Source organism: Acinonyx jubatus, chromosome E2, assembly GCF_027475565.1.
Source record: "Acinonyx jubatus isolate Ajub_Pintada_27869175 chromosome E2, VMU_Ajub_asm_v1.0, whole genome shotgun sequence".
NCBI lineage: Eukaryota > Metazoa > Chordata > Mammalia > Carnivora > Felidae > Acinonyx > Acinonyx jubatus.
In genome coordinates, this window is record NC_069396.1 from 16,550,923 (window position 1) to 16,802,171 (window position 251,249).

The 251,249-nt window shown below is 43.0% G+C and overlaps 3 protein-coding genes across 4 annotated transcripts; 2 read left to right on the forward strand and 1 right to left on the reverse strand.

Annotated features, from left to right (window-relative positions):
* The first annotated feature begins 49,756 nt into the window (after positions 1–49,756).
* Positions 49,757–58,998, forward strand: PSMD7 (proteasome 26S subunit, non-ATPase 7). Its single transcript, XM_015069136.3, has 7 exons — positions 49,757–49,985; positions 52,317–52,408; positions 53,472–53,564; positions 54,292–54,389; positions 55,350–55,430; positions 57,251–57,342; positions 58,034–58,998. The coding sequence occupies exons 1-7, from the start codon at positions 49,912–49,914 to the stop codon at positions 58,476–58,478; spliced, it is 975 nt and encodes a 324-aa protein (XP_014924622.2). The 5' UTR covers positions 49,757–49,911; the 3' UTR covers positions 58,479–58,998.
* Positions 58,999–71,952: 12,954 nt separating this feature from the next.
* On the reverse strand, positions 71,953–220,066 carry WWP2 (WW domain containing E3 ubiquitin protein ligase 2). 2 transcript variants are annotated; one of them, XM_027076108.2, is made up of 24 exons: positions 219,961–220,066; positions 194,901–194,985; positions 188,695–188,842; positions 188,230–188,351; positions 155,548–155,685; positions 153,620–153,716; positions 129,652–129,779; positions 117,356–117,566; positions 103,450–103,539; positions 92,587–92,761; positions 85,845–85,899; positions 82,271–82,352; positions 81,596–81,724; positions 81,143–81,218; positions 80,760–80,831; positions 80,450–80,538; positions 78,450–78,609; positions 77,064–77,197; positions 76,597–76,737; positions 75,879–75,999; positions 75,428–75,532; positions 74,386–74,482; positions 74,122–74,194; positions 71,953–73,633 (listed from the first exon to the last, which is right to left on the reverse strand). In XM_027076108.2, the coding sequence occupies exons 2-24, from the start codon at positions 194,968–194,970 to the stop codon at positions 73,534–73,536; spliced, it is 2,613 nt and encodes an 870-aa protein (XP_026931909.1). In that variant the 5' UTR covers positions 194,971–194,985; positions 219,961–220,066; the 3' UTR covers positions 71,953–73,533. The 2 variants fall into 2 exon arrangements, with proteins under 2 accessions (XP_026931909.1, XP_053066314.1); XM_053210339.1 differs by lacking the exons at positions 155,548–155,685; positions 188,230–188,351; positions 188,695–188,842; positions 194,901–194,985; positions 219,961–220,066 and adding an exon at positions 154,208–154,332.
* Positions 220,067–224,340: 4,274 nt separating this feature from the next.
* NOB1 (NIN1 (RPN12) binding protein 1 homolog) lies at positions 224,341–233,516 on the forward strand. The gene is made up of 9 exons (XM_015069112.3): positions 224,341–224,500; positions 224,622–224,754; positions 225,965–226,095; positions 227,747–227,818; positions 228,016–228,144; positions 228,237–228,440; positions 228,981–229,078; positions 231,802–231,946; positions 232,750–233,516. The coding sequence occupies exons 1-9, from the start codon at positions 224,438–224,440 to the stop codon at positions 233,017–233,019; spliced, it is 1,245 nt and encodes a 414-aa protein (XP_014924598.1). The 5' UTR covers positions 224,341–224,437; the 3' UTR covers positions 233,020–233,516.
* The last annotated feature ends 17,733 nt before the right edge of the window (positions 233,517–251,249 follow it).

Below are 251,249 nucleotides of genomic sequence, written 5' to 3' on the forward strand. Positions count from 1 at the left end.
CCAAAAGAAAACAGGGCTTCTTGGAGAAATAACTGACTCTAAATCTTTGTCAGGCAATGAGTAAAATTAACCTGAATGCTTCATTATTCCACACAGCAGGAAAGCTACCAAGGACTACTAGGGTGATGCCCTGCCCAAAAGACTGAGCAGCCAACGTGAAGAGCCTCCCACTGGTCAAAACTGGGAGAACCTGAGCTTCAACAAGGATTGAAACCTATCAGGTATATTCCCATCTATATGTTTGTGACAAACTAATGTTTGAAAGGGGCACCTGAGTGGTGCAGTCAGTCAAGCATCCAAACTCTGCTCAGGTCATCATCTCAGGGTTCAGGAGTTCGAGCCCCCCCCATCGGGCTCTCTACTGTCAGCAGAGAGGTCCCTTCTGATCCTCCGACCTCCTCTCTATGCTCCTCTTCCACTTATGCCTGCACTCACTCCACCTCTCTCAAATAAAGATTTTAAAAAATAATTTTTTTTAATTTAGCTACCTTCAGAGAATAAAAATTATCTTTTAAAAAAAGATATATAACGAATTAAACACTTTTTTGTTTATGATTTTAATTTTAGGTAATCTCTATACCCAAAATGTAGCTTGAACTCACAACCCAGAGATCAAGAGTTACATGCTCTGCCGACTGATCCTGCCAGGTACAATCCATCTTAATCTTATTTGAACCCAACAGATGGGGGGATAGGATCTCTGAACATATGAGGCAAAGTGTCTCCTTAAAAATGTATACCCAAATACAGGTATGCTGTTTCAAAGGGGCACGTGTACCCAATGTTTATAGCAGCACTATCAACAATAGGCACAGTATGGAAAGAGCCCAAATGTCCATCAACGGATGAACAGATAAAGAAGGTGTGGTATGTATGTACAATGGAGTATTATTTGGCCACCAAAAAGAATGAAATCTTGCCGTCTTCAATGATGTGAATGGAACTAGAGGGTATTAAGCTAAGTGAAATTACTCAGAGAAAGACAAGCATCATATGACTTCACTCATATGAGGACTTTAAAATACAAAACAGATTAACCTAGGGGAAGGGAAGCAAAAATAATATAAAAACAGGGAGCAGGACAAAACAGAAGAGAGCCTTAAATATGGAGAACTAAGGGTGGCTGGCAGGGGGGATGAGCTAAATGGGTAAGGGGCATTAAGGAATCTACTCCTGAAATCCTTGTTGCACTATATGCTAACTTGGTTGTAAATTTAAAAATAAATTTTTTAAAAAATGTATAGTCAATTAAGGGAGTCTGGGTACCTCAGTTAAGCAATGACCTCCCGAACTCTGCTCAGGTCGTGATCTCACAGTCCATGGGATCGAGCACCACGTTCAGCTCTGCATGGACAGCGTGGAGCCTGCTTGACGTTGTCTCTCTCAAACCAACTTAAAAAAAAGTTAATTAATTAACCCAATTAATTTAACAAAGGAAACAAACTGGAAAATATTAAACATTAAGCCAAAGGCTAAATAAATTGAAACACAACTAAAACAAAACAGGATTTCAAAAAATCCACGAATATAATGGAGAAGGGGGCTGGGATCCCAAAACACAGGGACAAGCTTTACAGGAAGAAGCATCTTTGGGGACTACTAGAAAAGTGTGAAAGGGAAGTAATAAAGTCTATGAAATATTTATCACATACAGTGTATGTAGTCCTACTGGGTAGTCTCATCTTTTAATTAGGAGATCAACTTCTATGCTAATAGAAACCGTAAGTTATTTACAATGAGAAGAAATAGAATAGATGGAAGAGGGCAGGGCTTGTTGCATACTACTGTTGACTACATGTTACGGAGTAAGGAGATAAAGTGTGTGGGAAGGGGTAGTAGGGGTATTGAGTGAGGTACCAGAGAAATGAAAGCCTGAATAACAAATGGTGAGGTACCTATAACAGACCAAAGTGCTGGAGAATGGACCTTGAGGTGCATCATCAGAATTCTACCAAGTGGATTAGATGAAAGCAGACTAGGATTGGAGATGCTATTAAGGAGCAGCAAAAAAGCAAGATTGGTAGGCAGGATGGGCAGCGAGAAAGGATAAGAAGAATGAGAGCCCATGTATTTATTCAACATTTGCCAAGAGTCTACCAACCAACATCCTCATCTACTGAAGAAATTTCTTAGAAAAACAAGAGCCAGAGGTTATCCTGATGGCCTGGGGCTCCAATGGGGTGAAATGGAAGATCCTAAAAACAAAGGAGAACAGGAAGAGTGCCATGACATTAGCAAGGGATTTTCATGTTAAAGGGATGTTCAAGGATATAGGAAAATGAGAGGTTTGGGTTTTCGTACTCTCAGTCCTTCCACCTCAAACAGATGCAGCCATATTGTCAACTGGCATGAACTCCCTATCTGTATTACTTATAAAAAAGTAGGTTGCTATTCTGATGCAAAGATAGGGAGAATCAAGGTTAGCAGTACAGGTTTTGCTATAGTTACACTTCACTATAACATTTAAAAAAAAACTTAGATATTCCATCTTATGATTCACATAGTTTATTAAAAAAGCCCACTACACCCACAAGCATGCCTAACAAAGTACATCATATCATGAGAAAAACCCATTAGAAAATATGTGAGCATTTTATTAATCATCCAAGAAGATTTTGTGAAAATGCAGTGACAGAGGTTATAGTCGCTTTCCTTTGAACATGTGCTGACTTCTGCTGTCTGATGTTCTCATTTGTCAGGTTTCTTAACGTTCCTCTTAATACAGTGTCTTTATTTAGCTCTCCCAAAGGAGTATCAGCAATTTCTGGGAGCAGGAGGAAAACTTTCTGTCAATTCGGCATAATGACTAAAACAGAGTGATTGAATCACTTAATTGAAGCTCTGTAGTTTGTAATGTAATGCATATTAGGACCTGTTTTCTGTGAAAAGCAAACAGTGGGTGGGTGTTCAAGTAGAAGGTAAGAACAACAAACCAAGTCTTTTGTCTTTGTTTGCTTTATTACTCTGAAGCTCACACAATCCACAAGGGATTCCCCCCTCAACTCCGTTATAAGGAAAGGGGGATGGGAGGGGGAAAAGAAAAGTGTAACTACAACAGCACATAAAAGCCTCACATGTAGATGGAGTTTTATAATCCTGTAATAATTTTTATTAGCCCACAAAATTGCCACCATTCCTGACTTCACCTGTCAGTAACAGAGCAAAGCTGCAGCTCAAGAAGGTTCAAGTGTAGTTAGTGTGGTGCCAGTGCAGAGGTCAGATTTTCCAGCTCTGCTTTCGGACTATGAAGACATAACCGTGTCATTTGGAAGATGTGGGCAGGGCAGGGGGGTGGTATAGGGTGTCCAGACTCTCGACACTTCTCAACTGTTCCATAACATTAAGATTATACTTTAGTGTCTGCTTTAGCTTCAATCCAGATGACCAAATACAATTTAGGAATCTAACTAGGAATGGTAATTGAAATTTAGAGGAGATATTTAACAATCCGGCAGAAGTCCTATTTTATTCAGAGTTGACAGGTTAACTTCAAAAAAAAAATGTATATGGGGGCACCCAGGTGGCTCCGTCGATTGAGCATCTGACTTGGTTTTGGCTCAGGTCATGATCTCGCAGTTTGTAGGATGGAGCCCCACATAGGTCTCTGTGCTGAGCATGGAGCCTGCTTAAGATTTTCATTCACGCTCACCCTCCTCCCTCTGCCCCTCACCACAAAGCATTTTTTCTAACAAAAAAATTCTATGGTCAATGCACAATTTAATAAATCCATTTAACATTTTATTTCACCTTAAAATGTAAATACTCATCTAATGAAATTTAACAACAGAATACTGTTGTTCAGTGTAGTTCCTCCATCATCTTGACACCGTATTACTGACTGCTGACAACTCAGGCTGTGATCCAGTTTACTTGCAAAGATACATTTTTCTGGCCACAATGTCAATAGCTTTTGCCTCTGGCTTCATTTTTATCTTTCCCTTCATATTCAGCTCCATCTTTTGTTTTGGCATGTAGGATTTCTGCAATCACCATTTTCCAACTAATTGTCATGTTTAGTCTTGTATACAATCTTCTTACCAAAGGAAAAAAAAAATCACCAGTCCAGTTTTCTCCAAGATGTAATCTAAGCTCAACTCTTTATTAGATCAATTCATCTATGTTGACTATTAATTTTGTCTTACTTTCATTTTAATCTTCAATTGTTTCCAAAATAAAATTCAAAAATATTCACTTGTATTCTATACACATTTCAGGAATACTCAACTCATCATTTACTAATGATCCTACGGTATATGCTAAAAACTGGAATGTAAATGAGTGATGGCTAGTTTTCTTCCAGACATGGTTTTCTTTCGGAAACAACTTCATAAAAAGTTTCTTTCCAGTGTTAATCCACACCTTATTTTGTGAACTGTAGTACACAGCAAAAACGATTCATACTTTTAAGCGCTCTAGGGTTTGTTAGTCATTTACCTCAAGTGACAATTTTTAAGCTCCCAGTGCTGGCACTGCTGTTGTTTCTTTTTATCTTGAGGACACACACTCTCTCAGGTCCTTGTTTTTATAAGCAAGACCTTTCACTGTCAAACAGTTCACCAATATTGTAAAATACTCATCCACAGGGTGTCAATGAATGAAGAGTCAGATGCTCAACTGACTGAGCACCCCTCATTCACAAAATATTTTATCAATGATTCACTCACCTGTGGATTACTTATCAACAGTTTCCACAATTGATATTTTCTCCCTGCTACTGCCTAGTATGTGGACATCATCTTTTTTTCCCCACCATCCAAGCCATCTATTTGCTGGAAAATTCTAATAAGACTTTAAATTTAAGTCTACCAACTGGAGTAGACCACTTTTTTCTTCCATGAGCTGCACCTAAAATACACTGACTAGGATTTCCAGTTTGCCCCAAGTACAGCAAGAACGTTAAGACACTTGCCCATCACATAACAGGACACTTCCCAAGTTTTTATATTTTCAAATGTTAAACATTTAACTCGACAGTTTTGGGCTTAGGCAGGAGGTCTTTAGGTTACAGTGCCTATGAATCAAACTTACCAGCTGGAAGCACTCATCAGGTGGTGGCCATCAACCAATATGCTTTATGGAAGGATTAATTACAAAGGGATCAATTTTTAATACCTTGTTACTGTTAGTAACTAAACAGTTTCCACAACTATGCCACTACCTCAAAAAAAAAAAAAAACTGGAGCCTAAGTTATGATTTGACAGTCACTTTCAAGAATTTGGGAGGTCAAGTACAATACCAAGGAGAACCCCAAAATACAATACTGATCCTGGAGCTGGGCCAACAGTGAACTTGCCAAAAGAATGGGGTAGATCAAATACAAGTTACAGTTACTTGGAATACCAACTTAACAGCCAAAGTATTTTTGGAAATCATGTCAGAGCTGAAATTACAATTTGAGGGAAAAATCCATACTTCATTTCTCCTCTTGCAACATCTAGTCCTAAACTACAACAATATTAGCTGTACAAACAACAATATTAGTATGTTAGTGCACTAAATGAACAAGTTTTAAAAGCTTCCATTCCAAGGTAGAAACTCAAAATCCTATTTTTCCAGAAATTAGAGTTACTTATACATAAAGAGAAATGGGAGATAACCATCCTGCTCACATTAAAATCTCTGCCTCACAATAAGTAGCATTCACAGAGTTCTGGGACAAGTCACTCTATTTAGTACCTCATATGCATTATCTCATTTCATCCGTGTAACTACCTCACAAAGGTTTTCCAGATCAGAAAAGTAGCACTTGCCCAGGTGTTTACAGTTAGGAACAGAATGGAATGGAGACTTGAATTCAAAGGTCACGATCTCCCACTTGGCTATTCTGCCCCTCCTTCCTGGTCAAAACTTCCAGTATCACCAAGGAAATCTCAAATCACCACTGATTGTCTTACAAAATTCAAATTATTTGCATATGTACTCAGTCTCAATTATTTCAACTCTCAATGCCAGAATACTTACAATTTGCAAGGGTTGGGCAGACACATGCACAGGACACAAAACATGCAAATCCTAACAGTTCTGCATTTCAAAATATGCATACAAGATTAAACAGAAAAAAAACACAGCAGATGCAATCCTTACCAGTAATGTAGCCTCTTTCCTATCTCACAGAGACTTGAATTAACTCTTATTCTTACTCATGTTCTCACCTTTTTTAGGCAATAATCACTGTGTTATCACCTTATGTTACCACTCCGCATCTTAGAAAATTTCTAGAAAAATATATTCCTTTCTACGTCAATTAATAGAAAAGTTTGAGATACTTCTAAAACATTTTAAAAACAAAAATTGAATTAAAGTATCAGAGAAAACTGACAAAACAAAGGGTAGACTTACCAGCACTTTTCCTCTAATATTTTTTTGAGACTTAAATTTAAGTAATCTCCACACCCAGTGTAGGGCTCGAACTCATAACCCCAAAAGTTGCAGGTTTTTCCAACTGCCAGCTGCCCGCTATGAAGGGTTTTGGGTTTGTTTTGTTTTGTTTTTTATATGAGAAAAGACCACAAAAACACCACACCTTCATGGCTTCTCGGCCTTTTGGCTAAGATCAACTGTAAAAACACCACACTCCACACATCAATCAAAAATTGTTATCAAAAGTTAACCTTTTTTTTCTTTAAAGCTAAGTTCAAAAAGAAGTCGTTTCTTTATTTAAACAAGGAAAACTCTGGGGTACCTAAGTGACTCAGGTGGTTAAGTGGCAGACTCTTGGTTTCAGCTCAAGTCATGATCTCATAGTTCATGGGTTCCAGCCCCTCACTGGGGTCTGTACTAATAGCACAGAGCCTGCTTGGGATTCTCTGTCTCCCTCTCTCTCTACCCCTCCCCTGCACATGTTCACTGTATGCACGCTGTCTCTTGCTCCTTCTCTCTCTCTCTCAAAAATAAATAAACCTTAAACAAGGAAAACTCACATGGAAGACTGTTAGGCTTAAAAACCTATGGAGGCAGACTCCACCATACAGTTAAAAAAAAAATTGTATCCACGTGATAGCATGTTAGGGTTCCCCCCATAGCAGACCCTGACATAAAGTTGCAGATAGTCTATAAGAGAAGTGGCCCCAGAAAGCACCAGTGAGGAAATGGGGAAAAGAAAAGGAGGCATGTAATGACGTAACAATGACCAGGTTACCTGATGAACACCCAGAAAACCTTCCTGACAGAACCATCTAAACAGCTCCAGAGCAGATACCTCAAAACCTACAAACCCGAACACGCGGAAGCGGGGTATTTATCTACCAATACCCATCCCTCATTGGCTGATGAGTGAGCACAGAACCGACTCCACTCTTACAACCTGCACCTGTGCCCAGCCCAACACCGGCAAAGCCAGAGCAAGCCCTTGGATGGCAGATATTAAGGTGAGAAGCTCCACGTGTGCAGGACTGACTGCAGCTGTGGCAAATCCAGGTGGGCTGATAGAATATGGGTGGGGGTGGCAACAGTGCTGCCACAGCTGGTTATGAGCAGTTTTTCTTGAGCTTCCTCAAGAATGTAATCTCTTTTTCCACTGTTCATTACAGACCTGTTTTACAAACATTGGCCCACCTAAATCAGACTCCTTGCCAACAGACTACAAACCGCTACCCCCACCCTCCTCACCCCCTACACAACTCCACTTACCCCATCTTGCCAATAGTTCTATCACTTTTTGTGTTAAATCAGTAATCAGCGTTTAAAGTAGCATGACCACATAAATACTGTTTACAGCTGAATCTCATGGTGTAATTTCTTTTCTAGTACAACTTGTTTTTCTGAAGATAATAATTATCTTATTTTTTAGTTGCTTAGTATTCCACAGACCCATTATAACCTTATTTTCTGAAAACATTCAATCTCCTCTCAATATGTAAAAACAAATTAGGTAATCTATCAGTTGAATTTTTAATTATTGGAGCTGGATTTTAGTCCATTCTCTGCCATTAGTTATGTGATCTTATACAAAAGATGATGAAACATTTTGTCCCTCCATTTCTTCACCGATCACAGGAAGGCAGACGTCAATTAAGCAACTCTTCTATTTTTTTTTTTTAATTTATTTATTTTTGAGAGAGACAGAGACAGAGTGCAAGCAGGGGAGGACCAGAGATAGAGGGAGACACAGAATCCGAAGCAGGGTCCAGGCTGTGAGCTATCAGCACAGAGCCTGATGCGGGGCTCAAACTCACAAATTGTGAGACCATGACCTGAGCCGAAGTCAGACACTTAACTGACTGAGCCACCCAGGCGCTCCTAAGCAACCCTTCTTGATGCAAAGACTTCATCTAAGAATCAACTGAGAGCCCAATATCATCTAGAAAAGAGTATATGCTTGAATTCTAAAATTCTAAAATTTTAAATTTCTTATTCTGAGATACGGGTCTAAAACAATTTGTTTTTTCTCCCTAGAATTCAACAGAGACAACTAGAACTGATGAAAGCATGAACAATATAATGCCAATCCAATGGTTTTGCCCAAGGTACTGTAATTCAGGATGAGCTCAAGGGATTTTCTTGACTAGTGAAACTCATTATCATTAATAGCAGCTTCAAGTTCATATCTAAACGGGAAGGTGCCTCATGAAATAAAAATACACTAATTTACTATATGGGCTACTTTGTCATATTCTTGACATTCTAGGGGTAAGATGAACCAAGAACTCATTAAAGGTATAAACATCATTCCCCTGTTAGTTGGACCCCCTTTCCCTACACTTAACCTCTTTTATATGGGAAGGGGGGTCGTTAGTATTAAATCTCCATTAAGTCTCACTCACCCTTTATGGGAAATTACACTGTGCAAGAGGTATCTTAGGTATTTTTTATAGTAAAATATTTCCTCTGGAAAATAAATCCTAAAAAGTAATTTTGTTTTACCCTAAGAAGAAAATAGTCATTCTACATTTCTGTAAAATGTAATTCATCATTATTACATTACCAGATTACATGCACAATTAAACTTATTTATTAAACAAGACATATGCCAACAACTTCATAATAATCCTCTAAACCATAATAGCAGATTTTCAACTTTAATAACAACATCATGCAGCTAATACTCAAAGGACTAATTTTAAAAGTAAGGGCATTTGGTAATTGAAACTGAAATTAAACAATTAAGCACTTGAGTAATTTAAACATGAACATAAATGTCCTGGCTGTGCTGCTCTTGGCTTTTAGTCAAATTTACTAGTGCCGGTTAGACTTTATCACTCTAATTATTCCTGCTCATATCAGATCTTGCTAAATAGAAATTGAGAATTATTTGAAGTATTTTTTTTTATTCCTATGTCTTTTCTGCTTCAGAAATGCATTACTATGTTCTTCACACAGATAATTAAGAATAACCCCGTGATACTTATCAAGACTCCACAGGAATTCAAACAGATATTTGTATACCTATTCCCAGAGGAAGCGCAAAGAAAAGTTTTAATAGAACAAAAAACTTATCCAGTGAGTATACTGCCTTGTTTTTAAATAATCACCTCTCTCTTTCAACGATGCCCCCTTCTTTCCATTTTCTCCATCAAATATAAAAGCCCACATTAGTCTCATCTCTTTATCCTCAGGAATAAAATAAAATAGGCTATCCCTTGACAATGAACATGAGAGAACAGCCTCTAATTTGGTAGAAATTATCTTTGCCATTTTTACTGTATGATTAGGACTTTTGATATTATGTAATTACAGTTTATTTGGGAATATTACTTCTTTTTTTTTTAATGTTTATTTATTTCTGAGACAGAGACAGAGCGTGAGTGGGGGAGGGGCAGAGAGAGAGGGAGACACAGAATCTGAAGCAGGCTCCAGGCTCTGAGCTGTTAGCACAGAGCCCAACATGGGGTTCAAACTCACAAACCGTGAGATCATGACCTGAGCTGAAGTCAGTCACTCAACTGACTGAGCCACCAAGGTGCCCCTGGGAATATTACTTCTTAAGTGAATTATGAAAATCAGTGATTTTTTTAATGTAGAAAAACAAAAAAAAAACAAGAAATATTATGAATAGCCCATAACAAGGCATTGGCTTTGAAACAGAAAGAGGCAGCCAGACTGCCCCTGACCAATAGAGACCATAAATATAATATAAAGCAGGCACCAGGAAAAGATGGCTTCACCATCAAGACCTCATTACCACAGCCAAGTATACAGGCATGGAATGGACATTTCAAGTTCAAGGAACAGCCCAAGTAAAGGTATAGGGATGAAAGAGCTGATAAGTTCCAGGGTATGTGGCTGGGGTCTAGGGTGCAAGAGGAGAATTTATAGTAAGTGAAGCCAAACAAGTAGGTAGAGTCCAGGTCAAATTGATATGTTGTACACCTGAATGTAATGTCACATTGTGTATCAACTGTACCTCAATAAAAAAGAGAGTATTCAGCCATCAATTATTAAAAATTCTAGAATTTAAAGGAAAAAAAAGTAGGTATAGTCCAGATCACAAAACAAACAAACAAACAAACAAACAAACATGGATTCCAGGCTAAGCCTTTGGGATCATGTCAAGATGGCAATGGGGAATCACTATGCGGGGGGAAGCAAAGAGGTTTTAGGTCTACGCAGTAACTCCCTGAGTAAGCTGGAGTAAGGCAAAGTGAAATCATTTATCCCAGAACCCTCCATCTGTCTTCAGGACTGATCAAATAACATCAGGCCCTTCCAGAAAAGCCTTTTTGCTTAGAAATAGCGATGCTGGATGCCTGTATGAATACTCTATCTGGCAAAAGATATTGCTTATAGCAGATGGCATGTTAGTGATCCTCTGGGGCCACTACATGATGTTGCAGGTCATTGTCAAAGGTGTTTATTCCAGTAAAGCCAAAGGGTTGAGTCATCTGAACAGGCTGGATGTATCATGCAATACTCCTACTGTGTGCTCAGGGCTCATTTCTTCATTTCATTCAGTCAGCAAGTATGTCTTCAGGGCTTATCATGTGACAAGTGTTGTGCTAGGCTCTGGGGAAGCAACAGCGAGCAAAATACAGCCAATTCCTGCCATGATGGTACTTATGGTTTAGTCTATCATCAATGTTTATAATTCTGCCATCATAAGTAAAAGGTTGCTCCCCAAAGGGGACCCTATCTTCTATTCCTTCTTCCATCAGAAGCAGGAATTTATTTCTCAATAGCTAATTTCCTCCTAAGATTCACTCTTTACTGCCAGTACTGATGACAGTAACAGGCATTATTTTTTTTTTTTGTAGAAATGGGTTGATCTTGTACATGTTGTTTTGTTATCTATTTTTTATTAGCCATAAAGATATATTTATATTAAGCCTAAAACATCAAAGTCCAAAAAAAAAAGAGAGAGACTGATTCTTAGTGGCCCAAAGTGTAGGAACACTTCCAGCCAACTATGACCAGTACCAGACAGAACAGAGGGAAAGACAGACAAGTAGACGTTAGATGTGAAATGCCACATATTGGCATCAGGACATCTAGCACTGAGAGCAGAGAACAGAGAGAAACCAGTGAGACAGTAAGAAATACAGGAGACTGAATTTACACAAAGAATTTGAGAAACAAGCATGAGGACTTAACAGCCAAGAAGAGAATGTGATACCTATAAAAACATCTTAAGAAACAGCTGTTGCCACTCAAGATCAGAATCATTCTACGGGTGGAGGCAAGTCAGGGCTTTCAGGTAAATAGCGGTGCCTTGTTGGCAACAAGAAGGGAAAAAGAAAGAAAAAATCCTTTACCAAATTATGTCCTTGGACAGTCATGAGAAAGCTTTTATAGGCTAGGATAATTTAAGAGCACTCAAAAGGTTTATGGGTTGCCGTTTTAAAAAAAAAAAGTACAAAATAAAAATAGCTGCATTTAGTCCTGTGGGGGAATATGGCACAATTCTTAAAATTTAGATTGCTTGTATTATTGAAAAGAAGAAGGTCAACAAAAATGACTATGTTTTGTGGCCACAAAATTCTAACATGTGTGCCTATCGGAGAATTGGAGACAGAGGCGTTTTTCTAATCTTGCATTTTGTGGGGAGATTGAATGCTGCACGGCAGAGCCGAGGCCTCCAGCAGCCCTAAGGCTATGGATCGCCTCCTCATTGCCCCAGCTACTATGGTATGAAATTTATACACGTTATCTCATTTAATCTTAGCATGATACTAAATATTTGTCCAAAGAGCCACTGGGTAAGTATGTGACAAAAGATAGAATACCAGCAGTTCTATTTGTAGTCTATAAACACGTAACTATTCTTCCACAAAGATGAATCACTACCTTATTCCAAATACCCTGATCCACCTCGCTCAGCAAATGAACAACACCTGCTAAAATTAGTGTATAAACACAAAGAGTACCAGGATGTTACATTAAAAACAAAAATTGCTTTGGCCACATAACCACCTTCAAAGTTTTCAGTTTAAAAGAGAAGAATTATCCAACCAAGATGGACTACAAGGCACTCAAATTTATGACCAAGCAAAACTGCAGAATCACTTTCAGGGGCGCATTAAGAAACTAAAATCTTCTGTGATTAAATATTCTTTAAAAAAAAATCCCTTCCAGGATTAACATACTGCAACGTTTTCTGTGTTGCAACACTAAGGAAATTAATATCTAAATGCTTGATCCTAGCTGTATTTAGAAGGGAGACCAGGGAGTTAATTTATTTTAAGAACCCAGATCTAGATCCACACAATTCGACATTCACTTCTTCATTCAAAGGTCACTAAAATGCATACGTCAGACATCTGCTGCTTTCTTTTAAGAATGCTGAATTTTAAACCCAGCAAGTCTAAATGTAGCTCTAATATAATCTACAAATGACCTTACTAAGTCTTTCTACATCCCATAAAAGTATATTAATTGTATAATTTCATTTAAGTTCCCAACTTGCTGTGATGTATTAGCATATTAAAATTAACTCTGCGGGCTCTAATCATTTCACCTTCTGAGCCAAGTTACCAGGACAAATTTGATAAAATTATAGTACCCCCTTGTGGTGTTACCTTCATACCCTACTAGGACGTTTTGTAATATTATATTTTTTTAAAATCTTCTTCCACTAAGATCAGTGGAAAACTAATTAACCTTTTCTAAATTCTAATAAAATCATGGGGAAATTAAAGGGGTTATCACCAGATTGTGAAAACAGGTGAGACGGTGTGGCATTTCATCATAAAGTAAGAATATTTGGAGCCATACATATTATTTTTAGTAGAAGAAAAACACTTTTAAGAAATATTTTCTATAGACTGATCCATATAGCCAAATTAAGGCACAAAAACTCTGAAATTATCCATTGGACTTTAGTTTGCCTTGCAAGCACATTCAAATAACTGAAGAGGGGGAAATGGTGTTTTTGAATGGTAAATCAATGTAAATTCTGCACAAATCAGGAAGGAAAAAGAAAACTGGTAAAATTTAAATGCAAAGATTTTCCCCTCATAATTCATCCAACTTTCTTCTATCAGATCCAATTTAACTGTATATTATTGTCAATGTTCCCAAATACTCTATTTTAATTTTACTAAAGTTTATACTATCATTTAGCAAAACAAGTAAGATCTTTGGGCACATATGTAGATATAAAGTTTTTCCTAACTTCATTTTATTTTTCCTATTTTTCCTTGCTTTCCTACCCTTCCCCCCATATATCCCTTACTCCCATCTCCTGATTTCCTAATTAGATTTCATCTTTAAAAATTTTTTTTTAATTTTTTTTAATGAAAAAAATTTTTTGAATTTTAAGTAACCTCTACACCCAATGTGGGGCTCCAATTCACAACCCCAATATCAAGAGTTGCATGCTCTACTGACTGAGCCAGCCAGGTGCCCCTAATTAACTTTCATCTTATTCTAAAATGGGCTTTTGACAATAAGGCAAGGAATCATAGAATTAATTAATTAATTAATTAATTAATAATTGAGAGAGAGAGATAAAACTATCCCCAATATTTTGGCAAGCCCTAGAATAATCCCACTTAGGTCAAAGGATCTTATAAGCAATCCTGTGATCTCACTAGAAGAAAGAGGAAAAGAACTCACTTATGAGTTAATACATTCAGAGCTACTGTCTACGAAATGGCAATTTCATATTCATAGAATGTCCAAGTACCTTACTAAGTAACTAAGAATAAACCAGTACGTTTTTCAGATTAGTTCCACTTTGAGTTCAGCAGTGAAGCAGTTTTGCTCTGGTTCAAGCCAGTAAGCAATTCTAACTGATTTACAATGAAAATATCAAGAAGCTTTGTTTCAATTTAGTTCAGGTTCAGGTTCAATAAAATAATAGTTCTAGCGCAGTTATGGGAATGTGGAAACATATTTACTAGTTTCTGATTCACATTCCATTGGCTTCCTGAATATAATTTAAAATAAAGAACATTGGATTGTACTCATTTAGGTATTCAGGCAACATTTTTGAAGTCCTTACTATGTTTCAGGGATTGTTGTGGATGTTGCAATACAAAAATGAATACAGCTAAACTCCTGCCTTAAAGAATAATCATATAGTCTGAATAGGAAACAGTCAAGCAAATAGAGGTAATAACATGGGGGGAACTATAGTATCCTAAGAGCTGTAATAAGAATTTCTTAAAGAGTGCCTCACTTTGGTTTGGCAAATGTCTTGATGAGCCCCTAAGAGTATGGATCCACCAAAGGGTAACCTAAAATAACCAAAAATGGTCACCAAATTTCCTTCTAAAGTCAGCAGGTCCTGTTTTCTCTCTTCTAGGCTGAGCCTCAATATGTAGTTAGAGGACTAAATAGCAAGATGAATAAATAAACAAGCTGAATTTGTCCTGCATAAGAGAGAAAAGCATCCGAAGGTCACAAGGGTACAGACAGATGTGCAAGGGAGAGCACAGAACTGGCCCAGAGCCACAACTCACAACCCCAGGGAGAACCACAATATTATACTCGATGTGAATGGCATTGTATAAGCCAATAGCCTTGCAAAAGCCAGAGGGACTTGGGCAGTGCTGGGCAGTATAAGAATCCCCAAGGGCCAAGAAGAAATTTGAGCCAAGAGCAGAAACATCTACAAGGGATTTTTGTAGTTATTTGCCTTGGAGTATGACATAAACCCTTTTCCCACTTCCTCTCCAAAATCAACTTTTCTCTTAAGACCTTTATAAAGTGAACTTGAATTTTTACTATTGGTTTTTGTTTCCATATAGTAGATGATGGTGGCAGTTGTCACTTGGGGCTCTGTTGTGGTGAAGGCCTTCAGTTTGTGAGCTCAAAGCAGGTCTTGACCTTGCATCCTCATGGGCCCACAGCATACACCGATCATGATGATGCTGGACCCAAAGGGCAGGAGAAAAGTTGATATCAGAGTTACACAAAGTTATAATTTAAAAAGTAATAAAAGCTAAAACAGAGGTTCAGTGAGAGAACAAAAAAGGAAGCACCTGCTTTGCCTCAGGGAAACAGAAGCATCATGGAGAAAGTGACTTTTGAACTGAGTCCTGAAGGATGAATAGCAGTTCTCCAGAAGAAGAAAAATGGGGAAAGGCATTCAGCAGAGTCAAGGGTGTGAACAAAGAGGGGGCATTTGGGGATTCCCAGGAGCCAAGTGGGGCTGGAGAAGAAGGGCATTCCTGTTCCATTCCATGCAGGTCTGTCCTGAAAGACTGTCAGTGAAATCTGTCAGTTTTACACCACTTATGTGTTTGTGGGAACAGGTGTCCCCATCTACCTACTACCCCATCCTCCTACTTCTTACTTCCTACTTAACAAAACTCCTTGAGAAAGACTCTAGTTGAATGTGTTGTTTGTCCTTCATGGTACCTTCCCTCCCATTATTCTCTTGTGGATGGAGTAGAGTTCCCTACCTCATGTATGTTGGGCTTGGTCACGTGATGTGTTTCAAACAATGGAATTATAAACAGAAAGGACACTGTGCCAGTTCTATAGCGGAGGCCTTAGGAAGCATCCTGTATTGTGGCCCCACTAAGCTGTAGGTCCCAGAATGAGGAGACATACTGACATGGGCTGAACTGTGTCTTCCAAAAAATCATATGAACCCCCAGAATTTAACCCCCAGAATCTCAGAATGTGATTATATTTGGATATGGGGTTTTAAAACAGGTAAGTTAAAATGAGGCCACTAAAGAGGTCCTTATAAGAAAAGGAAATTTGAACATACAAGGAGATACCAGCACCGTTTGCATACACAGGAAAGAACACAGTGAGGACACAGTGAGACACGGCCATCAGCAGGCCAGGAGAAGGACTTCAGAAGAAACTAAACTTGCTGATACCTTAATCTTGAATTTCTAGCTTCCAGAACTGTGGGAAAATTAATTTCTGTTGTTTAGGCCACACAGTCTTTGCTATTTAGTTAAGGTAGCCATAGCAAATTAATACACACATGGAACAGACTTAACTCATCTTGTAGACTGAACCAGAGCCAAACTACAGATCCATGAGCAAGAAACAGCGTTTATGGCTGTAAATGACCAACATCTTGGGGTTGCTTGTTATGCATTATTATTACAGCAAAAACTGCCCAATACACTTTGATTTCCTAATTCAAAACCATTTAGCTTCTAAATATGCCATGAGATGTTATTGCTAAATAACATCCTGTGCTCCTGGTTTGAAACAGTTAATAAAAGAAATAAACCAAAAACCAAAAACATCAACAACCTAAAGAGACAGAGACAATTCTTTTGTCTTTATTTATTCTGATTTTCCTTCTACTTGCCCTTGGAGACTATTTCATAGTCACTGAGATTATAAGATCTAGAATCAGATTATCTAGGTTCAAATTCTTCTGGTTTTATCATTTGCTAGCTTTTCCAGTCTTAGGCAAATTACTTAATTTCTCTGTATCTCACTTTTGCCATCTACAAAGTGAAAATATAATAATATCTACCTAAGAGTTGAGAAGATTAAATGAATGAATAAAAGAGCTTGGAGCAATGTCTGACACTACATTTTCACTCATATTCACTGTAGGCATCACTGTCTGACTACACTGAGGATTATCTGCTTGCTCATGTCCCTCTGTCACCCTCTACTTAACACCAAAATCTTCCCCATCCCCAAAACCCCTTCCAGGGATCTGTCCCAAGACTTTTCTCTTTTCATTCTAGACATTCTCCCAAGGTGATCTGGTCTATTCCTATAACTTATACTATACCTACTCAAATCTGTATCTTTATTCTAGACCTCTTTCTGAACTCCAAAACCACATTTTCTACTGCCTACCAGACATCTCCAGGCTTTACCTTGAAGCCTTCTGGGGAAGCCCTACATCAGTTGGAGATGATCATCAGAGAGACTATATATATATATGCATGTGTGTGTGTGTGTGTGTGTGTGTGTGTGTGTGTGTCCTATAGCTTCATAAAGATAATGCGTCTTAATGAGAACCCAAAGGCATGCTAAAGTCACAGGAGGTAATAATAATAATTATATTAATATAAATTATTATCTATTGAGATCCTTTCTAAGAAAGTTCTTCTCTAAATATTTTACACATATTAAGTCTTTTAATCTTCATAGAATCGCTGTGTGGTCGGTACTACTATTACCTCTTTTCAAAAAATGAAAAAACCAAGGCACAAGGAGCTTATATAACCTGTGTCAAACAGCTGGAAATGGTGTAATCAGAAACCAGGCAGGCAGGCAAACTCTGGAGTCTACCATTTTAACCACTATATTTCACTTTCTCTCAAAAATAAGACCTGATGGGGCTCCTGGGTGGCTCAGTTGGCTAAGCGTCCAACTTCAGCTCAGGTCATGATCTCACAGTTCGTGGGTTCCAGCCCTGCATCGGGGTCTGTGCTGACAGCTCAGAGCCTGGAGCCTGCTTCAGATTCTGTGTCTCCCTCTCTCTCTCTGCCCTACTCCCACTAACACTCTGTCTCTGTTTTTTAAAAATAAATAAATGTTTTTAAAAAAATTTTTAATAAATAAGGCCTGAATAATTTCTCAGACATTAAAACAAGCACATCGATTATTATTTTTAATACTAATGGCTAACATTTTGGGGGCCAGATATTCTTTAAAATGAAATGCTTTCCACACATTAATTTGTTTGATCCCTCAATAACCCTGTAATGAAGGTCTTGGCATTGTACCCACTCTACCTATGAGGAGACCAACACCCAGAGAAACAGTAAGTAATTAACCCAAAGTTACACAGTCATAAGTAGCAGAGATAGGACCCAACCCTGGCAGTCTCACACCAGCATCCATGATCTCAATGACTGATGCCTCAAGAGATGAACACTAAACTATCTCTTGACTAACTGTGAGCATTCCCTCTCCTATGCCACACACCAATATTGCAGATGCCATTGGAAGATTTCCCAGTTCCAGTACCCATGAGGCCCCACCTGTGGGGAACTGACACAGCCTCTCCATCTCTCTCTGGGATTACATGAATCTTGTCACTGATTCCATGCGGCTCTGCTCCATCCCTTCTACACCCAGCTTCTTCTTACTTGTGGTTTCAGTTACAACACAATTTTAGCTTTCATCTGACTTTGGCTTGCCCTGGTGCTGACTCAGTCCTCTACCCCACATGACCCATTATCCCAGCGCCCTACAGCTAACTGGCTACAGTTTCTGTCTCTGAGTCAGAGACAGCCAGTGGGACGGCTGATCTAGATGAGGTGTCCATCTCCATTAGCTACACTGGATGGGAAGCTAGATTCACATGGTAGAGGAAATCAGAAATATTCAGCATAGAAAAGAGAAAATGTAAAAGAAAAAGTGACCTAAACTATGGACAAACTATCACGGGAACAAACTTTTTACCTCCTCCCAACTTTCTTTTAATGGTCACAGTGGCAATCTCTGTATCACTGATGTGTTGAAGCACAATGAGGAAGGTCTAGGAAGAGATTTCTGCCCAGGTGAGGCAAGGCTGTAGGTGATCTCTAAGGTCTCTATGAATTTGTGGACAATTCAGTATTCGTTGAAAAATGTACCAAATACACCTTAGATAAATATTTTAAATGTTCTCCAAAATACCAACTTTCAGATTGTCTGTTGAATTTTCTCCACCCTTTCAGGAGGTTGCACTTAGACGGCACGTGTAAAGGCACAAGAGGCAGGAAGAAACACCACACAGAGGAAGGAGCTTCACCAACTCCACCCCTTCAGCAGCACCTGTCACCCTAATGGCCCTGGGTCCTCTCCTAATAAAATTAAACTCCACCCACCAGAATTACAATTAAATGACTAGTTAATAGTTTCTGGACTCCTTGAATGTCCCATGTTATATGGAATCTGCTATCACCTATGAGTGAATTTTAATAGCTGAAGATTTATCTATGACTTTCCCTGCACAATAGCATGAGGTGCTCTACCTGACCAGATGCAGGATACAAAGCTAATTTCCTAATTAGGGATACTGTCCCTAATTTCAAGGGCCCACTATCCAGGGAAGGAGGGAAACACAGTCATAAATAACATAATAAAGAATACTCTGTGGCAGGGCACCTGGGTGGCTCAGTCAGTTGAGCATGGGACTTCAGCTCAGGTCATAATCTCACAGTTCATGGGTTCAAGGCCCACATTGGGCTCTGTGCTGACAGCTCAGAACCTGGAGCCTATTTCGGATTCTGTGTCTCCCTCTCTCTCTGCTCCTCCCTGGCTAGCACTCTGTCTCTTTCTCTCTCTCTCTCTTAAAACTAAATAAACACTAAAAAAAAAAAAAAAAAAGACTACTCTGTGGCAAATAGAGTGCAGAAGGAGAGGAGGAAAGAGAAAAGTTTATTCCACAAAAGTATATGTAAGAATTTGGGAAACATTCCCTGCATATTCTCTGTGATCTAGACCTTCTAGAATGCACAGGAGTTGGTACAGGAGTACTCCACAAGAAAAGCACAAGCAAATGCACCTAAAATATTAGAGACTCAAGAGGCAAGATATTAGGAGGCATATTTGGGGAAGAGCAAATACTCTGGCATGGGCTAAAGGATGGGGGTGTAGGGAGAAGAAAGATGGAGGAGAAAAGACTATTGAGAATAGCAGATTATACATTTCAAAATGTAGGCTGGGAGATCTTGACTTAAAGATAATTCCAAATGAAAAAGGCATCTATCATGATAATAATGAACAGCAAAGCAACTATACTAAACATCCAAATTAAAAAGTGCTAATGAGAAACGATGTGCCCAATATTTTATTTTAATAACAGACTCTTAAAGTCAACAAGGAAGAACCTTCAAAGATCATATCCCTGCCTTCAAGAAATACCACAAGTAACTCTCCGGAGAATGAAAACGGGTTATCCAGGTGAAGGCAACAGGTGGAACAAACCTCCTCTGGGCCAGAAGCAAGGACCTTGCTTGCCAACTATGCTGCTCAAACAACATCGCCAGTCCCACGTGTGACCTGCCCTGAATAACAGTCTCTTTTTGACGCTCCCTTGCACAAGTAATGATAAAAATGTTGTGCCCATCAACTAGCACGTTTAATTCAGCAGCAGCACTTAAATCTGCCTCTCATTTTCCTACCACTTTCCTGAAATTCCAGAGGACAGGGTTATTGTTAAACAGCAGTAAGCATTAGCCTCACAGCAGTGCACATTAATAATAATTCAGTGCAGTGTCATGGAAGCCTGTAGGCTCTTAACTGAATTTATTTGAAAAATAAAGTTTGTTTTTTTTTTCCCTGAAGATCTTTACTTAAGTCAGCATGAAACTCTTGTAAAGATAACCACCAATAAGTCACAACTACCCAAGGAACAGTCTTGTTATTTTTTTAATTTGCTGCTCACCATGACAACATAATAAACACACCTTTAGAGGCTCCTATGTGACCACCTATTGAAAATGTCATCGTTCCTCCTTCCTGGTGCTCCCAGGCAGAAACTTTCACTCATTTTTTCTGATTTTCTGAGATTCCACTAAAACACCAATTTTCAACTGCAAACTACAAATAAGTACAACTACAAAGTACAAATAATTTTGTGATAACTTAGCAACACAAGCCTTATTTCATAATCCATTAATAATTACTAATCTCCTTTTTTATTTAAAAAAAAATAGTAAACCATCAAGCCAATACGGTTTCAACATCTGTTTTTTCCATTTTGCTTGGAGTTCTCTTAGATGTTCCTGTATCCTTTCATAAATGACTAATAGGAAAGATACAGGACTAATAGGAAACACAACTTTACGCAACTTCGTTGACGGTTGGTTTCAGTTAACAGCTGGTCTTTAAACTACCCAACATAAAAGCATACATTTTAGGGAAAAAAATTGACCCCAAAACTGCTTCATAAAATAAAGTATTTCATTTTTCAAAGCTTTAGGATTATTTGAGAGGCTATAGTACTAAAAAGTCCCTAGAGTTGTTTTTTTTTTAAGAGAGAAAGTTAAAAGTTTCCACCTTTAAATATAAGAGACTAGAGATTTTACAATACAATAAGTGTCAGAAATAAAATGCAATTCCCTTCAAAGCCATATAAAAGAGTAAGCCTCTGTAAAAAGTTTTTCCTTCCAACAGTGAAGTGTGGACCTAAATTCACAGCAAATAATTATGACGGTCTTTCTACAATGGTGCCCAGACATCCAAATTAGCCAAAGCTTCAGGCTTCCATATGCTCAGGTTGGTAACAATGCTTTCTCTGCTACCCAACAGCTGCTCCCTTTCGGTTAAGGAAATACTATACAAAAAGCACCATGAATTGTAGCGTTCGATTTCCCAACCATCCTCCATACAGATGTGGTCCCTTCCCAAGTGCACAGAATACAACATAAAGTACATAAAAGATGGGACTTCTTTATTCACATGATTCCTTTTTTTTTTCTGCTCTATCTCATATCTTTTAGACCAATTAATTTGTTTTGGGGGTGAGGGTCAGATAACTTTGTTCCGAGAAAAGTTAGATGGATTCAAGAAGAATGTCTAATGGTTAGTATCTCTGAAAGAATAAAACACCATCTCTCACTGGAGACTCTTGTTGGGCTCATCTCCCTCTATGAAGCCCGCCAGGTCCTCACATACAAGAGGTGGTTTGCTTTCTTTCCAACAGGGATAATGGGCTTTTCAGCACTTTTGCCAAATTACTGACAGAAGGACTTATTTTCCCCTTCCTATGAAAAGAAACTGATAGTGACAGAAGCCAGAGAATAACTTTAACCACTACATTACACGTTGCAAAGAACGGGTGGATAAATAGAACTCCCACATAATTCCATTCTAAATTTCTTCCCAGCTAAAAATTTATAAGAATGGCCAAGAAGTCACAAAAGCACCTGACCTGATTTTTTTTTTCTTCCTGGATTTTTCATGGCCTCTAGCTTACTACTGCCTTTTGAAAATATTATTTTTCACTGATACCATGAATAAGGAGCATAGTTAGTGATTGTATAATTAGGAAATGCCAGATTTTACTTGAGTGTCCTTGTCTTCTTCAGAAACTAAATTAACTGCATAACTTGCTCTATTAGAAATAACATTCATGATTTAACATTTGTGTTCATTTTCCCGTAAGTATAAACACTACCACTGTCTCTGGTTCCAAATCATTGACCTTTTCCCCAGTAATCTTTGTGCCCAACACACCGTCATGCACAGGTGAGTGCTTAATAAATACTTTTGGATGATGGATGTACTCAATTATAAAATATTCAAAAACACTCCTTTTTGTAAGTCTCCCAAACAGCAAAACTGCTGTTGCCTTTATGTCCAGCTCAGCTCAGAGTCTGATGAATTCATTTCAAAACCTCAAAAATGTGTAATCAATGCCAAGAGACAGCTTAAAAGCGTCTCTATGTATCACACCTGCTTGCCTGGAACGCAAAACACAAAAATCAAAATTAAATACAAAATAAGTTGAAAATGTGTACTGGAACTGTTATGCTTCTCAGCATCAAAATTCAGATGACCCATTCTTTGATACAAGACAAGTGAGATTCATAATCCCAATCTTTATGCTCTTTTTACGAAACAAGGAAATCCCACACGCTAACATTCCCACCTTCTCCCTTCTGAAATGAGAGAAAGCACACATGCACAAAGTACTGTTCAGAGTAAGCTGGGAATTAATACTACAAATATGTTGGCAGCTAACTACCGCGTGTTGAAAGTAAACATGTATCACCATTCGCAGCCAGGTGCTCCAGGTGCATCATCAGTGTTTCATGTTAACAATTGATCATTGAGTGTAGATGAGGCGATGCCAAGTTGCCATGAGAGAAGCCTGGCGTGCCCAAGTTTAGAGAACAGGGAACAGAGAGTGTGTCTTGGTTATAGAACAAAAGAATTCGTTTTATCACTTGCCTTTACCGCTGGAGAAAATGGCTCCTGGTGTGCTGAACTCCATGATAAATGTGCCCCCTCTAGTTCTTTATTGCCTCTGTAAATCACAGGACTGACAGCAGTTAATAAGAAAAGCTTTTGAGTGGTTTTGAAGTTTTGCTTTGTACAAATAAAGTCTCATATTAAAGATTTTGCTAGTCCTCAAGGTGTAGAAAAAGCAGCACGGGGAGAACTTCTGTACTTTTAACTGTTTGTCTCCTTTTTTTTTAATTTTCAAAAACCAAAAGAAAGAAAACCTTTCAGACATGCACACTGGAAAAATAAAAGCAGATCACAGATTAAATGGTTTCGTATACTCACAGAGTTGCTGGTGAGTTGCTACTGAAATTACAATCGTTTCTAGTTTTTATACCCTGGATATTCAGATAAATACCAGAAAAGGTATGTGGTGGAAAGAAGGTTGTTACAGTAGATTTATTATAACATTTCTGACCATAATTGTATGCTTTACCTCTTTTAGCCAAAGCAAATTTCGGTTCAGTGTCAAGAAAGAGAACTCTAAATTCCATTGAATCGATCAGCTGCCAGTTCAATCATAGGTCCTAAGATCCTGAAATTCTGAAATCAAATTTCAGAATATAATTGATGCTAAAAGGAATAACAAAGCTACCTCACTGAGTAGACTGTTTCTCCACAGAGCTCAAAATACTTTGCCACCACAGCCTTACAAAGTCCTAAAGGGCAGGTTTTATTAGTTGTACTTTCTTACAAAGGAAGCTGAGGCACAAAAAGCAAAAAATGCATTTTCCTGATTATTGCTAAGTTCTCTACAGAGCTAAAACAGGACTAGTTAGAGCTGGTGTTCTCATAAGACCTCACTTATTTTACAGTACACAAAATAAGAATTTTGAATGCATGTTCCACCGACAATATCTCCAGAGCAAAGAAGGTTAGTAATCCCTATAAATTGATTGAATAACTATCTGTAAACCAGAAACTGTCCAGTTTACAACCTGGGGTTCAACTTCACTTTGGTCCAAGCAACAAATAAAAATCAGACTTTCAAATTATCTAGTTGAGGCGGTTTGCAGCTTGGTAGGCATAAAGTTAAAGGGAACTAACATTTTAATATAGGTTTTTTAGAGCATTCTGATTAAGTACATATTTCACAGCACTGTATATCCAGGACCTCACTTTATCATCAGCATGTGATTAGTAACATTTTACTGAAACAAAATAGAATGAATGTTCCTGAGGTTTTGTTTCCTTTCTCTGGTTTGCTTAATCCTAGTCTCTCTCTGGCCAATTCTTTCCAAAGTAAGTTTTCTTAACCCACCATCCCAAGTGAATGGGAATGAACAAGATCCATGTTCTTCCAGGCCTCTCCATTGAGATTTCCAATTTTCACAGGTCACCCTGGGAGTTGTTTGGGGCAGTTGGCACAGCAGATCTTTAATAGCTCAGACTTGGTCATCAGTCCTTGAACCACTGGAGGCAAAAAAGGATGCATCATTACCTCTCCACGGTACATCTACCACACTGTATTCTCTGTCTGCTTTCAGAGATTATTCCGTGAAGCTCAGAACTCCACATGTGTTATGAACTTCTATGAAATACTGAGGTGTTTCTCTGGAATCCAGGTTCTGTCTGGATTATTATGATGAATTTCCTTGAATCTCTGCTTGAGTTCACCAGTAGAAATCTGTTCCAAAACTCTGGAGGTAAAGGACTCATATTGAGAAAGTCAGATTGTCCCATTGTCATCTATATGACACGTGGTCAAGTCAAAGTATCCAAGAGAGCATCCATATCGATTTATAGCACACTTGACATTTAAGAAACTGATAAGATAGAATGGGCACTGACATCCATGGCATTAACCAGATATCCCAGGGTTTAGAACATTAAGACCCATGCCAGCCTGTTTCAGAAAGCAGTGGACCATAGTCCAAAGGATGAGAGACTCCAGCATTAGACAGAGCTAATCCAAGCCCAGTCACTCTCCAGTTGTGTGACCTTGCAAATAACCTAATGTGTCTGAGGGTCCCTTTAAACATATTTCATAGGACTAGTATGTGAAAAAGTATACCAAGTACTTGGAATGTGCTCCACAGGGAAGGCACCCAGTAAATCACTCATTAATTTACTCAATATCTGTGTGCCAAGAAAAGAGCTTTATATACGTTACTTCATTTGATCCCCACACAACTATATGAGTGGCCCTTATATAAAAGAGAGGCCATCAGGAGATCATTTTAAAATAGATCCCAATCCAAATGGGTCAATGTACCTCAGGATAAAGAGACTGGAGATAAACCCTGGAATGCAGCCAGAGGATAGACACCTGCAGTCTGCCATTTCCAGAGAGGGGGGACCCAGGAGAGTGCATCTTGAGAGTCAGCGCTGAGCATCTACCAAGCAAGGACACCACCAGCAGATCAGTGCAGGACTGCCAAAATCTTCCCTGCTCCTCCTCCTCCTCCTCCTCCTCAGCCCTTCCAGCCCCCATCTGAGGGCCATTCACGGGTGAAGCTCCTCCAGCAAAGAAACAGAGAAGTCAATTCATCCCCACCTCCTACTGTGGGCTTCTCAACCTAAAACAACACCATGCTAGGCAAAAAAGAGTGGCTTGAACTTTCAGTAAAGGTCAGAATGTTACATAGAACTGGTCATGTTTTTACTGAAATTAGACTGTTCTTATGACTAGAAGTAACAAGAAGATATTTTCTTAAATCTAAGAGTAGCTGAAAAAGCTAGAAGATGTGTCTGAGACTTCATACAGATGCAGGCAAAGAACTGGCACAAAATGGGTTTGAAGGGTGGGGGAAAGAACACAGTTTGTATCCTAGAGGTCTACTTTCCAATATCCCATTGCTTTTAATATAAAATACGTTCACCTATAGGGGCACCGGGGTGGCTCAGTCGGTTAAGCATCCAACTTCGGCTCAGGTCATGATCTCACAGCTTGTGAGTTCAAGTCCCGCGTCAGACTCTGTGCTGACTGCTCAGAGCCGGGAGCCTGCTTCAGATTCTGTGTCTCCCTGTCTTTCTGCTCCTCTCACTCACGCTCTCTCTCTCAAAATAAATAAATAAACAAATAAACATTTTTTAAAAATTTAATATATGTTCACCTGTAAGTCCTATGAAACTACAAAATGAAAAGTTTCATGGCCATTAGCCAAATAAAAAATACTTTTTTAAACAGTTTATTTATTCTGAGAGAGAGAGTATGTGGGATGCGGGGGTGGGGAGGCAGAAAGAGAGAACCCCTAGCAGGCTCCCTCTGACAGCACCGAGGCAGACGCCAGGGGGGGCTAGATTTCACAAACCATGAGATACTGACCTGAGCCAAAATCAAGAGTCAGATGCATAACTGACTGAGCCACCCAGGCACCCCTAAAAATTACTTCTGAAACTCCTTGTTTCTAGATTTAAAGATAAGCATTCCATGCTGCCATGAAAGTCTATATGCATGAAAATCTGAATGAGTCTCCATAATCAAATGTGTGTCTCTATCATATTGCACTGGGATTAGTTTAGTCATTCAGGGTGAATATACTGAGCAAGAAGAGAAACACCTATAAAGCTCAAAGTGAAGCAGAGCTATAATTTGAATAAATCAGACTATTTCCTATTTCAAAGGATATTGATAGTCATTTAGGTTATCTAGAACTCCCACCTCCTAGCTACTACACCATCTGAATTCACTAGACAAATATCCACCTATTCCTTCACTTCATCTTGCGTGGATCTAACCAAAGAATAAGGCGGTGGTGGGACTTGACAGATCCAGGTTTTTGTGTGCTTTGCAACTAGGTATAAAAATATTATAAATTTGAAGTATTGGCAGGGTGGAAGCGTGCAGTTGGGGAAGAACACCTCAGGGCTTCAAAAATATTGGTAATACTTTAATATCTCAGCTGGAAGGCAAACACATTTTATTTCATTGTTCTTTATACATCACATATACATTTATAAAATGTGTATAGCAAACATTTCAAAATTTTCCAAAGCTTTTCTATGTATGGAGACTGTAAACATATCAGCGGTTGACAGGGGTTGGGAAAGAGGGAGGGATAGATAAATAGGTGGAGCACAGAGGGTTTTTAGGGCAGTGAAGCTATTCCGTATGATAGTGTAATGGTGAATATATGCCCCTATGCATTTGTCAGACCCACAGAACTACAATGCCAAGAGTGAACACTAATGTAAACCATGGACTTCAGGTGATAACAACACGTGTCAATGTAGGTTCATCAAATATAACAAATGTACCACTCTGATGCAGGATGTTGATAGTGGGGGAAGCTGTGCACGTGTGGGGTTAGAGGGCATATGGGAACTCGTCTTACTTCCTCCTCAATTCTGCCATGAACCCAAAAATGCTCTAAAAAATGAAGCCTACATTAAAACACACACACACACACACACACACATACACACACACACACACACACACACTTGTATTGCTGGTCTCTCCTGAATGTTCACCTCCAACTGTTTGAAATCTATTTTAAATGACACCTCCATAAAGCCTTCCCTGACACTTCCTCTTCCCACAGAGGAGCCCATTACTCCTCTCTATGCTACTGTTGTTCCTGACCTTTATTCCAACTCTTCCATGGGATGTGCACTGCATGTCCACTGAGGGAAAAGAAGGTATCATCTTGGTGTTCTTTATATTTCAAACATCTACAAGAATATCTTGCATATGATAGATACTCAATGTAACTTAAATTATGTCATAACATATTTCTATAATTTATAAAATAATACAGAATAATCAATAATGTTACAACCAAATCTGATTTTTTGCCTCAAACAAATTAAATCTACAAAGATGCTTCCAACATCCCCGATATACTGAAATGACACCCATCAGCATTTTAACTAGTTTTCTTTCCTTGCTGGCAAGTAACTGCCACTACTATAGATATGAGCTCATTTGAGGGAACGAAAAGAGCTATCCCAAAGATCATTTAATAGACCTATGCATAATTATCAATTTCCTCCTGAAGCTAACATTTGCTAAAAGAAAAGGAAAGATTCTATTAATGATCAAAACACTTGACTTTCTGGACCTATTCCATTTAATGGAGAAAACTCCGTTCTCTGCTCTTGGGTTACTGCCAGGTGGTCTTTTACCAGGAATCATTCTAAACTTCTAATCACAGTTCAACAACCATCTGCCAAATCATATACAGGTATTGATATTTGCCACTCTACAGTTAAATTACATCAAATGTCAATGCAATCAACTCATTAGCAAGCTTATATCGAGCTTCAGTGCTCACTACCCACTTCTGTACCTCTTTGATTAAGCAGTATATGGACTACATTCCTTGTCTGTCTACCAGCTGGTCAGTTCAGTAATACTGCTGATATAAAATCAAATGAGCAAAAGAAAGAAGTAGCAAAAGCCCCTATGAATGCTGTGGTTCCTTCACATGCAGAATATTAATATACTACCTAGCAAGAAAAGCAAATGAATTCAAAAATTGCTTAGAGAATCGTTTTAACCAAATATCACATGAAGTAATTAAAAAACACTAGAATTGTCCCTGGATCACACTTTGCTATCATTCTTCCACCCTCCTTCCTGAGATTTTAAATCTTTCTTGCTCATATAAAAACCACTGGCACACCTGAAGTGTGACTGTCACATGCAGAATCTGAATATGAGAGGTCAGCATGGCTTACTGGTATGCTGGCCCACTGCTCCAAATTTTATATCTCTTCTGTCCCTCAGTTATTGCCTGACATGATTTAACAACTGTAATTCCTTATTTAACGATGTCAAAGGTTTTTAGGAAATTGACTGTATTTCACCAACGATATATTTCTTCTTGATTACGGAGTGGTTAAAATGATTTTAAACCAAGACAGCAAAATAAAGCAGTAATAAAATCAATAAAAGGTGCTTAAAACATTCCTTCTATTAGGTAATGGCATTTAAAATATCCGTAGCTTGTAATGGCACTTAGGATATGCCCAAAAATCAATGAACTAAATTACTTATTGAACTAGTTAATTTGAACATTGAGTTTTTTATGTATATTGATAAAATGGGCTACAGAATACTCTTGGCAAGTAGCAATACCATGTTCATGGTCAGATGTCTCCCTCTGCTGGAAAAACAAATTAAACAATTTTCTTTAGTTCCAAAACAAAAAGATAAAAAAATTAAAAGATATAACCTCAAAAAGTTCACCACAGGCCTCTGAATCTTAAATGGCTCCAGAAATTCTTAGGAATAATATAAAATCATTAAGGGTTAAAAAAAACATATGCACCTTTTTAAAACTTTGTCATTAATCTGGACTATGGGAATTTACATCCAATATACAATAGCAAATGAGAACCAACATTTCATTATTTCAGAACTATCTTCCTAATTTTCTAACCATTCTCCTAGGGTTTTTTGGCATCTTAGAGTAATAGTCTAAAAGCCTTGAATCCTTTCTCTTTGATGTCAGGAAGGAAAAGGGTTTGAATTTTAAAAGAGAAAGTATAAATCTGTGCTCAAGGAAAAGTCTACATTCTTAGTAATTTAATTTGCTCAAAATCAAATTTGAACTATCTTTGCAAATGATGATTTTTGAGAACTCAAAGTATGAATCTGCTAAACAGCTTCACATTCCTCTCCCTGCATGAAGTGGTACGAGAGTTTCCAATACTATTATTACCATTATTTTCTTCCCCCAAACATCTACTATTTAAAATGCTAAGTACTTTATTGAAAAGACTCTTCAGTGCTTTTCAATTTCTCCCCCTGCCAGTTCAGCCCTAAGCAGGTGTTAGAGTTCTGAAGAGCTTGCCTCAGGACTTTTAACTTAAACTACAAAGGGGAGCTTCAGAAATTATGATAAAAGGTGTTAAGAGAGGAATGAAGGTGAAGAGGTTATCTGACACTAACCTAAAATTGTATACAGCACCTTTCAAAAATTACTGCTACCCAGAATATAACATTTTGGTTTGGAATTTCTTCAATAATAGTCCATATATTTTTCACTCACATTTCAACACATTCCATTTACATTCTAAACAACAGACATATATAAAATTACATGCATTGACAGGAAATTTGTAATCAAAGGCTTTTGCTCACTCTGCATTTGGTTTGGTTTTGTGTTGCTTTGTCTTTGCGTGTAGGGAGACTAAAGAGGAAACTACAGAGAGTATCGTTTTTGCAGGCTGAAAGATCCTTCACCAACATGTTATGGACGCACTGTGTTACATATCACCCAGGTTTCACAATACAGTTAATACATGTTTGATTCTTGCTAGGTGCAGATGCTAAAAAATCAACTAAGCTAGCCTTTCTTTACACATACCCTACGACAGAAGAGACACATGTCAAATGGACCATTACTGTGCAGCACCATGCGCACTAAAGTAGAAATATGCACAAAGTACTGTGGGGACACAGAGGACAGAGGAACGAAGGCTACCTGGGGACGCAAGGAAAACTCCAACAGAAGGGATGGCCTTTCTGAGTAGGATCCTTGAGAAAGACCTAGAAATTCTCCTGGTATACAAGGGGGTCAAGGGCAATTCAAAGAGTGAGAATCGGATAAAGCACAGAGAAAAGCAAGTGGCTGGAAATAGCTAAAATGGCTGGAGTTTCAGGTTGGTTTGGCAGAAGTCAAGAGCAGTGAGGGCTTGGGAAGAGTCTTGGATACCTTCCTGGAGTTCAGATTTTGTCCCATAGGCATTGGAAACGTTTGGAAGGATTCTAAGGAAATAATATCAGCACTTTGAGGGGTCGGGGGCCTGAAGGATGGTGGGATACCAGCAATGTAGAAGATGGCCTAAAGGTCCTGGCTAGAGGCAGGTAAAAGGTGTCTGCAGTCGTCTTTATGAGACCCAAAAGAAAGCACAGCACGTGACTAGTGAGATAAGGAACAAACTGCAGAAGTCTAGAAGACCTGAAAGGATGCCAGCAATAAGAAGCATTACCACAAACCCAGGTTAGCTCCTACTTCTCTTTTGACTTCTGTGTCAAAGAGAAGAAAATTTCATATGTTACATGAGCAATGCACTGATTTTTTTAAGATTTTTTCCCCTTCCTTTTCTTACAGAAAGCAAAAAATTACAGTTTACTATTGACAAGCCTTGTTCCGTACTTAAATATATAATGTATACCAACTTCACATTGATTTAACTTGCTTTAAAGTCCATTTCCATAGTTCCTCTAGGTGCATTAAAACTTGAGCTTCAACTTGATAAAGTATGTGTGCATGTATCCAAAACTGGAAGGTACATAAAAACCAAAACTAGCTGCTACATTTGAAATTAGGATTATGGTTGATTTTTGTTCTTCCACAGCAGTTATTTAATATTGCTGCCCCAGCTTTTCAAATTAAAAATAAATGCTTCTTTGATTTACTAACTTGAAGAAAAAAAGAAATAATATCTCTCTCCTTAAAAAGATGAAAAGCTTCATCTGTCTTCAAACCTTGTAACTGTTTTGATACTAAATTCATAAATCTGCATCTAAGATCCAGATAAAACCAAGAAGAAATGTTTAATTTTACACGGCCATTAAGAGTGCTCTGAAAAGAATCAGAATGGAAACAAAAGACCAAAGGTTTGAGACATTTTAAAACATTAAAGAAATTAAACTAGTTGTTTGCTTATTTATGTTAATGTAATGAATTCTTTTTATTAAAGCTGACAGCATGTGTAATCGAAGGAAGAGGTAAATTCAAAATAAAGGTCTTTGAGACTCAAACCAAAGGAGCTCCCAGGGCTGAATCTGGCCTCCTGGGTTTTCTTTTATACTCAACTGTTATAAGTGTTCCTGTACCAATCTTAAAGTGTCTTGTTGTAATCACAGCAGCCCCTAACACCGATCCTGAAAGAAAATTAACTCTTCAGATGGGAGATTTCCTACAGTCTATGCACCGCAGTCTCTCTGGGCTTCATCCAAGATTGGTGAACTGTGTGCCATTGTGGCCTTCTTACAGGCTTTCAAAGCACAATGGAAAATAGTTCTCTAACATATTTGTACCAGGCAAGGGGTCCTGTGGAGAGTTCTGTTTCCTGGATATAAACTACAAATTGCTGTAATTTTTTTAGTTCTTTTTTTAATTTTTAGTTAAATGAAATAGGACAACAAGAATAATAACAACCATCCAGGGCTAACACACAGGACCATCACTTGTATAAAACATAAGACAAGGAAAACCTCTTTAAACTAATCAGGACTTTCTATAACGATTAGCCATCTGAAAAATTAAAATGATCAACAATACATTATGAAATGGGAATTTTAAAAAACACATTTTCATAAACTAAAAATACCTGAGGCAAAACATAAGAATAAAGAAATATTCAGTAACTACAAAAGATGAATTTTAACTCTTGTTCTGCTGAATTACTTAAAACATAAACACTAAGTAATCAAAATAAAAAATTCTCATAATCTGTCATAAAGTATAATGATGATGACGACTCTATGCTGCAGTGAGAACGAGGTCTAACGTCTCTGAACTCTTCCTAAGCTGCCAAACTGTGCTAAGCTCTTGAAGTCACAGGACAGACTTGCTGTTTTGCCTGCCCAGCAATCATTCCCCTCTTCTGTTTACAACCTTCCCTTATCCTTCTCCACTGCATGTGGTCCTGGTGAGCTGACCCATCACAGGAGCCCCATGCTCAAAATGATCCCAAAGTGGACATTTAGAGAACTCTATTCCTCTGAGCACAGTGCTTAGTTCAGGGAAAGCCCTTAGTCCTGGAAAGGCTAATCAAATTCCATAAATAAAGGTTTGGAGTCCAAGGTCTCCCTTCATTTAAAGATTTAAACCTGTGACTGTCTGTGGCCATCCACATGTTTCCTTGTTACTGGTAGGAAACTGGCCTGAAAATGGAGCTAAAACACTGAAAGATGCTGAAAGATATGAATTAAAAAAAAAAATTATTTGAGCCCCTGGCACAAGGAGGGCCTCTGGACTTGCCTGGTACATACGATAATAAATTTCCCTTTGAACTTCAGCTAGTTAGAATAGGGTTACACTACTAGCAATCAAGAATAATCTGATTAATAAAAAAATAAATAAAATAAAATAAAATAAAATAAAATAAAATAAAATAAAATAAAATAAAAAAGTAACTCTTGGGGCGGCTGGGTGGCTCAGTTGGTTAAGCCTCCGACTTCAGCTCAGGTCATGATCTCATGGTTCTTGAGTTCAAGCTCTGCATTGGGCTCTGTGCTAACAGCTCAGAGACTGGAGCCTGCTTCAGATTCTATGCCTCCCTCTCTCTGCCCCTCCCCCACTCATACTCTGTCTCTCTCAAGAATAAATAAACATTAAAAATTTTTTTTTAAATTAAAAAGAATAAAATTCTTGGAGCACCCTGGGTGGCTCAGTCAGTTGAGCATCCGACTTCCACTCAGATCATGATTTCATGGTTCATGAGTTTGAGCCCCTCATCAGGCTTGCTGCTGTCAGTACAGTCTGCTTCGTATCCTCTGCCCCCCTCTTCCTGCCCCTCCCCTACTCACGTTCACTCTCTCAAAAATAAATAAAACATTCAAATAAAAACCACAATGAGATACCACCTTACACCTGTCAGAATGGCTAACATTAACAGCCAGGCAACAACAGATGTTGGCGAGGATGCAGAGAATGGGAAACTCTTTTGTACTGCTGGTAGGAATGCAAACTGGTGCAGCCACTCTGGAAAACAGTATGGAGGTTCCTCAAAAAATTAAGAATAGAACTACCCTATGATCCAGCAATTGCACTACTAGGTATTTATCCAAAGAATACAGGTGTGCTGCTGTGAAGGGACACATGCACCCCAAGGTTTATAGCAGCACTATCAACAATAGCCAAAGTATGGAAAGAGCCCAATGTCCATCAACAGATGAATGGATAAAGATGATGTGGTATATATATATATACAATGGAGTATTACTCGGCAATCAAAAAGAATGAAATCTTGCCATTTGCAACAATGTGGATGGAACAAGATGATATTATGCTAACCGAAATTAGTCAAAGAAAGACAAATATCATATGACTTCACTCATAGGTGGAATTTAACATACAAAATAGATGAACATAGGGGAAGGGAAGCAAAAATAATATAAAAATAAGGAGGGAGATCAAACATAAGAGACTCTTAAATATAGAGAACAAACTAAGGGTTGCTGGAGGGGATGTGGGTGGGGGGGTGGCTAAATGGACAAGGGGCATTAAGAAAGACACTTGGTGGGATGAGCACTGGGTGTTATATGTAGGGGATGAATCACTGGATTCTACTCCTGAAGCATTATTGTACTATATGCTAACTAATTTGGATATAAATTAAAAAATAAAAAGTAAAATACATGGGTGCCTGCTGGCTCAGTAAGTTAAGAGTCCGACTTCAGCTCAGGTCATGATTTCAGGGTTTGTGAGTTCGAGCGCCGCATCAGGCTCTGCGCTGACAGCTCAGAGCCTGGAGCCTGCTTTGGATTCTATGTACCCCCTCTTTCTCTGTCCCTCCCCCACTCATGTTCTGTCTCACTCTGTCTCTCAAAAATAAACAAATGTTTAAAAAAAATTTTAATAGAAATAAAAAATAAGTAAAAAATAAAGCATTAAAAAATAAATAAATAACATGATCTCAGGGTCATGAGCTTGAGCCCCACATTGAGCACAGAGTTTACTTAAAAAAATAATAAAATAAAATAAAAAGGTCTGGTTAGTGCACATGCCTATGGCTAGCCTCCACAGTCACACAAGTGCACACTGACAGCCAGGATCCCCACAGCTGCTCACGTGCCCAAGGTCGGCCCCAACCCCTACTGCTGGCTCTAGCCCTCACCATTGAGTGTGTGTCTGCAACAGGCCCCTGACACACCCAGGTCTCTACAGCTAGTTCCCACTGCTGTGTGCATACCACCAACTGTGACCACCACCGCTGCCACCCTTGTCTTAGCCACTGGAATTGGAGGCACTGCTGAGGACCTCAATATCCCTTGGGACCACTGCAGACCCCTCATAGCTCTCACCAAGGATCATGCAGTTGATGTGGAGGACTCCAGTTGCCTGAGCCAATGAGATACCACATACCTCTGGACCCAGGGCAACCACTCACCCCCACACTGAGTATCTTGTCACCACCAGACCCAGGGCCTTCCACCTATAGGTGAAGGTCTTTCCTTAAAGTCCATAAAGTCTAAAAGACGTGGCTGCTTCTTCAAATGTGAAGACACCTATGCCAGGCTATAGGGATCATAAAGAATCAGGGAAACATGACACCAATAAATGAAACAGTAAATTTCTAGTACCTGACCCCCAAAAAATGGATATACACTAACTGCCTGATAAATAATTCAAAATAATTGTTCTAAGATGTTCAGAGAGCTTTAAGAGAATACAGATAAATAATTTAACAAAATCAAGAATACAATACAAGAACAAAATAAAGGTTCAACAAAAATATAGAAAACATTTTTAAAAAATACAACTTTTGGAGCTGAAGAATGAATAAAGATTTTGATAGAGAGTTTTCAGCAGCAGACACAATCAAACATAAGAAGGAATCAGTTAACTTGAAGACAGATCATTTGAAATTATCCAGTCAAAGGAGCAAAAAGAAAAAAGAATGAAAAGGAATGAAGAAAGCCTAAGGGATTTACAGGATACGATTAAAAGAAACAACCTATGTATTATGGGAGGCCCAGAAGAAGAAAGAGAGAAAGGGGTGAAAAGTTTATTTAAAGAAATAATGGCTGAGAACTTCCCAAATCCAGGGAGAGATCTGGGCATCCAAGTTCATGAAGATCATACGTCCCCAAACAAATTCAACCTAAAGAGGTCTTTCCCAACACACATTATCATAAACTGTCTAAAAGACAAAGAGTGAATTTTAAAGCAGCAAGAAACAAAAAAATACTTCACATAAAAGGGAACCCCCCCCCATAAGGCTATCAGTGGATTTCTCAGCAGAAACTCTGCAAGTCAAGAAAGAGCAGGATGATACATTCAGTGTTCTAAAAGACAAAAGCTGCCAGCCAAGAATACTTTACCCAGTAAAGATGTCCTTCAAAAATGAATGATAGGTAAAGACTTTCCCAAACAAACAAAAGCTGAGGGACTGTAACAACCAGTAGATCTGCCTTACAGGAAATGCAGGCTGAGAAGAGTTCTCTTTTTTTTTGCAGGAGAGGAGGCTTTATTTCACTGGAGGGGTGGGGAGGAAGAACCTGGGTACAGGGGAGCAGGTAGACAGGGTGGGTGGTGCTAAGAGGAGTTCTTGAAGCTGAAATGAAAGGACTCCAATTAGTAACATGAAAACATGAGAAAACAGAAAACACACCAGTGAAGATGAGGATATAGTCAAATTCAGAAATACTCTAACACTGTAATGGGAGTATTAATTACTTAACTCAGGCAAAAGATGTAAAGCGTAACACTAAAAACATAAAATGTTGGAGGGGGAGCAAAAGGGTGGTTTAAGCAAATGAAGTTGTAGTTATCACCTTAAAATAGACTATTAAATTTTACATAAGTCTCATGGTAACCACAAAGTAAAAATATAAAAAAGATACACAAAAGATAAAGAGAAGGAAATCAAAGAATTGTCTGACTAAAATGGGTACATCAGCAAGTATATTATCGTCCACTTTTGCAGATGAGGAAAGAGAGGATGTTAAAGTAACCAGGTCTGTCTGATTGTACAGGCTGCACTATTAAAACACTATGCTCTTCTGCCCTGCTAATATGACAACATGTCAACATATTTCCAGTGGTTTCTACAAATATGACAACAACAACAATAATAACAACAATAATATGTGATTATGGAAAAACTGAAAACCATAACAAGAAAATGCAATATACTACTCATTATCATGACTCAGGGACAACCACTGTTAATAATTTGGGGTATTTCTTTCCAAGCTTTTTTTCTGAAGCATTATCTAGTAACATTTCAGATTAATACTTAAGTATTTCATTTTAATACTTAAACTAGTATTTGGTATTTCTTATTAAAAACCACACATCACTGTTCAATATATAGCAAAACAAAACCCACCCCTGAAAAGGTTAAACTGTAAGGAGAGGGTAATACACAAATTGAGGGACTCATTTGCAAACCAGCCTATATTTACACCAAATACAGAAGTTACTCAAAATACAGAAATTTTAAAAACATTCAGAATCAACTAAAAGGTCAGCACAGTTTGCATAAGATCTCTCAGCAAAACAAATCTGAAGTTACCTGCATTCCTGGAAAGAATCTTAAGTAAAACACAAAATTATTAGAAGTTTCCAAAACATGGCTTTGCAAATTTTACTCATGCAATAAGTGCTCATTATTGAGTGCTATTCTAGCACTCAGGTGCCTTGGAATCCAAAGAGGAACAGTACAAAACCTCTGCCCTCTAGGAACCTTCCTTCAACTGTGGGAGCCTGAAAATAAAGAGACTAAATGATACATTAAGTACAAGAATAGACCACGTGTCAAACACTTGAGTATAACTGCCCTGAGGGTCAAGGTCCTCTCAAAAGCTCCTGCACTGAGACCCAAAGGATGATGCAGACAACAGAGGGAAGGACACAGCAAGCAGAGAGAAAATATATGCAAAGGTAGCAAGGCATGAGTAAGGATGGCACAGCAGCAGAGGAATCATCACTCTGGCTAGTGATCAGGTGGTATGCAAAGAAGCTGGAAAGGTGACCAGAAACTAATGAGCCTCTTAGGCCATTTGCAAAACTGACTAACCAATTAGATTTCTTTGAAAAAAGAATGGATGATCTGGATGACACCCAAGTTTATGACTAGGCCACTGGGACGATGGGAGCATCTGCTAAACTCCTACAAAAGAAGAAAATCTGAGAAGAAAAATGTCAAATTCAATTCCATCCTGTTCAACTTGAGATGTTATGGGACATAAAACACCTGGATGGAGAGATCCCATAGATAGAAGCTGTCCTGATCTGGAATTCAGCAAAGAGTTTTAAGCTTAAAGTATTTTAATAAACTGCCTACCATCATCAACCAGATTATGCAAGACTGTAGGAAATTCATACAAAATTCTTAGCAACAGGGTGCCTCACCTAAGTTTTCCATAGAAATTAGACTTTTTCCCTCTCACCCAAGATACACTACACTCAGTTTCTACATACTGCTTTCAATAAGGAAAAGAAAGTGTAGGGTTTGGGGAATACAATTGCTACTAACATGGGGGTCACAAACTTAACTCACATTTAACTCGATGCTCAAATGTTCAGGAAACCTGTACTCTTATTTTTGTCCCTAATGAGCCTTCCTTCACAAGCCTCCACACGCTGGTTAACATGGAAAAAAATAACTTTTTAAAAATTAAATGTCCAAACTGGTTTAAGTTAAATAATCCCTTTGGAATAGTTTCCATCTTGTAGCCAGTATTCTCCTTAGCCTCCCTTCTCCCCCTAAGGCTGGCATATGAATGGAGGTGCGGGGTACATGTGACCTTGGGGCAATGGAAGAAAGGGGGCTAGTCCTTACGCTGTCCTTGGATGTATCCTGGCCAGTGTCTGCTGGCCTCTGGTACAATGTTTCTTATAGCTGTGTCACTGAGGGCCATGGTGGCCTTCACAGCCATTCCATGGCTGATATATTTGGGACCCTTTCTTGTGGCTGGGCTGCCCTGGGAGTGCTCCCAAGCCAACTGGCCTCACCTCAGTGCCCCTGAGGTATTTCTGTGACTATGGTTAGGGCTGGCTCAGGTATTCTGTGCTGTGGGATTTAGTGCATAGCAGAAATATCCCCCCATTATAGCCATCTCCTTTTGCTACTTGTGGGTCCTCTGTCCATGCCTCACCAGAACCAAGAGTAGCACAGGCAGCCAAACCTGAAAGCCTTCATTCCACTGCCTTCACCTTTGCTATCAAATCAATGTAGTTACACACAGCTAGATGCAGGGCAATCTACGATCTCCCTGAGTCCCAAAAAGACACAAGATAGGAAATCTTCCTTACCCTCTTGTACTCTCACTCATCCAAAACACCTCCCACTCTGAAAGACAATGAGACAAAGCCCAAAGAAGGGAAAACTGAAAAGCATCTAACCACCTTGTCCATGTTCTTCCTTCACTTCCCTTGGCAGGAAAATGACTGGGGTTTTCTTTTACCTCCTTTACATCATACCTTCATTCTTCCTGTCTCTGGATATGTCTTAATGGCAAGCAGAGCATTTCCTTATACTACCAGAGGACCTATGGCTCTGTGAACTGAGATCTCCAACCTAGTCTGAAACAAAGAGTAAAAAATTTAGAAAAATTATCTCTCAAGACAATGCTCTGGCTTGAGAAGCAATTAACTTATTGAATAACCCAACTGTGTATGTGTCAGAAGCTAAATATTACCTCTTGTTCTCTGACTTACTTCTCCTTGACCCACACCCTCTCCACAGATGGACGCTTCCTAAAATCTAGAGCAAATGTTTTGTATGGAAAAGGCAAAGACAGAAAGGACATTAATAATTTTCCAAAGACTACCTCCATTGCACACACACAATGGCCTCCATTAGAATAGACAAGTTCATTATAACATAATCACAGTCCAATGCACATAGACACACGCACGTACATGCCCCTCCAATGCTTTCTGCCTTTGTATATATTATTTCTAAAAGTCTTACTTTTTCATTCCCGGTTTTCTTGTTTGTCGTCAACTTTGATTAATAAAGTACTAGAATTTTTAAATTATTTTCTTTCTTTTATTATGGGATGACAGAAAAATCTAAAGTCCTCCTCTTAGGAAAATATCACAATTTTTTTTCAAATGACCAACAGAGGCCTTGAGCTATGTATCTAATTTGTAACAAAAAGAGAGCTATTTTTAGGCAGTATTTGCTGAATACATAATACCATCCTATACACACATATAATTACTGCTCATTGACCATTGAATTCTGCTTCTTATTGCAGGAACCCAGGACTTTACTATGTTTCTCCCACCCCAAGTATTTCTCAGGACCCCAGGGATGTTGTATATGCACACAGTGAGCCTGTAGTATCCTTGGTTTTATTTCTTCCTGCTCTGACCCGTCTGTTGTGTATCTCCACATCCACTAGGTCTGCTGACACTGATGATACCACCATCTTCCAGAGACTCCAATGTCCTGCTGACACCATTGCTCAAATATCGGTGTCTCACGGGGCCAAACCTGGAAAGTGGGTGGAAGGGTTGTCTTGATGTTTTGGGGTCACACTCTGTTAGAGAAATACTGTAAGCAGTACCACTACTTGTGCATAAATGTCTCACAGAGCTTTTATGAAACAACTCTTCCAATTTTCTCATAAAATTTATCCAACATGGCTTTTTGGCCTCAGATATGAGTCCAATGAGGGCTGAACTGAGAGTCAAATCTGAGTGGCAGATTCATACTATCTCAAGAATCACTGGTCTTTCTCCAAAGACTAAGTCTTAGTAGTTGGGTTGAACTGGTCTATCCGACTCTTAAGAAGAATCCCACTGCAGGGGCACCTGGGTGGCTCATTCACTTGCAAATCCTACTTTGGCTCATGTCATGATCTTGCAGTTCATGAGTTCGAGCCCTGCATCAGGCTCGCTGCTGTCAGCGCAGAGCCTGCTTTTAGATCCTCTGTCCCCATCTCTTTCTGCCCTTCCCCACTCTTACTCTCTCTCAAAAATAAGCATTAAAAAAAAAGAAACTTACCATTGCAGGTTTCTCAGTGACATATGCAAGTAGAGTTCAGTGGACCTCCCCAGGTTTGCCATACATTCCCAAATGTGTCTAAACCCCAGTAATGAATATAGCTTAGGCTGAAGGTGGTAAGTCTACTATATATATTTTTTTTCTTCCAAACCTAGTAAGATGATAGAGACCGTAAAGTTCAAAGTATTGCTGCCATGTTTGCAGGACCATTGTTCCATGATCTGGAATTAACAAAAATAAAATCTCTTTCAAAATACTAGGGTCTGTGGGAGCTATCCCCCAAAATTGAAAGAAAAGATGTGAACAAGATGGCAGTATAAAAATTTCTAGCACTCATTACCTCCCAGAAACATCAACTTGAATAACTATCCACATGTAAAAAAAAAAAAAAAAAAAATACCTTCACAAGAGACAAAAATTCAAGGTAAAGGATTACAGCACTTGGGTAGAGCACAGAAATAAGAAAAAATGTATTGAAGAGAAGGGGAAAGTTTCACATGACTCCTGTCACGTCTCCCCCAAGCCTGGGCAGCTTAAAGGAGAAGAGACATCCCTCCAGTGGGGGAAGAAGAATAGAGTAGGCACTCAATTTCACCATGGACCACAGCACCAGGCCTGAACCAACAGGCCAAATCCTGCAAACCCAGGCTCCCAACCCACCCTGGCTTCAGCTGATTCCCATGGCCCCAGGTAGCTCCTATGACCCCAGGCTCCCAGGAGGCACCCATGAACTCAGGTTCCAAAAGGACTCCCACGAACCCAGGCTCCTGGCCAATCCCAGAGCAAGACCAGCTCCTGTGACTCAGGTCCCCAGCCCATCCCAGCACCAGTCCCCTGCTGAACTTGATCTATATTCTAGATGAAATGGACCTAACAGACACATACAGAACATTCCACCCAGTAGCAACAGAATACAGATTCTTCTCAAAGGCATAGGAAACATTCTCCAGGACAGATCATATGCTAGATCACAAAACAAGCCTTAGCAAATTAAGAACAGTGAAAGCATACCAAGATTCTCTTCCAAACACAATAGTATAAAACTAGAAATCAATAAAAGGAAGAAAACTGGAAAATTCGCCAACATTTGAAATTAAACAACATCCTCCTGAACAACCAATGGCTCAAAGGAAAAAATTTTTAAGAAAGAAATCAAAATATATATTGAAATACATGAAAGTAGAAACACAATCCCTTGTGTTGTATGAAAACCTATGCAATGTAGCAAAAGCAGTTCTAAGAGGGAAATTTATAGTGATAAATACCTACATTAAGAAAAAAGAAGTATCTCAAATAACAAGCTAACTTTACACCTCAATTATTAGAGAAAGAACAAACCAAGGCAAAAATTAGCAGAAGAAAAGAAATAACAAGAAATAGAGACAAGAAAAACAATAGAAAAGATCACTGAAACTAACTTATTTTGTAAATGATAAACTAAATTGACAAACCATTCAGTGGACTAAGGGAAAAAATAAAGAGTCAAATAAATAAAATCAGAAATGAAAGAGGAGAAGTTACAATTAATACCACAGAAATATAAAACATCATAAGAAGCTATAGGAACAATTACATACCAACAAATTGGATGACCTAGAAGAAACGGATGAATTCCCAGAAACATACCAAGACTGAATCATGGGGGCACCTGGTTGGCTCAGTCAGTAGAGCATGTGACTCTTGATCTCAGAGTTGTGAGTTCAAGCCCCAAGTTGGGTATAGAGCTTACTTAAATATATATATGTACATACACACATACGTACATGTATGTACATATGTATGTATGTGTGCATGTATATTATATATATAATATACACACGTACACGCACCTGGGTGGCTCAGTTGGTTAAGTGTCTGACTCTTGATTTCAGCTCAGGTCATGATCTCACAGTTCTTGAGTTCAAGCCCTGTATCAGGTCCCATGCTGACAGTGTGTGAAGCCTGTTTGGGATTCTCTCTCTCCACCCCTCTCACTCTCTCTCTGCCCCTCCTTCATTTGTGCTCTCTCTCTCTCTCTCTCTCTCTCTCAAAATAAATAAATGAACTTTAAAATATAGAGTAAAACTTTGGTTTATGTGTATAATTCATTCCGGGAACATGCTTGTAATCCAAAGCATTCATATATCAAAGCGAATTTCCCCATAAGAAATAATGGAGGGGCACCCGGGTGGCTCAGCCAGTTGAGCGTCCGACTTCGGCTCAGGTCATGATCTCCTGGTTCGTGAGTTCAGGCCCCGCATCGGGCTCTGTGCTGTCAACTCAGAGCCTGGAGCCTGCTTCGGATTCTGTGTCCCCCTCTCTCTCTGCCCTACCCCTGCTTGTGCTCTGTCTCTCTCTGTCTTTCAAACATGAATAAACATTTAAAAAAAAAGAAAGAAAGAATGAAAGCTCAGATGATTCATTTCACAACCCAAGTATATTCATATAAAAATGATTACAATACTGTAATATTATAAAAATAAAAAAGAAAATACAAAATATAAGGGAAAATAAAGAAATTAACCTGCACTTACTTTTAAATTTTTTAAATGTTTATTTATTTTTGAGAGAGAGACAGAGCATAAGTGAGGCAGGGACAGAGAGGTAGGGAGATACAGAATCCAAAGCAGGCTCCAGGCTCTGAGCAGTCAGCACAGGGCCCAATGCAGGACTCGAACAAGATCATGACCTAAGGTGAAGTTGGATGCTTAACCCACTGAACCACCGAGGTGCCACTGCACTTACCTTTGAAAACCTTCATGGCTGGTATGAGGGAGACGAGAGAAGGGTTATTGTGCAGGACAACTTTCACTATCACTAACAGATGTTGACAACAGTACAGTATTAATAAACTCCTGTCATATACTGTATTTAATGTAACTGGCAATAAGGCAGCAGAGAAAATGGTCTATATCTGCAGGCAGCCTGACCTAGAATGCAGCAAAACGTTTCTAAGATTACTCTTGTTTGGAAAAGCAAAGGACTATTCTTAGGTGCTTACAAGTAACAAAAAATATACTAGTGCCAGTTGTGGACACCTTCCAACATTCTGAAAAATCACTGACTTCTGCCAAATACCATGGCCTGAGACCAAGCATCCAAGCATGAGAAACAATCACCCACAATCCCACAGCCAGCGAGCAAGAAAGAGAGGAGAACCATCGGCTCAATTGTGATCACGTGGCATTCAGTGTCACATACTACTCATATTGCAAGATATTGTTCATTTATCAACTTAAAATGTATTAGAAATGCTTGCTCATCTTGCAGAACACTCTCAGAACAAGTTATGTGCAATCTAAGGTCTTATTGTATATATAAAGAAAAAAAAAGACTGCATCACAAAGAAAGAGAAAATCTGAACAGAGTAATAATAAGAAGATTGATGCAGTAATCAAAAACCTCCCAACAAAGAAAAGTTCAAGACCAGATGGTTTCACTGATACCATCACTGAATTCTACCAAGCATTTAAAGAAATATTAATGCCAATCTTTCTCACCCTCATCCAAAAACTGAAGAGGGAACACTTTTAATTTTATTACCCTGATATCAAACCCAGACAAGAATAATACAAGAAAACTATAGGTCAATATCCCTGATAGATATAGATGCAAAAATTCTCAGCAAAAATATAACAAACTGAATTCAATGGCACATTAAAAGTATAAGACACCACAATCAAGTGAGATTTATACATGAGATGCAAAGATGTTTCAACACACACAAAAGAATAAATGTGATACACCACATTAATAAATTAAAACCACATGATCATCCCAGGGACGCCTGGGTGACTCAGTCAGTTAAGCATCTGACTCTTGGTTTTGGCTCAGGTTATGATCTCACAGTTTGTGGGTCTGAACCCTGCATCAGGCTCTGCACTGACGGTGCAGAGCCTGCTTGGGATCCTCTGTCTCTGTCTCTCTCTGCCCCTCCTCCCCCCAAAATAGACAAATAACTTTAAAATATATATATATGATCATCTCAATAAATCAGAAAAAGTATTTGACAAGATTCAACACCATTTCATGACTGAAACTCTCAACAAATTCAGTATAGAAGGAACACACATCAACATAATAACTGCCATACATGACATGCCCACAGCAAACATCATACTCAATGGTGAAAAGTTAAAAGCTTTCCTTCTAAGATCATGAACAAGACAAAGGTGGCCACTCTCAGCATCCTATTCACACAATACTGGAAGTCCTGGCCAGAATAATTAGGCAAGAAAAAGAAAGAAATTGTATCCAAATCAGAAAGAAAGAAAGAAAACTGTCTCTGTTTGCAGACGATCTTATATATAGAAAATCCTAAAGACCACCAAAATATTGTTAGAACCAATAAAAAATTCAGTAAAGTTGCAAGATACAAAATCAGTTGGGATTCTGGGGCTCCTGGCTGGCTTAGCTGGTAGAGCATGTGACTCTTGACCTCAGGGTTGTGAATTCAAGCCCCATGTTGGGTGGAGCCTATTTCAAAAAATAAATAAATAAAAACACACTTATTTAAAAAAATCAGTTGGGATTCTATACACTAACCACAAAATATCTGGAAAATAAATGTTTAAAAAATCCCATTTACAATAGCATCAAAAACTATAATATACTTAGGAATAAATTTAACCAAAGGCAAAAGATCTATACACTGAAAATTATGACCCTGATGAAAGATTAAAGATGAAACAAATAAATGGAAAGTTATCCCATGCTCATGGATCAGAAGAATCAATACTGTTAAAATGTCCATACTACCCAAGCCATCTATAGATTCTTTGCAATCCCTACCAAAATTCCAATGACATTTCTCACAGAAATAGGAAAAACAATCCTATAATTTGTATGGAACCACAAAAGACCCCAAATAGCCAAAGCAATCTTGGGGGTGGGGGGAGCTGGAGCCACCCTATCTACTGATTTCAAACTTTATTATAAAGCTATCACAATTTATTATAAAGCTACCATATGCCAGTATGGTACTGGCATAAACACAGACACACACACCAAGAGAAGAGAATGAGAGCCAGAATAGTCTGAGTGAGAGTAAGAATACTCAATAGGGAAAAGATAGTCTCTTTATTAAATGGTGCCGAGAAAACCAGATATTCACATGCAGAAGAATGAAACTGGACCCCTATCTTACACCACTAATAAAAATTAACTTGAAATGGGTTAAAGATTTTCATGTAAGACCTTAAGATGTAAAATTCCTAGAAGAAAACATAGGAGAAATAGATCCTTGACATTGATCTTAACACTATTTTGTACATGACACCAAAAGCATAAGCAACAAAAGCAAAAATAAATGTGTGACTATATGAAACTGAAAACCATCTGTACAGCAAAATAAGCAACCTAGGGAATGGAAAAAAATATTCTCACACCCTATATCTAATAACGGGTTAATATCCAAAATATATGAAGAACTCAGACAACTCAATAACAAAAAATAATAAGTATTTTTTTAATGGGCAGATCAGGATACACATTTTTCCAGAGATACAAATGGCGTACAGATACATAAAAAGATGCTCAGCTCAACATCATTAGTCATCAGGGAAATGCAAATCAAAACCACAGTGAGGTATCACCTCACACCATAATAAAATGGCTATTATTAAAAAGACATGAGATAACAAGTGTTGACAAGGATGAGGAGAAAAGGGAACATTTGTGCACTGTTGATGGGAATGTAAATAGGTAAAACCACTATGGAAAAAAGTATGATGATACCTCAAATAACTAATAGAACTACAATATGATTCAGCAACCCACTTCTGGTATGGATACAGAAGAAATGAAATCACTATTTCAAAGAGATGCCTGTACCCCTATGTTCACTGTAGCATTATTCACAACAGCAAGATATAGAAACAACAGAAGTGTTCATTAATGAATGAATGGATAAAGAAAATGCCATATATATGTGTGTCTACGTATATAGATTTACATATATATACACATATACATGTATGTGTATATGTATATATGTGTTTATATATATATATATATATGTATACATATACACACATATATATATTTCAGTCATAAGAAGGAAATTCTGCCATTTGCAACATGTATGGACCATGAGGGCATTATGCTAAGTGAAATATATCAAGAAGACAAATACTGTATAATCTCGCTTATATGTGGAATCTTCAAAGGTTGAACTTACAGGAAGAGTGAGTAGAATAGTGGTTGCCAGAGATAGAAAGGGCTGGAGAAACAAGATGTTGGTGAAAAAAGGGAAAACTTCCAACTGTAAGATAGGGATCTAATGTACACTATGGTGACTATAGTTAACAGCACTGGCTTATGTATTTGAAAGTTGCTAAGAGAGTAAATCAGAAATGTTCTCTCCACTGCCCCCCACACACAAAAGAGAATTATGTGAGGTGAGGCAGGTCTTAACTAACTTTATTGTGGTAATCATTTTGCAATATATATGTGTATCAAATCATGTTGTACACCTTACAATTACACAATGTTATATGTTAATTATGTCTCAATCAATCTGGAAAAAGAAGAATTTAACATTTTTTAAAAAAAGAAAAACAAAGAGGATCAAAGGAGAGGAAAATGTATTATCCTTAAGCTCTCATCAGGCTAAGTCTAGAATTTAGTGAACATTCTGCATACCTCTGAATGAATTCAGCACCCAGTAGTGGCTACAGTATCAAATATTTCAAGTCAGTTCCATTTTAAAAAAAAGGAGGGGGGAGAGCAACACAGAAAATACCTTCCTTATGATTTCAAGGCATCTTCTTTAAATTCTACATATTTCAGTTTTTTTATACATAAAAAAAAAGCTTTCTTAAGTCTCCAATTCTTTTTTTTTTTCTTAAGGACTTTTATTGTTTTTTTTTAATGTTTATCTTAGAGAGAGACAGAGTGTGAGTAGGGGAGGGGCAGAGAGGCAGAGACAGAATTCAAAGCAGGCTCCAGGCTCCAAGCTGTCAGCACAGAGCCCTGACTTGAATGCACATGAGACCATGACCTGAGCCAAAGCCAGACACTTAAACAATTGAGCCACCCAGGCACACTTTGAGGCTCCAATTTTTAAGCCTTATTTGACATGAGAAAAATCAAAATCAATCTTTGATCTTCTGATATCTATTAATTTTTTTGATTTTTTAAAGTTTACTTATTTGTTTTTGAGAGAAAGAGAGAGAAAGAGAGAGAGAGAGAGAGAGAAGGAGGGGCAGAGAGAGGGAGAAAGACAGAACCCCAAGCAGACTCTGAACTGCCAGCACAGAGACCCACATGGGGCTCGAACTCATGAACCACGAGCTCACGACCTGAGCCCAACCAAGAGTCAGACGCTCAACTGACTGAGTCACCCATACGCCCCACTATTATATTTTTAATTACAAAATTGGGGGGAAGGAATCTTTCCAAGTTCTTTCCATAACAGATACATGTCTATCCTGTGTTGAACAACATCATAGAAGAGATGAAACAAGAATATCTACTTTGTAATTTTTTTTTAATGTTTGTTTATTTTTGAGAGAGAGAGAGAGAGAGAGAGAGCAAGTGGGAAAGGGCCAGAAAGAGAGACATAGGATCTGAAGCAGACTCCATGCGGTGAGCACAGAGCACGACATGGGGCTCCAGATCATGACTTGGGCAGATACCAAAGGGTTGGCTGCTTAATCCACTAAGCCACTCAGGAACCCCAAGAATATCTACTTTAAAACAGGCACTAAAACCCCTCAAGCATGCTTTACCACATCACACAATGGGGACTGACTTACATTTTCTTAATCTTAAAGTTCTGTTTTCTCAAGTAGTAGCAATTACTATTAACCAAATCACAAATATTAAAACAAATGAAAATGCAAAGCAATGTTCCCAAAAGTAAGAAGAGTACATTTAATGAATTTAATGGGTAGGACCCAGAAAAGAATACTCAAAGCTCCCTGCTTATACTGGAAGGAGGCCAAGATTCAGAGCAAAAGGCTCCGGGTTATTCTTCAGAGAGGTCAGATCCTCTGGAGCTACAGGGAAGGTAAAAGTTGTTTAAAGACAGGGCAAACAATAAGCAAAGCATTCAAGTCGCTTAGGTATTGTTTTTGTTTACACATACAACTCAGAATTAGAAACGTAAACTTGCACGAAATTTAAATAATTTGCCTTTCTGCAAATATGCGTGTCTTCACCTGCTACATTATCCTTAGTCTTTTTTTCTTTCCTAGCTAAATATCAAAACATATTTCGTATTACTTTTCAGTTACTTCAACCCTTACCTAAGCTTTTATGTGAAAAACAACCCGAATGGTCTGACTCAAGGCACAAATTGAACTTTTCTAGCCCCAGTTACATGGTAAGCAATATAAACAGGTGGAAAAATAAAAACAGGTTGATTATCGGCGAAGTGTCCACAGTAAATATTAAGGGGAAATTCCCCAACAATAAAAATGAGATAAATTTACCAAACCCACTTTAAGAATGTGCCCTCATGTTAGAGATTCATCCCTTCTGAGGTTTTGTTTTGTTTTGAAGTAAGCTCTACACCCAATGTAGGACTTGAATTCCCACCCTTAGATCAAGAGTTGCAGGCTCTACCAACTGAGCCTGCCAGGCATCCCTAGAGATTTAGAGTTAAATTCTGGAGAATTCTGACATGAAACAAAGGTGAACATTTTCTGGGTGGTGGAGATATGAATTACTATTTTTTTCTAGTATTTTTTTCTGCAGTCTTCAGACAGCGTAAGGGTTGGGGGAGGGTGTGAACTGCGAAGGAACTAAAGCGAAAGGCCGCTGCAAGTGACAGCGCAGGCCCAATACCAGGAGGTCAACCTTTTTCTCAGTCTCCAGTGTGCCTTTAGCTTCGAAGACCAGGAAATCTCCCAGCGAGTCACCCAAGGCGGGCCCCACCTGCCCCCGGTCTTTCCCGTCCTCAAGATGGCAGCTGGCGCGAAAACCCGGGGCTGCGCGCGGGGCACTCTGGGAGCGGAAAAAGGGAACCGTGGCGGCGGCCGAGCCGGAAGAGGAGGAGCCGGGCCTGGAGGATCCCCGAGAGTCCCTGAGGCTGCCGGTGTTTGCGGGTCGCGAGGAGCGGGGCCTGCTGGGCGGCGTGTGTCGCGATGCCGGAGCTGGCTGTGCAGAAGGTGGTAGTTCACCCCTTGGTGCTGCTCAGTGTGGTGGATCATTTCAACCGGTGAGCGGGTGCGCGGGGCGGCCTATCGGGATCGCCGCTGCTGAGTCACTGGCACGCTGGGACGGCGCGGCGGCCGCGGGGGTGCTGATGGGCCGGGGGTGGCACTGACTCGCCCAGGGGCCCGGACCACCCTCGGATCACGAAGCCTAAATCACCCAGCATCTTCCCCCCGTCCCCATCCGGCACTCCGCGGTCCGGACTGCCCCTTCTTTTACCCAACTCTGTACGCTGACAGAATATGGGGGCAAGCTTCAGTTGGCCCTGATCCCCCAGGCCTCGTGCCCATCTGTCACTTCGTCCGCCCCTTTTCACCAGAAAGACTCGGTGCCTCGTAGGAAAACGCTGCAGATCTGTGCTTCTGTGCCTCTGAAGGCTGTCACCAAAATTCTGGTCTCAGTACCCTGAAGGGCTCCCGGGGAGAGCTGTGGTTTCTAAACAGGAATCTGTTTTGATGGGAACTTAAAATGTAGATTAGTTGTCAAGTGTTTCTTTTAAAAATAAGAGCATTAGGAGATTTGGGCATTAATGAATAAAGATAAAACATTCCACAAATGTTTCTTCCGCCTTCGCTTTGCTTGTTTTGGAGCTGTTCGTCCCGCTGGACCTGTTACACGTGTTCATAACTTTTACAAGATAATTACTTGAATTGGCAAGTGTAAAGACAAAGTCAGTTGTTGAAGCACCTATTCTCCTGCAACTTGCCTTGTGCAACTCCTCATTCAGCCAGAGCTAAAACAAAACAAAACAAACAAAACCCTCAAGACTCCTTAAGGCTTGGGGTCCCCAGTTCCACTGCTTTGTAGAGCCCTCAGTCTAACAGGATATGAGGGCATTCCCACTGTACAGTAGTTACTATTTTTCTCCCATAGGAACTAGAGGTGCTAAGGGAGTGCTAATTTCAGTTCTGTTCAGATGACATGGTGCAGACACTACTGGCTGCTGTCATAACAGATGTAGGGTTTTAAAAACCATGGGTTTTTGTAGACCAAAAGAAAAGCACATGGTGTGGAAGTTTCCTTGCAAGTGTGGAAATTCAGTGCCTGAGATTTCCCAAAAATTCAGACTCACCAGGGATATAGAATCCTTAACTTGGTTTGACCCAAATCCCAAATTTAGTAAGCATTTATAAAGTTGCGGAGCCGTGGGGCACCTGGGTGGCCCAGTCAGTTGGGCGGCACCGACTACACCTCAGGTCATGATCTCACAGTCTGTGAGTTTGAACCCCGTGTCGGGCTCTGTCCTGAGAGCTCAGAGCCTGGAGCCCGCTTCGGATTCTGTGTCTCCCTCTCTACCCCTCCACCGCTCACACTCTGTTTCTCTTTGTCTCTCTCAAAAATAATAAAAAATAAAAGATTTTTTTCCAAGTTGTATGTTTAGAAAAATTAATACATTAAATATAGTGACTGTTAAGGAATTGTGGTTCGTTTCACATTGGCGTGACCTTTGTCTTTCCTTTGAACATGAAGTTGTTTTGTGTCTGTGCCTCACATTTGCTAGCGGTTAAAGGAGAATCCTATGTGAAGATCTCATTGAAATGAGATTGTATAACTGAAACACTCGTAGCTCCTGAAGACAAAAATCACTGAGGCGGTTTGACAGGTAGATAGAAATACTGGAGTAAAATCTTTCTCACTTGTTCAGCCCTCCTCTCAGTGTAATTACGTCACCAGCTCACATCTGACCTCTGCCTGATTAAGCCATTCACAGAGACCAGATGGCACACACATTAACTCAGGGTCAGAACCCAGTGTCTGAGCCCCTAGATGGTACAAAGAATTGTAACTTCTAGTGGGGCTTGTCCTCGTGGGCTAGATAATCCAGAGAACAGTTGGCGCACCAGACCATAAAAGTGGTTCTACATTAGCATCTTTATCTCCGAAAATATTTGAGGATCGAGAAGATGGGAAAAGTTTAAAGCAGAAAGCTGCAAAAGAAAAAGTGAAAGGTGGTAGCATAACTGAAATGTATTTTTCAAACACCAACCAAATAACATTTTAAAACTCTTAATGATCTGGGGAGTTTTTATTTTCTCCATTTTCATTTCTCCATTTAAGATGAATAACTGCAAACTTTATACAGTTTGAAATGTTAACAAGCATGTTATTTCTTAGAAATAACAAGTGGGTAAAAAATGCCAGTGTACAAAGTTCGTGAATTACCTATTATATTAAGTTTTAATATTAGGGACTAACCTAACACATTTGTTTACTGGGATTAGATCGCAGGTAAACTAATTTGTATCTATACCATTGATATTTCCTGTTGAGTATCTGATTGTTGGCTTCACCTCTCTGTGTGCCTGTCAGACTGACCTTCTGCTTTCTCCCTCAGAATAGGCAAGGTTGGAAACCAGAAGCGTGTCGTTGGTGTGCTTTTGGGGTCATGGCAAAAGAAAGTACTTGATGTATCCAACAGTTTTGCAGGTACAAGACAACTTTTACATTTTTCTGAGCGTGGTTAAAATGTCAAACAGCTTTAAAATAAAAAAAGAAACCCTCATGGTTTCCATTTTTACTACAACCCAGAAATTCAATGGCAGAATTGCTAAAGTGTAGAAAAGGGAGGCTAAAGAGTACTCACTAAACTGAATAGTAAATATTTTAAATTTCCTGACCAGAGAGTCTCCATTGCAACTGCTCAGCGCTGCTACTGTAGCAGAAAAGCAACTGTAGACAGTATGTTGACAAAGGGGTAGCTATATTCTAGCAAAACTTTATAAAAGTAGGCAGCTCTGATGTCGTAACCTTGCAATCCCTGTAAACTGTTAACCATGGTCATGGGTTGGCAAGGGGAAGATGGAGAATATTACCTTTTACTCAGCATCATGAATCTTTACAAGAATGTATCCAGGGGCTTCTGGCTGGCCCAGTTAGTTGAGCGTCTGACTCTGATTTCAAGTCAGGTCATAATCCCAAGGTCATGGGATCTATCCCCACATCTGGCTCTGGGCTGAGCCTGGAGCCTGCTGAAGATTCTCTCTCTCTCTCCCTGGGCCCCTCTCCCCTGCTGGCATCCATGTGTGCACTCTCTCTAAAATTAAAAAAAAAGAATGTATCCATGTATTTTATGATTAACAACAAAGAACAAAATAATTGGTCTGGAATAAACTGTAGACCTGAGGTCCCAATCTCCAGTATCTGAAAGGACTGAGCAGTAATGTTATTTGTTAAAGGGAAATATTGGGAAGTGATAGGGCTTTTAGCAGACTGATGAGCTTGTGTCCCTGTTAAGGTGGGGACAGGAGGGTCCTCTGTCTGGCTCTAGCCAGTTATTGCCAGGTCTTTCAGTTTCAAGAGAAGTGGAAGTCTGGATTTATATATGAAATCTCCCAGTTTTTAATGACAGCAACTTAAAAAGTAATTTTAATGCTGTGTTGAACAAGCCAAACATATCGATCAGATGTGGCCTTGGGTCTCCAGCTGTAACATATGCCCTAGAGTTCTGTCTAGCACCCTAAACTACGTCTTACTTATTTTTTCTCCGTAGTACCTTTTGATGAAGATGACAAAGATGATTCTGTCTGGTTTTTAGACCATGATTATTTGGAAAACATGTATGGAATGTTTAAGAAGGTCAATGGTATGTCTTGATTGATTGATTTTTTAAAGAAGGTATTGATTTATATCTGTATGTATTTGTGTATGCATGCCCAGCTACATGCCCCTGGTGTGCTGTGGTTTTTTTTCCTTTTCTACGTATTCCCTTCTCTTTGTTTAATGTCAAGGGCTCTTTCACTTGGCTAGTCTTAAGTAAGACTAGTGGTAGTAAAGGAATGAGGTGGAATAAATGAGAAATTAGAGTAGCAATTTAAGACCAGATAGTCAGGCCTAGGTTTTGGATAAGAGATCTAGCCCTCTGCAGCAGAAAAGTGAAGCACTATCAAATGAAATCCACCTGCCCCTAGAGCTTAAGTACCACCACGGTAAATCTCTCTCTGTCACGTGTCATCTTTGTTTTATTTCCTTAGAGCAACCACATAGCTCTTAGAGCTCCCCCCACAGCTCACGGTTCTGTGTGACAGAGACTTGCGTTTGTTTACATATTGCCTTGGAATTGTTTTCTAGTTTCATGTGTGACTGGCCTCAACTAGTCTGAGATGTGGGTGTCTCTGGATTTCCCTCACTGCTTATTTTCTGAGAATTCTATTCCTTTTAGATTTCACAAGTATGTCAAGGCTTAAAATAGGTGTCTGGAATTTTGAAAAAGATAGAGAACATAAGAACTAGAGATCTTACCATCCTTTTGGAGGGAACTCTATATAGATCTTCATGTAACAGTTCAAAACCATTAATGTTTTCCTTCCCAGCCAGAGAAAGAATCGTTGGGTGGTACCACACAGGTCCTAAACTACACAAGAATGACATCGCCATTAATGAACTTATGAAGAGATACTGCCCTAACTCAGTAAGTTCGCTCTGTCTTTAAAACTCTTGAGTGAGGGGCGCCTGGGTGGCGCAGTCGGTTAAGCGTCCGACTTCAGCCAGGTCACGATCTCGCGGTCCGGGAGTTCGAGCCCCGCGTCAGGCTCTGGGCTGATGGCTGGGAGCCTGGAGCCTGTTTCCGATTCTGTGTCTCCCTCTCTATCTGCCCCTCCCCCGTTCATGCTCTGTCTCTCTCTGTCCCAAAAATAAAAAAAAATAAAAATAAAAAAAAAACTCTTGAGTGATATTCCTTGCCTGCTAACTTATGTAAGCATTTGGATTTGGATAGCAAATCATTTCACTGCTTTTTTCTCTATAAACTGCTTGTGTTGATTGGTAGCATTTTCTTTTCTTTCTTTTTTTTTAGTTTGTTAATTAATTTATTTTGATAAACACTGTCAGTGCAGAGCCTGACTCAGCTGGGGATGGATGGGGTGGGAGGGTGAGATCATGACCTGAGCCAAAATCAAGAGTTGGACACTTAAATGAACTAAGCCACCCAGGCATCCCAAATTGGTACTGTTTTCTACAGTTTACACTAACCCAAGATACTTATAAGTAACAGTAGACGTGTGCTAAGTGCTTAATCCTCCCAATAGCTATATGGGGTTGTTACCCTCTTTACAACAAGAAAAGTGAGGTTCATAGTGGTTAGTAAGGTCTCATACATGTTGGGGATGGGACCAAAATGTTGCCTGTCTTGATTCGGACTTTCTTAGACTTGATAACCGCACTGTACTACCTCTCAGCTTGCTAATGGGTGGGGGCGAAGAGCAGAGAAAATGGTGGGATCATGTGAAATGTAGACTCATTTCTGCTGAAAATTCCAGCTCATGTCTGGTTGAATGAATGAATAGCTTTATTAATCCTCATCAGAAGGATGGCTGTGATTATTCCTTATGCTTGGTGTGAGCTGGTTTGCTAAAGTGTGTTTTTCTGCCAGGTACTGGTCATTATTGACGTGAAGCCAAAGGACCTGGGACTGCCCACAGAAGCATATATTTCAGTGGAAGAAGTTCACGATGTAAGTCATCTGGCTATGAGCCTCGGAGATTAGATTTTTTCCTTATTGGACTATTCAGATTTTTTGTTGTTTTAATCCTTTCTAACAAGGAGTAGTTTGTTGATATGTGTCAACAGTTTGATACTATGTTTCTTTCCCCCTTGAGTTTTTGAATCGGCAGATTTTAGAAATTGACAGGACCATACAAATCTAAAATCCCCTTTTACAAATGAAATTAAGGCCCAGAGTCCTCCTCATACATTTGTCCAGAGATGTTGACAGCACAGTTAAGTGCAAAGCCTGGTGAGTTTCGTCTTAATCTAATGTACTTTCCACTGTTCTGCTCCCCCTGGGCCAGCATTGCTTTCTCCTTGAGGATTTTCCTTCCCTGCGGACAAGATAGAGGTTTTCTAATAGAGTGAGTCAGAGCTGCCTGGAGCTAGATGGCAGGACCCATCTGTGTGATTTGACGCCTGAATGTTCCACTCCACAGCATCCAATACCTGCTGTATGGTCCATTAGCTTGCGCTTCAGGTGTAGACACGAAGAGGTACCAGAAGATAGCTTTTCCCTATTTCCAAGAAAACTAAACTCTGATTCTAGGGTAGCACATGGTGTAAAAATATATGTGTTTTGTTGTGAGCATAAAGTTTTGCACTTGAACTCAATCTTGAATTTCCAAAGTCAAAAATCTAAAGGATAAAGTCTGGATTTAGATAGGTAGTCTTTATCCTTATGTCCAGCTATTAAATCAGGAAAAAGATTTTAGGTTAACTCCCTGCAAATGTTCCTTGCACTGAGCTCTATCCGCCTGTTTCTCTTTTTGCCTTGCCACTAGGGAGCTTAGGTGAAGATTTATTGCCTTGTTGAAATCAGGCTTTCATCCTTGGTCTGATACGATTTTTAAGTTAATTTTACCCTGCCCTTTCCAAAAAGAGTTAGAAGTTCTTACACCCATACACACACACAAAAGCAAGATTTTTCAATAAGGGATGGAAGGGACATGAAGGCCATAACAGAAGATGAAGCCAAGGGAAAATGAGCACCTGGAAAGCCGTGCCATGAAGTCCTGGCCATTCTAGCTTCCAAAGTAAAGACATAAATGGCATTTGCAGGATTCATACTGTCCTGGATAAAATAATTACTGCTAACATTTACACCACTTAATATAAGTTAAGTGACTTTCCCAAGGTCCCACAGCTCCCATAGAACCCAGGCTGTCTGGCTGCAGAATGTGCCCTCACTGCTATGCCCTCCTGCCTTGGCAGACACTTCATAGCCTTTACAGAAGATGTACAGCCTCTTCTCTGGCACAGGGTCTGTGGAAAGTTGCTCCGCAGCCCCATCAGGAGGTCCCCAGGTGATACAGTGAACCACATCCCTGGACAGATATTTGATTAATTCAGGCCACCGGAAAGCTGGTTCTGACTGCATTGTTTTGGTGCTCTGGCATCACTGGATCTGAGGGACACTAGAACGTTAAAAGATTATCTGACATGAGCTTGTTTCCAGTACAGGTATTGTGTATACTGCCTATTCTAGAAAGGATTATATGCTTTAAGAATCAAGTTAATCAAGACTTCCTCGAGTGTCCATCCCCACAGTAGTCTTAAGGGATTGTCAAGATTTTCTGCGGAAACACTGGGTAGGGCCATTTGTAATGTCAGCTTAGAAGATGAAGCTTTCAAAGCAAACTCCCCCATTTCTGCCGGCACATGGAAACCTAGTTAGTACTGTACCCATGAGGTGATTTGACTGAAAGCAGAGGAACCAAGGTGTGAGAAGGAATGGGTGTCATTGTGCTTGTAAGCAAATAACCAAGGTTAAGCCTCCTCTCCTAGGATGGAACTCCAACCTCAAAAACATTTGAGCACGTGACCAGTGAAATTGGAGCAGAGGAAGCTGAGGAAGTCGGAGTGGAGCACTTGTTACGGTGAGCCTCAGGATGGCGTCAGAGTCATAAGCGGCCCGAGAGGCTCTGTCAGGAGTAGAGAGATCTGGGCTCTAGGCCCGGAACATTTCTAGGGTGTCTTGAGTCACGACTTATGATTGTGGGTAATACATCTTGTTGGGCAACTGCAGTATTGACGTGACAGGAACAGATGTGTGAAGATGTGCAGATGTGTGCTCTTGCTGTGCGTGTGGTTCTCGGGGAAGGTAGCCTGCCGACAATCTATGTGTGAGGATGGATTTTTATTTTAAGATACTGTAACCCTCACTTAATTCAAAAGGGTCATAGTTTTTCTCAAATAAGATTCCTTCCAGTTCAAAATTGAGTCCTGACTGATTTAGGCCCCTCACAACATCATACAGATGAGGATGGAGAAAATGGCACCCTTTTCATGGAAGTTGAAATAGATAGTTTTGTTTTTTTTTTTTTTTAAGTGAAATGGTTTCATTTTTAGTTCTCTCCTGTTTTTTGAGAAATGCCTTGTGATGAGAAAGATAAAATGTATGCCTCCAAATAAAAACAAAATTAAGGCACTTTATCTTGATAGAATGATGAAGTAACATTTTTCTTTTGAAAACCTGCCCCTCCCCACGAAGCTGGGTGTTTGCCTGGATTCTGAGACCCTGTTTGATAATACAATGCACTGATGCTTTTGCCTGCCTTCTTGTTACAGAGACATCAAAGACACTACAGTGGGCACTCTTTCCCAGCGGATCACAAACCAGGTCCATGGTTTGAAGGGACTGAACTCCAAGCTTTTGGATATCAGGAGCTACCTGGAGAAAGTGGCCACGGGCAAGCTGCCCATCAACCACCAGATCATCTACCAGCTACAGGACGTCTTCAACCTGCTGCCGGATGTCAGCCTCCAGGAGTTTGTCAAGGCCTTTTACCTGAAGACCAACGACCAGATGGTAGTGGTGTATTTGGCCTCGTTGATCCGTTCTGTGGTTGCCCTGCACAACCTCATCAACAACAAAATTGCCAACCGGGATGCAGAGAAGAAAGAAGGGCAGGAAAAAGAAGAAAGCAAAAAGGATAGGAAAGATGACAAAGAGAAAGAAAAAGAGAAGGAAAAGAGTGACGGAAAGAAAGAAGAGAAAAAGGAGAAAAAATAAAACGTGTAGCTTTTTAATTTGTAAATTAAAATCTTATAAACTAACTCAGTGTGCCACTAGAGGGTTCTTTTTACTTTACGTGCTTGTTAAAAGCTGTACTGCTGAGAGCTCTCTGCCCCGGGTCACTCTTGCTGCAGCGTGGAAGGGAGTGCACAGAGGCACTGAGCTCGCACCTGAACCGCAGCTTAGGCTGCCGTGTGTGTGGGACACGCTAGCTCAGGCTTCCGGTCACGTGAGAAAAGTGAGGAGAGGTAAACGGAACATTATTGGTACTCTTCACTCTTACCTATAAAAGTGGAAGTTGAATTTTCCCCATCTTAAAAGACTCTTGGGGTCTGTTTCTGGCAGTTTGCAAAATTGCAAAACGGAATGCATGAATTCCAGAAGTGCTCTGCCTTAGAACACCCTGAGTCCTGACCCTCTGAACTCTGTACCCTCAGCTCTGGCATTCTCAGGGCTTGGGATCCAGCCCCGAATATTGTTTACCTTTGAAGACACAATTAAATGACTTGGTTTTTAAGTCTGTGTTCTAGTCGTTTTTGATTCTGGGAGTGGCAGTTGTTCTCACAAGCAGCCAAGACTTCCTTTTTCATTGAAGTTGCCTTAAAGAGTTATTTTAGGGACGCCTGGGTGGCTCAAACATTTGAGCATCCGACCTCAGCTTAGGTCATGATCTCGTGGTTCCTGGGTTCAAGCCCTGTGTCGGACTCTGTGCTGACAGCTCCGAGTCTGGAGCCTGCTTCAATTCTGTGTCTTCCTCTCTCTCTGCTCCTCCCCTGCTTGTTTTCTGTCTCAAAAATGAATAAACCTCAAAAAAAAATTTTTTTATTAAGTTATTTAAGACTTGGAATCTCTCATGAAAGAGAGTCACATTTGTTTAAAAACATCCTGATGGTGTGAAGAGCTCTCAACAGCCCAGAAGACCTGTGTCCTAGTTTGTGCCTCAGGTTTGTCATCTGTCAAGTCCCTAGAGCAGTTCTTCATAAGGGGCATGGTTACTGCGGTAGGTGCAGGTACATTAGACCACAAGATTAGGGGTGGGGGGAGGTTACTGAGGATGGAACAGTTTCCCCAAAACAAGTGCTCAGGGCTCAGAACAAATAAGGTACTTAATCATTAGACCTGCAGTAGGTCCTTTCATATTAATTTCCTTTCTTAAGCACTTAGAACTTAGGGGTTCTCTTATGTGCTAAATGGACTGTCAATGTTCAAAGGTTTAAGAATATAATAAAATGGCACTAAAACTAAGTCAACTGAATCTCAGAAACCACTTTCCGGTGTTCTAATGTCTCAAAAAGTTACCAGAAACCTCCATCTTTATTCTAAAGAGCTGTGGGGCGCCTGGGTGGCTCAGTCGGTTGAGCGTCCGACTTCGGCTCAGGTCATGATCTCACAGTTCGTGGGTTTGAGCCCCTCAACAGGCTCTGTGCTGACCGCTTGCTCAGAGCCTGGAGCCTGCTTCAGATTCTGTGACTCCTTCTCTCTCTGCCCCTCCTCCACTCACACTTTGTCTCACTCTGTTTCTCAAAAGTAAGTGTAAAAAAGAAAAATTTTTAACAAAGAGCTAATTAGTAGAAATCGGGAGTTGACAGTATAATATGTAGATAAACTTTTATTCTACTCAATAGAAGCATACCCACGTAAGGGCTGACTTCAAGGTTCATTAAGATTTGGAGACAAAACGGATGGTCAAGGAAAGAACTATGGAGAACCAACTTTGCTTGTCTATTTCATCAGGCAAAAGTCAGGGTTGTTGTACCTTAACCGAATAAAAGAAATTTGAAATAAGTCAAAGCCTGAGATATATTTCAAACCACACGAGTGGTGAAGAAGCTTTTGAGATTTGGTCACCAGGTTTCAAACAGAATTGAGGAACCTGGAACATTAACTTTGCCTGGCAAATGGGCAGGAACGAGCCAGTATGTTTCTGAGGCTAGCTGGGGAATGAAGAGGTCATCCCAAAGAGTGTTACTTATGTAAGGTTCAGGGGGCAGTTAAAGACCACACAGGATTCAGCCCAGATAAGTAGTATAATCTGTACTCAAAAAGCTTTCCAGGGTCTTGTAACAACACAATGCCACAGGCTTTTAAGTTTGTCACCATTTCATAAATTGGAAAGTTTGTTGAACATCTAAGACCATGGAAATACCTAGGCCTCATTCCTTGTTGTATTTAATACTTGTTCCTTAATATATTTAATACTTTGGGCCACAAATGGGCAGAATTAACTTTTTCTTTTCTTTTCTTTTTTTTTTTTTTTTTTTTTTTTTTTTTAGTAATCTCTACACCCAACATGGGGCTTGAACTCACAACCCTGAGATCAAGAGTCCCATGCTCTACCAACTGAGCCAGCCAGGTGCCCTCAATTAACTTCTACCATTCTAACAGGATCCTCTATTTCTACCAAAAACAGTTTGTAGCCTCTAGAGTCACTTAGGCTCATTTTCTAAGGCAAAATTGACATCCTATATAAAAGAGTGACCCTCATAAGGTTATTGATGGAGTCTTGCTTATACAGATAGCAGCTGAAATGACTACAAAACCCATGACCCTCACCTGGAATAAAGCCTTGTGTTTGTATAGCGTGGCCTTCTCAAGATCAGATTTCTAAACTACCTCCATTTTTAAAATTACTGACAAAATATGTCCTGGAACAGGTCTGATCCAAAGTCTGGATCCTGCATCCATAGCTGTTAACAGTACTTTCACTTCCACTTTGAACGAACGCTGCAGACTGACTGATTTTGTGTGATAAATAACATCTGAAATATCCCTGAACTTAGAAGTTAGTTATCCTTTTGTCTTTTTAATGTTTATTCATTTTTTAGTGAGAGAGAGTGAAAGCGCAAGCGGGGAAGGGGCCGAGAGAGAGGGAGACACAGAATTCGAAGCAGGCTCCAGGCTCCAAGCTGTCAGCACAGAGCCCGATGCGGGCTAGACCTCCTGAACCATGAGATCATGACCTGAGCCAAAGTCAGACACCAAAGTTAGTCCACTGACTGAGCCACCCATGCACCCCAGAAGTTAGTTGTCCTCAATGTAAAGATGGAAACTACCAGAATGGAACAACTTTGGGCCAATGAATTCAATGTTAATTCTGCTCAGCCCACCAATCACTAAAGGGACAAAAGAAAAGTAATCCTGTTGAGGAGCTACCATATTATGTCTCCAAAGTGCTAGATGCAAAGTAAACCTTTCCAGCAGGAAAACAGCAACCTCAGAATCACACTCCAATTTCTGGAGGACCCTGCAACTATGAGAACACAGCCATGTACAACTGCTTTCACTTCAAACAAAAGACAGAACACAGGCCCTCATAAAAGAATGAGATACTCTACTCACCAGGAAATTATGAGCAGGATATTTCTTCTACCATTTCCTTACAAAAATATCTGCACAGCGTAAGTAAGACTTGGAATGAAACACCTGTCTGGTAGCTGGTAAAGTGTGCAACTCTTGATCTCAGGATCATGAATTCAAGCCCCACATTGGGTGAAGCTTTATAAAATAATAATAATAAGACTTGAGAATAAGTTAGCGTTGTTAAACTATAACACACTAAGAAAACTATTTCATCTGCCCCGTTCCCAGAAATGAAATTAGTTGGGGCATGCTTCAAAAGCAAGGAAACATTTGATTTATGTGAGCCACAGCTTTTCTAAACAAATTCATTCCAAATTATTATATATAAGATAAGGAAGTACCGATTTGCATATCCTTATGCTATTCAACTCTGTATTATCGATGTTTGCCTGGGAGCAACACAGAGTTCAGATCTTTCAAAAAATAATAGATATTTTTGTTGGGGGAGTGGTATAAAGTGACTCAGATGGCAGAGAAATGTAAGTGGGGAAAGAAAATAGAGGAAAAGAAAGGAAGGGAAGACCAGGCAAGTTAATGTTTCCAGGGCCTAAATCACGAGAAATCTTGCTCAGCTTTCCTCTTCGGAGCCAATCTGTTCTTTGACACTAGAGGGCACCATTGACTAGGTTCACCTCTTGTGGCCAGAGAATCCTTTGCTTGCTAGCTCAGCACAGAATTGGGAGCCTTCCCTAGACTTGCTTCCCATCACTTTTGCTTTTCGCTGCAACTATCCAGACAAGATTTCAAAGGAATGTGGAGAGTGTACGGGTGCAAAAAGATTGGGTCAGGTTGCCATACCTCCACACTTGCTGTTCTCCACCCACAGTACTCCTAGGGCAATGAATAAACAAAGTTTTCTCTCTGCCCTTCAGATAGCTCATGCTTTGATTTTCCTCGCTGCTGATACCACTCTTGATTTCTTTAAAGACCGTATTCAGTAGTGTGCTGGTAAATGTGAAACGAGTAGTTCTCCAAAAGGGGAGCAGCGAGGGGGGAGGGATGTAGTTTGATTTGTGGCCTCTTGCCCACTTCCCTGGTGTAAATATTCTCACCATGGCTTGATTGCAAGACACCAACGTTAGTTGGGGAGGGATGCATGGTAGCACAGTATTACAGAATATTACCTAAGTACAGATACAACAGACAAAAATAACACACATGAAAGTAAAATGCACTAAGGTAATTAGGATAAGATGTATTTTGAGTATGACCTTTATAGAGAATAATTTATTTCAATGTAAATTTATACAACTTACCTACTGCATTATTGTCTCTGGGAATCTGTTTTTAAGGTGCCCTCTGAGTGGTTCCTGTACACATGGAAGTGAGAGAACCTTTATTTTGATATAGACAAATCTATCCATTTCTTGCCTATAGGTGGCATTCTGTGGATCCTATTTAAGAAGTCCCTTCCCAGCTCAAGACCTCTTCTCCTACCCACGTCTATCACACTCTACAAAGTGTCTCCCTTCGCAGATTAGCTCCCATGTCAACCTCTATCGACACACTACAGCTAAAGTCTGATCACTAATAACATAGTGTGGCTACTCTTTTAACCAAAATAAACCAACTTAGGTCCTTACGTGATCTATTATCCCTTCTTTCTAGATTTTCAACCCTGGCTTTATCCCTACTCATACCCCTCAGCATATAAACACTCAATTTTCTCCCATTTCTCACATACACACCACACACACACACACACACACACACACACACACACACACACATACACACACCCTCTGTCCTGGTTAATTTCAGCAAATAGCCATTTATGTTTGCTGCCTTCTCTTCTTTATCTTCTGGGCATTTTTTAAAAATTCTTATGCAGTCCATCTTTTGTCCCCACCAGACCACTAACAGCCTGCACCAAAGTCACCAGTGGCTTCCATTTTGCCCATCCAGTTGACCCCTGTCAGCCCTGACCTCTCTTGACCTGACCTCTGAAGGCTTCTCTCCTGGTACCAGTCCTGCTTCTCTGGGACCCCGGGGCTCCTCTAAAGCTTCATCTTACTTAACCTATCATTTACAAATTTTTTAAAGTCTTGATCTATATGATGCTTCTAATTCCAGTACTCATTCCTCTTCTTCATGCCATATCTGGCAAGTCACCCACTGACCCAGAATTTAGGAGTCATACTGGCCAGCCTCTGCATTCAGCCACCTGCTGGTCCTACCACGGGGACTGCATGTGACAGCTGCCCTCTGCATTTCTCTGCCCCTGTTCAAACATTCATCTCTGTTGATGGGGTTGCTTACCTGCAATTTCTGCATACTTTCTCACCTTCCTTTTCCATATTTTATCCTCACAACAGAATCAACTTGCCTGGAAGATGAATCTCTGATGGAGAGGATTGCATGAATCTCACTCCTCAGCTCATGACTATCATCATCATCATCATCATTATCATCCCTTTTAAGACCCCTCTTGCTTGAACTTTTTTTACCTTTCTTGTGATTTCCACTATAATTTTAACCGCCCCGCCCCCCCCACACACATACACAAGTGATAGATGCTTAAATGTGTTTAGTAAATGTCCTTAGATATGGATGAGTCCTGGAAGAACCTACAGTATAATTTTGTATGTGCATGCATTTAAATTTACATTTATGATATTTTCTTTTTGATCTCATTCTTCCCTACCCTTTTAAAATTCAAAATATTTTAAAGATAAGACATGTCTTCATTGTTTTATGGATAGACACATACCCTTCATAGCTTTTCATTGCTTGTAACAAAGACAATACTCTGTGGTCCTCAAATCCTAGTTCATATTCCTTGTTCCTGACCTACCACAAATAATACTTCCCATCCCTTTTGCTGCTAGAGACAGACACAGGGCAGCCCAGACAATGAGGAGATGTGAGTACAGGCATCATAAAGCTGCTTCTGCATCTCCCTCCCCCCTCCCCTTGGCAAGAGAGGAGAAACATGTTGAGATTCACCCTGACCTGCCAATCTCATTCACACCATGCCTGCTTACCCTCTATCAGTGCTCAGCCACACCAGCCCTCTACCCATTTCTGGAATATGCCAGTCTCCCAAATCAGGCCACTGTACCTGATGGGCCCAACCCCAGATGTAGCTCTTTGCTTGACTGGCTCCTTCCTAGTTTCCAGGTCTCCAGGCTGAAACTCCTGTTTTGAAATGCTCTCCCTAAGGTCCAATCTAAACTAGATCCTTTCTCCCCTGTCCCGATTGCCCACACTATTCTCTATCCTACTTATCCAGGGTACAGCACTGCGACTATAGTTAATAATACTGTATTGTATACTTGAAAGTTGCTACGAGAGGAGATCTTAAGTGTTCTCATCACAACACAGCCTTAAATGTTCTCAATGACAACAACAAAATGGTAATTATGTGAGGTGATGGATGTGTTAACTAACCTTATTGTGGTACTCATTTTGCAATATATACATGTATCAAATCATCATCTTGTACACTTTGAACTTACACAATATTCTATGTCAATCATGTATCAATAAAGCTGGAAAAAATACCTATCAAGGGGCTTCCCATGCCCCACAGCAGACAGCTGATGCACCCAGGGTGCGTGCCCTGTGGGAGAGCAGGGACAGGATAAGAGTCAAAGTTCAATGCATGAGCTGCTTCTCCCCACCCGTATACCCTATATTTTAGCCAGTGTGAAACAATTCCAAGGAGTTGGCAAACAATCATGACTACAGAATCCAAAAGTTCAAGGGTGAAATGAATTCCCTCCCAGAACAAACAATGCGTCCACATGGACGGCCCAGCAGGGCCCAGATGCTCATGCAAAAGGCCACTATTGAGGAGGGAGATGTGCCCCTTGGGCTGATGTCAACGGGAGTCCTGGAGCTGCAGAGGCCATCCTTCAGGCTAGTTCACTGCTGTAATGGTACCACCTATCTTGCTGCTCACCCTGTAATTACAAAGGAAACAGACCCAAAATTGTCCTTGAGAGACTGGACATGACTCTGGCCAATTGGGTTTGGCCAGAGGCCCAGATAAACACTAATGACATCCCTAGGCAGCGTGCTAGTCACAGGCTGGGCCAGACGCAAGGTCTCTGAGCCCATCAGTGCTGCTGGGCAAATGACGTCAGGCTGTGGACGGGGGGCAGGGACTGAAATTACTCCCCTTCCCAGTATTTGCTTTCCCCAAGTACAGGAAGAAGAGCAGTAATGGTACCTTCCTGCCTATATTCCTGGTTAGTGTGATGTTTTTCATCTACAGATAATAATCTCCATGCTCTGGCTCTTTCATTTACTAAAAATCATAGCCACATCCAGGACCCAGGACATGGAAGAGACGCTAATCCAAGGACACTTAATCTGACCTAGGAATGGTATATTAGTTAGCTCTTGCTGTGTAATGAATCGCCACAAGATTCAGCAGCTAGAACAACACACACTATGATCTCACGGTTCCTGCAGGTCAGGAGCCCCAGCACAGCCTGGCTGGGTTCTCTGCTCCAGGATGCTCACAGGTGATAATCATGCTATCAGCCGGGCTGCAGTCATCTTAAGGTTCCATGCACATGTGGTTATTGGCAGGATTCAATTCCTCATGGGCTACTGGACTGAGGATCCCAGTCTCTTGCTGGCTATTGACACGGATCTGCCCTTAGTCCTTTGCCACATGGGCGTCTCCAACACAAAAACTTACTGCGTCAAAGTGCACGAGCAGAGAGGGCAGTGGAGAACCAACTACCAAGGAGGGGGTCACAATCCTTTGTAATTCAGTCACAGAAGGGACACCCATCACCTTTGCCATGTGCCATTGGTAAGAAGCAAATCACAAGCCTAGCACCACTCAAGTGGAGGGATTATTAGCCCACTAGCATGTGAACACTGGGAGGGAGTCATAAGGGGGCCACCTAAGAAGTGAGCCTTCCACTGATAATGAACAAGGATTCACCAGAGTAATCCACAACAGGCTACTGTGGGTTTTTCTTTTTTAAAATTTCAGTGCCTAATTAATGTGTTAGAATGAAGATAAGATTAATAAAAAACGCAGAAATAAAACATTCTCATGTTTATAAACAGGACTACCTATTGGCTTTGGAGAGAGAAAAGCAAAACAAAGCAAAGCAAACCCCGATGAACTAAATCAGAGCTCTGAGAGAAGTGAGGCATGATGGGCTTAATCATGGCCAATTAGCAAAACTTCAATAATGACATGAATTCATCTTTGCTCCCAGCCAAGACGCCATTAAAATGATAGTGAATGAATGTAAAAGATTTCCCACTTTTCCCTGGCCACTTGGCCCAATTTGAGAGAGAGCACCTGAGAGGTAGAAAAGAGAATTCAACAGATTTTTAGGCGGAAAGCAGAAGTGGCCAGCAGCAGGATCCCCAGCCAAGATTAGTGTGGAAGGAGTTTAGCCAAGGAGAGTTCTGGTGAGCCAGGAAAGACTCGGACCCGAAAGAGGTCGGAGTTAGTGCCAGAGGAGTAAACACGGGCAGATTAGGTGAAAAGTCAAGTCCCCTTTGGGACCCCTATGCACAGATGGCCAGTTGCAAGCTGCCCCCTCCTCACACCCCCTGCCCCGGGAGATCTATCAAAGGAAAGGAACTTAATGGAGATGGCAGATTAACCATGTGTTAGCCCTCTCCAGCCTAGCTAAAATGACAGTAAAGAAAGCTTTATAGAAGTCTTACTCCACTTCAGTGATGTTCAACACAGTGTTAAAAGGTGGAAAGCAGGTGGAGGCGTCTAACTGGCCATGCAGAAGCCTTACCCTAAAACACTGCAGAGGGAGATGCAGGGGAAAAATGAGTGAGCCCCCCGAGAGACTCAGTACCTGGGGCAGCAGGAGGGCAGGAAGAGAGCTGACAACCCGGGTAATTAAAATTAGTTTCTGTTTGGAAAGGTGGGGCACCCAGGTCCCCCCGACCAGCACCCCGGCCCCAGCCACAGAGCCTAACTACTGCCCCTCTGCCAGCTGCAGACCAGGCTGAGGCGGGAGGTGCAGGGCTGAAGAAAGAAAAGGTCAAGTCAGTGGCCGGGACTCTAAGAACCTAGGTTCCTTCCTTCTCCTTACTCCCAAGAAGCCCACGGGCAGGTACTCCAACTCAGGTACATCCTTCCCCTCAGGCAGGGAATAGAGGATTCATCTCTGGAGAAAATGGTCACCCCAGAGAAAAAAACATGTGAACAGCGACATTCAGGTCCCACTGAAAAGGTCTGCTTGCCACCTAATCCTCTTCCAGCCAAGACCAGCAGGCAAGAGACCACCCCGGAGTGTTTTCTTCTGAAATATGGAGAGCCACCAAGTTTAAGGAAGGAGTTGTTTTCTCACTCTGTGCCGTTTCCGAACGGTTTTGTAGCTGTCTCCACCTGCCCTGTTGGGACATCCATTCTAGAACCTTATCTTTTGAGTGGCAGTTTGGGCCCCGGCCTGGGGTGACCTAGGAGTATCACAGATCCAGGCCAGATCCAGGGATGGTTTGTCTGGATGAGTTTCTGCCTCCGTGTTTTTCAAAGCCACAGCCAGGTGCAGAGCACAGGCAGTCCGGTTTTGTTGCAGTTTGCTGGTTGGCCTGCTTGCATGAAACAGGAGGGGGCAGTGGGCTGGTGCCCAAGCCCTGTCTGTACCAGAGCTTACTTAGACCCCTTTACCCCACTGCGGCTCACTCCCAGCCACCACTGCCAGGCCCTGGGCGTGGCACATCCACTTGCAATCTTGTTCCATTTGCATTTTGTTCTATTTCTGACCCTTGGAAATCTTTATCTTGTTTTTGAACAGGCCTTTTTGGCTTTCTCTTTTTATATTTTATGTGTCTTTATTATATGTTTGGAACAGAAAGGTTGGCCAAGTCATGAATTCACTGTGCCATCTTGACGGAACTCCCTGTGGTTTCTAACACGATTTTACTCGCAAAAGAAGCAGGGCTCCTAGAAGAGGTGATTATGTGTTTGGGGCAACAGAACTAAAGCTGGGAACAGATTATCATATAGGCCATCAAAGATATCCAAAAGAGTGACGGCAGAGTCAAACTGAAGGGGCCCAAACTGAAAAGCATCATAAGAAAATAATTAGTGTCATCAGGACCCTCTGAATTCAAGTTAGACCCTGAGTCCATGATGTTCAAATGGTACAAATAATAAAAGTGTGCCAAAGAAGTGACATGCTCTGATCTGAGTCTGTTGATGCTTGATTCATAAAGTATGGACTATAGAAAAGTGAACTGGACTGTGGTACTTGAACCAACCTCAGACTCAGAGGACCTGATAAACAAAAGGATATTGAAAACTAGATTTACAGGGTAGGACTACAGGGAAATGAGCTGGGGTAATAACTTTGGGCATTAACTCGATTTTCTTCCCAGGATGAGGCTAGAGCCTTGTTGATGCCAAGTTTGGCTGAAGAAGCAGGAGAGCTTGCTATCTGTCGGCATTCTTGTAGAGACATACAGCTCTTTAGGGTTTTTCTAGAAGAGTGATGAGAGCCCCAATATAGAAGGCCAGTAAGGTAGCAAGAACTGAGATCCCATATCCAATGAGGTCCCAGTGACGCCTGGGAGACTCACCGGAGATCTTGGGTGACAAAGGATCACAAGACAAAGGATGACAAAGGATGACAAAAGATCACTGGAGATCTTGGGTGACAAAGGAAGTCCTACCAGCGCTTCACTTCCAAAAAATTCTTACAGTTTTGGCTAATTATATCAGGAACTTATTACAGTGCATAGGAGTAGGGGAGCCTCTCTGCCTATCTAATTCTCCTTGAAACACTTCAGAATAAGAAAAAAAATGAGGGGTGCCTGGGTGGTTCGGTTAAGCGTCCAACTTTGGCTCAGGTCATGATGTCAGAGTTGAGTTTGAGCCCTGTGTCGGGCTCTGTGCTGTCAGCTCCAGCTGTGGAACCTGCTTCAGATCCTCTGTCTCCCTCTCTCTCTGCCCCTCCCCTGCTCTCTCTTCCAAAAATAAACATTTTTTAATAATTGAGGATATAATAAAAGCAAAGAAAAGTAATTAGAACCCCCCCAGGGTGAAAGACTGTATGAGGAAGAAACAGTTTTGTTGTATTATACTATTTAGTTCTGGAGCAAACAATATTTATTTGTATAATCATGGTAATATAGATGGTTTTTGTTGCTTTTCAGCTTTTTGAATAAACCTTTAGAAAAAGTACAGATGATTTCCTTATGATTAAATAGAATGTAAATATCAAAAAAAAAAATTTGATTGTATAAAAGTAAAAGGACAGCTGCCCAGAGTTAGGGGAGGGAAATGGGAACAGAGAGCTGGAAGGGCAGCCGGTGGGCGGGGCAAGAATGCAGTCCACAAAGTGGGGTGGCAAGGGACCCTGCCCACTGTGAAGGCCAGTAAAACAAGAACCTTTCTGAAGGGCATGGGGGAGACTATGTTGGAAGTTTAAAACTCTATCTGGAAGGATTCAAAAGAAACTAGCATTAATAGTGGCCTTTGGCAGGTGATGAGGGTGGCTGAGGAATAAAAAAGTAAGGGGCGGGGCTTTCACTGTCGACCCTTTGTATCTTTGAATTTTAAACCTTTTTAAAAATTTTTCGGGGGGCCCCTGGGTGGCTCAGTCGGTTAAGCGTCTGACTTCGGCTCAGGTCACGATCTCACGGTCCGTGGGTTCGAGCCCCGCGTCGGGCTCTGTGCTGACAGCTCAGAGCCTGGAGCCTGTTTCAGATTCTGTGTCTCCCTCTCTCTCTGACCCTCCCCCGTTCATGCTCCGTCTCTCTCTGTCTCAAAAATAAATAAACGTTAAAAAAAAATTTAAAAAAATTTTTTTTCGGGGCACCTGGGGGACTCAGTTGGTTAAACGTCCAACTCATGATTTCGGCTCAGGTTGTGATCTCATGGTTCGTGAGATCGAGTCCTGTGTTGAAAGTGCAGAGACTGCTTGGGATTCTCTGTCTCTCTCTGCCCCTGCCCTGCTCACTCGCTCTCTCTCAAAATAAACATTCTTTATAAATAAATAATTAAATACATATATAAAAACGTTAAATAAAAATAAAGGTACATCATCAACAATCCAACTTGCAGGACTGCCCCCTCCTTGAAGAACAGTGTGGGTGGCCAAGACCTGCCCAAGTGCACTCGCTGAAGCTTTGCCGCCATGAGCAAACCATTGGCCACAACTATAATGACCCTTAGGATGGAGATGGGTGTATTACAGGAGTCATACTGCGGAATATTAACAGTAAAGAATCATTTAGACCTACGTTGACGACCATGGAAAGGTATCCCTAACACCCTGCCGAATGAGACAAGTGAGTTGCTCAACATATAGAAGATCCCATCTTTGGTATATTTAAAAATCACACGTATATTTGATTTTCATACGCACACTAGGTAACATGGAAGGGCCACGGCAAACTTAACAGTTCTTTCTGAGGTAAGACGAGAAGAGTTTCCATCTGAACATGCCTTATTTGAATTTATTGTGAGATGTCTGCACAATGTGCAGAGTTTTTTTCAATAATTTTCTCAAAGCACAGCATTGCTCTGGTTAAGTAAAAAAAAAGGCTCTGGGGTGGGGCAATGAATTCACCTATAAATTCCAGGAAGGAGCCACTCTGAACATCTCTCTGCCTCTCCTGAGAAGAGGCACAATCAGGGCAAGTTCTTGATCAACGTCATTTCCATGCCAAACGCATCGAGACACAGCAACATGATGATCTGTCCCATGTGAATCCTTAAGGGTGGCAAGACTTCGTGTGACCATTCGCTCAAGATGACGACATCCCTCTATCATCGTGGGACTCAGTAAATGTTTCTCGAATGAATGACTGCCCGGACACTGTCCCCAAGAGCTGGTTTCCAAAACCCACCCAACCTGCAGCCACAGCTGTTCATGTTCTAGCCCCACAAGAACTGCTCACAGAAACCCAGGCCTGGCAGGGAGAGGCTGACGGCGTCCAACGGGTGCAGTGAAGTAACCGTGCCCAACGGCTATAACAGTGACCCCTGCACAGGGACTCAGCCACCCATCAGAAAGAAGCCTGACAGTCTTGGTTAATAACACGCACATTCCTAAAACCAGCAAGGTTATGGCACTTCCACCCCTATGTGGGCCTGGAGGGTGTATGGGGCCCAGAGGCCTCTTGTCTGGAGGACAGCGATTCTGTAGACATCCACGCCAACACCACCTACAGCTGCTGATTGTTTATTGCACGAGAAACTGGCAATACCAAGGCAAGGGGGTAGGCATTACAAAACAATCTGGTGACCAACCCAGAGCTACCAAAGGACATTCTACACAACACCTCGGTTATATACACGTATGTACACGCACACACACACATGAACACACTCGGAACACCTGTGAGCCTCAGCCTTCCAAGCCCCCAATGGCAGCTTACACCCCCAACCCCCAGTAGAGCAGGACACTGCGGGGAAGCACAGCAAATGACTCAAGGAAAGAAAAAAAGTTGAGCTCCAGGGAGCTGAGCCACTCAGATCAGCACACACAGCACAGTGGACACGGGCCGTCCCTCCGCAGGCCAGGGAGAAGGAAAAGGACCTGGGGGTGTGAGACTGTCCCCAGGAGGCCCCGTGACTGATCAGTGGATCTGCCTGGGGTCCCAGGAAGGTCAAGCTAGTCTACAGCTGGTGCTCAGTGCTAGAGCCCCAGGGGCCCCACGCCCACGTGCTCCAGCACTTGGGGCTGCCTGGACAACTACATCTAGCAAAGGGAGTTCTCTGTCAAAGGTGGCAAGGTTGGGTGACACTCAGGACACTGCCCCCTCCGCCTCTCTGTCAAGGCTTGGGGACTAGGCCGCGTGGAAGCGGAGTCACCGGGTCAGGCCTGCCTGAGCTCACAGAACTGCTAAGCGGGTTCCTAAGATGAGCAGCCATTTGGGGGATCCCTGGACCAGTGGTGCTGGATCCCTCAAGGTCCCAGCAACACCTGGCATCCCAGCTCCTTGACAGAAAGCGCCAGCAGCACACCAACATCGAAACACAGAGCAATCCTGCACACAAAACGCTTCAAGTGGATGTCAAAGGGAGAAGAAAGTCTGAGGGAGTCTGTGGTTTCCACCCCACTGACACCCAAGCAGCTGGTACCACCCTTTGTTTGCGGGAAAGAACAAACTGGCCAGCACTGAGTGCAGAGGTGGGCCTTGCTGCTCAGCCTCGGTGACGGGAGCCTGCAGGGAGAGGAGGCGGCAGGCCCAGCTCTCTCCGGGTGTGGGAGGAGTTCCTCTCGCTCAGACCTCCATCTTACACAGATCACTGGGAAAGTTCTATTTAAAACAGAACCTCTTTTACTGGCAAAGACTCTGGGCCTTGTCGGCCCAGAACAGCTACCCCAAGCGAGTGGCCGGTCTCCTTCTCGCCTGACTGGCCCGTCAGACCCAGGGCTTCCGCCATAGCTCTTCAGCAGAAGGCACCCTCCCTGCACGCTCATGCATACCTACGGCTGGTCTTCGGGGAAAAGGAGGGAGAGCTTACAGAGAGGGTCAGGCCTCCAGACTCTGAAATGGGTGACGGGGCCAAGGTGACATGGGGGCTTTATTCCAGACTGCCACCAGTGGGTAGGGGGGAAGGGAGGGAGACAGGCAGGGCCTCCAGAGGTCAGACTCTGCCACCACCAGCCTGATGACAGTGTGGTCCCACGCACAGCCACTGCTTGGGGGAGCCTCCCGAGTGCTGCGCGGCCTCTGGCCTCTTGGGCAGGAAGAACTCAGGACTATGTGTGCTGGGGGGCGTGGGAGGGGGCGGCCTCGGTCACTCCTGTCCAAAGCCTTCAGTCTCCTCGATGGCATACAGCAGCTTCTCTTTCAGCTGTTCATAGCTCTTGTATGGGGGGAGATCCAGACGGTTGAAACTGTTGAAAGAGGGAACAGAAGAGTCAGCACAGAGGTCAGGGTTCCATGGCCCTGCTCCAGCCTGGCCAGGGGGCAGTCAAAAGAGTTCATGTGACTGTGGCTCAAATATGCCAAGTGGCCAGACGCCAGAAGAGAGTCCTTGAGGGCCCCGCTGTGTGAGGCCTTAATGCTTCTGGTCCCCAGACCATGGGAGGGTTAGGAGACAGGGCAGGGCCACTGGAGAAAGGGGGAACTGGGCAGCAGGGCACACGGGGAGGCAGCTCTCTGTCTACTGGAAGAGAAGTGTTTGAGTACTTAATAGCCAGTAAGGCCATGAGGACTGCTGCCGTAACTCCCAAAAGATCAGAGGCCCCTCCTCTCGAACCCCAGAGCCACACGGAAGTTGCCAGAGTCAAGTCCCAAAGCAGCCCCACTCACTGGACTGCCCTCAGGAGCTCATCCGGTCTGTGAGGTTCTAGCCACCGCCCACTAACACCAAAATGCTCACCACGTGTGGCTTCTGGGCAGCCAGGTTTCCTTGCCAACCTTGTCGACGCAAAACTTCTGCGGTCCATTGCTACCTGTTATCCAAAGAACACCACATCAGGTACAGCCGAACCATCCCCTCCCACGGCAGGACCCTGGCTGCACCCACAGTGGAGGGAGGGCTCAGGCCCACTGACTTGCTTCCAAGAAGATTTTAAGCCCCACCCGCCTTTCGAGCTGCCCTCACACCAGCCCCAGGGCACCAGCAGGGCAAGGGGAGACACACCAATGAGTTCGGCAAATCCTCCAACAGGCAGGCGGCAAGTCCCGGTGACGAACTGCAGCAGGCGGATCCTCTTCTCATTGTCCATCTCCTTCACCACCTGGAACTCCACCAGTCAGCACAGAGCCAGACAAGCCACCTGACCCAGAACCTCGCCCTAACCTGTGACTCCAGGCAGCCAGGACCCCTCTTTGGGGCTGAGAACACAAAGCCCGGGGTCGGCGGGGGGGGGGGGGGGGGTGGGGGTGGGGGGGGGTTACAGCCACCAACCTCAGAAACCCCCAAGCCACCGCCTCTGAGGGGCTGTGTCCGTAGGACAACCCCACCAGTCCGCGGGACATGTCTCGGTCTCAGGGGCACCTCGAGCTGGATTTTCTTTTCCCATCCAAGTTGTACTTTTAAGAACATACCAAGGATGGGAGTGATTGCTTAAGGGGTATGGGGTTTCTTCTGGGGGTGATGAAGTGTTCTGGAATTAGATGGTGGTAATGATCGCATCACACCGTGAAAGGCCAGTGAACTGTACACCTTAACATGATGAGTTTTATGAGATGGGACTTGCACTGTCATGACGACACGTTCATATACGTCCTTTTCTCCAGGGGTGCTACGCTTCATGACGACAACGACAAGACTACACCCAGGAAAGAACCAATTCATCAGATCCAGGACTCCAAGCTCATTCGGTTTCTCTGGAGCCCAGCACACGCAGTCGCGTCCCACCCAGCTGGAGGGCAGCCGCGCCCTGAGGGAGCTTCCCTTCCTGCCCGCAGGCTGGCGCTCCTGCACCCCAGTGTTTTCAGCTGGTCCAAGGCTGACCACCACCATGTCCTGTCAAGTGCACCGGCCACAAGCCAGCTGCAACCGCGCTGTTCGGCCCCAGGTCGGGTTTCTCCTTGGGGAGGGCGTCAAGGAGGAGGGAGGTGACCACACAACAAGGGTCCTCGTGCTTAAGATCTCATCAGGTCTCGTTCCTGTGGCTGACTGCTGAAACACCCCAGCCGAGACCCGCACCCGACTTCGGTGGGATGGGTCCCAGGCCTACCTGCCAGAACCACTGGATCTGCTTGCTGTTCTTGGTGTAGTGCCGGTAGATGGTGTTCTTCTGCCAGTCGCTCATGTCTATCTCCTGCATGCCACACAGCATCAGCTGCAGAGGGGACAGGTGTCAGCGGGCCAGCGCCAGCCCCCTCCCCACAGGTGCACAGTGCCTCATCCACCACTAGCCGGTGAAACCATCCTGAACGTTTTCATCTGTTTCTGCTGGCGGTGGTAATGATCTGGGCGATACAGCCCTGAACGTGGAAGCCCTCAAAACGAGGGCCAGGGGAGGAACAGGTGTGAGAAACCAGATCACACCTATCCGCCCCGCAGCCTTGGGCCGGAGGGAGTGTGAGGTTTTACTGGTGAGTCCCTCCGGGGGACGCAGTTGGCCAACAGAGGGCAGGACGGCCCCAGAGGCAGAGGCGCAGGGTGGAGGCAACCTCAGTTCTCACCTCCAGCTCTTTCTCATCAAAGTAGCGCAGCCACTCCAGGGGGGCCACCTCATTGAAGCCGTCCAGGAAGGCTTTGGTCTGCTCTTCCACGCCCCGGGTGAAACGCCAGTCGGTTAGGAGCCTGAAACAGAAGATCAGCCATCAGTGGCGCCGAGACCCGCTCCTCAGGTGCAGCTCGGGGCCTGCCACGAGGCTGTTGTCACACGGCAGCAAGGGATCAGCTGACGGTAACCAGGAGACACTGGAGTCTGTGACATTCCACCACCTCCCCTACCTCCCACCGTCGCTGACTGAACTTCAGGCATGTGGAGGTGAAGACGCTAGACCGAGAGACCTGAAGAAGGCACACGGGTGAAGTCGCGCACAGATGCGCGTCAGAGGATGGACTTGGGTAGGCACCCGGGACACAGGAATCCTGCCAGTTAGGAGAAGGAAGAGATCGGAGATGTCCAAGTTTCATGCCTCTTCAAAGCTCTGCAGTCTCAAAGGCTACCATGTGGGGAAAAAAGCGCAAACAGGAGCTCTAACGTGACCTTGGGCTCCGGTTTCCTCAGCTCTGGTCAGCGTGTGATGGCCCTGGGTAGCCATCACAGGCCAATGCCAAATGGGAGGCTGTGATCCCCGGTGAAATACCCGGGCGCCTGGCTGGAGGGTGCCCCAGAGATAAGGGGGCTCTGCCCTTCCCCCTGCCACCGGCTCCCCAGTGCTTGAGACTCACATGATGTACTCTTCCTTGTTCTCCTCTGTCACTCGGATGCTCTCACCACCTTCCTTTAGCTCATGGGTTGTCACCTTGCCCAGGATCTCCATGTCCTGGATGAAGTACAGCTCTAGACCACACTCTTCCAGGTTGTTCTCTCTGGGGGCACGAGACACCAAGAGGGAAGAGGTCTATCTCAGAAGGGTCTTCCCTTTTCCTGCTCCGTCACTCACATTAGTGTTCGTGGGATGCAAGGACTCACAGGTAGCTGAAGTCCAGAACAGCGCCCGGGACCTCTCCCTGAGGCACAGAGTGAATTCCAGAGCTGCCCTCCAGGGAAACCTGGGAGCCGTGCATCTCCACAAGCATTTACACAGCCTATAAGAGTGCAAGGCCACTCTGGCGGAGAACATACAGGCCAACCGTGCTACTCCCCCACCCAGAGACCCCTCTCCTCCCAGCACGGTGCAAGGGAGAGGACTCACTTGATCCAGACGATAGAGTTGTAGAATTCAGGGTCAATAGATTCCAGGTCTTTCAGGGTTGGTCTCTTGTTGAGCATCCGCTTATAGAAAGGGAGGGTGAAGCCTGTGTCAATGAACTTCCCATGATACAGAGCCTGAGGAAGAAGAGACATGCCAAAGGGGTTCGGTCTTCAGAGGACCCTGCCCAAGTCAGGCTCTCGGATGCTCCTCACCAAAGTCCAACTACTGCTACCTGCCCTCTCTCCCCAAGAGCGCCTACGACCTTGGGACACCTGCAGACCACAGGGACAAGCAAAGCCAGCCTCCTTAGGAGCCCACTGCCTGCCCAGCATGCTCACCCGCCAGCTCCCTGTTCTAGCAGAGATCTGCCTGCACTCCCAGCACAGCCCCAGGCGGCGGCCCTGACTCACTGACGCTCAGAGCTGGGCCGCAGAGGCAGCCAAAAATAATGCAGACGCTGTCAATGGCAAGAGCTGGCGGGCCAGTGGTGAGTAATAGTCTAGGGTTTTACTGGTCTGTCCTGCCGGCTGCGGGGCCAGGCGGGTCTCTAGACCTGGGAAGAATGTGCCCACTTCCTGAGCCCAGCACCTTAGCCAAGAACTTCCAGACAAGGGGAAGGGACATATTTAGTCATGGGCTCTGGGGTTCCCGCAGGCAGAGCATTCAGAAAGTCAGGAAGAAGCAAAGGAAAGTGAGCGATGAAACATCTCCAACTACCAAAAATGGCAGAAGGACTATATGACTCTCATAGGCTCCCCCTTCTCAATCCCGGTTCTCTGCCCTCACGAGACACTCGACAGGATACACATGACAGGACTCCCTTCTCTATTCACACCGTGTTCCTATTTCTAGATAAATACGCGTACCATGACTCCCTTTTTCCTACTGTTCACCCACTCCCTGACGATGCCTCCTACATCCTGACCAACAGTCTACTAGGACTCTGTTCTAAGCTAGTGTTGATTCCAAATCCCCTTCCAGAAGTGAGCGTCTCAGTCAGATACTCCCAAACACTCCCACCCGAGGCTCGTGACAGACCGTGGTACGCATCTCCCCGACATCTCCTCTCCCCCCGTGAGACAGGCAGCAGGTGGGCAGCGTGTGTCATGCCAACACCCTCAGCGGGGTGCACACTGAATGTCAAGTGAGTGATCGCTTGACCAGTCCTACACAAATCAAACATGAAAACCCTCTCATAGCCCCTGGGGGCACTGCTGACAGAGCTCTGAACTACCTCCAGAATGCAAGCTTTTTGCATGTCTTGTTAGGAGCTGTGTGAGGAGGCGCGTGGGGCTCAGAGATGGGGCACCCACTGCAGGTGGCTGTTGGCATGCCTGGCTCCCCGGCAGCCGCCCTCTCTAGAGATCTCACAACAATGCATCTTACCATAGCGATGAATCTGCCAATAAAGCGGAAATAGGTGAGGTGGTCGGGGTTGATGGAGGAGGCAGGGTTGATCTGCAGGCAGTAATTGTTCTTCCCGGCGTATTCAAATAAGCAATACATGGGGTTGAGCACCTCATGAGACAGGAGGAAAAACCACTCCCTGTGAGAGAAGACAGAGAAAAACAAGGGTAGTGGATCCCTTCCTGCAACCTGCACCAGAGATGTGACCCTCCTCTGTCGTCTTGTCTTGGCTAGTTTGGAGACACGCGTCCCTGGTTGCCGAGCCCCACTGGGATTAACACCTGGTATAATCTGTATTAACAGCTGGTCAGTGAGCGAGGGTGAACCAGGACAACAATTGCACTTGTGGACAGTGCTCAGGAAAGCCTGCGTGCATGTCTCTGGGCTCCGAGGTGATGCATTCCAGGACTTTACATCCGATATCCAGTATGTCTGATGGCAAAGGAGCTCTTTGTACCCTGAGGCCACCATGCACAGCTGTGCAGGCTGTGCACTGTACAAAGGCACTATGTTAAAATAGCATAGGTTTGCACATTTATTACGATAATTTTTCTGCATGTAGCAGTCAAGCTGGTATTTTTCCCAATAAAACGAAGATATCATGACCATTTTCTAACATGGAAGTGTCTTGAGAAGGGGCATCTTTTTCTAAATCTTGCACAGGTGCTGTAAGAAATAGCTAGCCTGTTTTTACCCTGAGTTGGCAGCATAATATGAATACACAGCAATATGTTCCTAAGCCCTGATGCATGAAAACTCTGTAATCCATGCTGCTTCTAGATCATAAACCTCATTCCCAGCAGCTATACAACAGGTATCTCGCTTCCCTTGCTCTTTCCCCTCCCCTCACCCAGACCCCATCACCATACCCTTTCCCACACTTCCACACATTTTTCTGAACCAACACCCATGACTTGGCATGTCTTTGTGGCCTAGATACAAGCCACAAGCCAGAATTCAGGGTCCTTTCAGGCTTGAGCTCAACCAGCAGGGGGACATCCCAAGGGGGCTAGTCCCCGGCTGCTTGTGGCCGGGCAGACGAGGAGTTCCTTCGATGCAGAGGGTGCCTCGGTATCCCGTCCGTGGTTCTACCCTGTGGTAGAACAGCATGACGTAACCTACCATAGGGTAAAACCACTGGCAGGACACAGAGAGACAGACACACACGGGGTGGGAGCCACACCACCAAGCAGAGCCTGGAGAGAAGGTCACCATGGTCACCACAGAACAAAGAGCAATTGATCCACAGGGGCCAACACAGAGGGCAGCACCACCGGCAAAGAGAGGACCAGAAGCAAGTGAACCCAACACCAAGAGAGAAGACGTCCCCACACCGTGAGAGGTCAGCGAGCTGAGCGGTCACCGTAGGCCAGGATGCTCCTTCTCCCTGCCAGGGGAGCTTCAGCCCCATTATCCAAGGCAATGTTTTGTCAGAGTCTGTTAACTTTTGCAGGCAGACTGGGTGAGGGCAGGCCAATGCTTTAGGCTCTTCTTATGGGCACATCAGCCATTTTAATTTTTGACCCTCTGCACATGATGTGTAGCTGAGCCCTGATCAAGGCTCTCCGGGTTGGGACAGAGCTTATATATGTCAGGCACACAGGGACACACCAGATTTGACCTGCCCCAGCTGCCCAATAAGAGAAGCCCGGGGCCGATTTTAATTGAAACCACAGGACATCACTACTTAGCCACTGCCGAATGGTTCAAGTACAGAAATCATGAGCCACTGTCCTCAGCTCTTCCCTTGGGAGCTCCCAGCCTCCCCACAGGCCAATAACTAAAGGGTCAATTCCCAGCCCCGAAGGGGACCCTGGGACCCTGCTCCTGCGCCCAAGTGGACCAGCCACACCCATGCCTACTCCTGAAGGTGCAGGAGTTTGGGGAGCCAATGTGAGCAAGGGGGAGGCAGCGTTCTGGCTGGAGGCATTTCTGGGGCAACGGGGTGCCGCACAGCCTTCCAGAGGTGATGAGCTTACCTGGCAATGCCTCCGTAGTCCAGGCCCTCCTCGCCGCGCATGATGATGTAGAGCCGGCGGCGCAGGTCATACGGCTTCATGTTCATGATCTGGGGAGACAGAGCATCGTGGCCAGAGTGCCACGCCTGCCTCCGTGACAGGCTGGGGCGGGGCAGGGAATTCTAAGGCCTGCTGTTCAGCAGAGACTTGTCACCAAGGCCCACACCTTGGAAACGCTACCACATGGATTCAACAGGCCACGTGACAGGAGACGGGGTGGTGAGAGGGGCCTCCTGTTTGTTGGTCTCAGGCACCATGATTATTCTCTAACCTGCTGGAAAGAATCCTCAAAAAGTGTCTGCCTGGAAACGCTGATCTTCACATGGCTGGGGAGGGCATTCGACTGAAAAGAAAGAAAGAAACAAAGAAAGAAAACAAACCCCGAGTCAGGACCTCAGTCATAACCATCTGGTCAAGTCTCTCGTCTGTACAAACAGGCTTTCCCGTCTCCCTGGACCAGTGGCGGAGAGCCTGGTACCGTAGGAATGGGAGCTGGTTTCCTGGAGATGATGTCAGACAGTCGCCTGGGGTAAGACAAGTGACTGGCGACCCTCCCTGAGACGCACGCGTTTCACTACCTCTGCTAGGCTGGGAAATCATGCTAAGTGAACTCAATCACCCAACCTCTGCGGGAGGTCCAGTCCCAGAACTCACGTGGCAGAGGAACCGGAACTGGTGATACTTCCACCGAAAACTTCGGTCGTAGGCACCAGGGGAACCCTGCTTCGTCCTGGGAAGAGCAAAGATGTTCTAGAACCCATGTGATTTCTCAAAAATTAGCAATGTATTTTGTTAGCCCTGAGGAAAGCTGATGCTATGTTAGAGACAAGAAAGGAAAAGAAGTGACCGTCATTAGGTCTCCTGTAGACACATTTGAGGAGTAAAAAGAAAAACCAGAAATAAGGCCAGACTTCTTGCTTTTACAGAAAGACCACTAGTGTTATTCGGAATAAACAGGATAGCCCCTTCCCACCCCCCCACCCCCCCAACCCCGACCCCATTAATGTGACATTAAAACTGGCCACCAGAGGGCAGTAAGAGGATCGAGACGAGGATGAACCCGGACGGTGTGAACAGATACCAACACTGCCTGTGGGAAGTCCTTACCCAGACTCAAACCCTGGGCGAGGATCCTTAAAGGTGGTGGTGCGTGTATTGTGGTCCACAAAATAGCGTACCCCTTCACTGGTGTACTTCATCTCCCACCCTGGGGGCAGAGCTGGTTCCTGGATCATCCTGGAAGCACGGGAAGAGAGGAGATAAGGGGTGGTGTCTCCTTCTGGGCCTAGGAGGATGGGGTTCCCGGAGTGCTGCTTTCTCTCCGCTTTCACCCAGGCCCTGCACAGCCCTTGAGGACACGTCTGGAGGAAACACACCTGGTACCACCCAAGTCGTGAGGACGGTTCTGTAGCAAAGAGAGGTCACGTACTGTCCCAAGGCCAAAGAACCAGCTCTGGGTGGATGGCCATGGCCTGAGCCAGCGATCCTGAGACACCACAGGCCCCATCCCAGACTAGCTTCTAGAGGGGTTCCCTCGAGCCATTCGAGATCACGCCATCGGCAATGTGCACAACTGGCCCAGACACCACTCTCTATCCATCGAGAAAGTCAATTCAAGGAGCCACTTTCAAGTCTCATTAGGTCAACACCACATGGTAAGGGTCTTGGGGCATTCGTGTTTGGCTGAAGATATCCCTGAACACTGGCCATGGAGGACCATGCATTCCGAGGCACTTGGCCAACGCTAGAGCTACACCTGGCCGACCTGGCCCATGTCCTTACCCCTGGGTCCGAGGGTCCTCCCACTGCGTGGTGCGTGTGTTATGGTTCACGTAATACACCCGTCCGTTGTCCTGTCTCTTCTCTGCCATGGGAGAATAAAGAAAAGACAACAATCAGCTTGCAAGACCTTGAGTTCCACTCCCCTCTGGCTCCCACGTCCTGAGTGCCAGTGGTCTCAATTTCTGCCCCTGTTCCAGACCTGTTAGAGAAGTTTAACCGATGAAAGCCTGGCTCACTCACATCTGTCACTGGTAAAAAGGACAAAGAGAATCTTTCCCTACTGGAGAGTGGGGGAGGGTCAAACACATTTCCAACTCAAGATCCAGCACTGTCTTTGGTTGGTCGATTTGTTGGAGGAAAGGAGGCGGTGTGGCAACACGGAGGGGGAGCAGCCCCAGCTGAAACCAGAGGCATAATTGCATCCAGCTGTGCGCAAAGTGGAGGCACGGCCAGCCTCCCTTCAACCCTGGTCCCGTCCCCAGTCCCTCACGGGCCGGTCTCTGGTCCTGCAACTGCTCCATCCAGGCAGGGTCATTGTGGGGTGGCTGCATTTTCCTTCGTACCTTCTTGATCAGTACTCGGTACCACAGGGCCTACTCCCATCTGCCTTCTCTCTTTCCCCCTGCGTGAAGGCAAAGCTTTGTTCTAAAACTCTCATAGCCCAGCAAAATGTCGTGTTGCACATGTGCAATAAATGCCTGGGGCTGTGGGCACTTACAATGCCCACCTTGTTCTAACACCTTAGTGTGTGCTTCGAGCCAGGGCAGTGTTTGGGGGTGCTCAGACACATGGTCTCTGGCCTCTGGACAATCTTTCCTATCTCGCCCTCTCCTGGGGCACTGATGACGGCTTGGGTGCTCATGGGAGGGATCCAGGCAGACCCACACTAGCTACTGATTCCAGGCTGTGAGAGGCAGTGTAAGAGGCACTCCGTCAGCTCCAAGTGGATGACAAGGGAGACGAGGGGCAAGGCTTCGAACCCCAAGAGAGGTCACCTTTCCCATGAAGTTCATGAGCCTTCAATTCTGCTTCTGTCCCCCAAATAACAGATGCTAATGACCCTCCCTCTTTTACAATGACAGGGTGAAATTAAAAAAATAAAAAGAACCAGTTCCAGAAGGTACAGGCAAACCAAAAGCTAAGAAAGGCCTAGAACTGAGGAACTCACACCTCTCCCCTCAAGCATCAGGCTGCAGTGTTCTCAGTATCACCCTAGGTGCCTTGGTCTCTCTGTCTTACATGGTATCCATTTCCTGACAGAAACTTTAAAAACACAGACAAAAGGAAAGAAAGATGTCCAAGATTATTACAGAACTTACCATCACCTCAGAAAAGCTTATGGGACTGTCCCACAGAAGGCAGGCTTCCTGAGAAGGTTCTAAAAAAAAGGAGAGGCCCCTTCCATTCCAGAAGCTTCTGCTTTAAACTAGATCCTTTGTGTCTGCTCTGCCACGGTCCAAAGCCCATGCTGATCCTCAGGGTGGGGGATCTGTCCAGCCGGTCTGGGGCCTATGCCCTCATTGCTGCCAGGGGGCCTCCTGGAACTGCCTCACCGCATACAATTTCATAGTTTAGGGGCTGGGAAAGCCCTAACCCTAGCATCTAGTTTGCTTCCTTCAGGAAGAAGCAGACCTGGAAGCATGTAGTCACATGGCCAGGGTCAGGGTGGCTGAAAACATGTGGATATAAACCTGAGGCATCCTAACCCATGGGCCGGGGTGCAGGGAGAACGGGGGGTCTCTCCTAGAGGAGCAGAAAGGGACCTAGGACTGACAGCAGGAGAGCACAGCTTTCATAGCAGGCTCCCACTAAACACAATTCTCACTTGGTTCTGCTGCTCTTTCTGTTCACTCTCAACTCTTCTTGGGGAGGTGGCCCTGTCACAGCCCTGGAAAAGCCACACAAAGCCCAAAGGATGTGATTAGGAAGGTTCCCTGGCCCTTGGCCAGATGTTCTTTTTTCTCAGTTTCATACCAATATAATCTTGTGTGTTTTCCTGATCGCATGTAAACGCCGCTGACTCTGACCATGGCTCCTAATCCCATCTCAGATATTTCACACTTGGCTTCTGGGAGCTATTTTTGAGTCGCTGCAGATGCTCTTACTTGGTGACCATCATGTAGCAGAACCAAATCATGTAGCAGATTTACTTGGTGACCATGTAGCAGAAAGAAATCATTGGACTCTGCAGACCCAGGAACGACTCTGGGCCCCTGGCTCTGGGTCAGAGTGTCCACTGGCTGCCAAACATCATACATTCTTGTTTAATCTGATGCATTTTTCCTGCCTAGCCAGGGACCCTGTGTTTGACTCCTCACATTTGACTTGCTGCTGATCTCTGAGATACTTGTGACCTTTCATCAGTTCAAAGAGCCAGATGGGTCATCGGTGATTTTCAAGAACTGTCTGGAGGCCTCACTAACCAACACATCCCCCTAGAAGGTCTACAAGGTCCTTCCAGTGCTCTGGAATACAGTGGTAATTCCCTAAGTGACACACTATGGGTCCCAGGGAAGTGATGGAATCTGGTAAATTACTAGCAGGGAGTAATATGTCTACACTAAGAGGATCCAGCTCAAAAGCTGTACTTTCCCAGGTCATGTTCATCCTATCATTGTCACCTTCTCCGTCTTTACTGGGGAGCATGCCCCTGCCCAATTTAATAACCATCTGTGACCACCATCAAACTAGCATTTACTGTCTGCTACTGGCCTCACCAAGACACTAAAGCCGGCACATGCTGATTCTTGCAAAAACTGCCCTCTTCGGAACGCAGGGACTCTTGCCGTATTGAACAAAACCTGACCTGGTTCAGAGCTGCAGAATGCATGGAATCTCACCATCTCTCATGACCCCTTTTTGCATGGCTACTCCTTCCCAGAATAGCCATAAAGCCCATAATCTCTCCCAAGTCAAGGACGTCCATCCCTCTAACTCATTATTGGCAAATCACGCCCAGGACTTAAAATTCTCCAATGACAAGGAGAATCCAGCATGGCGTTATTAATCAGCAATGACGCGCCTCCACAGAGTTGCCGCCCAGTGCTCAACTCTCTCATCTGCTTCCCTCTGGTCTCTTTCACAACTGGGTCACAAATAAAAAGGTGGCTTTCTTTAGTCAAAATTAGGCTGAAGTCCTCCAACATCCTGGCTGCAAAAAAAGGTTTGGTAAGGTGGCTCCTTCCAATGGCACAGCCACAGACCTGAAACCAGTGCACCTGCGGGTAAGTCAGTGTCAAAATGTCTTAGTCAATGACAGGATGGATGGCTGGGTAGACCATTCAAAGTCAGGACCAAAACCCAACAGTCTCATGGCTGCTAAGGGACTCTGTCCGTAGGGTCATAACCCTTCAGTCATGGCAGGTGAATGCTACAGGGGTGCAGGGGAACTCAATTGCTTTCCCAACCTTCCAGCTCCATCGCCTGTAACCTCCCTAGGGCATCCCCACAGCATGTGCTGGAGAAAAGCGAAATGGAGAATTGAGGGATGGGAGTGAGAAAGACTCGCACGGGAAGAAGACAGAGCATCAGCCTACAGACAGCTGAGGACATGGAAATAGAACTCGGTACTTACCCCAGCCAGGAGGGAGGGGGCCCAGTGGGTCATGGTCAGTCGAAGCACTTGAAGACTAAACACAAGAAACACAGCAGAACACAGAGATTAAAAAAAAGCCGCCGGTTAAAAATAAATCGATCGATAAAAATAAAAATGCCAAGGACTCATTTCCACATTTGAGCACTTTGTACAGGATACCATGAGGGCTTAAGTGACATCTGCATCTCTCAAAAGTTTTCTTCAAAAGAGAGAAACCCAAAAAGAACCCCGCACACAGAGGGCCCCGACGGGCTTTGGAGAGGGGGGAGTGAGGGGGAGGACGATGGGTGCAGAAGAAGGTGGGCCAGGGCTGTGGAGGCAGAGAGCCGGCCCCAGGCGTGGCGGGAGGGCCCGGAGCGGACCGCCGGGCAGGCCCGGCCAGTGCCTTCCTGCGGCAGGAGCTCCTGCTCGCGGCGGCCAGGGCGACTGAAATCACCACCACCTCCAACTTTCTCCAAGAACCACACACGGGAGGGGAAAAAATATCGCAGGCCTTTCCAATGAAATCATTCCCACAAGCCCTGCCCACGCCCAGAGCTTCCTGGCTGGGGGCTGGGCCCTCCTCCCTCCAACTCCCTCCTGGGTGCGCCTGAGAGGGAGAGGGAGCAGCCGTGGTGTGCAAAACCAGCCCAGACTGAGGGCACATTCATGCCCCAGGCCCCTCACCTCCCCCAGGAATGTTTTGCTTCCCTTCACAAAGCACCTTTATTCTCCTCCGGCCCGAACCTGAAGTTGCTCAGTGTTCTGTGTGTGCCTGTCTGGGGAGGTGGGGCTGGGGGCGAGGTGGCAAGCGAGCAGGAGAGACAGGAGAAAGCGAGCGGACTCCAGGCCTTGAGGGTCACTGTTTACGTTCAAACCCCCCACCCCCCAGCCTAATTCTGCCATGAGATCCCTGGGGCAGGGCTGCGGTGGACCCAGAGTTCTCATATCCTGCAGAGAAGGGGGGGGCGCTGTCAAAAACTCTTCATAGTTAAATAAAACAAGTATTGTTCCGTCGTTCCGCACGCGCTTGCTTGCTTGCTTTTCTTTTTCCTTTTCTTTTCTTTTTTGCTGAAGCATTTTTATTTCACTTACTAAAACTTAATCGTCGCACGAGGGGATCAAGTTCTCAATGCAGACTTTGGGCTGCCGGCTGGCTCTGTCTGGGGGCGACGGAGCCACACACGGGCAGGAGGATGAATGGAGCTCAGTCTCAGCTTGAGAAAACATTGGTGGAGCTCAACTGCCAAAGAACCCCCGCACCCTTCACAGCCGGCCCTCCACCCCCGGCTGAAAGGACAGAGAAACTTTCTTTCCAAGGTGGCAGTTCAGGCAACTCTTCCAAAGCAAGTTCCAAAAAAGATGTTTAAGTCTTGAAACCATAGGTTCCCTGGTGGGACAGAGCCGCCTTTCAGCAAAGGGCCTCCTACCCGGCACAGTGAGATTGCACGGAGGTGTGGGAAGCTGGGCTGTGCTCGATTTTGGGCCCATTACCATCATCCTGGAGGACGTGCTCACGTTTCCACCACAATTCAGACTTAGCTGATGGTTCCTGAAAAAGATCTCCCAAATGTGACATCTCCCGAGGTCATTTTGGTGGGAGCAGGGTGGGGGTGGGGTACAACATCTCATGAAACCCAAGTTCCTCCAGCTTTGTTTTCCAGTTAACACAGAAGAGCAGTGGCGATAAAAGCATTTGGTCACAGAAGGAAAGGAACGAACTTGTGAAATACGCATGCATTTCAGATAATGAAGCCAAAGAGAACTCGGTGGGGAATGAGCTGTAGCAAAAGGGAAGAAACGCAGGAAAGGTCATTTTAAGAAAGTAAAGAAGCATTCAGAGCAAAACTGTTTGCTGCTTCAAGTCTTTTTTTGGAATGAATGGATAATCCACATAGCATTCACGCGCCAATGGGAAATTAGCTCCCAACTGGTACCCAGTGGGCGTCAGGGGGCTGACAGTCATCTTTTGCACAACCCTGCAGCTCAACAGACCAAACAACTTTTACTGACAGCCTCCATGACCTGCACTGAACTAGAGACCAAAAATATTTATCAGCTAGCAAATATTTCCCTTCCCGACACCATGGCACCTCCGGTGCAGGCACATGACTTAAAGACCAGCCAATCCGATGCTCCCACTCAGGACTTCCGGGAACGGCAGGAAAGCAGGGGGTCTGTTGGAAATTACTACTGTGATAGAGTCCACAATCCACTGGAGCAACGAGTGTTTAATGGCAGCACAAGAGGACAATGTCCTACACGAACTATTCCTTTGCCTCGCCTGCCCCTGGATTCTGCCAGAGCTTGGTTCTTTGTCATTCTGCTAATTCTATCAACTACCCCATTCCCGTTTGAGAAATTCCTTTTCTGTTTAAGTTGAACCAAGTGGATTTCTATTATTCACCAAAATCAACTGTGACTAGTATACAGAGCACAGGGAGGAGAATTTTTAAAAGAGTCATCAACCCTTTTCTTAATCCTTGCCTTTTTTAAAACTTCATACAATGTTGGCTCTCTTTAGTTATGGCATTTTGTTTCGTTCCTTTGCCATCGTCCTATTCTCATCTTATCATCTTATCTCATCGTCTTATTCTCATCTTATGAACAGGGGACAGAAGAGGAAGCAATAGAGAAGGGAGAGAGGCCAGAGGCTGATAAACGTGAACAACTTATGAGATGGAGTCCATGAAAGCCGACACCTGCAACAATTTTACCTCTTGCAGTTAAAGAAAAGCACTTAACTATTTTGGACATTTCTCCCTCAATGTATATAGTACAACTTGAAAAACAAGAAAAGGAAGTGGACAGAAAGAAGCCAAAGAGAAACAAAAAATAAGAGCCACACATCATGGCTTGAAAACCAAAACCCCAAAACCCCACATCTCCAGTAAGTCAACCGACTGCCCCTTCTCTTCTCCGCCAATTCCCCCAAAAGGAGAGATCCCAAGTGTCACTTGGAGCACAGGCAGAAAACCACAGAGAAAGGGGCCTGGAGGGATTAGAGTCGGAAGAAAGATCCTTGGATCTGCAGGTGACTTTAAGCGACAAGACAATTTCCTTTACTAGTAGGAACAGAAAGTAACACTGTTGAATCACTTGCCTGGTAACTGTCCCTGGGTTGGGACATCTGAGGTGCAGGCCGCGAGCCAGACAGCTCACGTTGAGTTCAAGTCCCTCAGGGACTAAGCACTAAGTTCCAGTAATATTTTAAGATACAAACTCAGAAATAAAGAATGTCTAGCAAATAGAGCCGAGGGCAATAAAGGCTCTGGGAAGGGCATTAAAGGTTACGTATGGAAGGCCGGCTCCTTTTTTTAAGTATCCACCCACGGGGTGCAGAACAAAACCCAGGTGTTTGAGAGTTCAATCCAAGGGGCTCTCTGCAGAGTAAGAAAGGAGTTGTCTGTTTCTGGATAATGCAATTTGGCATCCACACATCAGGAGCCACAGAATGATCTGTTTCAGTCCTGTAGACACTGGCTACATCCTTTAGTCATTAAGGGAGGACCAAAGTGGGGGTAAAGGGAATGCCACAAAAATAGTAGCAGGTTGTGAGATGGGTCCTGTCACACTGCACAATGCATGCGACTAGGTGGGCATCCCTGCTGGAACGCAGCAGGGTCACAGAAGAAAGGGCAAAGAGAAATTGTAAGGGCAATACACAAGTATGTGCATGACGGTCACAACAAACAAAGGCACGCTGGGGGGGAGCGTATCAGAAACAAGGGGAATGAGAAGAGAAACTGAAAAAGGTGTGTGATGGGGCAGAAAGCAGGAAGGAGCTGTGGGAGACCGCGACGTGGGGCTCCTTCGTCTTCTATCTTGCACTGCATTTTGTGTTCTCTCTAGAGCAAGTAAAGAAGAACGAGGTCTTGCTTTCAGCCCAGCAGGAGGAGGAGGAGAAGGACGAAGAAGAGAGCCCATTGGTATAGTATCAGCTCTTAAGTCTTCCGAGTCAAACCCTGGGCCAAGGCCAAACCCCAAAATAACTGTATGAAAGCAACTCTTCTTACTTGTAACCAGGACATGGCTCCAGAGCAAGCGAGAGGCAAAGCAAATCCAGGGAAGAGGGAAATCAACAGAGAGACATTGAAAGCTGACCCATAAAAGATTCTTAACACGTTTTTCAATATGAATCTTGTTTCACAGAGAAAAGGGAACAATCACCTCTACCTAGAACCCTCCTAAGACCCCAGCAAAGTGGGGAAAATCGTTTTTAGAGTACTCAAAAAAGTAGTAGGGGACTCTCCAAGGCAAAGTTCTACCTCTGCATGCCTGGAATGGCATTGCTAAAATGAGAGAGGGTGGGCAAGAGAAATGAAGGTTCCAAAAGACCAAGTGGAAATGACCTCTAGAACCTTCCCTCTCACCCACCAAACATTTCAGTCAACCGACAGAACATATTTGGTGCATTATACAGAAAAAAAGATTCCTTCAAGAGATTTTTTTTTTCAATACTTAGAGAAGCCAAATAAGCAGGGAGACAAAACCAGTGTGAGACTCCTAAAACGTGTCCTTGTCTCTAACACAAAGGATAGAAACACCCAGACCTTCCTAGTTTTGTAGCCACGACCACCCAAGAAAAATGGCAGAGAAAGTCTTTGGGGCCTAGCTCTGGAGGAACACTTTCTGAAATGCAGAGAATGATCACATCCCATCCAATTTCGAAACATGCCAGAACCGGATGCCAGGCATGTGTGAAAAGGGCTGCGGAGTACAAGGCCTGGCATGAGAACCTACGCAAGGGCTGCACCAGGTAGACCACGGGGCACCGGGGCACGAATCACAGACAGGCATGACAGTTGACCTTGGGAGACAAGTCGATGTGATAAACACTGTGCTTTCTGTCCATCCGTACTAAAGAGATGGAGGTTTCTACGGTTCTCTCACTCTACAAGGAGCACCGGCCCTGACACACAGAAGAGGAGATCGGCTGGCCCAGGGAGGTGGTAGCTCCTGCTTCAGGTGAGCAGAGGAAAAAACTGCAAACAAAGGCAAAGTTGATAATGAACAGTACTTAGCTAAACAGAATTAAAGCTATCGTAAGCATCGAACTAGGAAAGTATCTAATTTAGAAATGGGTTGTGGGGTTAGAGTTCATTTCAAACAGAAACAGTGCTGACTAAACTCGGTGATTAAATGCTGTGGACCAGCTCAAAAGGTTTCCAGCCTCTAATCCACCACCTTCTGTAGAGACCCTACTACAGATCCCGAGCTTCATGTTCAAGGCCCCCTGAGAATATGCAGAGTTCCAACTTGGTAATGCTACCTGTCCTGCCAAAGACAGCTGTGTGGCTGGGGGGGAACAAGGTGACTGGTGGAGGCTCTAATGGGCTGGAAGGAGGGGTTGGGAGGGTTCCTGAAGGGACACAGTACAGGAGGCCATTAGACAGTTAATTTGGGATCATAGCACTCTGAATTCTGGAGTAGGAAATTTGAATGCTGTTCTGTAGGTAATGACCACAGAAGGCTTTGAGCCAGTGATTAAAATGACAGTGATAGGGGCGTCTGGGTGGCTCAGTTGGTTGAGGGTCCGACTCTTGGTCTCAGATCAGGTCTTGATCTCAGGGTCATGAATTCAAGCTGGGCTCCAAGCTGGGCATGGAGACTACTTAAAAAAAAAAAAAAAAAGAAGAAGAAAGAAAAAAGAAAAAAGAAAAAAAAAAAAACCCAGTGATAAATGTTGAGCAAAAGTGATCAAATGACAGTGATATGTGAAGACTGCTCTGCTGGGAATAGGCAGTACAGATTGGAAGAGAGAACAATGCCAACAGAGAGAACAAGTGAAAGGCTGCCCTAACCGTTCAGTTGGGAGGGATGAAGGAAAGCCAGGAATCAGAAGGAAGTTGAACTAGAGGTCAATAAACTTTTTCTGTGAAGGGCTAGACAACAAATATTTCAGGCTTTATAAGCTATATGGTCTCTGTTGAAACTACTCAACTCTGTTGTTACAGTGTAAGTAAGTAGCCAGAGTCAATACCTAAACTACTTGGAGTGCTTCTGTACCAATAAAACTTTATTTACAAAACCAGGTGTGGGCCACTTTGGCCCAAGGGCCACAGTTTGCTAAGCCCCGATCCACAACAACTTTAGAGGTCCTTCCATCCTTAAGAATGTGTCAAATAAAAAAGATTTAAAGAAAAACAATAGCAGAAAGGAAAAGATTTAGATGGCTTTTTTTTAATGTGTATTAATTTTTGAGAGAGAGAGCGCAAGCAAGTGGGGGAGGGGCACAGAGAAAAGGGAGACGGGACCCAAGCAGGCTGTGCACTGTCAGTGCAGAGCCAGATGTGGGGCTCAAGCCCACGAACTGTGAGATCATGACCTGAGCTGAAGTTGGATGCTTAACGAACTGAGTAGGTGGCTGTTTTGTTCTCAAAAGTTGAGGTACGGAAGAAGTCACAGCTGACCTTCAGGCTTCAAACTAGAATAAATGGACTTGGATGGAGGGGCCAGAAGAGAAATCCAGTCTTGGCAGAAAGATAGTATATATCTCAGATATACTGAGTCAGTTTCAGGTATATTGAGTCCTGAAACACAGAAGCTGGACACTGAGTTACTAAATTAGAAATGACGGAATATGAGGAATTTCACCGTGATGAGTAAAATCTCCAGAGCACTGATGTTTCCAGCTACCGTCTTCCCGCTCACCAAACAGGTCAACAAATAGTGTGCGAGGCAGCACATTCTCCAGGGCCAGGAGGCTCCCCTCCCTCGTGGCAAGCCCCTGCCCTCTCACCTGGTAGAGGAATCTTTGGCTGAAGTGCTGCATGGCGCCCTGAAGCTGATTCCGCTGTGACTGCCACTGCTCGTAGTTCCGCACGTACTCAGCTGTGGGGCGCTGCCAGGTGGTGGTCCGCGTGTTGTGATCCACATAGTAAAACCTGCCTCGGGGGTCTGTGCGTTTTTCCCAGCTGGAAACATTAAGGTCAGAATGAATGTAGTGACCACCCACCCCTACCCTCAAATTCTAGAGACATCTCTGGATGGCTGGCGAGGAGGGTCTGAGGGAGGGTTAAGCAAGGTGTCTGGTGCAGAAGCTGGGCTGCTCCAGGGAAGCACAGCCAGGCAAGTACCAATGACGGAGGCTACTGGGGCTTTTGTGATTATAGCAGTCATTGCTCTACAGCAGCCAATCCTTCCTCACCGTTAGCTCCTGATTTCCATTTAGGAGATCCAGGTTGTTCTGGGGAAGGAGGAGACTCTACTACCAAGTCCAGAGTTGAACAGCCGACTGGATTAGGGGTAGGCATGTGACCTACGCTGAGCCTAATCAGGGCCAATCTCATGACTTTTTCCAGGAATTCTGGGAAAAATCTCTCTCTTCCTTGCCAGATAATGACTGAGAAAGCATGCAGTCCTAGGAACCAATGGCTGCCATCTAGGACCCAAATACATTATGAAGTTGACCCAATAGATGACAGAGTAGAAAAACAAAACAAAACGAAAAGCCGGCCCCTTGGTGAAATTGTCGAGTCACTAGATGAGGCTTTACTTGAAACCAGGATCTACATCTAGAATATTCAGTTAAATGAGCCAGTTTACTCTCTTTATTTATTACGTCAATTTGGAACCCAATTTTTGCTACCTGCAACAGAAATCATCCTGATATAAACTGCCAGTGAAAACATGTTGCGTGGTCATGAGAAGGAGAGTTCGTACAAACAACAGCAGGATTCTCTACATTATTTTTAGGGAGAAAGCAACCTTTCCAAAGGGGTCCTAAATTACCCACAGGCAAGGTAAGGCTAAAACAGACGGCAAAAATCTTTATCTGTGCTTGGCAGCTCTAACTCGATTTGTACACAAGGAAGGAAGAAGTGATCAAGAGAAAGTAAGAGAGGGAGCTTTGTGGAATGATGGAAATGCTTTATATTTCAAGGGAGTATAGGTTACGTAAATGTATGCATTTGCCATAAAAGACTCTTAAAAACTGAGAACAAACTGAGGGTTGGTGGGGGGTGGAAGGGAGGGGAAGGTGGGTGACGGGTATTGAGGAGGGCACCTTTTGGGATGAGCACTGGGTGTTGTATGGAAACCAATTTGACAATAAATTTCATATATTGAAAAAAAATGTATGCATTTGTCAAAACTCATCTAACTATGAACCTGAGATCTGGGTATCTCATTGGGTGTAAGTTATAACTCAATTTTAAAAAGTGAATTTCAATCTAATCAAGCCTCCATATCTAACTACCAGCTGGTAGGAAAGACAATGGATAGAGAAGCATATCACCCAACATTCCAAGGTCACATCCAGAATATGAGAAATTCTACAGAACAAATGCCCAGGATCTTCAAAGAGTAAATAAGAAAGAAAGAAAGAAAGAAAGAAAGAAAGCAAGCAAGCAGGCAGGCAAGAGTGGGGAAACTTACAGGTTAAAAGAGACTTATGATGGGAATGCAAGCTGGTGCGGCCACTCTGGAAAACAGTATGGAGGTTCCTCAAAAAACTAAAAATAGAACTACCCTACGACCCACCAATTGCACTACTAGGCATTTATCCATGGGATACAGGTGTGCTGTTTCGAAGAGACACATGCACCCCCATGTTTATAGCAGCACTATCCATAATAGCCAAAGTATGGAAAGAGCTCAAATGTCCATCCATGGATGAATGGATACAGGAAATGTGGTATATATATATATACAATAGAGTATTACTTGGCAATCAAAAAGAATGAAATCTTGCATTTGCAACTACATGGATGGAACTGGAGGGTATTATGCTAAGTGAAATTAGTCAGAGAAAGACAAAAATCATATGACTTCACTCATCTGAGGACTTTAAGAGACAAAACAGATGAACATAAGGGAAGGGAAACAAAAATAATATAAAAACAGGGAGGGGGACAAAACAAAACAGACACATAAATATGGAGAATAAACTGAGGGTTGCTGGAGGGGTTGTGGGAGGGGGGATGGGCTAAATGGGTAAGGGGCACTAAGGAATCTACTCCCGAAATCATTGTTGCACTATATGCTAACTAATTTGGATGTACATTTTAAAAAATAAAAAATAAATAAAAAATAATAAAAGAGCCTTATGAGACATATCAGCCAAAACTAATGTGATGATCTTGAGTTTGAATCTGACCCAAATCAACTGTAAAAATATTTTTAAGACAATTGGAGAGAATGGAACAAGGACTGGGTGACATGAAGCAAAGAAATGTCGTTAATTTTGTTGGGTGGGATAATGGTATTTTAGTTTGTTGTTTTTTTAAGGAATCTCTATGCACAATGTGGGGCTCAAACTCACGAAAATGAGATCAAGAATCACATGCTCTATGGACTGAGCCAGCCAGGTACCCCTAGTTTTTTTTTTTTTTTCTTAAACCCTTACCTGTTAGAGATGTATATGATATATTTATGGTTCAAAAGATATGACATCTGGGATTTGCTCTAAAATTCATCAGTCCCCTTCCCTGAAAAGTAGGAGGTCAGATGAAACAAAATGTTATCAGTTGTTACAACCAGGTGGTAGTTAGCAGGGATTCATTGTACTATTCTCTCAAATTTGGTACATGCCTGATTTTCCACTATAAGTTTGAAAGGGGAAGAGGGATAAAGGGGCCTTAAAAAGATAAGAAAGTGATACCACTGAAGAAAATAGCATTAACTCAATGCAAAGGGAACCCAATATGGATTACACTATATGGGCTGGAAAGGCTTTATTCTAACTACCTTCTCATTTCATCTTGTCTGCATCCTTACCTTACTCACATAACTGTCATGCTTCAGTCCAGTATCTTTCTCAGTTTTCAGGGTTAGCATCCTAACTGACTTTTTTTGGCCACCTCTTCAATGATTCTTTTAACTCACAGCGTCTCTAAAAACAGCTTCTTGGGACACCTGGGTGGCTCAGTCAGTTAAGTGTCTAACTTCAGCTCAGGTCACGATCTTATGGTTCCTGAGTTCAAGCCCCACATCGGGCTCTCTGCTGTCAGCACAGAACCTGCTTTGGATCTTCTGTCGTCCTCTCTCTCTCTGCCTCTCCCCAGCTCATGCTGTGTGTGTGTGTGCGTGTGTGTGTGTGTGTGTGTGTGTGTGTGTGTGTGTGTGTGTGTCAAAAATAAACATTAAAAAAATGCAAATGGTACTACAGGAGACACAATCAAAAACAGTGTCTCCTTCCCTACCTCTCCCCATCGCTGATTCCTACCGCTCAGAAACAACAACTTTGAATTCTCAACTGCTCCTTCTATTTACAGTCATATTTCTAAACAGCATGCTCCTTCTACTGTTTCTTGATTTCTGTCATATTAGACGTTACTTGTGAACCTTCTGCTATCAAAGCTGAGCGTTTAGTTATTGCATCCCACCCCACAACACACATAGGCCCCCTCCTCCCAATTTAGAAAACCGTCATTAAATCCATATTCAGAGTTTGTATTATGATTTCATAGAATACTACACATATGTTTCCTTGCTTGTACGACTTTTTTTTTTTCTGGAGTGAAAAGAACTAGAGTGTGTTTCATTCTGCCTGTTTTTCAAGAATCTCTTACCAATGCACCCCCAGATTCTGATGGCGCACGTGGCCTCTCAGTGTCAGTCAGATATGCCTTAGCCACACAGCTCCAGGCCCCTGTTGCCCTATGTGGACACCTGTCCTCCAGATCTGCTCTATGTTACTGTCCTGAGTCACCTTCCCTCATCTTCCTCTTGGGACTGTCTTTGGCCTCTGAATGGAGTCCCCTGTGTCCTGCATCTCATGACTTCTTTCTTGGTTTCCTCTCATCTGGTGGAACAAATCATCTAGTAGCTTCTGAGAAAGGATGCACCAAAGTTAATTATTTGAAACACTGAAGATGCCTTTATTCAAGTCTCAGAGTTGAGTGTTAAGGTGACTAAAAGTTGATTTCTAGACAGGAAATAACTTTCCATCAGAATTTTAAGGGTTCAGCTCCACAGTTGCTGTTGAGAAGAAAGATGGCATTCTTGATTCCTAATTCTCGATAGCTAGCCTATTTTTACCTTCCGGAGGCTTCTGAGACATTCTCTTGCCATCCCCAAATTCCATTTGGATGTTCCTTGAGGTCAGTCTTTTCTCATTCTCTGGTTTGGGCATTTGGTAGGCCCTTTGAATTTGAACACATTACCACTCAATTCTAGCAATATGCTTCTATTTTTTTTTTCTTTGATAATAGAAAGTTCTTCTAGCAAGTTCTTTCTTGCTAGAACTACTGTTCAGATGTTGAATCTCCTGGGCTCATCTTCTAATTTTCTAATCTCCAACATTATCTTTCCATTCTTGCAATTTTTATTTTTTTAAAGAGCTCTTCTTTTTAAGTTTATTTATTTTGACAGGGGGAGGGGCACCTGGGTGGCTCAGTCGGTTAAGCGTCCAACTTCCATTCAGGTATGATCTTGTAGTTCGTGAGTTCAAGCCCCACATGGGGCTCTGTGCTGACAGCTCAGAGCCTAGAGCCTGCTTCAGATTCTATGTCTCCCTGTCTCTCTGCCCCTCCCGCACTGCACTCTGTCTCTCTCTCTCTCTCTCTCAAAAATTTGTGAACATTAAAAAAAAATTTTTTTAGGGGCACCTGGGTGACTCAGTTGGTTAAGCCTCCAACCTCAGCTCAGATCTCACGGTTTGTGGATTCAAGCCCTGTGTCAGGCTCTGTGCTCAGAGCCTGGAGCCTGCTTCGGATTCTCTGTCTCCCTCTCTCTTCCCCTCTCCTGCTCACACTCTGTCTCTCTCTTTCTCTCTCAAAAATAAGCAAATGTTTAAAAAAATTTTTTTTAATTTTTTAAAAAATATTTATCTTGAGAGAGAGAGAGCATGTGCAAGAGCAGGGGAGGGGCAGAGAGAGAGAGAGGGAGAGAGAATCCCAAGCAGGCTCCACACTGTCAATGCAGACCCCATTCTGAGGCTCGATCCCACCAACTGTGAGATCACAACCAGAGCCGAAATTGAGTCGGATGCTTAACCAACTGAGCCACCCAGGCACCCCTGTTTCTGCTGTTATATACAGTTGACCCCTTGAACAGCAAGGGTTTAAACTGTGGTGCTCCGTTTATACATGGATTTTTTTTCAATAAATATAGTTCAGTACTGTAAATGTATTTTCTCTTCCTTATGATTTTCTTAATAATACTTTGTTTTCTCTGGCTTACTTTATTGAAAGAATACAGTATATAATATATATAACATATAAAATATGTGTCAATCAATTGTTTATGTTATTGGTAAGGCTTCTGGTCAACAGTAAGCTATTAGTAGTTAAGCTCTGGGGAAGTCATTTGTATGCACATTTTCAACTGTGCAGGGGTCAGCATGCACTCTTAACCCCTGGGTTGTTCCACAGTCAGTTATATATTAATTTCTAAAAGGTCTTCTTGAGGTGCCTGGGTGGCTCAGTCAGTTAAGGGCCCGACTCCTGATTTCGGCTCAGGTCATGATCTCACACAGCCAGTACAGAGCCTACTTGGGATTCTCTCTCTCTGCCCCTCTCCCACTTGCGGGTGCGCACGCACACATGCGCGCTTTCTCTCTCTCTCTCTCTCAAAATAAATAAACATTAATAAACGAATGAATGTCCTTCTTGTTTTCTGCATGGTTCATTTCACGGTCTCCTGTTCTTCTTGCACAGATGCCGTATTTCCTCCCAAATTTTTGAGGATACGAATCACAATTTGGTTTTACATTCCACATTGTTTTTACCAAGTCCCCTTTCTGTCTGCTGGCTGCAGGCTGTTCTTTCATATTTAAAAGTGAGTCACTAAAACACTGAATGGATGCTCTGGGTATCCAGGTGGGGGAAAACTGACCAGTGGCTTCACTCAGCTGTTTCACTAGACGACCCACAAACATCACAATCTGTAGTTCTCTTCCCTTCGACTGATCCCTTTATCTAGCAAAAAAAACGTCCCAATCTTTAACTTGGGGACAGCGTCCTCACTCAATCCATTTTTTTCTGAGCTCATCCTTGCCTTCAGCTCTGGCTTCATCCTCCAGGCTGGCTGCATGTGCGCATGCGTGTGTGAGATAAACACGTGTGCGTGCAGGCGTGCAGCACAGGGCTGGATGTCATGGTTGACAACCTGAGACTCTAATGACTCCCTGCACCAATTTTTAACTTGGCTTCAGCTTTTTAGTCTCATTTCATAGCACCTCCCCCTACCATGTCTGATTGCTGAGCTTTCCAGGGCTCCGTGGTGCTAACTGGCTGACTTCCTGGTGGGTACCCACACTGTAAGTTGGGGTTTCAGCTTTCTCAGCTCTGCCATTTATCTATCAGCAACCAAAGTTTTATTACCTTCTCCCATATGCTGCTTCTCCTCTTCCAATCCTTTATCATTATACTTCTTTATACTTTTATTGCCACTTAGGGGGTTTTCAGGAAGGAATGGAAATAAATACATGTTTAATCCACACGTTTAACTAAAAGTCTTCTGGACTGGTAAATTTCAAACTTCTAAACAGCATAACCCCACCCTTGATTGTGGGTGAAATCTCACCAAGAATCGCAATCTATAAAAACAGCACAGTGGTCGAGGCCCAGTCGGCCCTGCGCTCTCTCATGTTCCAGCAGGCATGTCCACCAAACCCAGCTGCCTTGCTAGACACTCTCTGGGCATCTCTGTTTCACGTAAACCTTCCACTCCAGCCAAACTGCCTCATTAATCATTCCCTAACGATAGCTTTTACTTTCACGCCTTTCCCCCAACCTGGATCAACTTCCTCTTGTCATTTAAGTCCAACTCCAGCCCCTCCTCCAAGATCGCATCTGATCCCGCTCCCTCTGTGAGGCTTCCCCTACACCGTGGTCTATCGAGACCCCTCTCCCTGCTCACCTCTGGTCTAAACACCACCTAAGAGCAAATTACTGCATCCATCCTTAGTTACCAGGGCCAATACTTTTTGTTCCTGGATAAAAAAATGACCATTCCTCATACAAGTGTCCCCTGGGTCTAACAGAAGGGGGTGGCCAAGACAGACTGAATCCTTTGACTCAATCTTACTCGGAGTGACTGGGTCTGCTGAGACAACGGCTCCGCCTGTAGTTTCAGGTTTGCTCTCAGCATGATAATACTTCCTGGGGTGGAACTTCTCCCCTTGTTAGCGATGAAAGCTTAAGCACTCTTATTCTGTCTGGGCTCCCAGTTATGGTGCAGAAGTACCTGCCAGGGGCTCAGAGGTACTGAGGTCTGAGATTAAAACTCTGTAAGAACTAATAGGCTACGTGGGGTGTAGAGCTGAGCCACCGTCCAATAAAGCATTAAAAGTGTCCTGACAATAAGAAATCTGGATCTGTAATTACAATGCTTTCTGCTCTCCAGTGATGCTAGGGGCATCCCCAGCCCACACCTGGAGGGGCCGAGTACCTAGTCAGGTGTGGAGGAGAAGCCCAGCCCCTCAGGGAAATCAGGGGAGCTGCAGGTTCAAAGTCTTTTTCAGGGTACAATCTGTATCCAATTTGAAAAATGATGGAGGAAAGAAATGGAACCAGAGGGATTATTCTAGCACATTCTGGTCGTGTGAGCCTGCACCTCTCAGAGGTGGTGGACCTGGTATCATTAGGCAAATGTAGATGGTACATGCAGGGAGACATTTTTATTCTAACGGTTATATATTGATTTTATGTGCATCAGAAAAATGTGTGTGTGCTACTTTGTTTACCTCAACCCCTTCTTCTGCTTTATTTTACCTCAAATTACATATCACCACCTGACACTGTATAAATTTATTAACTCATTAATTGTGTGTCTCACACTACCGTGAGATCAGGGGTTTTCTCCTTTGGTGTACTTATGTACTCCCAGGGCATAGTGCCTGGTATAGAGCAGGGCTCAATAAATATTTGTTGACTGAAAAGAAAGAAATAAAGGAAAGAAGAGAAAAGAAGAAAAGGAAAGAAGGGAGGGAGGAAGGAAGAAAGGAAGAAAAAAAAGAAAAGAAAGAAAGCAAGAGAAAGAAAGCAAGCAAGAAAGAAATCTGGATCTGTTGTCCCACCTCAAAACTTAAAGAAGAAACAATTTTTGGCCATCCTTAGAAGACACCATTAAAATTTTAATTTAGATGCTATCCAAATGCTCATCAGGTCAAGGCCTACATAACTTATAGACCAGAGAGGATAAGAGGCAGCAACTAGCACATTTCTAGAGTTAATGCTGCTTTTAAGTATAAGTGCTGTCAACACACAAAGTACAAGTGTAAAACACATCCTGTTAAAAATCAATGATTATTTTGCAAGACAATTGGAGAAATTTGGCTACTGACTCAGTATTTGATGACAGCATGAAAATACTGTTAACAGTACCAAAACCCATAAAATACCTAGGAATAAATCTAACCAAAGACGTGAAGAATCTATACAATGAAAACTATAGAAAGCTTATGAAACAAATTGAAGAAGACGCAAAAAATGGAAAAAGATTCCATGCTCCTGGATAGGAAGAACAAATATTGTTACAATGTCAATACTACCCAAAGCAATCTACATATTCAATGAAATCCCTATCAAAATAACACCAGCATTCACCACAGAGTAGAACAAACAATCCTTCAGAGGTCTCCTCCAGAGACCTTCTTTCTCTGCATCCTCGCCAACATCTGTTGTTGCCTGAGTTGTTAATGTTAGCCATTCTGACAGGTGTAAGGTGGTATCTCATTGTGGTTTTGAAGGGGCATATGCACCCCAATGTTTATAGCAGCACTATCAACAATAGCCAAAGTATGGAAAGAGCCCAAATGTCCAGTGATGGATGCATGGATAAAGAAAATGTGGTGTATATGTATGTATGTATATATATATACACATACATACATACATACATACATATACATACAATGGAGTATTACTCTGCAATCAAAAAGAATGAAATCTTGTCATTTGCAACTATGTGGATGGAACTGGAGGGTATTATGCTAAGCGAAATTAGTCAGTCAGAGAAAGACAAATATCATATGACTTCACTCATACGAGGACTTTAAGACACAGAACAGATGAACACAAGGGAAGGGAAGCAAAAATACTATAAAAACAGGGAGGGGGACAAAACATAAGAGACTCATAAATATGGAGAACAAACAGAGAGTTACTGGAGGGGTTGTGGGAGGGGGGATGGGCTAAATGGGTAAGGGGCACTAAGGAATCTACTCCTGAAATCACTGCTGCACTATATGCTAACTAATTCGAATGTAAATTTAAAATAATAATAGTAATAATAATAATAATAATAATAATAAAGAAAAGAAAATACTGTTAACAATAGAGTGGTTTTGTTTTTAGTAAGAACATTTTTTAGAAATATATACCAAAATATGGATAAAGTTACATGATGATTACATAGGATTTTCTTCAAAACTTTATTTACAAAAACAGGTGGAGGCTGGATTTCAACCACAGGCCCATAGTTTGCCAACCCTTGGTATAGATGAAACAAGACTGACCATGACTTGAAGATTATTGAAGCCAAGTGTTGAGTATGTGGGGATTCTCTCTACTTAGTGCACATTGGAGACTATTCATATGAATATGAAAATTTCCATAATTTCCAAAGTAAAAAGTGTGATTTTTTTCCCAAGACATCAATATTTAACTTTGGTTAAATGTGTAAATAAATAATCTGAACTTAAAGTAGAAAACAGAATGAGGACTCATGGTGACAGATTATAGTTTCATTTCCAAAAGGGTAAGGAACAAAAGGAAAACACAAGCATTCTACCGGAAAATCGAAACTAAAAACAGCCTATCCATGGAAATTTGCAGGACCAGAGGTGAGGTGGTATTTGCCTGGCATGTGTATGGCCAGTGAACCAGAGTACAAGGGTTTTTCCTAATACTCCCCACCTCTGACATCCTCTCCCTCTACAAGCTTGATGGGGAGGTATTCATATTTTATGCTGGAGCCCTTCATGACTGCCTTACTGGGAGGTGATTCTCTCCTTTGAGCAGAATACATTCTCTTTTGAAAGCTCTGTGGACCAAAAGGCACATGTGGAAAGAACTTTCTGTCCCTGGCAAGCAGGGAACCAAACCCCTTCTCCTTGAACTTGGACAGTCTTCCCTCACTTGGAAGCCTCACTTATCCTCTGGTTTTAGAGAACTTAGCTGTGTTCTCACAAAGCCCAGCTCAAGGAGAAGCACCCTTCAGGGGCCATTCGGGCATACGGTGCTTTGAAATGCATCAACACCCTTTGTATCTTGGCTTCCTCGTGCCTTTTCTCTTTCTCAGGAAAAGCAATCAAGTGACCAGGAATAAATATCCCTGTACTTTGCTACCTCTGCAGAAAATGACTGAGAACCTGGCCCTGATGAGATATCTCTGTAGGTGAAATAACTGAGGGCATCAAGGCATCAATGGCCCAGGAGGCAGGATTCCTAGCCCTCCTCCCTCCAGGACCCAACAGCCATGGCACATAATAAAGCCCATAATACAGCCCACTGCCAACACAATGAATGTGGGGAGAAGGGAAATAAAGAGAAGAAATAGTGTAGAAGGAGAAGACAATGGGAGGCGGATAAAAGAGAGGGCAAGGAGCAGAGGGTAGGGGAAACTAAGGACAGTGATGGCAGTGAATGGTGGAGAAGCCATTCGGTGACTCCGGGTGCCGGTTCTAGAGTCTCAGGGCTTGCCAGCCTTGCCTTACCCTGGAGGAAGAGGCCGCTCCCAGGTGGTGGTCTTGGTATTATGGTCAACATAATACACACGCCCATTAGGCAGCTCTCGTTGTTCCCATCTGCAAAACAAAGTCAAGGGAAGCATGAGATACACACTTAAAAGGCGTAAGCCCTTGTGTGAAAAGGAGTCCTTCATTACTGATGTGATGACTGACGAGAGGACAAAGACGACATGCGAGCTCAGACCAGGGGTCAAACCTGCTTCATACTGTCACTGCGGCGGCAGCCAGGAGCACTTCTTGAGTCCAAAGCTCCCCTCTATGAAGTCAATGGGCTAGGATGTGCCACAGATCACCCTAGCTTCCCCTAAATGACCCATACGAGTCTCTAACTATGGACTTTTCTAAAAGTGTGACGTGGTGATTTCAGGATCAAAGACCCCTTTAGGAATGTGATAAAAGCCAAGGACACTTTCTTTCCAAAGTGTACTTACCAACGAAAATTTGTATGCAATTTCTGGGCTTCACAGACGTCACCTAAAGTTTACCTTCAGCCTTTTCAGTCTACACTACGTTTTAAAGTCACAAATCATATGACTATCCCTGTTCTCCTAACATCACAGATATTCATGACCGCATTTCTTTTTAAAATACAAGATTCATTTACAGAGGATCTTTAACAGAGATCCGGGTGAATGAAGAAACAGCATCCTGTTATTTATGGACTGCTGTCCTCTCATTATTTACTGACTTCTCTTCTCATGAGTCTGTGTGTAAGGTAACATGAGATATGGGGTGCCAAAAGTGGCCATTCTGTGCTAGTGGAAGAATAACAAGGCAGTAGATGATCCAAAGAGATAATCTACAAGCAAAATCACTACAGAATACAGCCAAGGGCCACCCACCCAACTCCTGCTATTCCCATACTCAATGCAGTCTGACAATAACTCCCCTTTACCCAGAATATGGTAATCCATATATGAAGGATACAAAATTTTATATTTATAAAATGGCCACCACTTCATAAAGGATGTTAATGGTCCCATGAGCCTTTATGTTTTACAATGATTTCATCTGCTTCTACTTGTGGGTACTGCCTAAGAGAAGGTGACCTTTTCCAGGAAGCTAGTACAGTCAGTTCTGCTGAAATGCTTGTTTTGAAAACATAAATCTATCCCAATGTGACTGATACACGAGGGAACAATGTGAGCATGTGAATTTTGTGTTTGCTTAAGCATGGCTTTTCCTTTTAGAAACACTAAATGCACACAGATGACGTCCCCCAGCTGAACCCAGTCACGGAGGAACACACGAAGCCCATATGCATCTACAGCTGCCTCAGTTTACTACGTGTTGTACGCCATATTCATCCACATCTGGCCTTACAACTCCCGTCTGATTTCAGATGATCCTCCTTGCAACCACTTTACGACAACACTCACAAGCTCAAACACTTCTGACACCTGCTTCCACAAGTAAACTGCAGATGTTTTCATGGGAACACACACTCATTGTAGTGTTATGCACCTCAACCATTTAACATGTGAAAAACTGTGCTATCATCATTATTAGCTTCCTATTTTTTGTGTGTGCCTCTGACACATTTTTGGATGGTATGCCCCTAACCCATTTTTTTTCCTGTAAACCCTGTGGTTTTCATGGCATGATTTTTTTTGCATAGCATGATGATTTTTAGGAATACATACATAATAGCAGAGCTGACTGAATACTGAAATAATGTCCCAATTTCTATTACTAAAGGCCTGGTGCATCTATTCCAATGGATGTTAGCTTTATTTAATACCATTTCTCATTTAAACTAAAATGTCTGGGGGCGCCTGGATGGTTCGGTCAGTTGAGGGTCTGACTTTGGCTCAGGTCATGATCTCACTGTTTGTAAGTTTGAGCCCCGCATCGGGCTCTCTGCTATCAGCACAGAGCCCGCTTCAGATTCTCTGTCCTCCTCTCTCTCTGCCCCTCCCCCATCTCGTGCTCTCTCAAAATAAATAAACTTCAAAAATTTTTAGAAAATAGTAAAATGCCTGATCAGCAGACTGCACTGACCGACACCTCAGATGCTAGCTAGGTCAGATAAAGATATATGTGAGGTTTTTATGGCAAGGAAAGGAAGGGGGTCATCATTACCCACTGATCATCTATAATGAGCTATAGGCTCATGTTTTACCTCATGAAGTCCTTGCCTCCATCCTTTAAGGTCGGAAGTGCCATCACCATGGACGAAACAGAGGATCAGAGAAGCTAAGTAACTTTTATGTGTCATTCCAACTCAGCTCTGACTTCCTAGCCATTGAGTTTTACCACATCATGCTGAAAGGAAGAAATGAGGAAAAAGAAGGTCGACTAGAATTTATAGGGAACCTACTACCCAGAAAACAAGGTGCCAGGTGCCTTCTCAATCCCCATCTCAAAGTAAACAGCTTTCCCCAGCACTGGAGTCCAGGTAGGGGGTCCTGGAGAATCAAGACAACTGGAGGGTAACCACAAAGGTCCACTGTGTTCATCTCTAGGCTCCGTTTTAATCAGAAGCTTCTGCTTAGACGTGATCTACCAGAAGAGAATGCACATTTTGCACCACTGGGAGGGTTAGCCCTGGGAGCAGTGAGGTCCAATGGTTCGAGTCCCACCTCTCAAAAGGGATTAGCCACTGGCTTGAGGATCAGAGTGCTACCAACAACCATTAACACATGCTCAAGAACATCTTCTCTCCTGGGTATTCTTGCTCAATGTTCTGGTCAAAATGGATATGGGTGACTTGGTCCAGGTGCTCTGATTCCTCCCACTGCAAAAAGATCTTTACACTTCATTATTTTATTAAAAGGGCAAACAATTCTGCCAAAAGTGACCAGATAAAAATGTACCTTGGGTAAAGTTAAAGATCTTCTCCCTCTAGATGCCCTTCTGAATTAAAGACAAAAGAGTAACAAAGATTATCAGCTCGAGAGGCTGTTGTCCCATCCACAGAAAACCTTTCTTGTAGGGATCTTGCAGAGAAAAAAAAAAAGCGAGGCTAACATACTATGGCTTCACACCAGATCCTCAAACTCCTCCCGTCTGCTCAGTAATAGAGTAGCAAATCTGATACCCTCTTTATTCATCTGAATTTGGAAATGAGGAGTCTTGAAAAAGATACTTGGCTTACGAGTGAGTACTGAAATATGGAAGCTCCTCAAGGAAATGGCAGCAAACCACTCTTTCATAACATCTGCTCCCAGTAAGTCTTAAGTAGCTGGTAACTCCTCAGCATCCTTTAAGAAGTTAGCTATGTCCTTCCCTTCCTTGGCAATTTCTGGCACAAAACACCAACAAAATGAGTCTGGCTCATTGTGCAGTCACTATTTGGAAACCTATCCATAATATGTGGGTGAGGCCGCACCTTTTAAAAAGACAAAATATTTGTTGTAGCAATTGCAGATGAAAGGTGCCAAAACACATTTTTCTTTATTCCAAAAATTGTGTTACAACTTTCATAAGTAGTCTCTACTTTTAGAATTCATTTTAGACAAAGAGAAAACTTGGTTATATTATACTTTGGCTCATCTTTTAATTTGAAGATGGGATAATTCTTAAAATTCCATGAAGTAGGGGCGCCTGGGTGGCTCAGTCGGTTGGGCTTCCAACTTTGGCTTAGGTCATGATCTCGCGGTCTGTGAGTTCGAGCCCCGCGTCAGGCTCTGTGCTGACAGCTCGGAGCCTGGAGCCCGCGTCAGATTCTGTGTCTCCCTCTCTCTCTGACCCTCCCCCGTTCATGCTCTGTCTCTCTCTATCTCAAAAATAAATAAACATTAAAAAAAAAAATTCCATGAAGTAAATGTCTTTAATTGACACAGGGGTATTCCCACACGCTAGCAGAAAATCAGTGCAAAGACCTCCTCGCTTATATTCAAGAGGTACAGCAGCTCTTTCCAAGCCCAGATAAGATCTGTCCATCCCATCTTTGATCCCACCTGATCCTAGAGATGAAAGACTCTCTTTCAAGGGCTGTTATTGTCCAGCAAATTTCAATGTTCTTGTATGAACCCTCTCAACTGGCTTCACTGGAAAAATAGTTACCAGAGGAACAAGACCTTTCTTGCATTGCCTTTTTTGATATCTACATTTTTCCTTTTGAAATTGGACTCCTGCTCAGATTAAATGTCCATATGGGTCCTCCCTGATCCATAACCTGGCCTAACTGCTTTTCTTAGAGAACTCGCAACTCCTCCCTTACCTGCATGGCTCCTCAGAATTCACACAAATCTCTTCCCTTCATTCACTGCAGCACAGTCGGTCAATTCTGTCCACAATCAAAAGAACCTCCCAATTCTCAGCTCTCCTCGGTAACTGCTGACCCACATAGATTAAGCCTTCCCACTGTCTTGGTTCGGTCTCCCCAGGCCAAGAAAGTGATACTGGCAGCGACCTTTCATTGGCACATCCCTGTCAGGGGTGAGGTTTCTGTCCCTTATAAGCATCTTCTTCACACTGAGATAAAAAGGCTTTTCAATCCAACTACCCATGGGTCTCAATACTGCATCCTGGTCACATGGCCATATCCTCTCCCACTGAATAGCTTCCTTTGATGTTCTCAGAAACAGTGTTCAAAGCATCAAGCTTGATTCAGGTCCCTTCCCAACACATTGCTCCTTGGCCTTCAACGAGAAACATTCAGTTCAACCATGGACTACACAGAGTCTTTGTATTTGAAGGCACTTGAAAAGTAGCCTCCAATTGCAATTAATTTTAGGTAAATTTTTTAACCTATGCTACCTTTGCTCCTATGCCTTTTATTCAGTTACCTTCCATGCCCATGCCCCAATCACACCCCTCACCGTCATTAAAAGGGTAAAAATCCCATCGTGAGGATGACACCCTATCCGTTCTCTCCTGTGTTATCTGAAAGAAACTGTCTGGTCCCCTAAACGTAGTCACTACACTCCTGTGGAAGGTTTCCTACAAGGTCTTCAGAAAATTCTCGATTATTCTGCCACTCAGCCAACCCTGATCAACATACCTACTGGGCAGACTTCCCTGATGTGTGGACAGAATCACATTTTCACCAACAGTAGGAATAAGATGGAAAGGGCTAACAGCTACAGGAGTAGTTCAGCTACAGGAGTTAGTGTCAGAGACATTCTCTTTAAACGGCCCTTACAGGGGTGCCTGGGTGGCTCAGCTGGTTAAGCCGCCCGACTTCAGCTCAGGTCACGATCTTGCAGTCTTTGAGTTTGAGCCCTGCATCGGGCTCTGTGCTGACAGCTTAGAGCCGGGAGCCTGCTTTGGATTCTGTGTCTCCCTCTCTCTGCCCTTCCCCTGCTCGTACTCTGTCTCTCTCTCTCTCCCTCTCTTTCAAAAATAAATAAACATTAAAAAAAAATAAAAAACAAAAAAAATAAGAGGCCCTTACAGATTTACCTACCAATGTGCTCAAAAATTCAATCTTAGTAAAAGTATTTCTAATTTTTATTATTTATTAATTTGCTGCCTTTGACTAATAGAGTCAGTGGGCAATAGTAAAGTTGATCTCACTCAAAATACACAATGTTAGAAAACAAAGTCAAGCCAGAACTCTACACACTCCGCAAAATAAAGATGCCCTGCTGGTTACATAGACAAAAACTAAACTGCAAAAAAAGACACTGAAAGTACCCAAGTATTCTTTCTTCTTTTAAATTTTTTTTTAATGTTCATTTATTTTTGAGAGAGAAAGACAGAGACAGAGAGCAAGTGGGGAAGGGGCAGAGAGAGGGAGACACAAAATCGGAAGCAGGCTCCAGGCTCTGAGCTGTCAGCACAGAGCCCGACGCACGGCTTGAACTCATGAACTGTGAGATCATGACCTGAGCCAAAGTCGCATGCTGAACCTACTGGGCCACCCAGTCCTCTCATAAAAGTATTCAAGTATTCTTAAAGCTGCGTATGTGGCAGTTCAACTCCCCACAGGCAAAAACCTCATGGGATTTACAGCTTCTTATTTTATGCTCTTCTAATAAAGGACTCTGAACCAAATCTTATTCCCCAAACTTTAGCCACTTCCTGGGTGAACCGTAAGATTTATTTCCTCTGTTAGGGACATTTTCAGACTTTTATGAGGCAGAAATCTGGTGCAATGGAACAAATTTCCCATTCACTGTTTTCACTGCTTCAGTAGATCCTTTGTAAACTGGGTAGGAAATGTGTTAAACTCGGTCTTCCCCCAAGAAACCTTCTTGAGATACTGGGCTTTCCGTTCAATCTAAGCACACTAACCCCTTCTTTAAAACTACCAACAACCAGTACTTTATGCCCTGTAAGCAGAGAATGGCACAGTTGAGCCTCAATCAAGGCTTCTGAATTAAGTCTTTTTTTTCCTTCTTCTTCAACCTTCTAATTTCTTTGCATTGGAAAAGTTTCCAAGGCTCCTCAATGAAAGATGGAAACATTAAAATGTATGGTTTTACTGAGAGCAAGGGAATTCCTGGAGATGGTATGCATGTAAAAAAAAAAAAAAAAGTTTAACATGTTCGTTGACAAATAATTTTGCAAATAAATTTGGCAAGGCAGAGGAAAACAGTCACCCTTTAAAACATAGTCGGTGGGAGCAAAAATGGGTAGACTCTTTCAAAAGGGCAATTTGGCAACTTGGTCAAAAACTTTTCCTCTGTGAATATCCTTTAACTCAGCGGCTCTGCTTCTAGGATGGATGCTGAGGAAATACGTTATGTGTCAAAGATTTAGCTATAAGCGCATCTGTCACAGTATGTGACATGTTCTACAAAAAATGGAAACAACCTCAATGCCTCTAAATGGAGGATTAGTAAAATAAATTATGTTATTTCTATAATAAGTATTCACTCATCAAAAATAACATGATATGGGACGCCTGGGTGGCTCAGTCGGTTGAGCATCTGACTCTTGATTTCAGCTCAGGTCATGATCGGTTCATGGGTCCAAGCCCCGCTTCGGGCTCTGCGCTGGCAACGTGGATTCTTTCTCTCTCTCCCTCTCTCTGCCCCTCCCCTCCTTGCGTGCGCTCGCGCGCTCTCTCTCTCTCTCTCAAAATAAATAAATATTTTTAAAAAATTTTTTAAGAAAATAACATTATAGATGATATTAACTTGTCCAGATATTTATAATATGTTGCAATATATAACATGATATATGTAATATAATATAATATAATTATATAATACATTGCAAGCTAAAATAACAGGCATAATACAAATTTTTGTTTAAAAATTTATATAAATATGCTATTTTTCATTAAATCTAAAATGCCATCAATTATATGATTTAACATATCACTGAGAAAGAAAAGAATACTGCCAATTAAGCTTGTATATTACATTTTGATTTTAAAGTTTAAATGTGAAATAACAAGCATATCAAAATCAACAAAATGTAGACGGTATGTGAAAATTTTTGCGACGTCAGTGTAGGGAAGAATTTTAGACAAGACCCAAATGGTACATGAAGATTAACAAACTTGGCCACTTTAAATTTTGAACTCCTGTACAATGAAAGATAATGTTAAAAAGTGAAAAGACAAGCCACAGACTGGAAGAAAATATCTGCAATGCATGTAATTGAAAAGCAAGGAGTCCCCAGCTTATATTAAGAAACCTTACAGGGGCGCCTGGGCGGCTCAGTCGGTTGAGCGGCCGACTTCAGCTCAGGTCACGATCTCACGGTCCGTGAGTTCGAGCCCCGCGTCAGGCTCTGGGCTGACGGCTCAGAGCCTGCAGCCTGCTTCCGATTCTGTGTCTCCCTCTCTCTCTGCCCCTCCCCCGTTCATGCTCTGTCTCTCTCTGTCTCAAAAATAAATAAACGTTAAAAAAAAAAAAAGAAACCTTACAGATTAAAGAGAAAAAGACAAACGGTTAAATAGAAGAATGAACAAAAATGTATGAACAGGCAACTCACGAAGAAGGAAATCAAAGAACCAAATAAAAACATGTGAGAAGAGGTTCAATGTCAGTGGTAATCAAGGACATTCAAATTAAAACCACAAAGAGATACACCATTCACAGACATTAAGCTGGCCAAAATGAAAAAAACAAAAAAATCTCACAATTTTACGTTTTAGCAGGAATGCTTAGTATGTATGCTCGTGGGAATGTAAGAATCGGTGAGCAATTTGATAGTATCTACTAAAATTGAAGATCTTCAATCCCTACAGTGACATTCCAGGTCCAGCATATGCCTTAAAAGAACAGACACACAGACAAAAAGACATGCAAAGAAAAACTTCATTGTAGCGTTGTTTATAATTGTGAAGAGATAATAATATAAAATATGAAAACATTTATTTATTGTTATACCATTAAATTTACAAATGGAAGATATAAATTACATATAAAATATTACTAAATATGTTTGTTAAAATAATATAGATGTGTAAATATATGTTTACATGAATTTTTATATTTTATATTTATATATCAGATATAGGGTAAGTATAAATAAATGTGAATTATAAATAAAATGCTATCTATTCATACTATAGAATACCTTGTAGCACTTTCAATGAATGTACCAAGTTCCACCTTATCTCTGTATACAGGGAAGGGAATTGGGAAGAGGCTCACGGAGACTTTCTAATGTATTTGTAATTTCTTCATCAAGAGGTTAAAGAAGGGAAGTCTGTAGTAAATATAGCATAATGCTAAAATCTGATACAGCTGGGTGGTGATAGGTATTTCTTACATTACACTCCATTCTTACCTGCATGCTTAAAATATTTTATGATAAAAAAATAAATTTTAAAAGCACAAGCTGTAAGACGATCCGATTTTGGTAGGCATGTTTTTATGTGTATGTGTCTGTATATGTGGTCCTGGGCAAATTGCTTAAAAGGTCTCCCATTCTGCAAATGAGGATAAAAGCAGCTACCACACAGAGCGTTGTGAAAACTGCACCAAATAATCCACGGGCAAAACTTAGCAGCCCCTACACACTGTAAACGCCGAACACATGTTAGCTATTACTAATGGTCAGGAAAAAACACACACAGTCTGCAAAGCACCAATGCTTAAATCTGGGTGTTTGTTATTGTTGTTCTTCTTTCTTCTCCGTTTTCTTTTTCTACTTAGAATCTTTTTTAATTTTAAATGCTACTGAGAATGTGAAATCATTTACCTAGTCATTAACAAACACTTCTCACTCCGTCTCCCCAGAAGCCAGGTCCTGTGCTACGAGCTGGGGATACAAAGATGGACGTAACGCTCTCTGCTCTTGTGGAACTCTCCAGAAAGTGTAGTAAAAATGGATATTCGTAATTACACATGAAGAGATACACATAATAGTGTGAGAACATCTCACGGGCCAGCCTTGGACAACAGAAGAGTCTTCGGAAGTAAGGTTTCCTTCTGAGATGATGAGGAGGAAGCCAGAAGCATGCACTATTCAGCATTACCTAAGCATGTAATAATCCTTGCACAGCCAAGAACTAAACCATATTCAGCAAAAAAGGCACCGAGTCTCCCAGTATAATCCTTTAATCTGGTGCTACTCAAAGCATAGTCCGTGGCCCAAACTGTTACTGTTTAGCAGAAAAAAGTACAGAAGTTTCCAAGCATTTAGAAACTTTTGTACCAATCTGGCATTGCCACAACATCTAAATTTATGTGATCGGTGGATAAGTAGAGAACAAAAGTATAAGGATTCTTAACGGATTGAAAATAAGAAAATAAAACAAAAAAGGCAGGGGTGGGGGGGGACTGGTTCCACACAGTGTAAGAAGTACTGTTTTAAAACTCCTTGGGTAAGGATCTTTGGCGAGTGCCAAAAATGAGTTTGGAATGAAATGCAATGGCAGCGACTGGTTTATAACTTAGCAGAGAAGCTCCAAATTCCGACGTCTCTTAAAGCTCTCTACAAACAAAACGTCCGAGAGCTCTTAGCAGATTATCATCCTTGACAGTGTCTGAAGGAGCACCTGGAGAAAAGGGCCTCTGGGTCTCCATAACCGGGTGTGGAGGCAGGGGAGATGGCAAACCCAAAAGATCTAGAAAACACCCCTCCTCAATTAATTCTACTTTGAGGCAGGAAACAGACAGGCCAGCCAATGACTGCGGGAGAAAAAGGACGGTGTGAAATGGCAGTGCTGAGGTAAGTCGGCAGTCCAAACACAACGGCCTCCCTTATGTAAGAAACCACAGCAGAGTGCAGGCCGCCAGAGGAAAATAATGTGCCTCTGTGCGCGAGGGACTGAGCGAGCTGCAGAGCGCAGGATGCACTTAGAGTTTATCTAAGCCATGTACGCACGCTCTGTTAATGAGCGTTTGGTTCCCAAAGTGGGCTCGGTGCTGATAAAAAACAGATGCAGGGCCAGCTGATCAAAGTGGCCTCACTCCCCACCGCCCACTGCCTGGACCACTATCTCACCATGTCTCCTGAGCCTTCCTGGCACCCCCTTCTTTGATGCACATTTGCAACCTGAAAATGCCACACCCTTCCAGTTGGCTTCTTTCATGTTAATTAAATTTCAAAGTACAGAAAGCTGGAGGGTTTGGACGCAGGGAGAGAGAAAAGGGACGAGGGGTGCCCTGTTTGTGGGCTTCCACAGCCCAGCCTCCAGGAGCCTTCAGTCCTTAAAACATGCAGACGTGTGTAACCTCTTCAAGACCAGAGTCGCAACTATTGCAGAAAGGCAACACAGCAACCAGGAAGATGGGCCCTTGGGATCCCCAAGTGAACCTGCTCTATCGCTCAGTTGAGCAGATGAGGTTGGGAAGAGACAGTCGGCTGGATGCCTTGATAAAGCAGGGCTGCGTGGCTCAGAAATGCCTTAGCAAAGAGGACACACGCCCCGCCGTATCTGCCAGTGCACAAGGACCCCTAGTGAGCAGGGAAGAGCGTCCCCCATCCTGCGAGAGACATATTTCAACCCAAAGCCAGTCAAACCCAGTGGGTGACAGCCTTCCACTGCTGCCTCTGGGAAGAAAGTGCAATATTCCTGTCACAGTTGCTATTTGAAGCATCAAAGAAGCAGAACACATTCATGCAGGTGGAAGAAAAAAAAAAGATGGCACTTAAATTTATTCATTACAAATACATCTGGGGGGCCTACTTTGTGTCAGGCTCCTGTCACCATGACTTTTATAGCCCACCGGGGCAGAGAGATGCGAAAGAAGCAAATACACTTTGTGAGAAGAGTTACAGTAGGCACGGCAGTTCGACCTTGTCTGCCAGGGATCAAGGAAGGATTCCCAGGGGAAGTGCTGACTGATTAATGGAAAAAACAGTGAGTGTTAGGAAAGAGCGACCTGCATGGTGAAGGGTCCTAAGTCCAGAGAAAGGGAGGTCCATCTGTCAAACCAACCTAAGTTATTAAGGCTGGAGCTTAGAGAGCAAGGCAGAGAGAGTCTTCCATGGAAGGTCGGAGGGGTAGGTGGGGTCATATGGTGTGGGGCTTTTTAGGCCTGATTAAGGATTTGAGAATTTATCCCCAACGACAGTAGGCAGCCGTGGTAGCATTCTCAGTGTGAAATGTCATTATTCAGAGGTTGATTTAAAAAGGTTAAAATTACGTTTAAGAAAAAAAAAAAACGGGGGGGGGGGGGTCCTGAATGGCTCGGTTGGTTGAGCGTCCGACTTCGGCTCAGGTCATGATCTCACGGTCCGTGAGTTCGAGCCCCGCATCAGGCTCTGTGCTGACCACTCAGAGCCTGGAGCCTGTTTCAGATTCTGTGTCTCCCTCTCTCTCTGCCCTCCCCTGTTCATGCTCTGTCTCTCTCTGTCTCAAAAATAAATAAACGTTTAAAAATAAAAATAAAAATAAAAATAAATAAAATAAAATAAAATAAAATAAAATGGTTAAAATTGGTCTCCTGACTCCTAAAGCCAAGATACCAGGAGTAAAGGAATAACCGCTCTTGTCTGGATCTCCTGAACTTGTAAAGAAGCTGGTGTGGTGATGGTAGGTCTGTGGCTTGGAAGGGTCACTGCAGGAGGCATGTCCTCTCCGACTTGCCATCACAGAGCAGTGAACCGGAAACACGCCATCCTCATGCCACACACCCAGCAGCCCTGGTGGCAATCTCCAATCTCCTGGGCCTGAGCCAGCCTGCAAAGTACCGAGCTCCCTACTGTCTTAGGGGTTGCTGCCTTAGGATGGAAAACTGGGTCTCAATACCCTTCTCCAGACTGTCATACATGTCCCACACAGGGGACCCACACACGGATCTCATCACATTCTAAATGCTCTAAGGAAAAGAGAGTGTTCAAACTCTACCTCAGAAAAGTGTTCAGCCTCTGGCAAAGGTGGGGGTGGGGAATCGGCTTCCCTGGGCTGCTCCATCTGCCAAACTCAGAATAAAGAGTGTTTTCAGAGCCTGGAGTTTTCCAGCTGCCTGGAAACAGGAAGAGCCCAATCCCAGAGAACAGTAACCCTCACACACACCCTACATAAAGACATGTTGAGCCATTAGCCCTAATTGCCTGTGACTGACACAGGAGTGAAGCCGGCCTTCCAGGCATTTGCTCAGCGAAAAGAAAACAAACAGCTCCCAGGGGACACGAGCAGCCATTTTCTCTCCTTTCTGCCAAAATGATTCTGCTCTGTTCCCCCCAAATTACAGCATACAGATTTGAAATTACAAACCAAACAAAGGTCTTTCTAGTATCCTTTACCACATATAAAAGAGAAAATAAATCTCTGTAGGGAAGAGCTGGACACAAGCAATTGGTTATTAATCTTCTCGCAAAATCAAAAACTTCACAAAAACTTTTCAGAGGCACCTCTCAATACCCCAATTCTCTCCAGGTTTGAAGTATTAGAAACTATTTGCAATACTCTTCATTTATTCATACTTTATTAAGAAATATGTTAGGTAGTATGCCAAATGCTAAGGATGTGATATGTATGTGGTAAAAATCACACCTGCCTTCAGATTTACGATTTTTGTTTCTAACAAGTGGGTTTTCTAAAGAGGTTTAAGAACACATGGCATATTATACATCAAGCTAGAGACCATGCGTCCTTCCCCTGTCCCTTATGAATTAATTACAAGGGTACAGAGGACCCACCTACATGCCACGACCACCACCACCACCACCAGCAGCAGCAGCCAGACCACAGCGACTGTGGTGATATGGACACTGGTTTCCTCAGTACCAAACTGATAACTAGGATGGACCCTGGGACCACAATAGGACGGGCCCTGACTATGACTGGTAGTTGCTGAGATAAGACTTCATTTCTCAGTTCAGAACCATTCCCTTCCTTTATGGCTCTTTCACAGCCAATTCAAAAATATTCACCAATTGGGACATCCTCCATTGGGTGAGCGCTTCACACATACCCTTAACTTCCTGGAGAGCTATGCATGATTGTTAATCCCCCCTTACACAGACGGTAAGCCATTTGAGCAAGGTCACATAGGGTCCAGTGGGGATTTGAAGCCAGATTGATTTGATTCCCAGGTCCATGCTTTAATCTCTATTTGCTACCTACTCAAACTGGAACTTCCCTTGGTCTTAGTGGAGCCATCTTCTTATCATCCAAGGTCTTTACTGTCTAAACCATAGGATGGCAAGAAAACTAGTAGTCCATGTTAATTACCATCAGCCCCGGCTACAGGAGTAATACACAGTAATATTCAGAGCCGAAAGCCCTCTATAGACTGTTAAGATAAAGAGAGAAAAGCTGTTTTCTAAGCAGGATCTAGGCAAACACCCTCCAAAGACTAAGGAAGGCAAAATGAGCTCCTTGTTCCATAAAAGCCACACTCTTGTTTCCAAGTCGTGGTATAAGGTAGCATTGATTCTGCCCCTGATGATTTAGATTCTTTTTAAGATTTATGGAGAACGAGCAGGTCTTCTACACCTCCCTCGCTCCTATGCATGGCAGCGTCCCCAGAGACCACGAGCCACGAGGTAATAAATAACCACGTTGTTTCTGTCCTAGCGAAGGAGCCTCAGATTTGAGTGGGGGTAGCACTGCTGGAAGGCTACTCACCCAGCAGGCAGAGCATCGAGGGCCTGAGCAGACGCCGGGAGCTGCTGTGTGCCTGAAGTGCTGGGCTCCTCGCCTTCCACCGGTGTGGCTGGAACAGGGAGAGACACTGCAGTGGGGTTCGGGGTCACACTCGACACCGCAGCAGGCGAGGGTGCCACACCAACAACAGAGGACTCTTCGGGATCAGTGGCTGCAGCGGGTTCATCATTCACTGGAAGTACAGAAATCATATTCAAGAGATCGACTCAGACTTGTGTTCACGTTTACTAGATTTTTCACTTAAAGTGGTAACACAGTACCTTATAATTTTACCATGCACGTATCTGGTGACAGCAAAAAGTTCTACAAAACATAACTTTGGAAATGAGAGCAAGTCAGTAATGGCCTGTCCCCACTCCCTCCCCACCCCCACCAAAAAAAATCGGGAGATGGATCTGAAATAAATATATTGTTACCTCTTTTTTATACTTTCATTGAATTTTTCTAACATATTATGATCACATACTGCAATAAAAGAGTAGCAGGAAGGAGGGTAACAGGGAGGTGTGTTGGTGCTAAATGAAGCAAGCCAATGCCACGTTTATAGGGTCATATTCCTCTCTTTAAACTTGTCATTTGTCTGCTGGGTACAAATGGTAACTTCCTTCAAAAAGCTCTCTCTACTCGCAGAGGCCAAAATTTCCAACAATGTGTTTGTTCTTTCAAAGACTCATGCTCAAAGTACGGAACAAAGATGAATACTGCAGATGAAAAGGATGAGCTCTAAAGATAAAGGACTTGTCTTCAAGGTAACAATAGACAAAGAGACAGAAGTCAAATAAGCCTGTTCTGAGACTCCTTATTTCTCCATTTCTTTATTTCTTTGATGACCACTCATGTTCACAAGGACTCCAAGACACTGCAATATCCTCCCACTCCAAAAGGGATCAAAGTTTCCGAAGAATTCTGCGAAAGTAGATAAGCCATAGGCAGAGAATTTTCTATATGTGATTGCACATATGCACATTTGTACTAGAATTTTGTAGGAAAACCTCTTAGGTGTGATTTCAGCTCATTTGCCTAATTCAGAAATTCTTTTTGCAGTTTCTTTTTTTTTTTTTTCAACGTTTATTTTTATTTTGGGGACAGAGAGAGACAGAGCATGAACGGGGGAGGGGCAGAGAGAGAGGGAGACACAGAATCGGAAACAGGCTCCAGGCTCTGAGCCATCAGCCCAGAGCCCGACGCGGGGCTCGAACTCCCGGACCGCAAGATCGTGACCTGGCTGAAGTCGGATGCTTAACCGACTGCGCCACCCAGGCACCCCTCTTTTTGCGGTTTCAAATGCAACAAACGTACTATCTAGATTCTTCTTACACACTTCGTCTGACAGGAGCTTGCTACAGAGCCATTCCATTGTTGAACAGATGTACCTGCCGGCAGGTTTTCCTCATGTTAAGTAAGTGGATTCCATTAACTGATCTTAGCCCCCAGCCCCACGCAGTGCAGACTAAGTACCCGGCCACCCCCTTTCTCATCCCCCTTCTCCAGTTAGAAGGCCTGCTCTTGCTTTAATGTTTCTAGGCCCTTCCCTTCTTATCACCAGGCTGCTTTCTTCTAGGTATCTTCTTCTACTGCCTCTCCTCAATAATGACAGCAGGAACGGAACAAAATAAATCAGATCCCATCAGACCAGCGCAGTCAGCTTTCTGATAGAAGTGGTATTAGTTAACTTGTACAGAACCCCAGTGTATGCCAGGCAAAGTGCAAAGCATTTTGGATTCTCTCATGTCAGCCTCACATACAACCGTACTCATTCGGTACAATTAACATCCCCAGTTTACAGTTGTGGCAACTGAGGCTCAAAGAGGTTAAATAACCTGCTGAGGTTGCCGGGCACCTAATTCACACCCCGAATGCCTGCCTCCAGAGCCTGAACTACTCATTTACCATGCTCTGCTTCTCCCTCTTGGCACATCCTCTAAAGCAAGCCAAGATTGTAACAACTCTGAAGCAACCATATAATCTTCTTGGCTAACCTGAGACTGGTAACCAGCTGAAACCAAAATTTCTTCACAGGCTGTGATGCCGCTTGATCTTAAGAAATGGAAAAGAGCCTAGGGACTACCTGTGATCAATCCATTTGCTTTCTCCCCAGTGTATGAAATACGGTCTGGCACACATCAGCTAAATTAGTTGTTTAATAAATGGCTCCATCTCATGCAACTGGTGTTTCCCCAACACAAATGCAAGACTTCATACTTCTATTTCCTATTCTATCTCAGCCGAATTAGTAAAACACAGCAGATGACAATTCTCTTCATGCAAATCTATAAATTTTACTCAATTCCAATACAAAAAAAAAACCATCACATTTTTGAGAACTAAATAAATTCACTCTAAAAGTTATAAGAAAAACTAAGGGCTCCTGAGTGGCTCAGCTGGTTAAGCTTTGGCTTAGGTCATGATCTCTCAGTTTGCGGGTTTGAGCCCCACATCAGGCTCTGTGCTGACAGCTCAGAGCCTGGAGCCTGCTTCAGATTCTGTGCCTCCCCCTCTCTGTGTCCCTCCCCAGCTCACACTCAGTTTCTCTCTCTCTCTCAAAATTAACATTAAAAAATTTTTTTTTTAATTTTAAAAGTTTTAAGAAAAACTAAATGCAGAAGAACAGCCACCAAAATTCTAAAGAAGAGTGTTGTGGAGGGACGGGTAATTCTCTAAAGTATTAACACACCATCAGGCCACAACAATTAAAACAATGTGGTACTGATACACGAATAAGCAGATGGTGATGAAATTAATAAGGAACTCCAGAAACAGAATTAAATACACATAAGAATTTAGTATATGACAAAGGTGGCATTTTAAATGACTGCAGTAAAGAGATTATTCAATAAATATTGCTGTGATGACTGGGTAATATACTGGGGGAAAAAATGAGTTTTATCCCTACCTTACTCGTTTTATGAAAATGAATTCCACATGAATCCAAAATTTTGACATAAGAAATGAAACTTAAAAGGAAGTAAACAGAGGAGGTTACTTTTATCTCAAAGTGTAAAAGACTTTTTGAAGTATCACACAAAATCGAGAAGACATAAAAGATGGATGAATTCAACTACATTAAAGTTTTTTTTAATTTAAGTGGCAAAAAAAAAATCACAAGCAAAATCAAAATCAAAGAAAAACCAGTTGGGGAAAATTATTACCAACCCATATTACAGACTAATGGCTAATTTCTTTGATATGAAAAGAACCTCTACAAATCAATTAGAAAAAGACCAAAAACATGCACAGACACTTCAGAGTAGAGGAAATACAAATTACCTCTAAACGTATTAAAAAATGCCCAATTTCAATTACGAGATGAGAAATGTAATTGAAGACTATGATGAAATACCATTGTTTAACCTATCAGATTGGTAAGAACAAAAATAGTTAATTGCACGCTCATAAAGGTGTAGGAAGAACTGGCATTTTCACCTATCACTGGTAGGAGTAGAAATTATTAGAACATCTCTGGAGAACAGTTGGCAATATTAAAAAATTTAATTTTTTTATTATTTAATTTTGAGAGAGAGAAAGATGCGAGGTGGGGGGGGGGGGTGGGTAGGCAGGCAGAGAGAAAGAGAGACACAGAATCGGAAGCAGGCTCCAGGCCCTGAGTTGCCAGCACAGAGCCCAACGCGGGGCTCAAACTCAGGAATGGTGAGATCATGAGCTGAGCCAAAGTCAGGCGCTTAACCAACTGAGCCACTCAAGCACTCCAGCGATAATGAGAAATTTAAATGCATTCATAGGGAGGGGGGGGGGAGGGAAGTGGGGATAGGTGTGGAGAACAGAGGTGGGGGAGGCCTGTAGATGAAATTAAAACAGCCATGAGCCAATAATATTTAAAGACCGGGGTTAGATTCATTATAATATTATTTTTACTTTTATAAACTCAATGTTTGTGACACAGATGGACTTTGCATACCTCCATCAGGAGGCACAGAACATCTGGTTATCACCCTTTGGCAATGCTAGCAGCCGCTGGTGATTATTACCTAAACCTAAATTGGCTGTGGACTGCAAAACAGTTATATTCTAATTCTACCATTGCCTGTAAGAGAAACTGTCCCTCATCAACTCTTTGGCTACCTTGAGGTTCAGTTTGTAAAGAAAAGGCAGGAGAAATGCTTGAGTCTTTCCTTTTACTCACTGGTCTCCAAAAATGAACAGTGAAATTCTGTTTTGTGTAAAGATCATTCATTATGAGCTCTTGGATTTAAACATATTTAAAATAGTCGAATCCACGGTGATTACTGTTTTTTTATGAGACTAAAATTGTCCCCATCTCTGGCTGGGTTTAGCAGAGAAGAAAAGAGGCAAAGCTCTTCAAGTTTGCTTCAGATTCTATGCGAACATTTCTAAGATAATTATTAAATGCGAAGGTGCAGAACAGCATATATATTGTGCTACCGTGTGTGTGTGTGTTTTCAAAGAATATGTGTGCATATGCTTGTACAGTCAAAGAACAGCTTTGAAAGAATCGTAAGGAACACAACAGTGACTGCCTCCGGGGAGGAAACTGGAGGCTACAGGACTGGAACAGGAAGGACACTTTACACTGTTTGAGCTACTTATACTTTTAAAATTTTCAGAATGTACATGTACTACCTGTTAAAAATAATTATTATGAGACTGTTGACCAGGAAAAGAACAAAAGCAGAGGCCCATTTTCCATGCCAATGGAAAAGACCCTCCAATCTAGTTAGAAGGGTTCCCACCAGGGCACCTGGGTGGCTCAGTGAGTTAAGCAGTTAAGCGCTGACTCTTGATTTCCACTCGGGGCATGATCTCACGGCTCATGGGATCACCATCCGATTCTGAGCTAAAGCCTGCTTGGGATTCTCTCTTTCCTTTTTTCTTGGGTTCTCTCTCTCTCTCTCAAAATAAATAAATAAATATAAAAAAAAAAAGAGATCCATTTCAAAAAAAAAAAAGGGGGGGTTCCCACCAGGATTGTATCTGTCCACACACCCACCCGAGAGCCTGGGATCCACCAAAGTAGCTCATCTGTTTTGAAGCTTTGTGCTATGCTTTGATTTGGAAATAGAGTATGAGAGCCAGGTATCCTCGAGCTGACAACTTTGTGTCCATGCTTATACTCTTCTGTTCTCAAAAAGTGTATGTGTGTGTACACATGTACACACATTCTTAGAATGTGAGAGCTTGAAAGAACCTCAGAAATAAATCCACCCCTCACAGCTTATATCCAGAAGACACTGAAGTTCAGACAATCAACAATGAAGTCACTGGCCTACAGTCACAATGATAAACCAGTGAGAGTCCCCTAATCAAGCCATGAAGTGGCTTCAATTAGAGGGAAAAAACTGGACTGAGAAAGACTAAAAGTTAGAATTTAGTCATGCCTTACAGACTTGCTGTATTTTACATTTTAGCTCTATTCAAACTATATTGTCAATGCTCTCTATTAATCCTAATGATGTGATATACACAACTTACCTCCACTCAAAGACTGCATCCTTCTTGAGAACAAGGGAAAATTTGTTTCCTTCATTTTTCACTACTTCCACTCTCTGTCTCCTATGACCTTGCCTACACCCCCTTGCTCATTTCAGCCCCACTCTCCACTACTTAGACGAGACTGATCCCCTTTGTGGATCCCACAACACCTGGGGTCCCAGCTACTCAAACACACAGCCCCTGTGACATCTGCTGTGCTGGTACTTAGGAAACAGTGTCTTGAGCTTCTTTTTTTAAAAGAGATTATAAGGCAGAAACCTTATTTTATAATTCTTTACACCATCCATGGTGCTTAGCAAAATGGCATTTGACAAATATTTGTTCACTAAATATTTGCTGGACTAAATCTAATAATCTAGGGAAAGAAATCTGAAATAAAACTACCTGATATTTATGTAACACTATCAATTGCAAAGCAGTTTCTTTCCTTTTCATTTTTATTTTGGAATAATTTTAGACTTCTAGAAAAGTTGCAAGGAGAAGGGAAGCAAAAATATAAAAACAGGGAGACTCTTAAATACGAGAACAAACTGAGGGTTGCTGGAGGGGTTGTGGGAGGGGGAGGGGCTAAATGGGTAAGGGGCATTAAGGAAGACACTTGTTGGGATAAGCACTGGGTGTTATACACAAGGGATCAATCACTGGAATCTACTCCTGAAATTATTGTTGCACTATGTGCTAACCAACTTGGATGTAAATTAAAAAATAAATTAAAAAAAATAGAATATCTAAGTTTTCAAAAAACAAAAGTTGGAAAGATAGTACAAAGATAGCAATATTAGGGGAAACTGAGTCAAGGGCATATTATCTTATATAAGCATAGCACATTTGTCAAAGCTAAAAAATGAACACCAATGTATTACTATTAATTAAACTTACGACTTTATTTGGATCCGCCAGCTTCTCCACTAAGGTCCTTTTTATGTTACAAGAACCAATCCAGGATCCTGCAGTGTCTTTAGCACATTTTTTTTCATTAGCCCATTTATCTGCCCAATAGCTCTGTGAGGAAGATGCTATTCCCATCGTATTTAAGACAAAACTGAAGCTCACAGAGGTTCCACCCAGACAGCGCCACGCAGGTAGCAAACAGCAAAACCAGTATTCAAATCCAGAATACCATTAAGTAAAAACAACGGAGGGACAGGAGGAGAAATGAAGATTGCTTTGACGGCTTTCCTGTACCAAGACGACAGGGTAAATGGGGCAAGTAGGTAAAATAGCAGTTGAATGGCCTCTGGTTTCCGCAACAAGGAGTATTTCACAAGGTTCCCTCTGTGATGTTGGTTAAACACTCTAACTTTATGAATCAGATATTCATTCAGGGCTGAGACATACTTGTCACAGTTCGCCAAAAAAAGATCAGGATTTGTAAATTCTTGTTCTTCATCCCGGACATGCTGCCAGCTCACTGTGTGTTCCAAGATCTTCAGGTGTGTGCAGAGTAGTGCGGGGTTCTTGGTATACAAAGCCCCCACATCCAGGAATGGCGAAGGCAACTGCCAACAATGGAAACTTTTTAAACTGAAGATCAGCTTGTAATATACAATGCACAGTAAAGCAGTCACTATCTCTTGTCCATGAGACACAAGCAATGTATTTCCAAGGCAATGGACTACTCAGTTCTTCCTAAGAGCAACCAAGGGGCGCCTGGGTGGTGCAGTCAGTTGGGTGTCCGACTTTGGTTCAAGTCATGATCTCATGGTTAGTGAGTTCAAGCCTCGCGTTGGGCTCTGTGCTGACAGCTCAGAGCCTGGAGCCTGCTTCAGATTCTGTGTCTCCTTCTCTCTTTGCCTCTCCCCTACTTGCACTCTGTCTCTTTCTCTCAAACATTAAATAAACATTAAAAAATAAATAAATAAAAAAAGAGCACCCAAACTAGAAAAACCTTTCATAATTAGCATGACACAGGGTGGGTGAGGCTTATAGAAAGAAAAACTAAATTAGACAGAAAAAAAGAAGAAAAATTAGATGAAAAACAAGAAGAGAAACTTGTAAATGGACAAGGCCATACCACGTTACCTGATGGGAAAATTCAGTCCTTTCCTGGCTAATTCACCCAATTTCCATTTACATCCCACCACGCTTCTAAAAACTCAAAGTCTGAAATTTGTTTTGAAAATGTATAAACTACCAAAGAATATCATGGAGAAACAGTTATAGGGCAGGACTAGCCCTTTGAGACATTAGAAAAACATGGCGCACCTGGGTGGCTCGGTCGGTTAAGCTCTGACTTCGGCTCAGGTCATGATCTCACCGTGATCTCACGGTTCATGAGCTGGAGTCCCACTTCAGGTGAGCATAAGCCCTGCTTCAGGTAGAACATGAGCCCCACTTTGGGTGAGCCCCGTTGTGCGTTCTCTCTTTCTCTGCCCCTTGTTCACTTGTGTGCTCATGCGCACGCTCGTGCTCTCTCTCTCAAAAAAAAAAAATGTTCAGGCATAATTATTTTTAAATTTTCTATCTCCTTTTCTATAAAAGCCACAGAAAATGAGAGAAAAATGTAAAACCATACATGGGGGTAAACTTACAATCATAAATGTAACAGATAAAACTTATACCTAAGTACTTCGTATATATTAAGATGGCTATTAAAAAAAAAATCAGGAAACAAGTGTTGGCAAGGATACGGAAAAACTGGAACACTCATTCATTGCTAGAGGAAATGTAAAATGGTGCATCTGCCATGAAATAGTTTGAGGAATGCTCAAAAAGATACACAGAATTATCATACATAAAACCCATCAACTCTACTCCTAGGTTTATGGCCAAAAGAATTGAAAGCCGGGACTCAAACAGATACATGTACACCCCTATTCACAACAGCATTATTCAATATTATTCAAACTAGCCCAAGGGTAGGCACAATTGTATGTCCATCAACAGCTGAATGGATACATAAAATGTGACATTCACATACGGTGGAATGTTATTCAGCCTTAAAAAGGAATGAGATTCTGATACATGGCTACAACATGGATGAATCTGGAAAACATGACAAGTGAAATAAGCCAGAGACAAAAGGAAAAATTGTTCCACTTCTATGAGGTACCTAGAATAAATAAACCGTTAAAGAGAGTAGAAGAGAGGTTACCAAGGACTGGTGTTGGAGGGCAGATGGAAAGGAAAAAAATACTGTTTAAAGGGTACAAAGTTTCAGAGGCTCTTGGGTGGTTTGGTCTAGTAAGGAGCCAATTCTTGATTTCGTCTCAGGTCATGATCACATGGTTCATGAGGATTAAGCCCACACAGCTTGGGATTCTCTATCTCCTTTTCTCTCTGCCCCTCCCCCACACTCTCATGTTCTCTCTCTCTCTCTCTCTCTCTCTCTCTCTCTCTCTCAAAATAAATAAGCTACAGATGGATGGATAGATAGATAGATGGTACAGAGTTTCAGTTTGGGAAGATGAAAAAGTTCTAGAAGTGCATAGGGGTGGTGACAGTTGCACAACATTGAGAATGTGATTAATGCCACTAAATTACATACTTTAAATGTTTAATGCCTATGTATATTCTGCCACAATTTAAAAAAAAGCAATCTCTAATATATAAATCTCTAAAATAAACTTCCAAATATCAAGAAAAAAAAATCAAATTCTATGAAAAAAAATCACACAAGAGAAAAGAAATGCTGGAGTAACTAATAACTAAAAACATGCAATTAGGTTCCACAATGAAGCGACACTTAAGAGCTACTAGCAAAATGATAAACCAGTATTTATAAGGTTTCAGGAAAAAAATAAACCTCATATACCATCTAATGGAAAATTCATACTGCTTTGGAATATATGATTGCTTCAATCCCTTTGGAAGGCAATCTGGTAACATACATCTGATCTCATTTCTAAACATTCGTATCCTCTGACTCAAGAACTTTATTCAGGAAGAAACAAAGCTGTGTGCAAAGACACTTGCATTAGGATTTTGTTTTACAACAGAGAAATACATTAGAATTGAAGAATGGGTAAATGAATATTAACTGTGAAGTAGCATGAGGCCACTAAAAAAAATAAACAAGACAACAGATACATAGAAGCGTGTATAAAAAATAAGAGACTAAAAAAAATCCCACATACCCATGCTACATAACTATAATTGTATGAAATTATTCATCAAGACAAAAGCTAACCTTGAGGTCTTAAGCACTCTATATGCTTTATATAATTTATTCCTTATAACAACTTTCTGAGATATAGACTCTTGTCCTAATTTTATTGATGAGAAAACTAAGGCCCACCACTGACCGCGGCCAGCGTGACTCCAGACTTCATGTGCATGGAAATCACATTTAAGAGACGAGTAAGAGATGTAATTTTCTTGGTAAAGTTTTCAATAAAAAGTCACAAAGTCACTCATGGCACACAAGCCTCAATGAAGTGCTATATACCATTTGTCTACTTCTCAAATGCACCACTTCCAAACCTTGGTAATATTAGGTTTATACAGACGGGCTGCCATTCACTTTCATTTTATAAAAATGGATACTTTACAGTTGTGACAACATGAAAAAAAACACCTGGAACTCGGTTCTGTTTTTGCCCCAAATGTCTTTTTCATGCATAACTGCAGAGCACAGCCAGAAAGGCTTGCTAAATCAATCTTGTGTGTCTGTGGAAATATTTCCTGGAGGCACAGCTCGCTGCCACCACCATTTTGGAACTGGTCCTCACAGCTCTAAGAGCAGAGTATTGAAGGATGAGGATGTCCTCATTCACAGCCGCAAACTCCCTTCTTGTCTTGTGCTGCCAAAGAGTGGGCTTCTGTCTGCTCCCCAAAGGGAAGGTAAGATCTTTCTGTACCCCTTGGGTAGACGCGAAAGAGCCTACAAAGTCCAGACTGGCTGTGAGGCAAAGGTGAACCGTCATCACAGCAGAAAGGAGAGAGACCAGACGGAGGCCAAGGCCTTAGTATTTTAACAGGCAGAAATCCCCAAAACGCAACAACCGTCCCTCACAGACGGGTTCTGGGAACAGTCTAGGCATTCAGATACACCACCATAAAACATGCCCAATGCAGCTTTGGCTTTCTGAGGACACGGCTGGCACCTGCCTCGTCTGCTGAAACATAATGTTCCTGGAGATAAGGATAACACACAAAGGTACCCAAAAATAAACATAGGGGAAACACAGATCTCTTCTGGTATCCAAGGAAAGTGACTCAAAGACCATCACCATATAAAGTCAATTTACCAATAGTTTTTTATAAGAAAAGCAGAGATGACTGAAGGAAACCAGTGTCAAGGAATATAGACCCCTGAGAAACGAAGGGGTTGGTAGCCTGGCCACAGCCTCCAGGAAACAAGTGGTTCTAAAAAAACCAGTTCCCCTTCCCCATTTGTAAGGGCTGGCCCTCCTCCACAAGCGACTTCTTTCTCTAAGGGAAGCATGTTTACTGGTGTTCACGGAGCCGCATCAGGTTTTCTCTAACACAGTCCACAGCCACCACCTGGCCACCCTCTTCACACAGACTGGAGGCCAGGCCCCCGCCCCACCACTCCCCGTGGCTGCTACGACTGGATGTTCCAGCACTTGGAACTTGGTGGTTCCAGCACTTGGTGGCTGGCACAGGGACACCGGGAGGATGAGATGGTAGCCACCTGTACTCCCCACCTCCAGCTCATCCTTATCCTTAAGGCTCAGGGTGAGCCAGCTAACTCGATTTCTTCAAGCAGGTCCCAAACTCCAAGGAGTAAGTCAGGCCACCACAGATACACTGAAACAAGGACAGGCCACTGCATCCTGCAGCCCGATGCACATAATGGTATAACTAAACACCATAAACTATCAGACAGGCTCTGCAGCTCGCATCTATAGGAAAGTCACTAGAAAGGAACGCTAACCGATTTGTGCTACTCAGTATGCTGGTCTTGCAAAGAGGAGTAACAATTCCACGGGAATGCTATGTGAACAGGCTTGCTGCTCCAGATCTCTGCTCTTTGGGCCACACCTCTGCTATCACAAGCATCTACAAAATTCGATGTCACATACTGATTTAAACACTTACATTTCTACAGTTTATTGAAGCAAACACCCAAGTCCATTCCCAACTGCTTCAAATTAAAACAAATGAGCAAACGATCGGCCATACTAAAGCTTTGAAAATTTTCAAGACATTTAGAAAACTGGACTTCTTTTTCCTTTCTAATTCGACACCATCCTGATGAGACAAAAGGAAAGCATGACAAAAAATGATTTGTTTTGAAATAGGTCCTTCCCTTCCCACTTACAGAGAAGTAGAATCAAGGGCAGGAAAGTTCTCTGTGGACACAGAAGGGGCACCTATTCTCAAATGGGACAAATACTCTCACAGCCACAGAATGTGCCCTCCCCACCCCAATCCCATGGCACCTGGCTCTGCCCCTAGTCAGCATCCCAACCGATCCAACGGTGCCGCCATCTTCTCAAACCCAGCTCGGAGCAACAATACTTAGTCTTCTTTCTCCCTAGTCTGATCATTTCCTTAAATTAAGGGAATAAAAAATGTATCATATAGAAATAAGATACCCCTTGCCCCCAATACTGATAAGAAATGAATTTAAAAAATCAATACTCTTTATTTTTGTGCAAAGTAATATTTTAGAAGAATGTATGAAGTTATATGGAGAATAACCTTGGCCAGAGACAAAAGAAGATGGGCCAATGGAAAGGGTGATGGGTTCAAGTTCATTTCAGTATTGGAGTCTTCTCTCGCCCACCCTACATCCTGACACAGCAGAGTCCTGGCTCCATGTGAGCACAAGTTAGAAGCCACTGCTTTCATTCAGGCTGGTATTTTGTGTTGTCACTCACCTGTGCCATTGGCCAAGCCATTGTGGGTTGGGTTCTTGACGGGCTGGCGGTGCCGGTTGCTAGCACCGGGGCTTTGCTCGCCGGTTGCTGTGGTTGTTCTGGCTGAACCACCTGAATGTCTGTGCGTCCTGGAAATTCAAAGTATAAAGCAGACAGACATAAGTCACTGTGAAAAAGACAGCAGTATGTCCCATCTAAGTCACCGCATTCCCTCTCTCACTATTTATTGGAAATAAGACCTTTAATAGCCCCTCTGGTCTTTGACTCAACAGAAGCTGGCTCCAAACAGAGAGACCCAGGTAAGGTTCCTTCTTGGTAATAACCCAGAAGGCAACTTTGGGTAAACTTTTCCACTTGAAGTAAACAAATCCAGAGTGAATTGCCCCCACATCTGAAATAACTGGCAAAATATCCTGTGACCATCACATTATTTTTATTGGGCTCAAATGTAAGAAATAAACAAGAATCACTGGGCAGGCTACAGATGACATATTTCTCCCATTAGGCAAAAAGAGCCCAAAACTTATCCAAATCCATTTTCTCTATAGCTAGAAACATACTGCCCTTGGGAAAGGAAGTCAAGAGGCACCAGACAGCCTCAGCCAATGCACAGGTTGACATGTTTTATGTAGAAAAGATGACTCCGTGGTCCATCCCAACAAATGAGGAACAATGCATAAAGGGATCTATATCACAAGGAAAACGGTGGGATCCAGGAGCAGAGAATCTATCTGACAACTTCAGAACAACAGATAGTAGGCAGTATGTAGTCTCATGATCCTGCTGTAGCCTGACTTTGTTCACTAGTGAAAATATCTAAGCCTCCTTGCCCTTCAGTCCAGCTGTTTTGTCAAAGGAGACTATTCTACTACTTAGTCATTATCTACTAGTTTTCAGCAGTGAGAGCATTTAAATATTATCCATTGAAGAAAGACCAATCTATCTCATGTGACATGGGGCAGTGAGGTTACTATCAACAATGAAAGGAATAATTACTATACAAGTATATAATATGTGCTGAGCCTGAACATTATGTAACAGATATCCATGATGCACTGTGCACTTCACGTATTTTATCTCATTTAACAGGGCAACCCTGGAAGGAGCTTACTATTATTATGCCCATTTTACAGATAAGAAAAAAGACAGAGAAAGTAAGCAATGGAGCAAGACTCAAATCCAAGCAGTCTAAGGTCAAGAGCCCATGCTCTTTGGTTGGAGGCTGGGGGTGGGAAGCCTGGACATGAACTGAATCCCTCCCAGGCTATTCTTTCACGGGTCACTTGGCCAATAGAAAGCTAAAGAGCTCTACCGGAAAGGTCCCCTGCTGGGCTGGAAGGCTCCATACCTACCACAACACCTCTACTGGTGAGACCCCCTTCAATCAGCGTGTTGGAACAAGCCTGCAGCACAACAAACCTGTAGGTTCTCGGTGGGGGTGGGGGTGGGGGGGGACAGGTGCCCCCACCAACCACCTACTCTAGCACAAGAAACAGACTTTTTCCTATAAGCCAAAATATCAATAGTGATTAAAAAATATGTATTAATAGTGATTATCTTTGTTGTGCACACGAATTCCCTTAGCTTTTCCTTTTATGCTTTTCTAGTTTTCTTCATTGAGTTTGTACACCTTTGAGTAAGGAAAAAAGTCTTTTCTTGGACCAAAACTAGAAGCAAGGAAGGAAGGAAGGAAGGAAGGATAGAAGGGAGGAAGGAAGGAAAGAAGAAACCTTGCAAACCTTGGAGTTCATACCTAAAGACTGCACGACAGTTAAAAATGGATAGAGAGGGCACAAATGAGCTATGGAAATAAGGATTTAATTTGGACTCTCTTTTTCCATCTTATTTTTCCCTGAGCTAATTTCATAAATCAAAAGCTGTCAACCACACCTCAGTCAAGAAAAATATTTCAAACTCCCACATCACGGGAAGAAATGTTAGTACTGAACATTTTACCACAAGCCCTCATCGAAAGCAGGAGGAGTACAGATTAGTTCCAAAGGGAAAGACGGGTCTTCAGCCACTGGCAAATGTGTGTATATGTGTTTAAGACAGAGAGCTCAAGAGAGATAAAACTGGTTAATAGAAAGTTTATTTCAGCCAAGAATCCCCTTAAAAGGACAAAAAATCCTCTCTGATTTGGTACTCACAGCCCACAGCAGAGGGCTGTATCACTCAAGAGGCAGCAGGCTGTGTGGGCAGCATAGAAAATGCGACCTCAGTCCTGTCACACACACAGGCTCCAAAAAGCCCATGAGCACGTCCAGTTGAGGGCTCCTTGTCCCTCTGCAGAGCAGCTGGGCATGACAGCAGGGTGGGCCCCACTAACTCCCCCTGACTCCTCCCTCCCTTCCCCGAAAGGGCATGCGGTCAGAGTTGAGAGAGAATAGTTTCAGAAATGTTTAACCACTAATGATAGCAGCTTGCCCTGAATGATGGGCTGCAGCAGGGCTGGGATTAGCCTGGAAACCAGGGGCAGCTGGGACCACTTGGCGTGAAGTGCTGCCTCCCTGGCCGCAGCTCAGTGCCACCCCCGCCCTCCCCTGCCCACACACACACACACACACACACACCCTTCTCCCCTCCCCTCAACACACACACACAAACCCCCCCACCCTCAACACACACATACACACCCTCCCCTCTCCCTTCAACACACATGTACACATGTACACACACCCTTCCCCCCTCCCCTCAACACACACACAAACTCCCACACACACACCCTCAACACACACACACACACACACACACACACACACACACACACACACCCTCAACACACACACACACACCCATTGCCCAGATTCTTCTCTTGCCCCAAATCGGGAGTTACTACCTTTTTCACCTTGAATTACCTTTAATAGAAGAGTCTCAAAGAAGAGAAGGTCTCAACATTTAAGGAAAATCTTCCCTTCAGCAGTTTCCTCTCTTGGAGGATTCACTCAGCCCTTACAAGATGGGACTGTGTCGTGATTAAAAGCTGGCCCAAATGTTGAAACCACACACCATAAGCCAAAATAGTATCAGGACAAACGCGGGACGATGGGGTGGAGATGAGCTGGGCTCCACCACAGGCAGCCTGGCTTCAGCTCTGCCAGTGACTTCAACTTTGGCCCAATCCTGCCACCATTTTGAGGGCGGGTGGGCAGCAGGGGTCGGGTGGGGGGTTATGCAGCTCCTGTGGTAGTCAGAAGAAGATGGAACAGCAAAACTCCACAAGTAGTTTCAAGTCACCTAGTTACAGAGACTGAGTTTTCTTCACAGCATGCCCTTCTCAGAATGCTGGCATGTCCTCACCTAAGTTCCTCTCTCAGAAGCTGAAGCCTCCCTAAGAAATCCAGTCAGGGCCAGGCCCTGGAAATCTCTCTCCACACTCCTAGAAACAGATTTGTGGCACATGAGGTCCCCCAGACAGGGCTCTGGGCTGTCCCGTGGCACTCAGGCTTTGCCATTCACAGAGTTGGCCTCGGTCCTCAGCTGCACCCTGAGAGTCACAGCCTTGGTTGCTTTGGGACATCTTGTATCGCTTTTCATGAAGTCCACTGAAAAGCAATCAATTATTATTTTCCTTTTAAGTTTTATTGATTTATTTTGAGAGAGAGAGCACACACAGGCATACACTCAAGCAGGGGAGGGGCAGAGAGAGAGGGAGAGAGAGAACCCCAAGCAGGCTCCGCACCATCAGCATGGAGCCAGACGCAGGGTTTGATCCCACAAACAGCAAGATCATGACCTGAGGTGAAACCAAGAGTAGGATGCTCAACCTACTGAGCCACCCAGGTACCCTTCATCTATTGTTTTCTGAGCACTAAGCCCTATTCTAGGACTAGCAACAAAACAGAAAGGGTGCCTGGAGCTTCTGGATCAGTGAACATGTGGAGATGTGGGTAGAGCGGCGTGCCTGGAAAGCGCACGGAAGCTCGGCACCTTCCCCCACACCCCACCCTATGCATCTCTTCCATCTGGCTGTTGATTCATATCCTGTATCGTACTCTTCAGTAAACCGGTGAGCACTAAGAAACAAAACCAGAAAGAGTCCCTGATCTCAAGGAGCTTACATCTTAGTGGAAATGCGGCGATTTGTAATTTTGCTCAGACACAAACTTGCATCACACCCTACAATGCTGACATGTGAGAGCCACTTGGCCAGTGAGTGAGCCTGGCTGACAACCTGGCACTGTCCTTCCAGTGCGGCTTTGTTGACCATCATCACATGGCAATAGTTGATGTGGAGTACTTATATAAAACTTTGTTTCCTTGGTTAAAAAATAAGGAGGGCAGCCCTAGCATTGGTACCATGAGTGAAAACGAAATGAAGAGTCCAAAAAAGTGATGCCTTACAAGCCAGAACACAAAATTTTTTGCCAAGTTAAAAGTGGAATTCAAATTTGGTAGTGGCTCACAATTTGAGATTATTAAGTCTATCATATCCTTCACATGGAAATGGATTTTTAAAAACAGTTAGTGACTTCATCAAAATTCAACATGCCTACCCTTCTAAAAACATTGGCCAGAAAACAAAAAGACAATCCAGAGACTGGGGAAAAATATGTGCAAAATACATATCTGATAAAGGACTTAGATCCACAATATATAAAGAACTCTCAAAACTCAGTAACAACAAACCAATATAAAAAATAATCAAAAGATTTTAACAAACGTTTCACCAGAGATGATCTACAAATGGCAAACAAGCACATGAAAGATGTTCAACATCATTAGTCATTAGGGAAATACGAATTAAAATCAGAATGAGCCACCATCACATGCATGTCGGAATGGACACTAAACAGACAAAAAACTGCCAGTAAAAAGTGCTGAGGAGGATGGATGCAAGCAAACTGAACCTCTCAAACACTGCTGGAGGGAATGCAACATGGTATAGCCACTTTAGAAAACGGTTTGGCAGTTTCTCATGAAGTTAAATAATGCATTTAGCATACAAACCACAATCCTACTCCTACATATTTACCCAAAAGAAAGGAAAATACAGGCTTCCCCAAAACCTCTAGGCAAATGTTTACAGTGACTTTCTTCCTTATTTCCAAACTTGTAAACAACCCAAAGTCCTTCAACTGGTGAAATCGACAGACTGTGGTACATCCATACAAGGGAATACTACTTAGCAAATAAAAGCAAACGAACTACTAATACACAAAACAACATGGATTTATCTCAAATGCACTACACTAACCAGAAGAAGGAGGACTTTAAAGGCTACAGTTTTTCATTCCAATTTTATAACATTTGGGAAGAAGCAAGGCAAACTATAGGCAAAGAAAACAGATTTGGTGTTTGGCAGTGGCTGGAGGTAGTAGGAGAGGCTGACGACAAAGAGGCACGAAAGAACTTTTCAGGGAGATAAAACTGTGTACATCTTGAGTATGGTAGTGGTTACCAGATTATATGCTTTTGTCAAAACCCACAGAACTGTATACTGCAAAGGATGAATTTTACCGTGTACAAATTATATCTCAGTAAACCTAACTTAATTTTTTTAAAAAATCAATCTGTATATTGCAGCCAATGTAAATAAAAACAGTTCATCACATGAGAAAAAATAAAAGTGAGCAGAAGTTTTAAAACACAGGTAACTATAGTGTGAGGATATGCTCAAAAAAATACAGAAAGCAAGAATCTTGATAAGAATGTACGGCAGGCGACATTCAGGACTCTCCAAACACTCTATATTAGTAAATGTGAAAATTCTTCAAAGCATAGGGACACATCTCTCCCAAATGTCAAGAAGTCCCGGCTGACTGGATACCAAGCGCTGAGCATAATTTTCTATCTTGGTAAAAAATGCCAAGACACAAAACAGGGGTTCTTTGACCTCCGATTCAGGCCCATCAGTATTTGAGCTCCACACAAGAGAAGTTTCAAGGTATAACAACTAATAGTGAGCTAACCTCCACTTAAAAAGACAAATCAATGGGCACCTGGGTGGCTGTCAGTTAAGCGTCTAACTTCAGCTCAGGTCATGATCTCACAGTCTGTGAGTTCAAGCCCGGGGCCGGGCTCTATACTGACAGCTCAGAGCCTGAAGCCTGCTTTGGATTCTGTGTCTCCCTCTCTCTCTCTGCTCCTCCCCCACTCGTGCTCTGTCTCTCTCTCTCTCTCTCTCTCAAAAATAAACATTAAAAAATTTTTTTTGATAAATAAAATAAATCAAAAAAACAAATCAAAAAACAATGTATAGACATTAAAAGCACCCAATAAACCCTTTTCACATTCCAATCCAAGGAATCGATATGTGCCTGGATGACCTGACCCAAGATGGTGTCTGTCCTGCCCCTCTTCCAAGGCCTCTTAACTGGGCATTGTCTTTTAATAGCAGCATGGAAACAAAACTGAGTGAGGCTGGGCCAGTTTCCAGTAAGACAACCAGCAAAAAAACAGGCTCTTAAAATAGAAGCACAGGAAAAAAAAAAAAAAAAAAAAAAAAAAAAAAAAAAACAGGGGAATTGGTGATGGGAAAAGAAACTGTTTCCACCATGGAGAGAGGCATCGACAAGCAAACCTGCTCCGACCTACCCCCTCCTCAATTCTTCCTCCCTGTTCAAATGTGGATTCGAGGGGGGGTGGGGGGAGGGCGGCCACAGGGAAGGGGATAAGAAGGAGAGGTTAAAAGGGAAAGGCGCAATTAAGAGTTAAAATGGGACCCTTCCAGTCATTCCAAGGGTAATTTACGGCTCTGTTCCACACCCTACCTCTAGGCTGCCAGCCTCTGAAATGACAGGAAAGGTAAAAATAAAACTGCTGCCAAGTCCATTCTACGTCCCGGAAAGACAAATGATTTACTTCTGCCCAGCCTGGAGTACAGAGCAGTCTCCCCAAAGTGGCAGCTCTAGGAGACTAAAAGATGCATCTTGCAAGAGAACGTAGGATACGTTTTGATTCATCTAACCGAATTCCAGATTGCAGGTTGGGAACACTAGAAGAGAATGCTCAAACACCCTCCCACACTTGAAAGAGAGCTAAAGCTCACGGGAAGTAGTCACTCCCCATTCCGCTCCGCTCGGTGCTGCAGCGGGTGACTGATGTGTCCCACGGCCTGAGACGGCACAAGGATGTAGGACGCTCAGACAGCCAGCGCTGTGGGCCGCCGGCCCCCATGGACACGCAGTTGGAATCTGCATGGGGGGACCCTGAAAGGGATGTGGAGCCCCGGCTTGTGCAGGTAAGCCAGAAGAGCGTCTCCACCTTCTGTCTACGGAAATCGTTTGTTTGAGTGTCCCCTGTGCTACAGCCTCAGACCAAAAAGGACTACGTAGGACCCTGAGGTACCAGGGTCAACGACACACTCGGGTGTTATTTCTAAGTGTTCTGACACAGCATATCACAAAGGCAGAAATCCAGCAGGAGTGAGGTAAGCTCCAAAAAGAGTATGTTCCTTGGACATTCCTCAATACAATGCGCCAAATTGCTCCTGAGGAGAATTCAGAGGCTCTGCTGATCTGTTCAGCTGGCACACTCTTCTCTAGAAGCCCGATCCAAATCTTGGTCTAAACGTCCCTCATCTCCCAGACTAGAGTAAATTCTCTTGCATTCTCTCACAAGGCATTCTAATTTTCCCTTTATGGCACTTGTATTTGTGATTGTATATTCGTTTGTTTATTTGTTCAATGTTTATCTCCAGTAAGGTCCATGAGGTCAGGAACCATGTCTCTTTTGTGTACCTTTGCATAACCAGCACCCAGCATGTGCCTGGCCTTACAAGAAGGCGCATAAAAATATTTGCTGAATGAATAAAAGAAGCAGGCATTCAAGTTCAAAAGCACTCTTGGGCCTGTAATCTCTAGTACCACCAAAGTTCTTTGCAATCCACTCACCACCTCCTCATCTCCCGCCATCCCTTAAGAGAATGGAATCCATGCCAGGGGATGGAATCCAAAGTCTAGCAGATAATTGAGAAGTATCAGAGCTACTGCCTTCCAGAAAGACTAACTCTAAGCATCATGTGAAAACGTTCTCTAATATCAGCGTCTAAAAATAAAAATGATTTCACCAGACCCGTTTTATGCCCACATACATATACTAAAATTGTGAGACAATCTTCAAATCCAACCAGATTCTACGTGGGTTTTTATGTGTCCCAGCTGTAATTTTCAAGCACACACCAACAGGTAAAGACTAGGCAAGTGAGTAACATGACAGTTAAGAGAAATACCTTCTGTGGTAGGCAGAATTTCTTTTTTTTTTCTTTTTTTAACGTTTATTTATTTTTGAGACAGAGAGAGACAGAGAATGAACAGGGGAGGGGCAGAGAGAGAGGGAGACACAGAATCTGAAACAGGCTCCAGGCTCCGAGCGGTCAGCACAGAGCCTGACGTGGGGCTCGAACTCACGGACCGTGAGATCATGACCTGAGCCGAAGTCGGATGCTTAACCGACCAAGCCACCCAGGCGCCCCTATGGTAGGCAGAATTTCTAAAACGACCCCGCCTCCAAAAGATACCCCACCCTAATACCTAAAACCAGTGAATGCAACAAAATTTCACACCCTTGATAATATTATATGGCAGCTGACCTTAATAAAGGGAGATCACACAAGCAGGCCTGATCTCCTAAAAGCAGCATGTTTTCTCTGGCAGGTGTGAGAAGTGGGGAGCAAAAAAGAACATCAGAGCAATTCAAAGTTCAAGGGGGATTTGACACACCCTTGCTGGCGTGAACATGGGAGTGGGGAACACGCAGGCGGCCTTACAGACCTGAGAGAGGCCCCAGTTTAATAGCCAGTAAGGAAACAAGGACCTGAGTCCTACACCCACAAGTAACTGAAGCCTATCGACAACCTGAAAGAATTTTGAAGCAAATACTTCTTAGACTTTCCTGATAAGAATGCAGCCAGGCCAGGGAGCCTAGTGGCTCAGTAAGTTGAGTGTCTGACTCTTGATCTTGGCTCAGGTCACGATCTCATGTTTTGTGGGTTCCAGCCCCACATCAGCACTCTCGTTCACTCTCTCTCTCTCTCTCTCAAAAATAAACATTAAAAAAATATCTTTGAAAACAAAAGAATGCAGGGGCACCTGGGTGGCTCAGTTGGTTAAGTGCCCAACCTCAGCTCAGGTCATGATCTTGCGGTCCATGGGTTTGAGCCCTGCATCGGGCTCTGTGCTGACAGCTCAGAGCTGGAGCCTGCTTCAGATTCTGTGTCTTCTCCCTCTCTGCCCCTTTCCCACTCGTGCTCTGTCTATCTCAAAAATAAATAATAAACATAAAAAAAAAAGTGTAAAAAAATAAAAAAAGAACACACCCTGGCCAACACCTTGATTTTGACCCTGTGGGACCCTGAGGAGACAACCCAGCCAGCCAGCCTGTGCTGTTACAGAAGGGTGAGCTAAAAAATGTTACTGTTTTAAGCCCTAAGTTTGTGGTGATTTATTACACAGCAATAGAAAATCAATACATCCTCCCAAACAAATAAATGTCAATTTCCACAGAAGACGATACTAATTTTTAAAGATATGGCTAGGTAATAGCCTTGGCCCAAATTCTTGCTGACCACCCTGTTTCACTCTGATTTCAGAAGGCCTTATGCAGGTATGGCTTAGCTCTACGCAATCAGGGCTCATCTCCTAGGAACAGCATTTCTGTGATGCAGCGTCCTTTATGAGATACACGTTCTTAAGATTCAACAATTGCTTGTAAATTTGAACAAACAATATATAAGTGAATTGTTACTATTCTTAGTGGGTAAGTAACATTCTCTTCTGGTAGAATCCAGGTACAGGGACTTTATACATTCTTTTTCCCCAAAAGGACATAGTTATGTGTCAAGCTATGTCTGATTCCAGTGCTAACCGCAGAAGTTGCAAGGATTTGGAAAGAATAGTCCATGCGAAGGGTTCAATACAGAACTATCAATCATGAAGAAAAAACAGAGGACACAGGAGAGACTGAGAGAGCAGTGGCAACCCACCACGCTCTTGGCGGTTAGGCTAAGCCTTAGAAAGCACAAGGCAGTCCTGATAAAAAGTCTCCCCTATACCCTGGGCCCCTGAGATCATCACTTCTCAGGAGTTGTGGCACCAAGGAACGTAAACTAGTAGCAAGACCCACCCCGAAGTTTCGGCAAATAAGGAGCAAGAACACAAGACTCTTTCAGTTCAACAAATATTTATTGAGCTGCCGCTACGTGCAGCAAGGCGCTATTCTAGGCTCCGCTAGGGACAGGCAGCGGGATAACGCACACGTGCCTTTAGCATGGCATTTGGCTGAGGGTCTGGCACCACTCCCCCTGCACCCTCTGCCCCTCCAAGAAGAAATAAATGGAGAAGTAACTCGTCAGTAGTCTGCAATTCATTCTTTCCTAAGTGTAAAGCAAAACCGAACGATGTGATTTAAAATAAAACTTTTTTAAACCGTTTTTAAAGGTAAAATTTAAAAATTTTTTTTTTTTTTTTTTACGTTTTATTTATTTTTGAGACAGAGAGAGAGCATGAACAGGGGAGGGGCAGAGAGAGAGGGAGACACAGAATCGGAAGCAGGCTCCAGGCTCTGAGCCATCAGCCCAGAGTCCGATGCGGGGCTCGAACTCAGGGACCGTAAGATCGTGACCTGAGCCGAAGTCGGCTGCTTAACCGACTGAGCCACCCAGGCGCCCCTTAAAGGTAAAATTTAAAAAAATTAAATAAAAAAAAAAAGGGAACAACAAACCAACCTGGTCTTACTTCCCCCGTCTCCTTCACAAAATAACAATTATTTGTACTACATCCTACTCAATGTTTTCACTAATCTCTTTTTTTTTTTTAATTTGTGTCATTTTAGGCGTGCCTGGGTGGTTTGGTCAGTTAAACGTCTGATTTCAGCTCAGGTCATAATCTCACAGTTTTTAACTTCAAGCCCCGTGTCGGGCTCTGTGCTGACAGCTCAGAGCCTAGAACCTGCTTTAGATTCTGTGTCTCCCTCTCTGCTGCTCCCCTACTCATGTGTGCACTCGCACGCTTTCTCTGTGTGTGTCTCTCTCTCAAAAATAAATAAACATTCAAAAACCATAGTCATTTTGTCATTAGAACTTAAACCTTCAAAGGCCATCTATCTATACAATAGACCCAACACAGAGACATGCTAAAAAGTAAAGCCAAACAAATCTTCACAGAGGGAGCAAGTCCTTGGTCTCTCCACACCCTTCACACTGCTGGATGTAGACTTTCACACTCCATTATCAAATAATGAGCAAACCAAAGATGACTTCCACTCATCAAGACAAAGAAAAGCACACCTAAGGCAGGTTTAACGTGGCAAGTCAGTCTAGGGATAGGAAATAAAGAAGGCAGGACACACAGAAATGAAAAGGCGAGAGGATGATGAAAACAACTCCAAGGACATCACGAATCAAAGAAATGTATATGGCCTGGGACACTTTAAAGGTAGATGCTATCATCCTGGTGTTTTAAAAATTCACCTGAATGCCATCGCAAATAATGCTACCTAACATACAACGACCAAAAAGGTTGAAACTAAATGGGCAGGGAGGGGCACCTGAGTGGCTCAGTCAGTTAAGAATCTGACTTTCCACTGATGTCATGATCTGACAGTTCTCGAGTTTGAGTCCCGCATGGGATGAGCACCAGCCCACCCCCCTCCTTGGGGTGAGCCCTGTTTTCTCTCCCTCTCCCTCTTCCTCTCCTTCTCCCTCTCCTTCCCTCCCTCTCTCTCTCTCTCTCTCTCTCTCTCTCTCCCCTCTCCTTCTCCCTCTCTCTACACCCCCCCCCTTATTCACTTGGGTCTTACTCCTCCTCAAAAACAAATAAATAAATAAATGGGCAGGGAAAAATACATGCCAAGCAAATATGAAACAAAAAGGAAGCTGGGACAGCTATGCTAATGTCAAACCAAACAGATTTTTAAAAATAATTTTTACAAATCGGGTATAATTTACACAGAGTAAAATTCACCCTTTTTAAGGGTACTGTCTAATGAGTTGTAACAAATGTATACAATCGTGTTACCACTACCATAATCAAGACACAGGACATTTCCATTCTCGGTACCCTTTTGCAGTTAATCCCTCCCATCCGTTCCTAGAAACTGCTGATTAAATGTCTATCCCTGTAATTTTGCCTTTTCCAGAATGCTATAGGCTACAATGCAGCCTTTTGTGTCTGGCTTCTTGCACTCCACCTGATGCTTTTGAGTATCATGTACGTTGTTGTAGATTGTTCCTTTTCACTGTGCAGACCAAATAAATTTTAAGAGAAAAAGTACTAAAAAAACGGAGGATCATGAGATCAGGACAAAGTTCAATTCGCCATAAGTCATATTTCAAATTCATAGTATGAGCCAATAAAATGACCTTAAAATGCATAAAACAGAAGTTCATAGACACGATCTGGCCCCATCTAGTGCTGCCCACCTCTCCTATTTTCCCACTACTCCCTCCACACCAGCCAAACCAGCCTCCCCACCACTCTTCCAGCTCCACGGGGCTCTGCAGAAGCCATTCCTCTGCCCCAATAGTCTTCCTCTCACATATCCTCACGGCCAGCCCTCATCTTCTTCAAATCTTTGCAGAAAGGTCACATTCTTAACGATGACTCACTTGACTGCCCCATTTACTACTGCATCCCACTGTTCTATAATACAGTCGTATATATGCATGTATATGTGTAATATATATATACATATATATGTATATTTCCATGGATCAGATTTATTTTTTAATCAATAAAGATCAAAAAACAAAAAAGAGGATCACTCTAATATTCTCCATTATTATAGAAGCCAAGGCACAGAATGTTTCCAAAAAGAACTAGTCCATGAGGTAAACCTGCAGAAAGGTCAGGCGAGCCTCTGTGGCTGTAATTTTGGGGGAAAGATAGAAGCAGATGCAAGAATGAAGTGAACTAACACATAAAGGGAAACAAAGATGGGAGACCCTAAGAATATTGAGACCAATATCTTCACTATATTTTTAATAAGTTTTTTTTTTTAAAGTCTATTTATTCATCCTGAGAGAGAGAGAAACAGAGCACAGGAGCAGGACAGGGGCAGAGAGAGAGGGATGATTGAGAATCCCAAGCAAGCTCTGTGCTGTCAGTGCAGAGCCAGATGCAGGGCTCGAACTCAAACTGTGAGATCATGACCCAAGCCAAAGTCAAGAGCCGGACGCTTAACCAACGGAGCCACCCAGATGCCCCTATATTTTTAATAAGTTAAGGGTACATGATAACTTCAGGAACACTGTGACACATGAAGCATAATGCTATATAAACTCTATATTTCAGTTCGGTAAATATTTTTATCTAACACAAAACTTAAATATAGAATCGTTTCAATGTTTGAAATGCATCATTCTATCAAGGCTACGGAGTATGCCATTGTAAAGACATGCACTAAACTAAATCCCAGGGGCGCCTGGATGGGTCAGTCAGTTAAGCGGCCAACTTAGGCTCAGCTCATGATCTTGTGTTTTGTGAGTTCAAGCCTTGCATCAGGCTCTGTGCTGACAGCTCAGAGCCTGGGGCCCGCTTCAGATTCTGTGTCTCCTCCTCTCTCTGCCCATCCCCTGCTCATGCTCTGTCTCTCTCTGTCTCTCAATAATAAACGTTAAAAAAAAAAAAAAAAAACTAAACCCCAAATCTCCACTTCCATAGAGCTTGGCAATTTCAAAAGGAGTCACTGAGTGCCCACAGAATCCTAAAGGAAAAGTCTAACCTCATCATGCCACACTATGCCACCAAATGGCTTAAGCCCCCCTCTCCCTGCCATCCCCATCTGTCCAAAGCATCTGCCATCAGTTCTGTTCTGCTTCTTAATCACCACATACCCAAGCTGCCTAAGCTCCCAGGACTCCAGGACTAAAAAGTCATTTCTCCAAAACCCATACTCTCTTTATTTGCTTCTCTGTATATCCTGTCCCTTTCAATCACAATTTTCTAGAACTAAGAAATCCCAGAATCCAGATACAGATAAAATTAAAGTAGAAATATGACTGCTGTGCCCTCATTGTGGTGACCCTTATACTGGCCCCATAGTCCAATATCAGAAATACACTTTGTTTTGCTCTGTATCTCTTCAAGTTTGGTTTTCATTCCTGCCCCTAAGGATACACTTTCAGAGTGTGACTGCCCCAGGGCCACACGGTACTACCTTTTCACAGACGCTGCTAACACCAATCTCAACCATTATGGGGGATGCCATTTTAAAGTGACAGCTTCATAAGCTCCTCCCCTCCTGCATGTCTTATTTCCTTGAATAACATCACAATCTAAGCAGTGAGTCCTCTCTATTCCTGTTCATCCTTCACCCCGTCTCATTAGTCAGTCACCCAGTCCTGCTCAGTGATTACACCTCCTAGGTATTTCTAGGTATTTCTCTTGACTTCTCTCCATTCTGCCCACTGCCCAAGGCCAGTCATCAATTCCTTATTCACCAGTTCCCTACAACAGTCCTCTTCTTGGTCCCTGGTTCTAATTTCAACCTCCACTGTGGCAGACATCCCCAATCTCCTCTATTCTACAAGTATCCCTGCTTCTGCCTACTTGCTCAGGGGCCAGAAGACCCTTAAATTTCCTTGCAGCTAAGTTCTGGAAGTAATGCAGATTATACGAATGAGAAGTTCTTGCAGATTTGGAAAGCAGAAAGAAACCAGAGGCCATTCCTCTTGTGGTCCTGATGACTGGCAGGGGCTCTGGCAGCCCCCATGCTTTATACCCTGGCCACCAGCTTCCTGTGTGTGAGGCAGCTATAGGGGCAGCAACAGTTTCCCAACATGTGGATTGCAGATGCAGGGCTGTGACCTTAAAACCAAGGATGGGGAAGGTCATGCTTCTGTTCTTCCAGCCCATACAAAGACTTCTGTAAACCCTTAATTCCACACATTTAATCCCTTTCTGCTCAAGATACCTCGAGTGGCTTCTATTTGAGTGACTTCTATTTCCTGCAATGAACCTTAACTGATACAACTTCAAATGTATCCATTTGATATTTTCCTGAATAATGTATTACAGAAACAGCACATCATGCCCTTTCTCAAAATTCAGTGGTTCACTATCTCCAAAGAATTTAAAAATCTAAAGTTTTGGGGCACCTGGGTGGTTCAGTCGGTTAAGCGTCCAATTCTGGCTCAGGTCATGTTTCATGGTTTGTGAGTTTCAGCCCCCCCCCCCCCCCCCGGCCGTCGGGCTCTGTGCTGACCGCTTGGAGCTTGGAGCCTACTTTGGATTCCATGTCTCTCCTTCTCTCTGCCCCTCCCCCACTCATACTCTGTCTCTCTCTCTCTGTCTCTCTCTCTCTCTGAAAAATAAAAAAACATTAAAAAATTATTTAAAAAAAAAAGTCCTCAATAAAACATAAAGGCCCTTTATGAATTGGGTCTCACCTTCTTACCATCTCCTATAGCAGGGATCAACAAACTGCCTATACAAGGCCAAACAGCAAATATTTTATGCTTTGCAGACCGTCCAATCTCTGTCACAACTACTTAACTCTGCCACTGGAGCATAAAAGTGGCCATAGACAATATGTAAATGAACGAGTATAGCTGTATTCAAATAAAACATTACTTACTAAATAAATAAATAAAATATTATTTACAAAAACAGGTTATCAAGACCATAAAGATAAGCCACAGACTAAAAGAAAATGTTTGCAAAGGACATATCTGATAAAGAACTGATACCCAAAATATAAAAACAACTCTTAAAACTCAACCATCAGAAACTGCCCAGGGGCGTCTGGGTGGCTCTGTTGGTTAAGCGTCTGACTCGATTTTCACTCAGGTCATGATCTCACGATTGTGAGACTGAGCCCCACATTAAGCTCTGTGTTGGACACTGGGTCTGCTTGGGTTTCTCTCTATATATCTCCCTCTGACCCTCTCCTCCACTCTTGTTCACTCTCTCTCTCCCTCTCTAAATAAATAAATAAATAAATAAATAAATAAATAAATAAATAAATAAATAAATATTTTAAAAAAAGAAACCACCCGACTAAAAAATAGGCCAAAGACCTGAAAAGACACTTCACCAAACAACAACAACATAGGTGACAAATAAAGCTATGAAAACATGCTCCACATCATCTATCATCAGGAAAATGCAAATTAAAACAGCAATGAGATACTACTACAACGTTATTAGAATGGCCAAAATCTAGAACACTGATAACACCAAATGTTGGTGAGGATACAGAACAAGAGGAACTATCATTCATTGCTGGTGGGAACATAAAATAGTACAGCTACTATGGAAGACAACCTGGTAGTTTTTTACAAAACTAAACATACTTTGGGATGCCTGGGTGGCTCAGTCGGTTAAGCATCCAACTCTTGATTACAGCTCAAGTCAATGATGTCATGGTTTGTGACTTCGAGCCCCCCATTGGGCTCAGTGCTGACAGAGCAGAGCCTGCTTGGGATTCTCTCTCTACCCCTGCCCGGGTCACATGCATTCTCTTTCTCTCTTCTCTCTCTCTCTCTTTCTCTCAAAGTAAATAAACTTAAAAAAAAAAAAAAACAAAAAAAACTACACATACTTTTACCATATGTTCCAGCAATCACTCTCCTTGGCATTTACCTCAAAGAGCTGAAAGTATGTCTACAAAAAAACCTGCACACGGATGTTTCTAGCAGCCTTACTCATGACTGTCAAAACTTGGACAGAATCAAGCCTGTCCTTCAGTTGGTGAATGGATGAATAAACTGTGTACATCCAATGGAATACTATTCAGCACTAAAAAGAAATGCACTATCAAGTCATAAAATAACATGGAGGAAACCTAAATGCATTACTACTAAGTGAAAGAAGCCGATCTGAGCTACATACTTGATGATTCCAATCATATGACATTCTAGAAAAGGCAGAGAGTCTTTCGGAAACTATAAAAGAATCACTGGTTGCAGGAGTTGAGGGGGAGGGAAAGATGAACAGGTAGAGCACAGAGGATTTTTAGGGCAGTAGAACTATTCTGTATGACAGTATAATGGTGGATAAGCGTCCCTATAAATTCATCAAAACCCAGAGAATGTACAACAACGAGGGTGAAATGTAATGCAAACCACGGATTTGGGGGATGAGGATGTGTCAGTGTAGGTTCATCGACTGTTTAACAAATGTGCTGCACTAAGGGCACCCAGGTGGCTCAGTCGGTTAAGTGTCTGACTTTGGCTCAGGTAATGACCTCTGTACTGACAGCTCAGAGCCTGGAGCCTGGAGCCTGCTTCAGATTCTGTGTCTCCCGCTCTTTCTACCCCTTCCCTGCTCGCACTCTCTCTCTCGCTCTCAAAAATAATTTTTTTTTTTAATGTGTTGTACTAGTTCGGGATGTTAAGAGTAGGGGAGACATGTGTATGTGGGGGCTGAGGGCATATGGGAAATCGAAATCTCTGTACCTTCTGCTCAATTTTGCAGTGAACCTAATACCGCTCTTTAAAAAAAAAGAAAAATAGGGGCGCCTGGGTGCCTCAGTTCCTTAAGTGTCTGGCTTTGGCTCAGGTCACGGTCTTGCGGTTCAAGAGTTTGAGCCCCACATCGAGCTCTATGCTGACAGCTCGAGCCTGGAGCCTGCTTTGGATTCTGTGTCTCCCCCTCTCTCTGCCCCTCCTGACCCACACTGTGTGTGTCTCTCTCAAAAATAAACATTAAAAAAAAAAGTAAAAAAACAAAACCAAAAAAACAGGTGGCATCCTGGATCTGCCCTGTGAACCATAGTTTGCTATAGCTATCAGCCCAAATATCTTACATATGGACATTACCAACTAGCTAACATTTCCTCGGATATGCTAAGTTCTCTTTATTCCGCTTTGTCTCCGCCCTGCTGCACTCTCTTCCTGGAATGACTTCCCTTACCCTGATGTCGCTGGCCTGCAAGCTCCTTTCAAAGTACAGCTCCAACGTGGGAGGTGTCCCCTAAATCCCCCAGGTGGATTTGGGTACACCGTCCACTATCCTCCTCTTGCATGTGAACTCACCACCATGGTGGGGTCCATCGCCCTATCCTAATTATCACCTATGTGTCTGTCTCCTGCTAGATGCCACAGTCCTTGATGACAGGGACCACGGCTTTCTATCTTTGTATCACCACAACATAGCTCAGAGCCTGGCATTCCTGTGTGTGGAACAAATACTGCCTTTAATTGCAGATAGCTGCCTTACTTTCTCCTAGCTCACGAAAAGTTCCCAACCAGCTTTCTGGCACACACCACACCTCTCTAGGCTCACAGAAAAGAAATGCCCAATAACTACCTATAAAATGAAGAGATAAGTATATAGTACTGTATAGTGCATAATTTTAATTGGTATAAAATTAATAAATTAATGTATAAATGAATGTAATTAATCTCCATGACTACTTTTCAATGCCTTGCTTTGACAATGCAGTAAGACTACTGTCCACAGTCTCAATCCTATTCCATCTAAACCAACTACTCAGAAGAGAGTCCCTTGTAAGCAGGGACTGTGTCTTAGTTATCACTGAAGGAATAAATGAATTACACTAATTTCTCTCTTTTTTTTTTAATGTTTATTTATTTTGAGAGAGAGAGTGGGAGCAGGGGAGGAACAGAGAGAGGGAGAGACAGAGAGAACCCCAAGCAGGCTCCATGCTGTGAGAGCAGAGCCCGACGCAGGGCTCAATCTCATAAACCGTGAGATCATGACCTGACCCAAAATCAAGAATTGGACTCTCAACCAACTGAACCACCCAGGTGCCCCACACTTCTCTGCTTAATCCTTTTGCTTCCTCAGCAATCCTGAGGATTGGAAGTAAAAGCTGTTGGGTGGGAGGCTTGAATGAAAATTGTAAAGGTGTTCAGTTGAGCTTCATGCCGACAGGGTGATATCTCTAAATAACCGTGGTTTCAAATCAAGTAGCCTTTAGTCATCTCAACTGAAGGGGAGGTTAACAGTGGCCAGTGATAATTGAGAGAATGGCCCAGTGCCCAAAGACTCAACTCTCATCCTGTCCGTCTTCTGTCCCCATTAGCTTTGCTTCCCAAACCCCCCTGGTCCTCCCAGGACTCCCAGCAGCGTTCCCAGCAGATGCACGCCTGCTTGAGTTTATTTTTCTTTCCTTTCTGGGCTAGGCTGTCTGCAGACACAGCTGATGAGCTATTTAGAGCTCACCAGAGACCTTGGGGCTTTGTAAGTCTTTGAGACTACAGCTCTTTTAAATCTTCAGAGGTCATTAATGCCAAGGCACGGGAATCCATAAATTTGATATATTTTTATCAAAGCAGGATAAAAAGAGAAAGAGGAAAGGAGAGAGGATTAAAATTCTATCACAAGAGGTTCTGAAACTTTTGCACGTAAGAGAATCACAAGGAAGCACGTTAAAATGCAGGTTCTGACCGACGCTGGCCAACACTCACAGCTGATGATGGACATAAGCAAATTCAAGGCTTCTATCCCTTCACGCCAAACACACATATGCATATACATTCGTGCATGATCACACATGCTCTTACACAAAACAGACATGTACACACAGAATGAAGGAAAATTAATTGCCGAAGCCCCCTTACAGCTCCTTCAACAAGATCTCTTTCGGTCTTCAGACCTATTAATGAAAAAGTTCAGTGCATTCTTCCCTTTTGGTCTCCCCATTTCCCTACGTAACTGTGGCAAATCTAGAGGGGCTCCTGGCTAGGTACCCAGGTCGGAGGAAATCTCAGGCTGTGCTTAGAGGAGCGGCATTGCTCACACACCACCCTGCGGGTCATCCGGGAGCTGGCTGCACCTCAACTCCCTGACTTCATATAACCGCGGCACGTGGAAAAACTCACAGGTGACGACGCATCAGCCAAGTACGGAGGGACTCAAACATCCTGACTGTCTACTCTCCAGTCTCGAATCTCACGCCCATTTCTAACCGAACAGTGACTCTGACGACAGCTGCCACTACCGGTGCGGACCCCCTTCTTTCCCTGCACGTATGCCCCGCTGCTGGCTTCTGTGGTTCACCGTTCGCCCCTTCCATAGTTCCCAAGACACTGCACGGGACCGTCGGACAACAGACGACAGTCTCTCTGCAGATGCCCCCTCCACTCTGTCCTCGGTCTTTCCCTCTCCACACACGGACCTCTCTCTCTGAACTTCCCGTGATGCTCATGGTTTATTTGTTTCCCACACAACCCGTACATATATCACAAAGACTGTGACCTCGCCGTGGAAAGTAGAAGCCGTGTCGCGTGCAATGTGTGCACAGCACCAGGCACATCTCACATCTTCAAAACCTGAATTGACTTAGGCATGGCTCCCAAAGTCAGCCCTCATTCCAGCAAAATAAAATAAACACTGGGGGATTATTAAAGGGTGTGGTAGGCCCTCCCTGTGCCAGCCAGCACACACTCTCCCAGGGGGCTCCTTTGCACACCAGGCGCTCACCACTGTCGGACTGGAATGAGGAACACTGGCTGAGGATGCAGCGTAGCATGGCACGCTGACAGAGTCCAGGGTAAGCCACGTAATCGCCCCCACTCCAGTCAAACGCCGAGGAGTGTTAGACCAGCCCTCTCAGCCCACCAAGATTAGTGCCGTTCTGACACGTTACCTGGCAGTGGCCAGCCTTCATCTGGAACCCACTCCCCCAACTCCCAAACTCAGCTCTCAAGCCTGGGAGAGAGTTGGAACAGGACAGGAGCATAACCTCTGAGGCCAATGTGGATCACTGACTTAGAATCATTGGCCAATGTTACAAAGCCAGACTGCACGGAAGAAGTAAGTGGCCATTACTGAGCCTGGAGAAATCCTAAATTCTGAAATCTGTCTGCCTCAACAGCAAACAACAGTTTCTCCAACCTAATACCATCGCTGGTCAGTTTTCTCAGGATGACAGAGGCTGCTTTTTACTTTTTTATTGTGAAATATGCCAGGTAAACAAAGGAATATATTAAATATATGTTTGGTTCTAAGAAGAAAAGGAAGATGAACACTCGAGGACCCACCCCCCACATTCACGGTGCCATGAAGTTTCCAAGTTTCCTTACTTTACCCATCTCCGCCCCTACAACGATAACCATTCTACTGAATTCAGGGCTAATTATTCCTTTTCATTCTTTCATTGCTTTACTCCCCATGGAGGTATCCATTAAAAAATATATGTGGTTTAGTTTGACATTTTTTAACTTTATATAAATTACATCATACTATATTTTGCCCCCCAGTGGCCTGCTCCTCTTGTTCAACACTATGTTTCTGAGATTCCCCCATATTGAGGCAACTATCTTTCACCCCATTTTTACTATGGGATAATATTTCATTCTAAGACTACACACAATTTATGACATTAATGCATTCTTTATTCAACCAGACCCACGCACTGCACACTAATATGGTGTGTCTATAAATCAAGTTATGCCACATGGGTCGTTGGTGGCAATCCCATGCTGGCTGCCATGTGGCAGACCAGATGGTAAAATAACTAGAGATGTTTCACCCAATTATTCTTAAAGAGTGGATAAATCCCACTCAAAGAGCTTGGAGGTCATGCTTGGCAAGCAAATGGTCCCTTTGCTGGATGAACTTGGGTAGATGAACCTCTAAGTAAAACCCTTACATGGTTCTGGTTCTAAACCTTAATAAAGTAGGAGAAAGGAGAGGAAACAGCTGTTTGACACTGCAGTCTTAACCTTTCTGGGCACATCAGAGCATCCTTGATCATGGTGAGTGGCCCCCAAGTCCAGGAAAAACCTACCCATCAGACAGCAAAGGCTAAACATTTAGTCCAGAGGCAGCAGGGAGAAGCCCATCCTCCCTGCCCCAGGAAACCAAGGACAGCGGAGGATTGTCCTTGAATCCTGAAGGTTTCATTCATCACCCTCCTAACTACAGTCCTTGATGCAAAAATAATCAGCCATGCCACACTTCCCAGCTTTGGGGGTCAGGAGGGGCATACAACAGACTCTCCAGAGCAAAGGAACCTCCCACCACTCTCCCTGAGCACGCCCCATAGGCAAGCCCTCACACTGACATAGCCCAACTCCGTTATTTCCTACAATGAGCTTTTGAGGCAGGCGATATCCCCATTTCACATGTGAAAAAAACTGAGGTGCTGAGAGGTTTAGCGGCTCGTCCGATATCACACAGCAAGTAAATGAGAGGCCAGGATTCAATCTGTATTTTCTGATTTCAAAGCCCCGCACCCTTGTCCAGTCAACTACCCCGCTACCACTGCTCGTGCACGCCATCTCCTGAAGTGCGGCAGCAACGGGGGAAAGGAGTTCTCAGGGACACAGAAGACACTGCCTTCAGATGATCCTTTCACAAGTGTTTGCTATTGAACGGCAGCAGGCTCCATGTGAACACAGAATAAATACTTAGAAGGCAGAGGCCTGTGAAAACTCAGAGGCCATGTGTAGAAAAGGCTACAGGAGCTTAGCAGGCCAATGTGGATGCCCACACAGCCCCAGCTACTTGGAAGGCACTCTGCCCACCAATAATTAACCAGAATCGAATGTCTACCACGTGTGATGGGCAAAAATGCATCCAGTTTTCTGTTGGAAGTCTGCTTGCTGCCTTAAAAGACAGTAATCCTCAGCACTAACAATGACAAAGAAGGGCTACTAGGACATGTGAATTTCAAGATTAACTAGAGAACTTCAGAGAGCAATAAATAGGTCAAGAACTTAATTCCAAAGTTACTAAGAGCCAGACTCTGCCTTCCAGCCCCCAAATAAGTGACATCAGTCACATATGACACAAACTTTCCGAGTCAGCTGAAAGACCAAGATGGCAGCTACTAGTGCCAAAGCTAAGAAGGCATCGCTCTCAGCGGGTGATGTGCTGAGGTGTTCTTCTCCGCCAGCTGCTCACTACCAAAGAGATTCTGTTCTCTCTAGTTCTGGGCGCTCCTCAGGCCTCTGTTGACACAAAATTTGCCAATTATATCACTGGTCTTTACCCTGTGACACTTGCCTGTTTATCCCAACTTATAACTCATCTAGTGAGTCGAGAAAAAGTGAATGGTCTCCAGGGTGGGAGGTAACACCTTTGCAGAGGCTTGGAGAAAAGAGAACAGGAAAATGGCACCCTGGCTTCTAGTGACGCCACAGACAAAAGATCTAAACATCTGACCCTCTCTTGCTCCTGACACCTGCCTGGCACCGAAACTGTACAGACCCTCAAAACCACCACATCCAGTGAGGCTGATGGCTGTCATAAGAGGGATCATTTGAGACGCTGTGGGTACTGGCTGAAATCATACTGTGTTTCTCAAAGCATTATTCCCAATCCCTGGGATTTGTTCCAGAAGATTTTTACTAGTTTTTTATCTACTCTCTGCAGGTAATAACGATTTACAAACTGCACTCATATGATTCTTTTCCTTATAATTTCCTTAAAGTGTTTGGGGGTTTTATACACTGTGATAAATAATAAAAACAGGTTCCCAACTCCCTCCTCCCCACCTCTCTAATATACCTAAAACTATTCTCCTCTCTGGGAATTCAGTTGCCAAGGAAATGAGTTCGCACCATTAATACAGGTATGAGACAGGCATGCAGTAAATTAAGTCACTCTCGATATGTATAATAAGTATAATATAATTCAGACTTCCAGTTCAGGAGGTCTTAATCAATAGCCCAAAGGGAACCATGGATCACCCCCCAAAAATAGAAATGCACAGACAGAAAATCTCACATACAAAGAACCATTGCTCTAAACATTTGCATGTACATCCTAAAAGGATAACTGTGGTCGCTGACCCTGAATCACAAAACACTAGCCAAGCTCTGTTTGGCGGCTCTTAACCAAATAACCAGTTTAGCCAGTCCCAATCTCTGACAAGGAACCCCTGACCATTCTGAGAATCCTGAGTTCTGTACTCCCCCCTCAGCACCTCCTTAACACACTGAGTCAGGGATAAGCCCTCTGGAAATTTCCAACAGTTTCTAACATAAACTGTTCCTCGCCACCTCCCAACATGTTTTCCAATAGCTCTGAGCACCTTCCCAGCTCCTCCTTGTCCACAAGCGGGGCAGGGCGGGGGGGGGGGGGGGGGGCGGGGGTTGGGGAGGTTGTCTTACCGAGATCTCCCACCAAAGCAGTTTGTGCTGGGGGGCTGGTGCCGGTTGTCTGGAGCGACAGCTGTCCCGCTGGATTCTCTTGAAGGTGGCTGGGATCCTAGACAGAGGACCCATCACAAGAAAAGACAGAAACATTGAGAAGCTCAGCCCTGGTTTGTTTGAGATTGTGGCTCAGGAACAAAGTTCACTCCATGCGTTCGGGTTATCCACCACAGCTAGCAAGCCACAGCCTCCAGCTCGAACAGGCAGAGGGACAGCCAGATGAGATCTGACTGGGGCCCCCACACAGAGGCGCTCAAACCTGGGAAACAGCTCTTCTTCTCCAAGACCTTCAAGAACACCTCAAGCACTTCCAAGCAACTTGCCTTGTGCACTGAATAAACTTTAGCTGCACCACACGAGACACAGAACCCATGCTGACCGTGCAAAGTGGGAGCAAGTAATTAGGGCACTGCACTCGTCCATATCACAACCAGAAAGCTCTTAAAAAGCCAAATCAGATTCAATTCAAATCAAATTATGACACCGTTTTGCTAAAAACCCCCTCAACAGCTTTCTGCTTCTTAGGACGAGGTCCAAAGTCCTCACCAAGGCCTTCGCGGCTGGGTGGTCTGAGCCGAGCTGCCCTTGCAGCCTCACCAGCCACCACTCTCCTTCCTGCTCTCCACGTTCCACCTGGCCGCCTCTGTTCCCAATGCAGGCCGAGCTCTCTCCCACCTTGAAGCCTCTGCACAAGGGACCCCTCGACCTCTCACTCAGCTACCCCACTCCTGCACCTCCCCACACCTCCCCTTCGGCCCGTCTAATCTCTTCAGCTCTGGCGGGTCTCAGCTTCCTCAAAGAAACCCTCCCTGGTCCCCAGCTGAAGTGAGACTTCCCGAAAGTATGGGACTCTCATATCACCCAGTATTTTTCCTTCATCGCTTTGGTCACAATTACAGTTACATAATTATTTCTGCACCTCCTTGTTTCATGTCTAACATTCCCACCTCCACCAAGTAAATCAGAAGCTCCTAGGAGTAGAGACCATATGAATTTTGCCCCCACCATCTGGCTAGCACCTGGTCCAAGACCTAGTACGTACCAGGTGCTCAATTACGGATATACGTGCAGAATGAGTGAATAATTCATGTTTCCTCCATGCACCAAAAGTTCCCAAAGCACCACTCAGTCCAGGGAGGTTTCTCAAGTCAAGGCCCATCCAATCACTGAGATTCCACCCTACTGCCCTTGCATTAGAATTCAAATCTCACTCCCTCAAAGCTACAGAAAGCCTGTTTGGGGCCTGGAAAGTGCCACAGTTACATCACATTTAACGAGAAAAATTATGGAGAAACCCAGCCCATCTCAGACCTCAGACTTCATGAAATAATTTCCTGCTAGATCCAAAGGTGACTAATTTCAGAGTAGATCAAAAGAAACAAACTGCCCTCATTCAGGACAGAGTGGGAGATACTCCAACTTTCCTGCCTCTGTCTCTATTTTGCTAGTGTGAATCTCTAAGACACACAGCCCCCTTTCTCACCCAATACTGTCTTATAAAAGACACCTTCAAGCTCCTCCAGGAAGTTTAACTGTATTGGGAAGAAAAAGGGGCCCCAAGTAACATTTAATAAAGACATCTTATTTTCGAGAGCCCGTGTGGGATGAAAAGATATTTTCTCTGCTCTCAACGCAAAGTACAACACACTTACAAAGACCTGGCATTTATTTTGGTCCCTTATCAGAAAGCTATCCTTAAAAAATCATGTCACAGTTTTGATCATGCGAAGAACTGCTTAAGAGGAATCAGGGGGCCAGGACTGGCTGAGCGGTACCCAAACCCAGGTACCTGGTAGAGAACCAAGCCCCGGGCACCTCCTCCTACTCCCACCCAGGCCTGCCCCGCCCCATCCCGGCACAACCCTGGGGAGCAGGGCGGCACTCACCGTCTGTCACGGCACTGCCATTAGGCACGCTTCCCAGATCAACAGTTGGCCCGTCCAGGAAAATTGTCAGCTCACCGCCCGAGACAACACCGCCTTTGTTCTCCGTCTGCAGGTTCAGGGTCAGCTGCGTGTTCTCCACTGTTGAACACAAAAAGCAACAGGGATGGAGTAAAGCAAATGCACCCCACGTTAAGACTGGGTAAGTTGTAAGCCCTCATTTAACCTACTCTGGCGTCCCCAGCAACATTTTCCTGCATCTTCAAATCTGCCTCGGGGCGTGGAAAGAAGAATGGGAAGGAAGAGGTCTAATCGTCATCACTGTTGTATTAGATGGGTGGGAAAAGGCTGTACTCCTATTTTTCAAAACATTGTGTATCATTGGGTTAGCTACCTAATTTCTCCATGACTTCTTTGTCTGCTTGTACTCGAAGGACCATGAGAAGAGCAAAGAGAAATTGTGGCATCCGGAGGAAGGAGTCACAAGCCAGCAACCCCCCTGCCCATATAGACAGACAATGGTGGCAAAAAAAAAGAGAAACAGGTCAGGAGACCCTGAGGCAGTGTCATCAGGAGTCATCTCTAGATGAAGGATTTGCAGGGGCTTCTTCTCTTGTGTTAGAAAGTATTACTTGTTTTGAATTTTCACTCCTGAGGAGGTCTCACTTTGAAATGAGGAAAAAACGTTAAGCAATGAAAGTTTAATAAAGGTGAGTCAGCTCCACAATCGTCCCGTGGCCCTGGGTTAGTCCGTAAGGATAAACCAGCCAAAAAGGGGGTCTACAACCGAGGTGGGAAGGCACCTCGGAGTCACCCAGCCCCTGGGACACCAGGCAAAGTCAGCCCTGTGGGCAAACAAGAAGAATCGCGGAACCACAGCAGAAAAAAGGAACAAACTGACACGAGGCAGATGCCCCAAAGCCTACGTGGGCTAGAAACTGCGGCACAAGCGCCCCCCGACTCCCCACCAGCAGGCCCGGCCACACAGAGCAGCTTCCACCCAGTTACTGCTCGGGAGCCATTCGGTAATTACCAAGAGAGCAGCATTTATGAGGATTTCCAAAGGGCCTTCCCACATCTTACAAAACCAGACTACAAAAGAGCCACATACTCCAACCTCCTTCCCCACCCACCGCCCACCAAACCGCCACTTTATTTTATCTCTGAGTTGCCACTAGATTATTCTAAGCTATCTCCCTGGTCCTCTAGAACAAGGCAGGGTATGCATAAATAAGTATCTCTGTGAGCACCTTCTAGAAACAACCTCTCCCCCCAACTAAAAAAGCCTGTCCCAAATCAAAATACAGACACAGTCCTTTAAGAACTTAGGAAAAGTCTGGATCAAATCAGGATCTACTATAATAATGTGGGAACCAGTCACCCTTTGGGTTTTCAAGTTCTCCTAAGCGTCTCTCCCTTACCTTAATCTCTCTTCCCTGAAATGGATCTCTCCAAATCCTTGGGAGTCTGTTGCTATTTTCGGTCACTTTCACTCAGGAACTTGGTGAGTTCCAAATATTTATATAAAATAACACTTGTAATCTGAAAACTAGTTCCTTCAAAAGTCCAGCAGTCAGGAAAGAACTGAGGCCTTTTGACAACCAGCACCCTTTGCCAGACATGCAAATGAGCCACCTCGGAAGTCAAGCCTCCAGCCCTAGTCTTGCTTTCAGATGACTATGGTCCAGCCAATGTATGGACTACAGCCTCATGAGAGATCCCTGGCCAGATTGCCCAGCTCAGCCACTCACAAATCTTGACCCACTGAAACCAGGAGACAACAAACGTTTATTATTGTTTAAAAGAAAAGTCAAGGGTGTCTGCCTACTTATTATGCCTAGATCCAGGGCCCAAGTGGAGCACAGAGTTCAGGAGGGGCGTGTGCCAGGGAGACTGGGTTCAAATCTCACTTTTACTACGTGGTGCTTGTAGCGTTGTGCAAATTACTTAACATGAGCACCAGTCTCCCCATCTGGAAAACAGGAGCACCCCATGGGCTCCTAATAAGCTGTCATTTTTATTATCTCCCTGTTGACTTTCCTGTTTCTAGGCTGAAGAGTCCCAGTTCTCTTGGTCTACCTTGTTCACTGCAAAGTTGCGCCTCTCTTGACCTTTTGGAGCCTTTTCTGGGTTGCAGCAACAAACTCCAAAAAGTCTTCTAAGGTGAGCTACTTAGAAGATGAACGTTTTCTCATCTTGTTTCCAGGACACTTCCTAAAGATGCCCATCCTTTTGGATTCAGCACACCAGCCTTGGAAATGTGCTGGGATGAGTATTCCAGAAGGGTTCCGTGATTCCTTTCTTAGTGCCTCAAAGCCCATTATTTTACAAATGTAGTATGGGCATGTCTTCCCCTCCTTTCTGGAGGGATGATAATGCTCAACGGGAAGGCAGAGGCGGCCCAGGCCTCTTGTTGCTGATTTCAAACTCCTGACAGTCACACTGCCATGGTCCTCTGACAGAAGCCACAGGCGTAACTTGACTTTTTCTCTACATGGTCTCATCTCAAGGCTCCAACTTAGCTCTTCTCTTCTGTTTACCCATTAATCATGTCCAGTAGAGTCATTATATACCAGTAGCCTCAGAAGCTACCTTGCAATGCCCTGAAATACATTTTATCTTCAAAAAAAGCCAGTGGGAAGGGACGTCTTTCCCCCTTCAACAAAACTTGGGAGATGATAATACTCCACTGTTCTATTCGCTAAAAAGAGGGACAGAGTCAGAGATACCTCTGGCCATCACTGTCAGAGCCAAGTGATCAAATGAAGCATCACTAACAGCAAGACCACCCGACACACAAACTTCATGACGTGACACAGGATGAGGTACACAACATCGCTTTTTTTAGGTAACTTTTTTAAGTTTATTGTTTATTTATTTTGAGAGAGATAGAGACCAAGCAGGGGAGGGGCAGAGAGAGAGGGAGACAGAATCCCAAGCAGGCCCCAAGCTGTCAGCGCAGAGCCTGACGAGAGGCTCCAACTCACCAACTGTGAGATAGTGACCTGAGCTGAAGTCAAGAGTCAGACACCTAACCGACTGGGCCACTCATGCACCCCGCAACATCACTTTTCAAGTCTTCTTTCTAAAAGCATTTAGCCTGAATCCAACTAACCCACTAAATCTCCTTCCCAATTTGCAGGAAATATAGGGACAGAGAAACAAATTCACAATACCACGAGGAAGCAATCAGACAAATCCAGAATATGGGACACGTATATAATATCCTGGACTCTTCAAAAAGACAATGTCATTACACTGCTTCTTTTCTAAAAAGACGGGCAAAAGGACACCTAGGTGGCTCAGTCAGTTAAGCACCCAACTCTTGATTTTGGCTCAGGTCATGATCTCATGGTTCATGGGATTGAGCCCCATGTGGGGCTCTGTGCTAACAGCGCAGAGGAGCTTGGGATTCTCTTTCTCTCCCTCTCTCTCTGCCCCACCCCGGTCCATGCACTGTCTCTCAAAATAACTAAAATCTTTAAAAACTTATCAAAAAAAAAAAAAAAAAGAAGGGCAAGGAGACTCTTCTAGATTTAAAGAAATATAACCACCAAATGCCATGCAATGTTTTACCAAACATCGGCTTGAAAAGTATTCCCGGGGCAACTGGAGAAATTTACATCCAGACTGGATATTAAATGATGTATGAAACGACTGCTAATTTTCTGAGGTTCAACGTGAATGTCATTCTCGGGAGATGCAAATTATGCAAGTATTCTTAGATGGTTTTATAGGAGAATACGCTGACATTTTTAGGAATGAGGTGCCATGGTATCTGCAGTTTACCTTCAAATGGTCAGGAAAAAGAATGCACACACCCACAGGCTCACACGTGTCGGCAAAACAAAGGCAGCAGCGTGCTAGCAAGGTCTAGGTGGAGGGCCTCTGGGTGTGCGCCGTATTACTCTTTCCATTCTCCTGTAGGTTTGAAATTTTCATAATAAAAAAGTTGGAAAAGGGCTTTTTTAAATTGGCACGGCTATTAAAAAATGAAGCCTCTGAGAACAGAACTCCCCATTATTCTCTTTGAAAAAAATACCCGAGCCAGGGGAGCCCTACAATGCATAATGGGACTAAAGAAACCATTAGTTAATTGAGTGACAGACCTGAGCATACCGGGGAGGCTGAAAGGAGTAAGTGTGGCTGGAAAACATATACTGGAATCCCAGCTATAAATAGCAGCATTAGCCACTTGGTCTCCGGGGCCCTCGGGTTTCACTACAGCCACACTGACGACTCCACAAAGGGCCTTTCTCCTGCAGCATGTCGCCCTGCTGCCTTGTGAGGCGCTGCTCAAAAACCAAGAAACTGATGGAAGAACGGGTACGGTACAGTGATTTTGCCTAGGAAGCGCACCTCGTCAGGCCCCCTCCACCTGTGGTCACGCAGTTCACGGACGTGGAGCGAGCACCTTCTAGTCTCGTCCCTGAGATTAAACAGAAACAAAACAGACAAAAACACCGTGCCTGGGTGTTTCTATTCTAGTTGGGAGACACAAACAATAAGCAGGCTTTTTGGTTTTTGCTTTTTAAGAAAATTGCATAATCTGTTAGAAGGTGGCAAGTGCAGGAGAAACACCAGTGAGGAAAGCGGGTGGTGAGCGCTGGAGGCGGGAGGAGGACCTGCAGTCGTGAAGAAATGTCCCTGGGAAGGCAACAACTAAGCAGAGACCAAAAGAAGGATGGGGCAGGGGAGGCCACGTAGGTATCCGGGGAAGAATCTTCTAGGTGGAGAGAAAAGGAAGCGCAGAGGCCCCACGTGGGAGCATGCCTGGCATGTGTGAGGAATGGCAAGGAGGCTGGTATGGCTGGAATGGCCGAGGGAAGACAAAAGCAGGACATGAGGGCAGTAGGTAGGTAACCAGAGGCCACAAGGAGACCCTTGGGAGCTCTTGCAAGGTCTCTGGAGTTTACTCCATGTGAGATTGGGAGCCATTAGGGGATCGTGAGCAAGGAAGGGACGTGACTGGTGCTGTAGTGCTATCACTCAGGCCACGGGAGGAACAAGGGCAGGAGCACATGAGACCTGGTAGGAAGTCAGTACAATATTCCAGGACGGAGCAGAAGATGGGTTGGGCCAAGGCCATGGCAACACCTTCTGGGAACACAGTGGTTAACAAAGACTCTACCCTGGCCTCCTCCCTAGCACGTGTTAGGAAAGACCCATGACTCCCACCAAGCACATGGGGCCCCCAGACCCTTGGAATGAAAGCTTTGGGCAAGATGATGGGCAGGCACTGCAAAAAGCGCCAACTCAGAGCATGGCCGGAGGAAGTCTGATTCAGTTACGGCCAAATGGAACATATATAATGAAAATATTCCGCTGGCAGGAGACTTCAGTTCTCTGAGAAAGCCAAGGTCCCAGTTAGCGCATGCTAATAACTTCAGCAATCAGCAAATGTACTTCTTCGGTTATGGGACTGTGCCCTTCTGTTCCATTCTAAGTACTAACTGGCTATCTCAAGGACTGTGCCAGGAGAACACTGGGCAAGCTAGCATGCCAAGAGAGACCAGCAGACATTGGGCACCACCACCTCATCAGAAAGGAAAAAGAAGAACCCAACCAGATCAAGCATTTTGATCTGCCTATGAGTTTACAGGAGGCACAGGGGGACAGAGGAACATGTCAAAACACACTTCAGGAACATAAACAGCACAATCCTTAAAAGGTGAGAAACCACAAGACAAACTGTCCATTTTCTTCAACAATCAACTCTGAGGGGTAAAAAGAGGAAGGAGAATATATTGGTTAAAAGGGACTGAAGAGACCTATCAGCATTACTTGTATCCCGATTCAAACAAACCCATGGTAGAAAAGAAACTTTGTAAGACAACTGGGGAAACGTAAAGCCGGGCTAGATATCTGATGATATTTCAGTAACTATCAGTATGCTTTTTAGGTATGAAATTGGCATTGTGGTTATGGGAGCCCTTATCTTTTAGAACTACAAAGTAAAATGCTTACAGATGAAACACACCTGGGGTTTAAGGAAAAACAACCCAGCGGGGACTGGGGTAAGGAGTAAGATGAGACAGGGATGGCTGTTGGTAGGCGGCTGTGGAGCTGACTGACAGGCTCACAGGGGTCCACGGGCTGTTCTTTCCACTTTCACGTATGCCTGACACTTTCCAGAACAGTTTTTATTTTCAAGCCAGCATACCTCAGGCACAAACAGTGAATGAAACCAACTAAAATTCTTATAAGAATTCAATATCACATGTGCAGTTTGAAATACAAAAAAGTAGGGAATGTACAAACAAGCTGCTTCAGGAGTAACTCCTACTTTTATTTTTCCTTTACTTCAAAGCCTCAGATTTGCAAGTGGCTTCAGGTTAATAATTTCCTACTGGGAAGAGCAGTTATGTGCAATAAAGATGAGTAATAATTTTCTAAGAGTGACTTTTTCCCTTTCTTGACTTGGACTTGTTAATATGCTTTTTGCATATGGTACCAATAAGTATAGATAAATAGGGCATGGAAGTTGCCTTCCTTTTTCCAACAAAAGAAAAAACTATGTAAACCAGAACTGCCAAAATGTGCCACTATTAATGCGATTCAGTTATGAAATCCAGAACTCCTGCCTGGACAGTTTCACTGCAGTGTATGAAGGAACGTTCTACTTCAGAATCTTCTGTCATCACTGCTCCCTCCTGCTCCCACACCACCAAAACTTATGTGCACGTACACACATTATCTTTTAAAAGGAAGAATCTTGTTATTTTGTTTTCCTCCTAACTCTGAATACAAATGTAAGGATTTACCTGGAAATTTGAAAAAAATAAAACCAGACACAAAAGTAGGATACCTTTAAGGAAGGCTAAGTACTCTCAGGTCAAGCATCTCGGAAGCCCGATGAAGATGTGATTGATTTGGCCTTAACAGAGCTGCTCAGTGGAACAAACAACCTTCTTCCTGTCTCCTCCTGCCCCCCAATCCCATAGGCCCATCAAAAGAAAGTGAAAATAAGCAGGGCATTCATTAACAGGTCAGTGTTCATTCTACACATAGCTGTGAAACACTGGTGCACAGAGGAACGGAACAGGAGGAAATTCCAGAAGGGCAGAGAGTAAATAGTCTCCTTTCCATTCCCCGCCTCCCTGTAACTCAGACACACACAGGATGGAGTGTACCCCAGATTTAAAGAGAACACTCTTTCACATTCCCTTTGCAGTAAAGGAAGCCAGAGGCTTCCAGGATTTACTGTTATGATGTCTCTTTGGCTTCCAAACTTAGCCAGAGCCTAACAAGAGAAAGTCTTTTCTAGCAAGCTAGCATCAGATCATAAACATTGGAATTCTTATTGGGGTGACAATGTTGACTCTGCTTCACCCCACCTCTCCTCGGCCCCCATCACTGATGATTTGGCTGGCTCTTCCCAGAACACAGGGTGCAAGGAAGAGTCTATTTTGGCCTTGAGACTCTTCTGTATGCTGCTGCTGGGAGTCCCTCAACGATCTCGAAATAAAAGTTTTGGTCTACTGGGGGTTCCATTAACTCCTTTAGAAATGAAATTAGCTTCATTTTACGAAGCCAATTTGTAAATTTTTATTTTCTCTCTTTCTTTCTTGTTCATTCACTCAAGAAGCATTTTCTGGGCATCCACTATCCGCCTGACACTGTGCTAGAAGCTGGGTTATAATGAAGAATGAAAACAGACTAAGTCTCTGCATTTAGGAACCTCACAAGTCAGTTGAGAGAAACAAATAAATAATCTAGCAGAGAAATATAAAGTTGCAACTGTATTAGCAGATTCCATGCAAGACATCAGTGTCCCATGAGCACTGGATAGCTAGCCTCATCAGTGCATCAGGAAGTTTCCTGAGGAACTGACAACTCAACTGTGCTCTGAAGTTTCAAGCATACAATTAGCATGTTGAAGGGTGGGGTGGAGTGAAGAGGAAGACCATTTCAGGCAGAGGAAACACCAGGTGCAAAGGCCTTGTGGCACAATGAGCTGGATGAATTTAGGAAACTAAACAGAGATGGAATTGTGATCCAAATGGGGTAGAAGATCCAGATGGTGGCCATACACTGCAGTGCCTTGTGGGTCCGCCATGTTGAAAAGTTCTTCTCTATCTTAAGAGCAGCAGCAAGCTACTTAAGGGTTTTTCATCAAGGTGTGACAAGATCAGCTTTGTGATTTCAAAAATCATTGTCTGCACACAAATTGGAAAAAGGACAGAAGGAGGCCAAAGGAAAACACAGCAGAGGTGGAGACGAAAGAGGTAGGCAGACCTGCAGACTTGCAAAGGTAAAAACCAAGAGAACCTGAAAACAGATTAGCAAAGTAAGTGGGCAAGGAGGATAGAGGTATCAAAGATGACTCATAAGCTTCTAAGTTACCTAACTGGACAAATGGTGGGTCTACATATTGAAATATGGAACAATGGAAGGGGATCAAGTCTGAGGAAGTGGCGATGAGGTCAGATTTGGACATGTTTCTGGCATATCCACAAGGAGACAGCAGGAAAGTGGGCAGGTACGTAAATATGGAGCTCAGAGGAGAGATCTGAGTTGGAGATTCAAACCTATGGGTCATCTGCACGTGGTGGTTATGCATAAAGAAGAGGTATGGGGGGTGCCTGGGTGGCGCAGTCGGTTAAGCGTCCGACTTCAGCCAGGTCACGATCTCGCGGTTTGTGAGTTCGAGCCGTGCGTCAGGCTCTGGGCTGACGGCTCAGAGCCTGGAGCCTGTTTCCGATTCTGTGTCTCCCTCTCTCTCTGCCCCTCCCCAGTTCATGCTCTGTCTCTCTCTGTCCCAAAAATAAATAAACATTGAAAAAAAAAAAAAAAAAGAAGAGGTATGGGCGGGAATGTGATCACAGAAGACGGAATGATAGGAAACTCAGTTAACAGTCAAACAGATGAAGATGACCTTGCAAAGACAGAGAACACTCAAGAGAGGCAGCAGGAAAATAAGGAAGGATTCCTGAGAAGGCAGGAAACACGGGCTCCGAAGCATGGATGGAGAATCCGTCCTTAGACAGTAGGAAGAGGGACAGCTCCCCCACCAGAGGAAAGAGAGAGGAGGCATTAGGCACACGCATCCTCATTTCGGTACATGACAGATCCATCGATCATGATCATCTTTATTTCTTTTGATTCATGCCAAAAGCCAAAGCCCATGCAGGAACAGACATTTTCCTTTACTTACCAAAAAAAAAAAAAAAAAGCGCACAGCATGTACTTTTCAGAACGAGCTACTCGTCACAGCCATCCACTGAGTAAGGTACATTAGAGCCAGAGTCTTTCTTGAACCAACTGAGGGTCCTTTTAACACAGAATACATCTGTCTTGGTAAACCTCACCATGTGTCAAGCTGTAGCACATGCTTTAATTTTTTAAGTGATTCAGGGGCAATAAATACAGATATGGGGAAGTAAAGTCTTTAGAATAAACGGTCAATCCATGATTTACTGCTGCTTTGTCATCAGAGCTCCTCATCCCCAACGGGAAGGAGAGTCCTCACACCCACAAATGGCAATTCCTAGATTCCTAGATCGGAGCCACCCTAACAGCTCATCCATTCTCCATGCCCTCAAGGAACCTCAGCAGCCACACCACCTCTCCCTGTGGCACGGGATCAAAACCATGTTTATAAACATGGCAGGGGCAGGCTTCCAGTGAACAAACCTCCTTTTCAATGGTCTTTAAATACAAAATGTAGGAGCCTGGCCAGAAGAGAACTTTTACGTTTAAGATTCTGCTTTTAAAAATGCAGCAGTTATAAACTTCCAGTTACAAGATAAGTAAGGACTGGGGATGTAATGTACAACATGGTGACTATACTTGATACTCATCTATTTGAAAGTTACTAGGACAGTAAATCTTAAAAGTTCTCATCAAAAGGAGAAAAACATGTTTTCTTCTTTCTGTATCTGAGATGATGAATGTTAACTAAACTTGAGGTAATCACTTCACAATAAAAAAATCTCCTTTTTAAAAAACTGCTTTTTAAAAATCACAATTTCTGGGTGCCTGGGTGGTTCAGTCAGTTAAGTGTCTGACTCTTGGTTTCGGCTCAAGTTATGATCTGACAGTTCGTGGGTTCAACTCCCACATCAGGCTCTGTGCTGACTGACAGCAGAGAGCTTGCTTGGGATTCTCTCCGTCTCTGTCTCTCTCTCTCTCTCTCTCTCTCTCTCTCTCCCTCTCCACCCTATGTCTCTCTCACTCTCAAAATAAACAAAACTTTAGGGGCGCCTGGGTGGCGCAGTCGGTTAAGCGTCCGACTTCAGCCAGGTCACGATCTCGCGGTCTGGGAGTTCGAGCCCCGCGTCAGGCTCTGGGCTGATGGCTCAGAGCCTGGAGCCTGTTTCCGATTCTGTGTCTCCCTCTCTCTCTGCCCCTCCCCCGTTCATGCTCTGTCTCTCTCTGTCCCTCAAAAAAATAAATAAACGTTGAAAAAAAAATTTTTTTTAAATAATAATAAATAAATAAATAAAACTTTAAAATATAATGAAATAAATAAAAATTATAATTTCAGATGAGTGAAATATGCCACAATGAAGATATGGATTAATGATGATTGAGAGTGTACAAGAACCTGGAAAATTATTCATACTACATATGTTAAGTTAAAGAAAGAACATGATGGGGGTTCAGTCGCTTACGTGTCCAACTCCTGGTTTCAGCTCAGGTCATAATCTTACGATTCATTGAGTTCCACCCCTCATCAGGCTCTGTGCTGACAGTGCAGAGGCTGCTTGGGATTCTCTTTCTCCCTCTCTCTCTGCCTCTCTCTCTCTCTCTCTCTGGCTTGCTCTCACTCTCTCTCAAAAATAAGTCAATCCAAAGCGGGCTCCGTCCTGACAGCAGAGAGCCCAATGCGGGGCTGGAACTCATGAACCGTGAGATCATGACCTGAGCCAAAGTCAGCGCTTAACCAACTGAGCCACCTAGGCGCTCCCAAAATAAATAAACTTAAAAAAAAAAAAAAAAAAAAAGAACATGATGTTATAGAATGCACCCTATTATTAAAATCCCATAAAAATAAATATGTAAAGGGACAAAGAAATAAATTAAGCAGAGAAAAACTGTAAGTTGTGCTTCAAGAGTAAGATTATGAAACACAGGTTTTATTTTTTAATTTCCATTATATGCATAGTGGATATATTTTTTCTTAATTTCCACATCACTTAGACATGTATACAGGAAGTGTTTACAAATGAAATGACATGTTATCTATTATTTGCTTTCAAATATTCCCCCCAAAAAGTGGGGTCTGGAGGCAAAAGACAATCTGACATGCTGATCCTTCTTAAAAGTGGGTAACAAGTACAAGATACTTAATTATACTATTCTGTCTATTTCATTTATGTTTGAAACCTCCCATAATAAAAAGTTTTAAAAAGTCCCATGTATACTATGTAATATTGCCTTCACAATAAATAATATTAACTTAAAAAATAAAAAATAACAACAGCATGCTTACTATGAAAACCTGAAAATACAGACAGGCAAAATATGACACCTGCCCCATAAGTACGCACATTCCAAATCGCTTCCCCAGGATATAACTCACGATTGTCAACCTTGTGTGAAGTCACTGTACGTGCAAACACCGGCACAAATACATATAACAACTACATGTGCAAAACTGACTTCGTCCTAGAAAAGTTGTACCCTTTGATTTCTCACTTAATGTGTTCTATGAATCTTTAAAAACGTATACAGAAGCAGTCTATCCACACAGTGGGGTTTTAGGAATGCGGGAGGGGCATGTTCAAGGTGACTTCAGCCTTGACTGGAATGCCCCCCTCCACGAGAGTGAATGTATGTAATGTATGCATAAACACTAATTAATTAAGGGAAGCGGGGAGGAAGGGAGGAAGGGAGGAAGGGAAGAAGGGTAGGCACAGACATCATCTGAGAAATGTGTGCCGTGCTGGCCTGACAGCAGTGTGAAAGTGCCCACCCTGTACCTAACAGTGGCACTGACTGCCACCCATCTAACCGTGCCATCCGTGCTCTGGTGCAGGATCATTTGCCCCTCCAACATACCACTCTGCGACAAGAATAAGCGTCCCACTCTAACAAAAATACTTGTAGCACCCTGGAACACTTAAGGAAAAGGGAAAATAATACACTCAAACGAGATGAATGAGGTTCAACCCTAACACTGCTGCAGCAGCCACACCATCTCCCCTGGGAGAACCTAGGAGACTGGAACGGACAATCAGGCGGGAGCCGTTCTCAAATAACTGCAAAGTAGAGGCTTGAACACTAGAAGAAATGTTTCAGGGGTTTTTTTGTTTGTTTGTTTGTTTGTTTGTTTGTTTTTGCAAGGGGAATGAAACAGCTCATATCCAGGCAACAGTCTCATTTTCCTATCATCGATTCTGGGCTCTCTGCAAGGCCACCATTTCATGCCTATAACAGCTGTCAGTTTAGGAGCAGAATGCTATGTGGCTGATGAGAAACAGCGTGGGTCCTCTAGGACGTGGCACTATGCCTCTGTGGAGCAGGCTTAAGAGGAATGAGAGACATTTCTAGAACTGTACAAATAGTACAGTCCTATACCAACAACCTGATTTAGGAGAAAAGTTTCTCAAGTCTTCCTTTAGTAACAACCTCTAAATCTGCATTGTCCAAGGGGGGAGCCCTGAGCCACATGTGGCCACAGAGCACTATAAATGTGGCCAGTCCAGACTGAGATGTGCTGGGAGTGTAAAACAACACACCAGATTTCAAACACACCACACACACACACACACACACACAATGCAAAATAGTCTTTCTTTATATTGATTTCTTTCTCAATAATAATAATAGCTTTCTTTATATTGATTATATAGTAAAATGATAATATTAAGGATATATTGGGGTAAATATTTTTTTAATGCTTATTTATTTTTGAGAGAGAGAGAGAAAGAGAGAGAGAGAGAGAGAGACAGAGACAGAGACAGAGTGCAAGCAGGGGAGGGGCAGAGAGAGAGAGACACACACACACAGAATCCAAAGCAGGCTCCAGGCTCAGAGCTGTCAGCACAGAGCCCCCCACGTGAGGCTTGAATCCACAAATTGCAAGGTCATGACCTGAGTCAAAGTTGGACGCTTAACCGATTGAGCCGCCCAGTTGACAAGTGGACTAAATAAAATACATTATTAAAATTAATTTCACATTTGTTCTCATTTTTACTTTTTATTTTTTTTTAATTTTTTTTAACGTTTATTTATTTTTGAGACAGAGAGAGATAGAGCATGAGCGGGGGAAGGGCAGAGAGAGAGGGAGACACAGAACCGGAAGCAGGCTCCAGGCTCTGAGCCATCAGCCCAGAGCCTGATGCAGGGCTCGAACTCACGGACTGTGAGATCATGACCTGAGCTGAAGTCGGACGCTTAACCGACTGAGCCACCCAGGTGCCCCTCATTTTTACTTTTTAATTTTTTTTTTAATTTATTTATTTTGCGAGAAAGAGTGCAAGCACGTGAGGGGCAGAGAGAGAGAGGGAGAGAGAATCACAAGCAGGAATCCCATTCAGCGTAGAGCCCGCCTCGGGGCTCAATCTCACAACCTTGAGATCACATCTTGAGCCAATATCAAGAATCGCACACTTAATAGATTGATTTACCCAGGCACCCCTGTTTTCACTTTTTTTAATGTGGCTACTAGACAATGTTAAATTCCATACACGGCTCACATTGTATTTCCAGAGCTGCTCCTGTGTCTCCTCCCTGCCATTTTTTGGTGATAACCTTGAGCAGCTCTCAGTGACCAGACCTGCTGGCCCCAAGGGCCATCTCTGTGTGACCCGACTGCACCAAGTTCATTGCTGTCTCAAAGCTTCCCATTTGCTGTTCCCTCAGCCTGGAATGCTCAGAGGCATCCCTTCTCAGCCTCTGGAGTCCTAGTGCTGCCTCCTCAGGGAAGTCTTCCTTGACACCCCCTCTCCCAGGACAGGTTAAGTGCTCAGTGGAACAGTCCCAGAGCATCTTGTATTTCCCTCCATCGTGTCCACCACAACGAGGCTAGTGTGCACCCGTACTTGTTTGACATCTGTCCGTTTTCCTCCCCAGACCCTAAATTCCAGGACCATGCCTTGTTCACTGCCACATCTCTAGCATCCAGCCCAGAGCTCAAGGTAAAAATTTACTATGTGAGGGGCATCTAGGTGGCCCAGTCGGTTTTGCGTCCAACTCTTGGCTTCAGTTCGGGTAATGATCTTGTGGCTCATGGGCTTGAGCCCCGTATCACGCTCTGCCCTGACAGCACAGAACCTGCTTGGGATTCTCTCTCTCTCCCTCTCTCTGCACCTCTCTTGCTTGCTCGCTCTCTCAAAATAAGTATTTTTTAAAATTTATTATGTGAAAAAAAATAAAAATAAAAATAAAATTTACTATGTGAGGGGCATCTGGGTGGCTCAGTTGTAAGCAATGGACTCTCAATTTCAGCTCAGGGCATTATCTCATCATTTGTGAGTTTGAGCCCCACATTGGGCTCTGTGCTGACAGCACAGAGCCTGCTTGGGATTCTCTGTTTCCTCTCTCTCTCCTCAAAAATAAATAAACTTTAAAAAATATTGACTATGTGAATGCTTGTAAGTAAACTTCATACCCACCCCCTGCTCCCAGCAGGTCTCACAAACGTAAGAAAATGCCTATAGAGATTTCCTCTCCTCCAAACCCCTGCTCCAACACTGAGAAATCATTATATCTAAAAGGAAAAAACGAAAATGGGGGGAAAAAATGTCCTGACCACCTACTACAGACTAAAATGCAAAAGGTCACAAATATACCTCCAGGAAAAAAAAGGGGGGTGGGGGGAACCAGCCTTGGCCGTCATTATGTTTCGAGGGGAAAAAAAAAAAATCACTCTTTGCTCAAATACATGTTCCCAGGAGACTGACTGACTTCCAAAACCGATAGGCTTACAGAACACTCTAGATGCAGCAATAAACCCCAGGCTACGCTGAGGCAGCCACGTACAGGGGAAGGGATTCCTGACAGAAAGCTTTTCTTCTTTCTTCAAGTGAGGTTTCACAAGGCAACCTCAATGCCGGTGACACAGAAAGCAGGTCTGTTTTAACATTCACTGCCGGGGCCTGTGTGTTTACTTTTGAGACTCCTGGCTAAAAGGACCTTTTCTTCCAAACAGCTCTCCGCGGACACCAAAGCCACGAACTAGGCCCGGCTGTAACTTTGAGAAACTAGGGACGTGGGGGTGGGGGAGGAGGGGTGCTTCTGGCTTCTTCGGGAATTCCTTGAGGTTCTGGCTTGGCCGTATCTGCCCGAGGTGCAGATGATGGAAAGCAACATACAGAGACCTTTTCAGAGACTATTAAAGGCGGTTTTAAATCCCGGTGCCTGGCATCTGGTGCCAATCAGGAAAACAGTAGTCAGTCACTGATGCAACTGCAAGCAGATCGGGGCAAAATCAAACAAAGGCTTGCATTTGGAGGCTGGAGGCGGACTCAGCCTGACGCCTCCCCAGAGCAGACACCCGGTATGACCCGGGTCCCTCAGAGGGGAGCCATGACGCTGACCACAAAAAACCTAAGTCACAATAAAAGGCGTATATCCTCACTAATCAAACTAGGTACATATAATACTTTGTCTGTTGATCGATCTATCTATCTATCTATCTATCTACAGATAGTGAACAAAAATCTAACAACGCCTGCCCCATGAAGCTTACACTGCAGCTACAGAGGACAAGGAGTGAGATCAAATACACAGTATTATACAGGGATGTTGGTAAAAATAAAATAAAGCAGGGAAAGGAACAGGGAATGTTGGGTAGAGAAGAATCGCAACTAAGACAGTTTGGCGAAGACCACATATTGTACGATGCCATTTTTACAAAAGGTCCAGAAAAGGCACATCTACAGACATGGAAGACAGATTCATGGTTGCCAGAGGCCAGGGGGTGGGAACAAAAACTAATGGTAAGTGGGCACAAGGAATCTTATTGGGGTGATGGAAAAGTTCATGGTAACGTTGCACAGCTTGGTAAAATTTTTTAAAAGCACTGAATTGTATGCTTCCGAAAAATAAAGAATGGCCAGGGAAAGCCTCACTGAGGTGAGTAGACTGGAAGCGGGTGAGGGAGTAAAGCCATGAGGCCACATGAGGAAGCGTAGTCCAGGAAGAAGGGAAGGCCAGTGCCAAGGCAAGAACAGCAATGGGTTAGAAGAAGAGCGAGGAGGCTTGGGGGCCAGGAGGAGGCTTTGCCGAGGGGAGAATGGTTGAGATGAGATAACAGAAGAGTTAACAGGAGGATCAGGGACGGCCTTTTAGGTCACCTGGGGAAGATTTTAGTTTGTACTTGCAGTGCATGGGACAACCACTGCAGGAGGGATATGATGTGGCTTGAGTCTGGGTTGTTCCGGCTGCTAGGTTCAAAAGTGTACTGTAGGGAGACAAACGCAGATGTGGGGAGACAAACACAGGCCTCCTGACAGCTGAAAAGAGGGATCTGGACATGGGTGATGGCAGCGTTCAGGGTGAGAAATGGCCAGGTCCTCAAACATATCTCAAGGGTAATGCAGGCGGGACACACTGACTGGATGCGGGTTGTAACAGAAAGAGTAACATCAAGGAAGACACAAGGTTCTTAGCCCGAGTCAGACCGAATCACCATTGCCTGAGCTGGAGGAAGCTGTGGGCAAGTGAGTAGCTTGGCTTTTAACATATTAATTTGAAGATGTTAATTAGACATCTGGAAACACAGTCCTTGGCTGGCAAGGGAGAGGCCCAAGCGGCACAATACAGGTGTCCAGACAGAATTTAAAGCCATGATGCCACGTGAAATCACGAAAGGCAGTGGTGTGAACGAACAAATGGATGCAGGACTAAGCCATCCTGGAGTATCCCAATGTTTCCAGACTGGCGATGAGTAAACCAACAAAGATCAATGAACAGGAGTGGCCAGAAAGACAGAAGAGCAGTCAGGTGTGGTGTCCTGAAAACCAAGTGGAAGCCGTAGGTCTCGAGGAGGGATCGACTCGTTGCATCCAATCTGTCGGGCAAGTGAGATGAGGATGCGAAATGATCATCAGATTTCACACCTGGGAGGTGAATGAAGCAGTGTGAAGCAGGGCAAGGAGGGCAAAAGACTTCCTGGAAGTTTCTCAAGAAGAAAAGGGAAGAGGAGGAAAAAAAAGAGACGCAAATTAAAATGATGAAACGGGGGCGCCTGGGTGGCGCAGTCGGTTAAGCGTCCGACTTCAGCCAGGTCACGATCTCGCGGTCCGGGAGTTCGAGCCCCACGTCGGGCTCTGGGCTGATGGCTCAGAGCCTGGAGCCTGTTTCCGATTCTGTGTCTCCCTCTCTCTCTGCCCCTCCCCCGTTCATGCTCTGTCTCTCTCTGTCCCAAAAATAAATAAACGTTGAAAAAAAAAATAAATAAATAAAATAAAATAAAATGATGAAACGTAATTGTTTTTCACTTAAGAGACCTGGCAGAAGTTAAAAACGTTCACAGGCCCCAGCACCACTCATGAGACAGGAACCAGGTACAGGTGCACACGCTCAGCAAGCATGTGAAATGGCCAAGGCCTTGCAGCAGGCCCAGGCCTCAGGCATCAAAAACCTTGAAACATGCCCGCCCTTGGGCCCAGCAATTCCATGCCTAGGAATTTACTGACTTAAGGAGAAAAAGAAAAAAAAAAAAAGGACAGGAGCACAGAGATCTCTTTACAAGAAATGACCCCAAAAAACCTCTTGCTTATACCAGTAAAAGAACAGAAAAGGCTAACAATAGGAGATTGGTTAAATTATGGTGCGTTCATCCCAAAAAACTGATACTATAGTCATTAAAAATGGTCCAGTTTCATTAACGTTAAAAAAAAAAAAAATGGGTGAAAAAAAGCAAGTTACAAAGGAATATGCAGAGTGAGTTCCCATTTCAGGAAAAAAAAAGTTATACATACCTCCCCGCCTAAAAAAGATTAGTGGATATATAACAAACGATTTACGGGGTTAGCTCTAAATAATAAAATTTTAAGTGAATTTAACCTTGGAAGGCAGTAGATGCAGAGAGGCTGTGGAAGCAAAAGGCCTGGGTTAAATCCACTGCGGGGCCTTGGGCAGGTTATGTAACATGTGCCTACTTCCTCAGCTAAGGGGATGGCAATACACTCTACCTCACAGGCATGCAGGAGGACTAAGTTTTACCATATATATCTCACAAATTCAAAACAATACCTCATATATACTAAAGCAATTCAGAATGGTTTTTGGCTTTCTTTTCAATCAGCATGAAAATAATAATAATCGGAAAAACAACAATAACGTTTTCAGGTTTAGAGGCATGCATTATTTTTATAAGCAAAGAAATGAATAACATTTTCAATCTGGGGAGCAAGACGCAATTTCTCGGAAATTGTGAAACAAGTCCACTAGAAAGCTTGTGGCAGAGTGGAGCAAAAAAAAGAAGCGAGTTCTGAAGTTTACACTTGACTGCACACACCCCACCCCCATAGAAGACAGAATCATGGATGCTGCCACTTTTGAGCAGTTTCTTCAAGAGAGAATGGAAGTGAGTGGCAAAGGTGGGAATCTCAATGGAAGGGTCGTACCTACTGAAAGGGGCGAGAGCAAGGTTACTGTAACTTCTGAGGTGCCTTTTACCAAAAGTATTTGAAATATCTCGCCAAAAAATATTTGAAGAAGAATAATCTATGTGACTGTCAGCACATGCTGCTAACAGCAAAGAGAATTAGGAACTGCATTACCTCCAGATTAACCAGGATGAGGAAGAGGAGGAAGATGAGGATTAAAACTCATTTACCTGGAATATTCTGTATGAGTTCTTGAATAAAACTTGGGAACCAAAACAAAACAAGAAATTAATTTAAAAGATAAATATAAAATTGTTTTTAACTGTAGAGCAAAAAAAAAAAAAAAAAAAAAAAATTTTTTTTTTCTTCTCATTTTCTCTCTTCTCCCCGTGATGCAGATTCCAAAGATCAGTAGTTTTATTTATCTTCCCGTTGAAAAACTGGAAAAACAGCACTGTGTTTACTTTAAAATAAATGCATTCACTGTCTGTCAGGCATGCTTCCTTGAGACATGCAGCCCACCCACCAGAATGCTCCATCCCTACGGAACAGGGAGGGAGGTGGTGCACCCCTCATGACTGGCCTATCTGTTCTGAAAATGTAAAGTTCCGAAACAACCCTCTGCTTATAAGATTTTTAAATAAATAGGGAGCTGTTTGCTTCCTTTTTTTTTAGCTACACATGGGCAAAGAGACCAACAAAGAAAATGGAGAACATAAGCAAAGGGCTTTTCAAAGTCTACTTCCATGGGTGCGACAATTCTCGACAATTCTCAAACTTTGTGCACATTAGAGAAAAGAGAGAACATGTAAATATACGGAAGACATGGAGAGCCAGAGCTCTCGTATGGAAAGGAAGGTTAGGAAGGAACCCTGTGGGACTGAACGAGAAACAGAGGTTTCATTATGAACTCCATATAAAGTCACAGAGATCGATATCCACACATCTGTGTGTATATGTGATGTGATGTGTGTGTGTGTGTGTGTGTATACATACATGCGCCAGACAGCTGCCTAGATAGCTAGCTAGATAAATATAAAGTGTGTCAGAAAAAATGAAGGCTCAAGGGCCAAGAAAAGTTTTGAAGAAGAAGACCAGTGATAAGAGCTACGTCCAACCTTGTTCTGACATCCCCTCCGAAGAAAACAATGAGACCGTGTAAATCCAGTTAGGAAAAAATACAACTAGATCCTTATCCCCCATCCTGTTATCAAAATAAACTCTAGACTGATTACAGAGCTAAATGTTTAAAAAACTAAATAAAGAAAACTATCACGGGGCGCCTGGCTGGCTCAGTCGGTGGAGCATGTGGCTCTTGATCTCGAGGTTGTAAGTTCGAGCCCCATGTTGGGTACAGAGATTACTTAAAAATAAAATCTAAAAAGAAAGAGAGAGAAAGAGAGGGAGAGAGGGAGGGAGGAAGGAAGGAAGAAAACTATCACAAGTATCAGTACAAGGAAGGTATCTAGCTATATTTTCTTTCCCCCAAGTGGTTAGCTTTATGTTCCTCAGACTTGAGCGTGCATCAGAATTCCCTAGAAAATCTGCTAAAACAGATTGCTGGGCCCCACCCTCAGAGTTTCTGGTTCTGCAGGTCTGGGATAGGGCCTCAGAATTTGCATTTCTAACATGTTTCCAGGCGATACACCCATGTTGCTCATCTGGGGACCACACTTTGAAAGCCACTTGGTTAGCTGATGGTCCTAATGCCATTGGTTCACCTATTCTGATTTTCAACACCATCTTTATCATACAGTATATTCTATCTACACTGGATCATGTCTGGGAAATAATATATGATGGAGGACACATCAAAAGGATACAGAAGGCACCCACTGGCCAAACCAGGGATAATGTGAGCATCAAAACAATGGCAGAAATAAATTATGACCCACTGAATGAAATAAGAATCCATAAGACTGATAATACATACCTACATGCCTAAAAGGAAACGCTCTTCCTTGCGCTAGTATGCCAACTAATAAATATACAAGGAATAAAAAAACTGGGGGAAAAGATTTTTGCAACCATCACAGTAATAACTGATTCAGAAAAAAAAATCATTAATGAAAGCAAAAAGTAATAAGTGAAGGTGCAAAAAGGACAGATATTTACATAGTCTCGAAGTATCGTATCTCCCCATAAATTACTTTCTAGTTATAAAAAGAAAACAGTAATTTTACAGTGGAGAACCTGGCAGACACCACTTCAACCAAATGATCACAGTTAACATCATTAACAGTGAAACAAGCTGAGTCATGAGTCTCCTGGAATGATGCATTGAGAAGGACACGATATCTTTTCTGGAGTGTTCCTGCCAAAAATACATACCCTGAATCTAATCCTGAGGAAAAACCAGACAGAGCCAAGTTGAGAGGATTCTACAAAAAGACTGGTTTGAACTCTTCAACAATGTCAGTGTCATGAGAGACAAAAATAGGCTGGGGAACTAATCCCAGATTTCAGGAGACATGACAAGCAAATGCAATGTATAATTTTGCATGGGATCCCAGATCGTGGGGAAGTCACTGTAAGTGCATTTTTGCAACAACTAGAAAAGATGAATTAGGTGACAGCAGTGCAAAAATGTTATTTTCTTGATTTAATTGTACAGTGATTATGTAAGAAAGCATCTTCTTAAAAAACAGACACGTAGGGGCGCCTGGGTGGCTCAGTCGGTTGAGCGTCCGACTTCGGCTCAGGTCATGATCTCGTGGTTCGTGAGTTCGAGCCCAGCGTCGGGCTCTGTGCTGACAGCTCAGAGCCTGGAGCCTGCTTCGGATTCTGTGTCTCGCTCTCTCTCTGCCCCTCCCTTGCTCATGCTCTATCTCTCTCTGACTCAAAAATTAATAAAACATTAAAAATAATTTTAAAAATAAAATATTAAAAAAAACCAGACACCTAAGTATTTAGGGACCAACAAGGTTCATAATTTAAAATGAGTCACAAAATTATTATAGACATATGTATAGACAGAGACAACGTTAGAGCAAATGTATCAAAATATTAACAGCTGGCTGCAGAGTACAGGGGAATTCCTTGTCCCATTCTTGTAACTCGTCTCTGAATTTGAAATTATTTTTCACTTTTTTTTTTTTTTGAGTTTTATTTATTTTGAGAGAGATAGAGAGCAAGCAGGGGAGGGGCAGAGAGAGAGAGGGAAACAGAATCCCAAGCAGGCTCCGCACTGCCAGCACGGAGCCCAATGCAGGGCTCGAACCCATGAACTGCGAGATCATGACCAGAGTTGAAGTCGAGTTGGACGCTTAACCGACTGAGCCACCCACGTGCCCCTGAAATTATTTAAAATAACAAGTTTGTTCTTTTTTTAATTCTACTTCAAAGTACATTTCCCTCCTTGGAAGGAGAACAATCTGGTAGTGACAAGTTCTGCAGTGTTAATGAGGCCAGCTGAGGGACAGGAGAGCTACAAGAGAAAATGGAGACTTATGTACTACCTGCTACCAACTTAGAAATCGAGATCATCCAGTGGACAGGGGCGGAAGAAACATATGCTAATAACCACCGAAGCTGGGTGATGGGGATCATGTTTGAAAATTCCTCTAACAAAAAGGTTTTTAAAAATCATTATTCAACCCCAGCATCCGGCTTCCACACAGAGATGACTAGAGCTGTCCTTTCGAGCCAAACCGGTACTTCGCGTCAAGTCCTCCCTGCAGCCACAGCCAGGTCAACGTCCTGGCAGAAAGTCAGCCAAGGCTGACCCTTATGCAACTGCAGGACTTGAGTAAAGCCTTCGACCACAGCATCCTTCTGCCAGAGGGAGGCATAAAACACCAGCTAGGTTTCCTAGTCAACTTCCAAATCCACCCAGAGGACAACAGGCAACGAATGGAGGAAGGAACTGCGTCTGGTGGAGGAAAAAAACACCAGGCAGGACAAGCGCTACCCATCAAGGCCCTTTCCCAGAAAAAGCTGTTTCGGGAAGACTAGGCCACAGTAAGAGGAGTCACCTAACATACTGTGACCTACCACCCTACGTAATCGTGTTCATAGTATCACACCAATCTGGACATGTCCCCAGCCTAGCGGCTCCCCAAGGAATGCAGGCACCAAGACCCCGGTGCTGAAAATGTCTCATGCTAATGACAGCCTCGCCGCTCCACACCCTCAGGGCTTTCATACTTGTTCAGTCTTAGAACCTTAGAACACCCCCTGGGAACCACCTCAGGGCTGCCTCGCATTTAGGCAAGGGGGTCCTACACCAGGAAATAGGGTCTCTGTCACCATCTTGAGGACTTGAACCTCCCAATCTTTGGGAAGAAAAGTAGCAGAGGAGGGGCGCATGGGTGACTCGGTCCGTTGAGCATCCAGCTCTTGATTCGGATTAGGTCATGATCTTGTGGTTCGTGGGCTCGAGCCCCACGTCGGGCTCCACACTGACAGCGCAGAGCCTGCTTGGGATGCTTTCTCTCTCTGGCCCTCCCCTGCTCACTCTGTCTCGCTCTCTCAAAATAAATAAATAAACTTTAAAAAAAAAAAAAAAGTATCAGAGGAGCCAGAATTACTACCACTACTACTGCTGCTGTTACCATGACTTATATAGTACTTACATGTGTAAGGTACTACTGTTAGCTTACTGAATCTCAAAATAATGTTTTACAGGTGAGGAAACACACACAGAGAAGTGACTGTCCGACATCACAAAGCTAATGGAATCAGAACTCAAACCCAGGTGGTTGGACTCCAGAGGCTACGTATTCTTAACCACTTCTCTATTCAACAGATTTGGAATCACCAGAAACAGAGTTGCTGTAAACAAAGGGCTTTATGAAACACAGCCCTTGTTTTGTGACTCGTCTAAGCCACTGTCATTCCAGATTTGTTTTCCTAAGAAAAAAACAGCTCACCGCCCTCCTACAATCCACATTTTCCATCAGATGTGGATCTGACGTGCCTCACTGCTCATCAACCTAGCCACACACTCGAGGTGCTAAGGTTGGTGCTGGCAAAAGCGGCTGCACGGCAGTGACCATCATGAATGACCTAAGCCCTGGGCAACAGAGAAAACACCCTCCTGAATCACCCTGGGCTCAAAGAGAAAAATCACAACAGCAGTTACAAACAAGGAGCAGAACACAGCAACAGGTATGAGTTTACCAGTAGAAAACTGTTGGGCAGTGTCTACTAAAGCTGAAATACATCTACTTAGTGAGCTAAGAGATATATACATACATACATACACACACACACACACACACACACACACATACACTCAATACATGCATATATGTGCCTTGCAAAATACATGTATAAGAATGTTCATAGCAGCTTTGTTCATGATGGTCCAACATTGGAAAGAGCCCAAATGTCTGCCAGCAGGAGAATAATCAAATAAACTGTGGTATAGTCATATAATAGGAACCTTCACCCCAATAAAAAAACCCAAACTAGTATTACCTGCAAAAGCATGTGTGACTCTCACAGATACAATGAGCCAGGCACAAGAAAATGTACTGTATGATTGCACTGATAAAAATTCAAGAATAGGCAAAACTAACAAGTAGTGACAGAAGTCAGAATAGTGGTTATCTCAGGCAAACGGTTATTGATTGACAGGGACACAGGAATCTCCTGGGGCCCTAGAAATGTTCTGTATCTTGATCTGAGTAGCAATTACACAGATGTGAAAAGATGTAAACATTCACTGAACTATACCACTTAAGGTATGTGCACTTTTCCTTAAAAGAAAAAAATGTGAATACCCACAGGAAAAAAATCAAAGCCAAGTTTAAAGCACGAATGTTTTCATCATTCAACAAGACAAAAATAAATGCCCTATAAGCTTTCAACTCAAAAATCTATAAATGACCAACTCACTGACTGAAAAAAAAAAAAAAATCTATGGCAACTAGTTGAAAAAAGTTAAAGTGAAAAATGAAAAAAACAAAAACAAAAAGGGATGCCTGGGTGGTTGTCGGTTGAGTGTCCAACTTCAGCTCAGGTCATGATCTCATGGTTCATGAGCTCGAGCCTCACGTTGGCTTGCTGCTGTCAGCACGGAGCCTGCTTCAGATCCTGTGTCTCCCTCTCTCTGCCCCTCCCCTGTTCTCTCTCTCTATCTTTCTCTCTCTCAAAAATAAAGTAAACATTTTTTAAAAATGGAAATTAGGGGTGCCTGGGTGGCTTCGTTGGTTGACCATTCAACTCCTGATTTCGGCTAAGGTCATGATGTCACGTTTGTGGGATTGAGCCCTGTGTCGAGCTCTGCGCTGGCAATGCGGAACTTGCTAGATTCTCTCCCTCTCCCTCTCTCTGTACCTCCCCTTGCCTGTTCTCTCTCAAAATAAATAGGTAAACTTTTCAAAATATTAGAAAACATGGTATAACTGAAAATCCAAGTAGTCCTATGAAAAATAAATTAAAAAACAGAAGTTAAAACAAAAATGTTTATGCTAGTCAAGAAAAAATTGGGAACAAATTTGAAAAAACTTTTAAGGGAGAAAAATTAGAAACATTTTTCTTTTAATTTTTTTTTCACATTTATTTTTGAGAGACAATGCAAACAGGGGAGGGGCAGAGAGAGGGAGACACAGAATCTGAAGCAGGCTCTAGGCTCCGAGCTGTCAGCACAGAGCCCAATGCGGGCTCGAACCCATGAACCGTGAGCCCATGACCTGAGCCGAAGTTGGACGCTTAACCAACTGAGCCACCCAGGCGCCCCTAGAAACATTTTTTTTTTTTACATTTATTCCATTTTGAGAGACAGAGAGAGACAGTGTACAAGCGGGGGAGGGGCAGAAAGAGAGGGAGACCCAGAATCTGAAGCAGGCTCCAGGCTCCGAGCTGTCAGCACAGAGCCTGATTCAGGGCATGAACCCACGAACCGTGAGATCATGACCTGAGCCGAAGTCAGACACTCAACCGACTGAGCCACCCAGGCACCCCACCTAGAAACATTTTTAAAATGAGAATGCTACTGGGGCACCTGGGTGGCTCAGTCAGTTGAGCATCTGACTTCAGCTCAGGTCATGATATTGCGGTCCATGAGTTTGAGCCCCACATCGGGCTCTGTGCTGACAGCTCAGAGCCTGGAGCCTGCTTCAGATTCTGTGTCTCCCTCTCTCTCTGCCCCTCTCCCGCTTGTGCTGTCTCTCTCTCTCTCTCTCTCAAAAATAAACATTAAAAAATTTTTTTAATAAATAAATAATAAAATGAGGACGCTACTTAAAATCTTCACACTAATAAATCTGAAAAATCTCATGAAACAATTTTTCTCAGAAAATAATGAATTAACAAAACTGATGCAAGATGAACCAGAAAAGCTGAACAAACCAATCATTATGGGGTAAGAAACTGAAAAAGTCATCAAAGAATTATTTCAGAGAAAGCAGCCAGACCTAGTTGGTTTTATGGGTGAGCTCTTTCCTGCATTCATGGAACAGATAATTCCCAAGTTATAGAGTCTGTTCCCGAAGTTGGAAAGAGCTTTAATTTACTTTATAAAATTAGCTAAGCCTCAATTCCAAAGCTGACAAAAATAGTACAAACTACAGACAAATGCCACTTGTGAATATAAGTGGAAAACCCCCAAATAAAATACTAACAAACAATTCTTTACAAAAGTTTCAAAAAATAATCAAACATGAGCAACAGGGTGTATTCAAGAAATTTTAAGATTGTTACTATTAGGAAATCAATATAAGAAATAGAAAGAAGAAAAATCATTTAACTATCCCAACAGTTACTTAAAAGATATCTGACAACAACAATTCAACAACCAAAAAAACAATGATTAATTATTAATTAAACTGAGAAAAAAAAAAAAAAGAAAAAGAGCTTACTAACACCCAACTTTACATCCAGAGAAGAGTCATTAGAAGCATGGTTATGAAAAGGCGAGATGTCCACTCCATCACCACTAAAAGAGGAAGCTGTATGCAAAGCAACTAACAAGAAAAAAAAAAGCATAATTATCTCCTAATATGAGCAAAATTATCAATCTTAGAAATCACATCAAAGTCTACCAAGAAAACCCAAAAGAAGCTATTGAAAACATATACTAAGAATTCAGCTATTGAATGATTATGAAAAAAAAAACAAAACAAAACCCACACATGCAGAAACTAATAGTCGTATACAAACAACACTAAGTTAGGAGACCTAATAGGAAAAGATCCCACTGAAAATAAAATTGAAAGGGTTTTTTAAATTTAGAAGTCTGGGGAGCCTGGATGGCTCAGTCAGTTAAGCTTCTGACTTCGGCTCAGGTCATGATCTCACGGTTTGTGAGCTGGAGCCCTGCATCTGGCCCTGCACTGACAGCTCAGAACCTGCAGCTTGCTTCAGATTCTAGGTCGCCCTCTCTTTCTGCCCCTCCCCCACTCGCACTCTGTCTTTGTCTCCCAAAGATAAACATTAAAAAAAAATTTTTTTTTAATTTAGAAGAGTCTATCTAAAGATAACTTCAAAATGATCTGAGTGAATTTAGAGACACTCTATGTTCCTGGGTAGGAATTATAGGTACAGAAATTCTCCACAAAGGAACTTTACATAGGATGGAGTTCCAATAAAATCTGAAGGGATTTGAGGGGAAGAAAGTAGGAAGAAGAGGAGAACCTGACAAAATAATTAAAGTTCAGGTAGTGTTGGGGCACCTGGGTGGCTCATTTGGTTAAGTGTCCCCCTCTTGGTTTTGGCTCAGATCGTGATCTCATGGTTCATGAGTTCGAGCCCCTGGTCAGGCTCTGCACTGACAGTGCGGAGCCTACTTGGGATTCTCTCTCCCTCCCCTCTCTCTCTCTCTCTCTCTCCCTCCGCCCTTTCCTCTCTCGCTTGCTCTCAAATTAAATAAATAAACTTTAAAAATAAATAAATAAATTTCATATATGCAAAGAAAAGAGGGAAGAAGATTTTGAAAAGGAGAGAAATTCAAATAGTCAGATATTAAAACATGGTAATATTACAACAGTTAAGACAGTGATTGTAAAAGGCTAATAAAACAACAGATGAAATGGAAAATCCCCCAACAGGCCCAAGTGTGTATGTATATATATGTAGACATTTTTTAATATAAGCTGAAGATAAACAACCCAAATCATTGGGGATAATAATCACAGATGGGTTATTCAATAAGTAGTGCTAAATCAATCAGTTAACTATTTGGGGAAAATTAAATTAGATCCTGGGGCACCTGGGTGGCTCATTTAGTTGGGATCTGACTCTTGGTTTCAGCTCAGGTCATGATCTCCTGCGTTCAAGCCCCAAGTCAGGCTGGCAGCGTGGAGCCTGCTTGGGATTTTCTCAATATCTCTCCCCTCCCCTCCCCTCTCCTCCCCTCCCCTCCCCTCTTGTCTTCTCTCTCTCTCCCCCTCTCTCTCTCTGCCCCTCCCCCACTCACAATATCTGTTTCTCTCAAAAATAAACACTCAAAAAGTAAAATAAAATTAGATCCCTATTCACACTGCACACAAAAATAAAATCACTTAAAGAATTAAATGTAAAAAACAAATCACAATGAACTAGTAAAAACTAGAGGTGACTATTTACCTGATCTCAGAATGGGAGAAAGCCTTTCATAAAGGAAAAGGCTACAAATACAAAGGGTGACAGATTCAACTACAAGTTTAAAACATCTCTTTGGAAAATAGGGGAAAAAAAATCTACAAAACTAAAATGCAAATGAAAAACTGGAAAGATATTTACAAATTATAAGACAAAGAGTAACAGCCTTAACATATAAAACACCTTCAAAACTAAAAGACAAAAATGCACCCTTTGATATAAAAATGAACAAAGGACGTTACTAAGGCAATAAACACACTCTAAAGATATTCAATCCCCTTCAATAAATCACAGAATCATATAGGTAGAGTGATATTAGGGGAACTTCAGAGACATAACAACCAAATTCAATGAGGAGACCTCGTCCGAATTCAGGTTCAAGCAAACCAACTTGAAAATGACACTTAGAGGGGCGTCTGGGTGGCTCAGTCGGTTGAATTTCTGACTTTGGCTCAGGTCATGATCTCACGATCTGTGGGTTTGAGCCCCACGTCAGGCTCTGTGCTGACAGCTCAGAGCCCAGAGCCCGCTTCAGATTCTGTGTCTCCCTCTCTCTCTAACCCTCCCCCACTAGCATTCTGTCCCTCTCTCTCAAAAATAAAATAAAAACATTAAAAAAAAAAGAAAAGAAAAAAGAAAATGACACTTAGAGATAAACAGGTGAAACTGAACAGGTACTGTGCATCAGGTGATCGATCATAAGGAATTCATGTCAACATTGCAAGGTGTGATAATAGTATGGTAATCACAGACAAAAATATCCTTTCTGTTTCCTCTCTGGGCTCAGCCCTAATTTGCAGAGTCACGGCTAAACGCACCAAGAAGGTCAGAATCCTCGGTAAATGGAGGACCCGTGATGGTGCCTCCCACAGGAAAAGGGTGAAGAAGATTGAAATAAGCCAGCACGCCGAGTGCTGTGGCAAAACTAAGATGAAAAGATGAGCTGTGGATCTGGCACTGTGGTTCGTACATGAAAACGGAAGCCGGTGCCCTGCAAGAGGGCTTCCACCGTCACAGCAGAGTCGGTCGTCAGAAGCCTGAAGGAGCTGAAAGAGCAGTAGAAGCTCCAACTCTTCAAACACTACTAGTCTACGATAAATGGGTTCACGTATGTAACACGATAGAATAACAAAGAAGGAAAATATCCTCGTGTTTTACGAGAGGCAGGCTGAAGAATCTAAAATATAACGCTGGAACATCTGTAATTTACTTTGAAATACTACAACCAAAAAGAGAAATAGATGAAGCAAATGGGGCATACCGTTAATTATCAAACAGGCAAAAACAATATACGTGTGTGTGTGTGTGTGTGTGTGTGTGTGTGTGCGCGCGCGCATGCGTGTATGTATATTTTTTTAATCAAGCCAATAAAGGCCAAGATGCAACAGAAACTAGCAATCTTGGCCACTGCTGATGGGAGGGTAAACTGGCAGAACTTTTCTGGAGAGTAATTTTGCAATGTGTCAAATGTCACAAATATGTGAAAAATGTTTAAACCCTGCAAATCCATCTTCAATAATTTTTTTTTTTTTTAACAGACAGAGTGAGAGAGAGCCAGGGAGAAGGACAGAGGGAGACAAAGAAAGAATCTTAAGCAGACTCCACGCTCTGTGCAGAGTCCAATGCGGGACTCGATCCCGTGACCCTGGGACCATGACCTGAGCCAAAATCAGGAGTCGGACGCTCAATGAAATGAACCACCCAGCCACCCTCCTCTTCAGTAATTTATGACAAGTAAACTATCAGCAATGGACACAAAGATTTATATATATATATATATATATATATATATATATATATATATATATATGTATATATATATATTTACATATATTTACCATAGCATTATTTATGACTGTAAGATACTTAAAACTACCCCAGTATCCAAACTTAAATTTCCACACAACCACCTGAGAAACTACTACTAGGCAGTCATCAAAAAGTACATTTTGGAAGAATAATTAAAGCTTCCGTATCAATATATTTTACGGTATAGCAGCTATGGAAAACAGTATACCGGTTCCTCAAAAAATTAAACAAAGAATTACCATATGACGCATCAATTCTGCCTCTCAGGCACAGATCCAAAAGAACTGAAAGCAGGAACTTGAACAGGTATTTGTACGCTCGGATTCATAACAGCACCGTTTACAACAGGCAAAAGGTGGGAGCAGCCCAAGTGTTTCTGGACAGGTGGATGGATAACAAAACGTGGTATGCACATAGGACAGAATATTATTTGGCCTTAATAAGAAGGGAGATTCCAATACATGCTACAGCTTGGAGGTGCCTTGAGGACCTTATGCCGAGTACAGTAAACCAGATATAAAAGGGCAAATACTGTATGATTTCACCCAATTGAGGTAGCTAGTCAGATGCATACAAAAAGTAGAACTGAAAAAAAAAAAAGAAAAGAAAAAGTAGAACTGTGGGCGGGGCGGAGGGAAGAGGAGAAATGAACTGTGCAGTGGGTAGAGAGTTTGAGTTTAAAGTTCTGAAGATGAGGCACCTGGGTGGCTCAGTCGGTTAAGTGTCTGACTTCGGCTCAGGTCACGATCTCACAGTTCAGGGGTTCAAGCCCCTTAGTGGGCTCTCTGCTCTCAGCGCAGAGCCTGCTTCAGATCCTCTGTCTCCCTCTCTCTCTCTGCCCCTCCCCTGCTCATGCGTGCATGTATGCACTCTCTCTCTGTCAAAAATAAACATTTATAAAAAAACTTCTGAAAATGAATAGCAGTGATGCTTGCATAACAAGCGTGTACTCAATTGCCACTACACGGCACACTTAGGAATGGTTAAGACGGTAAATTTTATGTTACATGCCTTTTATCACAATTAGAAAAAAATAAGTAAGTAAATAAAGATCTACTGAGGGGCACCTGACTGGCTCAGTCAGAAGAGCATGCAGCTCTTGATCCTGTGGTCATAGGTTTGAGCCCCACGTTGAGTATAGAGATTACAAAAAAATAATAATAATAAACAACTTTAGAACAAAAAAAAGGGGCACCTGGGTGGCTCAGTCAGTTGGGTGTCTGACTTTGGCTCAGGTCATGATTTCATGGTTCTTGAGTTCGAGCCCCACGTCGGGCTCTGCGCTGATAGCACGGAAACTGCTTGGGATCCTCTCTCTACCTCTCTCTGTCCCCCTCCCCTGCTAGCACACACATGCACTCTTCCTCTCTCAAAAACAAACATTAAAAAAATGTTTAAATAAAAAAAGATATACTAATACATTTTAAAGAGAAAAAATGTAAAATAATATGTTGTAAAATAATATGTTTTTGTATGGTCATGATTTTGTTTCACGGATGTCTTAAATATATACATGTGCAACAGGAAAAAAAGGCTCAGAAAAATACATATCAAAATGTTAGCAATTATCACTAAGCACTGTGGTTTACAGGAGAATTTTATTTTCTTTGTACGTCTGTGCGCTTGTGTGTAATTTCCAGTTTTGCTACAATTACTTTTACAATCAAAAGCAAAGGTATGTTGACGGAACAAATGAAGAAGAAAAGAAAGGACACTCATTGGCTGCTGATCCTAACGTGACAATGTCCACAAGTGTATCTCCAAAAGACATGATAAATATAACCCTCCTCGATAATCAAATTATAAAAGGCAGGCTAGAGTTTGAGAAAATAAAGACAGACTCAGAAGAGAAACCATCAGGGAGCTCCCTGCAGAACTAAAATAGAGGCGTATTCCTGGTTTTAAGCAATTTCTGAAGCTGCGGCAGGCTCCCCACATCTCTGGGTGCCTGGCAGAAAGGGAAAGACCAGGGGAACCTCAAACACCACTCGAGCGGCCTGTCAGAAAGAAAAGACTTTTGAATCCACGCAGCGCTCACCCGGGACTCAACACTCCCCACCCCCACATCCCTCTTAAGCTAACTCCACTTTCAGAAAATATTTTCTAGACAGCAGACATCAAAAGAAAAAGGAGCCTTTCTTTCCATGGCGTTCCCTCCCCACATATGGTACCGCTCTCAATAGAGGCTTTATGAGGGAAGGTCCAGATACCACAGCCACGGGTTATGCCACTGACCACAAGCAGCAATAAATAGACGTTAGGGTTTAGATTTCCATGCAGCAGAGGTACCCTGAATAATTAAGACACAGCTTCCAGCACATTCCAATATCCAGTAAACGTTCACTGAGTGCCTACTAAGCACAAGGCACTATGTGTAACACCATTCCCCCCTCCACACAAACACACAAACACACAAACACACAAACACACGCAGCTTCTTTGTTCCATTCAAGGACTCAGACTAGGAAAGTAATGATTTGGGGTGCAGGCATTTGACAGTTTGATTCAAAATGTCACATGTCTCCGGGATTGGGAAAAGAGAGTCAGAGGCAGAGGGAAAGCATTCATCCTTGAGAAAGGATCAAGGTGACACATCACTGCATCCCAGCGCTAGAGCCCGAGGACAAAATAGGCTGAATCCCACAGTGAAGGCAGAGAAGAGCTCTCGCCTTCCTAAAACTCCACGGGCAGCGTCTATGGGGAACAGAGTCCCCGCAGCCCCTGGTCCTGGAGGAAACCGCATCACCGGGTCTGTCCGTGGTGTGTGAGAGAAATCCAAGCCTTCTGAATTCTTCTCCCACCCCCCACAGATGAATCATGTCGGCCACCCCATCATCATACGTACTTTTGCCCCCATTGTTCTTCAGGACATTGGAGAGATTGACAGAGGCGGTGCCTAGCAGCTCATTTCTCAAAGTATGGCAGCTCCAAACCTTCAAATCTAAATGACTCTGGGCCGTGACATTCCTGGAAAACAAATACTTGATTCATCACATCCAAGCATACTGGTCACTCCTACAGCTGAGAAGAAAACAGATCAACTATACAGCTGACATCTTGGCGGGGAGGACCTCAAACAGGAAGACGTTCACGTACACCCTTTCCCCCACAAAGCTGGCCCTGTAACCATCTAGCTAATAATGAGTGCTCTGTGAGCTCAATGATGTAGAAACACCTGAAGAGAGGCGCCTTGGGTACCAAAGGCAGAAGAGTTTGAGGCCTCACAGGAAACCTGGATCTCCCACAACCCCCTTGGAGAGCCTTCTCTCTTTCTCCCATGTTACTGAGAAGAGAAGGGACTTTCTCTTACAAAATGATGATCTCATTCCAGAGAAGCTCCGAGCTCCCAATTCGCTTCCCAGTCTTCTTGGTCTCACTGGGGAGTCCATCCACTGCCACCTCCACAAATGAGTTAATTCGAGGTTGACGATTATGCACCTTGGGCTTTGCTGACACCACTGGACAGGAAAGAAAAGTCAAAGATGAGTCAGAGGGCTCCCAGCTGCCCCCCTGTGGCAGATGTTCTTGCTCTTTTCTGCTGTTACGTTTAAAAAGTAAGTTTTGGTTTCTTTCTGATGCTCAACAAATTTTTTTTAAAAAAATGAAGCTTAAGAAAAGAAGCACTCCTAACCTGAAAACTCTGGGATAATTATCATTAAGATGTTGGCAAATCCAGACTTTCATCTCTTACGCCCCCAATTCTTTAAGAATTCTTCTCAATTTTAAATGGCTGCAATACGAGCCCATTGTACAGACATGCCACAATTTAGTTAACTATTCTTTCAATGCTGAAAAGACTACTTTCAATTTTTCACTCTGGGAAAATCATCATGAATATACAGATTTGCATGCATTTCCTCCAAATGATCTGAATATTTTTTAAAGTTCCCAAAACAGTTTAATTCCTTTGCCAAAAGGATAAACCCACGTAGATGAATATATTCATTTCACCACCATAGCATTGAGTATTAAGGGTTTTTTTGTTTTTTGCTTTTTGCAAATCAGATAGATTAAAAAAAACATATAAATTACGTAAAATTTAATGAGCACTTGTTACAGACACGATGCTGTGCACACGTCATCTAACTCCATCCTTTAAACAAACCCATGGGGCAGGGAATATATCACCACCCCCATCTCAACCAAGAGGAAGCAGGCTTGGGGAAGTTAGGTCATTGCCCCAGAAAACATAGCCAGGGAGCTTCAAACCAGGATGTGCACCCAGGCAACCTGACACCACACCATGCTATACATCGTTACCAGATTCTGCGTATCTGTTCTACTGCTGTTCTTCAATTACTAGTGAGGGTCAATGTTTTTTCTATGTGCTTGTCAGCCATCTGCATTTCCTTTTCTATTTGTATCCTTGATGTGGCAGCATTTCTGATGTTTATTTGGTAGCAGCAAGCCAGGCTAAACAAGTATCCATACACCCAGGGCCAGACAGGTGTCTCTTATGGCACACATCAGCCACAATGGAAACTCCAGGTCACTGGGATGGAACACATCTAAGATGTCCTCTATCCCATGCCCCAAATCAGATCATAGGACTGGCATTTCTTACCTATGATGGCAAGACTGACCTCCCCTCCATCAAGATTCCCTTACAGAGTCCTGTAAGGGTCCACAACTTGACAAAGGACAAACCTAACTCTGGATTCTTTTAACAATGCCTGTCTTCTCCCGGCCCAAAAGAACAGGAGAGAGCAAGGCAAACAACAACAAAAGCAAAAGCTGTGGCTAAGATTCAGAAGCAACAAGAGATGGTACTGGGAAAAAACAGGTTGTGGTGGCGGGAAACGTGGTCCAGAGTAGAAAACCGAAATACTTTTCACACAGACCAAGGTTAACTGAGGCCACCTAGTGGTGTGAGCATAGCTCTGCACCCAGACCCTTAAGGTGGTGGAGCAGGGGGCCGACTAGTTATAATTCTAGTCCTATCATTTTGAGCTGGACAGTTTCTTTGAAATCAACAAGTTCAAGCCCTTCATTTAAAAGTTGTCCAACTAAGGTTCATACAGGGGAAATAACATATCCAAAATCACGGAGTCCGAGGCAAAAGCTAAGCTGGGAACCAAGTCTCCCAGCTCCCGGCCAATTCTCTCAACTCTGCCATGGTGTTTCCTTTTTTGCCCCTCTAGTTTTTTCCCTAAGTATTTTTGTTTGTTTGTTTTGTTTTTGTTTTGTTTTTGGTCTTCAAAAATACCAAGAATTCCTATAAACCCTTCACCTAAGGGTCACCAAATATTAACTTTTCACTATATCTGCTTTATTATTCTTTCTCTCCCCCGACTCCCTCTCGTACACATTCACATTTGTTTTTGAAACTTTGAGAGTGAGTTTCAGATGCTGTGCCCCCTTTCTTCTAAATACTTCAGTGCATATTTCCAAGAACAAAGGCATTTTCTGACAATACCACAGTATAATTATCAACATGGTGAAATTTAACATCCTTTAAAACTATGATCTAATGTACAGACCTTATTTAAATTTTGTTAAATGTCCTATCAATGTCCATTATAGCAAAAGAGAAAAGAAACTTTTTTTTCCCCCTGGTCCGTCCAGGACCCAATCTCGGATCACATATTGGTAGTTTTATCTTGAAGTTTTCAGTTTCCAGAAAAGGTGAAAGAATAGGACAACTAATACTTATATACTGTGCAGCAACTGCCATCTGGCCACCTTTGCTTCTTTCTCTTTCTATGTGTGTGCCTGTGTCAGTGCTATTCAAGAAAATATCAGTGATAAGGGGCACCTGGGTGACCCAGTGGGTTGAGTGTCCAACTTCGGCTCAGGTCACGATCTCATGGTTTAGGAGTTCAAGCCCCACATGGGGCTCTCTGCTGTTAGCACAGAGCCTGCTTCAGATCCTCTGTCTCCCTCTCTCTCTGCTTCTCCCCCACTCATGCTCGCTCTCTCTCTCTCTCAAAACTAAATAAATAAACATTAAAAAAAAAAATCTTCAATGATAAGCAAAAAGTTCTATGCCAGCACAGTCCAATGCAATGCCATGAGATACATGTGGCTACGAAGCCATTAACATGGCTAGTATGATTGAGGATTTGCATTTTAAATTTAACTTTAATCAATGTAAAAATTTCTATGTGGCTGTAGTGGCTATCTTATTGGACAGCACAGGATACAGACATGTGATGTCTATGTCTATATATGTGCATGAGTGTGCATATATCCACAAACTTTTTTGGTAAACCACTTGAAAGTAAGTTGTAGACATCAAGACTGATCAGCCCTAAATACTTCCAGAACGCAATTCATACAAGTAAGGATGTTCTATATGCTGTACACCTGAAACGAACAGAACACAGTAGGTTAACTATACTTCAATTAAAAAAATAATAATAATAAGGAGGGTCTCCTGGCTGGCTCAGTTGGTAGAACATGCAACCCCTGACCTCAAGGTCATGAGTTTGAGCCCCATGCTGGGCATAGGAAAGAGAAAAAGACATTCTCCCACCTAACCACACCACCATTATTATACCTTAACAAATTTAGTCACTCCTATCATTTGATACTCGTTACATATCCAAATTTCCCCAACTGTTCCAAACATGTTGTTATAGCTGGTTTCCCCCAATCCAGGATCCAACTGAGATGAGCAAATTGCATTTGGTCGCTGGCTCCTTAATCTTTTAAAATCTACAGTGCTCCCCCTTCTTTGTCCATGACAATGCTTTTTAAAGACTTCCACCAGCTCTCTCATTGAATGCACCAAAGCCTGTATTTCTTAAATTGTTTTCCTCGTGGTGAGATTCACATTGAACATTTTTGTCAAGAATACTACACACGTTACATTGCAAACTTCTCACCATGCACACTAGGTTGTCCTCCTATTGTGGATGCTAAGTTTGATCCCTTGGTTAATGTGGGGTCTGTCAGGTGACTCCACTGTAAAGATACATTTTCCCCTTTGTAACATATAATTAATCAGGGGGGTGATATTTTGAATGTTTCTTTTTTTAATGTTTATTTTTATTTTTGAGAGAGAGAGAGAATGAACCAGAGAGGGGCAGAGAGAGGGGGACAGAGGATCCAAAGCAGGCTCAATGCTGACAGCAGTGAGCCCGACGTGGCGCTCGATCTCACCAACCACGAGATCATGACCTATGCCAAAGTTGGGCACTCAACCAACTGAACCACCCAGGTGCCTCTGAATGTCTCTTGTTCTTAAAACACAAGCCAAAATAAAGGTCTCAACATACGAGCAGGTTTATCTGGAAAATTTATTTACTGCTCAATGAAATATAAATGCCAATTTCACATCTTCACATGGGATTTAGCCTTTAAAGTTAACAAGTAAGGGGGGAAAATCACACATGGCCAAAATTATACCCTTGAAAAGCTCTCAGGAAGGCACAAAATAGAGTCTGATAGATGGTCTTTCTGTAGATTCCCAAAGGCCAGTTGAAGCCATGTTGTGCTGTTTTTTAGTATTTGGTTTCTCAGTGCTTCTTAAGTTAAATATCAGATAAAATAGGTCGCTTATGTTTAAGGGCCTTGATATATTTTTTAAATGTATCTTAAAACTCTAGGACTGCATTACAGAGAGGTACAAGGGAGGGAACAGCATAGTCACATCTCCCAAATTACACTAGAGGCTCTATCAGTGAAACACAACAGAGGAGGAACCACCCACACCATTTATTTTGTCATTTCTTTTTCTCTTTCTCCCTAACCATTTGCCTAAGTGGCATTATAGACTCCCTATAGGTTAAATGCACATATAATGAGATGCACCTGTATTATCAAGTTAGCTCTTTCCACGCGAGCAAAAAATTTCACAATGAGGAAAGGCAAACAGAGAAACCTTTACAAGTCACTATGTGTTCCTGAATAATAAGGCCCCCAAAACAGGGACTTCATTATGTCACCAGGCTCCATGGACATACTTCTGTTTTAATCTAGGCTTGCTAATTACTAGACAAGGTAGTAAAAGCTAAAGTCGCAAGTTCAAAGCTCTATCAAGTTCACTCTAACGCTTCTCCCCCCTCCAAAGACCTAGAACAGCCATGGAGACATCAAGAAAAATGATGAAAATGTATCAAGACTTTTTTTTTTTTAATCCATAAGTAAATAAGAAACAGGCAGAGGACATGAACACACAATCCACAGAAAAGGAAATACAAGTTTCCTTAAATATATGGTAAGATGCTAAACATCATTTATAACTTAAAGAAATGTGAAATAAAACTATGCTGACAAAGTTATTTTTACCAATCAGACTGGCAAAGAGAAAAAAGGTCTGACAACACATTGTGTTGGTAAAGATGTAGGGAAATAGCCACTCTCATCCACTGCTAGAAGAATATTCCTTTCAAGGAAGGTAACACGGCTCTCAAAATCACAAAACTACATCCCCTTTGATATGTCTGTATGTGTAATACTACCACAAGAAACTGGTAATGTTAGTTTCCTCCAATCAGGGGCACTTGAGGAGCCAGAGGAAAGGAAACAATTTTAAAGTATGTGAATAGATTAAATAAATGAGTGACATTTACATATCAAAAATAATCATTAAAAAAATGATGACACAATTTTGCCTCCAAATGACTGTGCCTCTGAGAGGCCTGAGTGCTGATACCAAGTGCTGTTTCGCCCGTCCCCAGGCATCTCCCAGGGCTCTTCTGCAGACCTAAGGCTACCAAAGCTACATTCTGTCATTCAAGCAATATTCACTGGCAACCCAATATGTTTCCAGCACTGTTCCAATCACTGCGGTATCAGAAGTAACCAAGACAGACAAATACCCTGTGTTTGTGGTGTTTATATTCTATTGAAGGAGACAGTTAACGAAGGAAATAAATATATGTACTGTGTTAAATGGTGACAAAGCTAAGAAGAGAAATCTACAGTAGTGAAGAGGACAGATATGAGGGAGGTGGGGGAGGGGGAGGCTGCATCTGGGGGAATCAGGAAGGCCTCTTGAAAAAGGTGACTTTTGAGTAAAGACCTACAGGGGCACTTGGGTGGCTCAGATGGTTAAGCGTCTGACTCCTGGTTTTCGGCTCAGGTCTTGACCTCACAGTTTCATGGGCTCGAGCCCTGCATCAGGCTCCATGCTGACAGTGTGGAGCCTGCTTGGGATTCTCTGTCTTCCAATCTCTCTCTGCCCCTCCCCCAGGTGCGCTGTCTCTGTCTCTCTCAAAAATAAACTTAAAAAAAAAAAAAAAAAAAGAAGTTGGCCCATTAAAAACAAAAAAAAGACCTCTAGAAAGTAAGGAAGCAAAGCAGGTAGACATCTGGCCCCAAAGTATTTCACTCAGAGGGAACAGCAGGTACAAACACTCAGAGGGGGTAGCATGGCCAGCACCTTCAACGGAGAGCAAAGAGGCCCGTGTGGCTATAGCCGAGCACATGTGGAAAAGTAACAAGAGATGAGGAGTGGGAGTGGGGGTGGGGTCATATCATGAGGGGTCTTCAGCTCCCACCGGGCGAGATGGAGAGCCCCGGACGTGTTTAAGACCTCAAAGGGCAAACCCCTCGCACGGCGCCACTCACCTTTCAGAGTAAGTTGAGACTTCTCAAAAGGCAGAGCCACTCCTGCGCGGCTGGAACTGGCAGATGCCATGTCATCACCAGAAAACTGCAAGGCAAGCACAGCAGTAGGTTTGCAGAGTACCTGGTAAGACACTGGGGAACTGTATTAATTTTAATATGTGAATGTAAAGATATGAAGTCCAGAAAATATAAATATCCAAGCAACTTGGTGTTACTTCTGTCACGGTGGCGTTTGGCTTGTAACGACTACGGGCCTAGATGGATCTTGGCTAGCCCAGGAAGGACACAGGACTACTAAACCAACACGTACAGGAGACAGCCTAAATAACACCTTCAAAAAAAGAGTCACAGTTCAACAATATAAAAAAAAAGGGGGGCGGGGGGCTGGGGGGCTCAGTCAGTTGAGCATCCAACTCTTAACATCAGCTCAGACCATGGTCCCAGGATCGTGGGATTGAGCCCTGCATTGGGCTCATGTGCCAAGTGTGGAGCCTGCTTGGGATTCTCTCTTTCTCTTTCCCTCTGCCCTCTCCCCTGCTCACTCGCTCGCTCTCTCTGAGAAAAAAAGAAAAAAAAAAAAAGGGAGGCATCCGGTGGCTCAGTTGGTTAAGCACCCGACCCTTGATTTCACATTTCATGAGATCAAGCCCCGCATCAGGCTCAGGGCTGGGCATGGAGCCCACTTGGGATTCTCTCTCCCTCTCCCTCTGCCCCTCTCCCACTCACTCACAAGTGCATATGGATGCTCGCTCTCTTTCACAATAAATACGTTTTTCTAAAAATCCAAATTTTTAACCCATTTTTAATTTTTTAATGTTTATTCATTTCTTGAGAGAGAGAGAGAGCACAAGCAGGTGAGGGGCAGAGAGAGAGAGGGGGACAAAGGATCCAAAGTGGGCTCTGTGCTGACAGCAGAGAGCCCCATGCAGAGCTCGAACTCACAAACCATAAGATCATGACCTGAGTCAAAGTCAGACGCTCAACCAACCGAGGTGCCCCAAAGTAAACCAATTTTTTAAATCAGCAAAAGATGTGAATAGACATTTCTTCAAAAAAGATATACAGGGGCACCTGGGTGGCTCAGTCGGTTGAGTATCCAATTTTGGCTCAGGTTATGATCTCATGGTTCTTGAGTTCAAGGCCCACATGGGGGTCTCTGCTGTCAGCGAGGAGCCCACTTTGGATCCTTGGTCTCCCTCTCTCTCTGCCCCTCCCCCACGTGCAAACACGCACGCGTTCATGCTCTCTCTCGCTCGCTCAAAAATAAACATTAAAAGTGTTCAGAAAAGGGGGCTCCTGGGGCGCCTGGGTGGCTCAGTCGGTTGAGCGTCCGGCTTTGGCTCGGGTCATGATCTCACGGTTCGTGAGTCTGAGCCCCACATCAGGCTCTGGGCTGACAGCTCAGAGCCCGGAGCCTGCTTCGGATTCTGTGTCTCCCTCTCTCTGCCCCTCCTCCACTTGCACTGTATGTCTCTCTCTCTCAAAAATAAACATCAAAAAAATTTTTTTTAATTAAAAAAAAAAAGTGTTCAAAAAAAAGGATATACAAATGGCCAAAAAGCACATGCGGGGTGTGCTTCACTACCTCACTCCATCTTGGCTAGAGGTATAAGTCTATCTTGCATTTGGAATGGATCTATTAATCGTATACAATTTTGTAATAGCGTCCTTTGTCATTTGAAAAATACTGGTTCACTGAGCTATGCAGATATTCCAAATGTTGACACATTTCATTATACACTATCCAAAAACAGCACATTTGTGAAATGTCACCAGTGATATCATCAGACAGATCTTTAAGTATTGGGAAACTGTCAAGCTCTTAGTGGTAGATATGTGTTCCAAAATTCTACTTTTCACTTCAAAACTCATATTTTATCATTGGCAACAAATGCTGTGAGCTGTTTTCCTTCAAGTGACAGGCTCACTTCATTCATCTTCACGAAAATGTCTGCCAAACACCCAAATCTAGTAACTTCAGTTAAGTGAAAATAGTATTTCACAAAAAAAGCAACGAACTCAGCTCTCAATTCAAACACTCACAAAAGTGCTTTTTCTCAAGGTAACCATTATGGTTCAGAACGCAGAAGCGCCTTGAGCAGAGTTTCCATTTCATCAAAGAGAATATTAAAAAAGACACGCATACGAGTCAAGACTTAATAAAACTGGTAACTTTTACTGCTCCATCAAGTACATTCTTAAGTGCAACTAACTGTTTTCTTCTCTTTCACCCAGTATGCCCCACTGAGGACTACGGTGACAAAAGCTGAGAGGCGTGCCACTGCCCGGATTCAAGCTACGGCAACAACAGCTCTACCCACCTTTGCTTTTGCACCATCCGTGCGTATGTGATCACAGAGGAAAAAGGCAAAGAAAGTTGTTATGAAAACAATTTTGATCTTGCAAAACCCTGTAACTCTCAAGGGGCCGCCAGAGGTAGAAGGACCACCCCTGAGAACTGCTACTGCAAAAACAATGAAATTCCTATTCTATTCAACATCATTAATACCTTCTCTCATTCTTTTTGTTTCTGATCTCTCCTCTGAACTTCCAATCCTGAAGAGCTCTTCAGCCTTAAAACAATGCATGACTCCAACAATGGAAGCCCTTTGCGTGAGGATGAAATGTGGCCACTGTGAAGTCACAATGATTTTGACATTTTCCATACCTAAGGTCAAATCATTTTGTGCCTCAAGATGTTAGCCCAAAACAAAATAATCTGCCTTATTTGTAAGATATATCTAGTCCAAAAAATTTGTAAGTGATTAGTTTTTTGTTTTTTGGGTTTTTTTTCTGGACTGGTCTGTAACAAGCATTTTACTTCAATCTTACATATGGAACAGCAGTGGAATCCCCTGAAAAGTTCCAGGGAGCATATGGCAATATGATACTGGAATGGTGGAATACGGGAATACAATACTGAAACTACCCTTATCAAGTTCTCAAGACTAGAGCTCCATGTTATTAAATCTGGTAGTGAATTCTCAGTCCTCGTCTTACGTGACCTGATGGATCCATCACTCTCTTCCTTGACATGCTTCCTTCCCTTGGTTCCAGAAGTCATACCTGCCTGATTTTCCACCCGCCTGGCCTGCTGCTCCTGCTCAGCCCCTTTGCGGGCTCCTTTTCCCCTCCTCACCCTCTAACATAAGGGTGTCCCATGGCTCAGGCGTTACCCATCTACTGGTTATTTCACTGGTCTCATGGCTTTAAATACCATCTATTTGTTGAGTGTCCCATATCGGTATGTCTGCTACAAACCTCACCCTCGAACCTCAGACCCTCTGTCTACTGGCAAAACCGATCTTCTGATATCCCCCCTTCCCCCATGAATGTGCTTCTCAGCCTTCCGCATCTCAGTTAATGACAACTCCTTCCAACCAGTGGCTCAGGCCAAAATCCTGGGGCTCATCCCTGCTTCTCCTTTCTCCCTCCCACCCCACATCAATCCGTCAATAATGCCTGTTGGTTCTACCATTAAAATATTCCCAGGTTCAAATATTTCTCTCCACCTCTACTGTCAGTGTCTTGGTCCAAAGCCCGGTGATCTCTTACCCAGATTGTTGTTTCTCCCTTCACCCACTTCAATCTAATCTGTACACTCAGCAGATTGATTTTTTTTTTTAATATGTACGTCAGATTATATCGCTCTGCTATTCAAAACCACCCAGTGGCTTCTCATCCACCTCAGAGCAAAAGCCAAAGTCCTGAAAATGGAGGTCCTGTGTGCTACAGTCCAGACCCCTCTCTGACCTCATCCCTTTTCTCTCCCCACTTATTCCCTCCTCTCAAGCTACTACACAAGCCTCCTCACTGTTCCTTGAACATGCCAGATATGCTCCCCTCTTAGACTTCCACCTTTTCCATCTAGAATGTTCTTTCCCCAGTAGTCCACATACGTGGTTTATTCCTTCATTACCTCAGGCATTTACTCAAATGTCACTTTTTTTTAAAATATTTCTTTTTGAGAGACAGCGCGCGCGCACACACACACACACACACACACACACACACGAGCAGGGAGGGGAGAGAGAGGGACCGAGACAGAAATCAGAGGCAGGTTCTGCGCTGACAGCAGAGAGCTCAATGCGGGCCTCAAACTCATGATCCGTGAGATCATGACCTGAGCTGACGTTGGACGCTTAACCAACTGCGCCACAGGGTGCCCTCAAATGTCACTTTCTTAAGAGGTGCTCCCAGACCACCCTATTAACCCTACCTCTCCACACACATTTGGGCCCATCCTTCCTTATTTTACTCTTCCTCCCTAGCATTTATCACTGACATGATTAATATCGTATTGATTTATCATATTTATTGTCTCTCTCTACCCAGCCCCCCCCCCAGAATGTAAGCTGCGTGAAGGCTGAGATGTGTGTCCCATCTGTCAGCCCTGTAGCCCGACTATCCAGAATGGTGCCTGCCCCATAACTGGAACTCCAGAAATGTTTCCTGAATGAATGAATTTGAACATCATTTTCTGAAATTTAAAAGGATGATGTTGTGATTCCCCAGTCTGAATTTGTTTGGGAAAAGCAATAAAAAGATCAACTCTTTGGGGCGCTGAGTGGCTCAGTGGGTTAAGCTTCCAACTCTTGATTTCAGTTCGGGAGTCACAATCTCACAGTTCGTGAGTTGGAGCCCCACACAGGGCTCTGTGCTGACAGTGTGGAGCCTGCTTGGGAATCTCTCCTCTCTCTGTCCCTCTGCTGCTCGCTAGCGCGTGTGCTCTCTCTCTCTCTCTCAAAATAAATTAGTAAACTTAAAAAAAAAAAAATCAAGTCTCTTTCTACCTAGCAGATTAGCAAGAGATTGGAAGTCTGACAATAAGTGCTGGTGAGAAGCCTTACACACTTTTGGGGGCATATTAGATGGTACCTGCCAGCTCCATAAAGTTAAAGATGCGTATATAGTGCACCTCCCAAGATTCCATTCCTACATATCTGCCAAGAGAAAATCTTCTAACACACGCTGAAGAAGCCATATTCAAAGACATTCGTCACAACAACGTTTCTAGTAGTAAAAATTTGTAAACAATGTCCATCAATGGGGGAATGAGTAAACTGTGATACATTTATAAAATAGAATACTATGTAGTGCTTGAAATATATGAATTCAATCTTCATGTACAAATCCCAAATTATAATGCTAAAAGGGAAAAAAAAGCCAGGGGAAACCTAAGTGTAGTATAATGCAATTGGTGTATACTTGAACTTACACAAAACACTTGTACATTGCTGCGGCCAAACGTAAATGGAATAAAAGCATAAAAACGTGGATGGAAAGTAACCACACAGAGGTGAGAACAGAAGTTACCCCTGGGGTAGCACAGAAGGCAGCAGGGGAACTGGAGTGAGGAGCGAGGCCAAGGGAACTTCAAATGTATCCGCAACATTTTATCTTTTAAAGAAAAAGTTCTGAAGCAAATATGGCAAAATGTTAATATTCATTAAATCCAGATGGTGGTTTTTATGACTATTTTTTATCTAATTCTCTGAACCATTTTACATGTTTGATCTTTCCCGTAGTTTAACGATAATTTTAAGGGGGGAGGAAAGATCGTATCTTGAATAATGAAGGAAAGATTAATGATTATAAATTAAGCCTCAGGGCTTTCACTAACAGGGGTTAAAACACTATAAGCTGGAAATCCATTATTCATAGACTTTAAAAATAAAAGAACATTTTAAAAATCTTTACATCTATTGGGACTCTCTCTTTCCTAAGGCAACTCGACGTAGGGTAGTTTTAAACTAGCTTTAGTATTTTTAAGCCCGTGGCCTGAACTCCAGAGACTTCGAGAGAATGAAACTGGAAGCTTCCACACGGCCTGTTAAATGGGAAGAAGCCCAAACCTCTTGATCTATATACTTCGTGGCCCCAAAACAAAATCAGTCAGATAAATTTCAAAGAAGGCTTAGAAGGAAGAAAGCCAACCGGGAAAGGAGGAGAAACAGAGCAGACAAGACATTTTCTTTCTCCAATGTCTTTCGTGATTACAGTCCATTGTTTCTTAACAATAATCAGTGTTATTCTGCAGGGCTCTGCCTGTCTTTCCAGATCCAATAGGGAAAATAGCACCTTGACATCACAAGGTAGGTAGGTATTTTGAACTGTAAAACCTTTTCAACCATGTATTTTAAAAAGTAACCATTCCTAGAGAAGAAAAGTCAGATCCCATCCCAAAAGCACTTTTAATCTATTAGCTTCTGCCTCAGGGCCCCTAATGGGCATGAGTCTCAAATCCCCACTACGCACTACAGGAATCTCATGAAACCTGAGGCCCACCGGTCTCAGCAACACTGTGGTGAACTCAAGGAATTGTTTCCCTTGCTAAAAGCAATTGGAAATGCTTGCATCCAAATTGCTCCCCAAAAAAACTGACTTAGCATAAGCCTGGGCCAGGAAGGAGGAAGAAAGAGAACAATGTTTAAAATAGCACCAAAGATTACAGACACACAAAGAATTTCATTATTGGAGAAAGTAATGGATTTATTGGGAGGGGAAGGGGGAAGCCAAAACTAACTCTGGTAGATTTACCCAAATTTGTTTTAAAAAATGAAACATATATTGTCCTCTGAACCTATCCTCTATGTAAATCTTGAAAAGTATGTTTTAAAAATGAAATATAACAGAGTAGAAAATATGAGTACATCAAACATAAGGAAAAGTATTATTTCCTGAAAAGTCTGTTCAGATAAATGTATACTATATGTACATGCATACTGGGTCATATCAAATACATTTTTTTTCTAAAGGGTGCAGTCAAAAAAAATGAAAAAAAAAAACGCTCTAAAACAAACCCATTTTATGCAGGGTTCAGATTAGAGAGACGCTCACAAACACCACAAAACCCAATAAGTAAACACTAGGTTTGAGGACTACTCATTCAGAGAAATGTCATCAGTTTATTGTCATTTTAGGTCTGAGAAATTCTTCCACATCTACATAAAAGAACCTCACGGGCCTGGGTGAAAGGTATTCATTTACTCATTCAACGAATATTTCCTGAGCATCTTTTATACACCAAGCACTGTTTTGGGTGCTAGCGATACATCAGTGAATAAAACAGAAAAAAAAAAAAAAATCCTGGTAAAGAACCTAGAAAGATCCCCTCCTGGCCCTGGCTCAGAAATGGAAGAAGTAACCACTGTGAAATATGCCAAATGTTCTCCACAAGAATGGCCCATCTCTAGGGAAAAAGACTTTACCCAGAGCTTTATCCTAACTAGGGGGAGGAAATTTCCCTAAGGCCTTTCTAGCCTTCTTGTTTCACCTAAGGGGGAGAAAACAGTTAATAAACACTTGTGAAGGTGACAACCAAGAGACAAAGACCCATTAAAAGACTGAGATTTAATGATAAGATTGCAAAATACTCCCCCTCCCCCATACTTTCCTATCATATCATGGGTCATAAGAGTGGGTTACACCTAAAAGAGATGAAAGGTGCACACTTTGAGCTCCTGGGGGACGCGCCTGGGAGGCTCAATCGGTTACACATCTGACTTCAGCTCAGGTCATGATCTCACGGTTTGCGGGTTCGAGTCCCGCGACAGCTCAGAGCCTGGAGCCTGCTTCAGAATCTGGTATCCCTCCCTCTTTCTTTGCACCTCTCCAGCTTGCACGTGCTCTCACTCTCTCTCTCAAAAATGAATAAATATTTTTTTTAATTAAAAAAAAAGAAAGAAAGTCTGACTCTTGATTTCAGCTCAGGTCACAATCCCAGGTTCGTGGGATCGAGCCCCATGTCCAGCTCCACAAAGAGCATGGAGCTTGCTTGAGTATCTCTCTCTCCCTCTGCTCCTCTCCCGCACTCATGCTCTCTTTCTCTTTCTAAAATAAATTTATTTAAAATTTTTTTATTTAAAAAAAAAAAAAAAAGGACTTTTTAGGGAAGACCAAAGATAACCAAGAGACCAAAACAAGAACACTAGATGAATTTGAAGTTTCTGGTACTTACAGTTTTAGCGATCATTAAATACAAACCAACTCCTAGCCAGATTAACATAAAATCCCAAACGAAAGGCCTATTCACCTCAGTTCCTATTACCCAATGCAACATGTCCAGCCTTCAATTAAAAATTATTATAAGAAAGGGGCACTTGGGTGACTTAGTTGGTTAAGCATCTGACTTCAGCTCTGATCTCATGGTTCATGAGTTCTAGCCCCACATCAGGCTCTGCACTGACGGTATGGAGCCTACTTGAGATTCTCTTTCCTTTTCTCTCTGCCCCTGCCCCACGTGCAAGTACGCATGCACACACATGCTCTCTCTCTCTCTCTCAAACTTTAAAAAAAAATTTTTAATATTTTTATTTATTTTTGAGACAGCAAGAGACAGAGCATGAGTAGGGGAGGGGCACAGAGGGTGAGACGGAGACACAGAATCCAAAGAAGGCTCCAGGCTCTGAGCTGTAAGCACAGAGCCTGATGCGGGGTCTGAACTCACGGACTGTGAGATCACGACCTGAGCTGAAGTCGGACACCCAACTGACTGAGCCACCCAGATGCCCCTAAATAAATAAACTTTTAAAGAAATTACAATTAGGGGCTCCTGGTGGCTCAATCAGTTAAGCATCCAACTTTTGGTTTCAGCTCAGGTCACGATCTCACAGTTTCATGAGTTCAAGCCCCACTTCAGGTTCTATGTTAACCCTGCAGAGCCTGCTAGGGATTTCTTCTCTCTCTCTCTCTCTCTCTCTCTCTTTCTCTCTCGCCCTGGCTCATGCTTTCTCTGTCTCTCTCAAAAATAAATAAATAAACTTTAAAAAAAATTACAAGCAATGCCTAAAGGCAAGAATAACAGTGTGAAGAGACAAAGCAGTATCAGAACCAGACTCAGAGATAACAGAGATTTTAAAACTATCAGACAGAATTTTAAATAACTTTGGGGGTGCCTGGCTGGCTCAATCAGTTGAATGTCTGACTTTGGTTAAGGGTCTGAGTTCTGCTCAGGTGATGGTCTCATGGTTCGTGGTTTCAAGCCCCATGTCCGTCAGGCTCTGTGCTGACAGCTCAGAGCCTGGATTCTAGGATTCTGTGTTTCCCTCTCCCTCTGCCCCTCCCCTGCTCATACTCTCTCTCTCTCTCTCTCTCTCTCTCTCTCAAAAATAACTATGGATGAATATGTTAATGATTCTACTGGAAAGAGTAGAAAACACCCAAGAACAGATGGACAATGTAAGTAGAGATGTGGAAACTCTAAGAAAGAAAAAAGAAAATGCTAGAAATCTAAAACAGCATAACATAAACGTAGAATGCCTTGATGGGCTCATCAGTAGACAACGTGGCTGTGGACTCAGAGCTTGAAGATACGTCAGATGAAACTTCCCAAATGAAAATGCAAAGAGAAGAAAGAATGTTTTTAAAAGTCCAAGAACCGTGAGATAATTTCAAAATGTGAAAAATATGCATAATTGGAATAGCAGAAGAAGAGAGAACAGAGCAAAAGAAATACCTTAGGTAATAATGGCCAAGAATTTTCCAAAATTAAAAACCAAGAACAAGCCCCAAATCCAGGAAGCTCAGAGAACATCAAGTAGGATAAATACCAAAAACAAGAACAAAACAAACAACTGGACACACAATATTACCTTATTTAATCTAGACAAAGCCAAAAACAAAGAGAAAATCTTGAAAGAAGCCAAAGGAGAAAAAAAAACCCAGCAAACCTATACAGGATTAAGGATGAGAATTACAGCAGACTTCTTACCAGAAACGATACAAGCAACAAGACAGCAGAATGAAATAGTTAAAGTATTAAAAGAAAAAACACACTAACCTAGAATTTTGGGGCCAGTGGAGTTATTCTTCAAAAGTAAAGGAATAAACAAAAGACTTCCTCAAAAAAAAACACGCTCTGAAAGAAATTTTTAAAAGAAGTTTTTCCAGGAGAAAGAAATGATACAGGTCACTCATATCTACCCACAGAAAAGAAGGGCATGAGAGAAAGAATAAATGAGGCTCCATCCATTGGCTTCTTCAAACACTAAAAGACTGATAACATAGGGAGAGGACATGTGCCCCAAGGGATGTCAGACAGAAACCAAATGAGAGATGTGTGGAGGTGACCAGCAGTCGGAGGAAAACAAAGCAGTTTAGGAGGACAGGAATTTGAGATGGCAGTCGAAAGCAGAGAAAATTGTGGACAAGGAAAGTCTTGCTGGGAAGGTGACTTCTGAGCAAAGACCTGAAGATGGCGGACGGAATAGAGAATATCAGTGGAAGAACATTCCAGGCAGATAAAAGAGCAAGGGCAGAAGCTCTTGAGGTGCTGGTGAGTCTTGGGAGGATAAACAAAAAGGGGCCAGCGCATGTCAAGGGCAGTGAAGGAGGAAGAAAATGACAGCGGTAAGAGATTAAGTGGAATTTGAAAAATTCTTCGTAAGTAAAATTATTCTTAGTGAAATAGGAAATGCTTTGGAGCAATGGTTCTCGATTCCTTGTGCACCGAGAATGAATGATCTGGGGAGTATGAAAAACAGACCAACAAAAAGGACAACCAAATCCCAGCCTCAGGGATTCCCATTTGCTTGGTCTGGAGTAGGGTGGTGTCAGCTATGTTATCTAAAAATTCCCCCAGGGTATCCTAATATAAATTTGGGGTAAGAACCACTGGTTTACTGTTACTGAATTAGCTCACTGTACTAAGAGTAGGACTTTAGCTCTATCCAAATGTTCTAGGCAAAACCAAAATTATGCAGAAAAATTGCACAGAAAAATATGCAGATGAAAAAAATGGGGGAATATAAAACTCTAGGAACAGAATCTAGTGAAGGAGCTCTGTGTCAGTAGTGGTTCCAAGGAGACCACATATTACACCACCTTCCATGATACCAACTTTTCCCCCGAGAGCCTGCCAGGGGCTCTCAATAAACATGACAGATTAAACACGTATATTTATCTCTGTCTGTCCCCTTCTCAAACTCCATCAGAAAGACAGAAAAGAAATACAAAAACAGGGGCACCTGGGTGGCTCAGTCGGTTAAGTGACCTTTGATCTCGGCTCCGGTCACGATCTCCGGGTTTGTGAGTTTGAGCCCCGCGCGTGGAGCTCTGTGCTGACAGCACGGTGCCTGCTTGGGATTCTTTCTCCCTCTCTCTGCCCCTCCCCTGTTCGCTCTCTCTCTGTCTCTCTCTCAAAAAAAGAAATAAGATTTAAAACAAAAAGAAATACAAAAATACAAACCCACTAAAAATGAACAGAAAACGAAACAACAGTTAAAGAGGGAGGCAACATTCTGGAAAGCGAGTTGAAACTGAAACCTAACTGCCTGAACCGGCTGGGGAGGCAGAGCTGCCGAGAAGCAGGCTGATGGCGCTGAGGGTCAATAACCGGGTCACCAGGTACCTCTGAAAGTGAGAACCTAAGTGAGCCTAAAAACAGGAGAGACCAGTGAAAGCCTGTATGGAAAACAGAGTTCCTGGACCCCCTTCCCCACCAATTCAGCTAGGCAGTCACCCTCCCTAAACCTGAACAGGAGAGTTAATTTTTAGACTCTGGATAGATTCGACTACACCTGAGGATTTCAGGCACAGCTGAGGGTAGTGATAAGGCACCATGCGGATCCAGGAAGATAAGTGGAAGTCTACATCAGGAACTGTGACAAGTCACTGGCCCCCCACCCCACTCACGTTCCCTCATTTGAGTCCTAGCACACAGCTAAGCCTGCTGGTACTTCATGCAGAAAGGAACACAATTTGAGGAGAGCCTCAGACAGAAAAGCCAGATATCAAAACAGGCAGAGAAAAAAAATAACTGACAAGCTGATCCTAAAATGCATAAGAAAATGCAAGGGATCCAGAATAGCCAAAATAATCCTGAAAAAAAAAAAAAAAGAAAAACGAAGTTGGAGGATTCACGTTTCCTGATTTCTAAACTTACCACCAAGCCACAGTAATCAAGACCATGGAGTACAGGCATAAAGGCAGACCTACAGAGCAAGTAAAGAAAATTGAGAATCCACAGACAAACCCATACTTTTTCGTCCAATTGATTTTAGACAAGGGTGCCGAGACAATTCAGCAGAAATAAGAGCAACAGTCTTTTCAGCGAATGGTGCTAGCACAACTGGGTATGCATGCGCGAATGAAGGTGGGCCTGTGCCTCACACCTGATACAAAAATGAACTCAAAATGGATCAAAGACCAAAATATAAGAGCAAAAACTCTAAAACTCAGAAAAAAACGAAAGGCATAAATCTTCATGACTTTAAGTCAGGAAATGGTTCCTTGGACATGCTATGAAAAGCACAAATAAATAAAAACAAGATAAATTTGTCTTCATCAAAATTAAAATTTTCTGTGCTTTAGAGGAGACCATCAAGGAAGTGAAAAGACAACGCAAAGAATGAGAGAAAGTATTTGCAAAGCATGTATCTGATAAGACTCGTATCTAGAATAAAGAACTTTTACAACTCAGTAATAAAAAGCCAAATAATACAACTTAAAAAGAAATGCACAGGGGCAGGTGGGTGGCTCAGCTGGTTAAGCGTCCACCTCTTGGTTTCAGCTCAGGTCAGGATGTCACAATTAGTGAGATCGAGCCCACATTCCGCTCTGCACGGACTGTGGAGACTGCTTGGGATTCTCTCTCTCTTTCCCTCTCTCTCTCACTCTCAAAATAAACTTTTTTTTTTTTAATTTTTTTTTTCAACGTTTTTTATTTTTGGGACAGAGAGAGACAGAGCATGAACGGGGGAGGGGCAGAGAGAGAGGGAGACACAGAATCGGAAACAGGCTCCAGGCTCTGAGCCATCAGCCCAGAGCCGGATGCGGGGCTCGAACTCACGGACCGCGAGATCGTGACCTGGCTGAAGTCGGACGCTTAACCAACTGCGCCACCCAGGCGCCCCAAAATAAACTTTTTTTTTTAATGGGCAAAGGATCTAAACAGACATTTCTCTAAAGAAGAGATTAAAAAAAAAAAACAATATATGAAAGGATGCACAAGCTCACTGGTAACTAGTGAAACGCTAACATTTTAAAACCATACTGAGATACCCCTTCACACAAACTAAAATGGCCAAAATCAGAAAGTATACAAGAACAAATGATAGCAAGAACTTGGAGAAATCAGAATCCTCAAATAATGCTAGCAAGAAATGAAAAATGGTGAACAACTTTGGAAAACATCTTGACAGTTCCTCAAAAATCAAACAGAATCAGAGCGCCTGGCTGGCTCAGTCGGTGGAGCACGTAACTCTTGGTCTCGGGATTGTGAGTTCGAGCCACACGTTGGGTTAAAGATTACTCGAAGATAAAATATTTTTTAAAAAGTTAAACAGAATTTTAAGACCCTGCAATTCCATTTCTAGGTGTATGCCCAAAAGAACAAATGTGCATAGCAGGATTATTCAGAATTAAAAAAGGGGAAACAACCCAAATGTTCATGAACTGAGAAATAGATAAGAAATGCAGTATATCCTTACAATAGAATATTCTTTGGTGAAAAAAGGAACGAAGTGCTGTTTCATTCTGCAATATGGATGACCTATGAAAACTTGACACTAAGTAAAAGAAAAGAAAAAAAAGGAAGCAGGCAAAAAGGCCCGATTATTATATGATTTCATTTATACAAAATACTTAGAATAGGCAAATCTGTGGAAAGAGAAAGGAGATCAGTGGTTGCCTAGGGCTGAGAGGGTCAGGGGGGTGGAGTGACTGTTAATGGGTAAAAAGTTTCTCTCGAGGTGATGAAATGTTCTGCAAATAGACAGTAGTAAGTAACAACTACACAAACTTTGTGAAAAGGCTAACATTTGCAGAAATAACACTTCAAAGCGGTGAATTGTGAAGTATATGAATTATATCTCTTTTTAAAAAGCTTACAGTTAAATGAAACAGAGATCAAAAATAGCCTCAAAACAATTCAGAGATAAAATATTGCACCTAGGAAACAAGAACAGAATGTAATTTTAAAGGAAGAAAGGAAGGAAGGGGTGCCTGGGTGGCTCAGTTGGTTAAGCGGCTGACTTCAGCTCGGGTCATGATTTCGCGGTCCGTGAGTTCGAGCCCCGCGTCAGGCTCTGTGCTGACAGCTCAGAGCCTAGAGCCTGTTTCAGATTCTGTGTCTCCCTCTCTCTGACCCTCCCCCGTTCATGCTCTGTCTCTCTCTGTCTTAAAAATAAATAAACATTAAAAAAATAAATTAAAAAAATAAATAAATAAAGGAAGGAAGGAAGACAAGCAGGCGGGAAGGTGGGAAGGCAAGCTGGCTGGGTGGTTGATTCAGAGAATAAGAAACTGCTCTTAGAAAGGACAGTGCTGACAGAAAAAAACAAAGCTGATAAAGTGAAGACACACGCTAAAAAGTAGAACCAAAAGAAAAAGAAGAGAAAAACAACTTTTTTAAAATAGAGAATTTATTTTAAATGTCCACTGTCCAACTTAGAGTAAGTCCAGAAATAGAAAAGGGGGAAAAGGGGGAAAGAAATCAGCACAGAAATGTTACAGAAGATTTTTCTTAAGTTGAAGTACATACAGTTCCAGACAGAAAGAACCCAAGGAGTGCACAGAACAATGCATGAGAAAACAAACCACTCTAATGCACAATGCCATGAAATTTCAGAACAGGAGAACAAAGGGTAAACAAGCTTCCTGTCACATTTACAAACAAGAGGAATCGGAGCAGCATCAGACTTCCAGACAGTAATACTAAATGCAAGAAGCCAAAGCAATGCTTTCAGATTTTAGATAAAATTATTTTCAATCTAGAATTCTATGACCAAAAAAAGGCATCAATCAAATATGGCTGGAAAATAATGGTGTTTTCAGATTTGTAATCTCAAAAAAATTCCTCCCAAACTGCTTTCCTCAGGAAGCTACTGAAAGATGTGCTCCAGGAGAGTAAAGAAGAAAGAGGATGGATAGTGGGGATTCACATGGGAAAGACAAAAGGAATTCTGAGATGAATGATGAAAAAATCCCAAGGTATTACAGTGTAACAGCCCAGAAAGCAATCAGTCCAGACCAGAGAGTTTATACGAAGTGTTATCTCTAGATGAAAGAATGAAAACAGAAGAAAAATTACACGATGCATCTGATGCACTTAAAAAAGGAGAACTTTAGCTCTATCACAATGTTTGGTGCAGGGGTGCCTGAGTGGCTCAGTCAGTTAAGCATCCTTGATTTCGGCTCAGGTCATGATCTCACAGTTCATGAGTTTGAGCCCCACAATGGGCTCGCCTACTTGGGATTCTCTCTCTCTCTCTCTCTCTCTCTCTCTCTCTCTCTGCCCCTCCCCACCCGCGAGTGCGCAGCCGGGCACTCTCTTTCTTATAAAGGACTCTGAGTTGAAAGGGTCTCTCTTTTTTTTTTTTTAATGTTTATTTTTTTGAGAGAGATACAGTGAGAACCAGGGAGGGACAGAGAGAGGGAGACACAGAATCCGAAGCAGGCTCCAGGCTCTGACAGCACAGAGTGCGACATGGGGCTGGAATTTACAAACCACGAGATCAAGCCAAAGTCAGATGATTAACCAACTGAGCCATCCAGGCGCCCTGCATTCTCTCTCTCTGTCTCTCTCACGCTATCAAAGTAAATAAATAAACAAACATTAAAAAGAAAAAGTTTGGTGCAGAATTAGTGACAGGAACACAGAAAACTATGCAAATGAAAAAATCAGGAAATAAGGAAGTAGTAACAACAAAAGTTGTATGAAAGGAAATGTAATCCTAATAAACTGTGTGGCTCAGCTGTGAATAAAATTGATAATTATAATAGCATAAATCATTTAATCAAAACTTGTGATGTGGGAATACTCAGAAGATCAGGGTAGAATACGTGTTTGTGGAGGCTGGCCAGAAAGAGAGCTAAATCCTCACCTTCGGTAAGTTAAAAGACAGTAAATAAAACTGACAAGCTAAAAAATAACAGTATAAGGATGTCACTCAGAAAGGCAGAAGTTGGGGTGCCTGGCTGTCCCAGTCAATAGAGCATGTGACTCTTGATCTTGGGTCATGAGATTCAAGCCTCATGTTGGGAGTGGAGCTACTTAAAAACCAAAACAAAACAAAACAAAAATATGCAGAATACCATAAAAAAAAAAAAAAACGTTGAAAGTCATGAACTCTATAGAGCAAGAATCAAGAACAAAGAGGGGTGAAGCTAGGAAATGCTGTTGCGTTACAAGTCTTGTAATGCTATTTGGCTTTTTAAACTATGTGCATGTATTATTTTGGTCATAAATAAAATTTAAATTCAGAAAAGGAAAAGACTTCTCTTCAAATCAGGTCATAGGATGATGTCCTTGTTTAATTTTAATAAGAACATCCCGTCTACATTCAATTAGAGTAGTGGGTTGAATTGTAGCACCCAAAAAGGCATGTCTAAGCACTAACCCCCTGGAACCTGTGAAGGTGACCTCGCTTGAAAACAGGGTTTTGCAGATGCAATTAAGTTACAGATCTCAAGATAAGATCACCTTGAATTTAGAGTCCTTTTAAGAGACAGAGGGGAAAAGACATAGACACAGGACAGGAGGCCATGTGAAGACTGAGCAGAAATCAGAATCCTACAACTCCAAGCTAACAAACACCTGGAGCCACTAAAAGAGGCAAAAAAAGAATTTCCCTCAACCTCCCCACCTCCACCCCAGCCTAGAGGGATGAAGCCCTGTTGATCCTGACCCCTTAATTTCAAACTTGTGGCCTCCAGAACTGTAGAGAAATACATTCACTTAGTTTTAAACCATCAGGCTTGTGGCAATTTGTTACACAGATAAGGAGCAGGAAACTAATACAATTAGCAACAAAGGCTTTGGAAGATGTTAACTTCAACTGCCATCAGGCTGAAACTGCCAAGTCCTCCTCTAAGAACACATCCTTTGGAGGCCCAACTCCCCCAGGACCACAGTAACTTCCTCCCAAAAATAAGCCCCTATAGTCACAGGGGCCATGGTCTTGCTCAAACTGTTTCTTTGTTGTGATTCCAGACACAAAAGAGAATCCTAAACAGATTATGCTTTATCTCATTATTTTTAAAAAATGAGTATTTTTCACGCTCTGTCTCAAAACAATTTTTGATCCCACTACTGACACAGCGATTGATTAGCCTTAGAGGATTAAGAATAGGGTTAACTATTTTAATGAAAAGTCAGAGGATGAAGCAAAGAGAGCTACACTGGAAGAGTAGCAGGCAGCCTATCTCCAGTCTTCCCAGGAAAGCTTTACGATCTCCCTCCTCCTTTCCACCTCTTTCCTTTTCTGCTTGGCTAGGCCCCTCCCCCTTCCCCCACCGGCCAATTTCTTCCTTTTCCCAGTGGTGACAGGGGCACGCCTCAGGCCCTGCAAGGGTATCTCCGGAGGGCTCACAACCAAAAAGGAGGCTGGACTCCAGCTCAGAGTTAGACTGTGGTACAACCTGAACTACCAGCTTGCAGGGGGGATTATCAGCTCCACACTGAAGGCAACAAATAAAGCCCTTACACCTTTCATTTTAAATAAGAAACTAAATAAATAAGTAGGGGTGCCTGACTGGCTCAGTCCAGAGAGCATGCGACTCTTGATCTTGGGTTGAAAGTTCGAGTCCCATGTCGGGTATAAAGATTACTTAAAAATAAAATCTTTAAAAAAAGATAATAAATAAATAAATAAAAAGCCAGCTTTCTTTGCCTATAATCCACAAGTGGTTAAAAGACAAGAAACTCTTGGTTGAGGTAGTAACTACTTAGTTCTTCTCATGAGCAAAATTAAACACGTCAAAGGTCCACCAACAGGTTCATAGTTGCCAGAGATATCCAGAAAGACAACAAAGATCTATCATAGTCCTTTTTAGTTAAAATATTTGAAATACCTGAGATCAAAAAAGCAGGGAGAACATGTTTCAATGTATTCTCCTGGGAACAGAGAGAGCTGAATAACGTGTGGTGCCGTGACACCAGAAGATGGGAGGACAGTAGCTGCTGTCACCTGCACTGAAATCGTCACTTGATCTCCACAGAACAGAGAGGGTACAATGAAAACAGGACTGGGTGGTTCTTTATTTTTATTATTGTTGAAATATAATTCACATACCATAAATTCACCCTTTTAAAGCATACAATTTAGTATATTCAAAGTAGTGCAACCATCACCACTATCTAATTCCATAACATTTTCATCACCCCAAAAGAAAGTCCATACCCGTTAGCGGTCACCCCTCATTCCTCTCTGCACGGAGCCTCTGGCAACCACTGATTGACTTTCTGACTCTATGGTCTATTCCAATGTCTATTCTGGACATTTCAAATACATGGAATTATACAATATGTGGATATATGACATTTTGTTTACCCCTTCATCAGTTGATGGACAACTCAACATTTAGGTTGTTAGGATGGGTTGATTCTTGAAGCCAGGAGAGCATAATGGCCAAGGTCACCTTCTGCAGGAAGGCAGCCAGCCTCTGACTGAGCCCCTTCCAGACCCTCTTACTCACCCTGCCCAGTTCAGAGCCACGGTAACTGTTTCAATAATACTTAAGACCCCACTCTGTGCCAAGTCCTGGAAATACAAAGGTGAATGTCACAGGGTCCCTCTGGGACCTCGGATTTCTTGCTCTGAGAGACCCCTGTGAAATAAGTCTTCCAAAAGCTTTTGGCAAAAGAAAGCAACCACAGATTTAGCAAGCAAACGACAGCTCTTAGAACATCTGAAGCACCTGGTCCTTTTTATCGCCCAACTTCAACAAAAACCTTTCAGCCAATCTTGAAGAGGTAAATAGGTTTAACCACTCCCTAGCTTTTGAGTGATACTGGACAAGTTACTTACCCTCTCTAAATCTCAATTTTTTATCTGTGAGATGAAGCTAATAATGTTACTTACCTTATAAGATTACTGTAAGGATTAAATGAGTTCAGTCAAGTAAAACAGCACACAGTAAGTGCTTCAAGTATTAACTACAAACTAAGCTAGTCCTTTTTTTTTTATTTTTTTTAATGTTTATTTATATGAGAGAGAGAGAGAGAGAGAGACAGTGTGAATGGGGGAGGAGCAGACAGAGAGATGGAGACAGAATCCGAAGCAGGCTCCAGGCTCTGAGTCGTCAGCACAGAGCCCGATGTGGGGTTTGAACCCACGAACCTGAGCCAAAGTCGGACACTTAACCGACCGAGCCACCCAGGTGCCCCCATGCTAAGCTGGTTCCTGATGCTAAAATTCTAAGCTCTGCAATTCTTCAAATTCTTGACTCAGCCTTGAGTGAAGAAACCACTGAACACTGATCTCAAGGTAGCAGATGAGCCAGGGAAGAGCAAAAACTACTCACCAGCACCAAGATTTTAATTTTAATTAGCCAGTTGTGGAAACAGGCAGAGCTTCTCATTTATAATTATAGATCCACCCATGGTATTCACTTCTTGAAAAATGTGGAAGAAAAGGGTCTGTTCAAAACAATTCCTCCTTTCCTTCACATTCTCATGCTTTTCCAGTTATTTCCAACACTAATTCTTCTTTCTTGGCCTCTCTCCTGCAGCCAGCATTGAGTTACCTTCCACTCTCCAAAGGTCCATATTGAAAAACAATCAAACAGAACGGAACTTTGCCAAATGACATCCGTTCAAAGACCAAGTACATAAAAAGAGAGAGGGAAAGACAGAGGGGAGGGCCTATCTTTGGGAGCACAGTGGAATTATAGGCTAATAATAAAAGAGACTGGAAAGCAGATCTCACAACAAAACGGGAAGCAAAAGGCATGAGTGACCCAGAGGAAGGGGACACCTGCCCCAGGTCAGGACTGCTGAGTCTTAGTGTTTGGCATTTTCCTAGAAGTAGTTATTAACACTTGATTTAAATCATTGAGTGTTTACAAGCTTGTGGGGATAAGTAAGGGACTAGAACTTTTGTCTCAATTTTTTTTTAATGTTTATTTATTTTTGAGAGACAGAGTGCAAGCCGGGGAGGGGCAGAGAGAGAGGGAGACAGAATCTGAAGCAGGCTTCAGCCTCCAAGCTGTCAGCACAGAGCCTGATCCGGGGCTCAAACCTACGAACTGTAAGATCATGACCTGAGCCGAAGTTGGACACTTAACAGACTGAGCCACCCAGACGCCCTAGGACAGGAACTTTCTAAAAAAGATTCAGTTAGTTCTTTTTAAGGGAAACAAGATCTTCCCTTTCATTCCCACCTCTCAGAAATTCCAGAATCTGTAACAGTCCAAAGTGACTCAAAGTCACTCCAAACCAGCTCACTAATTTGATTCCAATGGGAGTTCATGGTCGTGTATCCACTACCACATCTCCTAATGAAAGCATGAGATCTAAACTCAGAAGACCAAGATTCAAATCCCAGCTCTTTCATGTCTTGGCTACAAGACCTCACGCACATCACTTCACCTCAGTGGGGTCCCATTTTAAATCTATAAAACAGAATAGCCAACAAACAATAGGCATTCGATACATGTCAGGTAAGACTAATATTTAAACATTAAAAACTCATTACCCATCCTTCCAGGCTGTGTCTTTCCATCGTTCTTGGAGGTCTCTAAATTGGTTACCAACCCAGAAAGGCAGACTAACTCCAGAAATTAGCACTCAAATTGATTTCAGTGGCACCACAAAGATGTATGCCTTGAAGAGTAGGCTCCTCAAGGAAAAAAAAAACAAATTAGTGGGGCACCTGGCTGGCTCAGTCAGTAAAGCATGCGATTCTTTTTCTTTTTTTTTTTTTTTTTCAGAACCCTCTTTAAGTATTTTACTGACAAAATGTAGAGCCTGCGATTCTTGATCTTAAGGTCATGACTTCAAGCCCCACTTTGGGCATGAAGCCTATGTAAAAAAAAAAAAATAATAATAATTTTTTGACAATAGCTTGTTGTTTTCAAAAGGATCTTTAAACGAAAAGTGAAAAGGAAAGAAAATCAAGTTCACCAAGATATACTACAATGCTTTGCTGTGTTTAAAATTCCTAGTAGTGTAACAGTATAACCTGAGATTTTATTACAAAATTTAACTTCCTGCACGAAGCACTCCTCTTGGATATGTATCAACACCACTCCATAAGTGACTTCGCCTAGTGTCTTAACTCTCAACACTGTCCACCTGCTAACCACTTCCACAAGTACCTCTTTCACCCAGGCCTGTCTCCAGAATTCCCTAACTGCCCCACACACTTTCCACTGGATTTCTATTAGACATGTTAAAATCGATGTCAACAAAATTGAGCCCCAACCCCTGTTCCTCCTACAGTCTTCCCCTTTTCAGTTTAATGATAATTCCACATTCTATATCCACAACCCTTGTGGACTATACTTCAAAATATACCCAGGGCCTGACCATCTCTACCACCTCCATCTCTCCCACCCCGCCCTCCTTCGCTTGGATCGTGGTGATAGCCTCGGAACTTGATTCCCCGCTTCTAGCTTTGCCCCTCTGTGCTCTTTCTCTGCACCATAACCAGACTGAGATAAAAAGCAAGGTATGTCTTCTGCACTCCACTGCTCAAAACCCTCCAGTGACCCCAACTCACTGAGTAAAAGCCACCATCCTTACAATAGGCCAAAAGGCCCTCCATGACCTGCTCATCTCTCCCATTGTCCCCAACACCTCTTTGACCTCACTCTTCTACTCCCCCTCACCCACACACCTCCAGCCACCGTAGCCTCCTAGCTGGCCCACAAACCTACCAGCGGTGCTCCTTCTTAGGGCTACTCAACTCTGCCTGAAGCACTGACACAGCTCCCACCCTCAGCTCCTTCAGATCATTACTCAACAGTCACCTTCCCAGGAAGGCTTCTCTCTAAAGACTCTAAGGGAAACTGCAACCCCAGCCAACACTCCACACCACATGCCACTTCCCTCCTTCATTACAATATAATATGCACTTCATGTGGTTATCTTGTTTATTGCTCCTTGCCCCACTAAACTGTAAGATCCACAAGGGCAGAGATTTTTGCTTTTCTTGTGTATTATATTCCCAGTGTTTAGCACTGTCCAATATAATCTTTAATTTTCAAGAAAACACATTTTTAAGGTTTTTTTTTTTTTTTTTAGTTTTTATTTACTTTTGAGAGAGAGAAAGAGCAAGAGAGCACAGGGGAGGTGCAGAAAGAGAGGGAGACAGAGAATCCGAAGCAGGCTCTGCGCTTACAGCAGAGCCCGACACGGGGCTTGAACTCACAAACTGTGAGACCAACTGAGCCATCCAGGTGACCCACAAGGAAACACATTTTAAAAAGTAAGAAGAAACAGGTGAGGGGCACCTGGGTGGCTCAGTCGGTTGAGCATCCAACTTCAGCCCAGACCATGATCTCGTGGCTTGTGAGTTCCAGCCCCACATTGGGCTCTGTGCTGACAGCTCAGAGCCTGGAGCCTGCTTCAGGTTGTGTCTCGCTCTCTCTGCCCCTCCCCCGCTCATGCTCTGTCTCTCTCTCTCTCTCTCTCTCTCTCAAGAATAAGCATTAAAAAAAAAGAAAAAGAAACAGGTGAAATTAATCCAATTACATTATTATATTTAACCCAATAAACTTAAAATGTTTTTGCGTATAGTACATATTGATACTATATTAATAGTATGCTTGTTATAACATTAAAAAAAAAATCAATGACATCTTTTACCCTTTTTTTTTTCATACTGACTCTTGAAAATCTGGTGTGTATTTTGTACTCATAGCATCTCTCTAGTACTCAACTATATTGGACAGTACAACTGTAGCACAGTGCCTGGCCCAGAGCAGCACTCACACATATTCCTTGAATGAAAGACTGTTTTCCCAGGAAGAGGCATCTATGGTATAGTAGCTTTTTAAACGTCAACTGCATTCTACATTCACAATCTCTGGTGTGATATATATACTATTTTTTCCTTAACTTGAAAAAATACTTTTAAAATACAACTTTATATTGCTTCTATAAATGAGAGAGAATGGGTCTAAAGCTAACAGGCCTGGGCTTCAGTCCCTGCTCAGTCATTCATTCACTAGTCTGGGATGAATCTAAAGTATGGACTCCACCAAAACTGTTTCTTCATCTGTGGAACAGAGACAATACTGACCTTCACAGGATCGTGGTGAAAATTAAATGAGATGTTGATATAACCTGTTTGTAACTGAGAAAGTCATCATTAAGTAAAAGAGACTAAGAAGCCAACCCAAGCTTTTTTCCTATGCCTATCATTTCCACATGGACCAATAATACAAAAAATGGCAAGGCAGTCTGACAAAAGAGCTAGGTCTCAAGTTCAAAAGCCTTGTCCTCCGCTTATAGCTATGTGACCTTTAGAAAGTCATGCATTCACCAAACGTTTACCAAGTGACTACAACATGCCAGGCACTCGGGTAGCAGCCAAACAAGATATGAACCCTACCCTTGAAGGATGTGCAGTCTAGGAGGAAGAAAGAGATGAGGAAACAAGAAAACAATAAATTGTTTTTAAAAATCAAGCCACTCTCTCTTAGGTCTGTTTGCTCATTATGAAATGGGAATAATACCTTCCCAACATAACCCAAAAGGCTGCTACAGAAATTAATTTTTAAATGTTTGTCAAATACTTCAAAAACTTTAACTCACGTTTTTTGTTGTTTTTTTTTTTATTTTTTTTTCAACGTTTTTTATTTATTTTTGGGACAGAGAGAGACAGAGCATGAACGGGAGAGGGGCAGAGAGAGGGAGACACAGAATTGGAAACAGGCTCCAGGCTCTGAGCCATCAGCCCAGAGCCGACGCGGGGCTCAAACTCACGGACTGGGAGATCGTGACCTGGCTGAAGTCGGACGCTTAACCGACTGCGCCACCCAGGCGCCCCATTGTTTTTTTTATAATTTTGTAAATGTTTACTTATTTTTGAGAGAGAGAGTGAGAGTGCTAGCAGGGTAAGGGCAGAAAGACAGAGCCAGAGGATCCAAAGCAGGCTCTGCACTGACAGCAGAGAGCCAGATGGAGGCTTGAACTCAGAACTCTAAGATTGTGACCTGAGCTGAAGTTGGGCACTCAATGGGGTCACCCAGGCACCCCTTTAACTGTTAAGCATAGTCATTTTTTCCCCCTACTTGTAATCCAAAACGACTCTGGCTCCTGTGACTGTCCAGTTTGAACATTCACTCCAGTTATATCACATCCATGAAATTCATTTCACTTCGGCAAATTTTAGTAAGCATGCAGAAAAAAAGGATGAGCAGCTTTAACACAGGTATTTAATACCGAAATAATGATCCAGGTCACAATTCAAAGGAACACAACCCAGACCTCTCAGTTACCCTACCTACTTACAGTGTGTCAAGATAAGCAATCATAAGGTAAGGGAAACTGAATAATTTAAACTGAAGAAAGAGGAAAAGTCATAAAGCAGTAGAGACACTGTGTCCAAGATTTCTGCAGTGTTGCTGAGGTAATACTGGGCTAAGTCGTGATCAACAATTTAGGCTAAAAGCCATTTTATGGCCAGAGTAAAGTGCCCACACTCCTTTTTTAAGCCTCGAAGTTGATCAGATCTGGGAAAATCTCAAAGAAAGATGATCTGAAGGGCTAGGTTCCCAAGAAGTGGAACCCTACCCAACCAGGACAAAGTGGGTGTGACGAAAGCAAAATGATCAAGATTCTGTGATCCTTCCTGAAGTTTAAAAACTGAATGGGACCCAAATCAAAGTCTGGTGTAACAATCATTCCCAAAGAAGAAGGAAGAAAGAGACTCTCAGATGGGGTTCACACCGCATATTCTTCCTGATTTCTCCTTTCCCTCCTTGTCATATTCTCAGGAGCCCCCTTCCAGCTCGGTCCCAAGTCGCCCCTTCCTCCAGTCCCGATCCCTCCACAAAGGTCACGCCTCTTCATCCCTGGCACCAAAGCTCCTTTCCCCCTTCCGGCAGGACCTGACGCCCGCCGCAACCCTGGCCGCCTCCGCGTCCACTTCTAAGAACCCCCGCGCTCGGCCCGCCGTGCGCCCACCCCGCTCGGGCGGGAGCCGGGACACCCCTCCTCGGAGGCCGGAACCGCCGCGCCAGGCCCCTCCCACAGGAAGCCGCCGCCCCCCGGCGCCCGGGCTGCACCGCCCCGGCCCACCACGCGCGGCCCGCCGCCCGCCGCCCACCCCGCGCCCCCGGCCCGCCCGCGCGCCGAGCCCCCCGCGCCCATCTCGCCGGCGCTCGCTACCTGCCGCGGCCACAGAAGCGGCGCCCAACTCCGCTCCCACTTCCGCCTTCCACCGCCCGCACTCGGGCCGGGTCACGTGACCGCGCGCGGTCACCTGACCCGGAAGAGGCTGGCCAGAGCTGCAGGTGTGGGCAACCTAGGCAGGGCCTGGGTACATTTGTCCCGGAGTCGGCCTTCTTATCATTCCTGTGTTGGAAAGTGGAAGGGCTTTCCACTCGCTAGCTGATCCCGGAGCAAGCAAATAAGTTGAAGGCTCACTGTGTGCCAGGAGCTTCATTCACTCCCGTTCAACCTCGGAGGCGGGTCTATCGTTAGTTCCATTTTACAGGTGAGAGGAGGCCAATCAAGTCAACAAATATTTACTGAGCTCCTTAAGGTTATGCAGTAAATACAGACGCCCAGTTAAATTTGAATTTCAGATAAACTGCTATGCAATATATAGATATCCCCTAAATACTCCACGGGACATATTTATACTAAAAAAGCAAAAAAGTATTTGTTGTTTATCTGAAAATTTTAGTTGGGCATTTTGTATTCTTACTTGCTGTATCTGGCAACCCTATGCCTACCAGGTACCAGGCACCATTCTGGACTCTAGAAACACAGAAGTAGTCTTTATGGAGCATCTATTTTTGTGACATAAAGCAAAGGTAGGAAAGCTTCAAAAACCCCAGGCTGGGTCCACAAAGTGCCTCACCACACCAAACCAACCCCCGTTTCCTTAATCTACAAAGCAGATAGAATGTTATTAATTATAAAGAACATTTCAAATCAACAGTCTGTACTAACGAAGACTCTAATTCTTCACTTTTAATCACTATTTATTTAAAATTAATACTATGTGGAGTGCCTGGGTGGCTCAGTCCGTTAAGTGTCTGACTCTTGATTTCAGTTCAGGTCATGATCTTAGAGTTTCGTGAGTTCCAGCCTCACATCAGGCAGTACAGAGCCTGCTTGAGATTCTCTCTCTCCCTCTCTCTCTCTCTCTCTCTCTCCCTTGCTCTCTGCCCCTCCCTCATTCACTCTGTCTCTGTCTCTCTCAAAGTGTATAAATAAACTTAAAAAAAACCTTTAAATAAATAAATGAAATACTAATCACATAATTAGCCTTAAGCACTGCAAACTATCCTGTTATTTTGGAGTTTTTGAGTTTAGATGGATCCTATTATGCATGCAAATTAAATTCGTTGAGTACTTAGTCTCTACTGTTCCTATTCCCATTCCAAATCCAGGAGATGGCATTTCAAGGAGATACAGGCCTCTCTTGTAGAGACACAGGTTCTAAAGGTGCGATGATGAGAGAATTGGAAGGCAGGGGGCTGACACTTTCCAGGGGCCGAAGCATTGGTCCCCTGGCTCAAGCCTCTTTTATTTTTGCAAATTGTCTTATAACAGCAAGCACATACAACGTAGTATTTGACATCTTGACAGGTCCTACACCTGCAGTGTATTCCATACCGGGTCAAGGGTACATCTGGTGCTAGACAAAACATTCTTATCCCAGGCCTGGAGCCTGTATGGTGTCCTTCTGGAGAGAACGAGCAGTCCCGGCCACCTTCTGTCCTGGTAATGAAACTGCTTTCAGTTTCTTGGTGCTCTCTCTCTTTCCTGCAAGACATTCTTAGGGTGCCTCTGGCTTCTTGTTCTCAAACACTCTCATCCTATCTTGAGCCCTACATTAATTCCTATTAAAACTATAAAACTATTTAAAACTTCTCTAGTTCCACTGAAGGGAGTTATACTAATTGTATTCCAGAGGAATTGGGAAAGGATTCCTTGACTTGGTGGTATTTGAGTAGATGTTCACTAAAAGATAGAAAAGACCAGGCAAGCATGCTCACAATTGTGCATTAAAGGAGTAAAACCTGGGGTGCCTGGGTGGCTCAGTCGGTTGGGCGTCCGACTTCGGCTCAGGTCATGACCTCGTAGTCCGGGAGTTCAAGCCCCGCATCAGGCTCTGGGCTGACCGCTCAGAGCCTGGAACCTGTTTCAGATTCTGTGTCTCCCTCTCTGTCTGACCCTCCTCTGCTCATGCTCTGTCTCTCTCTGTCTCAAAAATAAATAAATTTAAAAAAAAAATTTTTTTAATTAAATAAAGGAGTAAAACCTAATGAGTGTATGGTGATCTATGGGGCCCTACATGATCCCTCCTCACCTCATCTCCAATTACTCTTCCCCTCGGTACTCTGCTTCACCCACTCTGGCTTGGGGCTTTAGGACTGGATTTTCCCTTTGCCTGGAAAGCTCTTTCCCCAGGTAGTCAGATGGCTGACCCCTTCATCTCTCATCAAATGTTTGCTCAACTATCACAGTGAAGCCTTTCCTGATCACCCTATTTAAATATGCAACCCATCTCTTACTCCCCCTCCTACCAGCCTCCTTCCTGCTTTTTTTTTTCTTCATATTTCTCCATACTTATCACTATCTGACATATATGAATATATGCATATGTGTGTATGTACCATGTTTCCTACTACAAGAATTGTGAAGATAGGAGCCATATCCCAGCTCCTAAAGCAGTGCTCAGCCCACAGAAGGTCTCTTTAAGTAAACTGCTGAATGAATAGATTTCATCAACATTTATTGAACTGTTGAACACATTGCTGTAGATCCTACAGTATAGGAGATTTTTTTGAAAAGACATACAATAAATTCTGAAATGTTTTCATAAAAGTGTCCCTCAAAAGTTACAAATTGAATTGAAATGGTCATTTGAGGAAAAAGACCCCAAAACACAGTCCCTGACTTCCAACCTACATTAAAAAGACACACAATTAATTATAGTGCAAAGGAGGAATAATAACTGCTTATGGAGCAACAGAACTAAAATGTCCTGAAGTGTAAGGGTGCCCGGATGGCTCTGTTAGTTAAGCAGCCGACTTTGGCTCAGGTCATGATTTCTCGCCTAGTGGGTTCAAGCCCTGTGTCGGGCTCTGTGCTGACAGCTCAGAGCCTGGAGCCTGCTTTGGATGCTGTGTCTCCCTCCCACTCTGCTGCTCCCCCTACTTGCACTCTGTCGCTCTCTCTTTCTCTCAAAAAATGAATAAACATTAAAAAAATTAAAAAATAAAAAATAAAATGTCTTAAGTGTGATCAGAAAGAAAAGCTCAAATCTGTCCTTGGGGAAAAATCTGATTTGAGTCATCAGAGACTGCTTTATAGAGGGGTCCACTGACCTGCTTCTTAGAGACTAAGTGAGTAATGATTGGTCAGCACAATTTTCTGGAAGAAGACAAAACATGAGCAAAGACAGAGACAAAAAGTCTGTGAGACACTGCCAAGAGTGTTCAAAGGAACTCTAGGATACTAAAGTATCACCAAAGTCAGGGAAGGAGAGACAATTCAGAAAAAGATGGTCAGCGATGTCAAATTCTGCAGAGAAACAGAAAGATGAGAAATAAAACCAAAAATTTTTTATGAACATTAGAAACAGCCTTCCACCATGTCATTTCAGACAGGGCAAGTAGGACAAAAGCCACTGGCTCTGGAGACTGAAGAGAACTTATGGTAAGAAAAATTGAGACAGACGTTTGGGGAAAGAAAGAGGATTTGGGCACCTGCGGAAGGGGACCTCCAAGGCACTGAAGGATTTTCGAAGGTAGGATGGATAAATTATAAAAAAGGAATAAGATTTAAGACTTGACAGAGAAAGCTTAGAATAAATCAATGTCGCTGAAGATGACAGAAAACCCACTTCAACATTCTGCCAAAATTCTCCAGCATGAATTTATAACAGGCCAGATATCCTAATTATGCAATCTCCGATTTAAAAAGGAATTTAGAAGTCATCTAATACCCCTTTCAGTTCCGTCCAGCAAGGAATTTTTCGCTAGTAAATTACATGCCTTACTTAGGGAAGTGGGCAAGGACAGCAAAGACCCCTCTAATGAAGCAGGGGTAGGTAAGTAGCAGTCAGTAGAGCATAATGGATAAGAAAGTGGCTCAGGGTCTGTTTGTCCAGGTGTCCTTTTTGTTGTGGTGGTAGTTTTTCGTCCGTTTGTTTTTTGGTAAGTAGCCTCCATGCTCAGATCCCTGAGATCGAGAGTCAGCCCCGGGTGTTACCAAATACTAGACGTGTTAGGTGGACCTAGCTGTAAAATAGTACCTATCTCTTAGGCTTGTTGTAATCATTAAATAATCTGTAGTTTATCTGTATTGACTTACTTGTAACAACGAGACTATATACAGGTTTTCCATTTAAAAGTAAAGGAGACGCTAAAGGGTGGACGCAGAAACCTATCTCCTGGGGGGGGGGGGGGGGGGGAGGTCTCTCGAAGTTTGACCCCGCCCACACCTGTCTGGGCCGCTGGCGACGTCGCGCCTGCGTGCGGGTAGCCTTGAGCCCAGGGTATTCCTATGCCGCAGCCAGGAGGCGCCGCTAAATCATAACAGCTCCCCCGGGCTCCCAGAGGCCCTGACGGATGTAGGGGTGGAGCAGGCTCCGTGCGCAGGCGCGCTGAGGCCGCCTTCGGTCAAAATGGCGCCCGTGGAGCACGTTGTGGCCGACGCCGGGGCCTTCCTTCGCGACGCGGCTCTGCAGGTACGGGGAGGTACAGCGGGGACGAAGGGGTTTTGGGCTGGCGGCCCCTAAAGTAGTGCGAGAACCCGGGCGACGCGTTGCGTGGTGTGGACGCGTGCGAGCTGGGCCTGTCTCTCCGCAGGACATCGGGAAGAACATCTACACTATTCGGGATGTGGTGAACGAGATTCGGGACAAGGCCACACGCAGGCGGCTCGCCGTCTTGCCCTACGAGCTGCGTTTCAAGGAGCCCTTCCCGGAATACGTGCGGCTGGGTGAGTGCCTCTGCCCCGCTGTTTATAGCGAAGCTGGGTCCCACTCTACAGTCTGGACCGACTCAGGTGCCAGTTGAACTCTGGCTGTTTTATCAGCATTTGATTCAGAAATTGCACTTTTGGGGGGATTTTGGGGGGAGAGCGGCTCTCTGGGTCAAGAGTCAGTCAGGCCTTGCCAATTTCTAGCTATATACCTCTTGGTATCACTCAGACTGTCTAGGCCTCAGTTGTTTGCTCTGTAAAATGGGGAAAATAATAGCACCAACCTCAGAGGGTGCATTCAGTGAGGAATATGTCACTTCGTATCTGACACTTTGTAAACATTCAAATTTGTTTGGATTAAAAAATCAGAATTTTTTCTAACATTCATTTTTGGGAGAGCGCACGTGGGGGAGGGGCAGAGAGAGGGAGCCACGGAATCTGAAACAGGCTTCAGGCTCTGAACTGTTAGCACAGAGACTGTGCGGGCTGGGGCTCCAACTCACCAACCGTGAGATCATGACCTGAGCCAAAGTCTCAGGCTTAAGGACTGAGCCACCCACACGCCCCCCAAAATAGGAATCCTTATAAGTTACTTAGTCTCTCTGAGGAAGTACTTCATAGGATTTCGCTTAAGAATGAAATGAAAAGCTTTTAGCACAGTGCCTCTTACATAGTAGGTACCCAGTAAATTTTAGCTGCTGTTAATACCTGCTTTTTAGGAAACATGAGCAGTATTGTTATAAAGCAGAGTTGTCACAAAGCAATCCAATAATTTTGTGTCCTCATAGACCACAACAGTTGTTGACTGAATTAATTTTTCATCCCATTTTGGAATCTGAATGCCTGCTCTATTAATCTGGATTGTTATACTTAGAATCAAAGAATTTTTGAGCTGAGAGTGAAGAGATCCTCTTTTCCAACATAATAAAGTTTAGAGAGGGAACTCATCATTTACAGACATTATGCTTTCAGTGACTTTGTATTAACTTTGTTCTCCTGTTCCTTCATCTGCATGAGATAAGGATGTCACAGTAAATCTAACTGGCATGAATTTTAGTGATAGAGAACACATGTCTCAACAATGAGTAGAATAAGACAAGAAAATGGATGAAAGTACTAAGAGGGTTTCCTTGGGATGCTGATTCTGAGTTCTTTTCTTACTTTCAGTATTGTTATTCAAGGTCATATGGCTTGTTGCTTCTAATGCAAGTTGGGACTCTCTTTACAGTGACTGAGTTTTCAAAGAAAACTGGAGACTATCCCAGCCTTTCTGCCACAGATATCCAAGTGCTGGCACTCACCTATCAGTTAGAAGCAGAATTTGTTGGGGTATCTCACCTAAAACAAGAACCAGAAAAGGTAAATCAGAAGGATTATTGGTTTTATTCCTTTTATTTTAAATTTTATTCTGGGAACTATGGCATGTAACAGAAGTAGAGGGAATAGTATGGTGGACCCAGTGTCCCCATCAGTTGTCTCTGCACTTAACCAAGTCATGAGCTATCAGATTTCATTTCTACTGACCCCCAGGCCTGAGTATTTTGAACTCAGACATTGTATTTATCAATAGACATTTCACGGTGTGTCTTTAAAGATAAATATAAAGTGTGTCTATTTAAAAACAAAGAAACAAAAAAACCCTACAAAATCCTTACACCTACACGAAATTAATAGTGTTTACATTTCCCAATTATTTTATAATTTTTTTTCAAAGTTTGTTTGGCTTAGGATCCAAATAAGATTCCTATATTACAGTTAGCAAATCTATCTCAGTCTCTTTTACCTGTAGTTTTTAGTGAGGGATGGTTAAATTTGAAAAATGCAGAAATAGAGTGAAAGTCAACTGTATTCTTGCTGTTGTTTTAAATAGATTTCTTTCCAGAAGCAAGAAAGAAGTAGTGTGCTTGCTTTTTTTTTTTTTTTTTTGTAAGCTCTTGCCACCTTCAAATTCTAGGTTCCTGCTGTGCTTTTAGGGACTTATTTGCATTGGTTAACGTTGAAGAGACTAATGGATTTGTGCCTGGGCCCTATTTGCTTTTCCCAAACCAGAAGATTTTAGAAGCTAAAGAATACTATAATAATTAATTTCATGTAGTGTTGACTACGAATTGTTTCTTTGTTTTTTAAGTTTTAAGTAAACTCTCTTCCCAACGTGGGGCTCGAACTCACGACCCTCATATCAAGAGTCACATGCTCCACCAACTGAGCCAGCAGTCACCCCTAAGAATTTCTTGGTATTCTGTGCCTGAAATCATCAGAGCTGCTTTGAACTCCTATTACTGTACTAGTTAGAACTGCCGTCACTTGTTTTCAACCAGGTTTAGAGTCCTCTAATCCAAAGTCTAAAAATGATGTGTAAAACAGATTTGTGTGTGTCACCAGGATGTTTGGGGAAGATGGGGGTGAAGGGAATAGTTTTACATAAAGCTTGACTTTGTAACTGAGCACAGTGTGATGTGTTAGCTGGGTTTCCATGTGGCATCCATCAATTCATGATTCATAAAAATTGTTCTTTTTCTGCAACCTTCAGCAGGAGTTAGATTTTTTTTTTTTTTTTAAAGTAAGCTCTGTGCCCAATGTGGGGCTTGAACTCACAGCCCTGAGATCAAATCTCATGCTCTGCTGACTGAGCCAGCCAGGTGCCCCAAGAGTTAGATATTTTGTATCAGAAGCTCTAAAACCGTGTATCTTTAAAAAAGTAAAACAGTATATTTTGACCCAGCAATTCTACTCTTAGGCATTTCTCATAACTATATAACTAAAGATACAAGCAAGTTTTTTTTAAATAATGGTGTTCATTACAGCTCTTTTTATAAGGATAAAAAAGAAATGTTCTAAAGTGATTATTTGGTACTAGTGGGATCGCTGAATAATTATTTTGTTTTCCAATTTTTCAATAATTATGGGGAAAAATATTTTGTTCTGTTTATTTTACCTTCTTTTCCATGTTGAATTTTCAAACTGTATTTCTCTGCTTAGAGCTGTCACTTACTTTTTTTTCTTTTTAAAGGTTAAAGTGAGCTCATCGAGTCAGCACCCAGAAACTCCTCTACACATTTCTGGTTTCCATCTGCCCTCAAAGGTGATTCCTTAGACAGGCCACCTTCTCGTGCCCTCCTCTACATGTCCTATCTCCACAAATCGTTTACAGTGAGCCAGACTTCCCTAGACTAACATCCTGGTTTGTCGGGTCCTGCCTAATCTGACTTGAGTCATCTGTCATTTCATCTGTAAACTTCTCAGTTTTCAGGTTTTAACATTATTACTCTTTAACCTCAGCCTAAACCCCCACGAGAAACACTCCAACATGGACACACAGCCGGTGAGCCTGAGAACCTGGAATTCACTTCCTTCATGTTCTGGAGAAACCCTTTGCCTAATATTGATCGTGAACTGCAGGAGCTCCTGGTAAGACCCCGATTTATGATCTCTGATGACAACCTGCCAACTCCTCCCTGCTGCTCCCGTGAACTGGGAATTTGTGAATTCTTTTGTTTCAGATTGACAAAGGTGATGATGTTCCAAGTGAGGAGGACGAGGAGGAAGCGAATGGATTTGAAGAAAGGAAAGACGAGGACAGTGATGACGATGGGGGTGGATGGATAACTCCCAGCAACATCAAGCAGATCCAGCGGGAGTTGGAGCAGTGTGCTGTCCCCAAGGATGTGCGGGTCGGCTGTGTCACTACAGACTTTGCCATGCAGGTGGATGGATAGGCGTTGGCTGGCCCTAGGCTTTACTGCATAACCTGATTTGGGCAGGGGTCTCTGGAGGTTCGGGGACATGTACACATCTAGTCTGTAATGCTTCTTTTCCTGGTTCTAGAAACGTTACCTGTGCTCTTTAATTATTTAGTTTTGTTTGGAGGCTAGAGAATCAATATAACAACAAAGTTTTAGTGTTTACTATTCATGATATGTTGATGGCTCTCTTCCAGTATGTTAAATATTACACATTCAGTTAGGTACTTGGAAAAAGAGATTTCCAGCTATGAAAAGAGGGTATATTTGCCTTTGACAAGATAAATGCCTCTGTTAAGAGCGATTGCTAATGAGGGGCCATTGACGTACAAGAGAAATCTAAATCTTTGTCCTAGTTTATATGTCTTGAGAGGCATTCTAAGCTTGCTCTTCCTTAGCAAAAGCCCTTTGTGAACCAAACCAGACTGTAACTGTAATTATACACAAGTTAAAAGAAAATTTGGCTTTGCAGAGTTGAGTGCTGCTCTAACTTGTTGGTTGCAGAACGTCCTGCTTCAGATGGGGCTGCACGTGCTGGCGGTGAACGGCATGCTGGTTCGCGAGGCCCGGAGCTACATCTTACGCTGCCATGGCTGTTTCAAGTACGTGCTGAGAACCTGGACCCACTGCCTGAACTCTTTTCTTCCTGCCCCCCTGCCTTTTTTTTTCCTAACATTTGAGACAGAGAACATGCACACAGGTGTGTACCTATGTGAGTGGGGGCGGGGCGGAGAGAGAGACTTCCAGGCAGGCTCCAGGCTCAGTGCTGACTTTGCGCTCTGTCGCACAGCCGCAAGATCATGACCTGAGCTGAAATGAAGGGTCAGATGCTTAACTTACTAAGCCATCCAAGCACCCCTCTTCCTGTCCTTTCTACTGATTTTCTGAAGGACACCCTTGTGTATAGGTTTTTCCTCTACCTTGTCATTCCTATGTGGGCTTGGTTCAGTCTCCATCAGAGCACCCATGGGACCGAGGGCACCTGTGACCTCCCATTTTAATATTTTAGTCGTAGGATTAAGGGTGTGGATTCTGGAGCAAAGAGCTCTCCTCCTTTTATAATAAGTACTAAAATGTTTATGGATGGAAGGATGTTTGGGATTTGCCTTAAAATAATACACAAGTGGAAGAGTGGCTCGGGGTAGAATGGGACAGGATGGCCATGAACTGATAGTTGTTGAAGCTGGGGGAGGGGTACATGGGGGGGAGGGTCATTGTACTTTTTGGTCTACTTTAGATAGTCTATTCCCTTTTTAAAAACAATAAGATTATACAGGTTCAGATCCAGGTTTTATCTCGCACTAGCTTTGTAAAAGTTGGTGCGTCAGATTCTTACATAACATTGAAAAAGCTGACTGTCATGTAAGAGTGTGGTATCTAGAACGTATGAGGAAGTCCACTCAGTCACTCGGGTGAGCTGTTAGTTCACTGGCCATGCTCTTCTCTCCATTTCTTTTCTGGCTCTTGATTTGGCTCTTGGGGGTGGTGGGGTGGCCAGTGTTCTCTCTCAGGATCCCAGAGACCTGGTTGGAGTGGAAGAGACTGTACTGCAGCCTGGCTGGAGAAGCGTGGCCCTGGGATCTTACACTGTGGTTTCTTACAGCCCTTTCATAGATTCACTTAGATTTGGTGGCCATCATCTGCCGGAGCCCTTCAGTGCTGAGGCCTGCATGGAAGGTTTCTGAAGCAGCCGGGTGTCTCATTGGGTCCCTAGTGCTGTTCTGCTGAGAGTAAAGTTACCTGGAGAGACCCTTGCTCGCCTGCAGGCTTCAAAACTCATGGCTTAGGGGCCCTGCCCTGCCACCACTGTGTGTAGGCTTGCCTATGGCGTGGTGAGCTACTCCTCAAAGCTGCTTGTGTATTCTTCTGAATCTTTAGTTTGAAGACCTACCAGGCTCAGGACAGGGTAAAGCTCGTTGCTTCATGAAACCTTATTTCCCCCATTGCCCTTTGTTACAAAACCCCATGTTCCTCCAGGTGAATTCTTAGCAGCTTTTAGAAATGTTCTCCATTCTTGTGAGGTTAGCCCCAGTAACTGGATAGTTTCTTACTCAGAATAATTAGTTCCCAGCACCTGTTGAGAGGTACTTGGTTTACTCTCGGAGACTTGCAGGTAGGGGATTCGGCGTCTCAGGAGAGTCACACAGTTTGTCTCCTGACCTTGGGGAACTGAGGGGGAATTCCTCAAGGACAGGTACGAGCACTGCCATCTGGTCCTTGACAGCATCAACTTCTCTTGCCAAGGTCCCCTGTTGGGGCGTGAGTGGATAGGGGAGAGGCAGGGCCTCAGGGTCTGCCATCCACACCTAACCAACTGTAGCAGCTTTCCAGGTTTCCTGTGGAATTCATTAATACGTCCTTGGCACCTCTGGAGCCACTTCCTGGCTTAAAACCCAGGCTAACACTTCGGGGCAAGGTACAAAGAGCTGCGGCAACTCACCCCTTTACAAAGTACGCTGATGTGGGGGTGCCTGGGTGCTTCAGTCTGCTGAGCATCTGACTTCATCTCAGGTCATGGTCTCATGGTTCGTGGGTTCAAGCCCCACGTCCGGCTTTGCACTGTTAGTGCGGAGCCTGCTTTGGATTCTCTGTCTCTTTCTCTGCCCCTATTGCATGCATTCTCTCTCTCAAAAATAAACATTAAAAAATAGGAGCCTGGGTGGCTCAGTCCCAAGGATCCAGCTCTTGGTTTGGGATCAGGTCCTGATCTCACAGGTTCATGTGTTCAAGCCCCACATCAGGCTCCATGCTCACCGTGCAGGGCCTGCTTGGGATTCCCTTTCTCTGCCCCCTCCCCCAACTCACATGCTCTCTCTCTTCTCTCTCTACATAAACAAACCTAAGTGTGGTGATATTAAGAGCACTGATTGTGAAGCCAGGTTCCCTGGGCTTACTATCTGCCACTTACTAGCTCTGACCTTGAGCAAGCTCCTTATCTTGCTTCAGTTTCCCCATCTATAAAATGGAGAGAATGTCAACTTCATAGGATTGTTGTGAAGTTCAACTTGTAGAATAACGCCTGGCAGTTGAGTAAGACTTCAATATTAATGTAAAAACATAAAAACATTCTGCTCCCTTTCCGTGTTTACTCACTTGCTGCGTGTGTCCTTTCATTCCCTTTTCCTCGGGTCGTGCCGCAGCAGTCTACTGGCAGCAGCAGCAGGAGGCCAAGCGGCCGTGGGCTGTGGTGTGTAGGGTGCTGCTCAGCTTTGCCCCATGTTTTTTTGTTTCCTCCTCCTCTGACCCCCGTGACTCACCTTGTGCTCTGGGGAAGGGGTTTGCTGCTTGTGGCTTCAGCACGCAGCCTTTCCTTTTATGTCTTCAGGACGACGTCTGACATGAGCCGAGTGTTCTGTTCACATTGTGGAAACAAGACCCTGAAGAAGGTGTCTGTGACCGTCAGCGACGATGGAACCCTGCATATGCACTTTTCCCGCAACCCCAAGGTGCTGAATCCTCGGGGCCTCCGGGTGAGTGGCCTGTCTCTTGCTCCCCCAGCAGCAGGGCCTGCAGTTGGAAAACCAAGACCTCTTAAGCACGAGGATCCAAATGAACAGAGAGGACCAAGAAAACCTCAGCATTTCAGTGTCCCAATTATTCTCTGACCACTTTGTTACTTTTTGGCATAAGATGTTCTGGCCCTTGTCTCACGCTATCCCTGCTCCGGAGTCAGCCATTTCTCTACGGAACTCTGATTCTTGTTGAAGGATGGTTTTTAGAGACAAAGAGCTGACCGAGCACGGGGCGGACTCATTGCGCTACGGGATCATAGATTTCTCAGCCCACACTGGACAGAGATTGTAGGTCGGCATATGTGTATGTAAAGGTACACAAGAGTATTTACTGTTACCTGTCTGTATTATAAAATAAGTTTATAAACTTCAGTTTCAACCCCACAGAGTTCATTCTAGCCCTCCCTCTTATCCTTACACCATTTTGTGTAATAATTTATTTGCTCAATTCTAAAATACGGTTTCAGAGTTACTAACCCACACCACTAGGAAAATGGTAGCTGCTAACTAGAGTTCTGTGTTTATAGGCAGTTCTTCCTGTCACTAGCGGAGGGTATGTAGTCCAAATACTGCATTGGGTTTTTCCCCCTGGGAGTTGAGGTCGGGGTGAGGTGGGAAGATGCAGGTCATGTGCTTATTAGCACATAGTAGCAGTGAACGGTGCACTCCAGAGCTGTCAGTAGACTTGACCTTAACAGGATCAGACGTGTTTGCATATGGTTCCCTGTCCTTCTAATGGCCTTTCCTCTTCTTGTTCACAGTATTCACTTCCCACGCCCAAAGGGGGCAAATACGCCGTCAACCCCCATCTGACCGAGGACCAGCGCTTCCCTCAGCTGAGACTCTCCCGAAAGGCCAGGCAGAAAACCGACGTGTTTGCCCCTGACTACATAGCTGGGGTATCTCCCTTTGCAGAAAATGACATCTCCAGCCGGTCAGCGACCCTGCAGATCCGAGACAGCACCTTGGGAGCCGGGAGGAGACGGTTAAATCCCAATGCTTCCAGAAAGAAGTTTGTGAAGAAGAGGTGAAGTGCAAGTTCCTGGGGCAAACAGGATCGCCGCTGCAGCTGCTGAGGCGCTCGGGTGCCTCATTTCCCTGGCTGTCCAGCTCCAGAACCATCTGGATGCAAACAGCGGGACTGACCTCCACAGTGTTGTTTCCTGACCCTCGGGGATGGGTCGGGTCGGGTTTGTGGTGACACTGGGCTGTCCCTTGGCCTGTGAGCATCCGGAGAGCTGGAATTCCTGCTGTGCTGAGGGGAGTTTGATGAAAACACAAGCAACGGTGCCATGGAGCACATCTTCAACTTCCAAAGAAAGGAACTTCCAAGTGAAAGTATTTCTCTAATAAACATGGTTACAAGCTTTGGTGCCTTTGATTAAGTAGGCCAAATGTTTGCTTCTTAGGTAATTTGAAGGCTAACACTTAAGCTGTATACCCAGTATCAAATATTTAGATTTATTTTTTTGCAAGAAAATGTACTAAATTTGCTACAATAAAACTAAGAGCTTTCTCTTACTCGGAAGCACTGTAGTCATTCAAGAAAATTCAGTACAGTGAGCTGCTAGAAGCTACCACCCACATTCACTTACTTTGCCTTGTTTACTTTTGCTCTTCGAGTACACCGAGTATCTCCCAGGGAAAGGATGTTCTTTTGCATAAATTCAAGAACTTTACCACTGATACATTACTATTACTGATGTGAAACATAACTCACATTTTTCCAATTGTTCCACTGTCCATATCATTTCTCCCCAGTTGTTGATATTTTTAATAATACAAACTAGGTTTTAAAATGTCCCTCCATTTGAGTTGGACAGATTGTCTCCTCCTAAATTTGTCTGAGGGGATGCACTTTGGGCAGGAATGTTCCACGAGCAATAGGTACCCAGGGCATCATGCTAAGTCACGTTCACTTTGATTACTTGGTACTGAATATAAGATGTTTTCCAAGTTCTTTATATTGACAGTGTATGTGCAAAGTACTATCTTTAAAAGCTCCTTACTTAGGTTTTTTCTTGTATGGTTAACTTACCCATTTGGCATATAGTTAAATTGAATTCAAACCAAAAACATTAAAGTTTTTCCCACCCTAATTTTTTTAAATAAGTAAACACAGTTCTAAAATAAAAAGGGGCGCCTGGGTGGCTCAGTCAGTTAAGTGTCCAACTTCGGCTCAGGTCATGATCTCACAGTTCGTGTGTTCAAGCCCTGTGTCAGGCTCTGTGCTGACAGCTCAGAAGCTGGAGCCTGATTTGGATTCTGTGTCTCCCTCTGTGTCTCCCTTGTTCACGCTCTCTCAAAAATAAACATTCAAAAAAAAAAATTTTTTTTAATAATAAAAGTATACTTCCAGCTAGATGCCATTTTCTCCCCTTGTTTCATCTTACTCCATATAGAGCATCAGTTTCATGTGTTCCTAATTTACCCTTGTTTTATTCTGCAAAATAGCAAAATAAGAGCATGTGTTTTACATTTTTTTAAAAAGATTTTAAGTGATCTCTACACCCAACTCAAACTCACAACTCCAAGAATCGCATATTCTACCAAACAAGACATCCAGGTGCCCCAACGTTTTCTTACACTACAAGTAGTAGGGGCGCCTGGCTACCTGGGTCAGTGAGGCGTGGGACTCGATCTCAAGGTTGTAGGTTTGAGCCTAACCTTGGATGTAGAGATTACTTACAAATAAAATATTAAAAAAATTTAAAAGGTAGGGGCGCCTAGGGCTCCTGGGTGGCTCAGTTGGTTAAGCATCTGAGTTCAGCTCAGGTCATGATCTCATGGTTCATGGGTTCAAGCCCCACATCGCGTTCTGTGCTGACAGCTCAGAGCCTGGAGCCTGCTTCAGATTCTGTATCTCCTCGCTCTTCCCCTCCCCTGCTCACGCTCTATCTCTCTCTGCCTGCCAAAAATAAATAAATGTAAAAAAATTACAAAAAATTTTTTTTAAGTAAAAGGTAGGGGTGCCTGGGTGGCTCAGTCACTTAAGCATCTGACTTCGGCTCGGGTCATGATCTCCTGGTTCGTGAGATGTAGCCCTGTGTCAGGCTCTGTGCTGACAGTGTGGAGCCTGCTTGGAATTCTCTCTCCCTCTCTACCCCCCGCCCCCACTCTCTCTCAAAATAAATAAATACACATTTTTTAAAAAGTTAAATTAGTATACTACTTAAAATTCTTTTTAAGCAGTATAGTAGTATATATATCTTTCCTCACTGGAAATCACTCCATATCAGTTCAAAGAGATCTTCCTTATTTTCATCGGTGGTGAAAAGCTACCAATCCGAGGATTTATTTCATGTTACAGGCTGTGTTAAGTACATCATCTATGTTAGTCCATTTAATCGGCAGGACACTTAACGAAGTATGGGTGCTATTATCCAGCGGTCCCCATCTACGAGAGGTTACGTGACTTAAAGTCAGTAGCTTCCGAGTGTCCAGGTCAAGGTTTCAGCTTAGTCCATCTAACATGCTGCAACAAATAGACCAGTGGAGACCATAGGAAACAGGGCGAATACTGGCTCCCTTGCCCTCCATCTGTGTGAAACTGGGTGCAAGCTGATGGGCTGGCTGACACAACAGGAGTCTGGGGGTGCGGGAGGAGAGGTGAGTAGGGGCAAGGGCCTGTAAGAATCCTTTTCTCTTTCTCCTCCTCACACCGTCAAAGTTCCAGAAAAGTAGGGGATGATAGAACACCCATGTACCCAATATAGACGGCACTTTTAGTCAACCAACTTGGACAATGGAAACCTGAGTAAGGTAAAAGGGCCCACAGTACCGGCCTGGCTGAATACAAACAGGCCCATGAGATGACCGAACTCAAAATATCCCCAAGCCCTAGCTGACCAATGAGTTATTTACACAGACACAAGTACCAAAAAAGGAAAATTCCTTATGTTCCCTTACCTCCCCACCTTCCCCCTTTAACTACAGCCCCCACCGGGGTGCCTGGGTTGCTCAGTTGGTTAAGCGTCTGACTCTTGATTTCAGTTCAGGTCATGATCTTGAGGTTTGTGAGATCTAGCCCTGAGCTGGGCTCTGCACTGACAGCATGGAGCCTGCTTGGGATTCTCTCTCTCCCTCTCTCTCTGCCCCACGTGTTTACTCGCACATACTTTTTTCTATCTCTCTCAAAATAAATAAATAAGCTTTAACTAAGTCCCTAACCATGGCTTCTTAGCAGATGGTCTCTCATTTGCTGTCCAGCCTGCCTCCCCCTTGCGGTGTATTCAGTTAACTACCTCCTTTGTTCTGCCCTGGGTGAATTCTTTCACGGCCTGCACCCAATCCAGTGGCCCCACATTACCCCCACCCCCAACAGCCAGCCTTGTCAAGTCTTAACTTTTCACTCTATTCCTTCCAATTAAGAAAGAAAACATTTCAGGGGTGCCCGGGTGGCTCAGTCGGTGAAGCATCCAGCTCTTGATTTTGGCTCAGGTCATGGTCTCACAGTTTGTGAGTTCGAGCCCGGAGTCAGGCTCAGTGCTGAGAGTGGGGAGGCTGCTTGAGATTCTCCCTCTCTCCCTCTCTGTCTATCCCTCCCCAGTGCATGCACACGTGTACATATGTGTGTTTGTGTGTGTGTGCTCTCTCAAAATAAAAAATAAATATTTAAAAAAACAACAAAAAAAAAATCTCACGTCACAAAAAACTTCTGATTTCTAAGAAAAAAATTTGTTGCAACCATCCAGCAACATAGAGTATTGTGAGAGGAGCTCCAGAGATCTACCGAGGGCCCTGCTAAGTCAGCTAAGTATCAATCAGCACATGGTGTGAAGAGCTTCCTGAGGCAAGGGAGAGACTTACCAGAAAAGAAGCACAAGAAATAATCTCCGGAGCACCCAAAGACGAGGACTAGCCATCTACTCACCACACAGAGTGGAAAACTTCATGATCTGTGGGCACTCAGGAGCCAGAAACTTCTCTCTAGAACCAAAGACTGCTCTAGTCCCACTCAACAAAGCAAATCTCAAAAGGCTGCTTCTCTTAGTTCAGTGGCCAGAGCCAGTCCTGTGGTTCCACCCAACCAGACAGGACCACGAAATGCCATCCCAATCAGTGTCTGGAAGGTAGGATGCTAGAAATACTTGGTAAATGGCATTAGTTACAACCACAATTTAGAGATGCATACAAATGGCTTTGAAATAAATTTTTTAGTAGGAAAAATATGATTAAAGGGGTTGTAAATGCATGCACAGCAAATTGTTAACCCCAGCAGATAGGCCCTTAGGACTACAAGTTTTAAAAACTAAAGAACATCTAAATAACTGCTTTCTTTCACCACTGATAGCTTCTCATTTGCAGATGGGAAGGAGTGGCCTCCTAGTCCCCCACAACTGTAACCCACAACCAGGATGCAGGGTTCATTTTTACTGACTGGGAATGAGCTCTAAGGCAAAGCAAATCTAGCACGGAAAGAATAAGAGCCCCCTAAACAAAAGAAACACAGAAGAGAATTTTTAAAAAGATGCGAGGAACGAAGTGGCCTCTGGAGTCTGCCTCAGGAACACAAGGAAATCAGAAACTCCCCAATGATGGCAACATCATACAAGTAATAGTAGAATAGTCACAGAAGAGACCAATGATCCACATATCCCCAAACTCATTCACTTGAAGTCAGTTCCCCCAGACAACTCATCCGCTTCACTTACATACAGAGAAACCAAACTCACGCTAGAATGGAATAAATATTGTTAAAAAGCAAAGTTTGGGGGCACCTGCATGGCTCATTTGATGGAGCATGTGACTCTTAATCTTGGGTTATGAGTTCGAGCCCCACAACAGGATTAAAAAAAAAAAAAAAAAAAAGGCAAACTACAGGAAGTTTTGTTTATACATATGCCGAAACTGAGCTAGCCTTAATACCAAAGGACACAGGCAGATTCAAGTCCTCTGGCCTATGTGAGACACAAAATGAGAACAAATGGTAAGAAGGTAAATTTTGCATCATAAGGGATGCTAATCTGCCTGTCCCCACCAAACCAACCAACCAACCAACCAACCAACCAACAAACAAAAAAACACCTAAAAGGAATGACCACATAGAAATAAATGGATTGTTTTATATAACCTTTTGCCTAAAAAGTTCACAATTCTAACACACAATAATTAAATGTGATATTACAATAATCAAATGATAGAAATTTGGCTGAAATGATATTACTCGGCTGAAATGAAATCTTTGGTTTGGAGTTTAAAAGTACAAAGAATGAAACTCCAATCAGATCCTATATTTTATTTGATTTCCAGAATATCAACGTAGGGAATGCTTGTTTATAGAAGTTGTACCTGGTAATCTTGACTGCTAGTTCAGAACATTTGAAACTCGTATTTAACCGAAATCCTACTGGCATCCTTGACTGACACTTTTAATAAGGTGATAAGTTAGAGATAGGAAAACTGAAGGACTCCATAAAAATCTGAGTTTTCTTCCTGTCCCTGGTTCTGTTCTTGCCAGGACCTGTGCCCCCACCCCACTTTACATATGCCTCAGAATGTGCTCATGGTAAGGGTCAAGGAGTTCATGATTCCTCTAGAATAGATGACACCTAAGGAAGGGCCAGGTGAGAAGGACCTGAGGAAGCCAGAATATGTGCATTCCAGATCCAGACTCTAGATATCTCAAAGCCAACAAACACCCTCTGGTTCCAAGGAATAAAACCTGGGACCTGGTCCTTTTTTTTTTTTTTTTTTTTTTTAATGTTTCATTTCTGAGATAGAGACAGAGTATGAGCAGGGGAGGGGCAGAGAGAGAGGGAGACACAGAATCTGAAGCAGGCTCTAAGTTTCAGCTCAGAGCATGATATGGGGCTCAAACTCGTGAACCATGTGATCATGACCGGAGCAGAAGTGGGATGTTTAGCCAACTGAGCCACCCAGGCGCCCCACTGGTCTTTCAATACATTTGTTTTAATGTTCATTTTTGGAGAGAGAGAGAAAGTGCGTGCAAGCAGGGGAGGGGTAGAGAGAGTGGGGGCACAAAGGATCCGAAGCAGGCTCTGCGATGACAGGGGAGAGTCTGATGTGGAGCCCAACTCACAAACCGTGAGATCGTGACCTGAGCTGAAGTTGGACACTCAACCAACAGAACCACCCAGCCTCCTCCCCTGCTCTTTGTTCTACCTGATTCAGTGATGTCGGAGAGGACACGTACACCAGACCACAATCCTCAATAAAAAACCCCAGGCTCCGAACAAACCTGAGACTCACGCTCCTTTCTTTTCTGAGTCTCCCAGATGCTCCGTCTGTATCTGTTCTCTCTAGATCTTTAAGCTGTGCTGGCTCACCTTTCATTTCCATCCTGCATGAAGCCAAGGACCCTCTTGGCTGATCCTGTGGGATTCCCTCTGGGTCCCTGGACCCAGCTCACCAGCATCATTCTCTATTACCGTCTTCTTTAGTAACAAGATATAGTTAATAGTACGTTGTTAGTGACATTTCCAAAACATCCCCCAGGGAAGCAGTACCCCTGTAATCCACAATCAAGCAGTATATGCGTTAACTCTGGCACATCACGAAGAGTATCCCCAAATTTACTTGTTATTTTTACCCCAGTATGCACAGACAGGGAGAGAGTGGAAACATATGCTGTGTTTAGATCACTGTGTTTGTGTGTTCACATGTATGGAGGTCAGTTGTCATAAATGCAACCTTTTTGCCTTATTAAGACATTATTTTTTAAAATATGTTAATATTTATTTATTTTCTAGAGACAGAGAGCAAGCAAGGGAGGGGCAGAGAGAGAGGGAGATAGAGAATCTGAATCAGGCTCCAGGCTCTAAGCTGTCAGCACAGAGCCTGATGCGGGGTTTGAACTCATGAACTGCAAGATCATGACCTGAGCCGCAGTCGGATGCCCAACTGACTGAGCCATCCAGGTGCCCCTAAGACATTATTGAGACTATACTTTTGAGATCTATGATGACAAGGAAGTGTGGCGCACATTTCCTAGTAACTGCTCAGATGTCTTAGGAACTAGGTGACATTTGTCTTTCCTCACCCTTCACGAAGCTCATTGCCTGGATCTTGAATGATGTTTAATAAATGCTTGTGGAACTGAATGCTTGACTCAGACCAGTCTAGACAAAATAAAGAATCAAGAGACAGGGAATGCTTTCCCCTAACTTCTCCTGTAGTTTGCTCTTGGAAATTACAAGTGAGTCCCCTATCCCCGAAGATGTTTGTGCACAAGCTGAAGAATTACTAATGGGACGTGGGACAAAAAGGATCAAGCACTTAAATTCTGTGATCGGATCCCAGAACTCAGTTTACTGTATCAGATGAAATCTCTTCACAGCAAGTGCATGATGCATGTCATCTCAAGAGAAATGTCAGTCTAACCAGAGTTGTCAAAGCCCAACAGAATATGACCTATTTGACACAATATATAACCTGACAGAGTTCTGGCAGAGCACACGGGGACACAGAAGTCCAGCCTAAAAGTGCGTGTCCTGTACAACAGTGATCCTGGCAGTGAGACAGGAGAGCAGGAAGGGATGATGTTTACAGGAGAAGAATCATTTCTCCCCTAATACCAAAGACCTGTTCCCTCCAGGGATACTTGGCGGTAGCCACGGGAACCACTGAGGACAACAGATGCCCAGGTGTCCAGAAAGGCCCATGTGGCTCTGAGCTATTGCACAAAGTCCATCATCCACAGCAAGGGGGCTTTGGGGATTTCTTTTGCAAAAAAGGAGGCACCCAAGTGCAGAGGCAGTGCCTTAGCAGGTAACTAATTAGGCTGTTTGTGTTCTTTCATCAGGAGGAAAATGAGGGACTCCTGAGATTTCTCCTACCTCTGCTTTTATCTCTAGATAATGAAGACCATCACAAAGCTTTCTACAGCTCCAGGGTGCCGGCTGCTCCCCGATGATGTGGCAGAGACCTTGAGGACATGGTTTTCAGTAGACACACAAGCCTCCAGTCCAGGGACAAGCCTGCTCAGAGAACTGCGTGGGAATTGCACAATTCTGAACCGACAGCCAATTAAAGCTGAAGGGACCTTGAAGGCAATGCAGCTGAATCCTATATTGTTTCAGTTGCAACCAGAGCTCACCCAGAAGAGTATATGGGGCTTGAGCTACACTCAAGAATCCTGACTCTGAGTCGGAGCGCCCTGAGCTCAAATTCTGCAAGGCACCACTGAGCAGCTGTATGGCCGCAGACACGCCATATTAGCACTTGGTACATTAGTTCCCTTATCTCTTATCCCCAAAACATCCCCAAAACATTTTATTCCCTGACATCATACACAAAAATTACTGCAAAGTAGATCACAGATCTAAATAGAAGAGCTAAAATTATAAAACTCACAGAAAAAAACAAAAACCCATAGGTATAAATCTTTGGTTAGGCAGTGATTTCTTAGATAAGACACAAAGAACATGTGCTAAAAGGATCCTAAGTTAGACGTCATCAGAATTAAAAGACACCACTGAGAAAATAAAAACACAATCCTAACAATGGGAGAACATATTTGCCAGTCACGTATCTGATCAGGAACTTGTATAAAGGGACACCTGTCTGCCTCAGTCTGCCTCAGTCTGTCTTTTTGTTCTCTTTTGATCTTGTGACTTTTGATCTCAGGGTGAATTCAAGCCCCACATTGCGTGCAGAGATTACTTTAAAAAAAAAAAGGAACTTGTATAAAGAACCCTTACAACCCAATAAAAAAGACACCCCAATTTAAAAATGTGCAAACCGGGGCGCCTGGGTGGCTCAGTCGGTTGAGTATCTGACTTCCGCTCAGGTCTTGATCTCGCAGTCCTCGAGTTCAAGCCCCGCGTCGGGCTCTGTGCCGACAGCGCAGAGCCTGGAGCCTGCTTCAGGTTATGTGTCTCCCTCTCTCTCTGCCCCTCCCCCATTCATGCTCTGTCTCTCTCTGTCTCAAAAATAAATAAACGTTAAAAAAAATTAAAAAAATAAAAATGTGCAAAGCAATTAAACATTTCTCCAAAGATATATAAATGTCCAACAATTATAAGAAAAGATGTGCAGTGTCACTAGTCACTGGGAAAACCTAACTCAAAACCACAATGAGTTACCACTTCACACACACACACACACACACACACACACACACACACACACACACACAGCTACAGTGAATGAGACAATACAAATGTTGGTGAGAAATTCTAACACACTTTGCTGGGAGCAGCATAGAAGAGTGCAGCCACTCTTGGAAAGCACTTTGGCAGTTTCTCATGTGTTAAACATAACGTCATCAGCAATCCTTTTGTCTTTTTTCCTTAAAGTTGATTTATTTATTGAGAGGGAGAGGAGAGAGAATCCCAAGCAGGCTCTGTGCCGGATCCCATGAACCGTGCCGTGCGATCATGACCTGAGGTGAAATCACGAGTTGGAAGCTTAATCAACTGAGCCCCCCAAGCCTCCCTTAACTCTTAAACATATATTAAACACTAGTCCTCTCCTGTCATTTTCCATTCCTAGAAAAAAATGCTTAAAACCATTGTGTGTAATGGTTCCAGGGGCTACTATTACCTTCTAATTATATGCTTTTGCCTGTTTCTTCATTTATCAACTTTACACAGTATCCGTACACTTTGTATTTTAAAATAGAAAATCTGGTTTATTTACAGTCAAGGCAAGGACCAGAAGCACTTGCCTCTGGCACAAAATTTAAAATGCCAGAAAACTCAGGAATCAAAAGGTTTCAATACAACATTTTAGAGGTCAAATTAATGAAAAATGTCTACGATGAAAAAAAATACATTAAAATGTTAAAAATAAGACAACAGGCCCCAAATGGAATGGCTTATGCTAAGTTCCTTGCCTCTAAACCTAGACTTAATTTGTTATTTATCCAGGAAATGAAATCTTAAACCAGACAATCAGGAAATGCCATGTTAGCGCTTCTGAGATGATCTGCCTGTTAGAGCCTGAAGGAAAGTTGCCTAACAATAACCAACCCACTTTGTTTTTTATTTAAATTTTAGTTTGTTAATATCCTGTGCAGCATTTGGTTCATATAACTTCCTGGTTCCTGCTCCCTTCTGCCCACACAAGTCTTTTATTTTATACAGTTCTTCAGAGCTTTTATCTGCTAGCTTGGATGGTGCCCAATTCATGAATAAATGCAGGTGAATAAAGCCAGTAAGCGCTTTAAAGCATCCCCAGCTGAATTTTGTTTTCTGAACTCTTTTTTTGGGGGGGTGGGGGACACCTGGGTGGCTCAGTCAGTTAAGCATCTGACTTTGGCTCAGGTCATGATCTCAAGGTCCATGAGTTCTAGCCCCACATCGGGCTCTGTGCTGGCAGCTTGGAGGCTAGAGCCTGATTTGGATTCTGTGTCTCCCTCTCTCTGATCCTCCTCCATTTGCACTTTGTCTCTCTCTCAAAAGTAAACAAACATTTTTTAAAAATTAAAAAAGTAAACTTTTAAAAAAATGTTTATTCATTTTTAAGAGAGAGACAGAGACAGAGCATGAGTTGAGGATAGGCAGAGAGAGAGGGGGACACAGAACTGGAAACAGGCTTCAGGCTCCACACTGTCAGCACAAAGCCCTACACGGGGCTCTAACCCACAAACCGCGAGATCATGACCTGAGCCAAAACTGGACACTTAACCAACTGAGCTACCCACGTGCCCCTGAATTTTATAAAAAAAATTTTTTTTAATGTTTATTTATTTTCTGAGAGAGAGATTGACAGAGTGTGAGCAGGGGAGGGGCAGAGAGAGAGAGGAAGACACAGAATCTGAAGCAGGCTCCAGGCTCCAAGCTGACAGCATAGACCCCGACGCAGGGCTTGAACCCACAAACCATGAGATCATGACCTTAGCCGAGGTCGGACGCTCAACCGACTGAGCCACCCAGGTGCCCCTGAATTTTGTTTTTTTTGACAGTTTTGGTGGTAGTGGTGGGAACAAAGGGAATCTGCTGACATCTTCAAAAACAAGAAACACAGGTGTTGGTACCTGCCAACTCTGGGAGTCTTCTTTCTTGCCATTTCTGAGGTTCATGACCAAGTTCCTCTTGGATCTGAGTTCCGCCCTCTTTGCCCTGAATTCCTGATCTGATTGGCTTTCCAGTCCGGGGTTAACAGGTCAGAGAGGCAGTTCTTGCAAAATGCCAGTCCTTAGCTCTTGGGTAGCTCATGGTCCCAGTCCATGGCAGGTCAGCTTGAGCAGGCAGGTGATTCCACCCAGAATCTGAGTCGCTAGCCCCGGTGAGTTCAGTCCCTATGTATTGGGGTCTGCTGGTTCAGTCCAGAGTTCCACTCAGGAAGCTGCTGGTGGTGTGTACTTAAGGTCTTCTCTTGGCCAGTCTACAGTACCATCTTTTTCTGGAACTGTGGAGTCCAGAAACTGGTACTGTGGAAAGGAGAGTTTCTGGTTACTGCTGGAGTCCACACTTCCATTTCTGTGGTTCTTGTTGGCTTCTGTTCGTGTACAGATGGGGTAAAAGAATAACAGCTCTGTCGTGGGAACCTTGGAAGCCAAAGCCACAAAATTGTTGGCCGTGGGTGGAGCGCTGAAAAGCACCTGGAGTACTCTCTCCCTAACTGTAAGAATCCTGTGCTAGGACAAGGTGGTCATGGAATTGGTTGGATTGACACTAAGTCATCCACCAACCTCAAGAAAATTTCCTGGTGACAACACACACTGTAAATGTTTTTTAAAAATATTTATTGGGGGGGGGGGGCGGAGAGAATGGGTGGGGGAGGGGCAGATAGAAGGAGAGAAAGGATCCTAAGTAGGCTCCACACTGTCCCCACAGAACCTGACACAGGGCTCGATCTCATGCACAGTGAGACCATGACCTGAGCAGAAATCGAGAGTTGGACGCTTAACCGACTGAGTCACCCAGGTGCCCTATGCTGTAAAACACTTCAAATCCCCAACCCGGAGATAAGTTAAATGATGGGTATTTATCAAGCATCTAAATCATTTTCAAGTAGGATAAAATACGCAAACATGAATTACTCAATTTAAGTTTATTGACTTTTGGCTTCCTTTTACAGATGAACTGAAGATATTTACATCTAATAGTAGCTATGTTTTGTGCCACATTGAAAACTTAACTGTGAGGAAAAATCTACTACTAGAAATTGTAAAATGCATGTACAAATGTACCAATCCAATCACTGGATCTTCACTGGATGCTAGTGTAACAGATAAGTCCATGGTTGCTTCCTTCTTAGTTTTCACTAGGAATAAAGGATTCTAATTTATGTAATTTATGTAATAAAATTTACTACACAAATGTATGTAATAGATTTATAAAATAGGTTTATGGAATTAAATATGTATTAAATATATACATAAATGAAATATGTATTAAATAAATTATGTAATTTATGTAATTAAAACTGTTTACTATAGCTGTTATGGCAAACAGTATGGTGATTGCTCAAAAAATTAAAAATGGAACCACCATAGGAGCACCTGGGTGGCTCAGTCGGTTAAGCGTCCGACTTCGGCTCAGGTCATGATCTCGCGGTCCGTGAGTTTGAGCCCCATGCCGGGCTCTGTGCTGACCGCTTAGAGCCTGGAGCCTGTTTCAGATTCTGTGTCTCCCTCTCTCTGACCCTCCCCCGTTCATGCTCTGTCTCTCTCTGTCTCAAAAATAAATAAACGTTAAAAAAAATTTTTTTTTTGAAAAAAAAAAATGGAACCACCATATAATCTGGCAATCCCACTTCTAGGTATATATCTGAAGGATTTGAACCCGGTTTCTCAAAGGGATCTCTGCACACCCATGTTCTTTGCAGTATTCACAGTAGCTAAGATATGCAAACAATGTGTCTGTCAACAGATGAGTAGATGAAGAAGATAAACACATACACAATAGACTATTATTCAGACATAAGGGGCACCTACATGACTCAGTTGCTTAGGCATCCAACTATTGATTTCAGCTCAGGTCACCATCTGGAGGTTCATGAGAGCCAGCCCTGAGTCGGGCTTTGTGCTGAAATCACAGAGCCTGCTTGGGATTCTTTTTCTCTGCCCCTCCCCCACTTGTGTGTGCTCTCTCTCAAAATAAACATTTTTTAAAAATTCACTTCCTTTGACAGATCCCTACTGCCCTGGTTAAGGGTATGGTTTGGAACCTGCCCTTAACTCTTGAAGGCATTGCACAGTCTGCTGCTGAAGCATAAGCTGCCCAGTAAAAATCCCTAGACTCTCTGGACAAAGTTGGGTTTTTTTGGTTGTTGTTCTTGTTAATTTTTTAATGTTCTTTTATTTATCTTTTAGAGAGAGACAGAGCATGCATGGGAGAAGGGCAGAGAGAGAGACACACACAGAATCTGAAGCAGGGTCGAGGCTCTGAGCTGGTAGCACAGAGCCCAATGTGGGGCTCGAACTCAGGAGCCATGAGATCATGACCTGAGCCAAAGTCCGACAGTTAATGGACTGAGCCACCCAGGTGCCCCTCTCTCGAAAGCTTTAAATGTACACTTGCCGTCATCTATCACCGAGCAAATGATCTCCTTAAGACTAGAATATCAGAAAAGAATCCAAGAGCATGACTAACTTAAAGAATGTGAACCCACTGCTGTAGGACCTGTGAATCGCACAGATCCAGCAATTTTTGCATTTTTTACCCTATCACTCAGGCTGAGTCTGACCAAAGGGTATAACTGTTAAAGGGTATAAATGATTAAAAGACAACCGGGGAACACCTGGGTGGCTCAGTCTGTTAAGTGACCTACTTGGGCTCAGGTCATGATTTCACGGTTCGTGGGTTCCAGCCCTGCGTCAGGCTCTGTGCTGACAGCTTAGAGCCTAGAGCCTGCTTCAGATACTATGTCTCCGTCTCTCTCTGCCTCTCCTCTACTTGTGCTCTGTCTTTCTCTCTAAAAATAAACAAGCATTAAAAAAAAATGATAATAATAATAAAAAGACAACTAGCCCAAAATGGAGTCACTTATGCTTAGCCTCAAGTCACCAAACAGACTTAATTACAGTTTCAGCTCACCTTGAACTGGAATCTTAAATGAATCAGTCAGGAATGGCCTGATCAGCACTAGGTAGGTAATCTACCTGATAGACTCCCACCATTCCCTAAAGGAAAGCAACCTCAAAAAAACCAAAATAAAACAAAACAAAACAAACAGGGGTGCCTGGGTGGCTCAGTCAGTTAAGTGTCCCCAACTCTTGATTTCAGCTCAGGTCATGATCTCATGGTATGTGGGATGGAGCCTCGTGTTGGGTTCTGTGCTGACATCACAGAGCCTGCTTGGGGTTCTCTCTCTCTGCCCCTCCTATGCTCTCGCTCTCAAAATAAATTAAAACTTAATAAAAAATCCAGTTTTCACCAAGTTTAACTTCCCATTCCTTTCTGTCTATAAAATTCTTTTCATTTTGCATAGCTCCTCAGAGCTCTGTTCTACCTGCTAGATCAGATGCTGCCTGATTCGTGAATCATTGAATAAAGTCAATAAGATCTTTAAAATGTACTTAGTTGAATTTTGTTTTTTTAACAACATAAAGAATGAATCAGTATTAAGTGAGTCCTCATTTTTCTTTAGGCTCAATATGGCTTGGTTTGGCACTGGTACTGATCTTTACTTAACATTTTTATATTTTGTTTATCATGACTTTCCTTTCTGCAAATTGATTTTCAAAAATATTCTGTTAAACAGTTATTTATGGGGGCATCTGGCTGGCTTAGTCTGTAGAGCATGTGACTCTTGATCTTGGGGTTGGGAATTTGAACCCCACATTGGGGGTAGAGATTACTTTTTTAAAAATCTTAAAAAAATAAGATCTTAACCCTCAGCGACCACTGGTCTATTCTCCAATCTATAGTTTTGCCTTTTTCAGAATGTCATATACATAAAGTCATATAGCTTTGACTCTGGTTTCTTTCACATAGCAAAATGCTTTAGAAATTCATCCCTGTTGCTATGTGCATCAAGAGTAATTCCTTTTCAGGCTTCAAGCTGTATTACAAAGCTGTAATCATCAAGACAGTATGGCACTGGCATAAAAAGACGCTCAGATCAATGGAACAGAATAGAGAACCCAGAAATGGACCCACAAACATATGGCCAACTAATCTTTGACAAAGCAGGAAAGAGCATCCAACGGAATAAAGACAGTCTCTTCAGCAAGTGGTGCTGGGAAAACTGGACAGTGACATGCAGAAAAATGAACCTGGACCACTTTCTTATACCACACACAAAAATAAACTCAAAATGGATCAAAGACTTAAATGTAAGACAGGAAGCCATAAAAATCCTAGAGGAGAAAGCAGACAAAAACCTCTTTGACCTTGGCTGCAGCAACTTCTTACTCAACATGTCTTTGGAGGCAAGGGAAACAAAAGCAAAAATGAACTACTGGGACCTCATCAAAATAAAAAGCTTCTGCACAGCAAAGGAAACAATCAGCAAAACTAAAAGACAACCGACGGAATGGGAAAAGATATTTGCAAACGACATATCAGATAAAGGGCTAGTATCCAAAATCTATAAAGAACTTATCAAACTCAACACCCAAAAAACAAATAATTCAGTGAAGAAAGGGGCAAAAGACATGAATAGACACTTCTCCAAAGAAGACATCCAGATGGCCGACAGACACATGAAAAAATGCTCAATGTCACTCATTATCAGGGAAATACAAATCAAAACCACAATGAGATACCACATCACACCTGTCAGAATGGCTAACATGAACAACTCAGGCAACCACAGACGTTGGTGACGATGCGGGGAAAGAGGATCTCTTTTGCCCTACTGGTGGGAATGCAAACTGGGGCAGCCACTCCGGAAAAAGTATGGAGACGCCTCAAAAAATTAAAAATAGAACTACCCTATGACCCAGCAATTGCACTACTAGGCATTTATCCAAGGGATACAGGTGTGCTGTTTCGAAGGGACACATGCACCCCAACGTTTATAGAAGCACCATCAACGATAGCCAAAGTATGGAAAGAGCCCAAGTGTCCATCGATGGATGAATGGATAAAGAAGATGTGGTGTGTATAGACAATGGAGTGTTACTCGGCACTCAAAAAGAATAAAATCTTGCCATATGCAACTACATGAATGGAACTAGAGGGTATTATGCCAAGCAAAATTAGTCAGTCAGAGAAAGACAAATATCATATGACTTCACTCACATGAAGACTTTAAGATACAGAACAGATGAACACAAGGGAAGGGAAGCAAAAATAATATAAAAACAGGCAGACTCTTAAATATGGAGAACAAACAGAGGGTTACTGGAGGGGTTGTGGGAGGGGGGATGGGCCAAATGGATAATGGACATTAAGGAATCTACTCTTGAAATCACTGTTGCACTATATGCTAACTAACTTGGATGTAAATTAAAAAAATAAATTAAATTAAAAAAAAAGAGTAATTCCTTTTTATTGCTGGGTGTTGTTGGGTTGCATGGATGCCCCATAGGTTATTCATACATTCACTCGTGAGAGGAGATGTGGGTCTTTTCCAATTTTGGGACTAGACTACTATGAATAAAGGGGTTAAAATATTAATGTACAGATTTGGGGTAAATATAAATTTTCTTTTCTCTAGGGCAAGTATCTAGGAATGGAATTTTTGGTCACCTGGTCGGTCCATGTTTAACTTTACAAAAGATTAATAAACTGTCCTCAGAGTCACTGTACCCTTTTGCATTCCCACTGGCAATGATTTAAGAGTTTCCATTTCTCAGAATCCCTGCCAACATGCTTGGTATTGTCATTTGAAAAATGTCTTAGCTGTTCTAATGTCTTAGCAGTGTTATCTCATCGTGGTTTTACTTTGCATGTTCCTAATGACAATGCACATTATTTCATGCACCTGTCTCCTGTATATCCTCTCTGGTAAAGTGTCTGTTAAAATCCTTCCGAATTTTTTGTCTGTTTGTTTTCCAGTGTTGAGTTTTTAGAGTTCTTTATGCATTCTGCATATAGTTTTCATTGGATATATGATTTTTAAGTATTTTCCCCAGTCTTTGCCTTGTCTTTTTATTGTCTTAACGCTATCTTTACAGAGCAAAGTTGTGTAATTTTGATCAAGTTCAATTAATAATTATGCTTTTGGTATCATAGTAAGAATTCTTTGCCTAACCCCCTCCCAAATCTTTAAAAATAATGACTTAACAGTTATTTATCTTGATTACTGAGTTGTTGGGGTTTTTTGCAACCCCTTAAATTTTGCAAACCTCACTTTAAGAGTGTACTTCCCACCTTCTCTCTAAATTTTCTTAGTTACCATTTCTAATTTTTTTGACGGTTACACTTTAAACTTCTTTTTCTTTTTCCTTCCCCTTTGACAGCATGGGCATATCTCAGAGATTTGACAGGTCTGGGAGCAAAAAATGCAATAAAGCAAGTCAAATTAATTTTTTGGCTTCCCCACACATATAAAAATTATGTTTACGCCATACTTAGTCTATTAAGTGTGCAATAGCACTAACAATGTACATACCTTAATTTAAAAATACTTCATTGTTGGCGTGCCCGGGTGGCTCAGTTGGGTAAGCATCTGACTTGGGCTCAGGTCATGATCTCACAGCTCATGGGTTTGAGCCCTGCATTGGGTTCTGTGCTGACAGCTCAGGGCCTGGAGCCTGCTTTGGGTTCTGTGTCTCCCTCCCTCTTTGCCCTTTCCCTGTTTGCGTGCTGTCTCTCTCTCTCTCAAAAATGAATAAACATTTAAAAAAATTTTTTAATAAAAATACTTCCTTGTTTAAAAATGCTCATCAGGGGCGCCTGGGTGGCTCAGTCGGTTGGGCGTCTGACTTCGGCTCAGGTCATGATCTTGTGGTCCGTGAGTTCCAGCCCCGCGTAGGGCTCTGTGCTGACAGCTCAGAGCCTGGAGCCTGTTTCAGATTCTGTGCCTCCCTCTCTTTCTGACCTTCCCCCATTCATGCTCTGTCTCTCTCTGTCTCAAAAATGAATAAACGTTAAAAAAAATGCTCATCATCTGAATTTTCAGTGAGTTATAATCACTAATCACAGATCATCATACCAAATTTAATGAAAAGGTTCGAAACATTTCAGGAAATTGCCAACACGTGACAGAGACACAACATGGGCAAATGCTGTGGGAAAGGGAGTGATGTGGATTTGTTCAAAGTTTATACAAACTTTCAATGTATAAAAAAAAATGCAGTACCTGTAAAACACAGTAAGACATGCACAGTACAACCCATAGGATGAAGACTTTACTGTAACTTTCACTTGGTAGGGATTTAAAACTTTTCTCTCTGCTCTGGTCAGCTGCCTAAAGTCAGCCTTTGTAAAGCCAGTCAACTTTCCTTCGTCTTGGCTAT

What these genes read in the sequence shown, in the direction of transcription:
- NOB1 (XM_015069112.3), top strand. Translation starts at nt 224,438, where the DNA reads ATGGCGCCCGTGGAGCACGTTGTGGCCGACGCCGGGGCCTTCCTTCGC. An exon ending in TTCGCGACGCGGCTCTGCAG is followed by an intron (nt 224,501 to 224,621) that starts GTACGGGGAGGT and finishes GTCTCTCCGCAG; the next exon opens with GACATCGGGAAGAACATCTA. An exon ending in CCCGGAATACGTGCGGCTGG is followed by an intron (nt 224,755 to 225,964) that starts GTGAGTGCCTCT and finishes CTCTCTTTACAG; the next exon opens with TGACTGAGTTTTCAAAGAAA.
- WWP2 (XM_027076108.2), bottom strand. Translation starts at nt 194,970, where the DNA reads ATGGCATCTGCCAGTTCCAGCCGCGCAGGAGTGGCTCTGCCTTTTGAG. An exon ending in CGCCCAGGGTTTGAGTCTGG is followed by an intron (nt 81,219 to 81,595) that starts GTAAGGACTTCC and finishes TGCTCTTCCCAG; the next exon opens with GACGAAGCAGGGTTCCCCTG. An exon ending in GACTACGGAGGCATTGCCAG is followed by an intron (nt 78,610 to 80,449) that starts GTAAGCTCATCA and finishes CTTCTCTCACAG; the next exon opens with GGAGTGGTTTTTCCTCCTGT.
- PSMD7 (XM_015069136.3), top strand. Translation starts at nt 49,912, where the DNA reads ATGCCGGAGCTGGCTGTGCAGAAGGTGGTAGTTCACCCCTTGGTGCTG. An exon ending in GTGGTGGATCATTTCAACCG is followed by an intron (nt 49,986 to 52,316) that starts GTGAGCGGGTGC and finishes TTTCTCCCTCAG; the next exon opens with AATAGGCAAGGTTGGAAACC. An exon ending in GGAGTGGAGCACTTGTTACG is followed by an intron (nt 57,343 to 58,033) that starts GTGAGCCTCAGG and finishes TTCTTGTTACAG; the next exon opens with AGACATCAAAGACACTACAG.